Source organism: Rattus norvegicus, chromosome 9, assembly GCF_021556685.1.
Source record: "Rattus norvegicus strain SHRSP/BbbUtx chromosome 9, alternate assembly SHRSP_T2T, whole genome shotgun sequence".
NCBI classification, from domain to species: Eukaryota; Metazoa; Chordata; class Mammalia; order Rodentia; family Muridae; genus Rattus; species Rattus norvegicus.
The window spans coordinates 99,601,401-99,889,758 of NC_141542.1; the positions used below are offsets into that span (position 1 = coordinate 99,601,401).

The window sequence follows — 288,358 nt, forward strand, 5'->3', positions numbered from 1 at the left end:
CCTTTAGCCATTAATCATGAGCACTGACCTCAGGATACGGTAGCTCCCAGTGTTACAGCTGTTCAGTCTGTAAGCTACCATTTCATTACCCCTCTGGCGCCAGGAGCAGAAGCTGAATAAAATTGGAAATTACTCCAGTTTCCCCTCACCTTTTAAGTTTCTTCATGATTAAAGAATTAAGTTTAAAAGTTGTACTGTTTTGTATTTACAAGACTTCCTCATAAGCCGTATGTTTACTAAGAGGGAAGGATTGGGAGCGGTGGGCCCTAGAGATGTGGTAGGTCACGTGCTCAGAAGCTGGTGTGAATTTGACTTTATTGTCCATCTTCTTCTCTTTACCCTCCTTAATTTCTCTCCTTGTCTGGAAGCGCTAAACTGGTTTGGGTATGACTTGTGAACCTTCGGAGATGTAAATTCCAGAAAAGTTCTGTGGAAGCAGGACATAAAATAATGGCGAGGATTGGCATTTACTTTGCCTGTGAAGAGACGTTGGATTCATTGCTTTGGATAAAGCCACCTTTAATGCTTTTTTATTAGAAATACGGTGTGTTGCTTAATGAAATATTTGCTCACACGTGTCACGTGTCCATTGGGGAGAGCAAGGACACATTAGGTCCCTTTGAGGCAGCCCGGAAGATGTTGATGTTTCCAGGGTTTATTTGGCTTACAAGCTTTGATTTCTCCTCTCCTCTCAGCAGGTGGCAGTGTTTATCTCTTTCTGCAGTTCTTGCTTTTCTTGACAGAGACTGTACAGTGTAACGTTAAATTCCAGGACCCTTAGAGATAAGGGTTATGTGGGGATACAGTTACTGAGAATGTGGTATGGTTTAAAGCTTGGGACTGGCAGATCTGGGACAAATGACATAACTCATTAATCTTGACATTCTGCAGGGACATTTCCCCATCTATCTTAAGGACAGAGACCATTGAATTGAATAATAGATAGCTCCAATATTTCCTTTAAGGTGTCCTGTGGGGAACCATGTAGGAATGCTTATTCTGTAATGTCTCGCATCAAAGCCTGCAACTCTGGATGCAGTCTTTTCACAACACTATCTTACCCGAACAAACATGGGTTGTTTTGTGTGCTAATGAAGGTTTTCTGTAATTATGTGGACCGAGAGTGTAAATATTGTATATTATTTTTATCACTACATAACTATGAACTTCATGGTCAAATCAGTTTGTGTTTGGTTGACAAAGACAAAAGCATGAGATCAGGGACTGGGAGAGATCACTCAGGGGTTAAGAGCACTGACTTTTCTTTTAGGAGATACAAGTTCAATTCCCACCACCCACATGACAGCTCACAACTGCCTTAACTCTAGTTCAGAGCATCTGACATCCACACATGGATGTACATGTAGGCAGAACACGAATACACATAAATTTTTTTCTTTAAAAAAGTAAACTTTGCTTTAAAAACAGATGAGACCAAACTGAGGACGTCTGCTACGAGCTGGTAGCAAGGGGGTCCAGCTGCTGCCCCTTCCTCTCCTGACATGAGAGGCAACCAAGGGTCTGCTTTACAGAACAAAAAGAAACATGGGTGGCCTCTCATGGATAGACTGCCACCTTTTAAGACAGGAATTTTGGAAGCAGAGAGACCTCATTTGTCTTCAGACACAATGAGTAACGTTTGGGTGTCTAGTTTGGGGAAGTGATCAGTTTAGGGTTCTCAAGAGTTAAGAATCACTTAGCGTACTGGCTGATTTTGTATCAACTTCGCACAAGCTAAGGTCATCAGAGAGAAAGGAGTCTCAGTTGAGGAAATGCCTTCATGGGCTCCAGCTGTAAAGCATTTTCTCAACTAGTGACCAGTGGGGGCGGGTCTGGTCTGTTGTGGGTGGTGCTATTCCTGGGCTTGAGGTCCTGGATTCTCTAAGAAAGCTGAGCAAGCCAGGGGATGGGAGCCAGTGAGTGGCACCCCTCCATTGTCTTTGTATCAGCTCCTGCCTCCAAGTTCCTACCATTTGACTTCTTGTCCTGACTTCCTTCAATGTTGAACAGTGATATGGAAGTGTAAGCCCATCACTTTTCTCCTCAAATTGCCTTTTGGTCATGGTGTTTTATCATAGCAATAGAAACCCTAAGACACTTTAGTTTTGTGAGAGATCCCCCACCCCTCCTCTCTCTTTTTTTCTCTTTCATGGCTAGAATATCTATTTTTTTCTTCTAGTGACCAAACCTTCAGAACAGTTTGGGGCGAGAACTGGCTGCTTTGACGGCTGGTTACACCTGAGTCATGGTTCTTGATGGCTGAAAACATGAGCTCTGGGTTGGGGATTTAGCTCAGTGGTAGAGTGCTTGCCCCAGCAAGCACAAGACCCTGGGTTCAGTCCCCAGCTCCAAAAGAAAAAAAAAAAGAAAGAAAAAAGAAAAAAGAAAAAAAAATGAGCTCTGGAGGCCTGTTTTAATATTCTGCACTTCTACTTCTGAGCACTGAGATCTTGGGGACCGCAAACATTCTGTTAATTTAGTTTTCTTATCTTATAAATAGAATTGATAACAGTACATGGGAACTTTGCTTCAATTAAAATCAATTAATAAACACATAAAGGTCTTGGCGTAGAGTAAGCACTCAATTAGCCTTAGCTGATTGTGGACACTGGTCTGGTGACTTGAATTTGATGGATTTGAGACCCATGAAAGAATCTGTCCATTCAGGGAAAGCTTGATCATTGATACATTGTTTGCTATCCAAGTCCCCTTTTCGTACAGAATAAAGGGGGTTAAAGAAATTACCCCCCGCCCCTTTAAAAAGTTAAAGTGACTATTTTGAGTTCCCACCTCATGAGCTCTTATGTATTCAGGAATGTAAGTACTATTTCGGTTTAATTAAACAATCTGGTGGTCCTCTGAGTCATCCTCAGCTTCTTTATCTTTTCTCCTTGCAAAGTGCTATGTTTCTAACTCATTTAAGGAGCCTCTACCAGCCTCCACCTCAGCAGAAATAATTTCATTTGTAGGCAAGGAGGCAGATGAGACATAGACATCATTAATTACGATTTCATAATGCTTCTAGAACTCTTCTTCACAATATTGGAGGGAAAATTAAAAAAGTATAAAGTATTTAAAATATTTAAAGGTGGAAACATCCCCTAAGGTTTTCTGATGTGCAGTATTTCACACATACTGGAGACATTGGTAAGTGCTCTGGGACTTTAAGTGTATTTGCTGCAAGTCAGTAAAGAATCTGGTGTCCTTTAGAATAGATGGCCGCGGATGCAGGCCACATGGACTTTTCTGGTATATGGGCTATTAACATTCCTGTCTCTGCTTTATCCTCAGTGTTTAAGGACCTTTTCAGAAAGATCCCTTTTGGTATTGCTTCTGTTCTAGTATTTTACTTTTCGTCCACACACTCTGCTGGTATTTCTAGGGCGTGCTCATATTTAATTATGGAAATAACAATTGCAGGAAGAATGCCTGAGTTTCTGTTTAACTCAAATGCAGCTCTCCTTTCTTTGCAGCTTGTGTGTGGAGGGTGACGGAAGCTTCTGGAAGATAATTTTGGTCTTCTTTCCCCAGGCAGTGTAAGATTTATTGTCTGGGTGTGCCTGAGGCAAAAGGACTGTGCAGTAGACACTCTCCAAGGAGAAGTAGACGAATAGTTAGAGTGCTTTGGGTTATTGCCATGAATAAGAAATTAGTGTAAATCATATGCAATGGTCAATTATAAAAAAAATTCGAATCCTAATAATTGCACAGTGGTTGACTTCATATGTTGCTTATTTAGTGCAGGGTGAGAGAGTTTTGCTGTCTTTGAGGTTTCATTTCAGACTTGATCTTAAAGCAAATTCTTAATAGTGGTCCACTCCCCAGTACTGTAGCCTCGTAGAGAGGGTAGACAGCAGACAGCAGGACTTAACCCAAAGGCTGAAGATAGCATGACCTACTTCATTAGAGAGAGAAAACCCACTACATATATCTTTGGAGTAAGACCAGACTCCACTCGATGCTCCAGTTGGCATGAACACTCCTATTGCTGTTTGCTTCCTTATCTATAACATGAAAATGTGACAGTGGAGTGAACTAGGAACACATGAATTCTCTAGCTCAGTGCCTTTGGTGTCACTGGCTGTTGTGTGTTTGACCTTCCCTATCTCCCTGGAGATGTCTATTTTAAGGTTGGTATCAGTGCTGACTTGTGTCTGAGGAAAGGTGCTTATGCTAACTGCCAGCTTTTATCCAAGGGCACAGAGGAGTACCTTTGTTTCCCAGAAGGCTCCTTGCTGATGCTGCAATATAGAGACTTCCCTCCTCCAATGCTCTTCTCTAACACCCTTGGGCACAGCAGGTGGCCTATATTTAGAAGAGCATCAGCTGCTTTCCTGAGCATTTGGGCTAACGTTTATAAGCACTAACTACCCCCCCTTTCTGATAAGCTCAGACACATTTGGAGTGGTATCACCGTAGACAAACCTATTACTTAGCATTGCTTGATTAGCAATACTTTTAATATCTGTAGCATCTTGCTGTTAGATCTGGTATAGTGGAAGAATTGAAATAGAAAAATATGGAAGTCTATTTACCAGAAAGCTAGAACTTTCAGCACAAAATCTAAATTGCTACAAATGATATGCCATAACTTGCCTAGATAATTTATTTCTTAAATTCTTTTCTTTTTGACTTTGACCTACTTACATAGACATTGCTTGATGGAAAACAAAAACAAAAACAAACTAGTCATCACAGATTTTCTTCGTTCATACACATCAGCTTCAGAGGTGTGCCCAGAGGATTTTCTTTTATGTGAGTCTAGAATGGCTGTAAGGGATTGTCTTGAGTATGTTGATTGTTCTAGGAAGGTTCACCTTAGCAGGAAGGGCTACAGTTCCCTAGGTTGAGTTCCTGGGCTGCATAAAGCGAGCAGAGGATGCTCTCTCCTTCCTGACCATGAATGCTATATGAGCAGCTGCATCAAATTCCTGTCATCATGACTTCTCTGCCATGGTGGTGTGTGCCTTTGAACTGTGAGTCAGAATAAACTCTTTCTCAAGCTGCTTTTCACAGTCTTTTACCACAACAAGGGAAAATAAAAAGTAACTATGGAAACCCCTAATAAGTGTGATGATGATGATGATGATGACGACGACGACGACGACGACGACGACGACGACGACGACGTTCCTTGTTCTTCTTGCCAGTGTCTTCCAGCGAAAGACTACCTGGAGACGAATCAAGTCCACTACTTCCTGGAGAGAGATGTTCTACTACAGGGACCTATGGGGCATCTCAGACACAGAGAAAAAGAAAGGGTTTATAAGATTGTGGCTTTGCTTTATTTTCAGAAGGGTTTGGAGGCTTTGCCTTTTGCAAAGACTGGATGTTGTTGGGATGTGAGGCTAATCATATGATTGATCATCTTCTTACATTTTGCGCTTAGGGAAGGCCAGCAGCCATAAAGCAAGACTAGCATAGTGATTGGGAAAGGGGCACTGTCACTCACATCAATCAGGAGAGGGAGGTGTTGAGTTATTTTTGTATCTTTGGCATGTTTGATGTTATGTTTAGATATGATTAGAGAGCAGAACTGTTTTTATGTCTTGTCCATCACAGTCACAGGGTGACTTTGTGTCAATATTCTGTGGGCTTGTTTATGTACAGAAGGAGAATATCATAGTTTGGCTTTGGTTTTCAGACTAGTAGCAACAAGTCCTGGCCAGTTAAACTGATGACATTGGTTTCTGTGGGGCCATTTTCTGTGGGTGAAGCACTTGAGGACTGAGATGGACATTGGCAGGATTTTTGGACAGGGATAGCCACAGATAATCTCACAGAGTGCCGATGGACGGCCCAGCCAAATTGGAGAGATTTCTTGTATATGATCACATTATGTTTATGTGATTCTTTGCCATGATACTTACAGGGCAGCTGTGACAAAATTGAAGGTCTACATTGAAAGAGAGACTAAGCAGGGGGACCTAGTGGGACATACTTGAACTCCCAGCAAGTTGGCAGGCTGAAGCAGGAGAATCATGAGTTCAAGGCCACTTAACTTAGTGAGACCCTGCCTCACAATAAATAAAAAGTAAAACAAAGATCAGAGCTGGGGATATTCTCAGTGGTAAAGAGTTCTATTGTTGTGGACAATCCCTGAGTTCAATGGAAGTGCCAGAAGAAGAAGAAAAAGATGGGCCACACAGTCAGAAATTGAATTATCCGTGGACCACTTTTTATTTGTCAGACACACAGCTTCTAGGACAGATGCAGGCCATGTGACAAGTAGTCCCTCTTCACCTTCCTTGGCCCTCTCATTTTCTTCTTCTGATAGAGGACATGCCTTCATATTCTATTTTTAGAGTTTGCTTCATCTCAAGTGGCTTTTGGCACTGCCTCTGTGTTGCCGTGTGGCTCTGGAGCATCGTAGCTGTTCCCTTGTACTTCGCAGAGATTTTTATGATGGAACACGTTTATTTTTTCACCCTCTCCCCAGGGCCCTGGCACAGCCTTATAGAGGAGAGATGAGGTCAGGGAAAAATCTGGCAAGCCTACATCCAGTTTTCACAAAAGTCAAGATCCTTTATCAGATATTCTTTGTCTTTAGAATAAGCCTCAAGGCTACAGAAAACATGCAAAGTCCCCGGTCATGTGTAGAGATACCTGCAAGTATGTGGGGGTAATCAACACATTCATCCTGACGTCACTATTGGGAGATGTGTCTTCTCCTTTTTTGAGTTGGTACTGGATGTGGCTTACTGTTGAGACTCAGTAGTGAACATTGATGAACTGACTGACAGAGAAAGTAAGTAACTGTGTGTGCACTCAATTCATTTAGAATTAAATTTCAATCTATGCCTCTGTGGGAATAACTGATGGGCTGAACACCCAGAACTTGACCATTTAGAGACGTTACATTATTTAGAGAAGATAAAAATGTACATGTAGTTTCTTTCCTATCCAAGTACTGTCTAAACTGACCTTCCTTAGCTTCTGTGGTTAGATGACATTGGGCAGGCTCAGGAGGGTACATGTGTAGACTCATTTACCCCCCCGCCTCTCTCTCTCATCTATCTATCTATCTATCTATCTATCTATCTATCTATCTATCTATCTATCCATCCATCCATCCATCCATCTATCTATCTATCTATCTATCTATCTATCTATCTATCTATCTATCTGTCATTTATTTATGTACATACACACAGAGAGTTAAAGAAAGAGGAGACACACACACACACACACACACACACACACACGATAGAGATATGGACAGAGACAGAAACAGAGACAGAGGTAGAGCTACTCCTGGCTAAAAGAACATCATTTTGCATTCAAGTGTGCAAGATTTGCTCACTGTCCATTCTCTATATACTGCTCCCATAATCTGTCCTGCAATCTCAGCTGTATTGTAGTTCTTCCATGGTCTCTATGATTAGATATATTTGCTCCTTAAAAAATTGAATTCTAGTAGCATCGACTTTTCCCTATTGTTTTCCATTTTCGGTACATGCTTTTACCTCAGCAGCCAGATGTTTTATCCATTTATTCACTCATTCCTTTATTCATCCAGTATATATTTAATGGGTGGCTGTTAAGTACCCAACATGTTGCTAGGTACCAAGAATTCATAATGAATAAGACAGATATCTCTGTTCCACAGTTTACAAGTTAATGAGGGTGAGAAATGTATTAGTCAAGCTTCACTGAGAGGAACTGAATGAGAAGGGGAGGTGAAAGGGTTTGCTCTAAGTAACTGTGTTATGTTCTTTTGGGGATGAGTAGAGCTGTCTAAAATCCTCAGGGCAGACCATCAGGATAAAGGTGCCCAAGCTTAGAGGCTAAAGCTGATGTCTGCAGGAGAAATTACTAGTTTTGTCTGAGGGAGCTCTATTGCAAAGGACTGCCAGTTGATCTTAGTCTCTTTGGAGTATGTAGGTTAATCTCTCAAGTCAGCCATTTATGGGTGTTGATCTCTGTGAAATATCCTCACATCAATACCTATATTAGTGTTTGTTAGAATGATCAGCCAGCTACACTGTCGCCTAGCTTTGTGACATGTGAAGCTGGTCACCACAGGGAGGAATATTAAAGATATGATTAAAATACCATATATTTCCAGAAATAGAAATTCCATTTTCCTTCTTAGAAATAACCTTAGCATTGGACTCAGTGTTTTATTTTGAGAGTAACATGTAGACCTGTCTCAGGAGGTTAAGGAAACCATCAGATTCAACTGAAACTAAGAGTCTCTGAACAATTCTGACGCCTTGGCCCTACTCTGTACCAACTAGAACCTATAGGGGTATTTGCACTTCTCATTGATAATTCAAACATGTGATTCAAATCATTATTGAGTATTGAGAATATATAATTTAGTGGATTGCATCTTAAATTGTTTATATATGTGCTTTCATATGAAAATGATCTTTTGAACTTCTTTGGAAGTGAATGTGTCTGTAAATTAGAACCACAGCATTATTACAGCCATTGTGGTGCAGTAAATAATTTTCCTGGACTATAAGCCCGCGGAAGACAGGAACCCTGTATCATTCAGGTCAGTGGTTCTCAACCTGGGGCTCCTGATCCCCAGTGGTGGCATGCCAAATATCAGATGTTCTGCATATCCGATATTTACATTACGATTCATATCAGTAGCAAAATCACAGTTATGATGTAGCAACGAAAATCCTTTTATGGTCAAGGGGACACTGCAACATGAGGAACTCTACAAAAGGGTTGCAGCCTGGGGAAGGTTGAGAACTATGAATTTAGTTTCTCATTTGTGCTAAGAAAGGTAGTGTTGACACAGACAAATAACAATGTCCCTTGATTCCCAGGAGGGTCACACAAAAGCTATTTCTTGTCTGTGGAAATTGTTTTCTTTGGTTTTCAGGGCACTTGGCCTCCATGGAAAGCTCACATGCGTTTTTAGCCTCAACATGGGGTTTGTGGTAACTGAGGCAAAGAGGAAAGGCTGTAGAGCTGCACGTGACAGAGAGCTGATACATGTCACTGCCCTTCAGCTTTCTTTGTCTCTTAGCCAGACTTCAGAAGAAACTGAATCACATCTTCCAGGGCACAGGAAAAAAAAAAAAAGAAAAATTCTGATGAAAATTAGTGTGATCTAGACTGCCTGACATTTTATCTCTTAGCTTAGCTCAATAAGGGTTCCATGGTAAGGACTTGCTAGCTATTTGGCAAACCCATATATTACATCTGCTTTGCTTTTAGATAATGTGTATGACTCTCTCTCTCTCTCTCTCTCTCTCTCTCTCTCTCTCTCTCTCTCTCTGTGGCTTTAGGCCAGTGCTTCTCATTACATTGGCTCTTTAGGTGTAGGGTGGCTCTGATGTGTGACTTCAGAGTAAAGGAACAGAACTGACACATTTATATTAATCCTTAGAAGTGGGGGATGAAACCAGTCACAATGAAACCAGTCACAATGACAGTGGCAGGATGGAGTCTCTCCCTGGGCTCAAGGCTATTCACCCAACCTTTGTCTCTTCTGAGTTTTTCCATTTATACAAGAAAAGAGGATAAACTTTAATAGTACTTGACTAAGTAGTAGGAAACTATCCCCTCAACACATACACACAGAAAATTGCCCAAAGCATAAAAGAACTCATTCAAAAATATATGTTTTAGGGCAGAGAAAAATCTTCGTTTTTTTTTTTTTTAATAGCTTGCTCAAGTCACTGCATTGTGAACCTGGCTAAGATTCGTGGGGAATATGCAATATGAATTCTGAATTACTTCCTTGGTTGAATAAACAGAATGGGGCAGCAATGTTTGGAGCATGTTGGAGCTGCACAGCCCTGAAGAATGGTAGGATGAGTAAGAAAGAAGACTGCCTGTCCTGAAGGTCAAGGCATCTCAAGAATCTTTCCCGTGACCTGCCAAGCTTCTGTTTTCCCATGTCCTGCAGCATGAGGTATCATTACCTCAGGAAGATTCACCTGACAGTGACTCCATAGGGTGAACTCTCCATGAACCCTCCCCTCCAGACTGACATAAAAATGAAGATGTTTTACTATGGCTGGGGGGGGGGTGCAGACTCACCTTTATTCAGAAGCTAAATTTAAAAATGCTTGATTTGTATTTATATTTCCAGTTGAAAAGTTCGATGTGCAAACCTATCTTGTTCTAATTACATTCGAAAGTTTTCCACTACCTAAACTGTCTGCCAGAGAAAGAAACATTTCCCTGTATCAGCAATACTCACAATCGGCAGGCCTGGTTTGCATGTGTTGTAGAATAATTAATATGACCTTGTAGTGAAAGCATCTGCTTGAAATGCAAGCATAGTACATTCATTAGCTCTTATGTCAACTCCGTATCATTAGTATTAACTAGATATAGCTTCAAAAAAGCCAGCCGTGTTTCAAATTCTCCATAGTGTGGAGCGTCCTGGGTGTGGAAGACAATGTCTCAGCCCTAAATGGGATGTTTCCATCAAATCCTTCCCTTTAGCATTTGGTTATTCCTGTGAGAGGAGGTAGAAAGGGGATGGAGGACACCAAGGAAATGAGGTCTAAATACAGCAGGATCAAGGTACACATGAACTCAGAGGTGGAGGCAGCATGAACAGACCACACAGGTGTGCACCAGGTAGGGCCCCGGAGCTGAAAGGAAAAGTGGAAACAGGCCCCATCCCATCCCTAACCCAGAAGCTAGCTCCAACTAATAATTACTTGAAAAACTCCCCTTATTTTTCTCTGAGGGAGCCCACTGGGGAAATAAAACGCTCTTAAGGGTAGGCCCAGGCCCAGCAGTGTGGTGTGGATTCAATGCCATCTTTGGAGGTTCTCTGCCACGTAACATCGTGACAGGCCATTTTTTTCTTTCTTTTTCCTTCTTTTCTTCCTCCCTCCCTCCTCCCTTCCTTCCTCTCTCCTTCCCTCCTCCCTCCCTCCCTCTGTCCCTTGTCCCTCCTTTCTTTCTCTTCCCTCTCTCTCCCTCCCCCATCCCTCTCTATTCTCTCTCTCTCTCTCTCTCTCTCTCTCTCTCTTTCTCTCTCTCCCCCCATACAGGTCCTTTGCATATATATATATATGCATAATATATATATATATATATATATATATATATATATATATATATATATTATGGCTTCTGGTTTTGTGTTTTTATTGGATTCCTGTATACATGTGTGAATGTGTGTGTCTTTCTCATGCTTTTTCTTTGGCTTTTTCTGTTTATTTTGTCCTATTCTCATTTGTTTTTCTTTGTACCTTATTTTATTTTATAACATTCCTTAGATGCCTTTTTTTCTAAAGTGAGACAGAAAGGGTGTGGCTCTGGTATGGGGGGGTAGTTGAAGAACTGAGAGGAGGTATTAGAGGGAAACAGTAATCAAAACATATTGTATGAAAAAAATCAATTTTTACTAAAAGAAAAAGACTGTGCCTCTTCACCCTTAGCTCGGGTGTCTTAATTCTAGTATGCCTGAGTCATGAAGGTGCCACACTACTGATCGGTCCAGGATCTGCAGAAGACGGTGTGGAAAGATTGTGAGAGCCAGAGGTGGTGGATAACTTCAGGGAAGCCATGTTTCCCAGATACAAGGCAGTGGCACGGAAGAGCTCACAGAAATTGTGACAGCATCCACAAGAGCTGTAAAAGCTCTAGTCAGACAAATCCCAGCATAGAGCAGGGAAGGGGAACATATACTCCTACTACTATCTGAGGAGCTGTTGGCATTTGATAGCTGTTGGGGAGAGGGAGATACAATTTTCTCTAATGATGGTCTTATCCCTGACAGGCTGCCCAGACATCACAACAAAACCCGGTCCCAAGAGTAGCTGGGCAGCAAGAGCTGGAAATGGTAGGGAAAGAAGAAACAAACAAGTAATCTCTAAGTTGAGTGGGAAGTGGTGGGAGGGCTGAGGGGTGGTAAGGGGAAGAATTGAGGGGGAAATATATGAAAAATACAGTGTAATTCGCAAAGAATTTATATATATGTATATTATCTCTCATCTATCTTCTCTCTCTCTATTTAAACATATATAAAGATGAAACTGGACAACCAAGGGGATAAGACCTTCTAATAGGCTTAATGTTTGAACCACTTGCTGTCCCTGGTCCTTGTTATTTGATGGCAAGAATGACCTCTTGGGACAAGCAGTGCTTTATTTCGCCTAGAATATTTAGCTACAGCAATGTGTAATGCCCGTTTGCTTAACATTTAAGGTGGCACGCAAGTGAAATCTCAGTTAAGCAGAAAGTTAATCTTGAAGCAATCCCACTAAAATCAGGGACTAGACAAGGCTGCCCACTCTCTCCCTACTTATTCAATATAGTTCTTGAAGTTCTAGCCAGAGCAATCAGACAACAAAAGGAGATCAAAGGGATACAGATCGGAAAAGAAGAGGTCAAAATATCACTATTTGCAGATGACATGATAGTATATTTAAGTGATCCCAAAAGTTCCACCAGAGAACTACTAAAGCTGATAAACAACTTCAGCAAAGTGGCTGGGTATAAAATTAACTCAAATAAATCAGTTGCCTTCCTCTATACAAAAGAGAAACAAGCCGAGAAAGAAATTAGGGAAACGACACCCTTCATAATAGACCCAAATAATATAAAGTACCTCGGTGTGACTTTAACCAAGCAAGTAAAAGATCTGTACAATAAGAACTTCAAGACACTGAGGAAAGAAATTGAAGAAGACCTCAGAAGATGGAAAGATCTCCCATGCTCATGGATTGGCAGGATTAATATAGTAAAAATGGCCATTTTACCAAAAGCAATCTACAGATTCAATGCAATCCCCATCAAAATACCAATCCAATTCTTCAAAGAGTTAGACAGAACAATTTGCAAATTCATCTGGAATAACAAAAAACCCAGGATAGCTAAAGCTATCCTCAACAATAAAAGGACTTCAGGGGGAATCACTATCCCTGAACTCAAGCAGTATTACAGAGCAATAGTGATAAAAACTGCATGGTATTGGTACAGAGACAGACAGATAGACCAATGGAATAGAATTGAAGACCCAGAAATGAAACCACACACCTATGGTCACTTGATTTTTGACAAAGGAGCCAAAACCATCCAATGGAAAAAAGATAGCATTTTCAGCAAATGGTGCTGGTTCAACTGGAGGGCAACATGTAGAAGAATGCAGATCGATCCATGCTTATCACCCTGTACAAAGCTTAAGTCCAAGTGGATCAAGGACCTCCACATCAAACCAGACACACTCAAACTAATAGAAGAAAAACTAGGGAAGCATCTGGAACACACGGGCACTGGAAAAAATTTCCTGAACAAAACACCAATGGCTTATGCTCTAAGATCAAGAATCGACAAATGGGATCTCATAAAACTGCAAAGCTTCTGTAAGGCAAAGGACACTGTGGTTAGGACAAAACAACAACCAACAGATTGGGAAAAGATCTTTACCAATCCTACAACAGATAGAGGCCTTATATCCAAAATATACAAAGAACTCAAGAAGTTAGACCGCAGGGAAACAAATAACCCTATTAAAAAATGGGGTTCAGAGCTAAACAAAGAATTCACAGCTGAGGAATGCCGAATGGCTGAGAAACACCTAAAGAAATGTTCAACATCTTTAGTCATAAGGGAAATGCAAATCAAAACAACCCTGAGATTTCACCTCACACCAGTGCGATTGGCTAAGATCAAAAACTCAGGTGACAGCAGATGCTGGCGAGGATGTGGAGAAAGAGGAACACTCCTCCATTGTTGGTGGGGTTGCAGACTGGTAAAACCATTCTGGAAATCAGTCTGGAGGTTCCTCAGAAAATTGGACATTGAACTGCCTGAGGATCCAGCTATACCTCTCTTGGGCATATACCCAAAAGATGCCTCAACATATAAAAGAGACACGTGCTCCACTATGTTCATCGCAGCCTTATTTATAATAGCCAGAAAATGGAAAGAACCCAGATGCCCTTCAACAGAGGAATGGATACAGAAAATGTGGTACATCTACACAATGGAATATTACTCAGCTATCAAAAACAACGAGTTTATGAAATTCGTAGGCAAATGGTTGGAACTGGAAAATATCATCCTGAGTGAGCTAACCCACTCACAGAAAGACATACATGGTATGCACTCATTGATAAGTGGCTATTAGCCCAAATGCTTGAATTACCCTAGATCCCTAGAACAAACGAAACTCAAGACGGATGATCAAAATGTGAATGCTTCACTCCTTCTTTAAATGAGGAAAAAGAATACCCTTGGCAGGGAAGGGAGAGGCAAAGATTAAAACAGAGACTGAAGGAACACCCATTCAGAGCCTGCCCCACAGGTGGCCCATACATATACAGCCACCCAATTAGACAAGATGGATGAAGCAAAGAAGTGCAGACCGACAGGAGCCGGATGTAGATCGCTCCTGAGAGACACAGCCAGAATACAGCAAATACAGAGGCGAATGCCAGCAGCAAACCACTGAACTGAGAATAGGTCCCCTATTGAAGGAATCAGAGAAAGAACTGGAAGAGCTTGAAGGGGCTCGAGACCCCAAAAGTACAACAATGCCAAGCAACCAGAGCTTCCAGGGACTAAGCCACTACCTAAAGACTATACATGGACTGACCCTGGACTCTGACCCCATAGGTAGCAATGAATATCCTAGTAAGAGCACCAGTGGAAGGGGAAGCCCTGGGTCCTGCTAAGACTGAACCCCCAGTGAACTAGTCTATGGGGGGAGGGCGGTAATGGGGGGAGGGTTGGGAGGGGAACACCCATAAGGAAGGGGAGGGGGAGGGGGATGTTTGCCCGGAAACCGGGAAAGGGAATAACACTCGAAATGTATATAAGAAATACTCAAGTTAATAAAAAAAAAAAAAAGAAAAAAAAAAAAAGAAAGTTAATCTTGTAAGCATGGGGCTGTCCTTACAGGGCCCTTAGTGGTTATGTCTTATGTCAGATGAAAAATTCAGCACAACGATATTTTTTTTCCTGAGCCTAACTATGGATTTTCTTTTGCTCATACTACTATCAATAGAAGAATCACATGCAAAATAGTCATGATTTCTGTTTTTATTTCCAGATGAAGATCGTTAAATTGCAGGCTTCAATTACAACATGAGTTGTCCTTTACTTGGATAATTGTTGGCAGTTGAAATGGCACAGGAACCAGTGTTCTTCACAAGAAACTACTGGTGAACTGTCAATGCTGAGGGACTTGGGGTCTGGAGGAGGCTAAATCCGCTCCAGAATGGTTGCTTAATTTCCCTTTAAAAGACATAAAAGATTTATAAAGTCTGTATGTTATGGATTATATATAGTAAGCCCCTTTCCCTGTCAGTGTGGGAATTCTGGAGTCAGCAATAGCTGAGAATCTGTCATGGAGATGTTTCCTCAAATCCACATTAACAGTTTCTGTCCTCAAAGAAATAGTTCTTGGAGTTCAGAATTCAGTTCACTGAGGCTATCTGGGGAGGCTAATTTGAAAGTGCACCTTTTATTAAGGAGGATTTTGAATTAAACTTATGTTGGTGCTGAGTTAGGACTTCCCAAGCCACTTGTCAGATCTGTCAGGTGCTACTAGGATAAAGTCACACTGTCTTGTTCTAAGAAGGGATGCCTTGCAGGATATATTTCCTTCCTTCCCTCCTTCCCTCCTTCCTTCCCTCCCTCCTTCCCTCCTTCCTTCCTTCCTTCCCTCCCTCCTTCCTTCTTTTCTCTGTTTCTTTCTTTCTTTTAAATTTATTTTTCTTGGATCTTTTATGTATTTACATTGCAAATGTTATGCGTGATGTATTTTCACAGTGATTATTTAATAAGCATGTATGGGCTGGTCAGAAAGGAAATACAGGGGGGAATTATTTGTGTTTTGACACTTATGTCTTGTCTTAATAGTGAAACTTTAATAGTAATGCTTACCACACTTGCATTAAAAATATCATGAAAATGAGCTCCTTGGAGGTAGGGGAACGACTTTTCCCTGTGGTTATTAGATATGATCTAAATTAATTAGTTAATTATCCCAAGCCCATTTATCGACTTTGGGATGGTGGTGCGATCCACTCAGTAAATCAATGCTCCCTCCTTGGAGAATTAGTACTCTACAAACAGAGCAAGAAGAGAATGCATGCTTCTGTTGCTGTGGACTCGTACACAACAGTGATGCTATTTCTCCAAGATCTCATCTCTAAATAGCTCAGGCTTCCTGCCACCTGATCCTAATGGGATGAGTTAATAACTAACTCATTACTGTTGAAGAGGGCAAGAATAAAAGAAAAAAACCCTTTATCATACAACGCTTAAGATATGGTAACAGATTCATAAAGGTTGTCACTGTTTCTTTATTCATTTATATGTTTATTTTACTGGGATGTGGTCTTGGCACATAGTCAGTAGTCAGACCAACCTTGAGCTTTTGCTCAATCTACCTACCCTAGTGTAAGTCTTCTTTATAATTAATTAAGTCACCTTGTAGGGAATAGAACTCTGATCCTTTGTAATAGCAGCCTATGCTCTTAACTGCTGAGCCATTTTTGTCCCAGTCCTATCTAGGCCTCCTTAATATTTTCCCTACTCTTGGCATTTGCTTAAGACTTTTTTATGACTTCTAGGTATAGAGGCATATAACATTTAAGCATAAAAATCAACTTTTACTAATAATAAATCATGAAGAAGTTTATTTTAAAATAATCTTTTTGCCCTTTACATAATGCTGCCACTTATTGAAGATGAAAACAAATTCACACACTAACACAGAGGCTGTGCTTGTCTATTTTCGCATAAGGAATTAAATTATGGCTGGATATTTGATTCTGTAGAATACAAAATATCTTCAAGGTTGTAGAGAATTTATTGATATTTTACTTCTGGAACCAACAGTTCTTCTGTTGTTCTTTCCCATGAATTTATAGTACAGAAAGGCTGAAATATGTTTATGACAATTTCAGAAAACACAAGTTTGGTCCTACTTTAAAACCAAAATTCATTAGATTAAGTTTTTTTTTTAATGAAATACAAGACATCAACTCAGACAACAATTTTAAAAATCAAACATTCTAGAACCACCTAATTCAGAGTTATGCTAATTTATTTAACACCCCAAAGAGTAATGGTGGGAAAATATTAAAATACTTTGTTTTTCTTTCTTTTTTTTAATTGGATAGTTTATGTATTTACATTTCAAATGTTATCCCCTTTCCTAGTCCCCCCTCTCCCATCCACCCTCCTGGTGCTTCTATGAGGATGTTCCCCTTCCCATCCATCCACCCCCACATCAACACCCTGGCATTCCCCTACACTGGGGAAATGAACCTTCACAGGACCAAGGGCTTCTCCTTCTATTGATGCTAGACAGTGCCATTCTCTACTACATATGAGGCTGGAGCCACGGATCACCCCATGTGTACTCTTTGGTTGGTAGTCTGGTTGGTTGGTATTGTTGTTCTTCCTATGGGTTGCAAACCCCTTCAGCTCCTTCAATCTTTCCCCTAACTCCTCCACAAGGGTCCCAGTACTCAGTCTGATGGTAGTTGCAAGCATCTTAATCTGTATCTGTCAGACTCTGGCAGAGCCTCTCAGGAGACATCCATATTGGACTCCTGTCAGCAAGCCCTTCTTGGCATCAGCAATAGTGACTGGGTTTGGTGGTTGTATATGGGATGGATCCCCAGGTGGGGCAGTCTCTGGATGGCCTTTCCTTGACTTTGTGTTTCATAATTAAACATCATGGTTCTATAAGAGCTAGAAGTTTGCATGTACAGAAAGAATCACTGTAACTCCTAACATTTAAGAATGTTGAATCTGAGCTGAGGTGTTTGTTGACATTAGTTGGTGTTATGTGGTCTGATGGTATGCGCAGTGAAAAATGTAAATATTATGTGTTCTGAAGCACAGCTGCAGTGACAGGAATTCACATGATGCAATGGGCATGAGCTTTTCGTTTTTAATTTTGTTGCAATTCAGGAATATCTTCCTATTGCCAGTCTTTTGGTGACTCCTGTGTTCAGTTATGCCACCCATATAGGGTTGCCACTCACAGTCAAAGAAGTTGAACTGTAGTCTACTGAGTGATGGGATTATTGATATACACCATCAACCTTGACTAAGGTTATTGTTATTAAGTGCTGTAAACTCTGTGGCTTTCAGAAGCTAAACAAAATGACTCAAAGTAGAGCAAAAACAATTACAGGGGTCTGATCCAGGGCCACACTCATGTTCTGCAAGTACCGAGTACCTCCAATACAGTAAAAGGAATATAAAGCCCATTGAATCCTAACTCAACCAGAGAACTGTACCTAAGCGACAAGTAGTTGAAGAATATGAAAGGAAAATCTTAAAAGTCTGTGATGGACAATAAAGGCTTTTGCTATTGTGATATATAATTAACCCCTAAAAACTCTGGCAAGAAGCAACTTTGTTATATTACACATTCTGTGTTTTGTGGTAGAGATGGTATGTTAGGCAGGGTTCTCTAGAGAAATAGAACCTATAGAATGGTATTCTCATCTATCTATCTATCTATCTATCTATCTATCTATCTATCTATCTATCTATCTATCTATCATCTATCTATCTATCTATCTATCTATCTATCATCTATCTATCTCTCTATCTATCTCTATTTCTATCTATATCTATCTATCTATCTATCTATCTATCTATCTATCTGGCACTACATATATACACAAACATATATGTTTTGTCCCAAACATAACAACTAACTTGTATGTTTATTTCCAATAACATACCAACATTCTAACTACAGTAGTTGTTCAGTCCTTGAGGGTGAACATCTCAGCTGGTTTTGAGTGTATTCTATAATCTCAAAGAAGTAGTTCTAATGCCAGTGAAGGAATGGACTTACTAGCAAGAGTGAGAGCAAGCTGGCAAAGAGAGAGCAAGCAAGCTTCCTTTATCCATGTCCTTTCTATAGGCTTCCAGCAGAAGGGCTCAACTTAAAGATGGACCTTCCTACCTCAAAAGATCTGGATTAAAAGTATATCATCCCACCTCAAAGATCCCAATTACAAATTGGTCTTCTCATTTCAAATGATTTAATTAAGAAAAAATTTCCCCCACAGGTGTGCCTAGCCATTTGAGTTTTAGTTAATTCCAGACATAGTCAAATGGACAGCCAAGAATAGCATCAGAGATGGTTCATCTCTGCCTGATGATGTTGTCGTTGGAGTGGAAGACCTGAATATCAGGCTTACTGGGATTGTCAGCAGAAATATGTACACACATTCTCTCCAGCATCGTCATTTCAGGCTCTCATGGTTTGAATATAGAATTCCCTTATGGTCAGTTCTCAAGGGCATCAGGAAGCAAATGTGTGACAGTCAATGACTGAGCCTTAGAAGTCAATTCAGCATGACATGTACAAAATACTTTGTGTCAAGTCAACCCAGCCCAGATGCAAGCCCAGAAACACAGACACTAGTCAAAGTATCAAAAAAAATCTGTGAGCATTGAAAACAGCACCTTATCAAAGCTAAGGAAACCTGTGTGTAAACTAAGGACTACTGTTCTTAGAGACATGAACTACTGCCGTGATTCAGTCATGTTCGTATGGTGTGTTGTGATACTGATGTTTTGATTTATTTGTTTATTTCTTGGTTAGGTATCTATTCTAATAGGCATTCATGGGGTCACAGTTACTAAAGAAGAGATGTAAGGCTTATGTCATTTTACCTCTGAGAAATCCAGCAAACCTTCTAGGTGAAGTAATTAATCAGCCTTTGAATGGTTTGACTCCAGGATTAACCAAGCTACTTAAAAAGAGTAGCAGACTGACCTTGTCAATGTTCAGGAAGAAATCCATTTCAATTTTTTTGAAATTCCACAGAGCAGTATGTAATACCACACATACTTAGTGGGAAATTGAAAGTATTTTTGTTCATTCTGACCAATGGACTTATTTAGTTCACAGTGGTTTATTAAACCCTCCTTAAATTCTCTAGGCTCTGTCATACTCTCTTAGCCATGCAAACAGAATGGAATGGTTTGCTGCACCCGAGTCTCATGCCTGAGAAGGAGGCTGAGTAGGCACTACTTTTTCCACTAAGCAAGCAAATAAGACATAAACTAGGAGCCATTGGGATGGGACAAATAGGAGCTAGAAGTGCCACATTCAAGTGTCTATGGTAGAAGAACTTGTAGGACAGGGAGAGAGGGAGCTGTTTGTGTACAGCTTTGCAGCCCCATCTAAAGATGTTGGGAGGAATTGCCAAGGCTGGAACGATACTGTATGAAACCACATGAACTAGGTTATAACTTCATCACACCAAAAGTTGATTAATTATTTCACTCTGAGGACTCCTCTTGGATAACAGGGAGACTTTTATGTTCATGGAGCTGAGAGAGAGAGAGAGAGAGAGAGAGAGAGAGAGAGAGAGAGAGAGAGAGAGAGCTAGAGAAATATAATCAGAGTACACTGGTAGAAGGATTATGCAAAAGTTGCCTTCTTAAAATTCTTATTGTTCCCCCAAATCCTTTTCTTTTTTAATAGCCCTACACTTTTTTTCTTCCATGGCTTATTTATCCCAGGAAAAAGAGAGCTCAGCTTTCAGGTAGAACTGAGTATCCCCAATTATAAGTTTTCTTTATGGACCTCCGAATTTGTCCTTTGAAAAGTTTCCTTGAGAATCACTTGTCAAAAATACTCTCAGCACAGTTGAAAACTGGGTTTATAAATATTTCAGCCAATTTTAATGCTGTCACTTTATACTTAAATATCATTTTCAGGCAGGCACCATTTAAGGATGGCATTTCAAAAATAGCATCAAGTGTTCCGAGATGACATTGGCCCTTTATCTCAAGATAGCCGCTTACAAGGTGTATGGTTCAGTGTGAAATGTCCCCCCACAGACTGATCTGTTGGTACACTTGGTTTTCAAATTGTGACGCTATGGGGGGAGGGGATGAAGCTTCTGGATCTGTGGCTACCCATAAGGCATTGTGTGAGATAGGCCTGAAGTATATCTAGATGGCAGGACAAAGACATAGACACTGGACAGCTGAAGAAGTATCAAGAAAATCTGTGACTCGTAAAAAGAAAAAAAACACCTTCTCAAAACTAGAAAAAAATGTACTGTTGGCTACTACTATTGGCTACTTCTGTGGCTCTGCCTTCGGTCCTCACCATAATAGATGGATATCTTCTGAAATTATAAGCCAAAATTAATATTTTCTCCCTTAAGTTGTTATTTATTTAGTGATAGAAAGATGGATATCTTCTGAAATTATAAGCCAAAATTAATATTTTCTCCCTTAAGTTGTTATTTATTTAGTGATAGAACGTAGAAAACTGGACACAGAAAGCATGTTTGTCTATTGACTACTTAATGAAGGAAGATTGAAGAACTTTTCCAAAAGGATTAATGAAGGTTTGGAATGGTTAATGACTTTCCCAAAGACACATAGAAGGTCAGTGATAAGAAGGTAAAGATATACTCTCCCATTCTAAATACAGTCTTCCTTCAGCCAAGCTCCTTCACCCTTTTCTATCATCAAGTAGACCAGTGGTTCTCAACCTTCCTGATGCTGTGACCCTTTGACACAGCTCCCCATGTGGTGGTGACTCCCAACCATAAAATTATTTTGTTGCTACTTCCTGATTGTAATTTTGCTACTGTTACGAATTGGAATGTAAATATCTCATATGTAGGATATCTGATAAGTAACTCCACAGACTGAGGACCACCGAACTAGAGAGGTCTTCACAGAAACTCACTTATCTCAGTATAATGGAATCATGGAATCACATCGTATTTTAAGTTATTCCAGATAACTGGCTCAGTGACAGTAGTCTGGCCTGTCCTTGAAATACTGGGACAATGGATAAGAATAACATCTAGCCTTCCTTTGTGGTAAGTTTTACTCAAATACTATTTTTTTGAAAGAATAACTTTTTAAAAATTCTTAATAAGATTGATACACAGGACAAACCCAAAATCACACAAATGCATACAGAATACATTGGTTGGAAAGACCTTAGGTCTCCATTGTATTCAAGGCCTTCCATGTTTTGGCTCCAGCTACTTTCACATCCTAGGCCTGTTCATTCTCCCATGCTCCATGCCCAAGCTCTCTCTCTTTTCCAGTCCTCAGACCACAGCTTGTACCCTCCCTCTTGTCTGGAATTACTTTGCCTATAGCTCTTAAATACACATCTTATATCCAACCTGAACTTACAGCAACAGTACAGATGAAGCTTGAGTGTCACTAGGACCCAGCTGACTCCAAGTGTCCCAAATCCATCTCAGTATGTGACAATTGGCACACTGATGGAACTTCAAGGTTGTCTGTGGTTTTTCATGACATGCTGATGTCTCCTCTTTGGATTAAGCTTCTCTTTTAGGTTGTAGAAGTTAAGGCCAGCCCTGGTCAGCAGACAAGATGGGTCTTAACTAGTTGCAAGCAATTGACACATTAGAAAGTATTCAAGTAATTATTCTGATCAACTCATACCATTCTCCGCAAAGATTAAATATTTTTCCCTTCTTACATGAAGTGAAGGTATCCATTGTTGACATCTTTTCTGACATTAAATATTGTCTGTCTGTCTAACATGTTGATATTTGCTATTGATTTTATGATTTATGCTCCAATTTGCACTTAGAAGTTCTTTATATGTTTCTTTCACAAACAAAACAAAGGAAAGCAAAATATTGTTCTTCTTACCTAGTCCTCTTGATTATAGGGGCTTTTATCTAACCTGGTTCTTTTGTAAAATATTTTATTCTTTATTGAAAATATTCTTTGGGTATGTTTCTGTTTGTTTATAATGCTTAGTTTATGAAATTCATATTTATTTAGTTTGTTTGTTTATTGGTTTTGAGACAGGGTTTCTCTGTGTGTAGCCTTGACTTCCTTGACTAACCTAGAATTCATTCTGTAGATCACATTGGTTTCAAACTGACAGAGATTCACCTGTTTCTGTCTCCTGAATGCTGAGATTAAAGGTGTGTACCACTACCGCCTGGCTATGAATTATCTGTCTGTCTGTCTGCCTATCTATCTATCTATCTATCTATCTATCTATCTATCTATCTATCTATCTTCTATTGTATAAATTAAAATACTGTTTTTGGCTAAAATAACTATATGATTTATATTATTTAATGAAATATTTATATTGCCAAGCTACTTGGCTCTATGTCTTCTTTATCAATTTTCATAAGGAGAATACAGAGAAGAGAGAGAGTATGTGTTAAAGAACATCCACAAGTGAGAGAGAGAGAGAGAGAGAGAGAGAGAGAGAGAGAGAGAGAGAATGATCACTTTAATATGGTTCCTTCCCTTCAGATTGACCATAGATACCAGTTCGCACTTGGACAAAATACATTTTATTTTTAGTCGTATGTATGAGCCTATGCCTGTGTGTGGGTAGGCACATGCAAGTGAGAAGCCAGAGGTGTCAGAACCCCTGGAGCTGGAGTTACAGAGGATTGTGAGACACTTAAAATGGGTGCTGGATTTTGAATTCAGGGTCTGAGGGAAGAACACTATGTGACTGTAAGCACTGTGACATGTTTCCAGCCTAACCAAATATTTTGGTAAGGATATAATGAGCCCTGGTGATTTGGTGCAGTCTGTGCTCATCTCACATTGATAGAGGAGGTGAATTTCTATTAATAACACCAGGAAAGGCAAAGGAGATGGGATTCTCAGTGTGGGAGCCACCATATGTGCTAGTCATACGCTTTTACCTTGGCAATGACCCATGTGGCCTTGGGTAATGAGGACCAATTTCCTTTGTGTTGCTTTGTGCCAAAGATCCTCCTCATTACTCACAGTTACTATTTCTGGACAGATTGGCCTCAGTCAAGCTTTATTTCCAGCATGTCACTGGTGACCAGCAGATCTGTGTACTGCTCTCATTTCCTTAGTCCTACCTTGTATTCAGTGGCCCACCACAGAGAAGGTTTCTCTAATCCCAGATTCCATGAGTCAACCTTGATAAATGGTGCTTTGACAATGACCTGCTGCTAACCCCCAACTCCTCCTCACTGCCTCTGTGGGGTCAAGCGCTAAAACCGGATGTAAACTCATCTACCTGTGTGTTTATGGGCTGGTCATTGTCCTCAACCTGAGAGTTTGGCTGGTACAAACTTCCTCTGTGGGATTACATGGTTCTTCCTTGCTGCTTCATGTTTTATTTTGAACAGATGCTTTGCACAACATGTTTAGGAAAGTTTAACATAACTATTTTAAGTTAAAAATCACACACTATTTAAAAGTACTTCTAAAAATCCTAATAGAGAATCTAAACCCTAATAGAGAATCTTTGCTATAGTTGCAGTTTATTACTGCTTCAAAGGTTTGGAAAATACCATGGCCCATTGCTTTCTCAGATCGAGGACACCATTACTTGTATTTCTAAGTAGTGATGGCCTGGAGGTAGCTTATTCAAGTGATAGATAAGTGTAGTCACTTTCCATGAGAATGTTATCTCTCAGACAGCCTTTGATAGTCACCAGCCCCAGCTTCCCAACCCACCTGCTCTTGGTAGGTACCAATCACTTTCATCCATTTTCCTGTTTTCTATGCTGAGAGAAACATGGGTGTCCCCCACCCCCTCAAAAAACCAACCTCATAGTAGATGGTTGCTATATGTACTGTTGTCTTTTCCTGTCAGCTATACTCCCATGAGGTTTTCATACCTCAGTTGGTGCCAAACTAAAGTCCTATAGCAGTAGCTGAGAGTAGAGGCTCCAGTGTTCACCCCTGAGGATGAACCCAGCTCAGCTTGTTTCTGCCTGTGTTTTTAAGATGACTGCTGACACCTTTTGTCTTCCAGTTTCTCCAGTAACTATGTGATGCTAAGAGTACCTGCTTCAGAGGGCACTCTTGACATTAAATAGACCAGTACAAGAAAAATATTTCAAACACTGCCTGGAACCTTACCTAGACTAATGCTTTTGTTTCTGTCTCCTTGCTGAATTCCCCTACACTTCGAAATCTCCATTTCTCTACCAACCAAATTAGGTTCCTAATCTCTTCCCACATTCAAATGAACTATGGGGACCTGCAAAAGGAGGGCAAAGGAGGAAAGTATTGTTGAAAGGTTGGCTAATCAGGCTTAAGGGCCTTCTTAGGAGAGCCGGCATGCATTCCAAAGTCTCCAGCACTTGACCACACCAGATTCCTGCCAGATGTTCATTAGCAGATGAACAGATTTCTCTTCCAGCGAGCTTCCAACCTCCACCAAGTCAGGAAACCGTGTTTTCTTTTTCCAGGAATGAGCCCATTTATACTTATAGGTTATCGAATCACCAGTCAGGGGCTCACAACAACTGTAGCATTGCCCTCGACATTTTGAAAGAAGGGATACCCTTGACTCAGGCAACGGTGTGTTCTTATGTCAACAACCCTTGTGCTCCTGTAGAAGTATGAGCCAGTCTGGAAAATGTCATGAGCTGGGGGTGGGGTGGGTGTGGATTTTAGTAGTGGTTACAACCATTTTGTTTTTCCAGATTCTGGATGAAGGAAAAGCAAATTTATATGGCTTGATGGAGGTATGGAAGCCAGGACCTCATCCCCGAGCAGCTGAGGAGAACTACAACCTGAGGCTACACGGGGAATTCATTAAGGGCATATTTTATGATCTAAACACTGTGTTTCTTCTGGATGCACACTTTTTTTCATTTTAAAAGTAGCTATAGTTTTAAAAGTATTTTTTGATCAGGTGTTTTTGGCAGGTGATAGCTACAGAGGGAGGGTGTGTAAGTTTCTTGCATCATGACCCATGGTAGCTTGCCCGTGTACAGTGGACAGCCCTTGCCCATGTGTATACGGGCAGCACTAACTGAACTTCGTGTGTTATAGAAGCAGAGAAAATGAGAAGAGGAGGAAGTAGACAAAGATGACAAGAAGTAGGTAGGAAGATGTGAAGGAAGGCTACAGGAGAAGTCAGGAGAAGTCACGTGGGTATGATCTCCCTATGTTGTAGTCATGTACGACATTACCAGAGAGAAGGGAAAATAAATTAAACTTTAAAAATATAAATAATAAATGTTGCACATAGGAAAGTAGCATATGTGCTGAGCAGGTCATTTCTCTTTCTTTTCTTTTCCCTCCCTCCCTCCCTCTCTCCCTCCCTCCCTCCCTCTCTCCCTCCCTCCCTTCTTCCCTCCCTCCCTCCCTCTTTCCCGCTTTTCTTCTCTTTTTTCCGTCTCCCTCATCTACCTATAACCTTCTTTCTTTCCCACATCCTTTCCTTACCTTCCTTCCTCAATGGGGACATGCTCTATAGAAAAGTTCTTTAAAAGTATATATATATATATATATATATATATATATATATATGTATGTATATTTATTTATTTTAAAGTTTTATTCTTTTTTTTGAGGATTTCATATAGGCATGAGTAGTGTAGATGGGGGTGATGGAAATTCGAATGCATTACTGACAGGTATGAAATTGTCACAGAACTGAAAGCCCGCCCCCCATCTGCTTTTTTAAAGTCCCACCATGCTGAAGCCACTATGCTCCTTCATTCTAAGGGTAACCCACTCCAGCCTCTTTCTGTGTGTTTGCTTAGCTTAGCTTTCTAAGTACATTTCTACCTCTTCCTTAAATAATCTTCCATTGCTTTGCTAAGTAAACTTCTGCTCCTATAGTAAAAAATAAATTATAGTTACATAGATTAATAATTACATAAATTATGGTTACATATATGGCATACATTATATATGTTACATATATAGTACATATATTAGTTCAACATTTGATCTCTAGTGTCTTGCCTCAGGAACTTATAACACAAAGAGCCACAGTTCCAATCTCCAGTCATCATAGGAAAATCGGTCCTGTTCCAGAGATACCAGACCACCCAGACAGACCCTGTGACATTCCCTGTGTCTTCCTCAGCCACGGATGTGAAATGTAAAATGCTTCTTTGGAAGTGGCCTCACAGGTCTCATTGCCTATACTTATTCTTTCTATTAACAAAACGAATTTTCAGAAACAATTAATAGTGGCCTGGATTTCCTACACAGCTGAGACCCCAAACAAGTGCTTTTTATATTATCTTCCCGATTCAAATAAGACCCTGCTGCCAAAAATAAAGGAACAAGGAAATAGCCAAATAGTAGGGCTTTTTTTTTTTTTTGACATTTCTGTGGATTTCACAAAAGGTCAGCATGTGGTCTGCTTCCTTTATTACTAAAAATATGGCCAGGTCAAAAATAATTGGCCTGTTATTTGACATAGATGTCAAACTTACCCTTCATAAATGTCACAGACGGGCCCAGCAAAGGACTTGGAACAGTTAAAACTAAAGAAGAGTCTGGTTTTGCTTACCCTCAAAATGGTGACTCATTTTGTTTTCTGTGGGAGGGGAGTCTCATTGCCAGTCTTTTGAGGGCCACATACTGCCACGTGACAAATGGCAAGAGATAGCTGTGTCGTATATATACAGAATTTGCTTCAGGTGTTCAGCTCAAGGACAACATCATCCACCCTCAAACAGTCTTTGCCCCTGAGATGTGTGTGCTAAGAGCATCACAGTCTGTTTAGCTTTTACAACACATGCCACGTTTTGAGTCAGAAACAGAGCAAAGGTATGTGATAATAAATTGGGTGGAATTCACCAGAGGAGTAGGAATCTTTCAATTGGAAAGAAAAGAGTTAATTTTCGATGAAGGATGAAGGACATTCTTGGAGAACAATAAGCACCTCCCTTTCCTATGAAGGACCAGTGAAGGCTGAAAAGAGTGAATGACAGGTGTAGACTTTAAGGGGTATTTTTTTTTTTTGGTATAGATGAGAGAGTACTTACGTAGTTGCATTGACATTTTGTTTATTTGTGCAGAACTTGGTTAGACTTTAGTGACTTCCCCTACTTCATTCATTTCATTCAAGTCTATCTGTCTTCAACTGGCCTCTGAATCCTGACAGCCATGCAGATGACTACCATTTAAAGCCATCCCAATATAATTACAACGTTCTCTATGCTGTGTTATCTAATGCTTTGGGTCAAACTTTCTCATGTGATTTAAATCAAAATTCAGAGTCTATAGACTATTCACTTACCTGAAAAACAAAATAATTTCATTAGATAACATAAATGGCATTTTACATCAACTGGCAGATCTCTAGACACCCAAGAAGCACCTCCAAAACAAAGTCGTATTACTAGAATTCATGATCAGATATTATCAGCTGCTGTCATAGTGAATCTTGATTTACTTGGTGGTTTTAGAGTCTCTGGAGAAGCCAACATCTGGGCTTGTCTTTGAAAGAGTTTCTAGATTAGACCGACTCATGTGAGAGGACCCATGCTCCATGTGTATGGTACCATTCCATGTGTCTTTTAGCTTTTCCAGTCCAACTTGCCATCAGCTATGGAGATAGCTTTGTGTAAAGGAATACTGCAGGTATCTTAGATGAACGGAATAAAGTCCTTGCCTCAATGAAATTGCAATCGAAGATGGAGGCACATGTATTCCTCGGCCATGCTAGATAGCAGATGACGGTAAGTGCCTCTTCAGGGAGACTGAACTCAGGAGGTCTGCACTGCTGGCAATCTGCCCCCACCCATCCCCCAGGAATCTGAGTTATAGAATTGGCTCTTGTCTGACTCCAACAGCCAACTACCACACCTATAGGATGTTCTGCCTGCTCGAGGGTATGAGGGTTTCTTCTTTTTGTTTTTGGATATGTTACATATAGGGGACATATGGTTCTAGTTTATCAGATAATTTATGGCATTAACATGATTTATTGTCATTTATTGGTCTGGAGGGATGCTGCCTTGAGAAAAGATGCAGTCAGTTACTTCGGTGCAACATGCTTATTTGACTGAAGCTCAGTAAAAAGACCTAGATACTGAGGCATGGGTGAGTGTATTCCCCTGGTTAACATATTTTGTACGTGCTGTTACGTAGTCTATATATCACTGCCAAAGAGTGAAGAGCATCCTATGCAGATGTCCTGGAAGAGGCCACCTGAAAGTCGATACTACATTATCCTTAACTTGGTCCTATAGGTCTTTTTTCTTTCCTGACCTGAATCTTCTACCCATTTGCTGCAGTAAATTGTAACTGTGAACATAGAGTTTCTGAGTTCTTTAGTCATTACAGCACTGTGGGCCTGAGATTGGATGTAGGACCTCCAGTGTCGTGTTATATAAGGAATGTCAGATATTAGGGCAGTGGGGATCCCTTTACTCACAACCAAAACATTCTTTAATAGTATTATCCTATGTAAGTGTTAACTCAGTAACTGGCCTCACATAAATTCACATGTTATTTCTCTTCCATTCATACCAGATTTTACATCTTCTTTGGTCTGAAAGGACTATATTTGGATAGAAATCTTCTTAAATATGCCTCCAATTTCAAATCCTGGCTTTAAGTCTTGTGGGTCTTTAGCTCACCACAATAGTGTTAAATTCCACCAAATTCCTTCTGCTTCCAACAGCACGTTAAGATGGTCATTTGTGATCTTACTTTTTCTCTGAGCAGACTCTTTTTAATCCTTAGAAGTTCTTACTCCTTTCTTTAAGTGGCTTCTCTCAAACCTAAAATCTAAGCTCATATGGTTTCCCCTTAGAGTGGTCCAGTATCTCACCAGGCAGTAATACATACTTCCTGCCTACGGATCTCTCACATTTTAATCTACAGAGAATTAAATAACAGCAAACATGGCATTGCTTTATGAAATTGATATGTTTATTTCTCTTGTGGTCTGTGAGTTTCTAGGTGTGATTTAGACTTTTGTTCTAGCTATCTAGCACTAAGAGGACATTTATTAGATGAGTTGACATGCTCTTACTCTATGGAAGAAAGACGTCAGATATTGGAAATTGTCAAAGATAATGGTTTCATTAGTAACATTTGTTTAGTCATTGATACCAACAATATGATCTTTGCCTGAGCCTTGTGATGTTAGACGAGAGGCATGACCAGAAATATCCTCCTAAATATTTGTGTTCTAGGTTGAATGTAGTACCAGAAACCATCCTTCTCCATATGACACAAATAAAGTTCATAGATGCCCTTCCCTCTGTTTGTATACCTCCAACAAGACCAGAGAGAAAACCTCCTAATTTGTATTCTTTCTATCCTAAATGATTAGCCACTGATCAACTGGAATAACATGGTTCTTACTCAAGTTTGTTAAGCTTGGGTCCCTACCCTTGGACCTGGTTTTCTCTTTACAATTGTGTGATAGAATAAAAGATTGTTTTGATCTACTATCTGGTCATGATGCTTTGGTTTGAGTGTTATACTTTCTAGCCTGTTTATCTCTCTTTATTAAGAACTGCCTTCAGCTTGACTGTGGGGAAAATTTGGTAGAACCCTTCACTGTTAAATTAGTTACTCATTCCCCAATAGTCCTTTCAGGTAATGTCTCCACAAGGCAGTGACAAAAGTTTTGTTTTCATTTCATGATATCCTCTGTCTGCCTGGGGAATTTTCCATGCCCTAACCATGTTCATAGCTCTGTTTTATGAATTAACGGCTTACAACCTTGACTGCTTAATTTGCATATACTCTAGTAATTTCTTTCTAGAATTCAAAAAGCGTGGATACATTTCCTGTGACTTTGATAAGTTCATCTCATTTACTCATGGACACAGACTCTGTGTTGGTTTTATGTCTCTTCCTCTGGTTTTTTGTGAAGGCTGCCTTCATGGACTGTGGGTAGTGAATCCCTGCTTTTCTGGTCCTTAGACTGAACAATTTAGATAATCCTTCATTACTTATTTGGGCTTAGGTCCTATGCCTTCACTTTGTTACCCTCATTGGTCCTCCAGCAGTCTTGCCTTTATTCCCTGAGAATCATCTGGCAATGTTGGGAGACATTCTTGATTGCTGCAGTCAGGAAGAGGCAATTATCAATCACAACCCAGAGAGGTCAAGATGCAGCTAAAAACCTTATAATTTCTAAGACAATACCCCACAGCAAAACAATTGTCTTGTTACAGTGCCAAGGTTAAGAACCAATGGTTTACAGTGAGCCTTCCCTGTGCTAACAGACTGTCTTGAACATTTACTTAATCAAAAATTGAAATCAGGACAGCAAATCTTATCATACTGGCACACCTATCTTCATCTACTTACAATAGGACTCTTTCTTCCTTCCTTCCTTCCTTCCTTCCTTCCTTCCTTCCTTTCTTTCTTTCTTTCTTTCTTTCTTTCTTTCTTTCTTTCTTTCTTTCTTTCTTTCCATTCTTTTTTAGATAAAGTTCTTAAAGCCATAATAGGTTCTAGAGTCTAGAAGAAAATATGGAATAACAACCTTGCAGCAGAAATTTATTGATTAGTTTGTAACATTAGGTACAACACATGTTTACATCCAGTATTTGTGCTTTGGAGGATAAGTAAACATTGATTGGAGCACAAGAGTTTACACACAATATTCTGGGATTGTTAAAACAATAAGAATCTCTTTCCCATGTATTAGCACAAAGAAGCACAAACAGTTCAGTTGGAGATGATGAGTAGATTTCAGAGCCTGGTTAATTTGTCAGATTGAACACACACCTACATGGGGACCATCTGCATGATGAATTGTCCAATGAGGTCTGAAAAAGATTTCTGTCATGGGGCAAGGAGGTTATGGCTTGCCAGGAAGATTTCTTATACTTCTAGGATGTGGTCGATAGGCCAGCAAGGTTGACAATGATGGCGTGGGGCCTGGTTCACACTTAAAGTTATTCTATAAGCTTTAAAAATAGAGTAAAAGCATAGAATTTCAGAAGATACATACTAAACATCTTTCTGATTGAGAAAATAAAAGCAAATGTAGCATAATGAGTTGAACGGGAAAGAAGACTTTTAGTGTCATATAGATACACTGAATTTTATAGAGTGCATCTCTGCTATAAATTAAAAAAATGTGTTAAAGGCTTCTATTTCTCTAATTTAGTGTCAATACCAGCCATCCAGAAAGTCTGCACTCCTAGCTGGCTTTTTCAAGCACAAGGCCAGTACCCTGAATCCAGCATTATAAATATCTTTGGAGAAACATGTCCATTATACAGATGTCAACACACTCATGGTACAATTAACCACCATCGGCTCATGACACTCTAAAAGTTAAGACAATAATCTCTTCATAGTTTATGAAGCTTTAAAACAACTCAATATATTATTTAGTTTTGATAGTCTTTTCATAATTTACAATAAAACAAATGTTTTTCTCATATAATTCAATACACAAGCACATTTTTTTCTCTCAAAAGGCTATTATTTATTTTACTGTTTATTTTTAAAAGCTTGCCTTTAGGCAAGAATCCCATAATAATTTTTCTCAAGTAATAAATGTAGTGATGGAAAAAGGCAACCTTGAGCTCCCCTTTCCCAACTGAATGACATTAGTTTTTTGAGGAGCTTAGGAACACTTGGGAAGAGGTGCAATATTTATTGGCCTCTGCAAATAAATAAAATCACCTCATATGAACTTTGATTGCACTGTTACATGTGTGCTAGTATCTATTGATACTGGTTTGAGAGTGGAAATCTTTCACAAAAGGGCATGGAAGCTTTCAACTATATTCTAAGTATTTCCTTAGGTGGACAACCCCTATACCCACTAAGCAAAGTACAAGGAAAGTGTTAACATAATTTATAGAATCCCTGTAACCCGATGACTTTGTTTCTATTGACTCATATTGCTGGAGACATTATAGCTCATTCTCTATTGGGACATACATGTGGGTATAGCTTTCCTGGAGTCTGTGCTTGTTATAAACTTTCCTGTTTGGGCCACACTGAAGTATCTCTTTTTGACACCATTCTCATACAAGCCCTTTTGGACACGCCCATGATGATATTGATTAGTATAGACCTATATTTCACATTCTTTCAGATTCACTCCTTGTACATGGTACTGGAGCAGATTTTTAAATAGTTCTGCTAATGGGATGCTGTGTATTGAGAAAATTTCAGAGCATTTAGCGCAAACCACTGTAACCTAAAGCTGGGATAGAGGAAGGAAATTCTTTGAGGGGTATGCCTGACTTATCCTAGTTCCAGGAGCCAGTCAAAGAGACTCGGAGTTCCCTCTTTCTGCTCTGCATGCATTTTGCAGTACTGGACAACGGCATGAAATATATCTCCCACCTTCCAGGACTTCTGATGAACAAGCTTCACAACATCTAGAAACTGAAATAAGACACAGAGTTAGGACTCCCATATCATAGTATCCTTACCAGCATCTGTCCAAACAACCCTTCCAAAGACTGTCTGTAGATTGGAGTCTATACTTTAAGCATCTTTATTGTAAGGGGACATTGTCAAAGACAGTGTGTTTTTCTTTTTAGACCTTTCAGATAATAAAATCCTTCCATTTTGCAGTTATGTCCTCTAGACAATTGTCCTTAGAGGACAATTCCTCTAAGAGGCAATCTTTTAGGTAGCTAGTGTTTTTTTCAGGTTCACATTTAAAATCTGGGTTCAACTTTTTGTACCATGACTGCCAAACCATTTCTTATTGGATGTGCATATTAGGGAAATAAATTGAGTACTAAATTTCTGGGTAGGTAGAGTCACCTAATGCTTTCACAGACAATACTGATAGACACTTCTCCCTCCCCATGCTAAAGTTAAGCATCCAGATGTTTCTCTATAGAAATAGTTAAGGGAAAGCAAGGGCTTGTCTTAGATATGTCAGATAGTGTAGGTACCAGTTTTTGTTGGGCATACTGGAAAATTCTAGACTACAAGTGAATGATGGGCTTAGAAGATTGGGAAATCCATATATGATATTCTATTTCTGAAACCACATTGAAGTCCAGTGTGACAACCTGTCAAGTCCCTTACACAGATGCTTTTGTGGATTAGGAAGTGATACTTAATAAGATCTGGAAACAATAGTTAGTACTTTGGTATGTAGCAATGCTCCTTTAAATTCTGTTTTGGTGTCCAGATTGCAGAGAAGAATTTTCTATTTGGAACATCAGTTGAGGCGATAGCCTAGGAATATGGTAGCATCTTATGAAAAAGAAAGTGTTGTTTATTAAAACCACTAAGGACATAGTTTGGGTTTGTTTTTAAGACTGGTTTCCTGTATCCATTCCCTTTCATGTTGGTAGAGTCTAAATAAAGCAATTGTCTAGACTGAAAAATGAAACACTGTAAATATCTGGAAACATAAATATTAAAGAGTTTGAGGTTCTGTAAAGGAAGGCAGATGTCCATTCTATTATGGCGAGCAATCTCCCCAGAGTAGGGCACCATCTCAGCCCTGGTTTTCTGTCCTTTGCCTTCAATAAAGAGTCAGTGAATATTTGCTGAATGAAATAAAGGAGAGGAGGCCAAACAGAGTCAAATATATTGTAATTTCTCAAGAAATATAGGTAAACATCTAATATCATTGAAAAATAAGTTCACTACTAAAAGTATTCTTCAGTGTTAGGTAGCATGTTTGCACACATATAATTAAAAACAAACATGCGCACATGTATGATGGTTGTTTAATAATTCTCTACTGAAATGAAATGTCATAAAGATGGTTCTAGGCCGCAGGTCTTGGAGTAGGAAATGGCAGCAGCAAGTTTCTAAATAGAAGATGGCTCCAGGTAATGTCTCCCATTACAGGGTGACTGACAGCAGGCATATACACTTATAAGGAAAGATATCTATGACCTCACCTTCTATTCATGACAGCAGCAATGGAAGCCCAGCTTGTATACCTCTACGTGTCTTTGTTGTACTTTTGGAGAAATCACTGGTTGTCTGGGATGACTCTCCATCTTGTCTAGTTTCATCTCATCCTGATTCTGACACTTCAGGGCAGATGTGAACCCTTCATGGAAAGGCTTTGCTTATAATGCAAATGTCCCAAAGAATGAATGGTCCCAGGCAGCTGGTTTATGGAGACAGCTAAGAATGGTTTGTGAAATGTTACTTATATTTAAACTCAGATCAGGTTTGGGATGGAACAAGGGTAGAAACAGGAGGCTTTAGCGTATTAATGACAATGTGAATAGAGGGGCTGGAGGAGGCTATGACATCTGATTAATTCAGTTAATCAACCATTCTTTTCTTTTTTAATTTATTTATTTTATGTATGTGAGTTAACTGTAGCTGTCTTCAGACACACCAGAAGAGGGCATCAGCTCTCATCACAGATGGTTGTGAGCCACCATGTGGGTGCTGGGATTTGAACTCAGGACCTCTGGAAGAGTAGTCAGTGCTCTTAACCACTGAGCCATTTCTCCAGCCCTTAATCAACCATTCTTAGCTCTTACTGGAAATCTGAAGAATAGACAGATATCTATAGCCTGGATATTAAGCCTCTTTGAAATCATTGAGGGATGCTCATACGTCAAGACTTCTCACACAAGATTTCCCTGACAAGTCACAGATGACCTTTTGCCAAAATCTTCTATTAATGGTAGGTACATCTTTTTTCTTCACACATCTTGTGAAAGTCAAGTCAATGGAAAGTGTACCTACACTGAATTTGCTGTAGTTTCTTTCCTTAAACCCTAGCTTACTCTGCCATCACCTTACCACTTCTGTCTCTGAGGCACTGCTTGGGGGAAAACTTGGAAGGTTCTTCCCAGAACCTATTTTCAGCTTCCTTCGATCTACAGGGGCCTTTGGAAAGGACATTTCAGAGTGGTAAGGACCAAAAATGCCAACGAATGACCCAAAGTGCTTAAAGTGCCCTGGGGTTAGACCACTCGACTAGTAGTTTATGGGATGGCCATTGGCTAGCATATGTCTGCTGATTCCTAAGGTCAGTCTTTTATCCCATTAGACTACCTTGCTGTTATTGTTTCGCTTTTCTTTCTGAGACAGGCTCATCTTACAGAGCTCTGACCATCCTAGAATTTGCTATGAAGACCAGGATGATTTCAAAATAATGGCCACCCTATTGCTGGAAGGTGGAAACCTTCCAGGTACTGGGATCATAGAAATGTGGCAGCATGCCTCACTAAGGCAGCTTTAACAAAGGATCCGACCCCACTAAATGCAGCAGCTGTACTGGTTTAATTACTTGGATCCTGAAACCTTGAGGCAGGTGTGAAGTTGATGCATGTGATGGCCTTGTGTTTCCTTCATAAAAATTATTGAAATTGAAATAAAGTTGTGCGTAGACAGAAAGGGAATTTCTACCTCAGTGTTACAGCCTCTCGTCCATGTGGCACTCAGGATTCTGTGGCGTGCACAGCATTCTAGGTAAGTGCTCTCCCATGAACCCCTTTTTCAGTTTTGTATTCTGAGCCAAGGGCTTACTAAATTGCTCAAGGTCACCATAAACTCTACTACCCAGGCTGAAGTTGAATTTTCAGTTCTCTTGCCTCACTCAACCTCCCTAGAAGCTGAGATTTCTAAGATTTACCAGGTCACTGGGACCAGTTGGTTTTGTTGTTGTTGTCATGCTGTTTTTAGGGCTACAGTCTACTAGCAATTGACCCTAGAGCTTTCATTAAGCCTGCTTGATTTATGGTCATAATCAGCTTTAGTATGTTGGGGATTTGGGTTTTTAGGTTGCTCTCCTAACGAAGGAACAAGGACAGAAAACAATTTCTGTATCGACATTTCACAGTCAACAGTAATTGAATTCTTTTTCTGTAGACAACAATAGATTTTAGACTTTTTTTTAAAGCAAAAGTTGTGTTTTAGGAAACTTATGAGAATCTGTATTCTGTGACACTGTATCACAAGCCCATTTATCTCATGAAGAAAGCCTCATTAGCTGTTGGACCTTTGGATTCCCAGATGCACTTTGTGGATTTGCTTGTTTACAATTTATAGTACAATTAGGGAATTGCAGCAAGCTCTGTGTGTGTGTGTGTGTGTGTGTGTGTGTGTGTGTGTGTATGTGTGTGTCTGATTCATTCAGTGCATACTTCAGAAAGCTGTTACCATCTTTTGTTCCAAGGCAGAAATTAAACTTCACTAATCAGAGTGAGGGGGTCCCTACTTTTTCCCTGAAGTTATGGCTTATTAAACCCTGATTCTGAACTTGGGCTGGATTCTAGAGTTCTTGATCTTCACAAGGACCTAGTGCTTGGGTCTTAATTCCAGTGGAGAGTCTGAACTAAAGGTAAAGGTCTAGGTTTGGAAGGCTTTCTGGGGTGATTATAGTACTCCCCAATTTGAGATTTCTGATGAAAGGATTAATGTAATGGGAGTTTTTGAGTGGATGGAAGGAACTTACAGATCTGAGTTGTGAATGTGTCTTCCAGGTGATTCTGTTTTCATGGTTGTGGTTTAGACACCAACATTCTAGGTGCATCTTAATTTCTTTTTTCAGAATCAAGCCCGTCCTATCTCAACGTAGCTATTTATAAATGGTACCCTCTTGGTGTGTTCTAGAGACAATTAGTGCTTTGTTTCTGAACCAATATGCAAGTTCTGAGATGGTGGGAACTTTCGTCCACCTCACCCCTTTTTTTTTCCTGGGACTTGGAGCTTAGAACAGTACTGGCATGAGAGGGTCCTCTAGGAATGTTTGATGGGTGTTTTGAATGATATTGCAGGGCATGTAGTCTTCTAATGCATAAATAAAATACAGATGTAGGGGACGCTGGGGAGTGAAGGCACAGTGGGTCATTAGACAACTGACAGTGTACTAGGCGTGTGGGTTCCTCTTGCTTTGCCTTTTCTGTGCCTCATTTTTGCTGACTTTAAGTGCCAAGGTTTCATGAAGCCCTGTGAAAGATGCTGGTGTTCATGCTCCCCCCACCCTTTTCATTAAGTGGGAAGGTCAGTAAACTGAGACCACCATAAATAGATTTACATTAACTAAATTAACTGCTCAGAAAATGAAATCAGCACTCCTAGAAAGAAAGATTTAGGGTTTTGTGGCTGAGATGTAGTTCTGTTATTAGAATGCTCACTCAACAGGCATGAAGCCTGGGGTTCAGTTCCCAGAAAGACCCAAGCTGGCACATGACTCTAATACCAGCACAAGGGAGACTGAGGCAGGAAGGTCAGACATTCAAGGTTGGTGCTGGAGGGATGGATCAGCAGTTAAGTGCACATACTGCTCTTGTAGAAGACCCAAGAGCTGTTCCTAGCATCCATATTGGGCAACCCACACTAGCCTGTGTTTGTAAACAAACACAAAATAAACTGATGTGGGGTATTCGTATGTGGGTGTGCTTGATGCTGAATGACAGTGGGGGATAGGAGTTTCTGAACTTAGGGTTTCTTTTCTCTGAGAAGATGAGGAGCTAATGAAATGTTGCTGATTCCTCACGCTATCTCTACTGCTCCGTCTATAGTCATAAAACTCAGTCATAGACAACCAAAGGTGATACCCATTTATATCAAGGCCCTTGTATGCAGAGAGCCTTCATTAACTCAGAACGAAACCTGGATATCTTAGTCTTTAAGACTGCCTCATTTATATTTAAGTCCCGTGGGCCGATTGTCAGGAATATATGCAAGATCATCCCATGTTTTGTCCGGATAGCAGGAGTGAATCCCCTGTCTTCTTGAAACATTGTTATTTACAAAGACAAACATTCACTTTAAGGCTGAGAAGCTGGTAGATGTAATCAAATACCTAGTTAAGATGTGGTTTACAGATTAAAACATCAATAAAAGGCTCCCTACTCTTGCAAAAATGGAGAGTTTATTAGACTTAAATGAATGGAAGTGATTTCTTTAAAGTTATAGATTAAATTAAAATGTTTCATTAACATACCACCTGAAAATGCCCTGGGGGATGCTTTTATCAGCGAGGCACACAGATACAAAACCAACCCTTTATGTGAACCTCAGAACACTGTCTTCCTGACAACATTCTTGCTTCCATCCAGTGGGACAAGGGTAGTCCCATGCATGAGACAGTCCATGCATGAGACAGGCTAGGCATGGAGAAATTGAAGGGAGTGTTTATCAAGCAGGGAGCCCTGCATCACTTTGACAACAAAGGAAGGACAGTTAGGACACCTGGGTTGGGTGTATTTGAACATAAAAGAAGAACAAAGTGCTGGTTGAAGAGAGGCAGAAGTGGGAGAAGGGGTGGGGATGATCTCTCCAGCAGCCTATCTGACTGGCTGGGGTTACAGAGTGGGAGAGAAGGGGTGGGGAACGATCTCTCCAGCAGACAATCTGGTTGGCTAGGGGGTTACATAAACTTCGAAACTGTTCTAATTTTCCAATATGTGGGCAAGAAGACAAGGGCTTTATGTCAGGATGCTGGATTTTTGCACTGAACATAAGAGTGCAACTGCACATTGACGCCCCCCCAAAACAAAAACAAAAACAAAAGAAAACAAAACTAAAGATTGCAACCCTCATGCTATTTAACTAAGAGAGACACTTCTGGAGCTGAGGACCAAACCCAGGGCCTCGCACCTGCTAGGTCAGGGCTCTACCACTGAGCTAAATCCCCAACTCTGACACTTTTTAAAATAAAGAATTATTCAAGAGTGTTTTGCAGCAAAAACAGTGCTTAGGAATAATACAAAAGTACTTTTAGGAACACTGAAAAAGCTACGACTGTCCCCTCAGCTCCTTTTGTTTTTATCAGCAAGTTTGTAAGAAGCTGGAGGTTAATGAAGCACTGTTGTGAATATACAATCCTATCTTGGGTTTTGAAAGTATTCCCAAGATTTTCGTTTTTGTTTTCTGCTTTTGTTTGTTTTTGTTTTTGTTTTGCTTTTGGTTGAGAGAAATCGAGATGAAACCCTTCAAGCTCATGTGGATTGCATAGGCATTCACTGGATTTCCAACTGAGATAAAAAAAAAAAAAAAGCACAGAACTGTCTTGTTCTCTGACCCAGACACTGGACACGGTACCTTTTCAATTCTGCTTTCCTGAGATTTCTTAAAGTAGATTGTTGGGATGCCCAGCTCGGAGGCAGCTATCCACTGCAGAGTGGCTCGCAGCTCAGCATCAGGACACTCTGGCTCCAGGTCAAAGTTGATCACCAGTAGACTCCTCTGGGGGCTGGCTGCTCTCCCTGGCAGTCCAGAGGCACGTTCTGAACAGACACAACCACAACCTTACTCTGCTTTTCAAAGGGCCACCCCGGGGGCAATTGTATGTCAAAAGGATGGGAACATGGCTTACCCTTTACGCTTTCTGATTGTTCTTTAAGAATCTCCTTTTCTTCTACTAATTCACTTGGGGAGAAAACAACAGTATATGGTTGGTAAGGCTTCAGAAGAGTAAGTTGTAATGCATGATGAGGTAATGGGTGTTGCCGAGCTACAAACATCTGGAACTCATTCTTATGGTTTCACAGAACGGATTAGATCCAGGTGAGTACTGCCCAGGACATTTGGGTCTGCAATTCGTGTTCCCCACCACCAAGGAGAGTTCCCATGTGTCTTGAATGGCATTAGTTAGGAAAGTCAGTGGGGAAGAGTACATCTTTCCTTTCTTTTTCAATTCACTTCACATGAACCTCCACGGGGCTGAAGAATTAAAGAGAGGTTTGAAGTAACTAGTTATAATTTGCAGAGTTATCCTCCCCAGGCTTTTACCTGTCTCTTAATGGACTATCTTTTCTCATTTTATCACAATGTGTTTCTCTGTGCAGTGACAACAAGGCACATTGGAGTTTTAAAGTAGGAAGATACATTTACATGCCGATTGTTCTGTGAGCTGGAATAGAGACAATCAACAAACTGTAAAGCTTAAACATTATAACAGTGCGTCTCAGTAATAGAATCTTTATTCTTTTCCATTATTTTTATTTGGTAGAGCAGCCTGGAGATTGCTCATAACCCAACTTAACTGTTCCTTAGCCGTGGCTATGTTTACTATTGGAGGTTTTCAGTTGTTTCTTTTTTTTCTGTTTTATTTTTTGTTTGTTTGTTTTTTGCATGATGTGTACTTATTATAGAGCTCTGTCATGGGAAGACCCAGTACAAACTTCTGAAAACAGGCCATGTAGCTCAGTAGCTAGAAAGAAGTGACCATCATGGGAAGCCTGCACATGTCCTGTACTTTTCTAGTCTCTAGAAATTTATAATGGGGCTATCCAAGGTGTGTCTTTTAGTGATAGAAGATCATCTTATCTTCTCGGTTGCTGCTAAGATCTGGCTAATGCATTCTATTGTACGGGGGAATTCTATTTCATTAGTGTGGTAAGTCTCATTCGAGAGAAAGACTATAACCATTTTCCCACTCATGTCTAATTATTTGCAGGAATGCCAATCTTCTAAGGGTTCGAGTCTCTTCTTGATCTCTCTGCAAGTAGCACAAACAACCTAGGGATGGTGGGCGCAGCTTCTGGCATTACATAATGAAGGATGCTGAGCGGGGATGCAGGTGCTCTTGGCTTTGCCTCAGTACAAGTTTTTCTTGAGCTCCCAACTTTATATTACAGAGAAAGATGGAGAAAGTGCTAAGTTAATGTTTTCCAAAGGAGAAAAATTAATCTATCATAAAATATTTTTTGTTGAGTTGGCTTTTGGCCCCCTCTGAACAGATCATGTATGAATTCATGCTTACTTGAACATGTTACTTCATACTTATCCAGTGGTGAAATAAAAATCAATGGATCTGTAGTTAGCCAGAGGGAAATACATTAGGAATCATCATCAGATTCAATATGGCTTTATTTGTTCAGAATACCCAAATTATATTCTTAGTTATCAAATTAGAATATGATCCAGTTGATTGTCTAGGATAATCGTGAATTCTAGAAGTAGTCATGACTTCAGGTTGTCCCCTTACCCTCATTTGTGTTGTTTTATGTAGCATATCTCTAAGTGCTTGTTTTTTCTTTCGGTCTCTGAGAAGACCTCATATCAAGAGAGTGCAGTTACTGCCTGGGGGTGAAGGACATCATGACAACCCTTGACATTAGATATATTCCACATTGGTAACCCCAATGTCTACAAGCCAAGGAAAAGCCACTCATATCCAATTTTACTGAAATGACTATAACAAAAGTTAGTTTTTGAATAGTCTTCTGAGGGAGGCATGGTACAATTTAGATTGATTTTTTTTTTTTTTTTTGCTGGTTGTTTCTGTAAATCAAAAATAGGTAAGCGGACATATACTTCTAATTATATGGGTAAGTTTTATCTGCAATGACTACTGTGTAAGCGACAGGTTTGAAACCAAGAAAGCAGGCAGTAATGGGTTGGAGTTTTAGTCCTCCACTCCAGTGACATGGAACCACAGTGGCACAGACATAATGAGTTGGTGGCTAGGCACAACCTTCATGATCACGATGGATTGCCAGATGGAATTGGAGCGGTGCTGTCAGTCACTGAGTCATGTGGCTACTTACTTAATCATGGGAGAAGACGGTATGCTTTCCTGATAAATGTCCAGGTCCATAATGCCAAGACTGCTAGTGCCACTAGTGTTGCCATTGCTGACAAAGCAAAAGTTTACATATTAATAATGCCTGTCTCCATGCTTGGCCGCACTGCCGGCTCTCACGTTCCACTGTCGGGAGAGCGCCTTTGTTGCTCCCTGGGACATGATTGGTTTGTGCCTGACCTTCTGCACTGATACTGATGCTTGACCAAACTAAAGGAAGACACAAGGTAGAAGACCACTGACTGTGCTTATGACAGTAATACTGATGCTGATTTATAATGTGTGAAGTGGTGTCATACGCAGTGGGTCATACATAATTGATAATAATCAATGTTTCTCTTTAGGTCTTTATTCTGGCTAGAGAGAGAGGGTATGTATCATGAAGACTCCTTGTCATTGGATGTACTTACAGAGTTGAATATACTTGTATCTTGAAGGAAACCAGAGACCCATGGTCTCCCTTTGTTATAGGGAACATTTTTCTTAGACATATTCTGTAAGTTTATACAGAATATAAATATATTCCATAAGAATATACATTTGGCTTCTTGTTTTCCTTGAGCACTATAGAGTTTCCATATACAAATATGGGTAAGGTTTTGTTTTTTCAACCTTAGAGAAGGAACAACATGTGGCTCCATGTGTCTCATAGAGAAAGAATATTGTATAATATCATTATTGCAAGGTGTATAATCAACATATGGTCTGCTTATGAGCATGGGCTATGCTCTCTAAAACATAGTCCTCCTATGGCTTTTTTTAAGACTCTGTACTTGCAAAATAGAACCTAGCTAATTCTTACCAAACTCACTGAGGAGTCTCCTAACACATTCTGTACTTTCCAACAATCTCTTTCCCAAGCAAGGTTTTACAATAGTGACTGCTGGTATACTTTATAATGGGGCTTTGTTCCCTCAGGTTTGGGTGGGTCACCAAGAAGACTCTTGAATCTTAAAGTTCTTGTCTGGAGTTTTAAGCAAGGCACTGAAGTTGCAACAGTCTGAAACCTGACACTCTGAATCCAAAGATTAAAGTTATCTCTGTTTTTCTGTCTCTATTTTATAACATTTAGTGAGAATATTTGAAATTTGAGACCACTTATTTAATGTAAAATGTTGCTGTGTCTTAGATTTTTACTGCCAGGAATTGGACTTTCAAAGATCTTTTATCTACACTTGGGTGTTCAGTCTCATATTCTAGCCATCCTCTCTGACTTTCTGTGGTCTTAATGGCCTGGGGTCAAAAAGATTCTTGATAAAAAAAAATCATGTTGGTGGTTACAGCTAGATGCTCCTCTCTAGCTTTTCCAGAAACAACACAGAGGGCACAGAAGATAAAGGAAGGAAAAAGTCAGGGCAAGCAGTACAATACAGTGTGGAAACACTTGCTTTGTGGAAACCTAGCCTGGGTTGCATCTGAAATACACATGAATCTGACAGAAAGTTCAAATTCATGAATTATAACATCAGTTTTTTTTTTTTTTTGGTTCTTTTTTTCGGAGCTGGGGACCGAACCCAGGGCCTTGTGCTTCCTAGGTAAGCGCTCTACCACTGAGCTAAATCCCCAGCTATAACATCAGTTTTAATTAAAACAAACTAACAGTTCTTAGCACTGAGTGTACCTGGTGTGTCTTTTAGGGAAGGGTGCACAGCCTACTATTAAATATGGCCAAGGTAATTCAAGTCCTACCTAGATATTAAGATAGCTTTTAGCCCAATCATGATATGCAGGGACTACGGTCCCCCCTTGTTTTTTTTTTTTTTTTTTTTTCTTCCTCCCTGTTCTATTAAGGGCACCTGGCACTGAACCGTAGCATGCATTTTTGCAATCCTTATTGAGGCCACCTTCCTTAGGGAAGAGGAAGTACGTACCTCATGGACCGCTCACTGAGCTGCAGAAAGCTACTTGTGTCATCTGGGTTGTCCTCCTCATTGGCCAGCTGGGACCAGCTGCCTGTACTCTCTTCGCTGCTGCTAGGAGGGTTCCGGGACTCATCTAGGGTTATGTCTTCTTTCAAGACATCCACTTCTAATTCTTCTCTGGTCTCAAGGCTGTCACTGTAGACATCAAGACATTATTACCAAGAGAGGAAGCACAACATGGAGCTGTTCCCAGAGCCCTACATTGGGCACCTATGTGTGTCTCCACACACTAGGCAAGATGGTGGTCATGGATGGAGTCTTTCTGCAAGTGGCTGCTCCCTTTGAAGCCAAATAGTATTTTTCTTCTCATAATTAAATTCCACCAGCTTTCCTGTGCTCTCACTTACTATTTTCTGTGTTTATTTTTACAGTATGTTGAGAAGAAGCAGTGGGATACTGTGGTGTTTATCATATTTATTTGTGTGTGTGTGGGTGGGGGGTGGTGTGCACCATGGGACTCACTTATGTGGGGGTCAGAGGGAAACTTGAGAGAATTGGATCTTTCCTTCCACCTGTGGACATGGGTGATGGAAACTCAGGTTGCTAGCTGGACAGGTGGCACGTGTCCTCAGACAACAGTGTGGTTGTCCACAGTGTTCTTTCCCATTTAATAACACTGGATTTCCTTCCTACAGTATTGAGATTTCCATATAGAAGAGAGGATGGCGTGATTAAAGGCGATGATGTTCAGTTTAAAGAAATATATGCATGGAATAAACATGGGAATAAAGGAGGAGGCTCTGGCCTCCTTTATTCACCCAGTTAAAAAGCAAATTGGGGCCCAATTCCTTCTTAATTTAGGGCCTTATACTATAGAAAAATTCATTAAGGGTATTTCTTGCTGAGAAGGGAGCTAAATCCTAGTGACTGATGTAGACTCTCCAGGTTAACAGATAAGCCTGTCAGCACATTTTGTTTTATCTCAATTTCATGCTCTATTTACAGAGAACCTCACATCTGAGCCGTATAAAGGAAATTCAGCACCAGTCCTGATTAGGCAGAGTGCTCGGTTTTTATTTGCTTACGCGAGAAGCTTATCTTCCTGCTCTACGTATTCTTTGGTGAATGATGTACAAGTGTGCAATGCAGATGTGTGTCCTCTGGCAAGCCTCTGTTCTGACCCCTCAGTTCCCACAAGCGCTCTGGGAGGACAAGGGCCTTATCGAAGTCAATTGTCCAGTTGCCATGGTGGAAAGAAGCCCAGTGCTCTCTTGATTTTAGCTCACACGCCCACGGACCATCTGTATCACAGTTGTAAGATTTCCTTAGGTCAGGTTTTCTTCGACCACAATCTGACTGTGCTTATCTGAAGCCATCGCCATAAATGGAAAGCAGATATCACTCAGCATAGGTAGAAGGCAGCATTTAAGCACATGGCTGTGAGAGCCCTCAGTACGGGCTGTGCAGTGTTCAGTAACATAGATATATTGTTTATTATCATAGGAAACCCTTTGAAAGGAGAAATGAGAGCAAGCATTTTTACATCTCACAAATTTTCTTTGATTATGCATTCATATGCACGTATTCATTAGTCTTTGAGGTAAAAAGAGCATTTGATTTTTTAATTTTATTTTTATTTGATTATTTTTATCTCCCTTTATTTTTATAATCATTGACGTATACACTCCCCAGTTTGATTATTCACTTTCAACTACTTTTTAAATTTAATTCATTCATCTATTTATTTGGTTTTATTTTTTCTTGCATTTATTTGTTTATTTTGTGTATGAAAGTATGTGGAAGAGCCTGCACCAACAGCATGGGTGTAGAGGTCAGAGAACAACATTTCCAGAGCTTATTTCCTTCTACCACATGGGTCCTGGGGATCAAACTCGGGTCTGCAGGCTTTGCCCACTGAGAATATCACACCAGCCCTGATCGTTTTTAGTTTTTCAAGATGGACACTTAGAATATAGATAAACTTCTCTGATTAAAAAAACAAAAATACTTAAATGTATGGATTTCTTCTGTAAGTAGCATTACCATGTTGTCATGAATTTCGGCAGGTGTGTATTTTTCATCTGGAGTTTATTCTAACATCCCCTGGGAGCAAAAGATAGGATGTTAATTTCTAATAAAACAATTTCTAATTATTATGGAAGATTTGGTGGACATCCTTAACTTTTGGGTTAAGTCCAGAATGATCCGAGAATACATTCTATATGTTTTAGATTCCTTTAAATGGACCAACTTGCATTTTGGCCTATGGTACACCTTGACAAATGCTTCAAGTTCACCTGAAAAAAATCCTATGCGGGGTCATTTTGAGTTGTATATGTTAATTGTATAGGTTGAGTTGATTGGGAACACTGCTCACCTTCCTTTTTTTTTTTTTTTATTAACTTGAGTGTTTCTTATTTACATTTCGAGTGTTATTCCCTTTCCCGGTTTCCCGGCCAACATCCCCCTAACCCCTCCCCCTCCCTTCTTTATGGGTGTTCCCCTCCCCATCCTCCCCTCATTACCGCCCTCCCCGCAACAATCATGTTCACTGGGGGTTCAGTCTTAGCAGGACCAAGGGCTTCCCCTTCCACTGGTGATCTTACTAGGATATTCATTGCTACCTATGAGGTCAGAGTCCAGGGTCAGTCCATGTATAGTCTTTGGGTAGTGGCTTAGTCCCTGGAAGCTCTGGTTCCTTGGCATTGTTGTTCATATGGGGTTTTGAGCCCCTTCAAGCTCTTTCAGTCCTTTCTCTGATTCCTTCAATGGGGGTCCTGTTCTTAGTTCAGTGGTTTGCTGCTGGCATTTGCCTCTGTATTTGCTGTATTCTGGGTGTGTCTCTCAGGAGAGATCTACATCCGGTTCCTGTTGGCCTGCACTTCTTTGCTTCATCCATCTTGTCTAATTGGGTGGCTATATATGTATGGGCCACATGTGGGGCAGGCTCTGAATGGGTGTTCCTTCTGCCTCTGTTTTAATCTTTCCCTCCCTATTCCTTGCCAAGGGTATTCTTGTTCCCCTTTTAAAGAAGGAGTGAAGCATTCGCATTTTGATCATCCATCTTGAGTTTCATGTGTTCTGTGCATCTAGGGTAATTCAAGCATTTGGGCTAATAGCCACTTATCAATGAGTGCATACCATGTGTGTTTTTCTGTGATTGGGTTACCCCACTCAGGATGATATTTTCCAGTTCCCTCCATTTGCCTATGAATTTCATAAAGTCATTGTTTTTGATAGCTGAGTAATATTCCATTGTGTAGATGTACTACATTTTCTGTATCCATTCCTCTGTTGAAGGGCATCTGGGTTCTATCCCTCACCTTCCTTTAAATGATATTGTATTAGGTGTTTGAAAATTTCAAACAATGTATTTTGGACATATTCATCCTCCTCCTTGAATTCCTCCCACTCCATTTCCAGACCCCTCCTTCCCAACTTTGAGATGTCTCCCTCTTTATTTTTTTCTTTCTTTTCCCATGAGTTGAACTGGTAGCCCAACTGGTCTTTCTAGTGGTGAGTGTTCTGGGTGTGGCCAACTTACTAAGGGTTCCATCAATAAAGAAAACCATCACTCCCTTTCACAGCAGCTCTTCAGCCCTCGGAGAATTTCATGTCTCCTTTTCCTGTTCTGTAATGGGATTTTGTCAAGGTGGAGTTTGAATAGGACTTGTTGGAGTCTTGTCTCTTCAGTTCATTATATGCATCTGCCTTGTTGTATAGAAGGTTTCTTGATGTTGCTTCTCTTGTAAATATACACACATACTTCCAACATGCTCACATATATTTTATTATTTCATGAATTATTAAGATTAGAATGTTACATTTCCAGTATAATTCTTTGCCCATTTCTCCTTGTAGTTTTTAAAAGTTATCATTTGATGTTTTATTACTTAGGTGGTTCAGTACACAAGAAGGTTGTCTGTTGGATGGATTGACCTTCTTAGCTTATAAAACATCATTATCTCTGGCAATACTCTTTATCCTGAGGCTATTTGACCTTTTAAAATATTTTTGTTTCCCATCCTTTTACTCTTGGCCCATTTCAATCTTTATATTTTAGATGCACAAAGCTTATGCTAGGATTATGCATTTTTATGCAATAGGATAATCTCTGCTTTTAGCTGAAGTGTTTAGATCATTGATAATTAATGTGACTATCAATAAGGCTGGGTTTAAATATATAATCTTGTTTTCTATCTGTCCCATCTGTTTGGAGTTTCATTTTTCCTTGACTCCAGATTCCGTTTAATTAACTGAGCAATTTTTAGATTTTTAAATTTTATTTCTACTATTGACTTACAAGTATAATTCTGCTTCATATTTTAGTGGTTACTGCAGGACTTTTGATGTTTACATTCAATGCATAGATTATTGTCACATTGCATTATAAAACTGACATGTAATGAAATGTGTGTTGTATAATGGCCTGTATGTGACATACTTCTGTTTTTCTTCTTCCTATACTTTGTACCATATATGACATATATTTTAGCTTTTCACATACCATAAAATGTTTTAGAAAACCTTTTCTACTTAAAATAGTAAATTTTGAAGAAATGTAAAATAATATAAGACTTGTTTTACATTGGCCCACCTTGTTTTTGTATGTGACCCTCTTTGCCTCTTTATCTATCTTGAAGTCATTGTTAATATTCATTTCCATCAATCCACAAAATTCTACTAACACTTATATAGCTCCTAGTGGTGTATATAAGTATATATGAATCTATATAAGTATATATGAATATATATATATATTGTTTTTTAATGAACATCAGTTGCTTAGTTTTGAAAGAAACCGACAACTGTCTTCCAGGGCGTTCATCCATTTTACACTGAAGCTGCACAATGCTCAGCTACCACACGCCATGAGGAAATTTCAAATTCAAACAACAGAATATGCTGAATATCTATTAATATGAACAAAATCCAAATCATTACGCAGCTTTTTTATCATGTGTCCAATACCTGAGAGAAATAATTGAAGGAAGATAGGTTCACTTAAGCTCATGACTTAGGATGCTTCAGTCCATGGCTACTTGGGTATGTTGCTTCTAGGCTCACACACGGTGAAGTTGAACATCATGGTAGCATCGTATGGTAGAGCAAAGTAGCTGTCTTCATGACAGATGAGAGGTAAAGACTCAAACACAAAGTATAGCCCCAGGGGTACTTCTCAACCTACTTCTTCCGACTAGACCTCACCTCTAAGTTTCCAATCACCTCCCAATAATGTAGTCAAATGATGGATCAGTTCACAGATTGATACAAAGATTACATGAAACCTTCATGGTAGAATCTCTTCCTAATGATTCTGCCTACTAGCTGGGAACCTAGCCTTTGATGCTCAAACCTTTGTCGGTTTTCTAATAAGTTGTTCATTTTCTTACTCCTGAATTTTGAAAGATTTTCTTTTCATTGAAGTCATGCTGTTTTATTAGGACAGTCACATCTTTTTGCCAACATATAAGAACATTCTGAAGTGTAACATTTTAGATAATATTGTTTATCAGGTGTGCCTTTTAGAAACACACTTTTAGTCTGTGTCTTATCTCACTCTGTTGGCAGAAACCATGTAAGGAGAAAAGGACTTCTTCATGTTCATGATGGGAGGCTACTGTTCCACACGATAGGCAGACAAAGCAGGAGGAGCTTGAAGCAATGGGTCACATGGCCTCCACAGTCTGGAAGCAAAGAAAGGGGAATGATGGTGTTCCTCGGGCCTCTTCTAAGTTTTCTTTTTATTTGGTCTTGTACTTTAGCCCAAGTGACAGTACCACCAACATTCAAGGTGGATCTTCTCTCTTCAACTAAACCAACAGGAGACATCTTCATAGCCAGATCTAGAAGGATACTCTTTGAGTCTAAGTCCAGCTAACTTGACAAGGAAGATGAGTCATCGAAATGGATGCCTGGTTGTTACGGAAACTACTGAAGAATCCTTGTTTTCTTTCTTTTGTAAATATTTATCTTTCCTCTTTTAAATGTTTATTTTTACTTTAAGTATATGAATGTTTGCCTTCGTGTATGTCAAGATACCAGGTGCATGCCTATTGACTGGGGAGGCCAGAAGAAGGCATCAGATTCCTTGGAAGTAGAGTTAAGGGAGTTAAGGATGATTGTGAGCCCAATCTTGTGGATGCTGCGATCCAAATCCAGGTCCTTTGCGAAATCTGTGAATATTCTTAACTGCTGAGCCATCTCTCCAGCCCAGAGACGTTGTCTTCTAAATTATATCTCTTTGCTCATTTGTCCCAGACCACTTGACTCTATTTGTACAGGTCTGTTGCATGCTCCTGAAACATCAGATTCCTCCAATGCTTGGGATATGCTCTAACCGCGTAGGGGTCAGTGTATTACTTCTGTTTAAGATTTAATGTGTCAAAAGTTAAATAATTGCTTTTTAGTCCCCTGCATGTCATGCTGTGTTAAGGAGAAAGTGATGGCCACCAACAGGATACTATTTATCTTCTTTAAAGGATTGAGAACTGTAGTCTATACATCTTCAAAATATTATACTAATGAGTCAACAGATGATTGCATTCAGGGATGATTGCCACAGTGAACTCTCAGTTATGACTCTTTTTTTTAAATCAAGTAATCAAAAAGTAAGGAAGTGGATTTTATTTCACTGTGTTGAATTTTAACGTCATTTTAAAGAACCATGAAGATGCCCCTCAGAGACGACCCTAAAGTATCCTCAGGACACAATCTTTCTCCACCACCAAGCAGCATTCAGACTGCCCCTGTCACATTCCCTACGCTCGCATGTAAGTTGGTTGAACTCTTCCATGGGGAATGGAGTTCTGGTTCCAGCTATTTTGACAAATCAAATCCCATGGCAGCAACTCTGACCTCAGAAAATTTAACTCAACTGTGACTAATTTTTCTGCTTGGCAATCCTGGGAATTGTCTTGTTTCAATAAAACTCTTACATTGCTCATGACAGGCTTCCCCTTGGGGAAATCAGCATCTCCTGAAATAAAAGCCACCACAAACCTTCACCCAAATGACATTATAAATAGCAATGGCAGCCAAGTGAATTTATTGACTGCTCATAATAAAGTATTGCATTAAGCATTTTGTGTACAAATCATTTAAACTTTTAAGAATTATTTTACATTATAATTATTATCATTTCTACTTATGAGATGGATTAGGAAACCATTTCAGGCCTGTATTAATTAAGGTAGTATAGTAATTCATGTTGTAGAATGATTATTTATATTGGTCTATAAAACAAAAATGATATTCAATCTTTAGTCTTTGTGCTTTGTAATCAGAGCCAACTCCTTCTGGGGTGGATAGTCTACACCATTTCTGCTTTATTGGATGGAAAACAGAATCATATATGTATATCTGTCCTGAGAGATCACATGCTTGAGTGATTATATGGACCGAGAATCTGGGTCAGCTGTAGCTTTTTTTTTCCCATACAGAATGTAAAGCTTTATGTAACTTTTCTAGGTTATGTATGCATATAGAATAACATCAATGATGTTTAATCTAATATTTGGCAATAATCATTATTATTTGATTGTGTCAACAACCACAAAGCATGTAGGATACTCATTCCCAAGGCTTCCTAACTCCATGGCATTCACTGACTAAACATCTTCCAGCTTTTACCGACTTTAAGTCAGGTAGCTGAAATCAGTGTGTGTCTCTCTTTCAAACTATAACATTCAAATATGCATTTCAAACTATGCATTCCAAACTATAACAATTCTGAAAAATTACACATTGGCTATTTTGTATTGTTAGCTCACACCGGTGGGACCCAGAGTCCCAACAGAGATTCTTAGAATAAGATGCAAAAAACAAACCAACAAAAAAAAAATCCATTGAGAAGAGATGCCAAAAAAATTTAATCCCTAAAACTAAAGTTTTTTTAAATGTAATTATTTCCAAATAAAAAAAATTGTTATTGCTTAGTTATTGCTGTCTTTGCTTGAAAATCACCATGAATAAATTTGAAAGCCTCAAAACCATTCAGGAACTTCATTTAATGAGGAGAATTATGCTGTGTTTCTTTTGTTATATAAAGGAATTGAGTTTGTTCTGGAAATAAATATAAGTTACTCACAATCCTTCCCTTCCTCCCCTTCCTTCTCTCCTTCCTTCTCTCCTTCCTTCCTTCCTTCCTTCCTTTCTTCCTTCCTTCCTTCCCTTCCTTCCTTCCTTCCCTTCCTTCCTTCCTTCCTTCCCTTCCTTCCTTCCTTCCTTCCTTCCTTCCTTCCTTCCTTCCTTCCCTTCCTTCTTTATTTTGCAGTAGGCAGATATTTTATTATGCCACAATTATAGAATGAAATCAGTTTTGAATTCCAAATGGTTACCTGTCCCGTTTCAGTATTGCCCTGGTTATCTAAAATGCAGAGGACATCTTCAAACGAATATTCTCAGTTAATTACAAAATGGCCTAAAAGGATCCCCCCGCCCCCCAGCTAACTGCAAGTTACACCAGAACTTTATCAGGTTCTGACTGGTTTTATAGTAATCATTCATGAAACATAGTTAAACACTAACTAGAAGGGCCAGGAGGTGGCTTGATCCCTTTGGATGTGGGGATGAATTCGCTTTACTTGGTATTTGAGTGACATGCAAGAAAAACATAGCATTTTGAGCCAAGAGTTATCATAGGTATATGAATAAAATTCCACAAGATGACCAGGAGGATTATTGATCTTGGAGGGGATAGAAGATTGCATTCTAAACAAAATAAAACAGCAGGCACATGAGGGGATGTGACCTTTGCCTATAGTTACAGCAGGTGAGAAGAACAGGGACCTTAGGAAAGATGGTCTAAAATGTCAGTGAATAAGATGAGAGGAACATCTCCCTTTCTGTACATGTGCAGGAGCCTATTTATTGTCTTGGGAATGTATATTGTTATTGTACATTGATAACACCCCTATATTCCTCGCTAAGACTTAGACTAACCCTAAATGATAAACTCTGGTGAGCATGAGTCCTGTATAGCTTAAGAGATGATCAACTTACTGAGAGCTTTGACAGGCGCTCAGGGCTGTGTCTTCGCTTCTGGCCACATCTGGGATGGTTTCCTCAGGCTGGGGCCCTTCTGCTTCCTCTAGGGAGCCACTTTGGGGAAGTAAGGTTTCAGATTCTCCAACGCATTCTTCTTTCTGATCGGTCTCTATCTGAATCAAAGGCACCTCCCTTGAGCAAAGAGACCGCCTGGGGCTTTTGAGAGCAACAGCATTGTGGCATGCAGAGGTTTCTCTTGTAGGATCAAAACCACTGGGCTTTTTAACAGGAGCCATTTTGCTTGGAGATGACACTGGGGAACAATTGCCTTCAGTGACAGCATCCTTTCTCTGGTAATCAACAGACTCCTGTACAAGTAGAGCTGGTCCCTTGTGTCCTGTGCCGGTGACTAGTCTGTTGGCACACTTCTCTACTTGCGAAGGCGAGCCGCCAGAAACAGGACCAGGGCTAGCGTTAGCTGCCTCGCCGTCATCAGCAATGATTTTGTTCTTTCTCATGAGAGCCTCAATGGAGCTGGCCCATGTTTCATGAATTAGCATGTTTGTGATCTGGTCAGTCCCACTTCGGCGATATAAACAGGAGTCTGATTTGCAGAGGCCAGACGAGGAAGCCCTACTGACTGGCTGTACATTTATAGAATCTTGAGGGCAGTTTTGGGCAAAACCATCTAAGGAGTTGGCTTTGATAGGTGCATTTACTGTTAACCTGGAGCACGGGGACCTGCTGTCAGGCATAGATGACTGCCTGTAACACAGTGGGGATCGCGCGGAAGGAGACAGCAAGCCCGTGCTCCAATCATGGCTGCTTCGTCTGGACAGGGCGCCATCTTTGTTTTCTTTGGCAATGTCTCTCAGCATGTACTTATAGAACTCCTCTGTTATGCTTTCTGTGCTGGACTGCTTAGAGGGGCAGCTTGGTCTTACGTTGAGGTGGTCGTTTTTCTGGCATGCCTGCTGGATTGCTGAGTTCAGGATACTGCTGGCATTTTTGCCAGCGTAGTAATCCAGCAGCAACTCGAACCCCCTCCCTTCGTTTTCCATCTGTTTCACCATGAACCTGGAAAACTCATCGGTGATGCTCTCACAGCTGGACTGTTTGGAGACTGAGCTGGCCCTGCTAACGGGTTGGCTTAAGGTACTCATTAAACCCAGGCTGTTTACAAAGACCCTGGCTTCAGAGTCCTCCTCCGGAATACTTTCACAGCTCGAGGCCTTCAGCCGGTTCCACCTATCACCACCCAGAAGCCGATTCCGGGAACAACTCTGGGTTTGCCACACTCCATCCACCGTGGAGAATTCTGTTAGGTTCATGATCTTGGCTGCCACTTCATTTGCAAAAGTACTGACGGAATCGGGAATGTCTTCGAGGTTCATGGACTCATCCATGACTCTGTTCATCAGCTTCTCTTTCAGCTCTGGGTGCTCATCTGCTTTTCTCTTGATCTCACTGAGGCGAGGTGGCTTGTGTTTCCTCACAGTGCTTCCCGTGCCCGAGTTTTCCTTCTTCCTCTTCAAGGATCGGCAGGATGCGTTAGGCGTCATCAGAAATTCGTTCCCTCTCTTCCAAGCACAAAACCACGGCTGTTTTCCATGGGAGTTGTCAAGGCAGATTGCTGCGATTTCAGTTGCCATGGAGACAACAGTCTCTGCCAATTCTTCCGCAAAGTTTGTGATGCCATAGACCTCGGACTGCTTTGCCTCTAGTGTAGATTGATCAGGAACCACTAGGTCATCCCCTAACAAGGATAGGTTAATTTGAGCTTCGTTGTTTAGAGTTGTGGCACAAGTGTGTTTCTCTTGGGCTTTTGGAACAATGCTGTCTTCAGATTCCTGGAAGGTACTACGGACCTCTCCTACTGTTGTTAATTTTCCTATATCTGTAGAAGTTCTTTGTTCACTGCTGTCATAACTTAGTGTATGAAGAGGGTTTCTTGTATCCTCTCCCACAATCCCTTTTGGATACATTTCCTTGGGGAATGTCCTAGCAGTTGAATCAAGCATTCTGTGACTGCATGAGAATTCAGATTGCAGCCTGGGGTTGTTGACCAGTTCTGGCCTTGCTCCTCCCTTGTCTGGCTTAGGAGATGCATCTTCTACAAGATCTCTGATGACAAGGCCAGTACCGTGTGCATTGCTAGAGGGATGGCTGCTGGAGCAAGCCGAGGCTTTAACCCATGCATGACCAGCAGCCTTATCAAATGACTGGCAACCTAAGGGCCCTGACTCTGTCCAAGTGACAGTCTCCTTAGAAAGGCCAGCGGGATGCTCACCCAGTGTTACGATGTGATTCATCTTTCTGAAGGTGAAGCACATCACGTTGTGCAGCAACTGGTTCACACTTTCCATTAAGGTGTTCAGAGTCCCACCGGGATGCCTTTCCTCGGTGGGGTGAGCCATGATATTTTTCTGGTGCAGCTCATCAATGGAATGCTTGAGGATGACATTGGACAAGGTGTGTGCCAGTTCATTCCTTCGAACATTTTCTGTGCACAGCATCTGGGTTTTAGAAGTGGTTTCTATGATCCTCCGGTTCACAGATTCCAAGAGCTCTCCGACGCTGCTGTATGCATTCGGCCTCGCTAAAACCAGAGTAGCCTCCCTGAGCAGAGCCTCTGCAATGGCTTCCTTCCCCAGTTCTGTGCTTTCCTCTGTCACTAAACTTCCAATGGAGGATCTTTCTTCAGAAGCCCCAGGTGTGGGCAGGAGGTCACTTGGAGCTACAGAATATGTCACCTCTTCTCTTTCCCCTAGGCCACAGACAGCAACAGCGCTTGCCACTTGGGTCATGCCACACAGAGCTGATGGGAAGGAGTATTCAGTTGTAGAAGGTCCCATGAATACTCTGGGCACTGGAGTTTGCTGTATCCCATTGCCTCTCTGGGTGTAGGTAGATACCAGAGATTCTTGCTCCATGGTGAATCTTTCTGTGGCCTGTGGACTGGAAGTGGTTCCAATCACAGTGGCTGCACAAGCCAAAGCAACTTCTAGGGCACTCTGAGTGGGTCTGCTGGAGCTCTCTTCAGAAAAGATGCCCGGGGTCTCGACAGACACTTCCAGGTCGGGCCAGGAGGAGACACTTGGCTCAGGGGCTGTGTCGCTGCCCTCTGGGCTCTGCACGATGACAATTTTAGGAAGCTCATTCCATGAACGAGGGACCACCATATCTTTGGTGCAACAACCACTGGGGAGCAGAGCGCTTCCCACAGAGAAACTGACTGCAGATTCCTGGGGGAGTGTAGGTTGCGACTGAGACAATCGGATGAAGGCATCTTGCATTACAGATTCTGCTAAGTTGGTAGCGTACTCGCCCGCGGTGGCTTCTCCATTTTGAACGGGAGGAAGGGAGTTTGGAGTGGCGTCATGGTCTCTGTGGTTGCTTCCCTGCTCAGTGAGTACACCACATGAAGAAACCATGGAGAGATAGGCATCCCTGGGGATGAACAGCATCTGAGATGTTTCTATTTCTCCTCTGATATTTTCGGGGTAAGAGTAGTTCGTGGCTGGCTGCTTGCTCCCCGCCACTTCACTTTTCAAGCGTGATGGTCTGGCTGAAGGATTGAGACTTTGCAGGGCTGTGTTCTCTGCTGTGTTTTCCTTTGACCTTTCTGTTTTCATTGAGGGCATACGGTGTTTTCTGATGTGTTTTTCACCTAAAGCACAATGCAATATTTCCTTGTGGTAATCCCATCCTTCCTGGGTAGCTTCCTTTGGCCTTTTGCTTTCCAGAACGTTAGCTGACACATTTATAGTTTCCAAACCTAGCGAAGGGGAATTGAGGAACATCGTTACTCTTTAGGTAGCAGATTCTAATGGGCCCAAACTAATAATTACCTTCTAAATTTGCTTCCGTCTTGGGGACTGTTGTGTCAGGTAAAGTGACTCTGATAAGGATGTTCAATTTCACTAAGGAACATTGTCCAATAAAACACCTTTAATGTGGTACACAAATGACAGGGTTACAGTGGTGGTGGTGATGAGGGGAAGAAGGTGTTTGAGAATGATGGCATGTCTGTATCCTGATTGGCTCAGGCAGAGCATGTCAAATACAGAGGCGAATGTAAGCAGCAAACCACTGAACTGAGAACGAGGTCCCCCTTGGAGGAGTTAGAGAAAGGATTGAAGGGGCTGAAGGGGCTTGTAACCCCATAAGAACAACACCAACCAACCAGAGCTCCCAGGGACTAAACCACTACCCACAGACTACACATGGACAGACCCAGGGCTCCAGCTGCCTATGTAGCAGATGATGGCCTTGTTGGGCACCAATGAGAAGAGAAGCCCTGATCCTGCCAAGGTTGGACCGCCAGTGCAAGGGAATGTTGGGGAGGCGTGGTAACAGGGGTGGGTGGGGAGGGGAACACCCTTATAGAAGAAGGGGATTGGGAGGGGATAGGAGGCTTATGGACAGGAAACCAGGAAAGGGAATAACATTTGAAATATAAATAAAGAAAAATTCAATAAAAAAGAGAACAGTGGCTTGTCATCATTTTTCCTGGGAAAATGATACAATAGATTGCATCCTAGGGAAAGGAGGGAGAAAGGGTAGGGTGGTGGGGGTGGTTAGAAGAAATTCAGTAGGAACCTTGTTGGCAAAGGTTTGAGCTGAACTTTGTAAAGGACCTGACTCAGCAACAAGGGAGCACAGTGCAATTTCCTTCCCTGCAGCTTAGGGTAGGAGGAGGAACACTGAGTTCTGCTACTGAGTCAATGGATGCAAATGGCCGCTGAACACTTTCCTGGGTCAGTCAGTGCCTTCTAATCTCACAACTACCACTCACTACAGGCACATTTTGAAACCAGGCCTTAAAAGAGATTGGAGAGAAGTCTTGGGCCTCTCAGCCTCAAAGGAAGTTCTGGGATTTGAATCCAAGCCAGTCCAACTTTATTCCAGTTGAGAATGCTGGCTGCTGTTGTTATTGTTGTTATTGTTGGCAGTTTCAGGGAAACTGGCCTTCCTCTTGGGAAGAGGCATTCTCTTGGTGAGTAGGAAAGTACACAGATTTCCCTCGGCATCCCCAAGGCATCATTTAGAGCCAGTAACCATCCAACCATTAAGCTGTCTTAAATGCATTAGTCAGTGTGCTCACCAGTGTTCTCTTTTATTGTTGCTTCATCAAACTTCAGCATGCAGAGACGATGCATCTGCCAAACTGACATGGCCTGAAACTTTTCTTACCAGCGTCACAGCAAGGGGTGGGTGAATAATCTCAGGGGATACACTTGGTTTATCAGCAATGCCTTACCACTTTTGCAGTCTTCCACCTCGATTTCTTCCTCCAAATGCTCTGAGGCTGTAAGGAAATCTTCTTCAATCGAAGACAGGGAACAGTTTGTATCATCCTCCAGCTTCAACACGCTGGTCTCCAGGTGGAGCTGTCGCTCCTGCACCACTTCCAGACCAATTAAGAACTTGTTGATCTCAAAGATGATGCAGTTGGTACTGTTTGGTCTGTTCCCTCTTGCGCACTGGACCAAGCAGATATCTGGTAGCCAAGGGCACTACAAGCAGACAGAAAAGAAGGCGCTTTCTCAAAAATGACAGGGAAAAACAATGTTGGTGGCCATTTTCTCATTTCCAACTTCTCCTGTGGAAAGGAGAGGGGCTCCTAAAAATATTTGAAATATCTTCAGCGTTCCTGCTGGTAAGCGGTTTACAAAATATGTGGCATCTTGGAATATAGGGCTTCTAAAGAAAGTTTTACAGCTAATTCCTGAAGTAGGTTAGCGTTCTTACCTATATGTCATGCCTCAACATTTGGTTGGATATTATAACTAGAGTCATTGTCATAAAGAAGTCGATTATTCCCATAAAGGTTCAGAAACCCCTACTGGGTAGAGATAGAACTTTGCACTGCACGTTTGTGATCTGAACTGTTTTTCAAGAATGGGGATGCACAGCCTTCCATTTCAAAGCATGGGGTGTGGGCTAGAAGTCTCAGTTTTTTCCTGGATGCTCCTTTGAAATTCACAATTTCAGACTTCAACCTAGATTCACTACATCAAGACATGCTTTCTAAAGAAACCTCACAGAGGGTCCCACAGGAACTTGGAGATACACTGGTGTGTCGATTTTACTGAACCCACAAACCTGTGATCTCCCCCGAGTGGTGAAAATCAATAACTTTTTCTTTTCTCTGATTTAATTTTCTTTCATCTGAACTTAGACACTAACCTAAAATTATCAAGCATTTTCTGACTGTTAGACAGACAGTATACTGTGAGATACAAAACAGGGCAATCACCCAGTTACCATAAAAAGTCAGCCTACAGTGTCTGCCAATGGGAAAGAGAATGATTAACTGGGACCATGAGAAGTTGTCATAGTTCTGGGTCAAGATCATTTCTTATGTGCTATTTAATATTATTAAATTAAGTATGCAGTGTAAATGGTAGCAGGAACCCAAGAGATATTAGCAAAACAATGTGAACCAACAATACGTCAAGATAGATTTAAACATTTTATTAACTGTGCACAGTTACACAGCTTTGGAATTTTTAGGAAGAAAGTGTACTTTCTTAACAATCTTTTAAAAAGTTAATAAAAATTGAAGAGTTGTAGATAAGTAAAGAAAAAATATAGCCTACAACACAAGGACATATTGCATAATTTTATAATACTTTACACAGCGATTCTCAACTTTCCTAATGCTGTGACCCTTTAATACAGTTCCTCATGTTGTGGTGACCCACAACCTAAAATTATATCTTTGCTACTTCAGAACTATAATTTTGCTACTGTTATGAATCATAATGTAAATATCTGACAAGATATCTGATATGTGACCCCCTCAAATGGCTCATGACCCACAGGTTGAGAACCAACTGCTTTCCAGGATACTTTTCAAATCTTATCAATTCCAATGCGTGTCTGTATACATGAAGCTAGTGGTTCTGTGGCTCTGATAGAGACAAGAAAATCCCTGCAGAAAAAGCTACCTCTCCCTTTCAAGGGTAGGGAAATACACAGAGGAAGAGCTTGCATTGCACTTCAGGTTTCTAGAACTCGAGATGTGTTCCTTTTCTCCGTGGTATCCTGGTCCAAACCAAAAATGCTCAGTATCCACAGAAGGGTGGTCTGGCAACTTTGACAAACAGAGAGGCCACACCCAGGCCTTTGCAAACTTATGTGTGCATGGCTAATTACATCGTCATGTTACAGGGAGACCTGATTGTTACATATGATAGGCTTCTCAATACGTCTGCTTCTGTCACCAGGTATCCTGCTCACCTCTTCTTTTCAACTTGATACAAACTTGCGTCACCTGGGAATACAGATCCCCATGTGAACTGCCTGTGAGATTGACCTGTGACCATATTTGTGAGAGATCGTCTTGGCTAATGACTGATGAGGGAGATCTAGTCCATTATGGGTGGCACCATGCCTGGGCAGAAGGACATGGCTGTGTAAAAAAGCTAACTGAATACTGAGAGTGAGACGGTGAGTGGCATTCCTCTGTGGTTTCTGCTTTACTTCCTGCCCTAATGTCCCTTGAAGAAGGACTATTCCCTGTATGTGTATGCCCAAGCCTTAACCTTGTTCTCCATAAGTTGTCTTTGGCCATGGTGTTTATTGTAGCATCAGAAATCAAACAGGAACAGAAAATAACTAATTTTGCTTAATATTTTATTCAACTATTGGCTGTTGAAATTTTTTCTCATTATTTTCCTTAGATGATCACTGTATGTACTCATTAGTGGTTTGAGATGTATGCATGTGGACTGTTGGATTTGTACTTATATATTTAACAATACACATAGACAGTGAGATTTCAGCCAATAGTTGTGTTAGTTCCATAAGAACAAAATGTGAACTTGCTCACTACCCCAGCATGGCCAAGCACTTGGCCATCAATGTATTGTTAGTCCATCACTAAGGATGACTTATTTAGACTTCTTTGGCTAATCTAGCCCATAGTTTCTGCCAGTCTCTACATCTTATTTATGAATTAATAGACTACTAATTTTAATGGGGACAAAGTAGCCAGTCACAGAGTGTCTATATAAACATAGATGCTTGCTATGGTCGCCCAGATGAGGTGCAGTGTTGATACTGATCTGCTGACCTATTAAAACATGTGCTGTGGTATCTATAACGTGACTTAGCAGCTTGGGGAGCCTTGGGAGACCGCAGACAGGTGATGCAATGCAGGATAAGTGATGGAGAAAAGAGACGTCAGTGATAGAACTGACAGGCAAGCACTGATAGCTCGTTGGGAAAAGTGTGCACAAGCTGAACAATTTACTCATTATATGATGTGGAGTTTTCGTGAGATTGGTCTCAAACTCTTAGCCTGCAGTACTCCTCTGATCCACCTCAGCCGCCCCGCCTCACCCTCACATAGTTGGGACTACAGTGGCACATGACCATGATTGACTTTGAGCATGGCTTACTATGTAATATTTAATAAATTCTTTGTAAGTCTACTCTCACAGAACTCACCTAGTCCTTCAATGACTTGATGTGCCAGGGTGGGGTGATACCCAGTGGGGACCTCTCCCTGCTCAGAGGATAAGGGGATGCGGATGCCCTTTCTGGCAACCAAGGTCATCAGGCATAAATGTGATGTACAGACAGACATTCGTGCAGGCAAAACAGCCATGTACATTATGTTGACCATAATTTATCCTTTTTGTCCTCATCCTCTTTGAAGTAGAATTCTCTGCCTCCCTTGCTGTTTGAGAAACTCACAGGGAGTTCATCTCTGAGTCTAGGGATGAACCTTGCCTGGGCAATCAGAACAATACATTCCTCAAGCCATAGTGACCAGTTAAAAAATGAATATATTAAAGGATGGCCCTTGTTTCAGTTGTTGGGGGACCCACATGAAGACAAAGCTGCACATATGCTACATATGTGTAGAGGGCCTAGGTCCCATCCAGGCTTTCTTCTTGGTTGGTAGTCCAGTCACTTCTGTTGCCTGTCTGTGGATCTCATTCCCCTAACTGGGCCTCCTTGTCTGGCCTCAGTGGAAGAGGATGTGCCTAGTCCTTCAATGGCTTGATGTGCCAAGGTGGGGTGATACCCAGGGGTGCCTCTCCCTTCTCAGAGGATAAGGGAATGGGGGATGAGAAAGGGACTTTGTATGGGGGGGGGCTGGGAGGAGAAGGGCTGCAATCAGGATGTAAAGTGAATAAATTAATTAATGAAAAATTGACTATATAACACATGAGAACCAAGAGAACCCAACTAGACATTTGAGAACTGCCCAAATTGTTAGTTTTAGTCAACCTGAACACAAAAGGCTAATGTCTCCTTTTGCCTGATAATAGAACTTACAGAGAGAAAATAGGAAAGAGGCTGTAAGAAAAATTCACATTCCGTCAGCAGGGTTTGAGTCCTTTGTTCTATCCTACTTGTGTTTGCTTAGTTAGATGAGACAATGCATTCTCTATGTGCTTATGTCTATCTTCAGTCATGTTTAATTAAGAATCTTAACTAAGGTCACTTAGAGTCTACCAAGTTCAGTTCAAGGCCAGGTCCAATTAGCGTCAATGTCAATTATCGTGAAGCATGAGAAGGAGACTGGGATCTCCCAATAGTACCTGCAACTGTCAATGCTATCTGCAGCTGAGCACATCAGGATAAAGGGACCCAGTACAACAGAGTAGATAGGAACAGTGTTTCCACCATGTATTTATTTAAAACCATAGCATGCAATTTATGCATAATTAGTATAAAATTTATGGTGATGAAGCCTGTTATTAGCTTCAGAATCAAGAATATATAAGAATATATGGTTGCCAGGCAGCAAAGCTTTTATATTCATTGATTGATCACGTTGTTCAAAAAGTTAGTATAAACATAGCAGTTTTCATATAAAGTATCTCACCTTAAAAGGATATCTGACAGAAAAATAATTTTGACTTTATTGTAGGATGATGGATTTTTTTTATACTTTTGCCCTCTTTTTTCTAACAAAACTAAAATTCAGTTTCAACAATGTGCTTTCTTACCAATTTCATTTCCCAAGTTGGTGTTTCAAAGTGGAAATGAATTTATTCCGTTTCACAGATGGGTGAATCCAGGCTCGGAAAGACCTGGATTCTTTAGCTTCAAATCACAGCTGCTGACTGTTCAGGAATGTTGTTTCTCTGGCTGACAAGATAGAAATTACTGTGTACTCTGGGACTCTTGTTTTATTAACGAGAAGGGTTACACCACAATACAGATATAGCCAAGGGTTCGTAAACAGTGCTTGCTGTCTATTCAGGTTTTGGCTTCCAGAACTAGTTAGGGTTTCCTTTGTTATATTAAAAAGCTTCTTCATAGATAAAGAAAGGCCCTTTAACTGAATAGAAGCTTATTCCTGGGTACAGAGACAAAGGAAAATACAGGCTCAGTATAGAAATATTTCAAAATTTTACGTGTAAAATTTTACCTGGTCATCATTGTTTGGCTGAATATAAAGGGAATTTTGAACTTAGAGACATTTTTCAATACCCCTCCCCCCAATCTAGATTCCTCACTAATGAATAATATTATTATGGTGGATATATTAATTAGAAAATGCTAATAGACGAGGAAGAGATCTGCACTAAGTGTTCAGAGTCAAAACTGAATAAAGACAGGCTTTCTGGCTTCTGGTATTTCGGATAAAATGACCAATTTAATGGGCAACCCATGCTAACTAGTTTGGAATTACAATCCATGGTATACATTATTATAGCATACCTTGTGTGTACTTTTCTAGCCAATTGATGGAAAAGCTTGAAGTGCATGTTTGAACCTTGGAAGTGGTGTTGCAATGTTTTTTTTTTTTTTTTACAATAGCAAGGACGAAGGATGTATCACAGTATTATAATATTTCCATTCCTGCTTTATTTTTAATGGTTTTCTTTCTGTGGGATTTTACTTTATGGGCACACTTCCTTTCCATCCAGAAAGCTACAAGCTTATTATAATCTTGGCTAATTTGATATTTCTTGGGGAACAAATAAGTTCCAGAAGAATTATATTACTAGATAATATGAGAATAAAATGATATATTCTAGAATTCTGATCTTGCTCCTAGAGAGGAAGATTCTGATTTTGAATACTTACCAGACTTTGTAGGACAGAGTGGAATAACCGAGGCTCAGTATATGTGTTCAAGCCCCAGGTAAACAACACTAGTAATCTGAGAATTGATGCAGGGGAAAGTCTATCAAGCTCTGTGTGGTGCTACTGGGGGTAAACAGAGATAAAGCCCAATATCACATGGAATCTACTCTTCTGATAAAGATTCTGTGCACCATCTTTTTGGGAGTCATATTTCTCTGACTACAGAAACCTTGGTTCTCAACCTCCCTAGTGCTATGGCCCTTCAATACAGTTCCTCATGTTGTGGTAACCTCCAACCATAAAATCATTTTTGTTGTTACTTTAAAACTGTGACTTTGACACAATGTAAATGGTTTTGGAGATAGAGGTTTCCAAAGGGCTTATGACCCACAGATTGAGAACTCCCATACTATGTGTCTAGTTGACCAAGAACTGTATTCCTTACCTGTGAAACATCAAAATCTGCCTGGCGGTTTCCAGAGGCTAGCCCACTTAGGAGGACAATTTCATTTTCTTTTGGCTTCTGGACATTCATGGAGTTGATGAGTTTTGGAAGGTCTGGTGAAACGTTGACCAGTTTCTGTGGGGTAAGACTCTTTGTTAGTTCAGAGGATTCCTTTTCACTTCTAAAATAGTACCCCCAAACTATTCTGTCTGCAAAAAGATATTTATTTTTTAGAATCTAGATGTACAAGCTGCTTAGTCTATAGCTCACTACCACATAACACCCACACACAAGGATAGTTGTAGAAGAGGCAGGCAAAAAGATTGTGGGAGGCAGAGGAACCAGAAGTTTGCTGTGAGATTATGTCTCCTAGAATGTCAGAGTAGCCACAGCTATGAAGTCTCACCATCATGGCTGCCTAAAGATGACCTGAACCAGAGTGACAGCAATAAATATGATATCATGGAATGAAGAAAGCTTGGGAAGCCTCAGCCCTAGAGAGAAGACTACAGATAACTAAGGAATGCTGAAGGAAGAAGAAATGTCTTCCCCCCACCCCCAAAATCACAGCTTTCCAATACCAAATAGCCACCATGAAGCGCGCGCGCGCACACACACACACACACACACACACCACATACTACACACACAGGTACACACTCATACCACATATCACACACATACATACTACATACCACATACATACCACAAACACACACACATACACCTCATACCACACCACACATACACACCTCACATACCAGACACACAGCACACACACACACACACACACACACACACACACACACACACACGTGCACACACATACATACCACATACATATACCTGACATATCAGACACACACCACAAACATATACACACACATAAACACATACACTAGCAATTAAAAGGGCATGAACTTGAATGAGACCAGGGGATTGTGTATGAAAGGAGTTGGAAGGATAAGAGGAAAGATAGGAAATGATGTAATTATATCATAATCTCAAAAATATTAAAAAAAAACCTTGAAATCAGGAAAAAACCTTTCAAATTAGATAATAAGGGTTACAATTGGAATAGAAAATTTAAGTTTAAAAGAATGGTTTTAAATTTTCCAAAGTGAACATTTGGCAGTTACTATTATATAACAGAAATTAACATTGGCTTGGAAATGTTTTTCCTCTTAAATTTTCAATAGCAAATTTACTTTAGATTTGCAAGTAATCTGTTCCAATAAACTCGATGATAAAAAAAATCATGTGTAATACCAATTTTACTTTGACTATGTTCTAAGCACTTTGGTAAAGTCTGAATTGTGACATCCTATTCTATTTAATCCATAACATAAACATATATGGATGAATACCATAATTACTTTCATGTGTATGTAAATCACCTATGACCTAGAAAATGGTAAAGTACACAAATCATTTTAGGCTACATGAGCAAAGCCATAACTGGAAACTCTTCAATCACTCTATAAGCTATTCGAATAGTTACTATGATGGGAACTTTCTTCCTCCTCTGTCCTGTTTCTGATGGACTCTATATAATAATTCACTGAGTAAAGTTATATGCACAACTTTCTCAGAAACCTCTAGTGCCACCCAGAGGATATTTGGAACCTGGTGGAAGTTTATAGAGAGCAGTCCCCATGAGTAACAGGTTGAGAAACTTGATTCAACTATCCAAGGAAAAAATATATGATAGCACTAAGAAGTCTGAAGTTCTGTGAATGCTCTGAGGGGTTCCTGAAACACTGAGCATCTAGTATAAATTAAATGAAGCCTTTGTGTATTGTTCTGTGATAATTCGACCATAAATATCATGCTGTTATAGCAAATGGGGTCAAAGCTCTCTTGGGTATGCAATGGCAAAGTGTGATATTACTTAATTCTTTCCAGATATGCTTTGCTTCTAAAGAGCTGAGAAGACATTCGGATGCTTAACACAGTCAAGCATTTACACCAGGGATCAACCTCAGATGAGATGGGTGGAAGTTGACTGTTAGGAGGTGCAAAATGTTCAAGCCCATGATAAAGGTAAGACAGTGGAGACACAGCTGAGATGAGATTTGATTAAACCAATGGAAAGAGTAATCCCAAGGACCAGAGGAAAGGGCTGGCTGCCTTCACTTGGCTATGAGGTACCTTAGAAAAGGCACATCAGAATATTGTGCATCAGCTAGGATGTTGATGAGTGAGGGAAGATGCCTTTCTGAACAGTTCTGCAGACCTGGAAAAGTGACTTTCAAACACATCATGGGGTAACAGCGTGAGAAGCTGCAAGGCAAGGTCAGGGAAAAGGACAGTGGTGATGTCATCTATCCTTCTAAGAAGACCATCATAGACAGAGTCTACCCATCACCACAGTCTCCTGGAGGGCTCCAGGTCCAGCTCTTACCTGCTGCAGGTTCTCTGTGCTGCAGCCATCCTTGTTGACATCCAGGTTCACAAAGCAGACCTGAAACAGGAAACAATACACTCAATTGTGTGAAGAATCTATTCATCCTGTTAGAATAAAAGCAAAACAAAACTAAAAACACAGTCACAGAAATATTTTTAAAGTCTTAGGCAGTTTATATAGTTTAACATAGAGACCATCACTTCAGTTAGGACCCCTACAGGATTTCTAACCTCCTCCTCCTCACATGTCCCAACTGACATGGCAGATGCCTTTCTACTTTCGTAGGCCAACACAGTCAAACATTTTACGACTTTGCTCAAGTCACAGAAAAATCTTCGGGTTTATATTATTATGAAATCCCATGAGGTTGAAAAGAAAATGAAAGAAACAAAATAAAGAGACTTGTAATACCTTGGGCCCCTGCCTATAATCATGAGTATTTTTCTCCATTTCTTTTAGTAATGTATGGCTTAATGGTTTCTGTCTGCCTAGGTATTTTGAGTTTATTTTTAATTTTTCTAGTTTTATAAAAGTTGGTCCTTAGTTGTTCATCTTAGATAGATGCCTAAATCAGTTAGTTTAGAATAATGAGTATATTCTTAAATTTTATTTTCAACCCACTATGAAATCACATATTCCAATTAAAATTTCAAACTTCAAACATATCATATAGATAGATAAATGCTATGAGCAATGGGATGGGGTTGGAGGGAGGATTAAGGAACAATTTCAAGGAGGTATGACAGGTTCATAAAAATCAGGAAGACTCTGTTTATTAGTCATAAGGTTACTGTCCACAGTCAGGCAGAAGGAGCACTGCTTGGGGATAAAACGCATTACCTAGTAACAGAGGAAAGATCTGCCATAGCCCAGGCTGGGAGAAAAAGCAGTGTGAGCAACAGAATCATAGAATGGCTATATTAAATGAGAAGACACGAATGAGGTCTTATATTTGTTAAAATACTTTAATTGTTTTATTCTTAACTACTTGATTTAAATATTTAAATATGGAAAACACAGAACGTCATTGTAGTGGGTTGGCCTGCTTGTATTCTAATACTAATATTGGGCTCCTCAAGACCTGGCTGTCCCACTCATAGAATGGAGTGACACTGTGTGACCTTGCCCTAAGTTATTTCTGATTGGTAAATAAAGATGCCAGCAGCTAATAGCTGGGTGGAAGAGACACAGGTGGGGTTTAGATTTCCTGGGCTTGGGCTTGGAGAGGAACCATAAGGAGAACAGGTAGGAGGAGAAGAAGGAGGAGGAAGGAGAGGGGGAGGGGGAGGAAGGAGAAACTTCCATGGGTTAGGTGAGTCATATGTGGCCCTGAAGGCTGGCCAGATGGAGTTAAGAGCAACCCAAATGAAACATAGTGATAATAATTGGGGGTTATCAATAGGAAAGTGAATTCTCATAGCATAGAGGGTAGATATCTGCACAGCTGTAGTGCTGATTAAGGCTTATTGTAAATATGAAGGTTATGTGTGTCTGTTATCTGAGAACTAAACGGTCTAAGGTGGGGTGGAAACCTCTGGTTGGGATTAAATAATTTTTACAACATACCATCAGCATGTGGGTAGTATGTGTGACTTTATTAGATGCCTGAGGATTTGTGGAGCCTTCTGATTTCAATTGGTTTGTACAAGGCCAGGGATTCTCTGAGTCAACCCTTTTATGTTTTAGATGAAAACACCACCACCACCACTACCACAACCACAAGAATAGTCCATAAGTGAAAGTGTTAGAAGCTAGCATGGTTAATATTCCAGGGGAGCACACAGCCAATATAGTTCTGCTCCCACATGAGGGACTTCCCCAAGGCTCCTGGGCTCACATGACGGTATCCTTTGGTATATGTACCACAGTACCAGAGTAGGCACTTGTTGAGACAGCTCAATGGGTATTAGGGAGAGAGAAGACTGTGAGATGATCCTTCAGCTTGATTCAAGCTCTGTTTCCTCAGGACATGCTGATGAGAAAATTGGGAGCCTTGGGGTCTGTGTCCCTTTGCAGATAATGCAATGTAAGCCGAGTAAATGGAAGTCAGAAATGGTTCATGATCTGGAACCATTTGAGGACTCACATAGTAATTGGAATTTTGACCTTGGAAAAACTGGCTCAATATCCATTAGTGGCTTTCATACCACATCGTCAGCACTGCAAACATCGAACTTTTGCGATGATTTTCCACTTACCTCTAAAAAAGCCATTACTTTGCCTCTGTACATCACAAAACTCTTATTATTGAGTAGGAAAAAGCACAAGAGACCAATGAAAGCCATTTAGGATAGTGACTATCTAACCTCCAACCTTCAGTTATACACAAACTCGTTCATCCCCTGCCAGCTGCAATATGAAAGTTTGCTAATATATGTCAGTTACCTGTTTATATTTGGCATGGAATATTTTTCTTTCTGTATTGTTGTTCATGCTAGAATTTTTAGAGTCTGATATATACAATATACATATACACATCAGGGGATAATATGTTTTAAGAGAAAGAATAACAAAATTTTATTATATATATGGAAATACATGTCCTTTTTGTAAATAAAATATCAATAAATCTGAAATGAAGGTACTGGGAGGATGGGTCGGTGTGTACAAGCTTAAATTCAAATTCTCAGAAACCAAGTAAGAGCTGGATGCAGTAGTACACATCTGTAATCCCAGCCCCCTTAGAGCAAAACTACAAGCAGAACAGGAGAACCGCCAGAATCATGGTACAGCTAAATTGAAAAAACAGACTTTGTCTCAAAGTGGAAGATGAAGAACAATTCCTGAGGTGGTCCTCTGACCTACCACCCCTCCCTTCATTCCCACCCATGCCCCACATCCTCACACATACGGAGACAGAAACAGAGGCACAGAGACAGAGAGGAAGAGGAAAGAGGAGGAGAGATACAGAAGAAGGGAGGAGAGAAAGAACCTCTCAAATATGAAAATATCCAGAAAGTGATGCTTTAACTACCCAACATGCCTCCATAACATCTTTCCATTAATTTCTGGTTGTATATTCTTTAATCACCCCCTTTTCAGCAGCAGGTTTAGAATATTATCTTCTCCATGAAAAGTAAAGACATAGCCTACTTTTATATAGTCTAGTGATTATCTTTCAGCTACTCAAACTCCTATTTATAAAACCTTACGCTGTTTTTTAGTTTAATTGCTATCTTAGTGGGGAGCTGCCACTCAATTCCTTTCATGTTTGAGTTATTATAGTCTTTCTTCTTGTAGAATTCTTATGATTTTGTGCTTTATAAGGATAAAAATTTGGAATAATAATTTTTGTGAGATTCTGATGAATAAGAGGAAAATGAATGCTTTATTTATAAATATTGATGTTGTAATAGTGGGTAAAAATCCTTCCCAGAGAGGACTTTCAGTTGACTGAGCATTACTGAAAAGCTGACTTTGTATTTACACTTTACATGGCTGATGGCTTGGAAATTCTACCTAGGCTAGCTCTGCTCACTCTAGTTTTGTTCTTGGATACTGGGAAATGGAGTATGTACTAATATGATTATGAGCCACAGTCTGACTCCCTTCACGTCACAGTGTTTGGATGAGTTGTCCCTTTCTATGGGAGCCATCCCTTCACGCAGCAGTCCTTTATGTGTATATGAAAGGGCCCAAAGCCACACAGAGCATATTTCATAAACACACCCCATCCAATTTCTCTAGTGGCAGAGTTCACAAAAGCCTGGGCTCAGTCTAGGGGAAAAATAAGATACAGTGAGAGTCTGAATAGAAATCATAGCTAAAATATTTACATTTTGAAATTTTTTCAACATAATTGTTTGAGAATGTTTCTTGTCCCCTAGTCCAGGGCCTTGGAATTGGAACCTCTGTGTATCCAGAGAGCTTTGTATAAATATACCTATGACAGTTTTGCGGTTATCTGTTTCTTGTTGAAATGGACCATTGGTGTGCTGTTTAGAAATCTAACTCCCTGTGACTTCAGATTGTCTTCTTGGGGTTCAATTATCCATTCATGCTGACCCCTAACTGACAACACATATCTCTATAGAGAAGCACTGGGAGATGGTAAAGAGGAGTAGGAAAGTTTGAGAAGAGACCAAGTGTTCATTGTCTTTACGGTATATGACCTTGGGGCTATGTGCACAAAAGACAACACAAGACACTCTCATTGTTCTATTGGAAGTAGGTATCTAGAGAGAAAACACATCCCTACAGTGGTGAGCAGCCACAAGAGCTGAAGCAGAGGTGCTTCATTGTGTGTGATGGAGAATGGTGTTGGAATGGTTGGGCTAGTCACAAATGGTATCAGATTTGAAGCAGATTTGAAGTGAGCCCAGACGAAAGTACACGTAACCAGTGGGTGATTGTTTCATGACCTACATCCAGTGAGCAATGATCTGGCCAGGGGATTTGCATGTGGAGAGGAGAATCCACAGCTGTGAACCTCAAAGAAATAGGACACCTTAAGCAGAAGTCGTTTCTTCTGATATAGTGACAACTCTGAGTGTCTTTTAATACTTTAGAGGAATTTTATGAAAGAAGAAATCAAAATTTCATGCTATACATGCTGCGACTTATGGGTTAGCTTTTGCTGTTTCCCTACTTGATGGCTAGAAGTTTGCAATGGAAACTTTTGGTAAGGAGAAGGTAACATAAGCTTCTGTGGAGGATTAGACTAGCACTGTGTAGGTAAATCATAAAATTTAAGGGATTTCGTGCTCTGGTTCTGCAGGCTGGAGAACATTTTATGGTGGTGATATGGTGGGAGACTGGGGCTAGAAGGGGCTAGCAGCTAGTGGACATCAAAGCATAACTTCTATGCTGGCTCATCTCCTTGAACAGATGGCATAGAGTTCTCAGCAAGATGCCTGTGTGAGGAAGCCGAAGTATGCCAAATGAACCCAGGAAGGAGCTGGAGAAAGCTCGATGTGTTTACAGAATTTCTGTTTCCTCCTTCGGAAACAGAAATAGGAAACAGGCCAGGGTAGGATGGTGAACTCCCTGCCTTTAGATTTTCAGACCATTCTGAGCTGTATGGAATACAGCAATGGAGACTGAACTCCAATATGCTGAAAAAGCAGTGCGTGTTCTTAACTGCTGAGCCCTCTTCCAGCCTAATGTGAATGAATGAATGAATGAATGAATGAATGAATGAATGAATGAAATGGAACCACTATCTTAGGTGGTTCATATGCCACAGGAGGCAGGTACTGCACCCTGGTCATCTCTCCTGATTTAAGTGCTGATTTCAGGGGCAGTGGTGTTTTGTGATAAGGACAGAGGGAAACTGTAGAGATCCTGTAGAATTAACTGGAGGGGCTCAGCTCAGCAAGTGACAACGATGTAAAGTATTTAGATGAACGTCCCCTTTCTACAAATGAACATTTGCTAGAGGTGCAGGAAAAGTAAACAAGAGGAGCAAAAACAAAATGTTGAGAACATGATTGATAATGAGGAGAGACTAGAGGTGATGTTTTTGTTGGAACTCAAGCTCTTTTCTCTTCATATAAAATGCGTTTGCTTCTGTGCAGGCACTTTGTTCCACCTGCTTCTTGCGCTTGACTGAAGCAACAGCACCCCAAGGGAGCTCAGACACTCCCTACCCTGCATGCTTAGCAATGCTACCTCTGCGGTTGGAGTCGCAATGTTGAATTCACATTCTACTCCTGCGTCTCTTAGCTTGTTCTTCTGTACATGTTGGTGCAGGAGTAAATGTCAGCAAGAAAATGATGCTGTACTCTGATCTGATCTCATCAATAATTTAAACGAAAATACACACACACACACACACACACACAAACACACACAAACACACATGCACGCACGCACACACACATATTTGAATGTTCATAGACAATATGCTGTTTTCTCTGTTTTGTACTGTGGATTATTTAGTCAAATAATGTCAGTGTGTGTGTGTGTGTGTGTGTGTGTGTGTGTGTGTGTGTGTGTGTGTAATGAAAATCTGACCTGAGAAAGAGTTTGACATTAAGATCTACTCAAACAATGTGATATAATTTAGTTGAACTGCAGATCACAGCAACTTGTGTGAGATAAATGACAAATGAAGTCAGACAAAGCCAGCCATGTTGTACTAGATTAAAAACAAGTTTGAACTTTGCATTTAATTGGGAACACGTAAGAAGACCTGGCGATGGCTGTCAGTGCCAAATCTGTATCGCGCGTGGACAGCTTCAGGTTGCTGTGCATTAATTCCAGGTAACATTTTAGACTATCCAGATAGGCAAATGCAACAGTAAGGAGATACCGCCCTGTTGTGTACCCAGCATGAGCAGTCGCTGGCAGAAGGATAGATGACACCAAGGCTTTTAGCCAGGGGTGTATCTTTGATTTTAATGTGTCCATGTCTCTTGAAGTCAGCTGAAACCTTTTATTATTATAGAGATATTTCCTGTGAACAGTTCATTAAAAGCAGGATGTCAAATTGTCTTTAAAAGTAGACACTTGAATGCTGTTTATGACCAAACATATACTTAGAGGTTATTTTTGAAGAAAACCATCTCCTTTCAGCTGCTTTGCACAATGCAGCCATCTGCCCATGGGCTCTATGACAAGATCCCTTAATTTGACAGTATCGAAATGCTGAGCCCTACAATGCTTTCAAAAAAAAAAAAAAAAAAAACCAAAACGAAACAAACAAACAAAAAAAAAAACCTGTGTGTCTTCTTCCTGCTAGCAGAAGAGTTTTGCTAGATGCAGGACCCGGGACTGAACTTATCTTCTCAGAATGTCACATTTTCTCTGCCTAGTAGTTTGGGTTGATGATGCTAAATGGAAAGCTTTTCCATCAGTGTTGGCATGGTGTCCTGTTGCCAGCCGTTCTAGAACACTCTTGACTCTTTGGGACGGTATTCCATTTGTATTCCGTTACTGCTTCCGAACAATTGCAGCAATCACCCAAAATGCATTTTATTTACACTCAGGGCTGTCAGGTCTCTCTGCTTCCTCTTATGTCAATATTTAAAATACATTTGAAATGCTTTTGGGAGAGTCTTTTGAGCAGTTTGTGATGGGACACAGAGCAGAAACTATAGACAATTCTAAAAAAAATAGATATTTTAACTAATCATACATAAATGAACTTTATTGGTAGCTTAAAAATAAGTTTTAAAGCGAATCTAAGTGATTATTTGGAATAAATCTGCTTGAAAATTTTTCCCTGTGCATATAAAGAGGTTGGGGGCATGGCTCAGAGGGTAAGTGAACTTGCTATGTAAACAGGAAGACCCAAGTTCAAATCCCCAGTATCCACCTGCAAAAATGCCAGGCATGACTGCCTGTCTTTATAACCCCAAAACTGGAGAAAGGAGATGGGAAGATCCTGAGAGCTTCTGGACAGCCAGCCTAGCCGAAATAATGAGGTCAGTTCACTGAAGAACCTAGTCTCATAGCATTAAGGCAGATAGCAAAATAGGAAGGCACAAGATGTCTTCCTTTGGCTTTGATACATTCTTGAAGAAATTAGTCAATTAGCATAAGTGTCATTTTCACACATTCCTTCCACAGCCATAAACAATGACACAGTTATTTTATACATTTCATAGAGTTGTCTATCCTGGACAGATAATATAAATATAACAATATGTACAATATGTGGTTTTATCATGTCTGGCTAACATAATGTTCTTAAATCCAATTGTACCAAGTCTTTATCAGTAGTCCATTAGACTTTACTGGAGAGTAATAGTTTATTGTGTGGAAATATACATTTTACATGTCCAATTTTTTAAATTTGGTTTCTTTTCAAGGAAATCCTTATTTTTCAAAATTTTCTGAGTGAGAATTTGGGATATGTTAAGATGATCTTTATGGGAGAAACCCTTGGTCCTGTGAAGACTCATTTCCTCAGTGTAAGGGAATGCTAGGGTGTTGAGGTGGGATAGGTGGGTGGGAGTGGGAGCATCTTCATAGAATCAGGGGGAGGGGAGATAGGAAGGGGAATCAGGAAAGGGGATAACATTTGAAATGTAAATACATAAAATATCCCATAAAAATACATAAAAAATGATCTTTGTACTCTGTCATCCTCATTTTGGCTGTGATACCCTTGGTATCTCTTTCTATTGAAAGGTATGGTCTTAGCCAAGGATACCCAAAGGTGGTGGAGGAAGTGATGAATCAAATCCTGCTGGTAAACGCATGCACCTGAAAGTCTTACTTGTAAAGAAACAAAGAAAAACGTGGTAGACTGTGCGCACATTTTCTTTCATAGAGGTTATTTAGACTGTTAACATGCAAAGAGTTTTGATAGTTCTCTGAACTCTTGAGGCCTATTCTAGGCTCATGCATACAAAGAAAAGCTGATTATTAAGTAAGTGAACTGGTGTAGACCCCTCCAGGATGCTGAGGGGGTCTCATAATCTGCAACATGACACCAATTATTTTTGTTCAAGATGATTTATTGCCAGGTGTGATGGTGGCCATTTTTACTTCTAATAATCTAGCCTAGGCCAAATAGCAGTATGATGGGGACCAACTGAAGCCACATAGTAAGTCCTGGTTTCTAAATTACCACCACTACCACTACCATCACAATGACAATGATAACCGCCCCCCCACCACTGCCACCACCACCATCACAACAACGATCACCACCACCAACACCATCACTACCACCATCACTACTATCATCACTGCCACCACCACCATCATTGTCACCACCACCACTACCATCACTACTATCACCACTACTACCACCACCACCACCATCACTGCCACCACCACCATCACTGCCACCACCACCATCACTGCCACCACCACCACCACCACCACAATGATGACAACCACCACCACTACTGCCACCTTCCAAGGTATTAGAATGTAGTTCAGCTTTCACAGCACTTACAAAGCTCTGGACTATGTGCAGTACCCCAAATCACATACACAAACTAAGCCTTCCACTTTGCCTATTGTGATTAAACCAAGCTGCAGAGAGCCACTGGAATCACTAGTCACTTTCACAGGAATAATCTTTCCTGGTATATGGAGCCTGTGTATGTGGAGGGTGGGATAAAAGCATGTGGAGCCATTTTTTTCTATTAGGTGCCCAGAATCTCAGAATGTGATCCTGAAGGGTTCATCACCAGAACATAAAATTCCCACCCAGTGCCAGGTTAAATATGATAGTCCTAGATTTTTCAAAAATCCTCCAAGTTACCTTATTTTCTTCTAGGTCAAATTATGTCCTTGCACTCTTTCAGATATCCTTAGTAAAGATATTTACACCATTTATACATATTTATGTATTGAGTTCAACTCTACTGTATCAGAATTAGAATAACAAGGTGGAAGGGGGACTGACTCACAGAAGCCAGAGATAACCAGTCACCCCACAGTCTCTCTTAGTGAACATCTATGACAAAGTAACAAAACACAACTGAATAAGTAAGCCTTGCAGTAGAAAGGCACCTTATCCTCTAATCTTTAAAACCAACCCAAGCAGAAGACCTACTGTTCATTCAGAACGTGCAAATTCTATGCTCCATTGAGGAACATGGAGGGAAGCCCAGAGGCTGTGAGTGACTTGTAGACATTGATTATTTAGTATATCCTCGGGAGCATAAGATGATCTTCATGGTGGAAACATTCTCTCCATTTTAAGCCACACCAGAGCACAAGTGACAGAAGGCCCATTGGCTTAGGGACAGGCTTAGGTGTACATGAGAGTCCTGTCCCTTAACCTGGTCATCTTAACAACATCTTAGTGAACACATGCTTGCAGACTTTCTGTGCAGATTACATAAAACATGGAGAAAGAATACGTGTTTGTGTTTCCTTTTTCATGCATTATGGTACTGCACGGAAAACTGGCTTACCCTTCATTGATTTCAGAATTATGGTCCACAGGAAAGAACTACTAAATATTCCTACTTTTCAATTTCTTTTCATGCTAAATGAAGCTTTATAAGATTCAACCTATTAATATGAAATGAAATATTTATAAAGAACAGCTACCTCTGAGAGTGTGAAACAATTAAATGCTGCCTCCTTGCCCACAATTACCCTTTTTCACAATATATGTGTGTATAAGAATGTCATAATGGAACCAATTACTTATAATTAATATAGTAAAATAAATTATTATAAAATAATTTGCCATGCACACTCACAGGAGCCCATGGAATGACATGCCACTCTGGCTCTAAAAGCAATATAGTATTTTCTATATCATATATATTATATTATGGCCTAAGTATATATTAGGCTATACAATTTATGTCTTTAAAAGTACCTTCTATAATGTGTGTACAATGCCAATATTCCCTGAATGTCTATTTCTGAGAACATATAGTGTCATTAGGCAAACCATGGCTATAGTATAAGGGCAATTTAAACACGCATCACCATTGGAAATAAATGAGTATGAACTTATGTTTTAAAATAGAATTTCAGGAAGCACAGGCTGGCTTGAACTATGAAGAGGACCTTGAATTTCTGATCCTTTTGGGTTTACCTTCTTAGTGCTAGGATTATGTGTGCACCAACACAACTGGTTCATGCAGTATTGTGAATTGAACCCAGAACCTTGCTCATAATGGACAAACACTCTACTAACTGAACTACATCCCCAGCCCATGAAACTAAATCTACAATACAAAAATTTACTTAAACTAAATATGTACCTTGCAGCCCTTATATTTTGGACAACCAAATAACTTCTAGATAACTTCTCTGAAAAGTCTTGAGAATTATTAAGGGAAAACTGTGCACTTTCAGTCCGTGAGGGAGGCTGACATTGATGTAGCTAAAATGTATGGAAAAGGTCACCCAAATGCAGTCACTAAGTGCACATCTTAGGTTATTATGTAGGTATGGCGATACCTTGAAAAACACTCCCTGAACTTAACTATGAGATTGCCTATATTGGTAAGAGGTACCAGAATGTGGATCTCCATCCTACTGTACTTAGTTTCTAGCAACAACTCCAGTTTTAATCCAAGGCCGGTCTCCAAATTATTGTCCCCAGCATGTGTATTCATAGAACTCATTAGGACTTTTTAAAAATATGCTATTAGACTAAGTGATGAGAAGTAACTTGTTTTTTTTCAATGAATGACCATTAAACTCTAAGCCTTTAAACTGGTATTTGAAGTCCTTAATTTCCATGTGTATAATGAATGGGTAAGTCGATAATGCAACAAATACAGACATACAGGGCCAAACAGAATACAATGAGAAATGCAACCAGTAAAAGTTGGCTTAAGAGCATTGACAAGTATTCTGTTAAATCAGTTGCCAGACAGGTTTGAGGTGGACTTTCTTTACATTCCAACCTCCAATGGATGTGTATAGGCTTACTCATGCTTATAGTTGACCTGCGATGATGTAATAGTGTGGCTGAGAAGCCTTCATGTGGTATCTACGTTAGAAAAAGAACCACTTGTGATAAAAATGAAAGGTACTCTGACTTGATTATAGGACTGGTAAAGGTTTGATACACTTGAGTAACCCAAGCGTATATTCTCAATTGCTACTGTTAAGTTAGAGAGACATGGTTAAAATTGTTGATTGGATAGAATCCATCGTATACTTCTTTCTTTAAAGTTCTGTGCAGAGGGGAAATGTTCTGAAGTGGTCAGAGTGTGGCTCACTGGTCTACCACTTATCTAACATACATGAAGCGCTGTGTCCCATCCTTAGCACCATCAGGATGTTCTAATGTTCTGTACAAGTATTTTATAACATCTTAAGTCAGCACACTATTTAAAGACATTTAAAGCATGCTTTAGAAAATGAATATCAGGAGCCTGATATAGCTGTCTCCTGAGAGATTCTGACAGACCTGACAAATACAGAGGCAGATGCTCGCAGCCAACCATTGAATTGAGAACAGGGTCCCCAATGGAGGAGTTAGAGAAAGGACTGAAGGAGCTGAAGGGGTTTGCAACCCCATAGGAAGAACAACATTATTAATGAACCAGACCCCCCCTGCTGAGTGCTCATAGGGACTAAACCACCAACCAAAGATTACACATGGAGGGACCCATGACTCCACCTGCATATGTAGCAGAGGATGGCCTTGTTGAACATCAATGGGAGAAGAGGCCCTTGGTCCTGTGAAGACTCGATGCCCCAGTGTAGAGGAATGCCAGGGGATGGAGGCAGGAGGGAGTTTGAGTGGGTAGGTGGGGGAGCACCCTCATAGAAGCAGGGGGAGGGGGATATAGGACAGGAGGTTTCCAGAGGGGAAAAAGGGAAAGGGAATAACATTTGAAATATAAATAAAGAAACTATCCAATAAAAGAAAGGAAAAAATGAATATCTATACAAAAAGAAAATGAATATCAGTCTTTGCCTACATTTAACTTGGATTTATTTCTAACAAAATAACATGACATGAACTTATGATATTGTTATTAAGGACAGTAAGTTGTAAATCCCCCAAAGCTCGTCAAGAGTCAGGCAAGGACCAACTCTTCAAACTCTATCATGACTGTTGAGAGTTTAAATTTTGCACATTGTTTTATTCTTTCTTTGGGGGAAATAGTTGAATTCCTCTGACATCAGTAACTAACTGTGAAATTAATGACAAAGAGAGTTGTTTTCCTCAGGAGCCTGGACCAGACTACACTAGCCTGAAAGCATGAGAGTGAAGCAAAGTTTGAACAAAGACTGGGGGGTGTTGCATGTGGGATGTAGGGACAGGTGGGAAATCCATCAAAGTTGGGAGAGATTCCACATAGGGGACGAGCAGCATTTGTTAAGTTTCATGACAAGAGATTGGAATAAGAGTGTGTTCACAAAACTGTAAAGAAGGGTGTCCAGGGTATGCAGAGGACATAAGGCAGATGCTCAGGTAACCCTGCAATCTGTAAGAAAGCATAAAGATGTTATCTTTTTCCTGAATTCAGTGTGTTGTGTCACTGTAGTTCATGCTCACTGGCCTCAGTCAAGGTATTCATTCACATTGGACTGCATTGTGCTTATCAGCTCTTGGGACCCTAATGAGTTCATACCAACCACGGGCCATAAAGATACTCAGTATTTTCTTCCCCCCTGCATCATTGATGCTGCCAATGGGTCACCTGTGCCCTTCCTACCAGAGAAGACTCTAAGCAGCAGGCTGACATCCTCTTCAGTGTTTGCTCTTGTAGTTCTCCATACCCTGTGCTCCTGTTACCACCATTTAAAGGGGATGTTATGATTTAAGGCAAAGCTCTTTCATTCAGTCAAGTGCACATTTGGTTTGGTAATCTGTTTAGTAACGTATGCAGCCATAGCTTAAGGTCTTTCTTTGATCTTGGCCTTTTGATTGGCTTTGACAGATGTTTATCATCTTGCTTGGTTGTGTGATACATGCATATTTAACCTCTAATAAGATCCCAACTGTTCCCAGAATGGCCATCCCATGCCTCATCACTTGCTCTCATGTTAGGAACTGTGAGCTTGTAGATGTTTTCTGAGTTAATTTCTGAAAGTGATGGACCTGAGCTATGGTTATGGTCTAAAGTAGCAGGAGCTAGAGGAAATTGGATGTGTTTGAAACTAATCCAGCCAGGAAAGGCAAAGGCTGTCATCATAATAGAGCAAGGAGAGAGAGGGGTTACAAGGTGGTTTCCTTCTTCTATGAGAAATACCTTTTTTTTTTTTTATTAACTTGAATGTTTCTTATTTACATTTCGAGTGTTATTCCCTTTCCCAGTTTCTGGTCAAACATCCCCTAATCCCTCCCCCTCCCCTTCTTTATGGTTGTTCCCCTCCCCATCCTCCCCCCATTGCCACCCTCTCCCCAACAATCACGGTCACTGGGGGTTCAGTCTTAGCAGGACCAAGGGCTTCCCCTTCCACTGGTGATCTTACTAGAATATTCATTGCTACCTATGAGGTCAGAGTCCAGGGTCAGTCCATGTATAGTCCTTAGGTAGTGGCTTAGTCCCTGGAAGCTCTGGTTGCTTGGCATTGTTGTTCATAAGGGGTCTCGAGCTCCTTCGAGCTCTTCCAGTTCTTTCTCTGATTCCTTCAACGGGGGTCCCGTTCTCAGTTCAGTGGTTTGCTGCTGGCATTCGCCTCTGTATTTGCTGTATTCTGGCTGTGTCTCTCAGGAGCGATCTACATCCGGCTCCTGTCTGCCTGCACTTCTTTGCTTCATCCATCTTGTCTATTTGGGTGGCTGTATATGTATGGGCCACATGTGGGGCAGGCTCTGAATCGGTGTTCCTTCTGCCTCTGTTTTAATCTTTGCCTCTCTATTCCCTGCCAAGGGTATTCTTGTTCCCCTTTTAAAGAAGGAGTGAAGCATTCACATTTTGATCATCTGTCTTGAGTTTCATTGGTTCTAGGCATCTAGGGTAATTCAAGCATTTGGGCTAATAGCCACTTATCAATGAGTGCATACCATGTGTGTTTTTCTGTGTTTGGGTTACCTCACTCAGGATGATATTTTCCAGTTCCAACCATTTGCCTACGAATTTCATAAAGTTATTGTTTTTGATAGCTGAGTAATATTCCATTGTGTAGATGTACCACATTTTCTGTATCCATTCCTCTGTTGAAGGGCATCTGGGTTCTTTCCAGCTTCTGGCTATTATAAATAAGGCTGCTATGAACATAGTGGAGCACGTGTCTTTTTTATATGTTGGGGCATCTTTTGGGTATATGCCCAAGAGAGGTATAGCTGGATCCTCAGGCAGGTCAATGTCCAATTTTCTGAGGAACCTCCAGACTGATTTTCAGAATGGTTGTACCAGTCTGCAATCCCACCAACAATGGAGGAGTGTTCCTCTTTCTCCGCATCCTCACCAGCATCTGCTGTCACCTGAGTTTTTGATCTTAGCCATTCTCACTGGTGTGAGGTGAAATCTCAGGGTTGTTTTGATTTGCATTTCCCTTATGACTAAAGATGTTGAACATTTCTTTAGGTGTTTCTCAGCCATTCGGCATATGAAAAATATCTTAATATAGACTTTAAAATATATATTGGCTTATTATCCCTTGCTTACCTTACAGTTGTTGGTTTTTAAAGATTTATTTTATTTTATATGTATGTGAGTGGTTCCTGCAGATATGTTTGTGCGCTTCATGCATGCAGGAACCAAAAAGGCCAGGAGAGGCATCGGATCCCTTGGAACTGGAGTTAGGGATGGCTTTAAGCTGCCATGTGGGTGCTGGAAACTCTGGAAGAACAGCCAGTGCTTCTAATTGCTGAGTCATCTCTCCTTCCCCCACTTCTCCCCTCCCCCAGTTTCGTATAATTTAAAATAGAGCAGAGACATTTATTTAGAGGCTGCTGTAGCTGCTCAATGGCCAACTATGTCTGACTGATTCAGAGTAACATTTAAGAAGTGTAGATAGAGCTCTCTGCTATGTACGAAGCAGGAAGCATAGATGCAGAACAAGGGGATTCCTTGACAGATCTGGCTCATCACTGGGCTATAACATCAGTAATGGTAGTAACAGTAGTGATAAGTCGCACTGCTTCTCAAGGCCTGAACCTCAACCCACTCCACCCTTATAATAAACACGTAAGTCCAGCATGGGTCTTGTACTCATGCGCAGATGAAGAAATTGAGGGTCAGAGTTTTCAACTTCCAGGGTCACACAGATGGAAAAAACTGAACCAGAGATCTACAGACCATTCTGACACTTCTGGGAAATGGCTCAGTGAGTAAAGTACGTGCTATAAAAACATGAAGACCCGAGTCTGTACTTCTAGAGGCCAAGTAAAAGCCAGGCATACATGGTACTGACCTCTAACTCCAGAATTTAGGGTTGGAGATGGGAGGATACTGGTATCTTACTGACCAGCCAGTCTAGCAGAAATACCAAGCTTTAGTTTCACTGAGAGACCGTGTCTCAGAATAACAAACTAATTCCTTAAGCCTATGGAAGAGCGACTGAAGAAAGAAAGCCTTATAGTTCTAAGGCTTTGTCCCTCCATAGGGGTGAACATACCTGTATGCACACATGCACACAGAGTGCACACTCACAAAGGAAAGAAACTGAACAACAAAATGGGATCTAAAATGTAATTTCAATAAACAGGATTGAAAGGATGTCTAGATCCCTGTAAAGTTCAATTTTTTTTTTTTTTTACTGTAGGTCAGTACATTTTTTTTTTTAATTAACTTGAGTATTTCTTATATACATTTCAAGTGTTATTCCCTTTCCCGGTTTCCGGGCAAACATCCCCCTCCCACCTCCCCTTCCTTATGGGTGTTCCCCTCCCAACCCTCCCCCCATTGCCGCCCTCCCCCCATAGACTAGTTCACTGGGGGTTCAGTCTTAGCAGGACCCAGGGCTTCCCCTTCCACTGGTGCTCTTACTAGGCTATTCATTGCTACCTATGGGGTCAGAGTCCAGGGTCAGTCCATGTATAGTCTTTAGGTAGTGGCTTAGTCCCTGGAAGCTCTGGTTGCTTGGCATTGTTGTACTTTTGGGGTCTCGAGCCCCTTCAAGCTCTTCCAGTTCTTTCTCTGATTCCTTCAATAGGGGACCTATTCTTAGTTCAGTGGTTTGCTGCTGGCATTCGCCTCTGTATTTGCTGTATTCTGGCTGTGTCTCTCAGGAGCGATCTACATCCGGCTCCTGTCGGTCTGCACTTCTTTGCTTCATCCATCTTGTCTAATTGGGTGGCTGTATATGTATGGGCCACATGTGGGGCAGGCTCTGAATGGGTGTTCCTTCAGTCTCTGTTTTAATCTTTGCCTCTCTATTCCCTGCCAAGGGTATTCTTGTTCCCCTTTTAAAGAAGGAGTGAAGCATTCACATTTTGATCATCTGTCTTGAGTTTCATTGGTTCTAGGCATCTAGGGTAATTCAAGCATTTGGGCTAATAGCCACTTATTAATGAGTGCATACCATGTGTGTTTTTCTGTGTTTGGGTTACCTCACTCAGGATGATATTTTCCAGTTCCAACCATTTGCCTACGAATTTCATAAAGTCATTGTTTTTGATAGCTGAGTAATATTCCATTGTGTAGATGTACCACATTTTCTGTATCCATTCCTCTGTTGAAGGGCATCTGGGTTCTTTCCAGCTTCTGGCTATTATAAATAAGGCTGCTATGAACATAGTGGAGCACGTGTCTTTTTTATATGTTGGGGCATCTTTTGGGTATATGCCCAAGAGAGGTATAGCTGGATCCTCAGGCAGGTCAATGTCCAATTTTCTGAGGAACCTCCAGACTGATTTTCAGAATGGTTGTACCAGTCTGCAATCCCACCAACAATGGAGGAGTGTTCCTCTTTCTCCGCATCCTCACCAGCATCTGCTGTCACCTGAGTTTTTGATCTTAGCCATTCTCACTGGTGTGAGGTGAAATCTCAGGGTTGTTTTGATTTGCATTTCCCTTATGACTAAAGATGTTGAACATTTCTTTAGGTGTTTCTCAGCCATTCGGCATATGAAAAATATCTTAATATAGACTTTAAAATATATATTGGCTTATTATCCCTTGCTTACCTTACAGTTGTTGGTTTTTAAAGATTTATTTTATTTTATATGTATGTGAGTGGTTCCTGCAGATATGTTTGTGCGCTTCATGCATGCAGGAACCAAAAAGGCCAGGAGAGGCATCGGATCCCTTGGAACTGGAGTTAGGGATGGCTTTAAGCTGCCATGTGGGTGCTGGAAACTCTGGAAGAACAGCCAGTGCTTCTAATTGCTGAGTCATCTCTCCTTCCCCCACTTCTCCCCTCCCCCAGTTTCGTATAATTTAAAATAGAGCAGAGACATTTATTTAGAGGCTGCTGTAGCTGCTCAATGGCCAACTATGTCTGACTGATTCAGAGTAACATTTAAGAAGTGTAGATAGAGCTCTCTGCTATGTACGAAGCAGGAAGCATAGATGCAGAACAAGGGGATTCCTTGACAGATCTGGCTCATCACTGGGCTATAACATCAGTAATGGTAGTAACAGTAGTGATAAGTCGCACTGCTTCTCAAGGCCTGAACCTCAACCCACTCCACCCTTATAATAAACACGTAAGTCCAGCATGGGTCTTGTACTCATGCGCAGATGAAGAAATTGAGGGTCAGAGTTTTCAACTTCCAGGGTCACACAGATGGAAAAAACTGAACCAGAGATCTACAGACCATTCTGACACTTCTGGGAAATGGCTCAGTGAGTAAAGTACGTGCTATAAAAACATGAAGACCCGAGTCTGTACTTCTAGAGGCCAAGTAAAAGCCAGGCATACATGGTACTGACCTCTAACTCCAGAATTTAGGGTTGGAGATGGGAGGATACTGGTATCTTACTGACCAGCCAGTCTAGCAGAAATACCAAGCTTTAGTTTCACTGAGAGACCGTGTCTCAGAATAACAAACTAATTCCTTAAGCCTATGGAAGAGCGACTGAAGAAAGAAAGCCTTATAGTTCTAAGGCTTTGTCCCTCCATAGGGGTGAACATACCTGTATGCACACATGCACACAGAGTGCACACTCACAAAGGAAAGAAACTGAACAACAAAATGGGATCTAAAATGTAATTTCAATAAACAGGATTGAAAGGATGTCTAGATCCCTGTAAAGTTCAATTTTTTTTTTTTTTACTGTAGGTCAGTACATTTTTTTTTTTAATTAACTTGAGTATTTCTTATATACATTTCAAGTGTTATTCCCTTTCCCGGTTTCCGGGCAAACATCCCCCTCCCACCTCCCCTTCCTTATGGGTGTTCCCCTCCCAACCCTCCCCCCATTGCCGCCCTCCCCCCATAGACTAGTTCACTGGGGGTTCAGTCTTAGCAGGACCCAGGGCTTCCCCTTCCACTGGTGCTCTTACTAGGCTATTCATTGCTACCTATGGGGTCAGAGTCCAGGGTCAGTCCATGTATAGTCTTTAGGTAGTGGCTTAGTCCCTGGAAGCTCTGGTTGCTTGGCATTGTTGTACTTTTGGGGTCTCGAGCCCCTTCAAGCTCTTCCAGTTCTTTCTCTGATTCCTTCAATAGGGGACCTATTCTTAGTTCAGTGGTTTGCTGCTGGCATTCGCCTCTGTATTTGCTGTATTCTGGCTGTGTCTCTCAGGAGCGATCTACATCCGGCTCCTGTCGGTCTGCACTTCTTTGCTTCATCCATCTTGTCTAATTGGGTGGCTGTATATGTATGGGCCACATGTGGGGCAGGCTCTGAATGGGTGTTCCTTCAGTCTCTGTTTTAATCTTTGCCTCTCTATTCCCTGCCAAGGGTATTCTTGTTCCCCTTTTAAAGAAGGAGTGAAGCATTCACATTTTGATCATCTGTCTTGAGTTTCATTGGTTCTAGGCATCTAGGGTAATTCAAGCATTTGGGCTAATAGCCACTTATTAATGAGTGCATACCATGTGTGTTTTTCTGTGTTTGGGTTACCTCACTCAGGATGATATTTTCCAGTTCCAACCATTTGCCTACGAATTTCATAAAGTCATTGTTTTTGATAGCTGAGTAATATTCCATTGTGTAGATGTACCACATTTTCTGTATCCATTCCTCTGTTGAAGGGCATCTGGGTTCTTTCCAGCTTCTGGCTATTATAAATAAGGCTGCTATGAACATAGTGGAGCACGTGTCTTTTTTATATGTTGGGGCATCTTTTGGGTATATGCCCAAGAGAGGTATAGCTGGATCCTCAGGCAGGTCAATGTCCAATTTTCTGAGGAACCTCCAGACTGATTTTCAGAATGGTTGTACCAGTCTGCAATCCCACCAACAATGGAGGAGTGTTCCTCTTTCTCCGCATCCTCACCAGCATCTGCTGTCACCTGAGTTTTTGATCTTAGCCATTCTCACTGGTGTGAGGTGAAATCTCAGGGTTGTTTTGATTTGCATTTCCCTTATGACTAAAGATGTTGAACATTTCTTTAGGTGTTTCTCAGCCATTCGGCATTCCTCAGCTGTGAATTCTTTGTTTAGCTCTGAACCCCATTTTTTAATAGGGTTATTTGTTTCCCTGCGGTCTAACTTCTTGAGTTCTTTGTATATTTTGGATATAAGGCCTCTATCTGTTGTAGGATTGGTAAAGATCTTTTCCCAATCTGTTGGTTGCCGTTTTGTCCTAACCACAGTGTCCTTTGCCTTACAGAAGCTTTGCAGTTTTATGAGATCCCATTTGTCGATTCTTGATCTTAGAGCATAAGCCTTTGGTGTTTTGTTCAGGAAATTTTTTCCAGTGCCCATGTGTTCCAGATGTTTCCCTAGTTTTTCTTCTATTAGTTTGAGTGTGTCTGGTTTGATGTGGAGGTCCTTGATCCACTTGGACTTAAGCTTTGTACAGGGTGATAAGCATGGATCAATCTGCATTCTTCTACATGTTGCCCTCCAGTTGAACCAGCACCATTTGCTGAAAATGCTATCTTTTTTCCATTGGATGGTTTTGGCTCCTTTGTCAAAAATCAAGTGACCATAGGTGTGTGGGTTCATTTCTGGGTCTTCAATTCTATTCCATTGGTCTATCTGTCTGTCCCTGTACCAATACCATGCAGTTTTTATCACTATTGCTCTGTAATACTGCTTGAGTTCAGGGATAGTGATTCCCCCTGAAGTCCTTTTATTGTTGAGGATAGCTTTAGCTATCCTGGGTTTTTTGTTATTCCAGATGAATTTGCAAATTGTTCTGTCTAACTCTTTGAAGAATTGGATTGGTATTTTGATGGGGATTGCATTGAATCTGTAGATTGCTTTTGGTAAAATGGCCATTTTTACTATATTAATCCTGCCAATCCATGAGCATGGGAGATCTTTCCATCTTCTGAGGTCTTCTTCAATTTCTTTCCTCAGTGTCTTGAAGTTCTTATTGTACAGATCTTTTACTTGCTTGGTTAAAGTCACACCGAGGTACTTTATATTATTTGGGTCTATTATGAAGGGTGTCGTTTCCCTAATTTCTTTCTCGGCTTGTTTCTCTTTTGTATAGAGGAAGGCAACTGATTTATTTGAGTTAATTTTATACCCAGCCACTTTGCTGAAGTTGTTTATCAGCTTTAGTAGTTCTCTGGTGGAACTTTTGGGATCACTTAAATATAGTCAGTACATTTTTTTTTAATCTGGAATGAATGTACCAAATAAAATTCTTGGGCATATTACTCAACACAGAACGCATGGCCCCAGTGTGGAGGCTGTGCCGTGGGAGTAAACTGAGGCCCTGACATTCCTTAATGTTCACACAGAGAGATAATGCATGCCTGGCTTGCTAGAGTTCTAGGTTAGTGACAAAATGCTTGCTCCAGTGGTTGGCCCTGCACCTACACACATTTTGTTTTTCTGGAAGCACTAAAGAAAAAATCCCTTTAATCAATTTCTTATTCAGACATAATTAAGAATGACTCTGCAAAATTTTATCTATTTTTAAATCAATAATTTCAGTATTATGTTTTTGAGATTTCTTAATTCCCTGCCAGCCCTGTTTGGCCTCAGTAAGTTAAAAATCGTCTGGGGACAGGTTCCAAGAAGACTTGGAGGGAAGGGTGTTGGGTGTGGATGTGACCCAGACACATCATGTACATGTATGAAATTCTTAAAGAACAAATAAGACATATTTGTAAGAAGAATGAAATCGGAGGAAGAATTAAAGCAATCCTGAGTTGATATTTTTCTGTACGTTTACATTGAATCATAAAAGAACCACTATTTGGAGGTTTTAGTAAATATAACATGAATGTGAAATCCTGTCCATCCTGACAAACCTGAGATAGATACTGTGAACCAAAGGAGAGGAAAAAATACGATAATGGGAGCATAGCATTCAGCCTTAAGGGCTGCTGCACAGAACTACTTTTATTTGTAGCATTCTTTAGATTACACTCCTTTTTTTTTAAATAAACACCCCTACCCCAATTATGGGAGGGTTTATGTGGCTCTTCCTCATATATTATCAGACTGTGTTATGTTAGCATTCCTAACCCGTGACGCGCACACTCTGTTTTTATTTGAGTATACTCTCCACATTTTATTGTTTCTGTGGCTCTTGATCCAAAACAGGGAGATTTACTTGCAACCTGAACTACTTTACCAGCCACAAATGAGCCCTAGAACAATCATAAGATTTCAAGCTAACAATAATTTGTTTCTTATCCTAAATACCTGATAGTTATAGTTAATTATAAAGGATCTTACTCAGAGATGCAAATGTTTACCAAATCGGACTTATTGACATTCTCTTCCCTTCTAGCTTCCTACCAGAAATACCACAATACATCCAATACGGTAGTGATTTTACACACACACACACACACACACACACACACACACACACACACACGCACACAAAGTCACCTTTAAAATAACTACAGCAGAATCACACCAGAGAGCTGAGAACCAGTCTTTTGGTCTGTGAGGGTGGGTGCCTTCACACTCAGAGAAATCCCACAATGGCTGTCTCTTACTAGGAGGAGGTAACAACCACTAGTTGGTCAGTCACCCCAGTGCTGGATATCTTAGCAATCTCAATATGACAGCAGAATCCTGGATGTTTCCTGGAGTTGCAGCTCTCTGATTCAAAATCAAAGTTTAGAAAGAAATAGTGGTTCTGACATCAGAAGATGATTCATCGGTAGTATCAGGGCAAATTAACTCAGGGTAAGAAAGAGGTAAGGCTAAGTGAGCACAAGGAATATCTGATCTATATCCTCTGATGCATTCGGGGTTGCTAGCAAAAAATGCTGCCCAAAATCTGGCTGTGTCCTACCAAAAGATGCTGGCCACAATCTGGGTGTATCTTACCAAAAGATGCTGCATGTAATCCAGGTGTGTCTTTCCACATCAATCAAAGTATTTAGGACACCTCTATGGCAGAAGTTCCCTACTCAGGATATTTTAGTTTGTGGCAAGTTGACATTAAGACCAACCACACACAAATGTACTGTATTAACACACCAGAAGTTAGGTCTCTAAAGGAAAACATTCATAAAAGCTTTATTTATTTATTTATTTATTTATTTATTTATTTATTTATTTATTTATTTATTTATTTACATTTCATGTAAGTACACTGTTGTCTTCAGACACACCACTAAAGGATATTGGATTCCATTACAGATGGTTGTGAGCCACCATGTGATTGCTGGGATTTGAACTCAGGACCTCTGGAAGAGCAGTCAGTGCTCTTAACCGCTGAGCCATCTCTCCAGCCTGTATGTAATGATTTTAAGGATATAATTTAATTGGTGTCAAAGTGCAAGTGAACTTGATTGGCATTGCTTGTCCTCTTTTACTGTAACTGGGAAGGAAGAGACTTCTGGGAAACAGAATGACAAGAACTGGAATATAGAGAGAAGAACTCTGGGGTATTCAATTTCTAGAACTTCCTTGGGTGTTGCTACCTGAACAGAAGCAGCAAAAGTATATCCAGCCGCAGTTGCTGGGCTTCAGCGCAATTGTTCCCACCAGGAAAGGAAAACCAAGCTCACATCCCTTCCTGTCACTGGGAGCATAGCCAAGGTTGGCACTGCACACTGTAAACAGTGTAACTCAAATGCCATCAGGACTTGGGGTGGATAAGATAATCTGACAATTTTGGTTGACAAGCAGATTTTAGTAACTGAGAACTTAATATGTGATTCTTTTAAATTTCTTATTCTGGATAGTTTAAATATCTGTCCCCGAGATGGTATTTTCAACATCATCTGTGTTTGTGTTACATGAAATGTTTCCTTCATTTAGCACAACGAATGACGGGGGGTCACATTAGCGGCAGATGCTGGCGTTATTCACTGCTGGCGTCCGTTGCATCTGTGTGACCTTCCTTGCTAAACATTTGAGTTTGAATTTCTTGGCATAGATATTAATTAAACCATGAGATCACGAGAGCATATAAAGAAGAAAGGACGGGACCCTAAATCACCGGCACATAGAAAGGTAGACAGAAGCGGATATAAAGCAATGAGCATCCCTGTGCGTTCTTGGTTAGAACAAAAGAGCAAGGCCCTGGCTGTTCTATAGGCCTGGCTCCTGGTACTGTACTTAGCCAAGTGGCTTGAAGGATGAAGTTCATTCTCTTCCAAACTCCTTTGCAAAGAACAGGTCCTCTGTGAAATGTTGAAGTTTTTAAGCTGTATATACCATGGCTATGGTGTTAACTTGCTGTATGAATGGCAATGGGACCAATTGTATCCTCTGCTCCTCGGGAAGAACAGGAAATGAACACCACCATGCTGATTCTCTGGCTGGGCTGTACTAGGAGACTTAAAAATCTCTCCCTTTCTCTCTGACACAGCAGTCTTACATCCTTTAACACATCTCCCTACGATAATATAATCTTATCAAAGGAGGGTAATCGCTCAGATTTTCTCCCCCAAGCACTCAACAGGCTTCATTTGAAGAGGGCACCTCAGCATTGACTTATGGTCAAGTGGGACACTGACAGAAAAGACTGAGATGATGCTGGGCAAACTTGACAAAGAACAGGTCCCCCAGAATTGCTAAAGATGAAGCTTGATGGTAATGGTGTGTGTGTGTGTGTGTGTGTGTGTGTGTGTGTGTGTGTGTGCGCGCGCGCGCACGCACTATTTAGAAAGTCTTTGGTAAGGGCTTAGAGCAAGGCTGTCACAGAAAACTCTGAGTGTCTACCACTGAGAAGAGCAGCCCCTTTCCTGAACTCCATAAACTTAACACAGTCAACTCTACCAGGGGATCAGCACCAAATAAGGTTACATGAGTGTCCAGGACACACTGCCACCCCTAAGAACAGAAGTGTTTCTGTTCACTCAGATGGACCATGGGGAAGGAGGAGGAAATTTATCGCCAAAATAGGAAGTGGGGGCAAAGTGGCACAAAGCTTTAAATGTTTCCTGTACTCAGGGAGTTTCCATGGCTCAGGTTTAAAGTGCATGATTCAGAAGAGCAAAGAAAGATCACCTGAGCACCTGTCAGAAAGAAAAAACCCCACAGAATAACCAGAAAGCTGTGGGGACAAGTAACTCTCTCTGTAACTAGACAACTGAACAAGAGTCTCTCTGTGTGTCTCTGTGTGTCTCTGTCTCTGTGTCTCTGTCTCTGTGTCTCTGTCTCTCTCTCTCTCTGTCTCTCTCTCTGTGTGTGTGTGTCTGTCTGTCTGTCTGTCTGTCTGTCTGTCTTCTGTCTTCTCCCTCTCTGTTTCCATCTCCATGTCTGTCTTTCTTTTGTACCCAGAACTGGCTTTTCAACAGTGTGTAGATGGTTCTATTAAAATACTCCTGTGTGGAGAAAGGACTGGAAGAGCTTGAAGGGGCTCGAGACCCCAAAAGTACAACAATGTCAAGCAACCAGAGCTTCCAGGGACTAAGCCACTACCTAAAGACTATACATGGACTGACCCTGGACTCTGACCTCATAGGTAGCAATGAATATCCTAGTAAGAGCACCAGTGGAAGGGGAAGCCCTGGGTCCTGCTAAGACTGAACCCCCAGTGAACATGATTGTTGGGGGGAGGGCAGTAATGGGGGGAGGATGGGGAGGGGAACACCGATAAGAAAGGGGAGGGGGGAGGGGGATGTTGGCCCAGAAACTGGGAAAGGGAAAAACAATCGAAATGTAAATAAGAAATACTCAAGTTAATAAAGATAAAAAAAAGAGAGAGATACTCCTGTGTTGAGAAGTATTCAGTGCATTGCTATCCCAGTGCCTGTGGACATCTGACTCCACTGTCACCAGCCACAGAGAACACCCTTTATACCCCACGACACCTTCTATTCTTCTATCCCCACCTTTCTCTTCCGGGTCTCACCTTGGCACACAACAATCAGGTTGTATAAAATAGTAATTTGTACCTCTTTGAGGTTTAGCTATTTTCACAAGGTGATACAATTACCTTCTGTCAAGCTGTTTGGATCCCCAGATGCAAAGCCGTGCCAGCCCCTCAGAGAGAACAGAGACCAGAGTTTCCCAGGCCCAGGTGTGAGGGGCAGTGGAGCCGGAGACCAGGGTTATAATTACTGCACCATTGCTTCTGTACACATAGCTTTGGCAGTGACAAAATACATTCATTTCTGTCTCCATGCAAAGGGGGACTTATTTCTCAGGCAGTGGGGCTGTTCAGAACAAAAGCAACATTCATTCATCCGTAAGAGTGCAGATTTATCAGAGTAGCTAATCCCCCAAAAATTACCCCCCCCCCCTTTTTAAAAAAAGAATGTTTAAGCATAAAACAGCGATGATGCTTAGGAGAGCATGGCCGTGTTTCTGATGTCCTGTTCTGTGGTTAAATAACTTCTGATGTTCTTCTCACATGCCCTGCTCTGTAGAACATTCTCATGCCTGTCTGCCTTCTTGTAATCTGGATGCTCAGTTCCACAGGTATGACGTTAAATGTGTAAGCCACACGCTCTGCTGAGATTCCTCAACTACCTCTACTGGTACCACCAGGCAGCCTAGAGGGACATTCTGCTTTTCTGTTTCATGATGGTTGTAGAGAGGTTGGCCTCGAATGGTGGAACATGCCTTTCATCCCAGTTCTCAGAGGCAAAGACAGGTGGAGCTCAGATATTTGGAGGCCAGCCTGATCTACATGGGTGAAGGCAGGGCTCCAAAGTGAGATGCTTCCTAAAAAAAAAAATAAAAAGGACTGTACCAAATGTGGCGGCTAGTTTCTATGGCAACTTAGCATAAGATAGCATGGTTTTGGAAGAGGAAACCTTAATAGAGAAAATGCCTTCACCAGGTAGGCCTGGGGTGGTTTTACTGATTAATCATTGGGGTGTGAGGACCCTATTCATTGTCATCACTGCTGCCTGTGGGCCAGTTTTCCTGGGTTCTATAAGAAAGCAGGAGGGGCAAGCTAGTTACCATTCCTGGCCTCTGTATGCCCCCAGATCTCTGAGTTCCTGCCCTGACTTCCCTATGCACTGGAGTGTTGACCTGAGAGTTATAAACTGAAATAAACCCTTCCTTCCCCAAGTTGTTCATGAACATGGCATAGCAATAGAAACCCTAACTAAACAGTAAAGCAGGAACATTCTCACATTCTCTTTGCTCAGGGAGTGAGGGCTCAATTAGCCAACCCCACTTGATTGTCAGTAACTACTAGAAACATGGACAGGCGCTCTCAGTTCCAGCAGAAGTGGATTCGTTTTATATTTTCAGATGAAAGAAAACTGATTTAACAAAAAAGAGTAACAAGTTATGCTTACAAAACATAAAATAAACCATACAAGCCAGGCAAGGAATTCAAAGGACAGCACTTTATTTCATTGCTTTGTTAAAGTCACCTTGGCTTGGAAATTGACAGGGTCTCCTGAGGTCTGAGCTAGACAGTCATCAGACCATGGATCAGACAGACAAGCCCCTATTCAGTTACATATTATCCAGCCAAGGGCCTCAGGTTCAGAACGGTGATCACCGGAGCTCCATCACTTTTAAGGCCTTAGGGACATGTTTGTTTTCCCTGAGTCGTATGCCAGAGTCAGAGTTCACTTGGAAAATGGATTCCGCTGTGTATTTAGAACTATATACGAATTCACAAATTATTCACACCCACGGCCACTAGCCAGGAAGACTGAGCTGTTAATCACACAGGAGCAGCTGGGATTCTATGTCTCTAAATGCTACCCAGCAAGCTAAGTGGGTGAAGAGTTGATAAACATTAATATTACAGCCATTTGAGAAATTTAAATTCAGTGTTTTCTTAATTATCTCTGGAAGGTTTTCTGTCTTTTCAATTTCAGCCCGTTTCTCAGTTCGGATATTTTATGTTTTATTCATTTACATTTTAACATTTTTGTGAGTTTCAAATGAAGGAAAATCAGTTAGAGTCTGGCTGTAAAACCATGGAACACTCACAGCCATTTCTTTTAAAAATAGATTTGAATTTCTCTTTAATGCAGACATTAAAGGAACTTTAGGGTTCTGTGCACTTGCCTTTGGCTCTTCCCGCATCTGCCTAGCATTTTCTGCCTGCTCTTTCTGTCCAATTAATTCCCCCTATTTCCAAACACTACAAAAACCCCACCGTCCATGGAATCAGACTAGGGTGTTCAGTTTTTTACATCACTGACTTGCAATGGCTCTATCTTCTTTGGTCTACCTCCTTTGTTCATGGCTTTGATGCTAACATGTTATGTCCAGGAGAGGAGACAGAATGAGAACCTTCTCCACGTGTGTGGGAGATCAGTTCATTATATGCTTCATAAAGACAACATACATTATATAGCATTCATTATATTGACCCATCTTAGATATTTGCCAGGGTAGTGACCCAGTGCCAGCTGTAGTGGAGCATGTAAATCCATGGTCTGACTGATGCTGCTTGTATCCTACAGTTAAAACTGGTTCTTAAGGTGTCATTGCCCCTGAGGAGCAGATGCTTACACACTCAAGGGATGGCTTGTGAACCTTCTCCCCAATATAACTCCTTAAAAAAAATCCAAGAGTCTTTAAATAAAAGCTTAGAGCTTGTAATTGGGCTGTGAAGGGAGTAAGGTGGGACTGAAGATTTGAGAGAAGGTTGAAAGGAGGGGGAGAGAAGAGGACAGATGAGAAAGAGGAACCCCAGTGGACCAGAACCATGTAGCCAGGAGAAACGGCAAGTCACAAGGGGCTTTATAGCTGGGGAAAAAGCTAGTGTAGCCCCAGATCTGCACGATCTAGGCATTTTGGCTTGTAAACACAATATCTGAACTGTGTTGTAGGCTGAGTTCACACCAGTTCTCCAGTCCTGTGGTTAACGGGAACCACTTTGCTTCCTGATTTGTTGGTCTGTTTATTTCTATTGCTGCCATGAAGATTGCTACCTACAGATTCTGACTTTGCATCTTCGTGGGTTTAATTCCCAATGTAGGATTTCTGGTTTAGGCAAGTACATCGGAAACTCTGGTGCAACAACTCTTTGTATTTCCTATATGATAGGTAGGAACAATTTAAACCACAGTAGCCATGCATGAGAATAGCATTTCTTACAATCCACATCACTGACTGTTCGAATAAGAATGGTCCCCATGGGCTCGTATATTTGCATGTTTAGGGCATAGTGCTATTTGAGAGGATTTGTAAGTGTGGCCTTGTTGAAGTATGTCACCAGGAGATGGGCTTTGCAGTTTTAGAAGGCCACACCAGGCCCAGTGGCCCTCTCTTCCTTCTGCCTAGGGATCCGGATGGAGAACGCTCAGCTACTCTCCAGTGCCACGTCTGTCTGCATGATGCCATGCTTCCCACCAAAATGATAACGAAGTAAACCTCTGAAACTGTAAGCCAGGCCTAATTAAATGCTTTCTTCTATAAGAGTTCCCATGGTCATGGTGTCTCTTCACATCAATAGAACATGACTAAGATCGTACTGACCCTTTGTAGCCCCTTTAAATGTTTGCAGAAGTCACGGAGCAGCAAAATTCAGAGGATGCTGGGAAGGTCTTTTACCTTTCACTTTTCATCCAGCTTGTTTGTCATTCAATGTCATACATTCAAGCCAGATATGCCAGTTTCCCGTTGTAGCCTGTCAGTGTTTCCTGTAACTTGGTGAACCATCAGGAACTGTAGCTTCAGCTCTTTTTCTCTTCTTTTACATAAGGTGAAGATGTCTTTTTAAAGTGTTTAAGTATTGGTTTCTCACCAGCCTGCATGCCTGCCCTGCCCCCCCTCTCCCCCTTTCTTTCTTTCTTTTTCCTTCCTTCCTTCCTTCCTTCCTTCCTTCCTTCCTTCCTTCCTTCCTCCCTCCCTCCCTCCCCCCCTCCCTCCCTTCCTTCCTTCCTTCCTTCCTTCCTTCCTTCCTTCCTTCCTTCCTTCCTTCCTTCCTTCTTTTCATTTCTTTGTTTTTGAACCACCTCTCATGTTCTTGCCACATTTTTAAAGTTTCCTTTCCAGGTTTGCATGTTCCTTTTCTAATGAGAGGTTTCGGATTTATTTATTTATTATCTCACTTATAAAAATTTGGATCTCTCGTGTCCCTCAACTTCTCTCCTGAAACAGTGAGTTTTAAAATGGTGGTGATCAGTTTTGAGGATTTTGTTTCGTATTGTGACTGCATCCCTAGAAACGCTCTAGATCCAAGCTCAGCATTGGCTCCCTGGAGTGAAGAGAGGCAGTGCCTCTGGCATGCATTGCTTCCAGCATAAAGTGCACTAAGGATATTTATTGATTTTATTTTTAGAAGTCTATTACATAACAAATTATTACTACTGTAACTGTTCTTATTTGTAAACAACACAAATGAATTTTGTCTTGCAAAGAAAAGGAATGCATTGCTTGGCTATTGGGTAATATATCTAGAACTGGAGGAGGGTAGATGGCTGTTGAGAGCTTGAGGCACAAACAGGAGCATCAGGAGCCAGGTTTCAGGCCACAGAGGTCTGCTTAGGCCCCGTTGCCATTGTCACACTGGCATCTGTAACTTGTGCTGTAGCCACAGACTGACATTGTCTACATATGTTGGATTCTGAACTGCCCCCCTCTCTTAATGCTTTTGTTGTGAACAGGAAGATATGATTGGCTAAGGTCAAATCAAGTACATAGACCACATGGAGAGAGAATACCTACCTATCTGTATTTTTAACTAGGATGAAAATAAATCCCAATTAATTCCCTAAACCTAGGGAGGGTTTCATAAGCTTAGAAGCTAAAAACAAAAACAAAAACAAAAACAAAAACAAAAACAAAAAAACTTCCATGTATCACATACCGCAGCCCTTCCAGCAGCAGTGTGATGGTTAATTGTACAGATAAACTACAGACTCAGACATTGTGTGCCCTACTAGCCAGCACTGTCTGCAAGGTGCTTCTGCAAGACATTAGCACTTAAATTAATGAACACAGTAAAGCTTTTGGGACTCCACTATGTGGATGAGAATCATTCATTCCACTGAAGACTCTAGAAGAATAAAAAGGCAGAGGGAAAGAGCATTTCTCTCTGCTGACTCATGTTCTTCCATGGTTCTCAGACAGGAACCCACAATGCTGACTCTCAGGTCACAGAACCACACTACGGCTTGCTTGTGTCCTCATCTTACAGACAATTGAACTTCTATCTACTACAACTGTTAGTCATCATATTTTTATAAGGCATTATCAATTGTTCTTAATACTAGACATTCACGAAGGTGAGAACCATAGTTGATTAATTATATCCACACTAAACTAAGCATATTGAGAAGATGCTTCTGAAGGTTACATTGCATTTCCCCAAGGTCCAGACAGCAACATATACCATCTCACACACGCCTTTTGCAGGGTAGTAGGAATGCTTATCAAGATATAGGGTCAGTGTTCCTTTTATTCTTTATCTAGATGTGCTGTGTTTACAGAAGACATGACTTATGGAGGTAGGCCTAACGTAGCATACCCTCTATTTGGGTCTTTGGTCAGGTTCCTTGGAAACCCTGTGCTACCATGTAACAAATCTAGATCACTTGAAGATCCTGTGTCCCAGTGGCCATTTAGAGAGGCTACATAGGGACAGAGGAGGCCCAGTGGTTGGATGTTTCAGAAATCAGAGTCATGAATGCAATCATTTAGATGACTTCTGCATCAGAGCTCCCTGTCGTTGATGCCTGCGAAAGTGAGTCTTAGAGTTTGCAGGCTGCATCGCCAAGGAGGAATAAGCATTTATTCTGTCCTGTTTCTGAATGCATCATCCATGGGATTTGGAAACAGAGTGAAAGGTTTATGCTAGCAAATTTTGGGGTAATTCATTGTGTTTTTGCAGTGACCAGAATAGATAATCAGAGAACGGTCGGTTTCCAGTCATGGAAAAGAAATTTAAGAGCATTTAGTCAAAATTAAATATCCTAAAGAAAAGAAAATCCCCCCAAATGTCTGACCAAGCATTCAACAGCTCACTGATGGAAAAGAATCTTTCCCTCCTTGTAATATGAAAGAGATTTTGTCTTTCTGGAATACGCCCGTGGACATTCGTGTCCTAGAACAAAGCTGACTGTTCATCTACTCTGTATACTAATGGTGGATGGAGTCAGGACTGAGGAGATTCGTGGTCACAAATGACCCCTTATATACTGGGAAGGGCCAGTGTAAAAGGTGATGACTGAATGCATGTGTGAGTATGTAAGCATTGAGTTAGTAGTGGGGGACAGTTTTCCTGTTTCAGCCCCTCTGGGATTTCAGTAAATGTCACCAGATACTCTTATTATTATTTAAAGTTTTCAGTAGGAAAAAAGCCTCAAGCCCCCAAACGACAACAACAGCTTTGGCCTCAATGACCCATAGTTCATATAAGAGAGAGATAGCTCTCCTGTGTTAAGGTCCTAGACACAAGGGTCAGAAGCACAAAGTAGAAAGCAGCAACAGTAACACCAAGGGAGGCTCGTGCTCATTTTGTAAAAACCACTTGGTATGTGGACAAATGTGAAGTGTTGAAAGTTTATCCTCAACGTGCCTTTAAAGAGCACCCATACCTGTTAGTCAGGCATAATTCTTCTCAAGTGAGTTGCATTTTTGATGAGTTAAAAGTAAACGCATAATGAAAAATTTCTATAGTATGCACGAATAAAGTATCTCTTGGTGCAAAACACCTGTAATGCATATAAACTAGTGTGATTTCAGAACTATGGTTTGGGTTGTATATTACCATCCATAATAAAATTAGTAAGAATTATTTGAAGTAATGCCCTCAGTATAATCTGATATCATTGGATAAACCTAGCCTCCTCCTTTCTCCCCACGCCTCCTTTACTTCCCTCCCTCCTGTACTCCTCCGTTTTCTATTAATGACTACGTCTTCTTCCCAAGTTTATATTCAGCATGAGGTAATCAATGTTATCAGGGAAAAATGAGATCATTCTATTCCAAAGCCAAGACTTTTTTTTAAATGCCAAGATGGGAGAGGCTATGCAATCACAACAAAGCTCCTGGGCACTAATTTAAATGCCTCTTAGAGTAGAAATAAGTCCACTGTGGAAGTAAGCAGACATTATATTGTAGCATCACAAAATGGGTCTCAGAGATGAGATTTTTATATTATTTCTCCTCTGCTGCAAGCATAATATTTTAACACTCAATCTTTTGATATATGTAGATGTGTCTGTTTTTCAAGATTAGCAACAACTTAGAGTGAGTACATAATTTTCCCTGGTGGAGTATTTCTTCAAGCCTAAGTCCCAAAACTGGGGAATGCACCTTATCACAAGTCTTTGAATAACCGAGGTCCTGATTTCCTCTTCTGACACATGCTTGAACCCCTCCTTGCAATATAAAACACATATGACATCTTTCCCACCATGGCCTTTGTGATTTCCAAAGGTTCACGACTCACAGGCTATAGTAGAGTGGGAAGGCAAATTAGAGTTTACACGACTAAAAATACCATCAGTAATTACAGACTTGAGAAAAGGAGCTAGAGGCGCATAGAAACCATTATCTTTCTTGCGAAAGATACAGCCTTACTCTTCCAGGGGAGAAGGGGGCAGCGGTGCATCTGTCTAGTTTTATCAGACTTAAGTCTGAGACTTAAGCCACGGAGCCTGCGATTTCATAGGGCACTGGTACAATGCCTGGCTGCATCAGAAGGAGAGGCTGATAGTAATGGAAAACTAAACATTGAAGGTAAACCAAAGCAGGATATGTGGGAACTTAGTGTGACAAAGTCATTCTGAAAAAAAAAGTGTCAATATAAAGAATAAGCAAATAAGTAAAAATTGGAAAGTAGCCACATTGTGGAGATGAGGGATAGACCATTTGGCTGGTCTCCATTGCCTGGAGAGTCAAGTTTTCCCAACATAATGCAAAAGCTCTGAGAGAGTCTTCAAATGCAACTCTGTGTTCTTCAAACTAAACCACAGTACAGAGAAGTGGTGTTTAACTTCCTAAGTGCTGCCTTTGCTTTAGAACAGATGATAAAATGGTGTCTATAAAGTAACCAAATATTTTGGGTTTGCAACTCATCGATTCTCTGTTGTATTTGTTCAGAACTTGCCTCTGATCCCCCTTTCTGTCTGTCTGTCTGTCTGTCTGTCTGTCTGTCTGTCTGTCTGTCTGTCTCTATGTCTCCTGTGTCTCTCTGTCTCTCTCTGGGTGTGTAGAAAGAGGTCAGATTTAGAATGAGCAGGATCGATGGAATTGTGTCTCAATAAACCTTAATCTTAAAAACAGATAGTGGTACCAATTTAAAGACGTAGTGTGGTATACTTCAGTAACAACATCTCTAGGAAATCATGGACATAGATCACAGCATTTCAATTTCCCAAGTTTTATTCGGTAGGTGTGGTGGTTTGAAAGAGAACACCCCTCCCCTCCATAAGTTTGAATAATTAGTCTGCTGCTGGTGGAACTGCTTGGGGAAGATTAGGAAGTGTGGTCTTGTTGGAGGAGGTGACTCACAGGGGTGAGTTTTGAGGTCTCAAAAGCTTCTTGACATCACCATTGCACTCTTTGCCTCTTGCTTGCATTTGAAATCTGAGTTTTCAGCTGCTCTCAATATCATGCCTTTGTTCTCCAATCGTGGTCTCTAATCTAGAACTCTTAGACCAATCAAATATTTTCTTTTAATGATATTTTGTCACGTCAGTAGAAAAGTAACTGAAATAGAAGCTGACATAGCCAGGAAGGGTTTTCTGATCCTTTGTAACTAACTGAAAAAAATCCGAGTTAAGGTACCAATTCTATTGCTCTGTGATCTCAGATAAACTATTGACTTTCAGTACTGCACATTCCTCTATGATTCCAGAAATGTCATGGCGTTTCTGTAAGAATTTGGTGCCATAGTACGAGTAGAAACACTTCATTGAGGGAGGCATTATGCGAGCAGTTACAGTTGGTAATAGCAAACAGTAACAGCAGAAACATTCCCGGAAAGGCACTTGAAAGAAATGATAATGTAGTTCTGAAATCCCTCAACAGCCACTTACCTAGCTAAGGGAGGGGTATATCCCTGTGAGACACATCCCTGCCTCCCATCCCAAGTCCAACAACTTGTTTACTAGGAAACCTATAGCCACACAAAGCTTCTGGGTCCAGGAAACCAGTTCAGAACCCTCTGTCATTATTATTGATAAACCTTTTGTTCATTGAATAAGAAACAAACCAGCCGCTGTGCTGTACTGGGTCCACTCAATCATCTCATTTATGGTTAGGATATAAACAGTGGGGAGTCTGGAAACCCTAATAAATGATGTTCACAGGAAGAGGGCTTGCAAATGCAGCAGCAGCTAGGAAGCCATCAAACCTCCATCTTCCTCTAAATCCATGTCTGTTGTAGGCAGGACATAATAATTGCTTCATTGCATTGAAAAACTCTGAAGGTTAATACGCCTAATGGTGGTCTTGCCATTAGCAGCACACTATGCTTGCACACAAGAGACAATCAAGAAGGGTTGATTGAGACTGGAGAAGTTGAGACAGGAGGATTTTCAAATGAGCTTGGGTGGCATTGTGAGACCTAATATCATTAAAATGACATGGCAACTCTGAAAATAATCAAGGAGAAATTGTTCCATAGTTGATTCCAAGTGAGCTTTCAGCCTGTGTACATTTTCCATGATTATCAAACTGTTTGGAAACTCCATGAAAACTGATTCTGTTGGATGACCTAAGAGGAAAATACACCAGGATATATTTTCGTTTACCTGACAGAAGCTGTCAGAGCAATTCACTCCACATTTTAAACACATTGCACACAAATATTGTTCATTGTTATAAATCACTTATTGCTTTGTCGTTCTCAAACAACGTGATGAGAATTTTCCTACCCTGCAGGAATCCATTGTTTTTCCCTTGTCTTGTGTGTCCTGTGGATCATTCTTTCAGCAATTTCTTAATTGCTCATCATTGATTAATTTTGAAAAGTTCTTTCTTAACCTAAGAACATAAGCGAACATTCAGGATGCTAACCCCAACCTTGATGTCCTGGCATAGGCACAGGGCTCGATTCTTTATAATTGCTTTAAATCAAAGTGATTTGGGCTACATAAAGAATAAGAAGATTGGGCTAGGCAGGAAAAGGTCATCTTCTCAGAGAAACTGACTGCTAGAAGAGAAACAGTGAAGAACGTTGAGTAGCTAAGAGCCTGTGACATTGATTGATGAATTCTCCTTGACATTGGCAAGATGAACCAAAACTATACCACCGTACAGTTTTCCTCTTAGGTCATCTAACAGAATGTGTTTTCAGAGAGTTTCAAGGCAGTAGCAATCTGCTGACCCAACAGAACTCATACTGAGGGACAGCATGAAAAACCGAACCAATGCATGTGTGTATACGAGCAAAAATAGGCTGTTCTCAACTATTAAGCAGTCTCACTCTCCTTCAACACTACACTGCCAAGAACAATGAGTAAGCTTTTGTAACGAGTCTTGACTTTGGAGAGATATTTTGAGCTCATACATTTGCAGCCACTTTGGAATTTGGGAGGAGAATTATAATTCTTAATTGTAGAGAGAGAGATTGTGTGTGTGTGTGTGTGTGTGTGTGTGTGTGTGTGTGTGTGTGTGTGTGTACAATGTGTACAATGTGGTTATGTACAATGTTATTAAAAACTGTAGTAAAATTCATTGTGAATATATATGAATCCATTATTTTCTGGTTCAAAATACATAAAAGTTCTGGTTCTTCAGGGAGTAGAAGCCTCATTTTTTTTTCTGTAGGTTGAGGACATGATTGTGTCAGAGCACAGGAGTGGCAGATAGTGCGGCCTCCTGTATAATCAGTGAATCAAAGAACGAGTCAGCTTTAGGTACCCAGTGGCTGTCATCACTAGCACGCCTTTACCTCTAAGCACCTTCAGCTAAACACTACATACATCATAAGACAGTGCACATAGTACCAGAGGGTTCTTCATGGTTTATTTTGTGGGCTTATTTTGAAATGGCGTCCTCTACTGTTAGGATACAGTGACTTTTAGCACATGCTTTGGATGCTGTATGGAGCCTGTTAAATGTTTTTAGAATATTATTAACACAAGAGGATTCTGAGGTTGAACTCCATGTTTTAGAACCCCTAATTTGTTTTGTTTTTCATTTGTCTTTTGCTCTTTTTTTCCTGCAAAAACTGCAGTTCTCCTCACAGTCTCTGGACAACAATGAAATGCTGCTTCTTGGGTACACTGTGTGATTCTTTTCATGAAATAACCTCAGTAGCATCCTCAACCTCGCTGAAGGTCAAAGGTCATTAAGGTGCTAGTACCTAAAGGCATGGGACTGCTGATTACTAATTGTAGATACTTCTAAGTCACCAACTTGACCTGCAAGGTGACAGGGAGTGGAATGAGCCAAAGATATGAGAAAGGACTCAGTTCCAGGTCTGTGAGGGGAGTGTGTGGATCTCTGAGAACCATATCTCTAGTGATGTAAGGAAAGTTAACAAACACTGTGAGAACACTGTTTTAATTCTTAAGGGATGAGGTAAAGGTCATACAGAGTACAGAGTCAAGAGACTCTACTAAAACGAGTCTAAAAGTGACTGTACCCTCGTAGCCTGGATTCGGGGGCCTCTTAGTCACTCTAGGGGGAGTGCACTCGGGCATCTGTGTCTAGGAAAAGGTGCTTCACTTATTCTAGGTTTCCCAGCAACAGTTCCTGGGTGTCACTGGGAGTCAGAGGTCACCAGAGTTCTTCGTTCCCTAACATAGTAAATAAAAGATGCTACAGTTGTTATTCATGAAGGCCAGAAACTGATAGTGACCTTCCTCTCTGTATGGTCTGCCTATAAGGCTGAATGAAGTATTAACCTAGGTGTGAGATAGGGGAATAGTAACATTTTTTCCAATTACTGGAAAGAAGAATTTCTACAAGATAAGCCAGCTGAGTACCAGTGGATAGCATCCCCATTTCCCACCAGCCAACCTTTAAAAATTACTTGGAAAACCATAAATTGTAACATTTATCCATCCAATTAGAGTCAGAAGCTCAGAGACAGAAACTGATAAAAAGTCAAGGTCATGGGATAGATGGAAAGGCCAATGGAAGACTCATCCCTGCACACATACCTACCCTGTATACCCGCCTCCACTCAGCCATTCCATATTTCCAACTTCTCCCAGGGGCTAGTGAGCCTCACAGTGGGGACCGTTAGCTGAGATACAATGGCTCTTCCTGGCTTAAGCTGGCCCAGAGAGGGTTCACATGTGGAGCACAGGGTTTGGATGTTGCACAGACACTCTCCACACTTGATCTTAGCCAAAAGGCCGAGAAGTGATGCACAGACACTCTCAATGGTTCAGCTTTGACGTCCAGCCATCAGTCAGCACTAGGGACATTCTTAAAAAAACATTGTGTGGTGGAGGTTGATGTAAGATAAAGAACATTACCATGCTTCTCTGAGGATTCATGAAGAAAAGTGTCAAGGATATGAGAACCAATCCAACTGGGGCTGCTGGACAGCAGTAGGCAGATTTTGTGATTCCGCTCCTTCTGTCTCTGAGTTCCCTGTATACTGACGAATACAGGGGGAAGCACTCTGTTTGGAGCAGGACTTTTGTATACCAGAGAGTCAACAAATGATGCCTCTGTTGGCTAACCAAGCTGTGTTCTACAAAGACCCCCATTATCCAGCCAGCACTTCTGGTTGCATGTGGCTGGATAGGAGTGTGTGATGGAGAACATGGTGGGCCACCAGCAAAAGAAATCATTGTGCCCGTTGTCCTGTGGAGGAGGGTGCCATTACTAGATGACCTCACACTTCCCTTCCAGCAGTGTCTCCAGGCAGTCATTCCTATCCACACCACCCACCCTTCATAATGGCTCCACTCCTGGTTTTCCCACTTCAGACATCACTCAAAATAGTCCTACTGCTCTGTATTGTGTCTGCACTGCACGTCTCTTTCTCTAAATCCTACACGCTTTACAACGTGTGCCTCAAGTTAAAGTCTACTCCATGATTTCTTTCTCTCTCAAATTCTCTAAAATTAACCAGGCTAGGCGTAACTACATTTGTTTTTCGTTTCCTTGGTGTTCGTTAGCCTAGAACGGTTTGCTTTATTGCAAATAGAGTTTTCATCTAGTACGTTCATTCCAATTGTGGTTTTCTCTCCCCCGGTCCCTCCCAAATCCTTCCTACCTCCTGCCCTGCCCCACATCCACACCCTTTCTTGCTCTATCTTATTAGAAAGCAAACAGGCAGCTAGAAAAATAAAATAAGATAAAATAAAATAAAAACAAATCAGACTAGGACAAACCAAAGAAGCATGACATACAAAAGCCAAAGAAAAGGTACATGAAACACATGTAAATGCAGAGACATATACATCCACACACCGAGAAATACATAAAAACACAAAGCCAGAAAGCACAATATGTAAATTAAAGTAAAATACATTATTTTCTTTCTCTAACCCAACCCTTGCCATGTTCCCTATTTGTTCACAAATCCATGCCTCTTTTCTTTGATTATTATTGTTATAAGCACACACATATGTAAAATATGTACATATAGACATATACATGTGTGTGTGTGTATGTGTGTGTGTGTGTGTGTGTGTGTGTGTGTGTGGTAGACTGACCAATCAGAATTGAATTACAAATTAGGGTACTCAAGCCTGGGAAAACTCCTTTTCTCAGCATTTCTTAGTTGCCTGTGATTGTTTATCTAAGGGTGGAGTCTATGAGATTTTCTCTTCTGTGTTAGCATGTATGTTGGTGTTGTTATTGTTTGGGCATTGTTTTGTTAGCCATGTTGTTGAGGCATCAGGGCTGTGGCATCTCTCTTTACCCCCGACTCTTACTAGAGTTTTACAGTCTTTGTCTGGTCCATGTATTTTTCTATTACAGTGGTACTCAATCTTTCTAATCTGCTATCCCATAGCACAATTCTTCATTTTGTAGTGGCCCTAACCATAAAATTATTTTCATTGCTACTTTGTAACTGTGATTTTGCTACTGTTATGAATCCTAATATAAATATCTGATATGCACCCCCTAAAGGGATGGCGACCATGCTAAGGTACTTAAAATGTAACTGCGAGTTTCTTTAGATGCAGAGATCTGGTTTTCATATATTTTATATACCTTTCAGATTCTGAGATGCCAGTTTATGTATCATTAAGTTGCAACCCATGACAGCTGGATAAATAGGTGTGGCCCCTGAGACAACAGAGGGTAATGCATGTTGGGATGGATGGCAGAGGCATATAGATTTTAAATGTTTCTAATTGTGGATGTGGGAAGTTACCCCACCACCGTCTCAGGCTGACTCTTTTGCTCTTGCCTCAAGCATCTTGTGCTGGCTTCTAACTTGCAAGGTAGCCACAGATGAACATGAACATTCATTCTTCTGGCTTCCACTATATGCACTATATGCACTATATGCACTATATGCACTATATGCACTATATGCACTTGAAGTGGTGCTACAGATCAAACCCAAGGCTTTAGGAAACTATTCTACCAACTAAGCCATAATCACAACTCTATCTTGGAGTAATTTCTTTACAAATGTTGACATTCTTACATTTATATAAAATAACCCAAAAGGGAAATATCTAGAAACTTCTGATTCTCCTCTCCCTCCCTCCCGCCTTCCCTCTCTTCTTTCCTCCCTCTCACCGTGTATGTGTGTGTATGTCTGTGAAGTCTGTGTGTATGTGTGTATGCCCGTACATAGCTATGTTCTTGCATGCATGGGGTCCTCTTAGTGCATCTTCATATGATTACTTACTTGTGTGCATGAATGTGGAGGCCAGAGTACAGTCGCAGGAGTTAGAAATGTTGTCTTACCTTCTTTTTAAGATAGGGTTTCTCAACATCCCAGAGTTTCCCCTTTTGGCTGGTCTACTCTGGCTAGCCAGTGGGCCTCAGCGAACCACCTCTCTGCGGCCTTGGTGCCAGGATTACAAGTGTCTGATTCCAGGCTGGGTAGAGGGCTGTGCCTGAAAAGGTACCTACTGCCAAGCCTGATGACCTGAGGGTCAATCCCTGGAATGTATATCGTGGAAGAAGAGAACCAGTTCATGCAAGTTATCCTCCAACTTCCTTATGAGAGCCACAGCATGTATGTTTACATTCACATGTTTACATGTGTGTTTACAGGCAGATAGACACGCCTATGCCACTCTTGCCTTTCCTTTATTTTTATTTTTTGTGTATGAGTATTTGTTTGCATGCATGTATGTGTACCCTATTATGTGTGACTGGTGCCCGCAAGGGCCAGAAGAGGGCGACAAATACCTTGGTATTGGAGTTATAGATCACTGTGAGTCATCTTGTGGGTGCTAGGAACTGAATTGGGGCCCTCAGCATTAGCAGCCAGTGCTCTTAATTGCTTATCTGTCCCTCCAGTCTCCTGCCTGTCTTCTTATCATCGACCTGAGTGTTGGAACTCACATACCACCAGCCTCTGGGAAATGAACATTGTGTGTTTTCTATTGTGCCAAAGTTTTTCCTTATGACCCTGGCTTTCTGCATAGCAGAAATGAGGATAAAGATGGTGAATCAATTCCTTTGGAATGAATAACCAAATTCAGTGAAAATCCAGAGCCTTGGTCCTGAGTTAGGTGCTAAACTAATTCATCAGCCTCCAGAGGATTCAAGCAGTGTGGAGCTGGCAGTGGGGAACTGAGGGTATCATTATTTGTAACAAAGGAAAATTCAATCTAGGAATTAGCTGCTGTAGCATATCTCAAGAGGAAAAGCTATCTGGACCTGGTATCTCGATGCTTTCCCCGCTGTTTGCTTCTAATACTTGCATATTGCAGTTAGGTTGAAAGGTCATAAACAGAATTTAAAAGTTGAAATGGCTTTCGTAACCAATTTAGGATGAAGAGAAACAGAGAAAGAGAAGATTAATGTCACTCTGGATTATGACTTGAGATAATGAATAGATTACAAAGCTATCCGTGATGGAAAAACTTTGGATAGTAATTTGAGAAAGAGGCCTGTGCAGGCCACAGGGAATGTTTGATTGTATATTTCACTCAATTGTGTTGAATTTGGAGTGTTCGCATGGGTAGAGCTAATGAACACTTGGAAATAGTCCTGCAGTCTCCCAGATGATGGTCATCAGTGCAAGTCAGGACTGAAGCCATGAGGTGTGGATAAAATAGGCCCAAAGAAAACATCAGATGAGAATGGACCTAGCATCCAGACAGATCTTGAGGAAAAAGTAAACCGAGTATGGGGTTGTGGGGCAGGAGAGGGGCAAAAGTCCTGCTTGAAGTTTACAAAGTAGTAATTACAGAGGCAGGAGAGGAGTCTGAGTGAGAGAAGGATGGTTTTGAAGCTACAGAGAAAACACTTTTCAGAGGCTGAAGTTTGGGTATGGGTGAAATGTCACTCACCTCTGTCAAGGGTGAACTCTCACCTAGTTCATGTACTGCAAATGCTTCTGGGAAGTATACCAAATACTTCTAGGTGGTCCAATTAAAACCTTTGGCTTTATGCACACCATGGACGAATGATCAGCGGGCTGTCCCTGTTCTATTAGAAAGTATAGCAACTAATATTGAAGGACAACAATTCTGCCTCTATATTTAGATACTCTCATTTCCTCTCTAACCTCTAGAGCATACCTGTGTCATTGTCACAAGAGAGGCAACCAATATTTCTGGGAACACAAAACAGATTCCTTTGAATGCTCATTAGCCAGATCGCCTACTAATATTTGTATTTTTCAGCCTTGAGTATATAAAATTTAAAAAACATAGCAACTATTCATTCTCACCTTTACCCCTAGGATATCAAAAATAATAAAATAGGGAAGACAGGTTGATACAAACAAAGAGTTCTAAAAAGAAATAGAAAATTATGTAGTCACGCCCTTCAGGTGTTAAAGGTATTTTAATGAGAATATTTATTGTTGCTGAGTTTTCTTGATTGATAGGCTTTTCCCCCAGAGAAAAACCACAGTAATGGAAGGAGGTGTTGAACGTTTGAGACGTGCTGCTATTCTGAGCTATTTTAATAATGTGTTCTGTCAAAATGAATTAAAAATAGTTGATAAATGAGGTAAACACTCAGGCTTTGTAAGCGCACCCAGATCTATTCATCCAACCACGTTTTTATGGCAAAATGTTGAGATTTGTAGAAGACTTTTATGCATTTTAAAATCCAGGCTTGAAGACTGAAGTAATAACCCCCTGCTATGGGGCGTGCAGATCATCAGCCATGCATTGTTCTGAGTGTCTCAGACTCCTGGAGAACTGCTTCTTTCTCTCTATACCTTCCCCCACCCCCCAACCCCTCACCACATGGCTCTCTGCTCTGCAATACCCTTTGATAACATTTAAATCTCTAGCCTTGATCTTGCCAAGAGTTCCTGCCTCTATACCCAGAAACCTACCTGTTATCCCTACTTGACTGAATAAATAATATTCAGCCATCCCCCTCCTTCCAATGTCTAGTCCCCATTGTTCCCTTCCTCACGCCTCCCTCCTTTGCTCCTTCTCCTCACTTGTAAATGACACATACTCTCAGTGGCCCAGGAGCTCCAGCCCAAAAATGCCAGTGTAATTATTCTTCATTAACTGCCCTTCAATAATATTTAATGCATACACAGAATTTTATAGTTTTAGATTTTTTCCTTTTTCCTTTTATATTTGCTTTATATTAACTTGTGTTTAATTTCTTGCTTTTGTATCAATTATTTCAGGCATACAACACATTTTAGGAAACATGGGCATGTTAAAATCATTAGGATAACAGAACAAATGAACATTTCTCTCATCTCAACTAGTTAACAATCGGCCTTCTCCATGGGTGGAGAATGTACACGTCTAATGAAAATCTAGATTAAAATATACTATTACTAACTAGGTAATTCCTATTGTACATTGCATATTTTGACTTGTTCGTCCAATGTAGTTTACAACCTACTTTTAATAATACAACTACCAGGGAGCTCTTATTCCGCAGTGCTTCTGTAACCTTTCAAAACCTGGTTTATAGAGCTATATAAGCCTTCATAATTGTATCATAATAAAGCAGTTTCCCCAACTCATTGGCTCCTAGCAGCTTAGTCATGTTCAGTGGAAATTTTGTTTTCCTAAGAGTCATAACGCTTCTTGGGAATTTTGAATTTCCTGAGGGTGCAGATGCATAGGGCAAGGCCAGGTCAACAAGAGTTATCTCAGCTCATCTATTCTGGGAACTGGGTTGAGGACCAAACCCTCCAAGAGGATTCTTTCTTTTAGACATGTTGAAGGGCTTGAGTATTAAAACCCCTGGGAATATTTCAGACATAAGGAAGGAAGAAGAATGTGGTTTAACAATAAACCCCTCATCAACATCCTCTCCCTTCCAAGAGGTTGCCCGCCGAAGCAACCCTCCAGCCCTCTTAAGATTCTTCCTAAAGCAAGCATCTCCACTTCAATATGGAGGTTTTGTTCTCTTCTTGAAGGTTTTGTCACCCTTCACCAGCATTTGCTGGGTTTCGCTATTCTGTAGGTGGTGTTTAGGTTTTCTTTAAAATTCTTCAGTGACAAAGGAATGCTTTTGTGCAGAGGGACTGATCTAGGCTGAAGTAGGCAGCTTTTCCTCACTGCATCTAAGTACCCAATAAAATAGCTTTAATGCTCAGAAAGATTTATTTTGGCTTAGAGTTTCAGCAGGAGTGGTCATTTGGGTCACAGACTTTTGGTGTCATTGTTTCCCCTGTTTGGAAGTAGAGTGGCTATCCTGTTTCTGACTGCTTCACACTGTTCTTGGAATCTCTTCTGGTTAACCTAAATCATCCAGATATAAAATTATATCCTTGCCCTAAGCTAGAGTCATCTGAGAGGAGGCTCAGTTAAGGACTTGCCTAACCCAGGCTGGTCTGTGGGGATGTCTGTCTGTAGGGGGATTGTTTTGATTCTCAACTGATGCAGGAGGGCCCAGCCTAGGGTAGTGGTACTATTCTTAGACAGCAGGTTCTGAGCTGTAATAGCTAGTGAACAGCATTCCTCCAATTTCCCCCCTTGAGTTCCTGCTCTGACTTCCCTCCAGGTTGGACTGTGCCCTTGACGTGTAAACTGAAGTGAGTACTTAGTGCTTTCAATCATGGTGTTTGTCATGGAACAGGAACGGAGTCTTCATGTTCGCTGTGGGACAGATGAGACTGCCCCTGAAAGAACACTAAACCTCATGGTCTGCTGTTTCGAAACAAAATCTGTCCTGGTGCATGGTAGCAATACTGTAATAGTTTCCAAGCCTGAGGCTGATCCTCAAAAAAAAAATAATAATAATCAAACAACACTAAACCAATCATACAAAAGGAGCTGCTAATTGAAGTGAGGACGAAACAGCCAAAACAAGAGTTCACTTAGTATTGGGTCTTCCAGAATAACAGAGGCAGCAGAGCAATAAACAGCATCCCTGCAGGTTCCTCGGGGGTCTGTTGTTATTGTCTGTAAATACTTTAAGGCTGGGATAGTTTCATAATGCTGATTTTTTTTAAATTAAACTTTAATGAAGGGATTATTTTTAATCACACTATTTTTATCTTCCTTTAAATTACACTTTTGTTTTTTTCAGGGAGACATCTGAAACAGGATATTACCAACAGGCTGGTTGGAAACTTACTAGATAGCTTGTAGCTCAGATTGGTTTACCAGTCCCTGATCAGCCTCTTGTTCTAGCTTTCTGAGAGTCCTGGGATTAAAAATATTGACCACCACGCTTGCTTGCATTGACATTACACTTTTATGGAGTTGTGAGAAATTTGTTTTTACCCTTTGTTTGTTTGATAAGGTTCTTGTTTTATAGCCCAGGTTATTCTGAACAGTCCCCCAGTGACTGGGAGTCTAGGTGTTCCAACCCTGTCACACTGAAAAAACAGCTTTGAAAAATAATGTAATACTTTCCATTGACTGCTTGGTTCACACGGTTATTTTATTAGGATGTCCTTCTCCTGGCCCAATAGGCCTATAGTTTACCTAGATGGCCTATAGCTATGAGGTTCTCTCAGAAATATGGAATCCTAGTGTCTTAGTTAGGGTATATCCATTGCTGTGAAGAACTTCCATTATTGTGGGTACTCTAATAAAGGACAACATTTAATTGGTGCTGGCTTACAGTTTCAGAGGTTTGGTTCATTATTGTCATGGCGGGAGGCAGGGTGGTATAGAGACAGAGATGGTGCTGGAGAAGAAGCTGAGAGTTCTACATCCTGATTGGCAGACATCACAAAAGGAAGACTTGGAGCCACTAGGTCTGGCTTTGAGTTTCTGAGACCTTAAAGTCCATCCCCAGTGATACACCTCCTCCAACAAAGCCACACCTCCTCCAACAAAGCCACACCTCCTCCAACAAAGCCACACCTCCTCCAACAAAGCCACACCTCCTCCAACAAAGCCACACCTCCTCCAACAAAGCCACACCCCCTAATAGTGCCACCTGTTATGGGCCTATGGGGGCCAGTTTTATTCAAATCACTATACTGGTCCCTCACAATCTTCTCCCTACCCTAGAACTTCAAAAGCCCAAAGAATGAATTTGGAAAGCAACTACAGAATACATTAGCCAAAGAGGCTAGTTGTTTATAGGGATCTTAAATTTTCTTTTTTGGTTCATAGCCATGAATAATTCTTAATGTTTATATTAGCTTCAGTTGTTACAAGTGGCTGAGAAGGCTCGGGAATAAATGTTGTAATGTGTCTTGAACTTGTTTGGTTCCCCCACCCCCATTTAGATAGAGCAGGAAGAGTCACAACAGCAGGATGAATCAGTTAAACCTTAACTGTGTTTCCAGTTTCCAACATCAGAAAGGAACGAAGTGAGGAAGTTGTTTATTCTCAGTCCAAATTGACCGTGGATAGAAGTGTTAGTCTGTACACAGGAAGTTGCCTTGGCTATAAAAGTTGCTGTTTCAAACTGTAGACCTGTGAGTCCATCCCAAATAGAGTAGAGAATACCTCTGCTCTTCGATCCGTAACTCTTGTGGCCCAACTTTCATGCACACTCCAATAGTGACAGGAATTACTGGGATGATAATTTGGCAAAAACATGGCTACTGATATGTTATCCTTTGCTATTTAAAGTAGTATGATTGGATGTCCATATCACAAATGCCTGGATTTTCTACCTCCAGAACTGAATTTGTTTAAAAAAAAAAAAAGCATTGTGATAACATTATTTGTCACTTAATCCTTATTTTTCCAAAAAAGAAAAAAAAAAAAAGAGAAAAATTCGACCAGCAACTAAAATTCTGGACAAGAGATTATAAAAACAAAATACTGACTGTCTGGGGCTAGGGAGATGGCTCAGTCAGGGAAGTGCCTGACCTCAGTCATGAAGACCTGAGCTTGGGCCCCTGATACTAATGTAAAAGTGAGAGTGGTTATGCATGTACCCCACCACAGGAGAGAAAGGGCAGGTTAGAGCAGGGTGAGACAGAGGGACTCTCAGGAGCTCACTGGCCAGACAGTCTATTCAACCAGTGAGCTCTGGACTCAGTGAGGCACTTTCTCAAAAGATAAATGTAGAAAGTAATAACAGAAGGCATGGGTAGTGTGATATTGGTCTCTGGCTTCTACCTGCATATGCATATAGATCTGTAAAACACACACACACACACACACACACACACACACACACACACACACACACACCATGTACATAACATACACACACAGACTTTCCACACACATACAGGCACACACACACACTACACACACAGACATAATAGAGAGATACTCACTATGCATCCCATTCACACACATAACACACACACATACACACACAACACACACACACAACACACACACATATATGTGTACATATATATATATGTCTCACAATACATACCACACTCACTTACCATACACTATAACAATAAGCACACAGACACCATACACACAACACAAAGACATACAGACACACACCACATCCACACCTATACATCACACGCAGATATTAAAAGACGAAATCTGATGTTATTGACCCAAAAGAGAGTAACTCTTTTAAAACCATTTTTAAATTAATTTTTTTCATAAAATATATATTTATCATTTTCTTCTCCCCTAACTCCTCCCAGATCCTAACTCCCTACCACCCAACTTCATGTTCTCCCTGCTCCTGCTAACTCTGTGTCTCTCTCATACACAGACAAAAATGCAAATTAAAACAAACATAAGACGAATGAGGCCCAAGTAACCAAAAAGCACCTCCCCAACCAAACATGCAGTACGTTTTATGCAGGCCAACTACTCTTGGGCCTACCTAGGTGTGCAGGTGATTTCTCCATTGAAGAAAACTAGTTTTCCCTTTCCTAGCAGGGATATATCTGCAAATAACTACTTGATAGGGGCTCGGTCTTTGTATCTGCTCCCCTTTCAGAGACAGAGACTAACGTAAGGGTGTTGGGGTGGCCTCTGGCACTCTTGCCATGAGAGTCCACTGTGTGAAATGATCCTTCCAGCTTCCCTGGTCTGCTTTGCTGAGTTCATACCAACAGTCGTCCATCCCATTCATCCTTTTTCTCCCTTTTCTTTTGAAACTGATATGTGGGCATAGAACTTAGCTCCAGGAATAGCTCAGAGGTGGTGCTCTCAATTTAGTCAGGAGAAATACATTGCATGTCTGCCCCTTTTGGAAATACTGCCTACTCTCTGTCCTCGTGACCCCATAAGAGCTGATTTCGACCACAATGCAGCATACAGCCCGTAGGGGAAGCATCCCTGCAAATGCACGCAATGGACATTCATAGTCTAAACTCTAAGAATTATATAGCTTACCTATAAAAATAATTCTTACCTTTCAGAGGCTTTGCATGTACTACAGAACAGTTCGGTGCATTAAAATTCATGCCTTTTTTATTTCTTAGGTTCAGGGGGGTTTTCAAAGTATAGCTGTAAGTCATACGAATGCTGGAAAATTCTTACCCAATTTTTCAGATCAGAAAACACCTTCTAATAGGAGTTATAAAACATATTGGAAGGAATCCAAGAGAGCTGTTGAGTTTTTAGATTTTTCTTCCGGTACAATTCTATTTCTGAATATATACCTGGGTCATTTTTTTCCAGAATGCAGTTTTTTTTCTCCCTTTACGCGGGAATGATTACATTAGTTCATCTATTTAAATGAAGCATCGATGTAAAAGCACTAGGTGTCTGTCACTGTTGTCTGTCCTCGTGAGAACGTGCTTTCAAAGGTATGCTTTCCTAACCTTGTATTTAAGAAGTTATGATATATATGCCTTAGGTACACGCCCCAGTTTCCCACATTACCAGACAGTACTCCCCCGCCCTCCAGTTCTACCTACTTACAGAAGCACAGTTTTCAGACTCGTCTTCCACAAACCCAATCTGGCAAGGCGTCCTCTGGTTCTGCAACCAGTAGTCTGTGGACTCCAGCAAGCTATTGCTTCGAAGAACCTGGGGGAACACAGAGAAAGCCTTTCAGGTTTGCCCAGCCAGGGTTTATCTCTAAACGAGCATCTTTCCACTGTGAAACCTGTAGGTGTTTCCTTCCTGGCTTTCCTCCGAGCAGCTGGGTAAGGAAAAGAGGTGAGAGAAACCTGCTGGATTACAGTAACATTAGACTGTACAAAGCATTCTGTCAGGACCTGGCTTGCGGATCTTATCGTTGCTCCTTATAGTTCTTCAAATCTAACACCCGTAACACCAGTGTGTGCTTGGCTCTTGCCTAACTTCCAGACCGAGTGATTGTTTTCGGGCAATGCCCACCGTCAGTGGGCATAGAAGTTCCATTTTTAGTTAATGTTCTCTCACAAATATGAATACGTTTTATTTAAAAACATCCTGTTTTCATTTTTGCTGTACTGCCTACTCTTTATTCCTTTGATTGCACTAACATAGGTACGAAATTGGGCACAATTCTTCTAGAAGAGCTAAGGTACCAGGCTGTTAAAAATATTAGGAATAAGGTGGTTTCCATTAGTAAAAGCATTTTCCCATTTCGCATTAGTAGGTCAAAATAAAAAGAAATTAAATACCCATATCAACAACGCCAGATATGGTTTATAAATGCAGATTTTGGTCTTGGGTTTCCAAGCCTTTTTTTTTTTTCAGAGCCAAATATTTTGAAGATACAATTTCTTAAGTAACCAGATGACTCAATTATGGCTTATCTAAATAATGTACATATTCGTTTCTCATTTAAAATTCCCAATGTTAATCATGGCTCTCTTTGAAGGTGAATGTCTGTTAATTTGTGATTAAACCTTCCCTTAAGCAATGTAATAGATTTAACCAATTCAGCTAATGGCCTCTAAAAATATTTCTAACTCAACTACAGCGAAATACTGTCTCTTTTGTCCTATAAAACCAGACATGTATTAGTTTTGTTGTAGAGTTAACACATAGAATTTATAACCCATATGATATAACACATATAGCATTTCCCCCTCAGATGTGCGACTTCAGTTGTGTGTATCTTCCTATTAAATATTTATTGTTACCTAAGGATGGCAAGCCTCCATCTTTCTTTTGGGATAACATAAAGAGATAATTTGTACATGACCAGGTGGTTGAACGGCGAACTTGGTGCTGCTCCTGAAGATTAAACCAGACACCCGTCCTTCTCATTTCTCTTACAGGGAGAAACTGTTTCAATTGCTGTTTTAATGTTCATTATCTCTGAGTATTTTTGGCTACATTTTTAGAAACAGTGTGACTTGTGGTGGCCCAGAGGCCCAAATACAGAAGCTCATCTAAATAGTGAGAGATCCAGAAAGCCGTTGTCTCGTAAGGAGGCACAGAGAGAGTGGAGACTGTTGTTGGGTTGCATTGTGAGCAAGAAGAAGAAATAAAAAGAAAAAATAAGAAAAAAAAGCAGTTGAAGAGATTCGCAAACATTGAAAATAAATTCAAATTCTTCTCACCCAAAAGTTTTATTGCTTTGAAAATTATATGTATTTCATTAGTGAATATGTTATTGAGTGTTTAACATTGTAAGAATAGTGATGCTAAACACAAGGAAGCAGATGCTGGAAAAATAGATGTTGGTAAAGCAATTGCAATAAAATCAGGAGGACCTGAGTTTCTTCCTCAGAACCCACACATAAAAGCCAGGCTTTCCCAAGGAATAGCCGTGGCTCCTGAGAGCAGCACTTGGAGTTATCGTCTGACCTCATGTGTATGTGTACATGGGACCCTCATGTGTATGTGTACATGGGACTCTGCACACACATGTGCTCCCCCCCCACAAACACAAGGGAACAAAAAATGAAAACTCTGAGATAAGTAAATAAAATAAAAAGAAATTTAAATTACTGTAGATGCTAAAAGAATTTTGAGTTGATAAGTATAGATATAGATATAAAATAATCAAGAACCTTAATTAACTTCACTTAAAGCAGAAAGGCTTCTAAGTCTCTAAATCACCCCCTTGCATAAAACTGCCATTCACATTTATTTCCAAGTAGAATAGTTTGCAAATCTGATTTGGAATGTGAGCTTGGCCACTAACAGCCAAACAGGCCCAGTGATGTAAGCAAGGATTCTCAGCTTCTCCACCTGTGAGGAAGGATCAAAAAACTATGTGGTGGAAACATAAAGGGGGGTTCCCTGAGGAGCCGTGGTGGTTAAGGGGAGTGTGCACTGCAGTGTTGGGAGCATAGAGGGGGTTCTACTGAGGAGCTGTGGTGAGGGCAGGGAGGCAGGGAGGGGGTCCACTGAGGAGCTATGTGTGAAGGATCCAGTAAGTAGTTTATTTTTCTCAGGACATGGTTTGGTTATGACTTGAAAGGAACTATAAGCCATGATAAACATTTGGAAGACTTTCCCAAAAAATATCAGTAAAATGAATAACTTCAGATATGTGAAGGTAAACCTTCTAAAGTATTCTGATCTGAGGTATAATTTTCACTGTGCCTCTTGTAATATTGATAGTTACAGCCAGTGTTGTCTGCAGGGCTAGGAAATTCTGAGAATTGGGCTATTAAAATTCACTTGAAATTGTTACAGTGCTACTATTTCATAGACAAAGGTCTTCACAGAAATTACGATTTTGGTGATACAGATCTTGAGGCTCAAACAGTTTGTAGGTTTTGGGCTTCTGCTCCACATGGCCTTGGATTTAGTTGTGAGGGCACCAAGGGTCTACTTATCAGTTCTCTGAACATTGCTGCCTTCCATGGCCTTATTGCTCCTAAATGGTCTTATTGTGAGTGTTTCTGAAACATCTTTTGTTGTCTAATTTTTTAAAGTAAAAAATGCATTTTATGTTCTTTCATTTAAGGCCAGATTTTCCTTGTTAAGATTCCTGAGTAATGCTTTCCTTTAAGAAAAGTTATGAATGATATAACTGAATTAATTTACTTAATTCAATATGATAATGGGATTGTAATTTCTCATAGGCATCATAGTTTGAAGCCTACGTAAGTTATCATTAGGTCATGGTATCCTGTGCTCATCCCTGGCCTTTCTTTGCTCTTCAGGATTTGGAACTCAATCAATGAAACGGTAACCTCATTAATTCTGCATCCTAGGAACATCAGAGCTTAAACCACAGACACCAGGTGAACATGCTGGCTAAGCCTGCTTTACAGTGAAGCTCAATAAACAGTCTGACCAGAATCAGCTCTGCACTGTTTCAGAGATTATTCTTCAAAAATTCTGCTACAGGTCTTGCTTGTCTACATTCTGACTGACAAAAAGGTATGTAATATTGTGGTCACAAAAAATTGTCACACAGCGTTTGACTCATCTTTCTCCTATGTCAGCCTGAGGAGTGGTGAGGAGTTGATTTGCACTTCACTTGGCCCTTTCAGCGTCTGCTAAGTGGCCACACTTCCTCAGTGGTGGATGGGGAGTGCCACAAGTCAGCCTACCATTTGCCATCTACCATGAAGAAATTCCTACAGCTGAGGGAGGGGGCTATTTGTCCTGAAGCTACCCAGCCTGTTCCTTGTGCTTAGTAATTATTTTCTTCCTTCCTTCCTTCCTTCCTTCCTTCCTTCCTTCCTTCCTTCCTTCCCTCCCTCCCTCCCTCCCTCCCTCCCTCCCTCCTTTCTTTCTTTCTTTCTTTCTTTCTCTCTTTCTTTCTCTCTTTTTTCCTTCCTTCCTTCCTTCCTTCCTCCCTCCCTCCCTCTCTCCCTTCCTTTCTTTCTTCTTTCTTCCAATTTCATGTCTGTGTATTTATGTGTGCATTTTTTTCCATGTGTGTTGGCATGCCTATGTGTAAAACAACTTCCATGGTTGCATACACACATGGAGGCCTAAGATCAATGCCACAGGCCATTCTTGATTCCTTTTCCACTCTTCACTGAGGCAGGCAGGTTTTCTTAATCAAACCCAGTGTATTGACTGGTTTTGTGTGCCAACTTGACACAAGCTGGCTTTATCACAGAGAAAGGAACCTCCCTTGAGGAAATGCCTCCATGAGACCCAGCTGTAAGGCATTTTCTCAATTAGTGATCAACAGTGGGAGGTCCCAACCCATTGTGGGTGTTGCCGTCCCTGGGCTGGTAGTCTTAGGTTCTATAAGAAAGCAAGCTGAGCAAGCCAGGGGAAGTGAGCCTGTAAGTAGCATCCCTCCATGGCTTCTGCATCCACTCCTGCCTCCAAGTTCCTACCCTGTGTGAGTTCCAGGCCTGACTTCCTTTAGTGATGAACAGCAATATGGAAGTGTAAGCTGAATGAACCCTTTTCTCCCCAACTTGCTTCTTGATCATGATGTTTTGTGCAGGAATAAGAAACCCCGACCAAGAGATCACCAACACTGCTACTCTCAGTAGCCAGCTTCCAGGGGGTGGGGAGTGGGGTGATGGATGCTCTGTCTCTGTCTCCTCCTTCTGCCCCTCTGTCTTCTGAAGCTGGGATCACTGCTGTTTGCCACACCCCTACCTGAACCTCATGCTTGTGTGCCAAGTTTTGTTGTTGTTGTTTTTAAATCACTGACCTATTTGCCTATCCCGATTAGAATTACTTACATTAACATTAATAATTAATGAAATGACACTGCATTGGGAATTCTGAGCGAAGACTCTCACTTATTTGAATTAAATCTCTAGACGTGTGGGTTACAATGAGAACCTAACATTACATGCAACAAGACAGTTCCTGCCGTATTAAAGTACCTGACTAACAGTGGCCATCTTTAAAGTTATTCTCTCTGTCCTCGACCACGGGGGCCCATGGTTGGTTTGTCACACAAGCAGCATTAGAGCCGGTCTCTCAGGAATCAGGGCCTCCACTCAAGCCAGAGTCTGTGTGGTAGTCCTATCTCGAGCATCTCATGTTTGGGTCATCCCTTCCAATTTAAGGACCCTCCTTGAGTTGTGCTCCAGTTCTGATTCTCTGTCAGTTAATTCTCATTCCCTCCTAGCTTCTGGCCCCAGTTTCCCTGAGTAAAACCATCATATCAGGCTCTCTGAGGTAAACTACTCTTCTATGAAGCGTAATGTAATCTTCCCGTTCATACTTCCCACTTCCTATCAACAAGAAGGAGCTGGAAGTAAAGAAAAAAGAAAAGGGGAAAAAGCCAGGTAGCAGTGGCCATTGGGAGGCAGAGACAGGGGGATCTCTGAATTTAAGGCCAACCTGGTCTGTAGAGTGAGTTCCAGGACATCTAGGGCTAGACAGAGAAACCCTGTCTCAAAGGAACAAACAAACAAACCAAACGAAATAACAACAAGGAAGAAAACAGGGGAGGAGAGGGGAGGAAGGAGGGAGCTGAGAGGTGTCTTTGAAGTTAGCAGACTTGCTGCTCTTGCAGAGGGGTTGAACTTTATTCTCAGCACCCATATTGAGTGACTCATAACTGTCTGTGACTACATTTCCAGGGGTTCCTCTTACGATCCTCTTATATGTCACATACACATGCACACATAGTCAGGCACACACACATACACATAATATGGCAATTCTTTTTAAAAGACTGATAAGGGAACAAGGAAAGAAACGTGCTTGCTTCAGTAAACCATTTAGCCTAGTGTGTTACACAATTGTAACCTTTTTTTTTGTCTAATGGTTTAGACAAAGGACTAGAAGTAGTGCTTGAAAAAAGTACTTGCTTGAACAGTTAATGTCTTTGAAGCTTTATGAATATAGCTTCCTGCTGAGGGAGTCATTTTTTTGGAGTGGGAAAAGAGAGGCGCTCACCAGGTTTTCCACGGCTCATTTAGTTATCTGCTATTTTTGGTTCCAGGCTTGCCTATTTCAGATGGAGGGCTAATGATGAACGTGCTGTGTGCTGCGCGTTCCCAAGTTTAAAACGGTAATAATGCAGTTTGTCTGAAAATTCCAAGAGTGCCCTGAATAAGAAAGAAAGAAAACTTTCTGCTTCACGGTGTAGCCAACTGCTTTCATTTCAATAAGCAGTACCTAGATTCAGGCCCTCAGTTTTGGGATGAGACAGAGAGAGAAGACCCGGCTCTTACAAAGCAGACTCAGTTATACTGTGGCTCAGTAGTGCCTGCTTCTTTGGTTGGTAACTTAGATTGGAGAAGATGCTCACTTTTAGCTTCTAAGATCTGGAGGAAGGACAGAAAACTCTCTCTCCTCATCTCGAGCACTTACTGAATATAACTGGACAATTTGATGGACTTCTGAGGGTCAGTTCTTACATCATTTGATGACAACAATGTCACTTGAGAAAGCTGTTCCAGGGACCAGATAGGAAGCTGCTTACAAGATGAAGACCACCAACCGAATAGGCAGCTGATCAATGCATGGCTTCTCTTAGCAGAGGAAGGCACTGGGATTTAGAGCATCTGCGTTCCATCATACCAGTTTCTCGATCTTGCCAGCATCTGACAAACTCCCTCCCTTTGTTTGTGATATGCCAGCCTTGTTTTTCATCTTCCTTTTCTACTGTCTCCAGCTGACAGTCAGTTAGCATAGCTTACTAAGCTCACAAACGAACTCAGTGAGACACTGGGAAAAATATGTGATGTCCATCAAACAAAGAATGATTTCAGAAAAATGCGGTTCATTTATATAATGGGTTATGATTCAGCTATTAAAGACAAGGACATGATGAATCTCAGGCAAATAGACAGAACTAGAAAATATCATCCTGAGTGAGGTAACCCAGACCCAAAAGGACATGCATAGTATCTATTCACTAATAAGTAAATATTAGCCCAAAACTACAGAATACCCATGATATACCCCATAGACTATAAGAAGTTAAACCAGAAGGAAGGTCCAAGTAAGGCTGCTTGAATCCCAATTAGAAGGGGGAACAAAATGGTTATGGGAGGCAGAGAGAGGGAGGGACCTGGATGGTAGAGAGGAAAGAGAGGGAAATGAGTGGTTCAGGCATGGGGAAGAGACAGAGGGGAGTCCCAGAGGGCCAGGGGAATGAATAGAAATATACAGTTGCCAAGGGTAGGGGGTTGGGAGGATTCTCCAGGAAGTCCCAGAGAGGAAGGTTCCCAGGAGTCAGTGCAGGTGACCTTAATCAAAATGCCCAACAGTGGGGATGTGGAACCTGAAGAGACTACTTTCAATATTAGATAGGACCCTCAGTGGAGGGATGGGTACACTAACCCATCTACAAAATGTCTGAAACAAAATTGGTCCTGTCGAAAAGAAATGCAATGATAAAGATGGTGCAGAGATCGAAGGGATAGCAGAGCAGCCACTGGCCCATTTTAGGGTCCATCCCAGGGGCAAGCAACATCCCTGACACTGCTACTGATGCTGTGTTGTGCCTGCAGACAGGAAGGGGACCAGCATAACAGCCCTCTCTGAGAGGCTCTACCCAGCAGCTAACCTCAGATGCAGATATCCACAATCAAACATTGGACGAGGGTGGGGACCTTTATGGAAGACTTAGGGGAAGAATTGAATGCCCTCAAGGAGATGGCAACCCCACAGGATGAACAACAGTGTCAACTAACCAGGATAGGTGGAGGAACTCTGAGAGGTGGGGGCAGGAATGGGAGGGGACAGTATTTAGGATGTGATTAATTAATTTATTAAAAAATAAATTACTGAAAAAAAGAGAAGCATGATATAGTCATATACTGTATACTCAGCAGCACGAGGGAGATTGAGGTAGGAGGATCTGAAGTGCAAGGGCAGCCTGGTCAACGTGAGGCGCTGTGGCAAAATATACTAAAATATGCACAAAAAACCAACTGCATCTATAGAAGATACTCCCGAGAATGTGAAGGAATGTTTGAGGAATGTGAAACCCAGGTAAATAGTCCAAGAATGAAGTGACTGGTTTTATCTGGGGTCAAGAGGTGACAAAAGCCCTCGTACTTGATGGCTGTGTTGCAAGGCGAGTTTGAGTTGTGTAGAGATATTTGGAAAGTTGGAAACTCTCCAGACTGACTTTCCTCTGTGCTCATAAGTACTTCTTAGAGGAATACTGTTCCTTCCACTCCCAGCAATCTTTCTCTTTGCAGAGCCCAGGGCCTCATGGGGTTTAATTATCACCTGAAAAAAATGACATAGCCCTCTCTCCTGATTCAGTTTTGACCCTTCCCGGGAGCCTGCTTCTTTTCAGATTTCTAATGGGTGGTTATGACACTTGGGTCTGCTGTTGTCTTCTTGATGCCTGTGTCTATATACAAACTCCCTCCTTCTCCAGTTGAAACCCTAAAGGAAATTTGACTCCTAGCCCAGAAGGAATGCTAACTTTCCCCATTTTGTTGGTTTGCTGGTTCTGTGCCAGCTGGAATACCTCTTTGCCTGTTTCTATTCCCAGTGTCTGCTCTACAAAGTTTGTTTTTTTCTTTCACACATTAAACATTAGCAAAGCTTTTAACATGCATGTGATGGATTGTTCTCTGGGTAGCGTATCATGCATAGCATAGAAAAGACCTTCATATTTATGGAGGCAAAACAAGAAACAAAGGAGCATGGAATATGTAACCGCAAACAATGGTTCATATGACAGAGAAATCCATGTGATGCTATGATAAAGAATGTAAGGGTTAAGTGTTTCTATCGCCTGATGTTGCATCCCTCTAAACTTACATGTTGGAATCAAACCCCTGATACATTTCCATTAAGAGATGTTGTTAGAGATGATGGATGAGCTGGGCTTGATCCTTATCAAGAGGATCAGCATCTTTCTTAAAGAGGCTCCATAATCCCTTTCATCCTCCATGGAGTGCAGAGACATCACTTTGTTCATGATAAAGAATAGACCCCAATGTGCACCATGGACTTTCCAACATCCAGGACTGTGAGTAGCACCACTTAGACAGGAATGTTAAGTGGTAGGGAGAGTCAGGAACCTGAAGAATCCTAACCAATCACGTTGTAATTGCTTTTCCCCTCTTATCCCCCTTGTCCCTCAATCTCCACAATTTACCAAAAGCAAGATGGGAGAATGTGCTTTGAAGACACACCCAGCTTCAAGTCCCAATTCCTGTACCTATTTTCCAAATGCTGAAATCGTACATTTCCACCCAGACTCGGCCCTCGAGACTTCATCTTATTTTCACTTCTAGAACCTTGCCTTCTGCAGGATGTCACATGTATCTCATAATATAGACTTTCCTGTGATGAGCTCATCGGACTTGAAGTTCATTGTGCTGCTGGGTGTGGTTAGCAGTTTGTTTCACTCTCCAGCAGTGTTCGAGTATTTGCTTCTGGCTATACTGAGTTTTTTTTTAATGTCTTTTATAATTAGAAAGACACCTGGTTTGTTTATATCTCTGGGTAGATACAAATAAAGCTGCTGTGAATATTTACACAAGTGTTTGGTTTAACGTTTTTATTGGGGAAGAGGTTCTGGGTAAATGCACCCAAGAATAAGCACTACTAAATATTAAGGTAAATTTATATGGTTCTAGTGAGCATTTATATAAGTTTATCGATTTCAATTTCCACTGGCAATAAAGCAAAATGCAAATTGATCCGTTTATGCCAGCACTTGGTATTATCTGGTATTAATATTATATATCTGGTATTAGCACATGGCATATTAGAAATAATATAAATAAATATTATTTTTTTAATTTATTTTACTATTATAACAGTTACCTAGCAGTTTTCATTATGCTTTATTTTCCTCTTAGTTTCAAGTGACTTGTTTCCTTATAAAGTTGTTTGTGAAACTAACTTAACTTGGGCTCCATGGCAGCTGTGGATTATGAAGCAGAAATCTCAATGCCAGGTGTGGGCTATCACTTTCTTTTGTAAGTTGTTGGTTAGGGAGGCTCTAATGGCCTCCAAAATGACACAGGCCTCTGCCATTCTTCTTGGATGCCCACCAGAACTAGCTGATAAGACCTTATTGTTAACTCCACCATACACCTTGATCACATTATGGAGAAGGTAAGGTAGATCTGAACCGGAAACTCTCTCTAGCTTTTAAAGTGCTGGAAAGCGCTATGCAAGTTTCTGAGGGAGAAAAAAGTACCATTATCTTTTACTTAGCCAGCTCTGAAACCTACCAAATGCAATACCATGTAAGAAGTACACACTTGGTCAATAGTGGCGTAACTGTTGAAGGAGTAACCAGCTACTTTATGATTGAATATGATTGAACTCAAAACCACATGATACGATCTACACCTATGATGGTCAAAGACCTGTGATGGAGGAGGTCGCAGACTCTAACAAAGGAGCAGAGTCTTCCTGAAATAATGCCAAATTATCTTCTAAACATTTATTCTTAACATTGATATAATTAATTAATTGTTTCTTTATGCGTGTGCCTGCATGTGTGTTCATGTGCACATGTGCATGTGTGTTTGTGAGTGTGTGTATGTTTGCTATGTCAGGGGACAACTGGATGCAATTAGATTTCTTCTTCTACTGTAGGAGTCCAGAGATAAAGTTTAGATCAACATGCTTAGAAGTAAATGTTTTTACCCATTGAGCCCTCTCACTGGCCTCAATATTTATGTTTACACCAATAGATAAATACCACTCCCAGCATCCATCAGAATAGCTTCTTTCTAGTGAATGGTGGTGAATGCAAATCCTCAGGATGCTCAAGATGCTGAGGATAAGTGAAGGTTGAGTGTTCAACTCGAAACAAGGCAGTTATCCCAGCTACCTCAAGGTTCAGGGAACCATCAAGAAGAGGTGATGGAAAGAATCCAATTGCCAGAATATACAGAGATAGGCTGCCAAGCACCATTTCCCATTGCAATTGTGAACTCACAGCAGCTGCCTGTCCTGGGTCTGCACAAGATTGGGTGTGTCCACAGTGAGGCATGGGTGAGGGAAGGACTCCTGGGGACCTACCCTTCACCAGTGTGATGATGGCTGCTGGTAAAGAAGAGGCAGGAATTGCCTTCACTTGTGTATACACTGGTGAAAACACTGGGCTTCTATAGAAAGCCCTAATCCATAGTCACACACATAGCCTTGTTCAAGTAAGGCAAAACAAAAGGACATGAGTTGGGGAAAGGACTTTTAGGGAGGGGGTGGCTGATAGGGGTGGAAAAGGGTTAATAAAGAATGGGAGAATGATTAGGAATGTAATACTAATACATATGTAAGAAATTGTGAAATAATGTATATCATTAATAAAACATATTGAAAATAACTTATTGGACTCTATATTTGCTATTAAGTTTTGGTGCCATTGTAAGGGAAGGAGATGTAATCCATGCTAGATTTTTTTTTTTTTTTTTACAAACTTTCACATACTCAGCTAATTGTTATAACCTTGCTGTTTTCCCACTATGTTTTGTTTATTTAACTGGGGAATCAGTGGGCAAAATAAGAATAGTGTTACATATAGAGTCTTGTTTCATTCTATTGTGGCAGAAAAGGAAGGGATAATTGACAAGCATAAATGTCAGATAAACAAACCCTACAGGAAGCATCTATACCAGAGGAAGACTTTAAAGAAGTAAGATGCTATTTTGGAAAGTGTCTCTTGGCAGGCTTCTCTAACACTACGCTAAAAGAATTTTGAAGGCTGTAAAGATAACATTGAACAGAGGTCTGAATGAGTGTCAGTCACACTTCCAACCAAGGAAAGAGCAGTGGCCCAGGCAGAGGTCAAGAGCACAGAGGCTCACAGCACGAGTATGCATTTGAAGGACAGAAAGGAGCCCAAAATGGCTCAGGAAGAGACATGATGGAAATAAAATTTCCCAGAAGTAGAAAAAGAACCTTTCATCTTTTGATAAGAAAGCATCAGTAGCTAAGCTGGAGTAGAGAATTTTCAATGTCTAGAAACACACTAAGAATATTTTTTTTCTCACATTTTCTTTTACTCTAATTTTGGACGGTGTAGTCAGTGGATTAACTCTTTATTGAATCATGTTTCTAATAGCTTAAATAACTTCAAAGTCTAGCACACACGTATGAGTACACCCAGGTCTAGAATTCAGAGGATTTTGCTCAATTTCATACCGTTACGTCTGTGTTGATTTAATCTATGCCTTTGCTGACTTTCCTTCTGGAGCCTTCTGCTTTCTCCTCTTGGATAAAACACCTATCCATTATTTCAAATGGAAATTGCACAAAGTCCATTTAGAGCCCACCAAACTACTGAGCAGAAACAATGGTGTGAATAAAACTATTGTGTAGAAGAAACGGTGGCATTGAAAAACCTTTCCCACTGGATTTAACCAAATGTCAAGGGTAGCAGTTTCCTTTTAATGATAATTTAACTGAATGACTGGGTTCTGGTGTGTTAGCCTCCTTTTATGATTGAGAACTGGATTCACAGGAATCATGATTATTCATGGATTATACTTTAAATTCTTTTTAGTTGGGTATAAAAGATCTTAAATTATGCTATGGACACCTGAAAAGACTCAAATATCTTCTAACTGATTATTAGAAAACTATGTCAAGGTAAAGGAATTCTTTTAATATTGAGAATAAAACAGTTCATCAAGGAGGAGCACACCAAGGTGGAAAGTATCCTCCGTGGGGAAGCCAATGCATTCTGCCCCTTGCTATAGAGGGGGAATGGGAAGAGCTTCAGTAGCTCCAGATAATTGGGCAACATGGCTAACTGATACTGGCCTTAGCTAAGTTACTCGTTAGAGCAGAAGAGTACTTATTTATGAAATACTTTTAGTATCAGTACTTGGTCTAATTAAGCTTGCTGCTGGTGAATATGTCATGGGGTATCCTGAGTGAAAATATTCTTTTCTGACAAACATCACATAAATATGTAAGTAGCTGAGTGCAACATGAAATGCTTCATGGGAAAAGGGGGTGAAATTAATGACTCCATGTACATAGTTTAGCCACTTTGTATGCTAGCTTGGGACAACATGCCTGCTCACGTGGCAAGCACGGAACAAGGCAGGTTCAGCATATCCCAGATAGCTTGTTACTATACCGTAGTTCTCAGTTACATGTATCCTGCAAGCTACAGTCTATCTCACTATAGTTCTGAGAACTGGCTAAGAAAACAGAGGACAGTTTAGAGCTTGGGAAATTCTTGGGACTGGCGGGGAAGTTTCAGGCCGGATTTATCTACTTCTGTTACATCATGTTGTGGTGACCCCTAAACATACAATTATTTTCATTGCTACTTCCTAACTGTAATTTTACTACTGTTGTGAATTGATGTAAATATCTGTGTTTTGCAATGGTCTTAGTCAACCTCTGTGAAAGGCTTAATCAGACCCCAAAGGGTCATGACCCACAGGTTGAGAAAAAATGACCTAGTAAATGTAGGCAAGCAAATAATCAGTCTTTCTCAGAGAGCTGTCTGAGTCAAAGGTACAGTCAAAGCATCAACTATAGCCTTCTTGTTTGAAATTGGCTGAATGGAAAACTAGGCGTTCATGGTAGCCAAAGAATGAACTGAGAAAAGATGTATGCTGTCAGGGTTGTCTGAGGAGAGAGGAGAGCACATGATAGTCTTCTAAATGAAGGGGATTTTAGATGCACGACTGAGAGAAAAGAGAACAGAATTCAGTGCTGGTGACAGCGAACAGAATGGGACGACTTTTCTAAGTACCCAAACTGCAAATGCCACACTGTGTTTTCAGAACTCAAGACCCCTTCCATTCCAGGGTAGAGAGATTTAGGCTACAGTTTAAGGAAAGTTTATAGCAATTGCAAGTACTTGGAAAGAAAGACATAATTCCAAAAGCATAGTATCATTCAATTTCCCCAAAATATTCTAGATTATTTTGGATTTTCAGAGCCCTACTTTTTTTTGGTTTAAAAGAAAGAGTTGGGCAAAATGCTTTTGGGGCTGTTCAAACAGCAGAAAAGGCATAAGAATAAGATGGGCATGTCGATTCTGAGGCACTAGATAGCAAAATTATTGGAGGAAAAGGGGAGGAGTCCATAAAAGGGGTCCTCCATCACATTGACCTTTGGATTACAGAGGTAAATCATTTTCATACTGAAAATTAAGGTACAATTAATAGTGTTAGACAGATCACCCCACAAATGGTCACAGTGTTACATTTTCCCAAGAATAAACTGGTGGCTGGGCACAGGCAGCCTCTCCTCTCCAGTTCAGGGTGAACTCAACTGCTCCATTGACAAGAGAAGACATTTAGTATCATGACCTGCTTTTACTGACAGCAGAGGAAATGAGTCCCTGCTGGAAGCCTTCACTATTTGCATTTTGTCCTCAGTGCAACCCTGGAGCCTCCTATGTGTGAAGTGGATCCAGATGTGCAGAAGTTTCTTTTGGCGTCAGTAAAACTGCCCTCAGAAGGAATCTTTTTTTTTTTTTTTAATTAACTTGAGTATTTCTTATATACATTTCGAGTGTTATTCCCTTTCCCGGTATCCGGGCAAACATCCCCCTCCCACCTCCCCTTCCTTATGGGTGTTCCCCTCCCAACCCTCCCCCCATTCTGCCCTCCCCCCAACAGTCTAGTTCACTGGGGGTTCAGTCTTAGCAGGACCCAGGGCTTCCCCTTCCACTGGTGCTCTTACTAGGATATTCATTGCTACCTATGAGGTCAGAGTCCAGGGTCAGTCCATGTATAGTCTTTAGGTAGTGGCTTAGTCCCTGGAAGCTCTGGTTGCTTGGCATTGTTGTTCATAAGGGGTCTCGAGCCCCTTCAAGCTCTTCCAGTTCTTTCTCTGATTCCTTCAACGGGGGTCTTATTTTCAGTTCAGTGGTTTGCTGCTGGCATTCGATTCTGTATTTGCTGTATTCTGGCTGTGTCTCTCAGGAGCGATCTACATCTGGCTCCTGTCGGTCTGCACTTCTTTGCTTCATCCATCTTGTCTAATTGGGTGGCTGTATATGTATGGGCCACATGTGGGGCAGACTCTGAATGGGTGTTCCTTCAGTCTCTGTTTTAATCTTTGCCTCTCTCTTCCCTGAGGAAGGTATTCTTGAGGAATTCCCTGAGAAGGGTATTCTTGTTCCCCTTTTAAAGAAGGAGTGAAGCATTCACATTTTGATCATCCGTCTTGAGTTTCATTTGTTCTAGGCATCTAGGGTAATTCAAGCATTTGGGTGTATGCTCTTCACTTACAACGGGGCAGAATCTGGACCCATGTTTTATGTTCCCTCACTGGCCTCCATGCCCTTCTGAAGGGTCTCTACCATATCACCACTCCAGATGCTTTGGCATAAATACTCAGAGGCCATCTTCTGTGTAACCTTCACTGCCAAGCAGATTTACTAATCTTGACTTCAACACGTCTCTTCATGGTCTCTCCTCCCTTTCCACTGCTCCCACACAGGTTCTATCTCTACATATCCCACTTATGCCACCCCGTGATGACCTTGTTGGCATCCCAGAGTCAAGTAATCTTTGGCGCCAAAATTGTACCTTTAGACTTTCTAACTTAGCTGTCTTTGAATATCATTTTATATGATAACTTCCCATGTCTTTTCTTTTTGAAAGTTTTCATTTGTAATTTATTATTTTAATGTTTTATGTGTGTAAGTGTTTTTGCCTGTGCATATCTGTGCACCATATGCTTTCAATGCAAGAAGTGTCCAAAAGTGGGCATTAGCTACTCTAGGACTGGTGCTACAGATGGTCCTGAGCTGCCATGGAGGAGTTGGGAGTTGAACTCCGGTCCTCTGGAAAAGCAGACAGGGCTTTTAGCTGCTGAGCTGTATCTCCACCATACTGCCCCCCACCAAGTTTCCATTTCCTTACTGCTATAAAATGGATAGAAAGTGGAGCATCTATCCAGCCGTTTTAACAAAAAGTGATGCGGCCATTCTTTTGTATGAGATGTGGGACATTAAGACTACAAGGTGTTTCAGCATCACAGAGACCATCAGGGACTTCCAGGAACTTTACAGAACAGAGGGAGACAGTCCCTCCTTTAGACTGCAGTGCACTATTTTTTATTTTATTTATTCTCTCATTCCCTAAGTATTTCCAATCTGAATGGGAAAAGCTATCACTAACACAGAACACCATAACCATTCTCCACTGTGTGACTATATGACTATATGTCTGGTTTGGTAAAATCATAAGCTTCTTGGAAGCAATGTGGGTTTTTGCTTCAAACAGTTCTGTCCTTAGATATGGGATGGATCATCTCAATGTGTGTTCCTCCATATATTAACTGAATTGCTCTTGTTAAATGCATGTCCTCAAAAAGATTTGAGTTTAGATGTAAGACATTACAGAATGAAAGGAAACATCCAGAGGCACCTGGTTGGTCCCTCCTCAGATATACAGGAAGCACATTTAAGCCACTTTAAGGGTCAGTCACAGGAAAGAATGCTTGACATTTTGAAGAGTACAGTCAGATGTCATCAGAAGATGCCATTCTGTCTCTAAGAACCTGATGGGTTCTCTGTCAACTGCCTTTGATAAATCCAAATTTAAGGAGGATTAATTAAGATGAGATGGAGAGTTAGAAAGAGAAAGATATTTGGGGTGTCGATTTTTCTCGCAAAAGTCTTTCTTCATATCAATCCTATTTAGAAACTTGGTTCCACTCTTATCTAAAACAGTAAATCTTTGCTCCATGAAATAAAGTGAAGGGTAAGAATGTTCCATTATCGTGGGACTCTGAGACGGAGTACAGCACTTTCAGGGGAAAAGGAAACATGAGAGTATTTAACATGTAAGAAATCACATGGGATATACTCCTTAGCCTCACATCACACACACAGGTCCAAAACCTGGGAGGGAGCTCAAGTGCTTGAGTGGATCCCACATTCAGATAGTCGCCTGATTCCACTGCTTTGTGATAATAGATCTTTGATCTTATAAGAATATGATAGGGACTTTTTGCTTAAAGTTCAATGAATATAAAATTACGATAATTTATGTAGTAGAAAATCCTTGCAAATCAGCTTATCTGGTTCTGTTTATTAGGTAAGGAGTTATACCAAGAGGAGCATTAGCAGTGCTTTGAGTGAAGCTGGTCCCGGGCCACTGAGAGAGCATGATAACACTTTTTCCCACCCCCCAACTCTTCCCAGTTTTCTGCAGCATTGTGTGAGTTCAACATTTAACCTGCACAGTTTGTGAATCATGTTTTGAACATTAAAACATATCCTAGGTCTTCACGCTCACTTAATTAAGGTGGCAGGCGTGAGTAACACACGCTTATACTTCGATGGACCAATAGATTTGCTCAATTCTCCAAGCCCGGTAAGTGTCTAAGGCCATGTTCAGGCACCACAAGCTTCATTATCAATGTCAGTTAAGAGAAAGAGAGATTGCAGCTGGGAGCAGCAGCAGCAGGATTTGTCTCTGCTATATTAGGATATGTAATAGCGAGCATCTTAGCATAAATTTATCTGAGAATCCTAGCTCTTAAAAGCAGAGGTGAGGGACTAGGTAATCACTTACTCATTAAAAGTCCTTCTGCATAAGCATGGAGATATGAGCTTATTGCCTAGAATCTATATTTGAAAATAAAATCTGGGAGGACTTGGGGGAGTTGGAAGATTATAATCAAAATATACTTCCTAAGCATTTTATTAAATTAAAAACCAAAACAAGTCAGAAATTCAATATTTTCTTATAATCCCAGGGCTGGGGAGGGGAAGACAAGCCACAGGTTCTTGAGGCTCACTGGCTGGCCAGCCTAGCTTCCTTAGTGAGTTCCAGGCTAGAGAGAGAGATGGGTGGAGTCTAGTGTAGACAACTAAAACCTTCCACTCACCACACATCTCTCCTTCTCTCTCTCTCTCTCTCTCTCTCTCTCTCTCTCTCACACACACACACACACACACACACACACATACACACACACACAACTTCCCTGAACACATATAAATGTGTCTGCACACACAAATGTACCTGCACACTCAGAGATATGAAGTGAAGCACACCCAGAGATATGAAAACATGAGAAGTGACATTTTTGCATCTAGAGTTAGCATGATCATGTAGCTTATTCTGTATACCAGAGTACTTTCAAGAGCAGGGAACTTCTATCACCAAAGTTCCCATCAGTGTCTGAAACCACTAGTATGTGGTCATCTGAAATCTCTGGAAAAGCAGGCTCTCAGTGTCAAAAGTACAAATGGAGGAATTCCTCATTTGAATAGTTCCATCCAAGTGTGTTTTCTAAATAGTGTTTGTTGTTGTGTTTGTTGTTTTGTTGTTGTTGTTGCAGCTGTGGCTTCCAGTGACCAGAGGATCTGGGTGAGATTCTGAGGCTGAGAAAGTCCTTGTGAAACACATGAAAGAAGTCACCACATTGGTGCTTTTCTGTGAGTGCTTATGTGTCTAATACATCATCCTCTGATCTTTACCTATTTCTTCTACCAGATGCCTTAGAAATCTGTCAGCTCTGATGAGAGGGCTTAAAGAATAGTAAGGTTGAGGCTATTACCTTTGGTGAGTTTGAGAAGTCCTGGTAGTTTGAGAAGTCCAAATGCCATTATGACTTTTACTATATTCTGATTAGTGTGAGGGTTGATCCAGCTGGATGGTAAACCTTGCTTCTTCTACGATGCATTCAGCCTGTTCTTTTGATCTCTCTCTCTCTCTCTGTCTCTGTCTCTGTCTCTGTCTCTGTCTCTGTCTCTCTCTCTCTCTCTCTCTCTCTCTGTCTCTCTCTCTCCTTTTGAGACAATGTCTTATTATGCATCTCAGGATGAACAAGGTATATAATCGAGGCTCACCTCAAATACTTGCTTCAATCTCCCATGTGCAAGAGCTACGTTTGTACCCAAGGCATGAGCCCCACTTGTCTGCATGTGTACAATTATGAACATGAGATGCTCAGTTCCTCAGTCCCTTTATCCGTGATTAACAAGATTTGAAAAACAATGCATAATCATGGAGATTAACTGGGAGTAAAGATAACAAAAGTATGACATTATTCTCTGTCTCATTGCTAAGCATCTAAGTACTGAGTACATAGGAGAGTTAAACATTGTGAGTTTCTTTGGTAAGTGTGTGTCTCTAGGTGTGGGTGAATGTGTGTCAGAGCACGGTGCAAAAGTGGATGTCATAAGACAATCTTACATGTTAGTCCTTGCCTTCTGTCTTGTTTGCCACAGGTCCTCTCTGGTTGTTCACTGCTGTGTATGTTGCATGACCACTTCTGGCATCTGGAGTTTCTGGTGATTCTCCTATTTCTGCTTCCCAACTGGAAGGAGCAGGTGACATCCCAAGTGGTTTTGCTGTTGCACTCTGAGTTTTACATGGGTTCTGGGGATCCAAACTCAGGTCCTCATGAGTTCACAGCAAGCTCTCTAACCAGTGAGCCATCTCCCCAGCCTCAATCAGCCCCCCCACCCCCAATCGTGTGTGACTGTGACTAAACACTTCCTGCCTGCCCTCATGTGGATCTTCGCCTTGCACTGGGCCTTAGTCAGATGTACTTGACTGCAAGTCAGATGTATTTCCCCATAGGAACCGTTGCCCCCTGGGTTCTCTCTTATCTCTTGCTTCTTCATTGCATTTTATTGAAAGTAGAGTTCCTCTCATATAATTTATCCCAAGTATGGCTTCCCCCTCCCCCCACTCCTTCTAGTTCCTCCCCACCTCGCCTCCCATCTGGACTCGCTCCTTCCATGTCTCTCATTAGAAAACAAGCAGGCTTGCAGAGAAGACTTCTTTCTCACCTATGTTAGGCTGTCTTGAGAGAAGACTATAATTAACTTGTGAATTCCTGCTTCTTTCCACATGAGAAAACAGAATTATCTGTTAAACTAGATCCCACATTTTCTGTTAAGGGTGGCTTGGGACCCATCTTTGTATCCACCCTCATGATCTAAGTGGCTGTAGACATATTTAAGTTGAACCTTGTGAATTTGCCTACATTGGGCACTTTGGGATTGCAATAAAAGATGATTTCATATAAGTAAGCCTACTAAAAATTGTTCAGAAACAATTGTAGAATGAATGAGGTTATTTTTGAAACTTTTAAATCTTATATGTATGTAAATCTATGTATGTACATATATGTCTTTATGCACAGATTCACATGGGTATACAGAAATACTACATATGTGTGATGATAAAATCTTTTAGAAGGGAGTTTAATTTGTTTTCACTGAGGCATTATCTTGCTACATAACCAATTGGACTAACATTGCTATGTTATTCAGGCTCTCGGCATCACTCCTGACTAGTTTCATTTTATTTTATTTTTTGAGTAAACACCCAGCTTCTACAAGGTGTCAGTTCAGTAGTTTCCAGACATACATTTATAAAAGAGAAGGGAGCATGGCCACCTTTCCCCCGCCACACAGGAATAGCAGTAACTAAGCTAACATCATGAATTACTCTTTCATTATTAAGTTATTTTTCTGGGACTGTACACTCTTTGATAAAATTATCCCGTCTAATAACATTAATAGGAGGTAATCTTTCTTTTTGGGTGTTTACAGTATGCCAGACATTGTCCTCAGCACTTGACGTCTGTTGCCTCTTTCTGGTCTTATCTCAATCCTTTGAGGTGGGTAATATTATTATCTTCATTTTTCAGATAAGGAAATTGAGACATCCAGAGCTAATCATTTGCTGCAAATCACGCAATTCACAATGAACGAGGAGATGCCTGTCAGATCTAAGCACTGTGGCTTCTGTCCTTGCAAAGACCTCATAGAATCCCACCAAGAGAAATGTCTGTGCCTTAGAAATTAGAATGCATTGGAAAATCCGCTGGCTCTGTGAAGTGCATAGTATCTGGTAAGTACTGTACAATTTGCAGTTACGGCCTTAGAAATGTAATGTTTGAAGGTTGCAGCTTGCTCCTCTTATAAAAAACTCAAAAATAATTTTGAGAAGTAGGAGCTCATCTCAGTATCCTACTCTAATAATCAGGACTATAAAAGCATCAATTCCCCTGTAGATAATGCATAGCAGAAAAATAATAAAATTAATTAAATTAATTAATAATTAAATAATATTAATTAAATAATAATACAATATAAATAGGTTTTAATTAAATAGGTTTATTCACTATTTTGTGAATATATACTATATATAATATTATAATGTATATTATATGTATTATATATATATGTGTGTGTGTTGCAATGAATGAAATAACCCAGTGTGGTATCCTTTAAGTATGAATGAGAAGCACCCCACTGTCCTGCATAAATCAGCATTAAAATAGTGACAAAGTATCAAGGGGTGGGGGAAGTCAGGGTCTTAGATATTTTGCTTTAAGTTTGGGGCCTTAGTTGGATTGACAGAATGAAAAAAAAAGATAGGGTTGTTAAACTGGGTTATTTTATGTTTCACAAAAAACTATTTTCTGCAAGTATCATGAAGGAAGATTGCAGTTGTCCAGCCAAGATCTTAGAAAATGCTGTTCTGCTTCTAACGTAAGCCAAGCACACCTCGCTCAAGGGGAAGCCGTGCTCTACCCTTTCTTTGGTAGTCAAAATGTTTTCTTCAATATGATACAGCTGAGAGCAGTAGGTGAAGCCATTGGAAACCCGGGAAGACTGCCCATATGCAAGCGGCTGTTCTCTATGGATACCACTGGGCCCAGGTCCTGAAGAACAGGTGAGACTGGGTTTGGCAATGTGGCTTACCAATTTCAGGTTAGGACTTTGGGCATTGTTCAGTTATACCATTTATATGAATTGCATTCAAAAAGGGGTCATCAAAGCACACTTGGGGCAGCACGACGTGTGCCATTCTATCGTCCCCGTTGTTTCTACCTAGGAAGCATGCTTGAAAGGCTAAGGTTAGGTGCGGCTCTAAAGGCAGGAAGAACCTGTGATGAGCAAGGGTTACCTTCTTACAGGCCGTGATGGAGCCAGCCAGGCTGCCTGCTGCACTGCTGGTGATCTGCTGTGGCTCCGAGTCCTCGGGCATCAGTGGTGATTCCACGTTGCTGTGTGCCCCAAACACAGAAGAAAGAGAAAGCAGTCAGTGCAGTGACTCATCTCTCTCCTTAGCAAGGCAGAGCAAATCACATACTGCATGCCATGTCATCCACTTTTTGCTAACTGCATTCAACACAGCCAGTCCTGCTCAAACTGGCATTTCCTTGTTGGCCTCGCTTTGGGAATTGAAAAGAGGATGAACAGTCGTATTATGAACAGAAAGCTGCAAGCCATGGCTTCTCACCGTGCTTAGATGGACACAGTCCCATCTAGCTGACTTCTGACAATGTTAGCTGCTTTTCTTAAGCAGGTTTTAAGACCGATTAAAGCCTTCTCTCTTGTCACATTAATTCAGCTCTGCCAAGCCAAATAAAATACTTCTCTCATTTTTTTTCAAAATGAATGTAAAAAATAATTTTAGCCAGAAACGTGGTGCGACACGACACCAGAAAGAATATGAGTTGAGCAAGGGCCAGCTACCCCCTTAGCTTCTCTCTGGTGGCAGAATGTCCTTCAACCTGTCTGCTTCTAAGTGTTGAAATGCTTCCCTATGTCTGTATCAAACCTTGCTGGGTTTGTCTATGAACAACAAGGCACACATAGTTTTCAAGGTTTAGAGTTACTGTGACATTTTTAAGAGATGATTAAAAACTGAAGGCTTGAATTTTTTTCATTATAAAATTGACAGTAGAAAATTAAACCCCCTTTAAAGGCTAAAAGGTCCTGTGAAGCTTTATAAGCATTTTAAATATCATTTTCCTTCTGAAAAATATGACAATTTGGAATCAAAAGACATCATCATGTCTTAAGTCAAGTGCTTGGCTATGATTGTTGTTCATCACATAGGATATGTACAGATTTATTAGAGAGTTGCTTTTGAAATATCTAATGGCTTCATATGAAATTTTCTGAGATGTAGATATCTTTTCTTAAAATCAATTTTTTAAAAAAGTAAATCAATTAAACAAACAGCATGTTCCCAATAGTCCTTTAGTTTTATGTTTGAGATTATGAATTGGTTTTATGAGATCAGGGTATGAGTGTAGTCTGTTGGCATTTTCACTAATTGCAGTAAATGATCGTGTTTCGTGACAATTCATCAGAAATAGCAAAGTTTCTAGAGAGTTCACACTTGTCATAGGCTACCTTCTGAATAATTGATATTCTGAGGACCACAACTCATTCAATAGAAAGGAAAGGGCAGCATCCACATTTTTCTTGCTTAAGGAAATTAAAGTAAATAAGGAAAAGGAAAGGAAATAGTCATGGAAGAAACACGGGGGATATGGAGGAATGGAGTAAAAGACAAATGCAAAGAAGGAATAGGAGGTAAGCATTGGTTACAAATTGTTAACACATGATCGACAAGACCATAACCCAACTAGTCTTGGCTCACTACTACTGATCTCTGAATAGAGAAAATAATGCGTTTTTCCTTTTAGGTGTCACTCAAGCCCCAAGGGCAGGAATTCAGGAAGAGACCTTTGTGTCTTGTTTCTATCGTACACCCAATTTGCTTTGGTCAGTTAGTGGATCAATTGTACCATTCATTCTAGTTCTTGGGTACAGAGTTAGGGCATATCCCACATCTGTTTTTAATAGGGTTAAAAATCCTAGAAGGGCTGAGAAGTAAAGTTGAGAAACGTCCCTGGCTGATAAGAAAGAGTAGAGACAGCGAATCAGCAAGCCGTGACAGCTCTGGAAGGAAATTCATCTGGTAGAATGAGTCAATTAGACCTCAAGTCAGCAAGCAGGTAATATGAAAACAGGGAGTGAAATACAAGCCTCAAAATTTATGTAGCTACCCACCAGGCATATACTGCTAGCCATTAGAAAGCCTGATATAGTGCTCAAAAGCTTTAGAAATGTTTGCTCATCCATTAAAAGGAAGAAACAGAAACCCTGCCCATCGATTTCTTAGTGGCAATCTCTCCTTTTTGACACACTTGCTGTATGTAAAGATGCATAAAAGTTTTGTGACTGGCTTACAAGGCTCACTCTATCTGCTCAGTTAAGACAATAGAAGCAAATAACTATGTACTTGCAAACGTATTTAATTACTTCTATGAGAATTGAATGAGGAAGTAAGTGACACCACAGGTTTTACTTCAGTTTGGTGAGTGTATTACTTCATGGTGAGCATTGGGCAACTTCACCACAACGTTGGAAGCAGATAAAACTCCTCATCCCCCAAATCACCAAATACAGAGCTCTGAGGACATCTAACATCGACAACAAACTACAAGAAGGTCTACCTTTTAAAATCATGCCATATCGATGTAGACTTCCAATATGTGACTTTACTGTTGGCTCCATCCCTTCCATGGCCTTTGGGTTAGAGATGAAATATTTTTGTTTTTATAAAGATTTGGTCCTCAGTCTCCATGGAGATAAAACTTAGGCTGCTGCAGAATGAGGGAAGATGGGGGTGACACGGCGCTCATGCCTTTACTACCATGAGGTTAAGTGGAAAGAGTCTCTGTCAAGGCACACGTTCTGCTAGTGGGCGAGCCTGTAACTCTTCCTTGGGACGTTTTCCTGTGAGTTTTGACAAGTTTTGGCAATATTTACTAAGGAAGGCCAGCCTTTCAGGCTGGTCTCTGTGTGAAAGCTGCAAAAGGAGTTCGGAAAGGAGATGCAAAAGCAAAACATGATGGAAAGCAGTGATTTAAAGCTGGCCCTCTGTCAAGAAGCTTTCATTACACAAAAGTGTGATCTGTGTAGAAAAGAGGTGTTCAGGGGCCACTGCATTGCATCCATTACTGACTCATATGCAGGGGAAGAGAAGGTCAGCATCGAAGGTCCCACGATTTCCCCAGAGACAAGTACTTCATATGTAGACTTTTCTATGTATTCTGCTCAGAACTTGGTTCAGAAAACAGAACCAGCTATATGGATCCTGGGCTCCTTAGAAACCTGAAAATTCACACTCTTCCTCATAACTATGGAATTAGGCTACAATAATATTACATTAAGCCAAGTGGCTTCCATGCCCACTAAGTCTGAAAAGTACCTGTCTGTCATGTTAAGTGAGGTTCATCCTAATTTGTCATGATCTTCTTTTATACATGATGTTTTCCCCCCAGGAACATTCTTTCTAATTCTCCTCCTCTTTTCTTAACAATCCCTCCTCTATCAGTCACATCTCAACTTGTTACTCAGGTTCCTGCCTTCTCCCCACCGTCCACAATCCACTGGAATACCCTTCCAAACTCCCAGGACACAGACACATTTACACTCCTTACTATTCCCACCTCTATCTATGAAGTGTGATACTCACTGTCCTCTGTGTCCCAGGAGCATCCTGAGAAACATCTTTTCCAGCACTTGTCAAGAAGGCCAATTTATGTATAGTGTTTCTCTGTCTTTCCCTTTACAATGTGTGCTTTAAAAGTGCAGCCACCATAGGAGCTCCAAGACAATGCTAGGCAGCGAGCAATTGCAGAGTTCGTTTGTTTTCATCTTTCTGGGAAATCAGTTAACCTCAAAAGATTAGACACAAACATGTGTTTGCATTCACTGTTTAATTTTCGGCAGCAGTGACAGATGGTCGGATAAGCCATATCTGGGAAGATAATTTAAAGTATTTCCCAGGGTAGTTCTAATGAAAAATAAAAAAAGACCCTGCTGTTATTATCGTTAAACACAGTGCAAAGTCAAATGCTGTCGGTAGACTGTGAAAAATAAGATTCGCTCTGGAGTTCTCACCACTTAAAGGACACTTTTTGTAAAATGTGGTGATTATCATTTGCTGTTTGGTTGTCTCAGCCTTGTCAAGGATATGCGCTCTTGAGTTCTATACTAAATCCTCTCATCTCAACGCTGGAAGGAAATAATTCAGTCCATCTGAAGAGGTCTTGTGTGAGCAATTGAGATACTCTCGTTACTATCAATTTAAGAAAGTACCGTGATCCAGAATTATTTAGAGGAATTTAAAATATGTGTTTGCCCAGCTCAAAATGAAAAGGGTACTCTACTGAATGGCCTTATTTTATCCTCATTCAAAAGGATTTACATGTGAGATCAGGTACTTAGGTCAATCTTTCAAAAACTAATCTGCACTACAAGTCACATGGTGTGCTAGTATCTCTTGTTTTTATTTCCTGAACCATCCTTTAATTGGGACTTGGCTTTTGGTTTAAATTAAGTTTTAGTCTGACTTCTGTGAGCACTCTTTTCAGCTATGCCTGGACCTTGGTATACTGAGTCTTATATTAATAATAAACTGCCCTGCCACAGTTTAGCAAGAAGTTTCCTACATTGAGTTCTTGACCAGCTCTCAAATCCGTTCACCCTTGATGCTGTCCTTGGCCTGTTTTAGCAAGTACACTCAATTCAGTTTCGCAGACTCCTCCCATCTTTGATATTCCTTCCTAATACTTCCACTTTCAGTGGCTCTTTTACCTGGCTTCCTGTCTATAAATTTCCACTTAGTATATTTAGAGCTAAGTCCAAATCTGTACTGATATCACTTGTAGATATTATAATGGCTTTCATAAATTCTGCCTTGCCAATTACAGCTATCTATTGCAAAAACAAATCTGTTTTCATGGTATTTTCTAGTTTTATTAACTAGACAAGATTTTGTGTTCTCTTTAATTTAATTTTGTGCCCATGTGTATTCCCCATCCCTTCACTACTTCAGTTTGGAGGTATCCATGCAGATTGAGTTCTTCATCAATCTAGCTGTGGTTGAACAGTCTATTGAATACACATGAAATGTAAGAGTTTAATAAATTTATCAGAGGAACCCATTAGTCAACTTTGAACATATTTGGAGATCATCTCTTATGTATCCTATTTCAATATTGAAAGGTTTTCGGGTTAATATATAGAAATCCATCAATGGAATCCACTATGTAAACAAACTCAAGGTGGGGGGAACACACAATCATCTCATTAGATGCTGAGAAAGCATTTGACAAAATTCAACACACCTTCATGTTAAAAGTCTTGAAAAGATCAGAAATTTAAGGCCCATACCTAAACATAGTAAAAGCAATATACAGCAAACCAGTAGCCAACATCAAACTAAATGAAGAGAAACTTGAAGCAATCCCACTACAATCAGGGACTGGACTAGGCTGCCCACTCTCTCCCTACTTATTCAATATAGTACTCAAAGTCTGAGTCAGAGTAATCAGACAACAAAAGAAAGTCAAAGTGATATAAATTGGAAAGGAATCAAAATATCACTATTTGCAGATGATATGATAGTATACTTAAGTGACCCCAAAAGTTCCACCAGAGAACTCCTAAACCTGGTAAACAACTTCAGCAAAGTGGCTGGGTATAAAATTAACTCAAACAAATCAGTAGTCTTCCTCTACTCAAAGGATAAACAGGCTGAGAAAGAAATTAGAGAAATGACATCCTTCACAATAGTCACAGGTAACATAAAATAACTCAGTGTGACTCTAACCAAGCAACTGAAAGATCTGTATGGCAACAACTTCAAGTCTCTGTAGAAAGAAATTGAAGATCTCAGAAGATGGAAAGATCTCCCATGCTCGTAGATTGGCAGAACTAATAGAGTAAAAATGTCCATTTTGCCAAAAGCAATCTACAGATTCAAAGTAGTCCCCATCAAAATTCCAACTCAATTCTTCATAGAGTTAGAAAGAGAAATTTGAACCTGGAAAGGGAATAACATTCGAAATGTAAATAAGAAATACTCAAGTTAATAAAAAAAAGAAAGAAAAGAAAAAGAAAAAGAAAGAGAAATTTGCAAATTCATTTGGAATAACAAAAAACCCAGGATATCGAAAAGTATCCTCAATAATAAAAGAACTTCTGGGGGAATCACCATCCCTGACCTCAAGCTGTATTACAGAGCTATCCTGACCAAAACTGCATGGTATTGGTACAGAGACAGGCAGGTAGCTCAGTGCAATAGAATTCAAGACCCAGAAATGAACCCACCCACCTGTGGTCACTTGATCTTTGATGAAGGAGCTAAAACCATCAAGTGGAAAAAAGATAGCATTTTCAACAAATGGTGCTGGTTCAACTGGAGGTCAGCTGGTAGAAGAATCCAAATCTACCCATTCTTATTGCCCCGTGCAAAGCTTAAGTCCAAGTGGATCAAGGACCTCCACATCAAACCAGATACACTCAAACTAATAGAAATAAAAATGGGGAAGAGTCTTGATCATGTGGGCACTGGGGAAAATTTCCTGAACAAAACACCAATGTCTTATACTCTAAGATCAAGAATGGACAAATGGGACCTCATAAAACTGCAAATCTTCTGTAAGGCAAAGGACACTGTGGTTAGGACAAAACGGCAACCAACAGATTGGGAAAAGATCTTTACCAAACCTACATCCTATAGAGGGCTAATATCCAAAATATACAAAGAACTCAACAGGTTAGAGTCCAGATAATCAAATAACCCTATTTAAAAATGGGCTACAGAGATAAACAAAGAATTCTCAGCTGAGCAATATTGAATGGCTGAGAAGTACCTAAAGAAATGTTCAACATCCTTAGTCATCAGGGAAAGGCAAATCAAAACAGCCCTGAGATTTCACCTCACACCAGTGAGAATGGCTAAGATCAAAAACTCAGATGACAGCAGATGCTGGCAAAGATGTGGAGAAAGAGGAACACTCCTCCATTGTTGGTGGGATTGCAAGCTGGTACAACCACTCTGAAATTAGTCTGAAGGTTCCTCAGAAAATCGGATATTGTACTACCTGAAGACACAACTATATCACTCCTGGGCTTATATGCAAATGATGCTCTAACATACCATAAAGACACATGCTCCACTATGTTCACAGCAGCCTTATTTATAATAGCCAGAAGCTGGAAAGAAGCCAGATGCCCTTCAACAGAGGAATGGCTACAGAAAATGTGGTACATCTACACAATGGAATATTACTCAGCTATCAAAAACAATGACTTCATGAAATTCATAGGCAAATGGATGGATCTAGAAAATATCATGCTTAGTGAGGTAACCCAATTACAAAAAAACACACATGGTATGTACTCACTGATAAGTGGATATTAGCCCAAAATTTTGAATTACCCAAGATACAATCCACAGATCACATGAAGCTCAGGAAGAAAGATGACCAAAGTGTGGATGCTTCAGTTCAGTCCTTCTTAAAAGGGGGAACAAAAATATTCATAGGAGGGGATATGGAGACAAAGTTTGGAGCAGAGACTGAAGGAATGTACATTCAGAGCCTGCCTTACCTAGGGATCCAGCCCATATATATATATATATATATATATATATATATATATATATATATATATATACACATACATACACACACACACAGCCACCAAAACTAGACAATATTACTGATGCCAATGCTGACAGGAACCTGATATGGCCGTCTCTTGAGAGGTTCAGTCAGAGAATGACAAATACAGAGGCAAATGCTAGCAGCAAACCATTGAATTGAGAACGAGGTCCCCCTTTGAGGAGTTAGAGAAAGGATTGAAGGAGCTGAAGGGGCTTACAACCCCATAAGAAAAACAATACCAACTAACCAGAGTTCCCAGGGACTAAACCACTACTCAAAGTGTACACATGGACAGACCCATGGCTCCAGCTGCATGTGTAACAGAGGATGGTGTGCACCAATGGGAGGAAAAGCCCTTGGTCCTGCCAAGGCTGCACCTCCAAGTGTAGGGGAAGGTCAGGGCAGGGAGGCGGGAAGAGGGGGTTGTTAGGAAGGGGGAGGGGGATTGGAGGCTTATCAATATGAACCCAGGAATAACATTTAAAATATAAATAAGAAATATCCAATTAAAAAAAAGAAAAAAAAAGGTTTTCAAATATCGGAAGAATGACATATAGACATTCCTTTGATATCATATACCAATGGAATAGTAATAACAATAAAAATTCTAATAGAAGCAAGTAAATCAACACCTTACTATCCATTGTCACTAGGAAGTATAAACAATATTATAACCTTGTGATGCATTATTAAAGGACGAAAAGCATAACCTTGTCCAAAAAAAAAAAAATCCATGATGTTTCTTATCATTTTTGTCCTTGGATCACATAGAATGTGGTTGCAGAACCAAGCTTGGGTACCAACTTTGTGCAGTGCTTGGTGATGACAATAGGAGATGACAACAGGTGGCTCATTATTAATCATAAAACACGTGGGCTCTTCTTGGGAGAGATAATGGCCACAAATTAACTATGCTCTAATTCAATCTCAGCGACTAGGTAGCAGATAAAGAACAAAGGCTTGATTATAGTCTTGTTACTTCCTTTGAAATATAATTTGTAAAGCCAACAGCTAGTAATTTCTCCGTTTTCAGTACTACTTGTACTTAAGTCTTTCATACTGAGAACTGTGTTGAATATTGTATAATTAAAGCTTTGTATTTGGAGATCTCAAAATCTCTCAGCTCTGTCTGTCCGTAATCTGAAAATACATTTTAATTAGATTCTAGGCAAAATGACTGGATTACAGTAGGACATACAACCAACCATGACTGTTCAGGTATGAAAACGGTTGTGCTTTCTCATGCTGCTGCGGGCAGTGCACGGTGATAGAGAGCTTCACAGAGCAGGTTCTGTGTGACAGATCCAGGGCTTTGCAGACTCACGCTATGTCTGCCAACCCGGTGATGACAGACAACATACACACAGCTGTAATCACTACTGTGCAGATTTTTAGATTTTAGTGTTTTAACATTGCTTCAAAATCTCTGGCTTCACCAAGATCATAAAATGGATTTGGAAACAGTACCACCTTGCTCAGAGAAGGGGTCCAGTCAGAGCACCCTAAAGACTTGACTCTTTTCCTTTTAACTAGAGTTATGGGGGGAATTCTTTTCTTCTAGGATCTGCTTAAATCTTATATAACTCAAACACCAGGTCACTGCAGATGACAAAAATATACTGTAATCAAGTCACGACTGATCAATCAGGGCTACAGAACAGACTTGGGGAGCTGAACTGTGACCCTAAAAGGGTGCTGCACAGCATATTTAAAGGTTAAGGTCATAAAGTATAAGGAACATGGGGGACTGTAGCATTGTCTAATCATATTTTCTCATAAGGAGTAGAGCAAGGAAGGAGTTTCCATCAATCAGCATAGGAGTAGCTTCCTGGACAGGGAAACATGAACTTAGTTTGACCCTGACAGCAAGATGGAGAAGTTGTCTTTGAGATGTCTGGACTCAGGCAACTGCTTCTTTAAAATAGAAGCTGTTCAGCTATTGGTAAGTCCTAGGGCCCCGGACCTTAAATTTAGTTTCTCCCTATGATTAAATGGAGTCTAAAAATGAAATTGTAGCACTTAGCGTCGGTCTTTTGTTTGTTCCCAACACTTTCAAAACATGGACTACCAATGATATGTTTAGAAACATGAACTAGTGACATTAAGACAGCAAGTTGACATTACCGTTGCTAAGTTAATTTTTCATGAACGGGTTATGTATACAGGGATGGCACTGGATGCTTACTGTATGAATACAATAGGAGCTAAAAAACTACCAAATATTCACCTTTAAAAAAACTAGTGTTCCAGCTCCAAAGATTAAGTATATTGGATATAAGGCTTCATTCAGCTGTATCAGACCTTAGTCCAGATGAACTTAGAAAGCTTTTCATGGACACCAACTTAGTTCCCTCCTGCTCAGTACTTCTATTAAACTACCCAGGCAAGAGCCTCTCTGGATTATGTAACTCTACATCACACCACCCTCTTCCTCCAAAGTTTCCACTTTCTCAGTGTTTGTACCCCATGGGCTAGTTTACTTAGTTACTTAGTTATGCCTACTCGGTAGATAGGAAGTTGAGTATTAATATATAAGCTAATGTTATGGTGCTGTCAAATGATGGTCTTAGATTTATTCTGCTGCTCCCAAAACTGTGTAGTACCCTTCTTTTCTGTGCTTGTTATCAATCCTTCTCAGTCTTTGCTGCTATGACAAAGCTAAGTGAGTTCAAATATGGCCAGTTCTCAGAGCCCCAGTGTTCAAGAAATCTATCCACAACTGTTACTCAAACCTTGCTAATTTTTTGTTTTATTTTTATTTTCTTTATTTACATCTCAAATACTGCTCCCCCATCCCCACTTCTCAGTTCTTCCCCCATCCTCCCTTCCCTTCACCTCTGAGAGGGTGGCCCCCCTGGGTGTGCTCCCACACTGCCACATCAAATTTCTACAGGATTAAGAGCATCCTTTTCCACTGAGGCCAGACAAGGCAGTCCTCTGCTATATATGTGCCTGGGGCCTTGCACCAGCCCATGTATGCTCTTTGGTTGGTGGCTTAGTCTCTGGAAGCTTTCAGGGGTCCAGATGAGTTGACACAGTTGGTCTTCCTGTGGGGTTGTTATCCCCTTCAGTTCTTTCAATCCTCACCCTAACCCTTCCATAGGGGTCCCCAACCTCTATCTCAGACTTGGCTGTGGGTATCTCCATTTCTTTCAGTCAGCTTCTGGGCAGAGCCTCTCAGCAGACAGCCATGCTAGGTTCCTGTCTGTAAGCACAACATAGCATCAGTGATAGTGTCAGAGATTAGTGCCCATTTGTGGGATGATCCCAAGTTGGGCCAGTCCCTGGGTAGCCTTTCTTTAAGTCTCTGCATTCTTTTTAGACAGGAAAAAATTTGGGTAAAAATTTTTGTAGGAAGGTTATTGCTTCCATCCCTCCACTGTCTTGCTACTGGAGGGGGTCTCTTCAGGCTCCATATGTCCATTGTTGGGCATTTTGGCTAAGGTCACCCCATTGAGTTCTAGGAGACTCCTCCATCCCAGGTCTCTGGGACTTCCTAGAGATTCCCCTTCCTCCCCACCTCCAGCAGATGAATATCTCCATTCATTCTCTTGACTCTCTAGGCTCCTCTCCTGTCTCTCTCTGTACCTGATCCTGCACCCCTCCCACGATTCAGGTATTAAACCAAGAATGTCATGAATTTTGCAGGCAAGTAGATGGAACTAGAAAATCTCATCCTGTGTGAGGTAACCCAGACCCAAAAGACACGCATGGTATGTACTCACTGATAAGCGGATATTAGCCATAAAGCACAGAATACCCATGAGACACCCAGAGACCCAGAAGTTAAATAAGAAGGAAGGTCCCAGTGAGGATGCTCAAACCTTTCTAATATTTAGATTTTTTTCATCTCACCTGTAGAATGCAGATGCCATGGACTGCTCTGGTAGCTTGATAAGATCGTTTACTGTAAAGCTACAATCCCATACCTGCTGGGCACAGGAGAACACTCAGACTGAAGCTGAGAAATTCTGCTGCTCTAATTCCTGAAGATTTGTTCAGTCCAGAGGCCTCCTTTTAGGCTTTCATTCAGTTGGAAAATACAACATCTGCAGACTTTTACAGATCACACATAATTAATTTTGGCTTTAAGTCCGAGTATTCAAATATTCAGAATAGGCATTTCTGTATGTAGGGAGATTGATGGGCATTATCATGATGCCATAAATGAAGACTCCCAAAGGTCTTCGAAAGACCAAAAAACACAAGAGATTTCAATTAGTCTAAGACTATAAAAATGTGGCCTGTGTTAGGCACAGAGCATTTTGTCTATCAATATGGAAGAATAATTATAATAAACCAAACCATAGATTTCAAGAAAATTCATTAGGAGGTGAAAACCTGAATTTTTTAAAAAACACATGCTTCTAGAGAACAGATGTTGTTTTACAAAAAACAATGCTACTTCAACTGGCAAAACAAATCAATAAGATTAGTTCAATGAATATGTCACAATTATTCTTCTAAGGTAGCTTGTGCCTTTTCATTTTGTGTTCCTGTTTTCTCTGTATATTTATCTATTTTTTGGCAGAATCTTTCTCCCAGAGATCCTGGAAGAAAGGTGTCTGAATTTCTGCCTCATTTAGCATAAGCACCATGTCTCGCAGCTGAGAGGGAGCTTTGTGGCTGTAGAGAAGACACAGGAGGGCTGAGCCTTGCAGGGAGTGGAGGAGGAGTGACAAATGTGTTGGGGGAGAAGACAGATGTGGACCATTCCGATATGTCCAGTGATTTTAAATCTGGCATTTAGATTTTAAGGAATAATTGTTAATAACTAAGAATTTATAATTTATATTTATAATTTATAATTCAAAGTAGGAATTATGCCATTGATGAAAATGGTATGCATTTGTATTGTTTCCATTCATGGTGGAAAACCATCTGTATAACCACCCCCCCCAATTTACCATATTCTTGTCTCTTACCTATGTGTGGTGGTTTTATTAAGATGACCCCCATAATTTTTGGACATTTGAATACTTGACTGCCAGTTAGTGATTTTTTGATAGGTTGGAGACTTAGCCTTGCTGGAAGGGGTATGACAATGGGGTTGGTCTTTATAGTTTTAAGGACATTTGTAATGAGCGCTCTTTCTCTGTTTCCTGTTTTTGGATTGAGATGCAAGCTGTTTGCTTCAGGAGCAGGTCTATCTGATACCATACTTTCTAATGTGATAGTCAAGGTCTCTAACCATTTAGAACTATAAGCCCCGAGGAAAATTTCCTCCATAAGCTGTCCTGGTCATAGTTTTAAATCACAGCCATAGAAAGATAATGAATGGGCTATGCACGCCAGTTTTAGAAATATATTTTAAGCCATGTCTGATGACACATGCCTTTAATACCAAAACTCAAGTGGCAGAGACAAGTAGATCTCTCTGAATTCAAGACCAGCCTACTTCACAAAGATGAATTTCAGGCCATCCAAGGCTACATAGTTTGATCCTGACTCAAAAACTAACAAACAAAAAACCAAAAACCACAAAAACCTTATAAAAACTATATATCTTAGAAGACTGACAAAATTTTATGCCAGCAGATATTTAACTGATTATTTTTAATTGAAAAACTTGAAATATAGCATTATGATAATAAATAGATACATTGATGGTGTTTGTGTGCACCTATCAAGGTAATTCTCTTTTCCTTCTAGAATGCCACAGGGAAGTGCTCCACGTTATAAAAGCAGGGTTGACATATAGAAGGGGAGGGGGAGGGGATGTTGGCCTGGAAACCGGGAAAGGGAATAACAATCGAAATGTAAATAAGAAATACCCAAGTTAATAAAGGTGGGGAGAAAAAAAGCAGGGTTGAAGGGAAAGTTCAACTCTGTAATTAAACAAAATTAAAAAACACAAGAATGTTATTTTTTAAACACAAGACGTTTCTGTGCTTAGAAACTCATTGTAGGGCTACAGTTTACTTCTCAAAGAATTGTATGTTCTTGTCATAGACTACAAAGTCCTATCCATTTGGACTGCATGCCATTTCTGTGACTTTGCCTCCTTCAGAGTCTCCCCCTCTGACACTCTGTCCACACTAAGGTTCTTACTCTTTCTGGAAGAGTCTGGATACCCCTGCTGTGCAGAACCTTCTCTAGGTTTTGCCACTGGGGATGTGCTCTGCATAGAGAGTTGGCATATCTCAGGTTACTGCCTGCTTCAGGCCCTTTCCACATTCTCATGGCGGCTTCTCCCACCACTGTGGCTACTGTACTTTCTCCTAGTGTCCCCATCTCTGGCTCAACTTTCTCCTACTCTATCCTAGGTGTAACAAACTCTTTTACAATGGATTTATTTCCCATGTCATTATTCATTATGTTCACCTCTTGCATTGCAGATTATAAACTATATAAACATGGTTATCTTTGTTGGGTTCCTGTCATGTATGAGTCTCAGGCAAAGACCAATACCTGAGGTTTAGCAGGACTCAGTAATTATGCATCAAATCAAACAGTGAGTTGAAGAATAAATACATGTATAGTTTTGTACAGAAGGATGAAAAAGTTAGTAGTTGCATATGGAAATGGCTCTGGTGCTTTCTTTCTTGTTCCTGGCTGTATTTCCTCCGCATTTGCAATCTATTGTTTTATGGTCAGAGAAGGGTTCTCGGTTTGAACTGGGGAGTAAGAAGATATTTAAAAACTTTGGAGTCAAAAGAATGAGAAAGGAACAATTGGTGTTCACAATTCTCATGAATTATCTGATTAGTAAATAACTTTGCCTTTCAAATGTAATGGTATTTCTGACATATAAATACACATTATTATTTTCATGATCAGGTCTCATAGGTCCTACCACATTCAATATGTTTACCACAGTGAAAACGGCCTGAGTGTTGTGGCTGGAAGAAACAGGAAAGCCAACAAAACCAGGAAACTTTCCTGCCTGAGACCAGAAGCTGCTTCCCACAGCAAAAGCATCAGTGTTGCTGGGGAGAAACCCATTACCCCAGGTAAGGACCTTTGAATCTGCATCTTGCCTCGTTTGTATCTCCCTCCCGAGATTTCTGGATTATATCACAGTTGTCTATGTCCATGAGTAATGGAATGAAGTTAAACTCAAGAGAGTCACCTGGACGGATTGACTGTGAACAATGAGACCAGAGGAACTGCAGCTCTCAGAGACTGCGTGGTGGCAGTACGTGTAAAACAACACTGTGTCACAAATAGAGTTTTCTTAAAAGATTGAATCCTAATGTGTAAGATTACCAGCCCTAATGGCTTCATTTTTTTCTTCATTATCATAATGAGCTCAGGACTTTACCTGAATTCTTTGTTGGGCACATGAGAATGTTTTATAAAAATGGCCAAAGCTGGTAGGAAGGTTATCAGAAAGCATTACAATGGTACTTTGGAATGATTTAGAACAGATTTTAGGAAAAGACTGGGGAATAACCTTGGGCTAGTGGTTCTGCACTCAGACTTTGGGATACATATTAGCGTTCCATGATTTTCTTTATAAAATATACCTCTTTTACAGTTATGGGTTGCTTTCTCAAGGCTCAAGAAACTCAGCTTCCTCCTTAAAAATGCACTTTCGTTTAATATTTTAAAAAGGCACAGTTTGTTAAATGTAAAAAAGGAGTACAAATAGGAAAATAAACTTAAAATAGAAGAGGGATATATCGAAAGCAGCAAGAAGAGTATAAGTAGAGTGCACATATGTAAATTCTATGGATTTGGAGGCAGGACTTACATACACTATTATGGTGTTGTATGGGGGCACTTTCAAAGCCTTGAAATTCTGCTGTTATTTCTATTCAACTCTATACTACCTACCCACGGATTTTAAGTTTATAAATCTGTGTTCTCAAATTGCTTCTTAATTTGAACTACATTTTGGAATCAAGAATTTTGAAACACTGTTTAAATTAGATGATTTTTTTTTGTTCTTTGTTCTTTGTTCTTTGTTTTTTGTTGTTTTGTTTTGTTATAACAGAGGACTTTGTAACTTATCTGGATAGCTACTTATATAGTTAGAAAAGAATCGATCATTGATCATTTTTTCCTTCTCTATGGCAAAAATATCTGTACAGTAATCATGATTCAGTAAATACATCTTTGCCTATCAACATCAACACATATCAATTGCCATTTAAGGCAGTTTCATTTGTGCTTAAGAGAGGTTTACAACTTAAATGGGAGTGAGTTAGAATTGCCAAATTTTAATCTTTAAATGTATGATAGTTCTGAATATGGAAAGAGTACTTGACTCACCATGAGATCCCATGAAAGACAACAGTGCCTCTAACTCATCGTCATCCTTCCATAAATGTGATAGGTTCAATCATGACATCACATTAGCGATTTTTCTTTTAGTGTTCAAGTAAGTTGAATATTAAAAACAAATTTAATTTAAATTAAAAACAATTTTAATTTCAGTTTCATTTCTTTGGGTGAGGGGTATTTGAAATCCAATACTCCTAAAATAAGAGTGCCAGTGGCAGTATCAGATATACAGGGATAATCTATATGGACTTCAAGCAAACATTTACATTGTACATTTTTATTTATTTATTTTAGAGCACACAAAATATCTGCATATCCTAATTGCAGTATTGATACCTTGAGGAGTAACAGGAAAAATGTGTAAAAATAGCCATGAATTAAAAGCCTTCTGAAGGAGAAGAGTCACAGTCCATTTTAATAAGTCAGATTTCATCATTTCTTCTCTGTGGAGGATGTAGAGCATTATGGTATATTGTGTGCTTAGAAACTCGAATTGGGCTCCCAGTTGGCTTTCATTGCATTGACCTTGGGAATAACATTTATTCTTGTTGAGATATTTGATCTTTGCTAAGTGAGACTGATGTCAATACTATACTTTATAATATCCATTGTTAGTGCAAAAAGGCAACCTCACTGAAAAATAAATACACTTCATGGAGAACCTTTTCTACTCCTTGGGACAAGACTTTTACGGTTGTCACTTTGTCATCCTGGTGTCATGGCAGAGTAGGTGCTGCTAGCCTGTTATATTCGTAAGGACACTGAGTCACAGTTTGTGTTTGCTCACGTCGTTACTCATAAAGCTGAGTCTACAGGAACCTGCCTCATAGTCTGAAGTCTTCCCTAGACTCCCAGATGTCCTCACATGGTATCCTGCCATACAGAACTGTTTCTGATGATTTTCTGATTTTATTAAGCTTTTGGGTTTAGAGAAAAGCAGTGCACACGGGGATTAAGGATTGGCACGGAAAGCTACCTTCAGGGTTCCAATCGGGATGGGAGGTAGGTCACCACTAAAAACAGCAACGGGTGTGGCCTTGCGTGAAGATGCAGCAGAAAGCAACCCTACTTTAAGTTCTGCCTAAGTAACGTTCTGACCGCCTGTCTATTCACGATATTGAAATGTCTCCTAATAACTTTGAGCCCTTTAAACTGGAAGAAGGCAGGAAGACACTGAGTGAAGGAACATAAGGGTTCACAGTATTTCCTAATGCCTTACAGTCTTCTAAGCTGGAAAAGGGCAGGGCACTGAAGGGATAGAACACAGGGGTTAAACGTGACAGCAAACAAGAGGCCAGGTGCATGCCATGGTTTACGTGTCCACAACTGTGCCATCAACCAGTACGTCTAGAACTTTAGGGTCAAAATATTCAGCCATGTACCCTGGGGCCTCGTGGGTAATGGCATTAAGAAGACCCTAATCATCACTTGGCATTTTAATCCCCTGGACCCCAGGCCCCACAACCAACCTGGATTCTTGGCAGTGTCTCTTGACCGGCGGGGCAGCAGAAAGGCAGGTAGCAGAGTTTGGTTCAACTACCCACATGGCTGATGGAGAGGACCACACCCACCATAAAGGGGTTAGAAACACCAGCAGATTTGGAGAGGAAGCCAGAGAAGAGAGGATAGGGGGGAAAAAAAGAGAGACGTTTTAGTATCATTTAAGAGGAAAGAAAGATTCACAGCATGCCAGTTTTTGCACATCAGTGGCTAAATGGGCATGGTCTAGCAAATACTTTACAATTCAGCAAAGGGTCTAGGGAGTCCAGACATTTGCTTGTATGCCATCTGACTTTGGTTGGCTTGGGTCACAATGGATTTGTCCTTGTTCATCACACCTTCATTCATCAGAAATCGCTTTCATTTTGCAGGTAAGAACTTCAGGCCTTCCCGACTCTTGTTATATGCACTCTCCCCGCCCCAACTGTATTTTAAGAGACTAATAAGGCAATATATCATTTTACACATTTATTCTTTGAAAGATGTAGTTAAGGTTTGCATGTAATGAATGTGTGTAAGCTCAAGTTACTTTTGGAATGCAAATTAATAGTATATGGCTTTAAATCTCAGTACCATGACATTACTGTAACTATGAAGGGAAAATACATATGGCTATAAGTATCTTTCCAGCCTAGCTGGAGGTGAAAAGAAACTGTCAGTAAAATAATATTTATCTTATTGCCTCATAGCCACTGGTAACTCATTAGAATACAAAGCAATTTTATTTTGGGAGTGAAGCTAGCAAAGCCATACCAGAGACCTCACAGCAGGAAACCCTGGTGTGGGACAGAGAGAGACAAATATGGATGAGTGACCATCTTTGGTGAGATGAAAATACCTTCATTTACTCTTGTAGGATGTTTTAATGGAGCATAGAATTTTAAACTAGCAATTATTCTTTTTGACACATTCAAAATATCACCTGTTTGCTTTGATGAAGTTGGCCATCAATCTAACTGTTGCTTTTGAAGTTTTAAGGTCACAGATCTTTTTTACTGACTCTGACTTAAAAAGATCTTTTAAATATGTGCTTAGTCTGATGGTACTTGCTCATAAGTCCTTTTTATACCGTTTGTTCTTCTGTTCTTTTGATAAGTTTCAAATATTTATTGGTACGTTTCAAGTATTTATTAACATGGTAAAGCTATGGATTATCAGGTAAAAGAGTACTTGTTTCTCTTACAGAAGACCTGCATTTGCTTCCTAGCACCCAGATAGTACCTCACAACCATCTATAACTCCACTTCCAGATGATCAACACCCTGTAATGAACTGGGCAAGCAGCAAGAAGATATATGTTACCAATACACACACAGGCAGGTAAAGAAGTATCAGCAATTTTAGTTGTTGGGAAAAAATGATTCATTAATGACTTTGAAAAAATTGGGGGTAGGGGGCAGGGACATCCTCATGGAAGCAGGTGTTGGGAGGATGTATGGGATGGGGAACAGTCAGAGGGTGGACCAGGAGGGGGATAAAATCTGCAGTGTAAGAAAAAAGATTAAATAAAATTATATATATATAAATAAAATTATATAATTCACAGGCATTTAACAGTTACCTGATCATGTCAGAAAGGACATAACTAGAAAGAACAACAGTGCCAGCAGGCTGTAAGGTTGGAAAAAAATGTCAGATGAAGGAGAGTGAGGAATATTTATGACCAGAGAGCAAAAAAGAGAGACTTAGCTTGTTGACTAAAAATTTTTCAGAGATAATAGTGGTGCAACAAGGAAGGCAACAGTCACAATCTAGCCTAAAGTTACAGCAGCATCATACCATAACACTAAGCTCTAACAAAAACAATAACGTCAGCAGCAAGGTTAGTCACCATCTAGATTAAGAAGTGGTTTTATGTAGCTTAAGTATTCTCTATCAGAATTACTTAGGATCAGAAACATTTTGGTATTTAGATATTTTTTGGGGGATTAGAATATCTGCATACACCTAATGTCTGATCTTAGACATAGGTCCCTAACCTAAACCAGGGTTTGTTTGCTTTGTGTAGAACTAGTACACACAGCCTAAAGGTAGCATTATACAAAATTTTCAGTGTTCCTGATTTCAACTGCAACTGCCACATGTGGTCAAACATCAGCTATCCCCTTGTGGTAGCTTGTCAGTACTCGAAAGTTTTGGGCACTGAAGTCTAGGATTTGCATTTATAATCTGGGCAACCTCGTCTTGCATGCCAAATTTGAAAAGTCAGTCAGTTCATTTCCATTTTACAAGAAGATTTTTGGCAGTGGTAGTCCCACAGCTCATATTTTTATTATTTTTCCATTTATTTATGTATTCATTCATTCATTCACTTTATATCCTGATCATTGCCCCCTACCCTACCTTAGATTTTTAAATGTGAGCCTTTTCAAATAATATTCTGCATTGTTCCTTAAAATCAAATAACTGTCAGAGTATGCACCATAGTTTTAGTTTGAAAAGTATACCTTGCATATATATATATATATATATATATATATATATATATATATATATGTAGCACATAGCATATTTCTTCTAAAATAAAGCAGGCAATTCCAATCGACTGGGACTCATGGGGGCTCACAGAGATCAGGGAACATGTACGGGTCTGATCTAGGTCTTCCGCATACGCCATGGCTGAGTAACTAGGTGTTCTTGTTGGATTTCTTACAGAGGGAGTAGGGGCTCTCTCTGACTTTTTGCCTGTTTGTTGGACTCTCCTCCTCCTACTGGTTTGCCTTGTCCAGCCTTGAGGTGATGGTATGTGCCTGGTCTTATTGTAGTTTGTTATGCTTTGTTGGGTTGACATCCCTGGGAGGCCTGCTTTGTTCTGAGGAGAGGCAAAGGTAGGTGCATAGAATGGAGAGGGGTGGGGGTGGGAAGAGAGACCCAGGAGAGGTAATGGAGGAGAAACTATAATCTGGATATAATATGTGAAAGAAAATTTTAAAAAATCAAATAAAGTAGGCCCTTAAAACATCAGGTAAAGAAATACAGGATGTGAATTTATTGGCAATGTTATTAAATCTTAATTTGCTTGTTAAAAATTTAATATGACACTACATAGTTTGATTTTACTGGGGTGTTGCTATATGTCACAGACATGGAATGGAGTGGATGGTACTTTATGCAGGATCTAAATAGCTTTCAGCACAAAGGAATTTTACACTAATAGAGATTGAATAGCACACGCCTGTGCTGGAGGAGGAAACCAAGAGGTAGCTCTTACTGCAATCCTACTCTCACACTTGGTTTACAAAGCAACTTCAAACCATCAGAATTGACCATTAAGTACAAAAAATGTGGGAAAGAATAAAATCTTTCATTTGCCTTACAGAAGCTTTGCAGTTTTATGAGGTCCCATTTGTGTATTCTTGATCTTAGACCATAAGCCATTGGTGTTCTGTTTAGGAAAATTTCCCCTGTGCCTATGTGTTCAAGTCCCTTCCTCACTTTCTCTTCTATTAGTTTGAGCATATCTGGTTTTATGTGGAAGTCTTTGATCCAATTGAACTTGAGTTTTGTACAAGGAGATAAGAATGGGTTAATTTGCATTCTTCTGTGTGTTAACCTCCAGTTGAACCAGCACCATTTGTTGAAAATGCTGTCTTTTGCCATTGGATAGTTTTAGCTCTTTTGTGAATGATCAAGTGACCATAGGTGTGTGGGTTCATGTCTGGGTCTTCAATTCTATTCCATTGATCTACCTGCCTGTCTCTTTACCAATACCATACAATTTTTTATCACTATTGCTTTGTAATACTACTTGAGGTCAGGGATGGTGATTCCCCCAGAAGTTCTTTTATTTTTGAGAATAGTTTTTGCTATCTTGGGTTTTTTGTTTTTCTAAATGAATCTGCACATTACTCTTTCTAATTCTATGAAGAATTGAGTTGGAATTTTGATGGGGATTGCATTGATTCTGTAGATTGCTTTTGGCAAGATGGCCACTTTTTCTATATTAATCCTGCCAATCCATGAACATGGAAATTAGTCTGGTGGTTCCTCAGAAAATTGGACATAGTACTACCTGAGGACCAAGCTGTACCACTCCTGGGCATACACCCAAATGATGTTCCAACATATAACAAGAACACATGCTCCACTATGTTCATAGCAGCCTTATTTATAATAGCCAGAAGCTGGAAAGAACCCAGATGTCCTTCAACAGAGGAATGGATACTGAAAATTGTGGTACATTTATACAATAGAGTACTAGTCAGCTATTAAAAACAATGACTTCATAAAATTCTTAGGTAAATGGCTGGAACTAGAAAATATCTTCCTGAGTGAGGTAACTCAGTCACAAAAGAACCCACATGGTATGCACTCACTGATAAGTGGATATTAGCTCAAAAGCTTGGAATACCTAAGAAAAAATTCACAGATCTTATGAAGCTCAAGAAGAAGGAAGATCAAAGTGTGAATGCTTCATTCCTTCTTATAATGGAGAAAAATACTCACAGAAGGAAATACAGGGACAAAGATTGGAGCAGGGACTGAAGGAAAGGCCATCCGGAGACTTTCCCACCTGGGAATCCATCCCATGTGCAGTCAACAAACCCAGTCACTATTGCCAATGCCAAGAAGTGCTGACAGGAGACTGATATGGGTGTCTCCTGAGAGGCTCTGCCAGAATGTTACTGATACAGATGAGGATGGTTGCAGCTAACCATTGGACTGAACAAGAGGGCCCCCAATGGAGGAATTAGAGAAAAGACTGAAGGAGCTAAAGGGGTTTTGCAACCCCATAGAAAGAACAACAGTATCAACCAACCAAACCCCACCTGAGCTCCCAGGGACTTAAACACCAACCAATGAGTACACATGGAGGGACCCATGACTGCAGCCACATATGTGGCCTAGGATGGCATTGTCCACCATCAATGAGAGGAAAAGCCCTTGGTCCTGTGAAGGCTCATTTCCCCAATGTAGGGTAATGCCAGGGCGTTGAGGTTGAAGTGGGTGGGTGGGAATGGGAGCTTCCTCACAGAAGCAGGGGGAGGTGTGAGAGGGCATGGGAAGGGGAAAGGGGAGAAGATTTGAAGTGTAAATACATAAAATATTCAAGAAAAATAAAATTATAATTAAAAAATTCTCATTGGAGTCCTAAAGTCTAATGTTTAGGTGCATGAAGCTGACACAGAGAAAAATACATCTACATTTTCACAAAGTGTGGGAGCAAAATTACTCCCATTCTCAAATTGTAAAGAATGTCTATATTTTAGTATCTAATTAGTCTTCTAACTGTGTATCTGAAGGAAAAAAATCTTAAATAAAATAATAAAACTTTTTGTTGGGTTACTACTGACTAAATTATATTTTGACACATGTGAATAAGTCACTTTAAAGCTATCTTACAAGTTTTACTACTTAGCCTAACTGTGAAGACCTTTAAAACAGTATCTGAAAAAAATATCTGGTGACATTACTTCTTTCTGAGCGCATTTATTCCTAATAACAATGCCATTCCCTGTGTACCACCCGTCATTATCCTGGTATTCAATTACAGTTTTCTATCCCACTTACTGTCAATGATTGTGGGCTCCCTGGCATGGCTTTCTAATTGTGTCTAACAGCACATGCTCTCTTACAGAAGCTGAACCGGAAGCCAGGAGACAGGCGCCTCCATCAAAGGTTAACTGAATACCTTTGCCATTTATTCAGCTGTCTTGTTTCTAAGATAAGAATGAACTGAGTTAGTCTTCTCTTGCTTTCTAAATGTAAATAATGAGAAAAAAGTAACTGACATACAGGTTCTTATACATCTATGGCTTCATACACTTCTTATTCATAGAAAACTGGTATTATGGCCTGTATGAAACATATCAACAGAAAAAAAAATGCTCTCTAAAGAGACTTCAAAATGTACAGCATATAAATGTCCATGTTAGATTTTTATAACTTTATACACTCCCAAATAACTAAGGTTTGGGAAACCTTAAGCTTTTCTTGGAGACTGCATTTCATCTTCTCCAGAGAAAGCAGAGCACGGAATTTTACCGAGGCTGAGAGAGAGCATGTTTCCTAATTATTAGGACAATAGGGCCATTGGCGCAGCAGGGCTGTGTTGCTGCCTCATTAAATGCTGCTGGGAAGACTGAGCTGAGAGCAGAAAGGGAGCAAACCCAGGCACGGCGGTTACATAAAGACTGTCTTGCTCCTAAGGAGCTTCAGACACACTTGTCTCCATGCATAAAATATGGTCAGAGAGCCATGACGGATTTCCAAGAGAAATCCTGCGAAGCTAATATTTCTTGCAAATAATATTTGTAAACAAATGGGGCTTTCACGGGGATTACGTAGGAGGAGTGAAGTCTCAGAGTGTAGAAGTCCTCCTTCATTGTGGCTCAGGGAGGAAACAGCAGGTTGTGGGTTTATTAGCTGGTTCTAGGCGGTGTGGAATGGACTGTGTCCTATATAGAAGAGCTTGGTGGTGAGAAATGTTTTCCCTTGGGATGGATTATTTAAGCTAACATGTGCCACCCAGGAGAACAGGATGTTTTCTTTTTCACCTACTTTGAGATGAGAGTAGTACTTGACAGGTTAGATGCCTGCACTGGTTTCCCTGAAGCCTGATGCGTGTATCTCAACTGTAGCTATGATCCAATTACAGGACGTAGACAAAGATGCTGCCATTATCTGGATCACTAGCGTTTAAAGGCAGGGTCCCTTGAATGGTACTCTGGAAGAGGCCTTGTGACATTTAGTTGGCATAGTGGGAATCTTTAAGTCATGAAGGAGTTTTTTTGTAGTGTCTTTTTCACCTTTCCTCTTTCGTTTCCTGGCAGCTGTGGGGAACATGTGATTTTCTGCTGTGATATAGGGAAAGTTTCCAAAGGTGGGTGGTTCAATCAATCATGAAAAGATAATTTAAAAGTCTGGTCATGAGTGACCATTTTCCTTCCCTTCCTTCCTTCCTTCCTTCCTTCCTTCCTTCCTTCCTTCCTTTTTTCTTTTCTTTCTTTCTTTCTTTCTTCTTTGCTTTCTTTCTTTTTCTTTCTTCTTTGCTTTCTTTCTTTCTTTTTCTTTCTTTCTTTCTTCTTTGCTTTCTTTCTTTCTTTTTTCTTTCTTTCTTTCTTCTTTCTTTCTTTCTTTCTCTCAAAACTCGTTTATCTCAGGCTTTTGTTATAGCAGCAGAAAGCCGACTAAAACAGCAACTGGGAGGGTGCTTTATTGGTATTAGATTTTTCTGGTGCCTCCTATGTGTTTGGTTGAATGGCTTCTTTTTTAAAAAGATATTTTATTTATTTACATTTCAAATGTTATCTCCTATCTCCCCTCCCTTTGTTTCTGTGAGGGTGCTCTCTTACTTACCTCCTTGCCCTGGCATTCCCCTACACTGAGGCATCATCAAGCTTTCATAGGACCAAGGGCCTCCCCTCCCATTAAGGTCTTACAGGGACATCCTCTGTTACATATGTAGCTGGAGCCATGGGTCACTCCATGTGTACTCTTTGGTTGGTTGTTTAGTTCCCCACACTTTCTCTCCATATTTCCTTCTGTGAATATTTTGTTCCCCTTTCTAAGAGGGACTGAAACATCCACACTTTGGTCTTCCTTTTTCTTGAGCTTCATGTGCTCTGTGAACTGTATCTTGTGTATTCTGTGGTATTAGCTTTTGGGCTAATATCCACTTATCAGTGAGTGCATACCATGTATGTTCTTTTGTGATTGGGCTACCTCACTCAGGGTGATATTTTCTAGTTCCATCCATTTGCCTAAAAGTTTCATGAAGTCATTGTTTTTAATAGCTGAGTAATATTCCATTGTGTAGATGTACCACATTTTCAGTGCCCATTCCTCTGTTGAAGGGCATCTGGGTTCTTTCCAGCTTCTGGCTATTATAAATAAGGCTGCTATGAACATAGTAGAACATGTGTCCTTGTTACTGTACATGTTATTGCTACAAGCCCAAATGGGAATGAGGCAGAATTTAAGTTACTAATCTGCCATGGCTTCCTGTCATGTGAGTGGTTCAGAGTTGCTCATTTTCTTTGGTAGTATTTTTTAGGAATTTTCTTTCTTTCTTTCTTTCTTTCTTTCTTTCTTTCTTTCTTTCTTTCTTTCTTTTTGTCGTGATTCAACAGTCCAAGTGAAACTTCTTTAACAATTTGTTAATAAGTCCATTGGTCAATTTCCCAGCACAATGAGCACAAAAAACACAATCCTTCTGAGCAATTAGAAAACCACGCGCAGATCTTCTTAGTCCTTCTTCGTCCTTCATCTAACGGCTACTAACAGCCAAGTATTGTGCAGGATGCTCGTGATAGTCCAGCAAACCACGGGGAGCCAATTCCGGCCTCATGAATTGATATAATATTGAATAAAAAAGGCCTAGAAGCTACACACCAGAGTGAAATATAAGGAATGTGGAGTTCTATGCCATTATAAAAGAGTATTGATTTCTTTTGCACACACATAGTGAGACTCAGGTCAGGACATACGGAGGGTATTAAATTCACTTGAACGATCATAGAATTCCTTCCTTCCTTCCTTCCTTCCTTCCTTCCTTCCTTCCTTCCTTCCTGAGTGCTCTGTCTGCATGTACACCTGCCTGCCAGAAGAGGGCATTAGATTTCTTTATAGATGTTTATGAGCCACCATCTGGTTGCTGGGAATTGAACCTAGGACTTATGGAAAAGCAACCAGTGCTCTTAACCACTGAACCATTTCACTGGAGCCCATAGAATGCCATCTTAGACTAGGGAACCCAATTCTGTATCTTCCTTCCTCCATCCCCTCCCCCACACTCCCACCCTGGCCCTGGCCCATTATACAGCACTACCCAGATCTATGGCCACAAACTGGTGTGTATTGAATATCGTGGAAACACAAATCATGTATACCTGGATATGTAAGTTTTTCACCCACAGCTTCAAACAATACAAGACAAAACTAGTAACCCAGACACAAACAAGGCAGGGTCTAGATAGTGAAAGCAGACTGAAGCAGCTGGATAATTAGCAATGGAACAGCTGCTACTCACCTACGCTATTTTTGTTTTTTAAACAGAAATTGCTTCGAGAGGAATTATGTGTCCATTTGGTCCGATGCAGGTGTTTTTATTGCTGTGGGATGAGGGGTGATAATATTTTAGACTGTAAGCACTGAAGCCTGGAGGGTACTACTGTAGTCTGATTGTTTAACAGTTGCTGTGAAAACTATTTCTGCAGAGCATTGGGAAAAAAAATCAACAAAAGTGACACTGCATATTTTCACAGATAATTTAGATGACCACAGAAGGGCAGTGGATATCTTGTCTAAGTTGAATAATTGTGATATTTAAAGGGAAAAGAACAGCAGCAATGAAACTAGGCATCAAATTTTAATTAGAGTTGGGTTTTGCATTAAGCATAGTTGTGTAGCCTGCTGCACTGGGCTTAAGACCAATGTGGAAATGCCAGGGGGACAGCAGCATGTCAGACACGGTGTAGCTAATTATGATGGATAAGCTTGCAAAAGGCCAGGAAGTCTGCAGCAGGGTGATCAACACACACAGACTTGTTTATTATGGGACAATTATCTAGAGAATTTAATCAGCAGTGCTGAGCAGTGTTGACCGTAAATCTAAACAATTTCTGCCCACTGTTCAAACTGTCTACTAATAGTTTTCATCTGCTTTTCTCTTTCTCACACTTGAGGGCAAAATGTGAAAGCATACACAGATACACACAGACACACACACATATCACACTATACCATATATATCAAACACACACCATACACATCACATACATATAACACACACACATACACACACACATACACACCACACCATAAACATCAAACAGGCAGATACAATACACAGACACACACAAAGACACAAAACACACACATGCCACACCACACACACAGATATAACACACACAGACACACAAAGACATGTAACACACAAACATGCACCATCACCATCACCACACACATATAAACACACGTACCCACATACAGAACACACATAAAACATTACATACACCAAACACAGACACACCATACAAACACACACATACACCACGCACACACAGAGGCACACACATACACACATAGAGACACACACAATTGCAATTGAGATTTACCTCTTCAGTACTATCTCTGTGATTTTATTCTATATAAGAAGGCCAAGAGACCAATTACAACCAGATATTGTAGAAGCGGTTAAAGTGGCCAAGAGTTGGCAGTATTCTAGTGTCATCAATTTATCCTAAGGATCTGATCTCTCAATTTGATACTTTCAATCTAGAATCATATTTCCACTCTCATCACCCTACTTCTCCATGAGCTTTAGAATTGATCTACAGCTGCTACTCAGACACAGGCACTTTTTTTGTTATCAATTGAAATTCAACTTACCTTCATCTGATCTGCTTTTTCCCCTTCCCCCATGGAGGAATTTAGTTTAATTTTGTTTGTTGTTAAAAGCAAGCCCACATGTTCCAAACCAAAGACAGTTGGATTTATTTTCCAACCCTTTTATCTTGAATATTTACTTCGTTATGAAAATCTTTCAGTATTGTAGAGTATGATTTGCTTCCCATACCCTTCTTTGCATTGTCATTATTCCTGTGAACATTCAACTCCTCCTCCTCCTCTACTCTAGATGACTAAATCAAGACTGAAGCATGAAATAATGTTGGAAGGGAGGGATGAAACAGAAAGCACACATTATTTAAGCTTATCAAAATGGGGAGGGAGACCAGAACGAAGTCTAAACTCAACTTTGCCAGATCAGGAGAGTTTCTTAATAGCAGTACTGAGTAGAGGGCTTGCTCAGGAGTCATATAGAAAGAGAAAACACATTTTCCTACACTTCCATAAGCTGACCTAGTTTTACAGTTTGGTATGAGGTACCCACATATATCAGCTTCCTGCTTTCCCACAGATACTCAGAGATGGAAGCTAGCATATCTCTCTCTCTCTCCCCTCCTGCCCTGCTTCCCTCCCTCCCCCCCCCCCACCCCCTCCGTTCACATTTCAAAGAGATGGCTTCTTGGTCCTTCAGGAAGACAGTTCTGTTTTGTAAACTGCCAAGAGACTTTGCTCAAAAGATCAGAGACTGAATCACAAATTACAAAAACAAATTCTAAAGACATTACTCTAGGAAATTTAGAGTTCTTGGACTATGTAACATCAACAACAACAACAAAAAACCCCATGTTATAGTTGCTTTGAGAGTCAAACTAAGACTTTTTTCTTAGCCAATAGCTCACAGGGCCTTCCTCCCTTCTTCTCCATTCTTATTTCATATTACAAGGACTAAAGACTACGCTCTTGTGCTATTTTTGCTACATTGGTACCACTATTTCCTTATATGATAGCCTTTAAATCAGCAGTTCTCAACGTGTGTGCCATGACCCTTTTGATCATGGAATGACCCTTTTGCAGGGTTGCCTGAGACCATTAGCAAACACAGATATTTATCTTACAATTAATAACAGTAGCAAAATTACAGTTATGAAGCAGCAATGAAAATAATTTTATGGTTGGGAGGTCAGCAGAGCATGAAGAACTGTATTAAAGAGTCATAGCATTAGGGATATTGAGAACCACTGCTTTTAATAGTCTGTGTATAAATATACACATATAATTTCCATGACATTCTCTCATGTAGTGCGACAATACAGCCTCCAAGAGCTAAAGAGCATCTAACCAAAACCCTAACACCAGGCATGAGATTTCTCTTTTGAGTTTTTGGCTAGACTTGCTCAAGAGACTTCCAAAACATGACAGACTACCTATTACCTCTTGTTGCCTCCCAAAGATGGTAGGTGAGTTGCAATTGCTAAAGACACCAAGCACTTCACAAACAGGGCCCAGAGACACGTGAGCAGGAAATAGGCTGAATGACTCCGCCCTGAGGACTAGCCTTCATGGTACCAGAAAGCGTCCTGCAAGCTTTCAAAAGAGAAAAGGCATTCCTATCTCGGTATGATGCTTATGAACTACATCAATGGGAGGACATTAAGTTGGCTTAATCTCAGAACAAGAATTTTCACCCAGGACTTGCATTTCATCATCAGAGAACCAGGAAAACGTCATGAGAGATTTTTCCCTAAAGGACAGATGCATAAGACATTAAAGCATGCTTAGAAAGTGCTCTCGATTATGATGTTTAATTGTGTGGCCATAGTGGGTTCCATGCTTTTGTGTTAAGGATTTTATAATTAGTTAAAATGCCTCGTTCACTGGGTTACAGGTATGGTGCTAAATATAGAAATGTTAGGGTTTTAGCACATGTTCCTTCAGGAATATATCTTATGAACAACAATGGTGGCCTTGTGGAAGAGGTCAATAGAAGTCAGAAAATCCTTAGAAATATTTAGAACATTCAATTTTGGTCAATGGTATTTGTAGTTTATTCATACTCTTCTTTATGAACCAAGTCTTGAATTGTTTAGAGTCCATCCCTAACCTAGGCTGTCATTGTCTGTATCTAAACAGAGGACTCTAAACAAGGAGACCCAAAACAGAGACGCCTTGCATGCTTGCCATTCTGTTATGGATGCATTAACAATTCAAAGTACTAAGTAGGATAATGCTGGTGACTTCATGATACAGGGGATAATTTGTAGAAAGTTCTCTTTTACATTTGAATTACACTCAGTCAAATCAATTAGATCTGTATGCATGACTCTTTAATCATAAGTTTTATCTTTATTTCAACTTTAACAAGACTGTCAGTTTGGCCACTTTTATTACATTTTATTTGTGCAGCCATTCAAATCTGTAATATTTAGTGGAAAAGGTTTGATGAAGTTAATTCTTTCTTGTTACTGTCAATTGCAAGGAGTGGAAAAGCACACATGTAATGCATCTTGCTATAGTAATCTGATCTCAAAAGGGGATGAGACAGCCAAAGCACAGAGGTTGGTAGGGAAGTCAGCCCTACTTAGAGAAAGTGTCATGAGGGGGTAGTGAAAACCCAGGAAAGAAAAACTTCTTGTTCCTGAAGAAGCTGAGTCACTAAATACTGCACTCCAAGTGAAACAGATCTTGATGTCCCACTTTCAAAGTGAGCAGAGGCAGCTGCCTGCCAGGGGGCGTCTGGGAATCAGCAGCCAAAACAGGAAGAGACAATAGAGAAGGTTTTACAGTAAGCTTCTTCGGAATCACACATGACCCTCGAGAGGGCAATAGCCCTTCTGTTATTAAAAGCGATAGAGAGTTCTAAGATCACAAAGAAAATACTGTTGAACATTGGGTAAATATTAAGAAAAACACTGTCATGTATGATGGCACCTTATGTATGTATGGCAGTCAACTGACCCACTCCCTATCTTACAGGCACATGTGATATGGCAGTCTTCCTGGAGAGATGCAACACACACACACACACACACACACACACACACACACACACACACACACACACCCCTAATCACCCCAGGAAGAGAGAGAGAGAGCTTATGGCAGATAAAATAGTGGTACGCAAATGTTGAAATTGGTCAACCAGTGAGGTTTTTCATTGGGTTATCAAAAGGTATACGAATGATGGGGTATTTACAAGAAACAGGAATAACTTAAGAGCGGCTACATCCCTGGAAAGCCCACCCAAACACAGGTGATGATAACCTGCAAACCTGAGGCTCTCTCCTCAGCTTACAGGCAATGCCACAGTCTGAACAAACTTGTTTGCACATTTCGGCCCCCAGTGCTGTTCACTACATTTTATGTTGTTGGAAAGGGACCTCAACGATCTTTCAAGGCAGTGTTCTCCAGGACATGGTGGTCTATATTTACTTCCTGGTATCGCTTCAAGTTTGTTCCCCTCCTTTTTCATCCAGGAGCAAGTGTTTCAATTCAGTGGAACGTGGCAGACAATTCTCCATTCGTACAATCTCAAATCATCTCTCCACTCTTCAAATCACCTCTTACTCTCTTTTATCCTCTCTTCTGTCACTTCCCCTACCATTTTTTTTCTTTTGCCCCATGGAAATGAAGCTAATACCCAGACAACTAACTGCTCATCTATAATAAGCATGAAAGGTCAGCATGCACGCAGGCGGATATAGGTATAGTCAACACCTTCCTTGTTACAAACATTGAAAACATGGTAATATGTCAACTGACATCTTGCAGAAGAATCTTCCTGGTTGCCTTCTCAATTTTTTTTGTTAGATATTACAACTGCCTGGGCATCGGTTTCCAGTGTTTCCTGATATTTTTTATATCTTGAACCAAAAAAAAAAAAAAAAAAAAGAAAAAAGAAAGAAAGAAAAGAAAAGAAAAAATGAAAGAAAAAAGAAAACTCAAATGGCCTCTAATGTCACCACTCTTGAATAGACCTGGGGATCTTGTGAGTTTTAGCAGTCTTCCCTACCTAGCTCTGCTCTCGGTGTTGTGCTGTTGAAAAGGTTTCCCAGACCAGTGTTCTTTCAACTGCAGCATAAGCTAGTAAATGAAGTCAATGTGAAGTTTAGGGCTTAATGCCATTATTTTTCCTAAAATACAGAATTGGACAAAATCACACCATGTAACTATATATCAGAAAGAAACCCAAGAACAATCTTGCCCTATACTTAGGAAGACACCTAATTCTATTCCCTAATAGGCTGTTAAACAGCAACAAAACCACTTCAGTGAGCGTGGTTCAAAGGACTTCAACAGTGCTCCATGCATAGCCTCCATGTATGTGAGTAGCCTTTGAGAATTGGATGGCTATTACTGACTCATTTGTGATATTAGAAGAACAAACGCTACTGTCTCTTCACTTTAATAAAGATGGAAAGAAAAGGAAGTGGGAAAGAGAAGAGAAAAAATGAAATAATTTCTTGTAGGATTTTGAGTGTCAAATTTTAGTTCGCTTACTGTTTATGGCAGGCATGATTGTGATTTCCCTAAGACACTTGGTGGCTAGTCCTTGGAAGCCATGAGTATGTTATATTCTAAGGCAAAGGAGGATTAAGGCTTAACATGGGATTAATTAGATGGCCTTAGTATACAAAGATTATGCTGGATTATCTAGGGTACAGTATTATTAATAGTATAAGAGGGAGGCAGAGGAGAAGGTCAGGTACCAGAGGTCAAGAGTCAGAGGGATATTATAGACTCCCACATGTTCTATATTATATGCTAGCTTTTCAGATGGAGCTGGTAGCCACGGGGCTAGACATATAGCAGCCCATAGAAGTTGGAAGGACAGAGTTCCTTTAGGACAATCTCCAGGAAGGGATGCATCCTGCTGACATTTGCTGTCATCTCAAGCTGCACATCAGGCTTCTGAACTGTGAGGTAACAGAGATAAGTATAATCTTAAGCCTAACTGCTTTGAAAAGCAGTATAATTCCTACTTTTTAACTAATTTGAGTATCTGAAATCATGTCTCTTCTACAAAATTTAAATAACTCATTTGGCAAATTGGCTACTTGCTGTGCATTTAAAATGAAAGGAATACAGGATGTTGTTGTAGTTTGGGTAGGAAATGTCCTCCATAGAAAAATAGATTTGAACAGTTGGTACTCAGCTAGTGGAGCCATTCTGGAAGGCTGTGGAACCTTTAGAAGTACCTGGCTTTAGAGCTATCTGAGAGCAGGCCTTGAGATTTAAGAGTCTAGACAATCCCTGGCCACTCTCTGCTTCCTGGCAGATTCAAGATGACCAAGTATTTCATAATCCTTCTCCTATGCCTTCCTCAATGTGACATATAATATCTCTTTGTTATAGTGGCACTGGACACCTAAAACTATCCCTCCTGATCAACTACCTCTGACTTAGGTGGGGAACTAATGTTCCAAGCTTCTCAAAACAATATAAAATATATTTCCAAGGGATAAAAACAGCCAACAGAACTGAATAGGAGAGAAGTGTTGGCACTGTTGAAAATTAAATAGTAATGATGGTTTGAGTGGCTGCAGTGGACCAAGTGGACAGCGTGCAAACTCACAAAAACCTGTATGATGAAAGCAGGAAATTCTAAGTCAGTGAAATATTGGTCTTTGCCAATCACCAGCTGAGTCATCTCAGCTAAGGAAAGGTTGAGGTTGGAGACAAAGGAAGAAACAGACCAAGATAGAAAGTAGATTTGAAGAAAGCATCTTGAACCTGTTCTAAATTAATAATTGGCAGCAGATCATAAGATCCAAGAAGTTTAGAGACCATCACCAGGGAAATATGATAGGGATGCTATCTCACTCCTGGCTCATTATATTCAAATCGCTCTAGACAAGACAAAGAAAATCTTGAAAGTGAAGGGGACAAAAGATAGATGAGATGGAAATTAATGATGGTGCGATGACAACAGCAAAATGGAGAGAGTTGATCCAGATGAGATGCATAGCAAAGGGCTCGATACACTGCCCAGAGATAAACAGAGTAAAGCAGGCTGTGGAGGAGAAAGGAGAGAGACAAGGAGAAGCGGAAGCTGATATTTCCCATTGCTGATTTGGAGTTAACAACCTGAGAAGACAGCACCCTGGACACCACCAGGGATTGTGTCTACCATGAGATAGGTGCACTGCTCAGTGTGGTACAGTCTCCCAAGGGGAAAGGCTGTGAAGTGAACACCAAGTGACAAAGGTAACGAGGCGTGGTAGGTCTTCCGCATCCCCTCAGAGCCCCAGTTACTAAAAACACTGGCAGCTTCTAGCCCCGACATACACATCTGAGGAGGGTGTTAGAAAAGACAACCCAGGAGGAGGGCATAACCATACCAAAATATTATTTTTATATTATTTAATAATATAGTTAAAAGACATTTTAAAAAGATATTTGCATATAAGACCTGAAATGTTGAAACTGCTAGCAGGTACCAGAACCAAATACAAAAAGCCATCAATGTACTCATAGATAAAAACTCTTTGAAAAGGGCTCTAACAGCACAAATAATTATGATAATAATGGACAAATTAGATTAAATTAAATTAAATTTAAAGCCTCCAAGGCAAAGGAACAAACACCAGAATGAACAGGGCATTCTATATAGAATATTAGAAATACCTTTGTCCATATGCAGCAGATATGTTTTTAATGTTTAGAATATATAAAAACTGCAAAATGGGAATGCAGAAAACAAAATCTTGCAACCCACCAATGGGCTAATAAAATCAGCACAAATGGCTAATAAATATTTGAAAAATGGCCAGCATCTCTAGTCGTCAAAATTGGAGAATAAAACTATTTCAAGATTTCATCTCACCCCAACAAGAATGGCTAACATCCAGAAAATAAGTGATAGGAAGTGCTGGTGATGATAGAGGAAACGGTCAACACTTGTGAACTACTGGTATGATTGTAAACTTCTGTAGCCACCCTAGAAAGCCTTATGAAGATTTTTCCAACAAAGGAAAAAAGCTAAAAAGAGAACTACCATGTAATACAGGTGGTCTGGGGAGACACTTGTACATCTATCACTGTGTTATTCACAATAACTAAGAAGTGGGTCCTTACCAACCGATGAGTGGATAAAGAGAACGTGGCCAATGTAACAAAGTTACATATTACTCATCCATAAGGAGAAATAAAGTGTGAGATTTTTCAGGGAAATAAGTGGAACCAGAAATCATTTCCTAAAATGTTGTACATTCAGAAAGGCAAAAAGGTGTGTGTTTTATTTCCATATGGCTCTTAGATTTACGTGTGTGTGTGTGTGTGTGTCTGTGTGTGTGTGTGTGTGTGTGTGTGTGTGTGTGTGTGTGTGTGAAGTATGGATGATGAGACTAGAGGGGGGATCATGAAAGAAGAGGTTTTTAAAAGGAGAACAACAAAACAAAAAGCAATACAAAAACCTAGACATGGAAAGGGAATAACTGGGCCAGCTGGAGATGCGGAGGTGGTTGGGGGAGTGAAGGAGAAAGACCAAGAAAAACAAAATATGTAAGAAAATGCTACCCAAAAAACCCTTTACTGTGCACACTAACCCAAAAACTCCTCGAAAATAGCTTTCTATTTTGAACTATATGCTTAAAAAGAGTATGTTTCACAAAGTCAAGGAAAAGTAATCTTAACATTCATTGCTAACAGGTCTTCTCCACAGGAAATACTGAAGGAAGTTTTTGTTTTTTGTTGCTGTTGTTGTTATTGTTGTCGTTTGTTTGCTTGCTTGCTTTTAACAGAAGCTATGTAACACAGACAAAAGCCCAATTCTATGAGAACACATTATCCAAAACTTCAGAAGTGAAAGAAAGTGCATCAAACTTTTTCTTATTTCTGAGTATTCTAAAAGTGACTTAATAGAAATATGCCAACACACATTGTTTATGCCATTCATAAAAACAAAATACATGCCAACCAAAGGAGAGAATTTGAATGTATAATTAAACTGGGAAGGGATACATTTTAATTAAAGTACACTCTGAGTAGGGGGAGGGGTATAGGAGAGGGGGGAAACCAGGAATGGGATAACATTTGAAATGTAAATACATAAAATATCCAGTCAATAAAGAAAGAAAGTACATTCTGATTATTTAAAGGTATGTATTCTAACCTCTGCGTCATCAACTCTTGCTTTAGCAAACTATAAATAGAAAACCAGCAAAGGAGCAAGCACGGAATTATAAGCATTTCCCAATTAACCACAAATAAAGCACACCAGAGGAAAAATAAATTTATAAAGAGGGCAGATTGTACAAATAGAAAATAGCTAGCTAAATGACAGATTTCAATCTAGTCCCATCTACAGTGTTAATGTATTCGGGGAAGGCAGTAACATTGAAAGAGATTATTAGGTGGTATTTTAAAAGGTAGGTCCTAGTAGACTGTCTCAGTAAGTAACTTTAAATATGAAGATACAGACTAGAGAAAGATAAGACAGGAAAAAAATCCAGAGTATCTTATAAATATCAGTTAAAGAAAGAAGACACAACAACCACACCTAGAGGTTTTGATTTTGTTGTTGTTCGTTCATTTGTTTTTAAGTGGGATTACCAGGTAATCCCTAAACAGAGAGCCACTGTCACTCAATCCTCATACAGAAGGCTATCTCAACTCACCTCACGGTACTCTCAGGTGCTGTTACTATTCCTCTAGTCAGGTGACGAAAATAGTTCCTAGAAATCTTTTTTCCAAGATAACTGCTAGGTGGCAGGTGCTCTTAGGTGCTGGGCCACCTCCTTTGCCAAGGAGTAATCCTTTAGGCTCTTACAGTAAACTTGTTTCTCTCCACCTATGGAGGACTCTTAAAGAGAAACAACCCTGCTTCCAAGCTCAGCTCTCTTACGAACTATTTAATTCCTCTCATATAACTTGATTTTTTTTTCTGGCACGGGAGTTACCCGTTCATTCTTATACAGCCTAATTGACCATCACTGGGATAATAGAAGGGGTGACATTGTAGAAAGCTATAAACAAAAGGGACCCAGAGGATCAGTATATTTCCTGCACATGTCAGAAAATCTAGGAGGAGCCAATGAGCACCTTAGATAAGAGAGTTACTGCTGTTATTCATGAAAAGGACATGAACATTCTAATATCAAATACACTAGCATTTCTTCCTTCCTCCCTAAAATTCCACGTAGAGACCTGCCTTTCAGACAAGAGCTAGCTAGGGAAGACCTTGTGGACAAGAAGCTCTCTAAGAGTTTGACTTATAAGGTGATTATTTACCACTGATGTATACATATTTTACCAAAGGAACCACAGAGATGGAGGCCACATGCCCATGAAAGTTGCCAGCACAGTGAAACGTTGCTGGTAGACTTCATGAGTATTTATAAAGGTGTTTTGCTTAGAAATTGCTTTGAGAATTCCTGTTTCTTTACCATGTGCCCATTACTCAGAAGTACTGTTAACACTTCGAGTCTTGTATGTTTGAATAGATTCTGTACTCCTACATTCTCTTTCTACAGGCAGTTACATCTGGAGTGGTAGTTCCCTGGCTTTTATGAACTGGAGTATATCAATGCAGCTCAGAGCTGGATTTGGGAAGAAAATGTTACATTCAATGAAAAAGCATCACTAACATTCAAGGCTGCATGCGACCTTTACCCTCACCGTGCCCCGCCCCCAACACACACACACACACACACACACACACACACACACACACGAAGACTCAAAGAGTTGACTAGTGCTTCCTCAAGCTCATTGGTAAAGAGGACATAGAATGAAATTATGACCTTTATTTCTGCCTCTCTATGAATTTGAAAACCTATAAACATTAAAATATATTTAAAATTTAAACAATATATTTCATTAAAATATATTATTGGGTGGCTTTAGGTTAGTATACAGGTTGGTGTTATTTTGGTACATTAAAAAATGGTTTTTCTCCTTGGTCCTACCTATATGAGTGATGTGTTGCTGAATTAAACTTCAGGCTGGGTAAAAGACAGGACACTGACATCAATAACACCCCCACAAACATACAAACATATATGTATACACACACACACATGTACATACACATATACACACATAAACTCATATATTTCAAAATTAACTTTTGATTTCTTCTTCCTGGGCCCATATAAAAAGTATGTGATTAAAATAGGATTCAGGATGTCCAACTAAACAAAAAGGACGATTCTGTATAGTATAAAAATGTAAGTGAACATTGGGAAAGAGAATAACTCTTCAAATTCAAACTCTAGCTCAAATATGGCATAGATTAAAAAATGCCTTGTTCCTCTTCTCTTACTCTCTTGCTCAGTTGTTCTCTTCCCTCTTCCCCTTCTCTCCCCATTCCCCTCCCCACCCTGTGCTCATGGCTGTCCTCTCCTTCTCCTCCTCCTCCTCCTCCTCCTCCTCCTCCTCCTCCTCCTTTCTCCTCCTCCTCCTCCCCCTCTTCCTCTTCCTCCTCCTCCTCCTCCTCCTCCTTCTTCTCTCTCTCTCTCTCTCTGCCTTTCTCTGTCTCTACTACCCCCTCAACTCCCCTCCCCATACCCTAAATAAATTATTACAAATATTTTGTTTGTGACTTTTTTCTAAAGGCATTTGCAAGGCTTGTGCTTTAAAGATCATCTTGCATTCAGGCTGCCCCATGCGTCTAAGAATGATATCACCATAAAGGCCAGGCCAGCATTTCTTCTCTCCTATTAAAAACAACTGTGTGTTCATAGTCAACATATGAGAGAAAACAAGCCAGACTTGAAGTCAGAAGAACTTTGAGGACTCTAATTGTTATCTAGGTGGAATTCTAAATCTGGTGTTAACTTTATTTAATTTCCTTTTGCTTCAAAGTTTTTGCTAGGAAGTAAAAGTAATACCTGTTATAATTAACTCCCGGGGATGTGATGATCAAATAATCTAATATATGAGATGACGGTAAATTCTAAACGTGATTCTGCACACAGTTGCTCATGTAGATGGCATTGACTTGTGTCTGTAAAGGGTAACTGTCATGCAGGAATAGCAGCTACAAGACTCACTTAGAGTCTTGTTCTAAACACCTAATTATGTGATTTAGTAAAATGAACCTCACAAAATAAATGTGAAGAAATGCTCCCAAAACTTTTAGCTGTAAGAGGAGCCAAACCAAACCAAAAGCCTTCATTTTCTTTTTTAACATTTTATTTCTACCAGAACTCTAGCCAGAAAAGAACATGAAATTCTGGGTTTATACTGCATCTGCTGCAAGGATATTGATTTCTCTAGTGCTCGCTTTCCTTCCTGGAGACATTGTCTGGCTTCTCTTGGCAGAAGTTTTTAAAAGTCTTTAATCCACTACATACAACTTACTGCATATTTGAAAACTAAAATCATCACAGTCAAAATAAGGTGAAACCTTTGCAAATACAAGGTTCATAGATTGCGTCTCATGGAACTGTCAACATTTCATTGCTGAAGACCCGTGTTTTAAAGTTACCAAATTATTATTCTAATTCTGTTTTGAGATCACGTACCACAGAGTATTGCTTGATTAGTGTTCCACTTATATTCCTTTAGCTGAAATCATCAAAAAGTAAAAAAATTCTAACAGCACCAAGTTCCATAATTAACTCGCTGTTTTGTGAGATCTTGTCTTTTTCTCTGTGCATTACTAAATATAAGTCTAAAATATTCTATCTCGCTTGAAAGAAATGCTGTTATTTTAATCACTGACTTAACTTTTTTACATACTGAGAATGTTTCTGATTTGTACAATACATGCTCGATCAATAAATTTGTCATTACTTGATCATTTTGCCATTTTCTTAAAGACATTTGTGTAGAATATCCAGTCATCAGTTCTTCTAAACTCAGGCTTGCCTAAGTAAGTCTGGTGATTAATACAGGCACAAGTTCAAATTCTAATTCTGCTTTTGCATATATACAAAGTTAATTCCAATGGCCTCCCATGGGATCTGATGGGAGAGAAGTTGTGATTCTTACTTGCACTAAAGTAAAAAACAAACTAAGATTGTACAATAGATTAGACTATTATTCTTGCTTAGGGGAAAGGTGAAGTTTCTTGGTAAGTGGTAATTGGAAGGTTCATTTCTGGAAATAAGCTATCAAGATTCAGATATGGGCCTTCAATTAGTTGTTTGCTCTTTGTAAAGACACTTTTGGCACCACCCCACAAAAGACCTTAATAAATTACTGGAATGGCTTATTTCTAATACTTTAGAAAATGTTCCAGGATTAGAAGGAAATTGAGTCAGGACTGAACCACACTCATGACAGTCTGAAAAGGTGGATTTAAAGTAAGCAATTCGTTGGGGCTGGGGATTTAGCTCAGTGGTAGAGCGCTTACCTAGGAAGCGCAAGGGCCTGGGTTCGGTCCCCAGCTCCGAGAAAAAGAACCAAATAAATAAATAAATAAAGTAAGCAATTCGTTATAAAAAGCACTTTTTTTTAAATTAAGGGACTACTTAGTTCTTCATTTCAGTTTGTAGAAATGGGGGTAGAAACTAAGGACAGGACTTAGGGCCTCAAGCAAGCAAGGATGGAGCTTTATAAATGAGTCGTATCCCTAGCCCTCGACACTTCAATTCTAAGGACCATTTCTCCAGGCAGTAAAGAGCAGACCTCTAATGTGCTCGACTTTTAAAACGTTATACCTTTACCTAAAATCAACAACAGTGGTTATTCTTTAAGCTTTTAAGAATCTTCCCTCCCGTAGCACTTACTTGCTTTTCCAGACATGAGACTGAAGTAGAGACTCAGTGATCATTAGTCTCCCTTGAGCCAGAGTGTTAGAGACTCAGTTAAGAGCCGCTCCAGGCACTGTGTAGAAACCTCAAATCTCTTCTCTAGATTCAGAGGTGGGTGATGGATGGGAAGCTGGGAAGGCTAGTTCTGTCACACAACATAAACGCTTGTGTCTGTAGATGGCAGGCTCTGATCCTTTGAAAGGCAATACTAACCTCCTCTACCCTCAGCCTTATCCCAGCTCTCTATCTTGGCTACTGTCTGTGAGCCTTAGCCTGTGAGTACTGGGTCTTCCTGTGTTTCAATGCAATCCAAGAATTCTCTAGCTCGGCTTGTTTATTTCAGTGCCTGACAGTGTCAGCTGTTAACTACCTTCGTTTTTTTTGGGTCGGTTGGGGTGGGGTGAGGCGGGGTGGAGGGATAGGAAGTAAGAGTTTACAAGATTAGCCCTGAGCCCCAGGTGAGGAAAGGGGCTGTGATGGATCTCAGGCTGCGTGCAGCATTCAACAGTGCCAGGAGCCCTAGGTGTGAACTGTGTGAATGTTCAGCTCCATGCTGGGCGGAGAGCACAAAGGGCTCAAAGCTACCTGCTCAGCTGGGCGGCACCTGAGAGACAGCCTCAGTTCCACCCTGAGGTTTTTAGGGAGAACAACAAAAATCATAGACTATTGAATTCTCCAGTTGGGTCTGGAGGGGAGCAAACAGAAGCAAAGAGAGGAAATAGAAGATCAAACAAACAAACAAACAAACACAAAAATACCCAAACAAATAAAAAACCCATTGTACCGGTGTCTCTCCTGTGGCTGCACTTACCTGCCTGAGGAGGGGACACAGACACTAGGTGGAACTAGTGCTTCAGAGACGCTGAAGGACCAAGGAGGTCTCCTTTGCTCGGGATTACAGGTGGATTCAGGTTAGGTGTCAGTGAGAGATCTAAGAGATCTCCCCCTCCCCAAGCCTAAGCCAAGCTCACCCTAAAGCCCCAAACACTAATCCAGGTTAAGGTCAACAGAACTGGAGCTAAATCGACTTTGGTCTTGATTCCTCAGGTTCTCCACCTTGGAAAGCATTTCCAAGCCAAGGCGCAAAACTGCTCCAGGTAATGCACACGAACAGTCCGGTCCCCAGGTACCTCCCTGGGCAGAGGAGACCTCAACCACCCAGCCTTAGAAGCAGGCACCTGGCTGTCCTCCACCGGGTGCAGCTCCAACACACAGGCCCCACCCAGTCGGGCGCCCAGTGGGGTAGCCAACAGGGACCAACCACCACCCCCCTCAAGCCCCCAACCCCCCAAGAGGATCCCAAGGCTCAGTAGTGCAGGGACTTGACTTCTCCGTGGGAATTTCTAAGGAGAGTAAAGACTGGAAAGCAACTTTGCCTATGATCTCTAGTGCCCAGCGGAGTTTGCGAGACATCTCATTAGGCATATGGAGAAGCGAGTCTTACCTTTGCACAGAAAGCCGGGAGTTGACATCCATGGTTGATCGCGGGCAGAGAAAAGCCGACAGTGCAGGTGAAGGCTAAGAAGCCTGAGCGCCCTGCACGAGGACAGAGACGTGCAGGCTTGAGCAGCGGTGGCTGAGACCCGCAGCGGAGATTGATGCTCGCTCCTCCCTGGCCACCGAGCGCTGCGGGAGATGTCCTGGTGGCGCCTCCTGTGGTCTGCTCAGATCTTGAAGACTGCTGGCTGGACTTGACCCTTCAGCTTAATTCCCGCCTCCCTCCCAGGTCTCCAGGGAACTGACTTCTGTGCCTTTCACTGTGGCTCCCTGCTCACTCCCCTCCCCTTAGTCCAGTCCCGCCCCTTGCTTTCTCTGGCGAACACTAGGACGAATCCCTGAAGTAGTTCATCCACTTAGCTGCAGTCACAGCTCACTTCTGGCAGTTCTGGCTTCCCGCTGCCCCTACTGGTGTGCACACGTCCCCTGGAAGACCCTCTATTTGCCCTCTACAACAAAACGGGAGGTATAGGCGTGGTCACTTGTGCCAGTGTATCCAGCTCTTTTGCTTTCCTCTAAGCATCCTGTCCTGTTTTAACTCTCCTGGGGCTTCATGTAACTCATTTTCCTCGGATGGGACTCTGCCCGTCTCTCACCTGTTTGACCCTATGAGCAGAAAAAGGTTTCGAAACTCGCAACAGTGGCCATCCTTCGGAGGCAGCATTCGGAACCCGAAAGCAAACATTAGGGATGCTCTGTTGTCTGCTCAGCATCTCTTTGGGCAGAAACAGCCTTTATTTTCTTTAAAAAAGAAAGAAAGAAAGAAAGACACTGGTGGTAGCAGCTGTTAAGAAGAGGGCATAGAACATCCTGCCCTTCCTTTTCTAATCGAAAAGCAAACTAAAAATGAATACCCTGAGACTTCCAGGAAAGGGAAGATGGAATAAATAAAAATTTCCCTCCTTGTCATTTGCAAGTATAACTAGGACTCTCCATATTATGAATTGTATATAGAAAAAAAATCTGGCAAAAGCAAGGAGAGCAACTAGGGGCCTGGACATGCAAAGAATATGGTGGGGGCCTCTAGCCAAACGACAGAGACAGCCTAGCCGGACAGAAAATGTACAGATACCTGTTTCACCATGGCTGAACGTTAGAGGAGAGAAAATCCCACTGCTAATTGTAGCACCAAAAGCTAATGTGGAAGTTTATATTCCAGTGCCCTGAGCTGGAAGGATGCAAGTCATTCTCAGGGCCAGCTAGTACAGGGAAGGCTAAGCATGGATCAGGACTTCCGTCCCTTCTAGGCAGAAGCAGCACCTTCCTCTTGTCTACTCTCAGCACAGCACCTGTGAAATCCACATGTCTACAAGTTGGCATCAATAATGGGTTCTCCTAACCAGCCACAGCACCACACAGATAGATGCTGTGAGAGCAAAGAAGGTGGGGAGATATTTAGCTCTGTATAGCCCATAGCAACCTGTGCTCAGCTTCCTGCCTTGATGTCCGTAGAGCCTTGGTGGTAATGAAGAGGTGGCTTATACCTCAGAAGAAATGAGGTCCTGTAATAGCCTTGGTGCAGATCTCTGGAGGCATAGCCTGGGAGATATCAGTTAGGCCAGAAAGGAGCCTGTGGTTTCTACCTAGGAAGGCTGAGGTGAGGACCTATCTCCCCTCAGATATCACCGAAAGTAATCTGGGAGCCTAACAGGCTAATGCACTGGCAGGAATAGCAGCATTGCCCTGCCTACTTTGATCTGCAAGAAGCCTGCTAACTCAGTCAGTTAAGTAAGACTCAGTCTTCAGACACGTTACCCTAAGCCATCAGGTTCGTAGGGGAAATTATACATCAGGCTAATAACCAGGAAGGTTTCAAAACGAAGGAAAGATAACACAAGCAATTACTTAAAAAATGAAGGGAAAAAAAGGAACTCTGAACTGAGATGACAGAGATGTTAAAGCAATCCTTCACGTTTTTATGAATGGGTATAATAAAAGTAGAGATGGCCTCTTGTGTCAACAATTTCCACATCTGTGGGGACAACTAGCTTTTGGTAAAATGATTTGAGAAGACAGGTGAGGTTTGCATGTCTGTGGTCTATGCTGCCCTGTTTCTTGTGGGAACTTGAGTATACCAAGATTTGGGACATTATCCTGTGGCTCAAAGCCACACTCAGCAAACAAATTTAAAGTAGTTGAAATCTTTTACTATGTGCCTCCCAAACACAGTGGGAAAAAAAAAAGAGAAGCAAAATGGAGAACAGAGGAAATATTGGCAGGCATGCCATTCTGTAGGCTCACATTTGTAGGCAGGCTCAGGATCTCTGTGTGAGTAGCAGGCCAGCTTCATAGTGAGATACAGAACAAGATCTCCTCTCAAAACAAACCAGCAAACCAGCAAAGATCAAACAAACTCTCCCTGACAGAATTCTAAATATACGGATCTAAAGGAAACTTTAAAAAGTAGTTTAAGTTCACCGTGTAGTTCACTTTCTAGAAACTACTAAGTAGGCCTGATAGAAAGTTACTTTGCACCAAATAAATCTAGAAGAAAAGTATCAAGCAGCGATGTATGCTTCCTTCTCAAGAACGTAGAGAGAAAAGTAGTACAAAATAAGGTCAAACCAAGAAGGCCGGGGGTCTGAGGAGGAGCAGCTTGGGAAAGAAAGTGCTTGACTTGCAGTAGCAATAGTGCCAAACTGACCTTGATTCTGAGAACTGACGTGAAAATAGCAAACTGTTGAATGTCTCCAGGATGTCCCAGGGAACAAGGCCCTGTTGACATCTTTGTTTTGGACTTCCAGCCTTCAGAAGTGCAGAATGGTACATTTCTGTTGCTTTTAAATTGCCCTCGGTGTGATAGTTTGTTAAAGTTGTTTTAGGAAATGGGCTCATTTGATACCAGAAGCCCCAAATCTACTTAGGAAATTGAATTTTAATTAGAGAAAATCCTCTCAAAAACTGTAATTTTCTGGCCCAGATAGCTTCACTAAGGAATCTTCACACCAACCAGAAAGCACACATGGGCTGTTCCTAGGCCTCCCCACACATATGTAGCAGATGTGCACCTCGGTCTTCACGTGGGTTCTGAACAAATGGAATGGGGGCTATCCCCAAAACTGTTGCCTGTGTGTGGGATATGTTCTAGCTGGCAGCCTTGTCTGGCTTTAGTAGGAGAGAAAGCGCCTAGCCTAGCAGAGACCTGAAGTGCCAGGGTGGGGGGATTCCAGGGGCCACCACATGCTCAGAGGAGAACGGGAAGAAGGTTGGAGAAAGAATTGTGGGAGGGGGTACCAGTGACTGGGAGAGGGGTAATGAGTAGGATGTAAAGTCAATAAATAAAAAAATAAAATTAAATAATAAAAAAGAGAATTTGTTCAAATATATAAAGATAAAAGTGACTTGATGAAATCACATGAGGAGGGAATCCTAATTCACTTTATGAGGCCAGTGTATGTAGAAACCCAAATGAGAGAAGAGAAACAGAAAAATGCAGGCTAACAGTCCAGACACAAATACACAGTCAGGTCAGAATTATTTTAAAAAATATATTTGTTTTTATTATTTTTTAATTATGTGTGCGTGTGTTTGTCTGTGTCTGTGTGTGTGTTTGTGGTATTGCACAGGAATGCAGGTGTTCATGGAGACCAGAGGAGGGCACCGGGTCCCCTGGGACTGCAATAACAGGCTTTGTGAGCTATGGGCCTCCTGACTTAAGTGATGGGAACTGAACCTGGTCCTCTGCAAGACCTACTGCTCTCTAGCCCTAAAGCAGCAGTTACTTTCAGGGTATGAGGGTAGTCCTAAATTTGAAAATCACACTGATTGCTATAACTTAGTATATTTACAGGTTAAAAAACACCCAATCCTGGGCTGGAGAGATGGCTCAGCCGTTAAAGGCTAGGCTCACAACCAAAAAACACCCGATCCTGTCAGTTAAAGCAAGAAAAAATATGACAAAATCCGATGCACTCTTTTGACAAAAATGCTCAGAAAAATAGGAATATTAAAAGAAGTAGTCTGATAAAAAGCAACTACCAGGACCCTGAATATCACACAGTAAGGAAAGACTACACCATGGTTCTCCCTAAAACTGAAAAGCAGACATGGTTACCCATCCTGTTCATGTTCAATCAGTACTGTGCTGAAAATGCTGGCTCATGCAATAGGCAAGAAAGAGACAAGCAGCTTAGCCAGGAAGAAGTAAAACTGCATATATATATATATATATATATATATATATATATATATATATATATATATGTGTGTGTGTGTGTGTGTGTGTGTGTGTGTGTGTGTGTGTGTGTGTGTGTGTGTGTATATATATGTTCTTGATAGGCTGAATGCTAATGACCACACTACCCTGCCTAAGCCTCCTGCTTGCCAGGATTACAGACATGTGACTCCATGTTCAGTGAAAAATATATTGTTGATTTTTAGAAAACAATTCTGCTTACAAAGTCTCAGGATAATAGATCAAAATGTAAAATACTATTTTATACTCATTGGCTATGTAAATATTGAAGTTAAAGTATCATTTAAATTTACACAAAAGAAAAACAAAGAAGAACTCAGACTAATATCTAATAAAACATAATACAGGATTGATGTCTGAAATGACAAGATTCTAATGGAAGAAATCAGAGACTATGGAGAGTTACAGGTACCTGCTGTGCCAGGAATTGGAAACTCATCACAGCAAAGATATGAGACCTCTTCAGACTCATACTAGGTTTGATATATTCCTGTCCCGCAAGAGTATTTTATAGATGCCAACAAGATTATACTAAAATGTATATAGAAGTGGAAGAATACCAGAAAGGCTTAAAAGCTATTAGAAAATTAAAGATGAGTAGAAATCAGTCTATAACACTTTAAGACATAATATTAAAGTAATTCCAGGCACGTACTTGATAGAGAGATGGAGCAAAAATCAATGAAACAGAACAGAAAAATATTAATACATATACAACACAAATATGCCCAATGATGTTTTTACAAAGTTGAAGACTAACTCAATTAAAAAAGATAAGTTACCCATTTTCTACAGATAATGCGGTAACATCTGGACACTCATGTGCTAAAAAATGATTGTCGGTCACTATATCAGACATATCTTATACAGATCATAAACTTTAATTAAACATCAGAAATAAAGCTCAAAACACAATGATCATACAACATAAGCAAAAATCCTTGAGATCTAATACTAAGCAAACCCACTTAATTTTTACACTAAAAGCACAATCTACATAAAGAAAACTTGTTAAGTTCATTGAATTATTAGATCCGAGAAACACCCAGTTGAAAAGGTTTAAAGACAAATTGTTGGCTGGGAGACTGTTTGCAAACAAGGTATTAGGTGAAAGAGTGAAATGTAGGACATGTTTTTAAAGCTTGTTAAAATTCAAAGCAGACAGATTCATTTTCTACCTAGACAATAAACAGGGAAATACATAGCCATTCCAGCAAAGAGGGTCTACATGAAAATAAACTCACAATAAAAGATCAACGTTACTGTCTATTGGAAAAGTGCAAGTGGAAACCACCATATTTCACTGCATGCTTGTCAGAATGACAGATCGAAAGAGAGTAACAAAACCAATGATTGGTTAAAAGAATTTACCATCAGGCATTCACTACTTAGAAGTATAAAATGTGGAAATCACTCTGAAGCAGTTTGAAGAGCTTAGAGCACTAGATGTGCTGGGACCGCAGGGCCCAACGGTTGTGTCCCTGTGTGTATCTTATAGAAAATAACCTTTGTTTTCACACCAGCTCATTATGCAAATGTTTGTTAATAGTTTTATTACAGAGCTGGAAATAACACAAATATCCCTCATGGGCTAGGTGACTAAACAAGCTGATAGACCGGAAGTATGATTCCGCAAAACAAAAATAAAATCTCAGTTTATAAAGGGATCTGGATAGTCCTGTAGGAAATCAAGTTGAGGGAAAAAAGCAATCCAGTGGTCTTGTTTTCTATGGTTGTATTTATTTAGCATGTCTGTTATGCATGCTAGGTAACATGTAGCATGTTATGTAACAGCAAACTCATAGAAACATTGTTACATTAAGATGGACAAGAGAAGAAGTGGATTTGAACAGAAATACTACATAATTTTCATTCTACCCATGTCATTATGACATTGTTGTGTTGTAATATTGAATTATAATTTTAGTTTGTTATTATATGGGTAAACTAGATAGATTCCTGGTTTATATTTCTTTCGTTTCTGATGGATATGAGAATTACCTCACAATAATTCCAATACAAAATACTTAAAGTGTCATTTTTATTGATGTATATGCATATGCTTTTACATGGCTTTATGTGTGCCACATGCATGTAGGTACCCGTGGAGGCCAGAAGATGGCATTAGATTCCTGCTACTGGAATCACAGGGAATTGTGAGCCATTCAACATTGGTGCTGGGAACTGAACCTGGGTTTTTTGAAAGAGAAGCAAATATTCTTAACCACTGAGCCATCTTTTTAGCTCCTAAAAAGAAAAAAATATTGTCAACTGGTGTACTGCATGGAGTAAACAGCATAGGACCTACAGAGAAATATAGATCTTTTCTCTGTCTTTACTTCATCCATCTATCTATCTATCTATCTATCTATCTATCTATCTATCTATCTATCTATCTATCATCTATCTGCACATATAATATATGCATATATGTATATAAAACATGCATATGTATATACACGCATATATATCTTCTCTCTACACACACATACACACACATATATATGTATATATATGTATGTGTATATATATATGTATATGTATATATGTATATATATATATATATATATACATATATATATATATATATATATAGAGAGAGAGAGAGAGAGAGAGAGAGAGAGAGAGAGTCCTGCTAGACAGAATGAAATAAACAGACATGCTAGCATGAGCAGCTTCCTTGTAACTGGATTCACACATGCTGAAGTTTTTGTTCCTTCTACAGGCGCCTAGGCTTTAAAAGTCTAGTGAGGTGTTTGTGTACACACTGCACCAGGACACAAGGATATTGATTTTACTTACTCGCTTTTTATACTATTGCATTTTCTCACCTAGACTTTTGAGAATCCATCTGTCGGTTTCCTATTGCCACCTTAACAGATTATTAGAGATAGCACAGGCAGCCAAGTGCTAAGGTGCAAACACTAGAACTGAATTATGATCCCCAACACCCATGTAAAATACCTATCTATGGTAACCTAGAAGTACCATCCTAGTGCAGGGGAGGCAGAGACGGCAATGTCTCTGGAGCTCACTAGCCACCCCATTTTGCTGATTCTTGAGCTCCAGGTGAGACATTCTGTTTTCAAACAAGGCAAAGAATGACAGGGAAGAACAACCAAAGTGAGTCTCTTGTGCATGCTCCACACCCCTCTTCCAAACCCTTACACTACTGGGACCTTAGAAGCCTAAAGCAAACAGAGAATTTAAGATATTGCAGTCCAGAAACCAGGCAAATCTGATTCTTACCAGGTTAAGTTCAAGGTGTCAGCAGACTGCTTTCCTCTTCTAGGACTCTAAAGAAGAAATTGTCTGGTCATTTGGCTTATTGTCAGAATATGAGTCTTATGTTTGTAGGTCTGAGGTCTTCATATTCTTTCTAGCTTCAGATTTGGGGACATTCCCTGCCTCTAGAATTTGGTACATTTTTTGGCTTTCTGCTCTCTCCTCTCACCTTTGTAGATTGCAATGGTGAACCATATGCTTCTTTCATAGTGTCTGTGTGTCCTCCTCTCCACATTTAAGGACTTAAGAGGTTGATGAGGACACCTGGATCCAGGGTGATCACATCTCAGAGGTTTTCACCTCACCACACCTGCACTGACACTCTCTGACCATGGGAGGTGACACTTTTGCAGCTGAGGGGGATCACAACATGAACATCTTTAGGTAACTACAATTGTGCTTGCCCAAATCAATCTTAGTGGCTGGAGCTGGGGATAAGGAGAGGGAGCTCCATATCTCCAGTGCATAGAGTGACACGCCAGAATCTTTCTTCAGGGACATGATCTACTTATGGAGATGATCTCCCGATTGTGTCCTGGCCCACACCTCTCTATTTTGGAGAGTCTAAAATACTAAACTTGACTCCTTTCCTTTCAGTATTCAAAAAATATGTTTGCCTCAGTTATGGTGGGGGGGTTTCTATCACAGAATATCACAGTTCTACAAATATTTATTTCTCATGGTTTTAGACAATTATCCCCACATGCAATACACTCTCAGATTCTGTGTCTAGTGTGAGCCCATTTTGTACTTGATGGTTCGTACTTAGAACTTATAACCCTACTTTTGCTTCAGTCTCCTATGTGGTGAAATTATAGGTGTACACCTCCATGATCTGTTCTGTGACCTCTTTTAAAAAGAAGCTTCATGAGAAATACTTAAATCAAGTCCAAATGGATTCATCCTTTGATATGATCATAATGGTGATTAGATTTCAACATTGACTTTAGGAGGACACAAGCATTCAACTCATGCTGATTATATCTTGACGTTCAGGGGTCGTTGTTGTGGATGTGCACACTGAACAGTGGCAGGGGCAGCAAGGACCTTACCTATTCCCAGAGGCTTAGGAAGACCAAGGCTTTGCTAGACAGGGTTGTTACATACAACAAGGTTGGGTTAGGGCAGATGTGATCAAGATATGTTGTATATGTAAGAACATTTCAAAGAATATATAAAATAGTATTATCAAAGAGAGATTTTAACTCATAATAAACCAGAAGGACTTTGAAGGTCTAAAGGAAGTTGACCAACAGGCAGATGAAATGTGGAAGTCTGAGTGACACCTACCCCCAGTGTGATCATGGATGGTGGCTTCTGAGGGCTGTGCGAAGGATAGAGACAATGTCTTCATGATGGTGGTATTGCTTTCTTCCTATGTAGAATTCAGCTTGCTAATGATTTCCCTTTATAATTCATACAACTCGTTAAATACACATCTAAGAAGTACCATAATAGTCTCTTGCCCTCCCTGTCCTTGTATGTTTGGTGAGGCACTTGGTTTCATTATGACCATGTTTAACACAGTTTTGATCACTGACAATGGCTTCTTTTCTCCCAAACTATCTGACCATGATGGTATATATTTCCTTGTGAAGAAAGGAGGAAAAGAACAAGAAAAAGTTAAAGACCCAGGCAAGAAACCAGTGCCACAAGAAATGGCTCAGTCCATAATTTTCATGTCACACAATAGGGTAGGAAACTTGTTAAGAGACAAGGAAAATGTCTATGTACATTCAAGATCCTAAAAATTCCCGATTCTTGCAACTTGGCATTCATTTACAGAACAAAGTAGAACTTTCTGAGATTTCCTAGTGATCACAGCGCATGCCACTGCAAAGGAACAATGACATTAGAAAACTAATAATTAGATATTTCTTTTTAACATTTTGTGCAACACGTTAAACAATTATAAAAATATTTTTGAAACAAGTTACCAGGCAATTTGACATCAGGAAGTGTTCATGAACATTAGTCTGGTTGAAGTTTTGGATTTCTCTTTTCTCAGCTTTGTCACGGTCCTCAACTGTGACTCTTGTGACACTGCTCTCTAAAACGTGGGTGTGCACCAATTATGGGAGCAAGACAAGGGGGCAATTAGGTAGGTGGCAGATGGCAACTGTTAGGATCTCAGCTACTCGGGGATTCGCTGAGTACCAGGTGCTGTTCCTTAAAACTATAAGGAGAATGTTTGGTTCAGATTTCTGGAGCACATCTGAGGAGCATGGTGTGAAAATTCTGAAACGACAGACCCGAGAATCCAGTATAGTCCTAGCAATTGCTCGGGTTACTGGACAGGGCTGTTGCTGATTCTGAGCATGCACAAGAGAGAAAATTCTCCTGTATAAGTGAGCCAAAGTAAATGTCTCCCTTAACTCAAGGAATATTACCATTGATGAGGAGCCGAAGAGATGTGGTGTTTATTGACTAGCTTAAGGAAGATGAATAGAGTCCCTGTAATCAAAGGTAGCATTGAAATTGTAAGGCATCACCATAGAGTCCAGCTATTGTCACCCTTGCCTGGGTAGCCTTTACTGTTCTTCTCTGGGAGCCCTGTCTTTGATCAGCTTCAATACATGTATTTCTAAACATCCAACACAATGTAACACATATCCTATTTGAACGTGGGCTCAAACCTAGGAAATCATGCCTGTTAGTTCCATAGGTGCTTAAATATCACAAAGACTAAATAATTTTTGGATACTTTTCCTAAACATTTCTGAGGCAAGTCTCATGTATAAAATCTCTATGGGATTCTACAATGTCCATAGAAGATCTCAAAAAGCTTCCTCTCCAATACGTTTTAGGAACATAAAATGGGTATAAAGAGAAAGGGGCCTTTCTTAAGAGCTACAGTGGAGGGCTGGACCTAGATAGCCTATGGCTGTTCTAGTGTTGTCCCAAGCAGAGCCCATGTAGATCCTACTTGACAAATGCATGGACTGAAAATGTAGTATGTTCTAAAAGTCTTTCTCCATAGCAAGACATTCATGCTCATAGTGTTCCTTTACTTATTCCTACTATGCAAAATTATGGATCCCAAGAACTACACCAGTCAATAGCACACGCTTGTGATGTGAAAATACAGTCTACCAAGGCAAGAGAGGAGACAAGCGCTCCATCTACTGCATGGCATGGGACCCAGAATGTACTGGGAATGTGATTTGGTTCTGTTGTTAGTTTTGTTTGTCTGAGACTGGGCCTGAGGGCTTTTTCAGCCAGTGGCATTCTAGGTACTTTAGGAAGACACTACTGACAGCTGTCAATATGCATGTTGATGGACACACAGTTTGCAGTGATGCACAGACATAAAAACAGGAGATGGGGAAGACTTTAGAAAAGATTCAGTTAAAAGTATGGGTGTGGCTGTTATTTTTAAAACCACTATTCCATACATAAAAGGACTGACTCAAATCGAAGGAATCAGTTACACTTTTATAATTCATTCCTTTAATGAGAGTTATAGTTTCTATAATGAGCTGAGAAATGTTCTGGCAGAATTCTTTCACTCTTAGAGTTGAGTTTAAATATTAAATATTCATGCTTACTCCATAACTACAGATTCATTCTAAAATAATCCCTTTTCGATCTTATAAGTATTGTTTGTTTTCTACTCTTTTAATATTTAATAGAAAATACCAACTGTTCAGCTACTTATGTTCCCATAGCATTGTGAACCCTGTGGGTTAGCCCAACAGATATGCCTGATGTCTTACCATTTTTCCACTTTTGAAGTCTGCCATCCTTGTCACATGAGAATAACTATCATGCAGGCAGTCACCACATCAACACAAGCATCGTTTCTTTGTTGTAAATTTGTTGGTTGACTACACACGTGGTTCAGTACAGGATAACTGCACGGCTTACAGAGTTTTCAATTGGTAAAAGTAACTGTTCAGTGTTCCAGGCTGTGGGCTAGTGGAGCAAAGGTACAAAAGGAGTTATCTGGCTTCATAAAATACCCACAGTTTATAACAGAAGTGTGCCAGGTGTCTACTGCTGTTGTAACAAACTACCATAAACTTGGTGGTCGAAAATGGCACAAATTTACTTCTTTACAGTTTTGAAGGCTAGAGTTTGGTAGGAACATCCCAAGGTTAACATTGGTGACAAGGGCTTAATATTTCTAGAGGCTCAAAGAGAGCATGTATTTCTACTGTATACATTAGTGTCTGCCTGCATTCCTTGGCCGAGACCAAGTAACTCTAGGTGCTACCTCTATTCCACATTAACTTTTCTCTCCTTTCAAGTTCTGAAATCTCTTTGATATGGTTGCTATAGTTACATCTTGAGCCCAGCAAATGTAATCTAGGATAACCTTTCCATTTCAACTACTTTCAGTTAATCATACTAAGGGAATCTTTTGCTATAGTATTTATTCACACCAATGTATTTAATGGTCCTTGGAATCAGGAGATGAAATTAGGAGAGCATATATCCTTTTAGTCTTAAACAGGAGAGTATTTTCACATAATTTCTTGTAATTAAAAATGTAATTAAATTAGTGTTTTTTTTTTTCTTTTTTCTTTTTTTCGGAGCTGGGGACCGAACCCAGGACCTTGCACATGCTAGGCAAGTGCTCTACCACTGAGCTAAATCCCCAACCCATTAAATTAGTGTTAAGAGCACCTTTCCACTGTTGTTCAGATATTTTTAGAATTTCTGGAAAGGAGTAATATAGACCCTGTAAATACCCTGTAAATAAACCCTACCTTGTCTGGAAGAATCCCAAAGATAAGTCATCTACTTATTAGATGTATTCTATTGCTTTTTGATATGGGTCCTTCACAGAGACTCATAGCCTTGTGTTGTTGATGGCACACATGTCAAAAGCCTTAGTGATCTGGAAGTGGTTAATACAAAGGAAAGGAGAGACTCAAGACACTGCTGCCCACCATCAGAGCACTTGACATTCACTGTCATTTGATCTCTGTGTTGTTGCTCCAGGCTTTCTAAGATATGCACTCTCCAGCCTTATGGATGAAGTCTGACTACTAAAACCATGTAGCAACCAGGCAGCTCAGAACCTTCCTTCTGCATCTGTATGCAAGCACACATACATTAGTATTCATACACACATAAAGAGAGCTGTATGAATGAGTAGCCTTGTTGGGCAGAATAGACTTTTAAAGCTTATGAGCAAAATCTAGTAATAAAATGCTTGCTGATAATTATTACGTCAAACAATGCAGAACACAATCTATTTCAATAAATATCTCCTATTACAATTTTGATAACTAAGGCTACTCATTTTATTATTTAATACAAATTTATCAATGTGCAATATGTGCTGGCTTAGAAACTTACATCAATGGCAGCAAACTTTATTGTGGTAGTCATACTTGTAGGTTCCTCATGTGATGTCCTGAAAAATTAATGTTTGCAATTTCTGTGTATTACCAAAACCAGACTTTATAAGTCTTGGAAAATTTTACTATTAGATTTAAAATTCTTTAGAAAAAAATTGCCACAGACAATAGAATTCTGTGGCTTCCTGTGGGAATTCTACAAACACAAAGTGTGGAAAAGAAATACAACAACCAGGAGCTAAATTAACATCAACATTGGAATGGTGCTTTGAACCATGATTTAGAATGTTTTTGAATGACCCAATCTGAGTATGCTTTTAAAGATATGATGAATCCATGCATTAATATTTTCTTAAGATTGGCATCTGATGTTGTTTCTGAAATCCACAAATAAATGAAAGATTTCAGAGTGATAGTATCTTGCACAGAATCCTAAAGTGGTGTCTTATGAAGCTCAAGCTGACAAAGAGTTTTCCAACAGGAATCTACATGATCAGCAAGCCTCCTGAACAGAAGTGCAGCATCAAATGGAGCCTGTGTTTCACAAATCTTCACTGCTGTATGCATACATATACAAGTCTGGGTTTGTAATAAAAGCTAAGGGCAGACATTGCTTTTCTATGTCTAAATCTCAAAATTAAAGAGGGAGACTTTCCGCCAACAACCCAGTTAGATGCCCAGTTTTGGCCTAAGATTACAGTCATTTATTTATTCCTGAAATCTCCTCAGGAAGAGCTCACTGTAAATATCAAACACCAGTAGAAAGGATGGAAACTAAATTGATGGTTTAGCATGCAAAAAAAGCAATATTTTAGGTTTCTTTTTGCATGGAAAATATATATTTGTGTTTCTGTTTGCTGTGCTATATCACTACTTGACATGTTTGTCCACAGGTACCAAATGTCATGGCAGAGAATTCCATCAAAACTCATGGAGTTTTTTTGTGCTTTATCCAGAATTGAAAAAGAGCAAATCAAATTCTAAACCAATCATTACTCATTGCAAGGCACAGAAAGGAAATTATTGCCATCTGCCTTTGAACATGAACTCAGAATGGAGGTCTTCCAGGAATTCCCCCAAATGTAGTTTTAGCAACCCTGAGGTTGGAGATATGCAGCTAAATACATGAATCACTGGAAGTGAACTTGGGCTGTGCTATTCAAGACATTCAATTTTGAGTTATTGACAAAATGTACCATAGCAGCTCTTGAGTATTCCTAGTTCTTTTGGTAAATAAAGTGTCGTCTCTTCCTGTTTTCCTATAATCTGCTACTATACATCAGGAATTTAAAAATATTTGGAATATTTAACAGACCAATCTAGAAATTTGTTTGACTTGAAATGACTGAGTTCCTTATCGTATACTAATATAATCTAAGATAAAAATTCCCATGACTCATTGATGCAAACAGGTAGCTTAAATAACAGATACCAGACAAATATAATTATTTCTGGATTCTTGATTGAAAATCAAGTTTATTTTCCATTGCTGTAAATTGACAATGTCTTCACAATGACTTCCTATATTTGTTTTCCTGAAAGTAAAGGACATGAAACAACATGGATATAAAAAAATGCATAAGCCATAAAATAGGAGTGAATGGCCTAAAACCTCAACAACCAGGGTTAAAACAGAAAGATCAGATTTCCTTGATCAAAAGAAACCTTCAGTGAACTAGTCTATGGGGGGAGGGCAGCAATGGGGGGAGGGTTGGGAGGGGAACACCCATAAGGAAGGGGAGGGGGGAGGGGGATGTTTGCCCGGAAACCGGGAAAGGGAATAACACTCGAAATGTATATAAGAAATACTCAAGTTAATAAAAAAAAAAAAAAAAAAAAAAAAAAAAAGAAACCTTCATGGTGGACTGAGAAGGAAAACTTCAGTGCAATCACTTGAAGCAAACGTGAATAGAGATGAAGCAAACCAGAGACAGAGTTCACAGAAAGCAGTTTCCTGTGGGCCATGTATAGTCATCTTCAGCGATGGCCTCTTTGTAATCAGTGATGCCCCAGACATGTCTTCACAGGGTATTATTGCTAACCTACTCTCAGTTTAGCACATACCTCCTTGTTGCTTTGGTCTGAATGTTTGTGGCCCGTATATCCTTATGTATTGAAATCTTATGTTCCTTTTTTTAAATTGGATAGTTTATGTACTTACATTTCAATGTTATCTCCTTTCCTAGTTCCCTTCTCTCCCATTCTTCCTCCCCCTGCTTCTATGAGGATGCTCCCCCTCCTACCCACCCACTCCTACTTCAACACCCTGGCATTCCCCTACACCAGAGGAATGACCCTTCACAGCACCAAGGGCTTCTCCTCCTATTGATGCCAGACAATGTCATCCTCTCCTACACATGTGGCTGGAGCCATGGGTCCCCCATGTGTACTCTCTGGTTGGTGGTTTAATCCCTGGGAGCTCTGGGGTGTCTGGTTGGTTGGTATTGTTGTTCTTACTATGGAGTTGTAAACCCCTTCATCTCCCTCAGTCCTTTCTCTAACTCCTCCACTGGGGTCCCTGTGCTCAGTCTGATGGTTAGCTGCAAGCATCTTAATCTGTACCAGAAATCTTCTAACACAACAGCATGAGTGGGTGTGTCCTTTCGGTAGTGGTGAGGTCATGAAGGTGGAGCCATTCATGATGAACTAGTGTTCTTATAGACCCACTTTTTGCTGCTTTATTGTGACAGGTTACAGGGAGAAGACTGTTTAGGAACCAAGAGGTTAGTCCTCATTATATCCCCAACAAGCCAGTACCTTGTCCCTTTCTAGCACTAGGAAGTGTAATAACTGAATTCCTGTCAATTTAAGCAACTGGTTTATGACATTTTGTTACAGAATCCACAGGACACTAAGAAACTAAGTTTTACTTTTATTCCTATCTCAGAAGCAGCAGTAGCCAATTCAGAGTACATTCTGATCCCTTGATCTGACTTCTGATTATTTTAATGAGGCTATGAGAAAAAAGTACTTTAAATAAAATATATGATTGCCTTATTATGAGCAAAGTAGTTTGTAGTAGGGAAACTTAATGACTGGGAGGCATAGCCCTTAGGAGACTGCTCACACCCCCCCATCAGCTATGCACTTTAGGGGGACACTTATTAGCTCCATATCCTATCTGTGGATCTTTTCCTTTTAGATGACATTAGGATCTCAGGATTGTTCCCAAAGCAGAGAATACAGTGACTTGAAAGTGTGTAAATGGTAGATATTATTTTTTTCTTTTACTGCAGCTATCTGGTTAAGGACCATGTGTGTTCAATCACAAATAATTCTGCGCACTCCTAGACAGACTGAGAATCTTATCCTTCATAAGTCAGACTCAACGTGAACACACATTATACTCTTATATGACATTTGAGGATAGAGTTCTCATTTCTACAAACAAGAAGAATTTTTAAGACACAGTTATGAGAAATTCAGTACCATATTGTACAGATTTTTGGTCTCACCTATGTAATTATGTTAACTATGAGCAATAAGCCAGAAGCCCCAGATGGTGCTTGGATTTCTGCCTTTGGAAACCTGTACTGCCTGAAAAACTGTTTGCCTTTAACTAAGAAGTCAGCTTGCAAAGACAGAGCATTATCAATCTGCATATATGCATATTCATTAGCTGGATATTATATGTTGATTATGCACCAAATAGCTTATGTGGGTTTTAATTTTTTTTACCATATTGACAGCTTATTAACTGCTATCAACAAATGTCTCAAACGTTGACTTCAGTTGTACATGAATACAGGTGATTTTAAAATTGCATAGGAAGTGTATTTTTTCCAGGCAGACATCAAAATTATTATTTTTCTGATTTCTGAGTACTGCTATACCTGGCTTGTTTATCTCTTGACATTACAAATTATTTCATATACTCAAAAATTAGTGACTACAGTAAATACTCCCATTTTATTTTTCATCATCAAGGGCTTTTAAAATGGAAATACTTGTAGTACAATAGCACCACAACGGGTTACAATTCTTTTAAAAGATTATTATGTATTATTTATTCTGTTACTTTGTGTCTGAGTATGTGACTTCTCATGTGCCTATATGTGTGTTTGTGTGCCCATCACAGTATACATAGGACAATTGGTATTGGTTCTTTCCTTGAACAATATGAAGTCTAGGAGTTGAAGTCAGATCTTCAAGTTTTACCCTTTGAGCTATCTTGCTGGTCCCAATTTTTCATTCATACTTTCATTCCATATCTGAGTAGGTATTCACTGGAGAAAATGATAGTTAATATGTAAAGAGGCTAGGCATCAAAGATCTCCAATCAGAAGAAGAAAACGTCTACCAAGTCAGTAACACTAGCCATTTCATATTTTACTGATAGATTTCTGAGAAGTTATTTTCCACCTGTGGGTCAGAGAGATGGTTGTGTGGGTAAAGACACTTGCGGAGTGTGATGGTCTGAATTCAATTTTCAGGACCTTTGGGTGGAAAGAGAGCCCTTCAAACTACCTTCCAATCACATATCATATATACAGCATACATGAACACAATACATAAATAAATTTATAAATATATTTTTAAATGTTAATTTTTCTATACCACTAAGAAAAGTCTTGGTTTTCCTATATATTATAAAAACTGCTATATTGTTTAATGTCTATTAATTACATGTATGGTACTGCCCTGTACTCATGGACAGTGCAATTGGCCTGGTGGGGAACAAATATTATCACCATTTAAAAATTGTAACGCCATGGTTTTTTGCATATGATATTTATTCAGGACTCCCTATTCTATTGGCTTTATAGTAACCATACTTTGGTAAAATTTAACAATTCATTAGAAAAGTATAATCTTTATTTTCCAGATGTAGAAGTTATATAACTGTCTATAATTATCAGGACTACCAAGACGCTGAACTAACCTGGTTATGCCTGAATCCAAAGCTTCTATGTTTTTCTACTTTGATAGACAGCTGTATCTGTCTCAGATGTCTTTAATTTCTTATTGTTTGTTTTGTCCTCAAGGTGTTATTTGGAATGTAGAGCAAGGGATGCAGGATTCCTGCCTCACTATAATTTTTTGCTGGGAACATTAGGTCCTGTGATGACAGCTCTCTCGGATTTACTATGTATTTATTTACAAAAGTGCTTTGTTTTTATATGATCTATAACAGAGACTGTGTGTTATTTACATGTAGCTCACTTAATCACAGACTTTCAAATGACAGATTGGGCTTGAGTCCATCTCTCTCTATTCATATCTACTCATATTAATTTCAGTAACTGCTGCATCTTAACTGAGTCTGATCCAAGGATTCTGTACATATATAATGTCTTAAGATAAGTAATGAAGTTGGATAACCAGCTCCCCTGTGTCTTCAGGGAAACCCTCTTAAGAGGTAGGGAAGACCTTGTGTTTAAGTAGACTAAGTGAAGTTATTTTTTAAGGACACCTTTGATGGTAAACCTAGAGGCTGACCATGGAGTTGGCCAGCATTTTCTAGAACATGTGAAGATTTTATTCTGGTAAGATGCAAAGTCATCAGTTAACTGTTTCCTCACAGCTTACAGGACAAACGGCCCGGTGACTGTGCCAAGAACAGTTTGTCTTTGAAAACAGAACACCACGTGAATGACACAATGAATGTCACAGCGCAAAGATGGCCATGAATATGTAATTGTGACCTTCAACTGGTAAGAAGCAAATCCGGAAAGGGCATATGCACATACATAGTTTCCCCTCACATGCTCATATGTAGCAATGTTTTGAACAACAAATGCATGTATTTTGAGCAGAAGAGCTGAGAATCAACCAGCTACTGTACCGTCTTTTATTTACTAATGGAAATGGTTCCATGGAGTTCAAAACCTGCACTCAAGATCAGATGATGAATTACTGACAAAACAGAACCAGAAGGAGCGAAGCAAATGGTGATTTCAGGCATCCATTTCCCCAAGGGACTGCCCCTACTGATCCAGACAATTCTTGCCAGTAAAGGCTTCTGCTTGCCTCTGCCTTGACAGTTCTTATAACACATTTTAACCGTCTGCACTGTTACGAGCCAAATATCTTGCTTTTGTAAACAATTGCAAGGGTTTTCCATCCTTTTGGGTACTTTTGGAAAATGAAGTATCTACTCCTGTATTTTAATCACTCTCTCTTTCCTTGTGAACTAACTAAAGCTTTTTGTAAAGGTAATAGTTACTTATACATCACTTTTCAACAATGCTTTTGGCTTTGTGAAATGCTTTCACACATGTGGGAACACTTCGGCATGCATCTGTCTCATCTTTGATGGCTATCCAAGTTGATTTTTATAACTTTCCAACTTAAAATGATTCAGATGCTTGCCAGTACATGAAAACATTTTTCCCCAGTCTGTACAAACCCTGGCAAGGTGGACCCACCTGCCTCTGGTGTCTGGATGACCTCAACTCACTGCTGTCTAACTTCCATTACTTTCCTGGGCGTTAAATACCTCACGGTCCTTCCTTCCGTGGGCTTAGCGCATGCCTTGCTTTGCTTTTTTTTTTTTTTTTTTTTGCAATATCATCCTCATTAGAACCAGGATCCCTGTCCCTGTCCATAAAAAAGTAGCATCTCTTGTTTAAATTGGAATCCAGCATCACTTTTCCATAATCATTTTTCATTGGCTCTGCTCCTCTACCATCAGTGCACAGCTCCCTACGTTTCCCTGCCCGGAGGCTTGCTCTGGTGTAGAGTGATTCTCATTCTCGCACTCACAAGCTCACTTTCCAGTTCTCATTACTAAATGTTATCATCGAGGAGGACAGATTTGATCATGGTTGACCTCATTCTTGCCATAGGCACTTGTCTTTTGGCTTAGCTGCTTATGGGCACACTTCCCTACCAACTCAAGCAGTTCTAGGAGTTGACAGTTTCTTTGGGAAATTCATGCCTAGAGTCCTTCATCTAGTAAAGGTCAAGGGGCAGAGGAGGATAGCAGCATTGGAAGAGTCCTTCCCATAATTGGGTGCTGGGACTGGAACAGCCAAGGGGTAGCCATGAATCCTCATCTCATATTCTGTATCTCTCCAGCTGTTGTCTGCCTGGGGTAGGTGGATTTCTTCCAAGGTAGACTGAGAACTGCACAAGTACTTGTGAAGGGATTCTTCTCAGCTAGCCAAAGAAGACAGGGTGGGCTATCCACCGAAATCTAGTCCAGTAAACAGCACAGACCCAGTGTTCTGACTGGGGTCACAAAGGCCAATGTTAACTGTATTTGTGAACTGCTCTCCTTCCCTAACTCATTCTAGTTCAGCTTCAGGGGTGACCTGTGTATTGCCAGACTTACGTTGCTTTATAGCAAATAAATGATTCACAGCGCATCGGAGCATCTCTTTGACTAAAGAACAAGAGAATGACACAGGAGGCTGATCTCCAAGAGGCAGGTGTATCTAAAATGATTCACCTTGGTCTTTAGTACTTTCAGATTTTAATAGTGACTTCACATACTCTTAATATGTCTGATGACATGAATAGGTTTTGTCAGGAGCATCCCAGTGAACTAAGCTTCAGCACAGATGGTCAGGATAATAGAGACAGATTTTTTTTTTATACCTTGCCCTCAATCGCTAAGAGACAAGTGCTCATTTATGCTCTCCATAGACACAGAATCCACTGCAGCCAGGTAGGAGCATACATGTAAAATCCTGTGTTGATGACAAGGACATTTGTTTGTGTTCACAAATAGAAGGGAGAAGAAATGACTAAGTGTCTCCACTGGTTTATAGTAGAAACAGATTTTGATTGATATGGTCCAAATTCTTTATATAACTATGCATTTTATAAAAGCAGGCATAATTAAGATGTTCTTTCACATTGTCTTCTGTGGTAATGACACATCATGACATTTATCTCCAGTGGAAAGAACAGAGACCTGTTGTTTCCAAACTAGAAAATATTCAATGACCTCATATAGAGTTGGTGGTCTCAAGTCCGCTCTGCTACAGGGCATAACCTCTGGGGAGGTGGGACATGGGGAGTTGACCATGCTTACTCATGCCACTGCAGGGTGGGTGTTGGGCCCTAGGGATGCCCCAGGATACCACTCAGTCATGGGAAAGTACAGTCTGAGGTGAGGGGACAGCTGGAGCCAGCTCACTCCTCTCCCAGCTCAGCTCCGGGAATCCCTGGGCCTGTGATCACACTGGGGCGGTCTGGCTCTCAGGCTCTCAGATACCCAGGCACTGCTGGTTGCTAGAGAAGAGCTGAGAATGGAGTGGGGCCCCACAGGCTGGGGGGAGGGGGAGACTGGGGGCCTCCAGCTGGTCCTAAGGGGAGTTCTTGGATTGACATAGTGGCTTGAGCTTAGGCTTAGCCATGGCTCAAGTAGATGTGCAAAATCATATCCTCCTTCTCAGGGTGGGCCTGAGATTAAATACCTTTTGCAGGGAGGAGTGTCTGGGAAGGAAAACTTATTGACTAAGCCTTCCAGGCCTTTCACTACCTCATAAAAATGGAGATCTGTCTTGAGTCTACATGACCACAGGTCACATCCTCTACCTGTGGAGGAGCTTGGGGCATTCCCCTTACGTGACTGATAGCCACAAATCTATAAGGGCTGTGGTTAGTGACAGGGGCCTGGTGCCTTGGAACAAGTGAAGTGCCTACTGTCCCTTCAGGGTCTCTGGTGTTGAATCTTAGCTCAACCAGGAACCAGGCTGCCTTTCATGGTCCTACAACCTCATAAAATGTTTTTAAAAGTAGTTGCAACACCACGGTCTCTAGTAGGCATGAATGGCCAAGCCTAGGAGTCAGTTTCTGTGACTGAAGGACAACAAGAGTCAATGTAGAGGAGGCAGGTGCTGGGAGAGCATGTCTTTTACAGAGCTGGGCAAATTTTTGATAAGACTAATGACTGAGCAGAGGTCTTGTAGACCCCCAGGCTCCTGTTGCTCTGAATGGAAGCTGTGGGTCCAGTGTCTCCACAAGTCCTTTGTCAGAAACCAAATGATTGCACCAAGGTCAGTTCTCCAAACTACATGTCCTCTCTGAAGAATCAAGAAGTCTATGATTATTGTCTGATGGTTGACTTTATTTTCTTCTTCCTTCCCTCCTTTTTTTCCTGTTCCCTTCCTCCTCTCTCCATTCCTTCTGTCTTTCTCTCCCTTTCTTCTTGAATTTTTGAGAGAGTATCTTTTTATTTATTCAAGTGGCAATCTTCCTGCATCTGCTTCCTGCATGCTGGGATTATAAATGTGTGCACCATGAACAGCTTGTGGTCATGAACTACTTATCCAGCATTTCCATCATTCAGACTCCATGTTCAAGAGTTATTGTTCTGCTCCCAGAGTCCCTCCCTTCTTACTTCTTTGCTAAGACATATTGAGGGCTATATATGTTTCCTAAAAATATATATAAACTTCTCTAGAGGTATAACTTAAAAGGTCCTAATGACAATAATAATTTAGAATTCTAAGATATGCTGGGGTAAAGTTATTAAGTTTATAAACTATGAATACTTACTTTTCCAAATAATTTTTCTTTTCTTGTCAAAAATATAGATACACACACTCCATGTATGTGCACAGAGGAAGCAGGGGAGGAGAAAAGACCATTCACACGTCTAATGTTATATTTTGGTATTGAGTGAATACTCCCTATTCATCTCAGAGTCTGTTTCATTTGGGCACCTGAATATTCCCCAGTCCCACCCATTTGGCAGTGATCTGAGGATGGGAATCAGGCTCTTGTCTGAGCCAAGGGATGGTCCAATTGTCTTTCCATTTTAATCTCTTTACTTGTTCAAGCAACATTCCTTTCAGGAGTAGATGACCTTATTAAGTTCATTCACATATATTATTCTCTCAAGAAGACTCTTGTAAGATACATATGTATGTACACATTGAGACTGCCATTAGCTGCAAGGTCTAAACATTTAAACCTTTAAAAATTCTCCTGTAAACAAAGAACATGGGCGAACACTGTTTTGATAAAGCCCAGAGTCTACAGCCTGACAGGGCAAGCCTTATAGTCTAAGTAGGTAATTAAATGGGTTATAAGTACACACTTGTTAGCTGCTTTATATGATCTCTCATATATATCATCTTTTGTGATGTCCACAACAACCTTGTCATCCCAAGGTTAGCATTAGAACTAGACCTAAAGTTTCAAGTTTGTCTTAAAGTCTTTAGTCACTATATGCCTTCTGAAAATTAATATTATTTTTTGTGTTTTAGTTAGCATACAAAGTAAGCAGCTTTTGCCTGGGATTCTGATGTGAATTGCTGGATTTGGTCCTTCCCTGCATTTCTCTTCTGCACTCCCCGTCTGCATTGGACTCTTCTACCCTAGTATTTCCCTCTACTTTCATTTCTGTTACCCTCCTAACGTCTTTTCCCTGAAAGCCTCTCCACCCTCGAGTCTTGACTCCACACACTCAGTCCTACACAAACTCACATATATACATTTATTTTAAAAGCAATTATCTACATGGGAGGGAGAGTAAATGAGAACTGTATCTCTGAGCCTGAGTTCTCTCACATAAGATAATGTTTTCAGTGCTTTTCCCTTACCTTAATGTTTTTTAATTCATGGTTGAGTAAAGTCCTGCTATACACACACACACACACACACACACACACACACACACACACACACAGAGTCATACACACACTCATACACACAGATATACTGTCACACACTCACACACAGACATACTTACCCACAATCACACATACACACACACACACACCCATGCACACACTCAGACATACTCAGACACACATATACTTATACAAACTCACATATACTGATGCACACATATACTCTGACACATACATATACTCACACACACAGAAATATGCACAGACACACACAGACATGCACACACATTCACACACAGACATACATATACACAGTCACACACAGAGACAAACATACACACAGAGATACACACACACACATACTCGTATACACACTAATAGCCTCTCTCACATACTCACTAACACAAATATACACACACAGACACACACACACAGACACACACACACACACACACACACACAAACACTTGTTTTTCTTCATTATCCATGATCTGTTGGTGGACAGCTAAGCTGATTCCACTCCCTTGCTCTTGTGAATAGAAAGGCAGTAAAGAAGGACACAGATGTGTCTCTGTAGTAATCCACAGAGCTGTTTGCATGCTGCACATGAGGCCAAGTCTTATTCAAGTGTGGTGAGCTGCATATTCCTTTCCTTGATTCCTCTGTCCCCTGCCCCCAGCTACCTAATTCTTCAACAGTTTCTCAATCCTGCCAAGTGGCTCTTTTACCTGAATGACTTTCTTGTCACACTTTGCGTAAAGGAGGCAAGCTCTCCTTTTCATGCTTCTCTCTGTAGGTACAAATGACAGACAATTTCAGAAGAGGAAATTAAGTACATCAGAGTGCTAAATGTAAAGAAAGTGTACCTGTAGAGAGAAAGCTTTGAGTACAACTGCTGACGTGCCATTAGAAACCACTGTGCTAGGTTTCAATTTCTGCAAAAATGGGAATTATAGTTTTTTATAAGAGTGGTCAAACAAAAGCCATGTATGAGCCAAATCAGATGACTCATGAAGGAAATGTCTTCCTGTAGGCGAAAGGAAGTCAACTGGGAAGAAATGACATTTCTACAAAAGCAGTATCCAGCATCTAAGGAGGGAACATGAAAGCTCTCCCGGGCGTCTCTGTGTGTGTTAGTATGATCTCTCTGCTTTAGAAAACATGCATCACCAAATATTCCTAAGAAGCAAATGGGGAGGACGTTGACCAGCATGAGTAGTTGCAGCACAACACACAAACCAGGAAAATACAATGCCCCTTTCTCATTTATAAATCCTCTGAGCCCACCCAAAGAGCATTTCCAGCTTTGTCAAGCTGTGGACTGAGCAACTGGAAAAAGAATTAGGAGGCTAAAAATAACTACAGCAGTGTGCTGCATCTGGGGATAGATGGGCAGGAGTTCCTGAAATACCTCTGGGCCAGGTCCAAGGATGGACCCTTTGCAAGCAGGTCATGGACATTTGATAACTTTCCTTTCAATTATCTACAGAGTATACATTCAATATATTTAAAGGCTATACAGATAGCTCTAATTTAAAAAAATCATATATTTTTATTTGTGTCTGTATGCATGTGTGTGTATACATACCACAGCACATGTGTGATGGTCGGAGGTCAACTTGAATGAGTTGGTTGTTTTCTTCCAACATGTGAGTACTAGAGATTAAACTGATATCATCATCATGATCATACATATGTATGTATATATATCAATTTAACAATATATTTATATATCTATATCTCAGCAGTAAACATGGACATACAAGTATTCTGTGGTAGAATACAGAGCCCATTATATACTTCTCAGCTGGCCAATATTACATACATATGCATATACATATACCCATATATAAATATACATAACACACACATATATACATGATTGTCATGTGCAGCATATTATTTTGAAATAGAGATCCATTATAGCCTGCCTCATCCAGGTAATTGATATCCACATCACTTCCCTCAGCTAGCAGTTTTGTTATGAAAATACATTATATATCCTTTTAGAATTTTCAAAAAGAAAATCGTATTGCTAACTAGTCACTATGTGATGCAATAAATACTTTAAAATAATTCTATATGACTGTAATTTTGCAATCTTTGATCTATCTCTCAAATTATCATTCCAATGGCCACTGAAGCTACTAATCCTGAAATAAACTTGGGAGTGCTAATGCGTTTTCAATATTTTGTCAGTTTCTTTCAATATCTCCCAAGTAGCTGGATTGCTAGACCTCATAATTCTATGTTAAATTTCTAAAGGAATTTCCATACTAGTTTTATAATATCTATATAATTTACCTTCCTACCAACCATGTATTATGTTGCACTTTCAAAAGTGCTTATCTTTTGCCCTTTTGATGTTACCTATTCTATCAGATGTGAGATAATATTGTATTTTAGTTTAAAATGCATTAAAATAATAATTAGTGGTTCTATAGACTTTTTGTTTATATGTGGGGCATTTGTATGTCTTCTTTTGAGAATGTCTATTTATATCCTTTACTCAGTTTTATTTTATTTGATTTGCTAACATTGCTACTAAGTGTAGCAACTCATGCCTGTTAACCAAATACTCTACAACTGAGCTAAGCCCCAAGCTATCTCCTGCCTATTTTTCCAATTTAATCTAAATTAATTTTTAACTTATTTACACATGGGTGCTCACCTGTGGTGGGTATGTGCCATTAAATGCAGGAGTTACAGGTAGCTATGAGCTCATATATACGGATGCTAGAACTGCATTCAGGTCATCTGCAAGGGCAGTGAACACTCTAAACCACTCGGCTATCTCTTCAGCCCTACTTTGCCTGTTTAAAATCAAATTACTCAGGTATTTTGCCATTTAGTTGAATTTCTTCTATATTTAGAATATTTTTAGGTGTTCAAAAATATTGATGTGTGTGCATATATATGTGCATGCATATGTAGATGTACATGCATGATAGTGTGCATGTCATAGCACATGTGTGGAAGACAAAGGACAGCATTGTGGGGTCAATTCCTCAATTCTCTCTTTCCCTTTTCACCTGTGCTCCAGAGATTGATTGGGTTGCCATGCTTGGTTGGCGAGTTTGTGTTGCATGTTTACCCCCTGAGCCATTTTGCCCTCACCTAGAATATTGACTCATTCTCAGATAAATAATTTACAGATATTTTCTCCCATTCTTTAGGTTGTTTCTTCATTTATTGTTTCATTTACTGCACAAAAGCTTTTTGTTGTGATATAACCACATTTTAGGAGTTTTAACTTTAGTTGTTTGTTTATTTGGAAACATTTTTAAAAATTCCTGGATCAATATTATTGTGGTAGTTTAAATTTTCACATACAGATATAAAAATAACATTTGAAAACATACACTCAAGAAATAATATATCCTTAACTATATGCAAATTATATTCCAAACTATATAAGTGTATACACAGTCAGATATATATATATATATATATATATATATATATATATATATATATATATATATAAATAGAGAGAGAGAGAGAGAGAGAGAGAGAGGGAGAGGGAGAGAGAGAGTGAGAGAGAGAGAGAGAGAGAGAGAGAGAGAGAGAGAGAAGAAGTCATTGTTCAAAGAATGCAGTTGTTGGTGATGTTGAAAACAAATGCCATAGCAATACCATAAGAATATGATTCTTATTATGTTCCTTTCTAGATTTGCAATTTTGAGCATGCCATGACAGGGGATAACATGAATGAACAGTCTTTTGCATTCCATTTCAATGCATTTAGGCAAGTCATTCTTTAACTTATATAATCTGACATGTTCTGCTATTCTATATGATTTCTCCATATATGTGTGTATATTACAAAAAATAATTTTCAAAACATATCGGTTCCTGTTAACTGTATCCATTCCCATCTTCTCTGATAGCCTTCATGGGGATCTCATTTTTCATATCACGGAGAAAACAGAAATCATGAAATTAAATGATTCTGTCATAAATCATTCTAACATGCTTCCTATTTGAAGGGAAGAGAATGGCGTCTCTCCTCTATTCTACTGAGTGCAAACAAATCAACAACACTAAGAAATGCTCCTTCAGGAAAAAGTGGCTGCATGAAAGCTCATCTGAAGGAATGCTTGGAGCTAGTTCAACCAGCTCCCAGATTCTCAGTGTCCTATTGCCCTGACCAGGGATGTTCATCATGGAGCATACGGTCTGATGGTCAGAGCTCTTTAACAGACCACTATGGGAAACTGGCTTATGAGGAAGACAGATCACCCATCTTGTCCTTCTGGGTAGAGGAAGTGTATGCTGAAGAAATGGCAAAATGTCCTGTGCAGCATTTTAAGAGCCTAATGGGCACATCAAGGAGTCGGTCTGGGCATGAACACCAAGACAGATACTCTTGATATGGGAAGGCTTAGCCCTGTTGTTGAGGATAGCTAGAACTTCCTGAGTTTATCCTGGGCCCAATGGTCATAGTAAAACCCAACTGACTTGTTTAACAAAAGGTAATCTGCCTTCATGAGAATGATCCAGCCTAGAAGACAATGGGTTGGAGTCCAAGCTGGTGGAACAGGAATAAATGAGAGGACAAGATGGTGCTGCACAGAAAATGATGTAGAGGAGAATGCAATGACAATCCAGCCATGGATTCATAAAAGGCACATATTTTGGTGTATGTCATCGAAAGGACACTGCATATCAAATATAGATTCCAGTAGCTAAATAAGTAGTTGGAAAATAAAGTTCATCTTTTCCTTTAACTCTCTTTCTCACTTGTTGGTAAAACTAGAGGTAGAGGAGCAAGAGAATGCACAAAGATCCTGGAGGAATAACTCATGCCATAGGAGGTTCGCCCTGCGTGTGATATGCCTGATATCTGGACAACTGGATATGAGCATTCTTTTAATACTCTCTGCCATATTTCAAAAACTTAAGATGATAAGATATATTATGGCAAAGAAGATATGAAGTTAGAGAATATTTTTCTTTTCTTGAATTTTGTATGTAATTGACTTAGTTAAAAAAAGTTAGGGGAATTTAAAATAAATGATAATCCAGATACACAAAAGAAATTATTGTATCCTTAAAGAAATAAATCTTGGCACCAGACTGGTAGCCTATCAGAGCAATGAATTTACATATTGCATACAATGACTTACCTTGTATAGTGTAGATTCTTTTTCTGTATTTGTCAGTAGCCATTAAATTGTATGTCACCTATCCATGCTCCTATCTGACTGAAGAACATCCTTTAATAATTTTAATTATAAAATGTCTCTTCCACACATAGCAACAAATCTAAAAATAGCTGACAGGAGTCTTACATATAATAATAAGCTTAGCAGAAAAAAAATCCTTAGCTGTTCAGTTTCATAACAAATTTGAGAATTAGCACACAATCATTTGGACCTCTATTTCTCTAGATTTCATTTAGAAGTTCATTAAATATCTCTGACTTTTTTTTGCTAAACTAAACCCACTAATAAATTCATCATATGCTTGCGTTGTAGTTCTCAGACACCTCCAAGGACATGGCTAGATGACAGATAACACTGATTTTGTCTGATTCACTCATTTAGAACAAGTGTCCTGGTCTTTTGTTGACAAGGGTCCAAACATTGAGATGTTGACTTTGTTATCTCTGCGGATGCTAAGACATCATCTCTGTCTTTCCTCTGGTCAATCTATTTGAAATGGTTAGACTAAGACTCAAAGTTCTCCAAAATAGCTTCACAGAAAAAAAAACTAATTTTATTGAAGGGAAGATATGAATACTATCTTCAGTTGAAACACGCATATATTAAAAGTCAACAATTGTTTAGATGTGGCAACAATAGAATTTTTCACTAATTGCTTGACTTTATATCTACCTCTTTCTGTCTCTGTATCTCTCTCTGTCCCTGTCTGTCAGTCTGTCTCTCCATGGTGTGTGTGTGTGTGTGTGTGTGTGTGTGTGTGTGTGTTTAGAGTTTATTATTACCTGGCTGCTGACTGGATGGCTCTCATCCTCTGCTCAGCATACCTCAATGCCTCTGCCCACATAATTGTCCACTAATGAGATCAGTTTGCAGCTGTGAGTAGGTGACAGCTTAGAGACAGTGGTAGAAACTTTAGTGTAGATAAATATGCCTCTTTATGACTGAAAATGTATTGGCACAAAATTAGATTATTAAAGTTATGAGAAAGCTATAGACCTGCATGACATGTCACCATGGATTAGGCAGAAAAGACACAGACTAGTGATGGTTTCACTGAATGGAATAATGCAAGGCTTTCTCTAATTCATCGCTCAGTATTCAAGGTAGTGGCTGGAGACATGACTGCTCTATTAACTGCTCTCCTCTTGCAAATCATAAAGCAAATGGCGTATAGCACTTCAAAGACTGAGCTTTATAATTTCATGATTTTATGCTGCTAAATAATTGCTTTGCTTTCTGGTGAAAAGATAAGTAGAGAACTTTAAAGGTTTGTATTTCATTAATGTCAAGACTCAAAATGAGACAGTAATAGTTCACACATGTCATTGATCCAGTTGTACATAATAAATAATGGGCTATACTTGTAGACACATATTTATTTTTAAATCTCTGTCTTTCCTCTGCCTCAGCTCTCTGGTATATGCGTGTGTGCATGTGCATGTGTGTGTGTGCGTGTGCGTGCGTGCGTGGTTTATATGTGTGTGCAGTTGGGTCTTAAGCTGCTGCCTAGGTAGCTGCCAATTTGTGAGGATTCATCTGTCTCCACTTTACATTGTATTGTAGGAGCACTAGAATTACAGACAGGCTGTGTCCAGCTTTGACTGGATTTAATTTGGATTCTGAAGATGCAAATTCAGTTCCTCTTGCTTCCCCAGCCAGAGCTTTTACCAAGCTATCTCCCTAGCTGACCTTTGGGGTATATACAGTGGTTATCAAATAAGATATTTCTAACCATGTTTAAGGCAGGGAAAGTTTTAAAGGCAGCTGCACTTTATTTTCCCCGTTTACTCTCCTAAAGATCAACACCTTTTCATTCTCAGTACCTAAGATGCCCTGCTGCTGTGTTCTTTTCCAGCTCATGGAGGATGCTTGCAGAAGATCAGAGTCTCATGGGAGTCTAGAAACTACCGCCCACTTTGGCTTGGACTGTATCTGTCTGTGACAGTATCTGTCAGGTGACTAGCTTCTTCTAACATTTCTCCTCTCATTTCTCAGGCCTAATGATGGTAAGATGACCTATTTCTCACCAGTGCTGGGGAAGTAACAGCATGTAATCAGGGCATTCTTCCTCTTTGCCTCAACTCTGTCAATGTTCCATTCATTAAATTTGATCTATTGTATCAGTCTTTTCTTTCTTATGTTGGTGGTTTTACCAGTGCCATGCCTTTTGTCTCTTTTCAAGAGTATTCTCATAAATGTTCTGGTCTACCTGCTTATGCCTTTCTCCCTCTATTTGTCCATTATGTGCTGTTTTTATTATATTTTAGTTTGGGTTATATGTCAAAGTAAACACTAAGCAATTTTCTCATCTGTTAAATGGGAAAACATTCCAAGTAGCAAGAATTAAAAGAGATAATGTCACAAGCTTGGTGACACAAGCCTGTAAGTTATTTGGGAGACTGAGACAAAAAAAATCAGAAGTTGAAATACATATATACATATATAAATACACACACACACACACACACACACACACACACACACACACACGTGTACAGGTAAGAAATCCTGGTGTACACCTAGTAGGCCTTCTTTTGGTTATATCTTTTGGCCCTTGGACATTTAATCGTTTAACGAGCTTTGCTAAACAACAGGTAGATAAAATAGCAGCAAAACCTATTCAGGTATATTATCGTAGGCCAGCTATGGAGGATGCTTTGATGATGGCCAAGCTCACCTACACATCTCCTCCCAGCTCAGGCAAGGACATTTTTGTCCTTCAGCCAAATGAGGCCAACATTCTTTTCTGCCTGCTGTCCTGATGCCTTTGCTGAAAAATCAACGAATTGTCACCCTGTGTGCTGAGCTGGACAGTCAATGATGGGTAAGAGAGTGATATATTCACAATAAAGGGCCTAAGACAGGAGGGCTGCCATTAGCTGCTGCCTTATCCCATGACGGACCCTGGCCACAAGATTCTCTTGGCCATGTGACAGATATCACTCCAACCTAAGACAGACGCATTTCCCGAGGGGCTCATTCCAGGACAGCATGGCCATTTGGCCACCTTTTCATTTGACTATAAGGAAGGGGGAGATGTTGGGAGCGATGCCCTTGAAGCCCTCCATTGTTGATGTTATTATTATGGTTAGAATTAAGTATGACTGGGTCCATGGAAAATCCCCAGCCAGGTGCAGAAGATTAATACAAATATGATGCATCAATATACTCAATGTGATGACCTGTAACCTTTCTGAAAAAACCAACATCCTGCTGACTAATAGATATGACAAACCTGTGACTTTTCTGACATCCTGTCAACATCAGCCGATTCCTTGACCACATGAATTTTGTGTCCTTGGCCTGAATAAATGTTTCATACTTCCCCCTCCCTCTGTTACCCATGTTATGGTATAAATTCAGCCTTTAGGAAAAGTAAAGTTGTCGCCTTGATCAGACTCTTGTCTTGGCGTCCTTCTTCGTGTCTCCTGTCCCCCATTCTCTTCCAGGTAACCCCCAGACCCATTGTTTACACATTTCTTATTCAAGTGGGATTGATCCATACCCCCTGTCCCCAGAATTACTTTTTTGTGTTTTTTCTTTCTTTCTATTAGATTATCTATGCTTTAAAATTGGAATGTGGAATACTTTATGGAGTCTGTGTTCCATGTTTTTCTCCTGTGGGCATCTAAACTAGAACCTTGAATATGCTCTATCCTAAACAATCACTCTAAAACTAAGCGAAATCCACATTCATATACATATATATTTATTTATATGATTTTTAAATGTATAATTATTTTAAGATGTGTACATAACTTGCGATTTATGTTTATTTTCTTTGAGGCATTTTTTGAGAACCAAAGCAAAATATAGTTTACTGATGCCCTTCTGTTCGTCAATACTTACTTGTTTAAAAATATTCCTCATCCAGGGGCTGATGGCACACACCTTTATTCTCAGCAGTTCTCCAAATTTGAGGTCAGCTTGGTCTACAGTGCTAGTTCTAAGACAGCCAGGGTCACAAAGAGAAATCCTGTCTTGAAAAACTAAGTGGGAAGGGAAGGAGGAAGGGGAAGGGGAGGGGGAGGAGGAAAAGGAGAGGTGAGGGGTGTTCTGTCTTTGTCTCCCAGCTCCTCCAGACATTCCAGTTCAAGATCAGCCAGACACTTTGGTTTGGCGCTCATGGGCATGTGTGATAACCATCGGAAGAGGCATGTGGAATGGTGACTCTCTGAAATGGGTCAGGAAGAGGGAACAAAGATACAACCAAAGTTGGGTGTGAAACTATACAATCTCTTCCCAAAGTATTTCATCCATCCATGCCTAAGGGCCCTTCATATGTTAGGGTCGGTCCCAGGGTGGTTCTTCTGGGTGGAGGGACCTTCAGGAGGAGGAGCTTTGTGAAAGATTCTTTCACCATTTGTCCTGAGACCTACAGAACTTCTAAAATTACTTAGTGCTGGTTCCCATGTACATTATTTCCCCTAATGGTCTTTCTTCTCAGTGAATATTGCCAAAAATACAACAAAATACATAGTTGAATTTCATTACATGCTTAATTTTTACTTTTATTTGTATTCTGATATTTTATTGTATAACTGGTAGCTCCAGAGGCCAGAAGAAGGTCCAGGATCCCCTGGAACTGCAATTGGGGATGATTGTCAGCTGCTGGTGTTCTATAAGAACAGCAAGTACAGGGTTGGGGATTTAGCTCAGCGGTAGAGCGCCTGCCTAGCAAGCGGAAGGCCCTGGGTTGGGTCCCCAGCTCCAGAAAAAAAAAAAAAAAAAAGAACAGCAAGTGCTCTTAACTGATGATCCATCTTCCCAGCCCCACTTGCAATTCTTTTTATAGTGCTATGCAGGCAAGGAGTAGATACTGCCTAACATCATGGATGCTAAGAACTGCATTAGTGTCTGATGTAGCACGGAATGGATCTAAGGCACTTTTAGAATGCATGTTGAATGAATGAATGAATGAATGAATGAATGAGAAGTGCAGAACTTGTAAGGAAGGGTAAAATTGAAATGCTTGAGAAGGCAGTGAAGCCCAATGTGTCTGATGTTCAAAGGACTATAAGAGGTTGGGTAGGGGAATAGGTAGCCAGAGAAGGATAACTGTGTCGCACAATTCTCCGAAGGACTTGTCAGTACACAGTTTATATAAATTGCTCCCATGAGCTTCAGTGACAGTAAGTGGCTCCTCCTGCACATTGTGACATAATAGCCCTGTGGTAAGTGATGAAGAGTGCTGGTCATTGTGTCTTCAAGGAGTGAAGCAGAGGGGTTTTCTGCTGAGATTTTATAGCTGTGGAAAGACTGAAGGAAAAAAAAAACATAGTAATTGTCGCTGGGGTTGACCTGTTAGCACATTCTGGGTGCACAGATAATTAGCAATTGCAACTGCCAGGAAATTCTAACACATACACTCTATTTTAGCATTTGCGACAACATTTATCTCATGCAAAATGGCTTTTAAGACCTAGGGAATGGGAAGGGTCTAGAAAGACAGTATGTTCTGCAAACTAACAAAATAGTTTTTGCCTGCGTCTCCACAAAGCGATGAGCAAACAACCAGTATTATTTTGAATACTTTCGGTTTTCATTTTCTTTTTTACACTTGGTATTGATGTTTAAAAACGAGAGCGCTGTATTGCATCTTAACCCCCTCGAAAAACTGCCAGGACTTACAATGCAACCCCCACACAGCTCCTGGTGTTACATAATGCTCCCTGAAACAAGAGGGGTAAATTATGAAACTCGGTCTTACTCTAACGGGAAATTATTTGGCCTGATGTGTGCTCCTCTATGAAAGAGCTTTCAGGCCATCATAGGAGGGATTAACACGCATGGAAAGAAGAGCAGCTGTTTGCTTCTCCACTGGCTTACCAAAGAGCTGTTGGCGACTTAATGATAAACCCCAAGTGCCCTTTATTTCCTAACCAGTGATTTTTCCCAAGGGCTGGGAATCAGAGAGAAGTTCACTCTTAGGCATAGGTACTACAGAAGATCAATAGATCTGGGACAAGATTATCCCGTGAGATTCAACTCCTGTAAATTTCATTTAAGTGGTTTAGTCTTAGTGACCCTAAGTGATCCATTGAGGGTGACGATGGTTTGCAACTTATTTTTTTTCTAGACCTAGAAATATTAAGAGCTAATGTAGACAGTGGCCTATGAACTGTCATTTATATTACTGACTTTATAATGTCTTGGTTATTAGTGATTAAGCTATAAAAATTATTCCATTTATTAACTATATCTTTTTCAAATTTTAAATAATTTTTAAATCTTTTATCTTTTTTTTTTTACAGTCCAGTCATTAGCTCCCTCCCAGTCTGTCCTCAGACAATTTCTCATCCCATTCTTCCTCCCCCATGACTCTCAGAGGATGTCTTCACCCACCCCCCACCCCAGCCCACCAGGCCTCCTACTCCCTGGGGCCTCAAGTTTCTTGAGGGTTAGGTGCATCTTGTCTCACTGAGGCCAGATCAGGCAGTGCTCTGCTCTGTGTGTGTTGAGGGCCTCGTATTAGCTGGTGTATTGGTGGCTGATTGGTGGCTCAGTGTTATAAACTATTTCTTTTCTTTTCTTTTTTTATTTTATTAACTTGAGTATTTCTTATATACATTTCGAGTGTTATTCCCTTTCCCAGTTTCCAGGCAAACATCCCCCTAATCCCTCCCCCTCCCCTTCTGATGGGTGTTCCCCCCATCCTCCCCCCATTGCTGCCCTCCCCCCAACAATCTAGTTCACTGGGGGTTCAGTCTTAGCAGGACCCAGGGCTTCCTCTTCCACTGGTGCTCTTACTAGGATATTCATTGCTACCTATGAGGTCAGAGTCCAGGGTCAGTCCATGTATAGTCTTTAGGTAGTGGCTTAGTCCCTGGAAGCTCTGGTTGCTTGGCATTGTTGTACATATGGGGTCTCGAGCTCCTTCAAGCTCTTCCAGTTCTTTCTCTGATTCCTTCAACAGGGGTTCTATTCTCAGTTCAGAGGTTGCTGCTAGCGAACAAGAATACCCTTGGCAGGGAATAGAGAGGCAAAGATTAAAACAGACACAGAAGGAACACCCATTCAGAGCCTGCCCCACATGTGGCCCATACATATACAGCCATCCAATTAGACAAGATGGATGAAGCAAAGAAGTGCAGGCCGACAGGAGCCGGATGTAGATCGCTCCTGAGAGACACAGCCAGAATACAGCAAATAAACGATTTCTTAAGTATAGATCTCTTAGATATACACTTAGGATGCCAAATCCTATACTCCTGAGTATAGGGCATATTGGTGTTTTAGAAGACTCACAGCTAGCAATTTTCTGTTTCCAGGTCCCAAAAAACCAATTGAAAAATTCAAGAGAGAAGGTGGGGGGATCAAACCGTATGTAAGGCATGAGAGCAGAGCTAGACTGGACCAGGGGCAAAAGATTTTTCTAGCATCTTTCTAACCACCTGAGAAGACTCACTCTACCACTCCTAGTTATCACCTCAGAAGCATGTCACCCAGAGGTGGAACCTTCAGAAGCAGAAGGCTGGTGCAAGGAGGCAAGCGTCCATTTCCTAGTTCATCAATGGGTTAAATAGCTTCTCCCTGGGGAGATGTGTATGAGAGGATGGAAAGGAGAAGGGAAACAAAGGTGGCTTCAGAAGTGTGTATACTCCCACGGAGAGCATAGGAGTGGGTGGGACTAGAAAGGCCTTCTCTTTAGGGTATAGACGGATGAGTCTGTTTCAAACCTAACTGGTCCTTCTCCATCTCCAGAAACAATCATCACCCCAGTTGCTCTTTGTGTCCGAATTATCTTTTTTCACATTTATACATGTGAAACTAAATATAACTAGTATATAAACTAAATATAATTTCAAATATGGACAGTAGCTTCACAAAATTTGGCAAATGGTATAATATTTCATCCTAGATGCTATTTTAATGTTTTATAAATATTGATACAAATCAATGTAGGCAATGAATATTGATATCGCATAGTATTTTATATGCCCATTTATACCATATGCCCACTGATAGGCATGTGGGAGTTTTCCCAAGTGTCGTGATCAGTGTTCTTATTGTAATATATCTATTCATGCGTGAGGGACTGCTGTGAGATTCCATCCAGTTCTAGAGCAGGTCTGCTGGTGCAGAGGTAAAGAGCTTACGTCGTTCCCCTCTAGGGTGTATTAACATCGGCAGAGGGCAGAGTTGCTCTCCATTGCCACTGTACCGGTCGCGCATCCCTCCAGGTGATGTGCGTTCCCATTTTCTCACATTCTCACTTCAGGGTCAGACAAGCTCACTTCCCTGTTGTAAGCATCACGGAACAGAGCGATCGGCTTTGTAGACAGGTTAGTTTCAATCTGGAAGAAGAGAGAGATAATTGGGTATTTGAGCGATTATTGATTATGCCCAGTTACCCTCCCCCTTCTTCCTTCCCTTTCTTTCTTCCATCCTTTCTTTTCTTTCTTTTCTCTCTTTTTTATTAGCTATATTTCTTTACTTTCATTTCAAATGTTATTCCCTTTCCCGGTTTCCTGTCCATAAGCTCCCATCCCCTCCCCCTCCCCCATACGGGTATTTCCCCCCATCCATCCCCCTTTCTCCCTCCCCATATTCCCCTGCACTGGGGGTCCAACCTTGGCAGAACCAAGGGCTTCCCCTTCCACTGGTGCCCCAACAAGACTATTCTCTGCTACCCATGCAGTTGGAGCCCTGGGTCAGTCCATGTATAGTCTTTCGGGAGTGGTTTAGTCCCTGGAAGCTCTGGCTGGTTGGCATTGTTGTGTCTTATTACATAGACCACACTGGTCTGGAACTCACAGAGACCTACCTGCCTTGGTCTCTCTAGTGCTGGAATTAAAGAAGTGACTCACCCACCTAACTAGTTCCCTTCCCCACATTTACTAATTGGATAAAATACTTCTTTGGCATACCAATTAATTTGACAATTTTCCTGGGCTAAAAGGTACCCAGAAAGCACAATTTCTAAGTATGCCTGTGAGAACATGTAGAAGTTATTAGCATTTGAATTGATAGACTAAGTAAAATGTCCTCCTTACTAATGTGGGCTGATGTCCCACAGTCCTTGGGGGACTTATCTGCTTCATTCAGCTGGAGCGTCCTTCTCCTTGTGCTCTAAGACAGAAGTCCCTGTGTCACAGTCACCTTTGGCTTTCAGAACTTCAGACCCAGGCTGAATTACACCATGAGATTTCCTGAGTCTTCAGGGTACACACGTCATACAGAGGGACGTTTTGGCCTTCACATGAGTCAGTTCCCATAATAAATCTCCCTTTTAATTTCCATATATCCTGTTGATTGTGTTTTTCTGGAGAAGCCTGAATTAGACCTCCCAGGTGATGTGAATTAAGGAAGAGGCCTTAGAATAAAATAGATTCTCTGTCTCCTAATCTGGCAGGCATCTTCTACCTATTGGTCTTCTTTGTCGCTCTTCAGGGCCATTCTAGGCCATATTCATACTTCTCACACTGTGCATACATCATCTTACTCTGAACAAGGAGCATATTGAAGCTCTCCTTTTATCCTCCCTCAATCTTGCACTCATTTTTCCCATCTTAGGTTTCCTGTTATGTTCTGCTATCATCAGCTCTATTACACAGTTCATTAAATTTCTCTTCTATAATAACTCATACACAGAATTTTAATCAGAGTGGCAGGTGTATCTTGGAGCTATTTAGGGAGAGGGCAAAGCATCAGCTCTCAGCCATCACACTGATGATTACTTTCAACACGTGAGTTCTAGGTGGATACACAAACGCCCAGCTTACAGGAATATATAGTTTCCCGATTTTATAAAATAAATGACCTTTTCAGTTTCTTGCTCTGGAGCGCTCATTTACAGCTGTTCAAGTCTTCATGGCTCATAAAGAGGAGAGCCACGCTTCGCACACTATCGTCAACTTGTATCTCTCCAGGTGGTTATTGTTTATTTATAATTGTAACCATTACCCATGGTTTACTCTCTTGCCCTATGAGGACCTGCTGCCAGTTTTAAGATGCGATTTTGGCAGCCACGGTCAGTTCCTTTTGGGCAAAGATATTCACGGATGCTTTCCTTCTATACATATTTTCTTGCACATGCCAGTGACTACTCTCTCTAGTCTGTAACTCCCATCCTCTATCCTCAGATCATGACCTGGGGACTTGCACAGAGAAAATGCTTACTGTATGTTTCTTAGCCAAATAAACATAAGGAATAGATCAGAAAAACAGTCAGAAATCTATCCTTCATAAAGGGTCTTTGTGTTGGATAATGTAAAATGTTGGCCTTCTGTTTAGAATGAATGCAGTTTAGGATAGTGAAAACAAGTGCTTTGAAATATATCAAGCTTGGCTTAAGTGTATATGGTATACCAATAAACTCTTAGCAATATAAATTTTTAACCTGTTTGAGCTTAAATTATCCTGTCTATAAAGTGAGATTAATAGAAATAACCTAGAATATTAAAAATGTTAGTATTTGTAGAGCGCTCAGCACAAATGACTTCTGGAAAGTGGGTCTACTTTTGTTATTGTGTCTTCTTTTTTTTTTATTATTAACTTGAGTATTTCTTAAACATTTTGAGTGTTATTCCCTTTCCCGGTTTCCGGGCAAACATCCCCCTAATTCCTCCCCCTCCCCTTCTTTATGGGTGTTCCCCTCCCTACCCTCCCCCCATTGCCGCCCTCACTCCAACAATCTAGTTCACTGGGGGTTCAGTCTTAGCAGGACCCATGGCTTCCCCTTCCACTGGTGCTCTTACTAGGATATTCATTGCTAACTATGAGGTCAGAGTCCACGGTCAGTCCATGTATAGTCTTTAGGTAGTGGCTTAGTCCCTGGAAGCTCTGGTTGCTTGGCATTGTTGTACATATGGGGTCTCGAGCCCCTTCAAGCTCTTCCAGTTCTTTCTCTGATTCCTTCAACGGGGGTCCTATTCTCAGTTCAGTGTTTTGCTGCTGGCATTTGCCTCTGTGTTTGCTGTATTCTGGCTGTGTCTCTCAGGAGCGATCTACATCCGGCTCCTGTCGGCCTGCACTTCTTTGCTTCATCCATCTTGTCTAATTGGGTGGCTGTATATGTATGGGCCACATGTGGGGCAGGCTCTGAAGGTGTTCCTTCAGTCTCTGTTTTAATCTTTGCCTCTCTATTCCCTGCCAAGGGTATTCTTGTTCCCCTTTTAAAGAAGGAGTGAAGCATTCACATTTTGCTCATCCGTCTTGAGTTTCATTTCTTCTAGGCATCTAGGGTAATTCAAGCATTTGGGCTAATAGCCACTTATCAATGAGTGCATACCATGTGTGTCTTCCTGTGATTGGGTTAGCTCACTCAGGATGATATTTTCCAGTTCCAACCATTTGCCTACGAATTTCATAAAGTCATTGTTTTTGATAGCTGAGTAATATTCCATTGTGTAGATGTACTACATTTTCTGTATCCATTCCTCTGTTGAAGGGCATCTGGGTTCTTTCCAGCTTCTGGCTATTATAAATAAGGCTGCGATGAACATAGTGGAGCATGTGTCTTTTTTATATGTTGGGGCATCTTTTGGGTATATGCCCAAGAGTGGTATAGCTGGATCCTCAGGCAGTTCAATGTCCAATTTTCTGAGGAACCTCCAGACTGATTTCCAGAATGGTTGTACCAGTCTGCAATCCCACCAACAATGGAGGAGTGTTCCTCTTTCTCCGCATCCTCGCCAGCATCTGCTGTCACCTGAGTTTTTGATCTTAGCCATTCTCACTGGTGTGAGGTGAAATCTCAGGGTTGTTTTGATTTGCATTTCCCTTATAACTAAAGATGTTGAACATTTCTTTAGGTGTTTCTCAGCCATTCGGCATTCCTCAGCTGTGAATTCTTTGTTTAGCTCTGAACCCCATTTTTAATAGGGTTATTTGTCTCCCTGCGGTCTAACTTCCTGAGTTCTTTGTATATTTTGGATATAAGGCATCTATGTGTTGTAGGATTGGTAAAGATCTTTTCCCAATCTGTTGGTTGCCGTTTTGTCCTAACCACAGTGTCCTTTGCCTTACAGAAGCTTTGCAGTTTTATGAGATCCCATTTGTCGATTCTTGATCTTAGAGCATAAGCCATTGGTGTTTTGTTCAGGAAATTTTTTCCAGTGCCCATGTATTCGAGATGCTGCCCTAGTTTTTCTTCTATTAGTTTGAGTGTATCAGGTTTGATGTGGAGGTCCTTGATCCACTTGGACTTAAGCTTTGTACAGGGTGATAAGCATGGATCGATCTGCATTCTTCTACATGTTGACCTCCAGTTGAACCAGCACCATTTGCTGAAAATGCTATCTTTTTTCCATTGGATGGTTTTGGCTCCTTTGTCAAAAATCAAGTGCCGGTAGGTGTGTGGGTTCATTTCTGGGTCTTCAATTCTGTTCCATTGGTCTATCTGTCTGTCTCAGTACCAATACCATGCAGTTTTTATCACTATTGCTCTGTAATACTGCTTGAATTCAGGGATAGTGATTCCCACTGAAGTCCTTTTACTGTTGAGGATAGTATTAGCTATCCTGGGTTTTTTGTTATTCCAAATGAATTTGCAGATTGTTCTGTCTAACTCTTTGAAGAAATGGATTGGTACTTTGATGGGGATTGCATTGAATCTGTAGATCGCTTTTGGTAAAATGTCCATTTTTACTATATTAGTCCTGCCAATCCATGAGCATGGGAGATCTTTCCATCTTCTGAGGTCTTCTTCAATTTCTTTCTTCAGAGTCTTGAAGTTCTTATTGTACAGATCTTTTACTTCCTTGGTTAAAGTCACACCGAGGTACTTTATATTATTTGAGTCTATTATGAAGGGTGTCGTTTCCCTAATTTCTTTCTCAGCTTGTTTCTCTTTTGTGTAGAGGAAGGCTACTGATTTATTTGAGTTAATTTTATACCCAGCCACTTTGCTGAAGTTGTTTACCAGCTTTAGTAGTTCTCTGGTGGAACTTTTGGGATCACTTAAATATAGTATCATATCATCTGCAAATAGTGATATTTTGACTTCTTCTTTTCCGATCTGTATCCCCTTGGTCTCCTTTTGTTGTCTGATTGCTCTGGCTAGAACTTCAAGAACTATATTGAATAAGTAGGGAGAGAGTGGGCAGCCTTGTCTAGTCCCTGATTTTAGTGGGGTTGCTTCAAATTTCTCTCCATTTAGTTTAATGTTAGCAACTGGTTTGCTGTATATGGCTTTTACTATGTTTAGGTATGGGCCTTGAATTCCAATTCTTTCCAGGACTTTTATCATGAAGGGGTGTTGAATTTTGTCAAATGCTTTCTCAGCATCTAATGAAATGATCATGTGGTTTTGTTCTTTCAGTTTGTTTATATAATGGATTACGTTGATGGTTTTCCGTATATTAAACCATCCCTGCATGCCTGGGATGAAGCCTACTTGATCATGGTGGTTGATTGTTTTGATGTGCTCTTGGATTCAGTTTGCCAGAATTTTATTGAGTATTTTTGTGTCGATATTCATAAGGGAAATTGGTCTGAAGTTCTCTTTCTTTGTTGGGTCTTTGTGTGGTTTAGGTATAAGAGTAATTGTGGCTTCATAGAAGGAATTCGGTAGCGCTCCATCTGTTTCAATTGTGTGGAATAGTTTGGATAATATCGGTATGAGGTCTTCTATGAAGGTCTGATAGAATTCTGCAGTAAACCCGTCTGGACCTGGGCTCTTTTTGGTTGGGAGACCTTTAATGACTGCTTCTATTTCCTTAGGAGTTATGGGGTTGTTTAACTGGTTTATCTGTTCCTGATTTAACTTCGTTACCTGGTATCTGTCTAGGAAATTGTCCATTTCCTGAAGATTTTCAAATTTTGTTGAATATAGGCTTTTATAGTAAGATCTGATGATTTTTGAATTTCCTCTGAATCTGTAGTTATGTCTCCCTTTTCATTTCTGATTTTGTTAATTTGGACACACTCTCTGGGTCCTCTCATTAGTCTGGCTAAGGGTTTATCTATCTTGTTGATTTTCTCAAAGAACCAACTTTTGGTTCTGTTGATTCTTTCTATGGTCCTTTTTGTTTCTACTTGGTTGATTTCAGCTCTGAGTTTGATTATTTCCTGCCTTCTACTCCTCCTGGGTGTATTTGCTTCTTTTTGTTCTAGAGCTTTTAGGTGTGCTGTCAAGCTGCTGACATATGCTCTTTCCTGTTTCTTTCTGCAGGCACTCAGCGCTATGAGTTTTCCTCTTAGCACAGCTTTCATTGTGTCCCATAAGTTTGGGTATGTTGTACCTTCATTTTCATTAAATTCTAAGAAGTCTTTAATTTCTTTCTTTATTTCTTCCTTGACCAGGTTATTGTTGAGTAGAGCATTGTTCAACTTCCACGTATATGTGTATATGTGGGCATTCTTCCCTTTTTGTTATTGAAGACCAGCTTTAGGCCGTGGTGGTCTGATAGCACGCATGGGATTATTTCTATCTTTCTGTACCTGTTGAGGACCGTTTTTTGACCAATTATATGGTTAATTTTGGAGAAAGTACCATGAGGAGCTGAGAAGAAGGTATATCCTTTTACTTTAGGATAGAATGTTCTATAAATATCTGTTTAGTCCATTTGGCTCATGACTTCTCTTAGTCTGTCTATGTCTTTGTTTAATTTCTGTTTCCATGATCTGTCCATTGATGAGAGTATGGTGTTGAAATCTCCTACTATTATTGTGGGAGGTGCAATTTGTGTTTTGAGCTTTAGTAAGGTTTCTTTTACCTATGTAGGTGCCCTTGTATTTGGGGCATAGATATTTAGGATTGAGAGTGCATCTTGGTGGATCTTTCCTTTGATGAATATGAAGTGTCCTTCCTTATCTTTTTTGATGAATTTTAGTTGAAAATTGATTTTATTTGATATTAGAATGGCTACTCCCGCTTGCTTCTTCAGACCATTTGCATGGAAAGTTGTTTTTTAGCCTTTCACTCTGAGGTAGTGTCTGTCTTTGTCTCTGATGTGTGTTTCCTGTAGGCAGCAGAATGTAGGGTCCTCGTTGCATATCCAGTTTGTTAATCTATGTCTTTTTATTGGGGAGTTGAGGCTATTGATGTTGAGAGACATTAAGGAATAGTGATTATTGCTTCCTGTTATATTCATATTTGGATATGAGGTTATGTTTGTGTGCTTTTCTTCTCTTTGTTTTGTTCCCAAGATGATTAGTTTCTTGCTTCTTCTAGGTTATAGCTTGCCTCATTATGTTGGGCTTTACCATTTATTATCCTTTGTAGTGCTGGATTTGTAGGAAGATATTGTGTAAATTTGGTTTTGTCATGGAATATCTTGGTTTCTCCATCTATGTTAATTGAGAGTTTTGCAGGATACAGTAACCTGGGCTGGCATTTGTATTCTCTTAGGGTCTGTATGACATCTGTCCAGGATCTTCTGGCTTTTATAGTTTCTGGCGAAAAGTCTGGTGTGATTCTGATAGGTCTGCCTTTATATGTTACTTGACCTTTTTCCCTTACTGCTTTTAATATTCTTTCTTTATTTTGTGCGTTTGGTGTTTTGACTATTGTGGGACGAGAGGTGTTTCTTTTCTGGTCCAATCTATTTGGAGTTCTGTAGGCTTCTTGTATGCCTATGGGTATCTCTTTTTTTAGGCAAGGGAAGTTTTCTTCTATGATTTTGTTGAAGATATTTACTGGTCCTTTGAGCTGGGAGTCTTCACTCTCTTCTATACCTATTATCCTTAGGTTTGATCTTCTCATTGAGTCCTGGATTTTCTGAATGTTTTGGACCAGTAGCTTTTTCTGCTTTACATTATCTTTGACAGTTGAGTCAATGATTTCTATGGAATCTTCTGCTCCTGAGATTCTCTCTTCCATCTCTTGTATTCTGTTGGTGAAGCTCATATCTACAGCTCCTTTTCTCTTCTTTTGGTTTTCTATATCCAGGGTTGTTTCCATGTGTTCTTTCTTGATTGCTTCTATTTCCATTTTTAATTCCTTCAACTGTTTGATTGTGTTTTCCTGGAATTCTTTCAGGGATTTTTGTGACTCCTGTCTATGGGCTTCTACTTGTTTATTTATGTTTTCCTGGAATTCTTTCAGGGATTTTTGTGACTCCTCTCTATGGGCTTCTACTTGTTTATTTATGTTTTCCTGGAATTCTTTCAGGCATTTTTGTGATTCCTCTCTGTAGGCTTCTACTTGTTTTCCAAGGGAGTTCTTCACGTCTTTCTTGAAGTCCTCCAGCATCATGATCAAATATGATTTTGAAACTAGATCTTGCTTTTCTGGTGTGTTTGGTTATTCCGTGTTTGCTTTGGTGGGAGAATTGGGCTCCGATGATGCCATGTAGTCTTGGTTTCTGTTGCTTGGGTTCCTGTGCTTGCCTCTCACCATCAGATTATCTCTAGTGTTACTTTGTTCTGCTATTTCTGACAGTGGCTAGACTGTCCTATAAGCCTGTGTGTCAGGAGTGCTGTAGACCTGTTTTCCTGTTTTCTTTCAGCCAGTTATAGGGACAGAGTGTTCTGCTTTCGGGCGTGTAGTTTTTCCTCTCTACAGGTCTTCAGCTGTTCCTGTGGGCCTGTGTCTTGAGTTCACCAGGCAGGTCACTTGCAGCAGAAAAGTTGGTCTTACCTGTGGTTCCGAGGCTCAAGTTTGCTCGTGGGGTGCTGCCTACGAGCTCTCTGTGGCGGCAGCAACCAGGAAGATCTGTGCCGCCCTTTCTGGGAGCTTCTGTGCACCAGGGTCCCAGATGGCGTTTGGTGTTTTCCTCTCGCATCAAAGATTGTGCAGAGTGCAGTCTCTTCTGGTTTCCCAGGTGTGTCTGCCTCTCTGAAGGTTTAGCTCTCCCTCCCACGGGATTTGGGTGCAGAGAACTGTTTATCTGGTCGGTCCCTTCAGGTTCTGGCGGTGTCTGAGACGCAGTGGATCTGCTGCTCCTGGCCCCTCCTCTACGGGGACCCAGAGGCCGTATACAGTTTCCTCTTGGGCCAGGGATGTGAGCAGGGGTGGGCAGTGTTGGTGGTCTCTTCCGCTCTGCAGCCTCAGGAGTGCCCACCTGACCAGGCGGTGAGGTCTCTCTCCCACGGGGTTTGGGAGAGAGGGTTATTGTGTCTTCAATCCTAAACACTTCTATATATTTTCTGAAGAAATTTGAAGAAAAGCTAAGTACTATCCAGAGAGATTTTAGCAAAATATGATATTTTAATATAGTACTTCAATGTAATAAACCGTTGTATTAATAAAACATTTAAAACTTATACCTTGTACAACATCATATATTTGATTTTATCTATGAAAATCATGTCATAAACAAAATAAATATTACTCCAAATCACTCTTGATTGTTTTCAGAAAAGGCAATTTGTCTCTGTGTGTGTGTGTGTGTGTGTGTGTGTGTGCATGTGTGTGTTTCTCTGACTTCATTCATTGATTTATTTTTTTTCTTGTTAACTTTTTTCATTAATTAACTTATTTATTCACTTTAGATTCTGGTTGCAGCCCCCTTCTTTCTTTCCTTCTAGTTCCATCCTTACAAATTCCTATCCCCCAATACTCCTGCCCTCCTCCTTAGAGAATGGGAAATCCCCCTTGGGTACCATCTTGCCCTGGTCTATCCAGTCACAGCAGGACCGAGTGATCCTCTTCCACTGAAGCCCAAACAGGAAGTGTAGTTAGAAGAATGGGACCCAATGGTAAGGAACCGAGTCAGAGGCAGCCCAGCTTTCATTGTTAGAGGACCTATATGAAGACCACTCTGAACGTCTACTACAAATGTGTAGAGGACCTAGGTTCAGCCACTGCATGCTCTTTGGTTGGTGGTTCTGTCTCTGTGAGCCCCCATGGGCCCAGGTTAGTTGACTGTGTAGATCTTGTGGTGTCCTTGACCCCTCTGGTTCACTCAGTTCCATCCTCCACTGTATCACAAGACTCTAAGCTTCATCTGGTGGTTAGCTGTGGGTCTTGCAATCTGTTTCCATCTCTGAGTGTAGCTGAGTGAAGCCACACAAGAGGCAGTTATGCTAGGCTCCCAGGCTCTGTGGGACACCAAGTCACTGCAGAACTAGGCGCATCCTCTCCCATTAGGCCAGACGAGGAATCCCAGCTAGGGGAATAGGATCCACAGGCAGGCAACAGAGTCAGGGTCAGCTCCAGTTATTGGGGTTTCTGTATGAAGACCAAGTTGCACATCTGCTACATATGTTCAGGGGATCTAGGTCCAGCCCATGCTTGCTCTTTGGTTGGTGATTCAGTCTCTGAGAACCCTCAAGAGTCCAGGTTAGTTGATTCTGTTGGTCTTTTTGTACGGTTCCTGTTCCTTCAATCCTTCCCCAAAATCTCCACAAGACTTCATAAACTTGATCTAATGTTTGGCTGTGGGTCTCTGAATCTGTTTCAGTCAGTTGTTGGGTGGAATTTCTCAGAGGACAGCTATGCCAGGTTCCTGTCTGCAAGCATACAGACTATAATTAATAGTGTATACAGAATACAATTAGTAGTGTCATGGAATGTTTCTTGTCTATGTGATGGGTCTTAAGTTGGTCCAGTCATTATTTTTATACTTGTTAAGAAACAAATAATGATTTTCTCTTTTTTTCTATATGACATAGTTAACTGCCTTTCTTATTTTCCTTGGAGCTTTTATGAAAATAAATTTATGAAGACAAATGCTTTAAGAACAATGACGAAAACAATAGACAAACTAATGCAGAAGGGGAAACTCTCAGTCTCCACCCTGAGATAAATAACTCCGGGCAGTTAGTGACAGCGAGAGAGGGAAAGTTAATTTATCCAAGGAATGAACTGTTTAACTGATTCTCAAATATGAAGTACTCATCTCTGAAGTTATATATACACAAGAAAAATCGACTGAAGAGATTTTATTTATATATTACTAAATAAATATACATATGGGAAGGAAATAATGTCTTAGATTGTTTAAAAACATCAGAGGGAAGTGATGGTGCCAACCTAGTTGACAAAGGATACTTCTTAATTGTTTAATATTCATTAACAAGAGGAAAGACAGTGACATCATTTTAGAAACAAATGTATTAGCCAGTAATCCACCTCTAAAAGTGACAACTGAGGTTCTTTTATTCCTTGCCTCTTCCTGAATGCTACATTTACTAGTCTTGAGTTAGTGTTTGCATTTGTTCCAATGGATGTTCTTATAAAAAAAAAACCTGGCACTTCAAATGCATTCACTCTTTCTTTTTTTGAGTTTTTAATTGGTTATTTTATTTCTTTACATTTCAACTGTCCCCCTTCTCAGTTTCCCCTCCACAACCCTTCTATCTCCTCCCCTTCCCCTCTGCCTCTATGAGGTTGTTCCCCAACCCCTACCCACCCACTCCCTTCTCCTCACCCTGGAATTTCCTTATAGTGGGACATTAAGCCTCCATAGGACAAAGGGGCTCCCTTTCCATTGGTACCAGATAAGGCAATCCTCTGCTATATATCTAGCTGGAGCTATGGGTCCCTCCATGTATATGTACTTTTGGTTGGTGGTTTAGTCCCTCGGAACTTTGGGGGATCTGGTTAGTTGATATTGTTGTTCTTCCTATGGGGTTCTCAACATTTTACTTTTTAAGACCAGCAAGTATTTTTGACTTTACCTTTGAAGGACAGACATCTTACTACATTTTTTAAGGAGAGTATTATTTCGCTTCTGTAAGAAAAAAAAATCAAATAAGTCAAATATCATAGGATTCTCCAGAGAAAGATAAGGGAAAGAGCAGTTAGGTAGCTATTTTCTACATAATGATTCCTTCCTGCGGGGAGAAGGAGAATGTATGAGACCAGGGAAATTTACTTCTTGCATATTTTTGCATTTTTCTTGATTATCTCACTTGAGGGTTTTTCCTTCTATTTTATTCTAAGTAGCTTTATACCAAAGAGTCAGATTACCTTTCATTATGAACCATTTCCTCTAGCCCACAGCACAAAAGAACACTTTATTATAGTGTTTCTACTGAAGACCATTACAATGTTTATTTCCTTAGGTTTTTGTGTTTTGTTTCTATTAATGAAAGTGACCAGAAAGAATCAGAGCCTTTATACAGAACCTTCTGGAAAGCTGATTAGAACTTTGATGATTGGAGAGTTTAGGATGTTTCAATTTTAGAGCCAAATTACTTATAGCCATCTTTAGCGCTCCCTATTCTCTGTAACCTGACCTAACACCTTTATGACCATTGAGTATATATTTAGAATGTACGAACAATGCATCAGTTTTCCAACCAACCAACCAACCAACCAACCAACCAACCAACCAACCAACCAATTAAAAAGTCAAGAATATTGCCAGGTAATGTTTCCAACAGAATTTCCATGCTTTGCTTCAACTTGACTACTTAGTGTTTCCACCAATGTATATGAAAAGTGTCTTGATTTATGACTTTCTTTGTTCTTTTACTATAAACCTTCATTGAGCTGTTACCACGTGGAATTTGAAGTGTCTTGCGTATGTGTTCCTGGACTGTGGACAATCATATTTTGCCCCAGAGTGAACTATCTCCTATCTTCTTTGAATTAAGAGTTGTGTTTATGCAAACTTTGTTGCTACAATATTTTATCCACACACACAAGGGATGCAACCTTATTCAGATGCAAAGTGTAAGAACAACAAACAATTTTGATAATATATAATACAAATGGACTTTCTTTAACAATATTATCAACAGGTGCCTATCCATGGAAAACTTAATGTGTTTTACCCAAATAATTTTTTGGAGTGTAATCAGTATCCTCTTGGAAATTAACTCTCAGTTCTTCTCAACTCTGATCACTGAAGTGTACTCTCTGGACTGATTTTTTTTTCAGCCTCTGAGTAGTTTAATTCATGGTAGATTGTATTCCTCTGTATGCAATGTTTTTAGGCAACGTAGAGCTTTGTTTCCATTTTCACTTTATATTCAAGATTAAGGAGAAAAACTCAATGTTATATTGTACTTAAATTTATCATAATAGTTCGTGCTATTTGGTATGATCTGAAGTGACTAATATTTTTATTAAACAGCTCCCATGTGGCTTACATAGCACAGCTTTGTAGTTTGTTTTCCAATATATTAGAAATGGTGAAGCCACTTTAAAACTAGTATGAATGTCATAGATTCAGCAGATGACATTTTCTTATTTAGGCAGCCAGTACTGAGCTGGCCTACCACTGTAAATGAGACCAGAGCTCAATTCAGTGCACATCTGAAACAAGTTACAAGTCTCATATACTACAACCATCTCACCCAGAACCTATGGAGTTAGGTGGGAGAGGCTTATGTAGGTCTCTCCAGCATTTCAAAAAATGGTCCCCAGTGCAGCAGGATCAATAGTAGGGTATAATGATAGACATAGCTGAAACCTAACTTTCTGGTCCCATCAAACTTACCTATTACAGCAGAGACTTTAGAAGCTGGTCCTCTCACCCCAAGTTATGCTGGAATCTGTATTCCAAATGACTTAAACATCCTATATGGTACAAACCATTCCTCTACTCAACAACTAAGTCCATTTTCATTATGAAATGACCTTACTCAATGTGAGCATGCTCAGGCCTTTCTTCCAGTCATCAGTGATCAATCCTTACTGATCTAAATCAGTCTTTACCTTTAAAGGTACATTTCACCTTTATAGACTCTAAATAAGCCTTTACTATTACTATTTACCAATTTACAATTAATTACTAATTAATTACATTATTTACTAATCTAAACAAGTATTTACCTTTTCCTATTTATCTTGGACAGTTATTGGTCTGGAAGAGAACTATTTTACTCCCTCCCCCAACACACACACACACACACACACACACACACACCATTTATTCCTCTCTTTCTTCATTATCTAGATATGTGCTACCTGGATTGGAAGCTGGGAAATTTCCACAGGGAAGGCAAGGGATACACACAAAAAAACCCCTCATCTCATTGGGTAAATACCTTAGAGCCACTGTGTAAGTCATATCATCCTATGCTTTATGCCACAGCTAGCCAGGTGTGAAAGCTTACCATTTCAACAGATGCACCACCGGTTCTGGTGGTTTAGAAAGGGATTGTCTGCTTAGATATCATCAACTCATGAATAGTTATGAGGAATGCAACTATCAAGATGTGAAGATTAATCTTAATACCTACTTTCCAGTTCTTTGCAATTATGCCTCAGCTGCAACAAGTTGGGGAAGGGGAACTGAGGCAAGACAGACAGCAAATTTGTGATGGTGTTAAGAGAACAGACAAGCAAGACAATCTGGTGAGTAGCTATAATATACAGCTCTCCACTGGGTGAATGGCTTATCAGAAGCCCCTGAGCAAGGGAACATGTGAACTGACATACAGAGGGTTAGGGTACTGGTAAGCAATGCAGTGGAATTGGGACTTTTAAAGAGACGAGGCAGTAACAGAAGATTTTTTTAAAACAGGAAGAAACACATTTGATATGGGAAAATAAAGCAAAACATTACCCTAGTGTTGAAGGGTGGGAAAAGATAAATTTTTTAGTGTTTTAATTTATACTAATTAAATAAATTTTTAGGAGTCATCTAATGCCATCTGTTCAGTGCTTGGGTAGGGATACTCATGAGAACCTGCACAGAGCCATATGCACAAAGAGTAGCACCTCAACATGGCAAATATGCACAGCTAGACAAACAGAAGAAACCCACAGAGGAGTCTGGATCAGACACACACAGCTCTGTTTTTCTTCTTTCCTGGGTGTGGTCTCATAGATCATATTCTCTCTTAGAGAGGAATATGCAGTACTTTCTATAAGATGTCTTCCCTAAAGAAAGTTCTCAGAGGCCAGCCACATAGACATTCTCCACTTAGCAAGCAGCAAAATCCCATGCTCCCTGAAACTGTCCATCATAAATCATTGCATGGAGCATTCTTTATGCACAGCTTATATTCTTGCCAGTTATAGAAATCTTCAGAGGCCAAGCCAAGAGCTAGCCAAGAGTCCAACTTTACAATCAGAACTTGAAAGGACCGTGTTGAAGAATGGAGTTGATAGACTTATGGAAGCCAATAACACGAGCACATGGCAATTGCATGTATATTATAAACACATTTAGAGATGTTTAATGTGAAATCACAGTATCAATTCACCTGAAGACTGAAAGGTGACTGAGTAAGAATGCTTCGGCTTTAAGATGGAAATTTTCGCTCCCATTGTGTATCTTTTATCAGCTTAATTTGTAGGAATAACAGATACATCTACGAATCAGAACAGATGTTGATGGGTGGTTGTAAAACTAGATTGTTTGCCATCAGGGATATTTTATCTGATCAGTTCTTACCTTTTGGTTAAGATTATATGTAAGTCTATACATGACATATAGGTATAAAATTAGTATGTGCCTTCCATAAATTCCTAGCAAGACACAGAGCCTTGAGATTAAAAGTTCATCAAGATGAAAATACGCTTCTTCATATTCAGTGGGAGGGGAGGCGTTTATTTCCAGGTACCAGAAATGGGAATTATGCACAAATGACGAGCCATCATCTTTTTGGTTGACTTTAAAAGTGTATACTTATAATGGTACAGTATGAACAAAACATTTAATTTATTTTGTGTACTGGGTTGCAGAAATAGTCTCAGGACCTCAATTAAAATATGCATCCCAAAAGAACACACATGGTATGCACTCACTGCTAAGTGGATATTAACCCAAAAGCTCGGATTACACAAGATACAATTCGCAGACCACATGAAGTTCAAAGGAAGACCAAAGCATGGATGCTTCAGTCCTTCCTAGAAGGGGGAGTGAAATACTCACGGGAGAAAATATGAAAACAAAGTGTGGAGTAGAGACTGAAGGAATGGCCATCCAGAGACTACCCTACCTGGGGATCCATCCTACATACAGACATCAAACCCAGACAATATTGTGGTTGCCAAGATGTGCTTGCTGACAGGAACCTGATATAACTGTCTCCTGAGAGGCTCTGCCAGAGCCTGAAAAATACAGAGGTGGATGCTCACAGCCAACCATTAGACTGAGCGCCGGTTCCCCAATGGAGGAATTAGGGAAAGGAATGAAGGAGCTGAAGGGGTTTGCAACCCATAGGAAGGACAATATCAACCAACCAGAACCCCCAGAGCTCCCAAGGACTAAACCACCAACCAAAGAGTGCACATGGAGGGACTCATAGCTCCAGTCTCAGATGTAGCCTTGTAGGACATCAATGGGAGGAAAGGCCCTTGGTCCTGTAAAGGCTTGATACCCCAGTGTAGGGAAATGCTAGGGCAGGAAGGCAGGAGCGGATGGGTAGGTGTGGGTGGGAGCACCCTCATAGAGGCAAGGGGGAGGGATGATGGGATAGGGGGCTTCCAGAGAGGAAACCAGGAAATGGTGTAACATTTGAAATGTAAATAAATAAAATATCCAATAAAAATATACATCTCAAGCACTGGTTGTGTTAAGTTAGTTCAGTTAAGGTAATGTATGCACTATGGTTCATTTTACAGTTTCTCATAATGTAACAGAAAGGCACAGTTTTGCCACCCTGTCACTTTTATATACAACCTACTCAGTACTTTTTATGGGAGGGGAAAAACTTTGCCTAAGCTGCCCTTCTGCAAAGTAGTTCAGAAAAAAAACTGGATTGTCACATAAAGTAAAAATGACCGTGATGAATGGCTTCCTCTTCTGCCTTTCGGGAAGGCTGCACACGGGTAGGGAAAGCTGATTAAATAGAGGAGCTCCAGTTGCCAAGCACTACTTTTACACGTTAGTCTCCCAAATTCTCACCTGTAGTCTAAAGCGTGATTGCTCATTTCTGTTGCTCTCCATCTTGGTCAGAAAAGGCACTTACTGCAGTGGGCGGTGACTGATGTACACAACTGTTTAGAGTATTAAGAGTAAACCACCGGGACTGCCCAACCATACATAGGACACCTATATCGTGTCCCTGAAGACTCAGGAAACAACAAGGAATAGGAGGCAGAAAGAAGTAAATGCGGGAACACGGGGGAGAGCGGTGTGTGGTGCAACACTCTGGACTGGCATGGCCGCTGCACTCCTGAACTCACTGCAGATATTATTACCTACACAAGACCAAGCCAGTTAAACCCTTCGGCATCCATGAGGTATAAGGAGTTACTACAGTCCTACTTCCAACGAAGAAGCTATTTGTTGGCAGTTGGTGGATGCGGGATGAGAGTCAGTTTTCTATGGTAGGTGTGTAGCCATTTTCCTGCTTCAGGGGATGCCACCATATACATGTGCTCATTTGACTCAGTGGACTGAACAAGGAAGAACCAACTACTACGTCCTGCTTTGCCACTGAGGAAAACTGGACCTCTGATAGATGAAGTAGAGAACTCAGGAACCATGGCTTCCTATGGGAAAACCAGCAGTAGCAGGTCATAGTGTATTCTGCGCCACAGTTTAGGCTTTTGTTCACACTGGCGATTGAATATAGATGTACTTTTATTTAATAAAAAATAAATGTGAGTGGCTGGAGAGATGTTCGGTGGTTAGGGGTGGGTACTGCTCTCGCAGAGGATCCAAGTTTGGTTCTCAGCATTGATACTGGGTGGTTCACAACTGCCTGTAACTCTAGCTCCAGGGCATCTGATGATCTCTCCTAACACTCGTTGTCACCTGCTCCTGTGAACATATTTTCAGGACATGTCTACTTAAAAGAAAAGTAACATCTAATAAGTACAAATAAAAGATGAAAAATAAAAAAATGCTCTTCAGACTTTCATAGGAAATAGGAAGTTGTCTCAGTCCAAGCATTACATGCAGATTAAGACATCTTTGTAATAGCAAAGCAAGCATAATTTTATGTTCTGCCTCACTTTTCTCTCCTTTATTGCTCAGTTATTCACTTGATATTCATTGTCAAGATTTCTCATAGTCCTAGCCCTGTTTTATAACCATTTCACAATTATCTGGAGTGTACTCAAAAATATTGTAGGAAAAATCTTGCTTCCTTTTCAGTTCATTCAAAACTAAGTTCTGAAAAATGGGTCTCCCTCCCTTTTGTCATCTCTGGTTGTCCATTGATTTAATTTTCCTAGAACTCAAAATACTCAATGTCTCCTGTGGTAATCAAATGAGTCCATTAACATATATCCAATATGGATGCCAATGAATTAAGATGATAAAGAGGGTATGAAGAACTGAATCCAACTGTAAAAGATGTCAGTCCTTTGATAAGCAATGAATTACCTGTGTCCTAACTAAAGAATATCATCAAATGGGTTGGAAATAATAAATCTAAAAGTCTGATATGTGTGGTTCGTCTATACTTTGATTTCTATTGCCTTGAACTGTCCTGAATCAAGGAAGTGGCCCTCAGATAGCCTGAATGTTTTTCTAAATGATGTTTGTTTACATAGACCTGATACTTTGGGAGGACCTTGATATATACAAAATTCATCCTGAAAATTATTTGACCTCAAGTGTTGTTCCTGTTTTGTTTGAGGAGAGACTCCTAATATGGAATGAAATGAAACACTAGGTAAGGGTAGTGAGGCAAAACTGACATTATTTAGACAGTGTCCAGCCCAGTGACAAGCCCAGTAGGAGCGCATGGGACCGGTCCATAAGCAACAGTCAGCTATATGCTTCTATGGGATTTAGTCTAATTTTCTCCACAGAGGGACAAATGGTTTCAAATTTGGATAGAGATCCCAAAATCTTAGCAAGATTTTCCACTTGCTAGTTATTTTGAGGGAACTCAAGATTAACATGTGTTGTAATGGCTTCAGTTAACAATGCAATATCCAAAAAACAAAAACAAAACAAAACAAAAAAACAGTCTTGGAAGAATTTTCCTTTTAAAATTGATTTTGGCACACAAAGGGATTCACACAAGCCCTTACAATACAGGTTGTCAGTTTCACTGAACATTTTAAATGGTATATTTTATATTCCTGGTTAACAGAAAATTTGTGGCTAAAGACTGCCTTTATGTCAAGACTGATTTCCTAAACGGAAACATGCTGTGACTCCCATGGGCTCGGTTCTGTCTTTATCTGTTTTATCTGAAACATTTGAAACCTCTTTACACTTCAAAGCACCTTTTAAGAATGTCATTGACTTTGAAAATTGTTTGCAGGGCCATGTGTCAAAATCTAATAGGACCATATGCATACCTTAAGGAAAGACTTTTCTTTATCATTTCCTTTTATACCTTACTACTTAAGAAGTTACAAAAATATTAAAGGCAAATATCACATTAATATGATTGTTTTTCTTAACATGTTATTTACAGTGTGAATTTTTTTGGGTTAGAGTGCTAATAGCAATGCATACTTGTGTTATTTTTGTTTGTTAATGTTTATTTTTTTTATTTTTTTTTTTTTACATTTTTTTTTATTAACTTGAGTATTTCTTATATACATTTCAAGTGTTATTCCCTTTCCCGGTTTCCGGGCAAAATCCCCCTCCCCCCTCCCCTTCCTTATGGGTGTTCCCCTCCCAACCCTCCCCCCATTGCCGCCCTCCCCCCATAGTCTAGTTCACTGGGGGTTCAGTCTTAGCAGGACCCAGGGCTTCCCCTTCCACTGGTGCTCTTACTAGGATATTCATTGCTACCTATGGGGTCAGAGTCCAGGGTCAGTCCATATATAGTCTTTAGGTAGTGGCTTAGTCCCTGGAAGCTCTGGTTGCTTGACATTGTTGTACTTTTGGGGTCTCGAGCCCCTTCAAGCTCTTCCAGTTCTTTCTCTGATTCCTTCAACGGGGGACCTATTCTCAGCTCAGTGGTTTGCTGCTGGCATTCGCCTCTGTATTTGCTGTATTCTGGCTGTGTCTCTCAGGAGCGATCTACATCCGGCTCCTGTCGGTCTGCACTTCTTTGCTTCATCCATCTTGTCCAATAGGGTGGCTGTATATGTATGGGCCACCTGTGGGGCAGGCTCTGAATGGGTGTTCCTTCAGTCTCTGTTTTAATCTTTGCCTCTCCCTTCCCAGCCAAGGGTATTCTTTTTCCTCATTTAAAGAAGGAGTGAAGCATTCACATTTTGATCATCCGTCTTGAGTTTCCTTTGTTCTAGGGATCTAGGGTAATTCAAGCATTTGGGCTAATAGCCACTTATCAATGAGTGCATACCATGTATGTCTTTCTGTGATTGGGTTAGCTCACTCAGGATGATATTTTCCAGTTCCAACCATTTGCCTACGAATATCATAGACTCGTTGTTTTTGATAGCTGAGTAATATTCCATTGTGTAGATGTACCACATTTTCTGTATCCATTCCTCTGTTGAAGGGCATCTCGGTTCTTTCCATTTTCTGGCTATTATAAATAAGGCTGCGATGAACATAGTGGAGCACGTGTCTCTTTTATATGTTGAGGCATCTTTTGGGTATATGCCCAAGAGAGGTATAGCTGGATCCTCAGGCAGTTCAATGTCCAATTTTCTGAGGAACCTCCAGACTGATTTCCAGAATGGTTGTACCAGTCTGCAATCCCACCAACAATGGAGGAGTGTTCCTCTTTCTCCACATCCTCGCCAGCATCTGCTGTCACCTGAGTTTTTGATCTTAGCCATTCTCACTGGTGTGAGGTGAAATCTCAGGGTTGTTTTGATTTGCATTTCCCTTATGACTAAAGATGTTGAACATTTCTTTAGGTGTTTCTCAGCCATTCGGCATTCCTCAGCTGTGAATTCTTTGTTTAGCTCTGAACCCCATTTTTTAATAGGGTTATTTGTTTCCCTGCGGTCTAACTTCTTGAGTTCTTTGTATATTTTGGATATAAGGCCTCTATCTGTTGTAGAATTGGTAAAGATCTTTTCCCAATCTGTTGGTTGCCGTTTTGTCCTAACCACAGTGTCCTTTGCCTTACAGAAGCTTTGCAGTTTTATGAGATCCCATTTGTCGATTCTTGATCTTAGAGCATAAGCCATTGGTGTTTTGTTCAGGAAATTTTTTCCAGTGCCCATGTGTTCCAGATGCTTCCCTAGTTTTTCTTCTATTAGTTTGAGTGTGTCTGGTTTGATGTGGAGGTCCTTGATCCACTTGGACTTAAGCTTTGTACAGGGTGATAAGCATGGATCGATCTGCATTCTTCTACATGTTGCCCTCCAGTTGAACCAGCACCATTTGCTGAAAATGCTATCTTTTTTCCATTGGATGGTTTTGGCTCCTTTGTCAAAAATCAAGTGACCATAGGTGTGTGGGTTCATTTCTGGGTCTTCAATTCTATTCCATTGGTCTATCTGTCTGTCTCTGTACCAATACCATGCAGTTTTTATCACTATTGCTCTGTAATACTGCTTGAGTTCAGGGATAGTGATTCCCCCTGAAGTCCTTTTATTGTTGAGGATAGCTTTAGCTATCCTGGGTTTTTTGTTATTCCAGATGAATTTGCAAATTGTTCTGTCTAACTCTTTGAAGAATTGGATTGGTATTTTGATGGGGATTGCATTGAATCTGTAGATTGCTTTTGGTAAAATGGCCATTTTTACTATATTAATCCTGCCAATCCATGAGCATGGGAGATCTTTCCATCTTCTGAGGTCTTCTTCAATTTCTTTCCTCAGTGTCTTGAAGTTCTTATTGTACAGATCTTTTACTTGCTTGGTTAAAGTCACACCGAGGTACTTTATATTATTTGGGTCTATTATGAAGGGTGTCGTTTCCCTAATTTCTTTCTCGGCTTGTTTCTCTTTTGTATAGAGGAAGGCAACTGATTTATTTGAGTTAATTTTATACCCAGCCACTTTGCTGAAGTTGTTTATCAGCTTTAGTAGTTCTCTGGTGGAACTTTTGGGATCACTTAAATATACTATCATGTCATCTGCAAATAGTGATATTTTGACTTCTTCTTTTCCGATCTGTATCCCCTTGATCTCCTTTTGTTTTCTGATTGCTCTGGCTAGAACTTCAAGAACTATATTGAATAAGTAGGGAGAGAGTGGGCAGCCTTGTCTAGTCCCTGATTTTAGTGGGATTGCTTCGAGTTTCTCTCCATTTAGTTTAATGTTAGCAACTGGTTTGCTGTATATGGCTTTTACTATGTTTAGGTATGGGCCTTGAATTCCTATTCTTTCCAGGACTTTTATCATGAAGGGGTGTTGAATTTTGTCAAATGCTTTCTCAGCATCTAATGAAATGATCATGTGGTTTTGTTCTTTCAGTTTGTTTATATGATGGATCATGTTGATGGTTTTCCGTATATTAAACCATCCCTGCATGCCTGGGATGAAGCCTACTTGATCATGGTGGATGATTGTTTTGATGTGCTCTTGAATTCGGTTTGCCAGAATTGTATTGAGTATTTTTGCGTCGATATTCATAAGGGAAATTGGTCTGAAGTTCTCTTTCTTTGTTGTGTCTTTGTGTGGTTTAGGTATAAGAGTAATTGTGGCTTCGTAGAAGGAATTCGGTAGTGCTCCATCTGTTTCAATTTTGTGGAATAGTTTGGATAATATTGGTATGAGGTCTTCTATGAAGGTTTGATAGAATTCTGCACTAAACCCGTCTGGACCTGGGCTCTTTTTGGTTGGAAGACCTTTAATGACTGCTTCTATTTCCTTAGGAGTTATGGGGTTGTTTAACTGGTTTATCTGTTCCTGATTTAACTTCGATACCTGGTATCTGTCTAGGAAATTGTCCATTTCCTGAAGATTTTCAAATTTTGTTGAATATAGGTTTTTATAGTAAGATCTGATGATTTTTTGAATTTCCTCTGAATCTGTAGTTATGTCTCCCTTTTCATTTCTAATTTTGTTAATTCGGACGCACTCTCTGTGTCCTCTCGTTAGTCTGGCTAAGGGTTTATCTATCTTGTTGATTTTCTCAAAGAACCAACTTTTGGTTCTGTTGATTCTTTCTATGGTCCTTTTTGTTTCTACTTGGTTGATTTCAGCTCTGAGTTTGATTATTTCCTGCCTTCTACTCCTCCTGGGTGTATTTGCTTCTTTTTGTTCTAGAGCTTTTAGGTGTGCTGTCAAGCTGCTGACATATGCTCTTTCCTGTTTCTTTCTGCAGGCACTCAGCGCTATGAGTTTTCCTCTTAGCACAGCTTTCATTGTGTCCCATAAGTTTGGGTATGTTGTATCTTCATTTTCATTAAATTCTGAAAAGTTTTTAATTTCTTTCTTTATTTCTTCCTTGACCAGGTTATCATTGAGTAGAGCATTGTTCAATTTCCACGTATATGTGGGCATTCTTCCCTTATTGTTATTGAAGACCAGTTTTAGGCCGTGGTGGTCCGATAGCATGCATGGGATTATCTCTATCTTTCTGTACCTGTTGAGGCCCGTTTTTTGACCAATTATATGGTCAATTTTGGAGAAAGTACCATGAGGAGCTGAGAAGAAGGTATATCCTTTGCTTTAGGATAGAATGTTCTATAAATGTCCGTTAAGTCCATTTGGCTCATGACTTCTCTTAGTCTGTCGACATCACTGTTTAATTTCTGTTTCCATGATCTGTCCATTGATGAGAGTGGGGTGTTGAAATCTCCCACTATTATTGTGTGAGGTGCAATGTGTGTTTTGAGCTTTAGTAAGGTTTCTTTTACGTATGTAGGTGCCCTTGTATTTGGGGCATAGATATTTAGGATTGAGAGTTCATCTTGGTGGATTTTTCCTTTGATGAATATGAAGTGTCCTTCCTTATCTTTTTTGATGACTTTTAGTTGGAAATTGATTTTATTTGATATTAGAATGGCTACTCCAGCTTGCTTCTTCTGACCATTTGCTTGGAAAGTTGTTTTCCAGCCTTTCACTCTGAGGTAGTGTCTGTCTTTGTGTCTGAGGTGTGTTTCCTGTAGGCAGCAGAATGCAGGGTCCTCATTGCGTATCCAGTTTGTTAATCTATGTCTTTTTATTGGGGAGTTGAGGCCATTGATATTGAGAGATATTAAGGAATAGTGATTATTGCTTCCCTTTATATTCATATTTGGATGTGAGGTTGTGTTTGTGTGCCTTCATTCTCTTTGTTTTGTTGCCAAGACGATTAGTTTCTTGCTTCTTCTAGGGTATAGCTTGCCTCCTTATGTTGGGCTTTACCATTTATTATCCTTTGTAGTGCTGGATTTGTAGAAAGATATTGTGTAAATTTGGTTTTGTCATGGAATATCTTGGTTTCTCCATCAATGTTAATTGAGAGTTTTGCTGGATACAGTAACCTGGGCTGGCATTTGTGTTCTCTTAGGGTCTGTATGACATCAGTCCAGGATCTTCTGGCCTTCATAGTTTCTGGCGAGAAGTCTGGTGTGATTCTGATAGGTCTCCCTTTATATGTTACTTGACCTTTTTCCCTTACTGCTTTTAATATTCTTTCTTTATTTTGTGCGTTTGGTGTTTTGACAATTATGTGACGGGAGGTGTTTCTTTTCTGGTCCAATCTATTTGGAGTTCTGTAGGCTTCTTGTATGTCTATGGGTATCTCTTTTTTTAGGTTAGGGAAGTTTTCTTCTATGATTTTGTTGAAGATATTTACTGGTCCTTTGAGCTGGGAGTCTTCACTCTCTTCTATACCTATTATCCTTAGGTTTGATCTTCTCATTGAGTCCTGGATTTCCTGTATGTTTTGGACCAGTAGCTTCTTCCGCTTTACATTATCTTTGACAGTTGAGTCAATGATTTCTATGGAATCTTCTGCTCCTGAGATTCTCTCTTCCATCTCTTGAATTCTGTTGGTGAGGCTTGTATCTACAGCTCCTTGTCTCTTCTTTTGGTTTTCTATATCCAGGGTTGTTTCCATGTGTTCTTTCTTGATTGCTTCTATTTCCATTTTTAATTCCTTCAACTGTTTGATTGTGTTTTCCTGGAATTCTTTCAGGGATTTTTGCGATTCCTCTCTGTAGGCTTTTACTTGTTTATTAATTTTTTCCTGTGCTTCCCTAAGTGTGTTCATGTCTTTCTTGAAGTCCTCCAGCATCATGGTCAAATATGATTTTGTAACTAGATCTTGCTTTTCTGGTGTGTTTGGATATTCCATGTTTGTTTTGGTGGGAGAATTGGGCTCCGATGATGGCATGTAGTCTTGGTTTCTGTTGCTTGGGTTCCTGCGCTTGCCTCTCGCCATCAGATTATCTCTAGTGTTACTTTGTTCTGCTATTTCTGACAGTGGCTAGACTGTCCTATAAGCCTGTGTGACAGGAGTGCTGTAGACCTGTTTTCCTCTTTCAGTCAGTTATGGGGACAGAGTGTTCTGCTTTCTGGCGTGTAGTTTTTCCTCTCTACAGGTCTTCAGCTGTTCCTGTGGGCCTGTGTCTTGAGTTCACCAGGCAGCTTTCTTGCAGCAGAAAATTTGATCTTACCTGTGGTCCCGAGGCTCAGGTTCGCTCGTGGGGTGCTCCCCACGGGCTCTCTGCAGCGGCAGCAACCAGGAAGACCTGTGCCGCCCCTTCCGGGAGCTTCAGTGCACCAGGGTTCCAGATGGTCTTTGGCTTTTTCCTCTGGCGTCCGAGATGTGTGTGCAGGGAGCAGTCACTTCTGGTTTCCCAGGCTTGTCTGCCTCTCTGAAGGTTTAGCTCTCCCTCCCATGGGATTTGGGTGCAGAGAACTGTTTATCCGGTCTGTTTCCTTCAGGGTCCGGCGGTGTCTCTGGCAGGGGTCCTGCCGCTCCTGGGCCCTCCCCCACGGGAGCCCAGAGGCCTTATACAGTTTCCTCTTGGGCCAGGGATGTGGGCAGGGGTGAGCAGTGTTGGTGGTCTCTTCCGCTCTGCAGCCTCAGGAGTGCCCACCTGACCAGGCGGTTGGGTCTCTCTCTCACAGGGTCTGGGAGCAGAGAGCTGCTGCGGGCCGGGATCCGCGGGTGTGGGACTTCCGGTAAACACAGAACGTGCCTGGTCCTAGAGAAATTCTGCTTTCCTGTGTCCCAAGCTCACCAGGCAGCTTTCTTGCAGCAGAAAATTTGGTCTTACCTGTGGTCCCGAGGCTCAGGTTCGCTCGTGGGGTGCTCCCCACGGGCTCTCTGCAGCGGCAGCCACCAGGAAGACCTGTGCCGCCCCTTGTTAATGTTTATTATATGTTTTTTGTTTATTTTACTGAGACAGAGTTGAATCTTTCTCTGGCTGTGCTTGAACTGATGACCTGTGTATTCTCTAACGCTTGCCTGAATTTCTATCAATCCTCTTACTTCTGCCTTCCAAGTTCCAGGACCACAGGCAAATGCTATCACCCCCACAAATTCCCTTTATTATTTTCTTGTGTGTGTGCATGGTGTGTGTGTGTGTGTGTGTGTGTGTGTGTGTGTGTGTACATGCCTGGCCGCATTTGACTACAGAGGAAGTTGACGTATAGCATCTTCCCCCATTGCTCTCTTGAGGCACGGTCTCTCTGTCAGATCCATAGCTCTCTGATATCGCTAGTCTCAGTAGCCAGCTTGCTCCAGGAATCCCCTGTCATCGTGTTCTAAGGCTAGAATTACAGAGTGATCACAACCCTTTCTCTTGTTAACTTGGGTTCTGGTGATCTGAACTCTAAAACTCTTGTTTATTAGATAAACACTTTAACTATCAACTCATTCCCAAGCCTCCTTTTATTTATTCATTTACAGGGTTGAGGATCAAATCCACAACCCCATGCATGCCAGTAGCATGCCAGTGAATTATGTCTTTAGTCCAACCTATTTTATCATTTATTCTTATTAAAACTGTTTGGTCATTCCAAATTCAAACGAATGTATGGAGCAAGACAAACTTACCAGGACAAAGCAATCTATAAATTCCCAAAGTAGTATTTCTTCCCTCAGCTTTTAAATGGCTTATTAAACACAAATAATATAGTAGTAAAATTTGAATTTTAAAAGTATACAGTTAGTACAGTTTGATATCTATGAACACTCATGTAACTGTTTTGTTTTATCCATAAAGTCAATGAACCTAGAGACATTGTGTGTGCCCAAACCAAGCTATTAGGTAACCCTCTCTGACCTCATGACCTCAGTCCTCCACGGTCACCATATCTAGAAAATCACCTTAAAACAAAACAAGCTATTGAAGAATAATTTGTTTCTTCCAGAATTTTATACAACTAAACGTTAGCTTTCTATCACTGTTACACAATACTAAAGAAAATTAGGATAAGGGAAGAATTCACATCTTGGCTCAAGACTTTGAAGTCTTCCATTTGCGAATGGCTTGATCCATTCCTATCAGGCTTTTGGCACGGCTGAACATCATGGCAGAGAAAACATGATGAAGTAAAGAGAGAAGTGTTAGAAACAAAATGTAGCCCCAAGAAAATCTACTCTTTCCTGCTATGTCTGAAATCCTAAAGTGTGAATTACTTCCCAGTTGTATCATAAGCTGGTGACCAAGCCTCAGTATGTGGCCTGTGGGAGGCCATAACAAATGGCATTAGACAGTGTTAACTCTTCCTGTACCTGCTTTTGCTGGATGTGGTCATCTGAGAGGTAGTTGTGATGCTGTCTGGGTCTGTAGCTCTCCCTTTGCTTCCTTAAGTTCCTTCCACTGTTGGGGAACGCCACAGTCCTTTTACCCACCAACCTATTTGTGAGCATTTGAACTTTCCCCAACAGTCTGTTTCTACACAAAAGCATCTGCAAACATTTATGCTGTACAAATCATTGCAGAGGCATATGTTCAGTTCTCATGGAGAACTACCTATGAATAAAATGATAGAATGGATAGATTGCACGCTGTTTACATTTACAAGAAACTTCCAGATCACGCTGTTCAGAAGTCCTATCCAGACCAAGATGACAAACAAAATAAAATCTCTTCCCAATATAAAATGTCCATCCCATTTTGCACACCATATAATGTTCAATCAATTAATTAAAACATTAAAAAGATTTTAAATGTTATTATATAGGCTTTATATTAAAGAAAGTTCATACACTGAAATTAATCAGGTTAAAGACTATGTAACTCAAGGAACTTCTATACAGTTAGAGTAGCCAGTAGCAATGGAAGTTATAGCATATCACACTGCATTTTATGTTTTCACTATCAAATATGTTTTTATGTACTTACCTACCACTAACACAGAAAATCCAAGAGTTTTCTAGTTGGCTATATAAAGTCTTGGTAAAGAATCCCATCATATATAAAAAGGTATAGTTTCCTTTTCTATTTTTATCCCTTTTATGCATTTTTCTTGTCTAAATACTGTAGCTGAGTCTCTGAGCACTATATCAAATAAAAAAGTGAGAATATACAGTTTTGTCTCATTCCTGATTTTAAAGGAAATTGTCTCAGTTTCTCTTATAAGGGGGGGTCACATTGAGTATATGATGTTTAAACTTGCAAGAAACTTCCAGATCATGCAATTTATTATTATTTAAAAGTCCTTTCCAGACCAACAAGGCAAAGAAATAAGAGTCCTTTCCAATAGGAAAGGCTCATCCATGTTTGTATATCACATAATTTTATGTATAGAGAAACAGATTTTGCGTAACATGGTTAAGAATATTATTTTAGTGAGGTTGCAGGCTACAAAATTTATATGAGGACTTCAGTCTGAATCCTCAGAACTTACATAAAAAGTTGTGAACGATGGCATATGCCTTTCATCCTAGCTGTAGGGAAGTAGAGACAGGAGGCTAATCCTGATAAATCCATGAGCTCCAGGTTCAGGGAGACATCTTGTCCTGTAATATAAAGTCAAAAGCAATAGAAGATAATTGACATGGAATCTTGGATCTGTGCATGTATGCAGGTGCCTACCCACACACATGTACATATATGCACATGAATACCCACATACATATGCAGGCACACAAACACACAGAAAATGACTAATTAGAGAGCTATGCTCAAAACACCTCAGTATTTGTTTTACTGATTAATTTTATGCACTGTGATGCTAGTAGTATAGGTTTCCTGGTGTGTGTGTGTGTGTGTGTGTGTGTGTGTGTGTGTGTGTGTGTGTACCTGTGCACATGTTGGCTGGAGTGTCCTTAAGGATCCTCACACAGTGAGTGCTCTTTCCCACAAAGCCATCTTGCCATTCTTTCAAACCTCTTTGTAAAAATAAAATTGAATTCTGAAAAAAAATATTTAAATAGTTCAAAAGAGATGGAAAATGTTACAGGGGGTGAGAATACTAATTATATAAGTTTGATCAGCAATTGCCCATATATATCAAATTACCACAGAATATCACAAAGAAAGGTAAATGTGTCAATAAGAGGAAAATTCCAAGTAAATGAATAAAGAGCAAACAGAATATGAAAGTGGAAAAACCCAGGTTTAGTCTTAGCATATTGTGTTAGTCATTTTGTTACTGGAACAATTTATCTGACATAAGCAAATTAAAGAAGCAAAATGATGACAGGAGTCTTCAGAGGTCCCAGGTGATGACTTGCTGGCCCTATTGTTGTTAGGATGCTGGCAAGGAAGAAGACTGTGGTGGACAGGCACAGCAGAGGACATGCTATCCTCACAATAACTAGGAAGAAGAAATAGAAGGAGAAGGGATCAGAGGCATGGTATATCCTTCAAAGAGAGTTCCCTGCTGACCATTTTCCTCCACCTAGGTACCTCACTTAATTTTTTCATTATTTATTTATATTCACACTATATATGAATTGCAGCCCCTCATTTCTCTCCTCCTAGTCCCACCCTTGTAAACCCCTCTCCCATTACCCTCTACCCTACTCCTCAGAGAAGGGGAAACTCCCCTTGGGTACCATCCCATCCTGAGACATCTAGTCCCAGCAGGCTTAAGCATCCCCTTTCCCACTGAGGCCCAATCAGGCAATCCAATGGCTGGCAACAGAGTCAGTGACAGCCCCAACTCCAATTGTTAGGGAAGCCACATGAAGACTAAGCTACACATCTGCTAAAAATGTGTGTGTATGGAGGGTGGGGGGAGAGGAGGTTCTAGATCCAGCCCCTGCATGCTCTTTGTTTGGTGGTTCAGTCTCAGTAAAACTCCATGGGTCAAAGTCAGTTGATTCTGTAGGTCTTCTTGTGGTGTCCCTGACCTCTCTGGCTCACTCAATTCTATCCTCTACTCTTCCACAAGACTTCCCAAGCTTTGCTCACTGCTTGCTGTAGGTCTCCACATCTGTTTCCAACAACTGCTGGGTGAAGCCTCTCAGGAGTCAGTTATGCTGGTTTCTGTCTGCAAGCATAGCAGACTGTCATTAATAGTATCTGCTCTCTTCCATGGGATTGGTCTCATGTTGTGCCAGTCATTGGTTGGCCATTCCCTCAGTCTCTCCTTCATCTTCATCCCTGTTGATCTTCTTGGCAGGACAAATTTTGGGTTGAAGGATTTGTGGGTGGGTTGATGTCCCTCTCCTTCTACTATAAATCCTGCCTGGCTATAGGAGATGGCCACTTCCATCTCTATATCCCCAGCTGGTAGGAATCTCAGCTAGGGTTACCCCTATAGACTCTGCATATCCTTCCCCATCCTAGGTCCACAGTCGATCCCAGAGATGCCTCCCACCCATTTCCAGCTTTCTCCCCATTCCTCCCACAACTGTTTGACCTCCCCATAATTCTCCTTATCCCCTCTCTCAACCAGTTCCCTCTCTCCATCCACCTTTGATGAATATTTTATTTCTCCTTCTGAGTGAGATTCACATCCCTTGGGCTCACCTTCTTACCCAGTTTCTTTAGGTTATGGATTGTAGCATGGTTATTCTGCACTTTATGACTAATACCAAATTACAAGTGAGTACATACCATACTTGCCTTTTGAAGTCTGGATTACCTCACTCAGGATGATATTCTCAGGTTTCATCCATTTGACTGCAAACTTCATGATGCCTTTGGTTTTAATAACTGAATAGTGTCGCATTGTATAGATGAACTGCATTTTCTTTATCCATTCTTCAGTTGATGGACATCTAGGTTGTTTCCAGTTTCTGGCTATTATGAATAAAGTTGCTGTGAACATAGCTGAGGAAATACCTCTATGGTACAGTCTTTTGGTTATTTGCTCCAGGGGTGTCTTGAGAAACCACTGATTTGATTTTCGAAGTGGTTGTTCAAGTTTGCTCGCCCATCAGCAATGGAGGAGGGTTCCCCTTGCTCCACATCCTTGCTGTCATTTGAGGTTTTGTTCTTAGTCATTCTGACAGGTGTAAGGTGGAATCTCAGAGTTGTTTTGATTTGCACTTTCCTGATGACTAAGGATCTTGAAGGTTTTCTGTGTTTCTCGACCATTAGATATTTCTCTCTTGAGAATTCTCTGTTTAGCTCTGTAGCCCATTTTTACTTGGGTTATTTGGTCTGTTGGTGTCTAACTTCTTGAGTTCTTTATTTATTTTTGATTATATAATATATATTATTATAATGGATAATAAATACAGACTTTGTATGCAACGGTTTTAGAGGAAAAATTACTAAGTCATTTTGGCTTATACATACAAATAAAGAAAAGATTAGTAAGTGCTGACCCCATTAATTATTTTTATCAAGACTTATGTGATATTGTCTTATCACGCATTGCAGCTTTAAAGAAAAGACAGCTTTTATATAAAATTTTGGCTTATATAGTTTCCATGACTTTTTCTTTCCATCATTAAAGACACCTGGAAAAGAAAACCACATTTGGTAAAAATTACTTGTTCAAAGTTGTTAACTGTGCTTTTCAAATCAGGATTTTATGTCTTATAATCCTTTAACAAATTAACTCAGTAATCACTCCTTGATTTATTTCTTCTCAAATAAAATTATACATCTTGGAAGATAAATTCCAAATTGGAGTCATCACTCATCTTTCTTTGAAACGATGTAAAATCCAACTTTGACAGATTCGTTAAAATATAATGAAAACTTGCAATATTCTGTGATTTAAATAAATGGAAAGTTAGGATTTGAGCCCAGATACCTGAATTCTAAAACCCATTAGCCTAACCATTATTTCTTATCAAGTCAGGTGTTCATTTGTTATAATTTGCTACCACCAAAGTTTATTCGTGAAAAGGTCTTGTTCTAGGTCAAAGTGTTAGACATATTTTACATGCTTAGATCACACAGTATTAGTGCAGTGGGTAAGTGAAAGTGCTGCGTATTTTAGAGAATGAATTTGCAGGTGATAATGGTTTTGTTGCTGACTCTTTTCCTATGCTGAGGTTCAGTTCAGGTGCCCAAGAGATCACTCTTTTATGACTAATCTTCAGAGAAAACGTTATATCAATAAGTAGAACATAGCTAAGTTTTACGGATATAATTAGAAGGTGCTTGGAAGTTCCTAAGAGAGGGTAGATTTTACTTTTACTTCTTTGAATGTAAAGCAAGGACATTCCATTCCTATCAGGTCAACATCAACATTTATTCTTTCAGGGTTCGAGCAGAGGAATAGAGAGAACACACAAAACTTCCCATCCACTTAATTCCCTTGAGATAATGGCACACTCATATTTTAACAAGTTGTCTTCGTTTCTTTTCTGTTGGGGTGATGAGATACCATAACCAAGAGAATCTAGAGTAGAAGGTGTTTATATGGGGCATACAGCTTCAGAAGGTTAGTTAGAGCTCATGACAATCATGGTGGGGAATATGGCTGTAGGCAAGGAGGCATGATGCTGGAGCAGGAGCAGAAGATTCCATTTTGATAGACAAGTAACAAGTAATAGGCAGAGAGGTAATGGAATGTTATGGGGTTTTGAAGCTTCAAAGCCTGCCCCAGTGACATACCTCCTCCAACCAGCCAAACCCATTAATCTTTCTCAAGCGGTTCTACCAACTGGGGACCAAGTCTCCAGATGTATAAGCCTATGCTGCTATTCTCATTCAAATGACCACATGAGTCATTTAGCTGTAAACAGAAACAGAAAAAACAAACAAACAAACTCAAATTCTCATATTGATCCACTATAAATGTCTTTTAATTGTCTCACTGAGTACTCTTCCAATGTACCATTCATACTTGGTCACCAGTCTGCAGAAATTGAGACTCCCTGAAGAAAGCCAGAGTCAGCTTAGAAGATTCATATTTCCTACAACAAGGCTACAGAAATTCCAGTAGTGTTCTGAGATACTTATGACTTCTCTTTACTCACTGCTTATGAATAAATGTCCAGGGGAACTTCACCATTCAGAGATAACAGTTGTTTCAGCAAAGTTTGCTAATATTATGAAATGTCTTACTTAAAAGATTCTTTCTTGGAAGGGGCGGCACAGGTCTTCCTGGTTGCTGCCGCTGCAGAGAGCCTGTGGGCAGCACCCCATGAGCGAACTTGAGCCTCGGGACCACAGGTAAGACCAACTTTTCTGCTGCAAGAAAGCTGCCTGGTGAGCTTGGGACACATGGAAGCAGAATTTCTCTAGGACCGGGCACGTTCTGTGTTTACCGGAAGTCCCACACCCTCGGATCCCGGCCCGCAGCAGCTCTCTGCTCCCAGACCCTGTGAGAGAGAGACCCAACCGCCTGGTCAGGTGGGCACTCCTGAGGCTGCAGAGCGGAAGAGACCACCAACACTGCTCACCCCTGCCCACATCCCTGGCCCAAGAGGAAACTGTATAAGGCCTCTGGGCTCCCGTGGGGGAGGGCCCAGGAGCGGCAGGACCCCTGCCAGAGACACCGCCGGACCCTGAAGGAAACAGACCGGATAAACAGTTCTCTGCACCCAAATCCCGTGGGAGGGAGAGCTAAACCTTCAGAGAGGCAGACAAGCCTGGGAAACCAGAAGAGACTGATCTCTGTACATACATCTTGGACGCCAGAGGAAAACACCAAAGGCCATCTGGAACCCTGGTGCACTGAAGCTCCCGGAAGAGGCAGCACAGGTATTCCTGGTTGCTGCCGCCGCAGAGAGCCCGTGGGCAGCACCCCACGAGCGAACTTGAGCCTCGGGACCACAGGTAAGACCAACATTTCTGCTGCAAGAAAGCTGCCTGGTGAACTCAAGACACAGGCCCACAGGAACAGCTGAAGACCTGTAGAGAGGAAAAACTACACGCCCGAAAGCAGAACACTCTGTTCCCATAACTGGCTGAAAGAAAACAGGAAAAGAGGACTACAGCACTCCTGACACACAGGCTTATAGGACAGTCTAGCCACTGTCAGAAATAGCAGAACAAAGTAACACTAGAGATAATCTGATGGCGAGAGGCAAGCGCAGGAACCCAAGCAACAGAAACCAAGACTACTTGGCATCATCGGAGCCCAATTCTCCCACCAAAACAAACATGGAATATCCAAACACACCAGAAAAGCAAGATCTAGTTTCAAAATCATATTTGATCATGATGCTGGAGGACTTCAAGAAAGATGTGAAGAACTCCCTTAGGGAAACACAGGAAAACATTAATAAACAAGTAGAAGCCTACAGAGAGGAATCGCAAAAATCCCCGAAAGAATTCCAGGAAAACACAATCAAACAGTTGAAGGAATTAAAAATGGAAATAGAAGCAATCAAGAAAGAACACATGGAAACAACCCTGGATATAGAAAACCAAAAGAAGAGACAAGGAGCTGTAGATACAAGCTTCACCAACAGAATACAAGAGATGGAAGAGAGAATATCAGGAGCAGAAGATTCCATAGAAATCATTGACTCAACTGTCAAAGATAATGTAAAGCAGAAAAAGCTACTGGTCCAAAACATACAGGAAATCCAGGACTCAATGAGAAGATCAAACCTAAGGATAATAGGTATAGAAGAGAGTGAAGACTCCCAGCTCAAAGGACCAGTAAATATCTTCAACAAAATCATAGAAGAAAACTTCCCTAATCTAAAAAAAGAGATACCCATAGGCATACAAGAAGCCTACAGAACTCCAAATAGATTGGACCAGAAAAGAAACACCTCCCGTCACATAATAGTCAAAACACCAAACGCACAAAATAAAGAAAGAATATTAAAAGCAGTAAGGGAAAAAGGTCAAGTAACATATAAAGGCAGACCTATCAGAATCACACCAGACTTCTCGCCAGAAACTATGAAGGCCAGAAGATCCTGGACTGATGTCATACAGACCCTAAGAGAACACAAATGCCAGCCCAGGTTACTGTATCCTGCAAAACTCTCAATTAACATAGATGGAGAAACCAAGATATTCCATGACAAAACCAAATTTACACAATATCTTTCTACAAATCCAGCACTACAAAGGATAATAAATGGTGGAGCCCAACATAAGGAGGCAAGCTATAACCTAGAGGAAGCAAGAAACTAATCGTCTTGGCAACAAAACAAAGAGAATGAAGGCACACAAACATAACCTCACATCCAAATATGAATATAACGGGAAGCAATAGTCACTATTCCTTGATATCTCTCAACATCAATGGCCTCAATTCCCCAATAAAAAGACATGGATTAGCAAACTGGATACGCAACGAGGACCCTGCGTTCTGCTGCCTACAGGAAACACACCTCAGAGACAAGGACAGACATTACCTCAGAGTGAAAGGCTGGAAAACAATTTTCCAAGCGGATGGTCAGAGGAAGCAAGCTGGAGTAGCCATTCTAATATCAAATAAAATCAATTTTCAATTAAAAGTCGTCAAGAAAGATAAGGAAGGACACTTCATGTTCATCAAGGGAAAAATCCACCAAGATGAACTCTCAATCCTGAATGTCTATGCCCCAAATACAAGGGCACCTACATACGTAAAAGAAACCTTACTAAAGCTCAAAGCACACATTGCACCTCACACAATAATAGTGGGAGATTTCAACACACCACTCTCATCAATGGACAGATCATGGAAACAGAAATTAAACAGTGATGTCGACAGACTAAGAGAAGTCATGAGCCAAATGGACTTAACGGATATTTATAGAACATTCTATCCTAAAGCAAAAGGATATACCTTCTTCTCAGCTCCTCATGGTACTTTCTCCAAAATTGACCATGTAATTGGTCAAAAAACGGGCCTCAACAGGTACAGAAAGATAGAAATAATCCCATGCGTGCTGTCGGACCACCACGGCCTAAAACTGGTCTTCAATAACAATCAAGGAAGAATGCCCACATATACTTGGAAATTGAACAATGCTCTACTCAATGATAACCTGGTCAAGGAAGAAATAAAGAAAGAAATTAAAAACTTTTTAGAATTTAATGAAAATGAAGGTACAACATACCCAAACTTATGGGACACAATGAAAGCTGTGCTAAGAGGAAAACTCATAGCGCTGAGTGCCTGCAGAAAGAAACAGGAGAGAGCATATGTCAGCAGCTTGACAGCACACCTAAAAGCTCTAGAACAAAAAGAAGCACATACACCCAGGAGGAGTAGAAGGCAGGAAATAATCAAACTCAGAGCTGAAATCAACCAAGTAGAAACAAAAAGGACCATAGAAAGAATCAACAGAACCAAAAGTTGGTTCTTTGAGAAAATCAACAAGATAGATAAACCCTTAGCCAGACTAACGAGAGGACACAGAGAGTGCGTCCAAATTAACAAAATCAGAAATGAAAAGGGAGACATAACAACAGATTCAGAGGAAATTCAAAAAATCATCAGATCTTACTATAAAAACCTATATTCAACAAAACTTGAAAATCTTCAGGAAATGGATAATTTCCTAGACAGGTACCAGGTACCGAAGTTAAATCAGGAACAGATACACCAGTTAAACAACCCCATAACTCCTAAGGAAATAGAAGCAGTCATTAAAGGTCTCCCAACCAAAAAGAGCCCAGGTCCAGACGGGTTTAGTGCAGAATTCTACCAAACCTTCATAGAAGACCTCATACCAATATTATCCAAACTATTCCACAAAACTGAAACAGATGGAGCACTACCGAATACCTTCTACGAAGCCACAATTACTCTTATACCTAAACCACACAAAGACACAACAAAGAAAGAGAACTTCAGACCAATTTCCCTTATGAATATCGATGCAAAAATACTCAACAAAATTCTGGCAAACCGAATCCAAGAGCACATCAAAACAATCATCCACCATGACCAAGTAGGCTTCATCCCAGGCATGCAGGGATGGTTTAATATACGGAAAACCATCAACGTGATCCATTATATAAACAAACTGAAAGAACAAAACCACATGATCATTTCATTAGACGCTGAGAAAGCATTTGACAAAATTCAACACCCCTTCATGATAAAAGTCCTGGAGAGAATAGGAATTCAAGGCCCATACCTGAACATAGTAAAAGCCATATACAGCAAACCAGTTGCTAACATTAAACTAAATGGAGAGAAACTCGAAGCAATCCCACTAAAATCAGGGACTAGACAAGGCTGCCCACTCTCTCCCTACTTATTCAATATAGTTCTTGAAGTTCTAGCCAGAGCAATCAGACAACAAAAGGAGGTCAAGGGGATACAGATCGGAAAAGAAGAAGTCAAAATATCACTGTCTGCAGATGATATGATAGTGTATTTAAGTGATCCCAAAAGTTCCACCAGAGAACTACTAAAGCTGATAAACAACTTCAGCAAAGTGGCTGGGTATAAAATTAACTCAAATAAATCAGTAGCCTTCCTCTACACAAAAGAGAAACAAGCCGAGAAAGAAATTAGGGAAACGACACCCTTCATAATAGACCCAAATAATATAAAGTACCTCGGTGTGACTTTAACCAAGGAAGTAAAAGATCTGTACAATAAGAACTACAAGACACTGAAGAAGGAAATTGAAGAAGACCTCAGAAGATGGAAAGATCTCCCATGCTCATGGATTGGCAGGATTAATATAGTAAAAATGGCCATTTTACCAAAAGCAATCTACAGATTCAATGCAATCCCCATCAAAATACCAATCCAATTCTTCAAAGAGTTAGACAGAACAATTTGCAAATTCATCTGGAATAACAAAAAACCCAGGATAGCTAAAGCTATCCTCAACAATAAAAGGACTTCAGGGGGAATCACTATCCCTGAACTCAAGCAGTATTACAGAGCAATAGTGATAAAAACTGCATGGTATTGGTACAGAGACAGACAGATAGACCAATGGAATAGAATTGAAGACCCAGAAATGAACCCACACACCTACGGGCACTTGATTTTTGACAAAGGAGCCAAAACCATCCAATGGAAAAAAGATAGCATTTTCAGCAAATGGTGCTGGTTCAACTGGAGGTCAACATGTAGAAGAATGCAGATCGATCCATGCTTATCACCCTGTACAAAGCTTAAGTCCAAGTGGATCAAGGACCTCCACATCAAACCAGACACACTCAAACTAATAGAAGAAAAACTAGGGAAGCATCTGGAACACATGGGCACTGGAAAAAATTTCCTAAACAAAACACCAATGGCTTACGCTCTAAGATCAAGAATCGACAAATGGGATCTCATAAAACTACAAAGCTTCTGTAAGGCAAAGGACACTGTGGTTAGGACAAAACGGCAACCAACAGATTGGGAAAAGATCTTTACCAATCCTACAACAGATAGAGGCCTTATATCCAAAATATACAAAGAACTCAAGAAGTTAGACCGCAGGGAAACAAATAACCCTATTAAAAATGGGGTTCAGAGCTAAACAAAGAATTCACAGCTGAGGAATGCCGAATGGCTGAGAAACACCTAAAGAAATGTTCAACATCTTTAGTCATAAGGGAAATGCAAATCAAAACAACCCTGAGATTTCACCTCACACCAGTGAGAATGGCTAAGATCAAAAACTCAGGGGACAACAGATGCTGGCGAGGATGTGGAGGAAGAGGAACACTCCTCCATTGTTGGTGGGATTGCAAACTGGTACAACCATTCTGGAAATCAGTCTGGAGAATCCTCAGAAAATTGGACATTGAACTGCCTGAGGATCCAGCTATACCACTCTTGGGCATATACCCAAAAGATGCCCCAACATATAAAAAAGACACGTGCTCCACTATGTTCATTGCAGCCTTATTTATAATAGCCAGAAGCTGGAAAGAACCCAGATGCCCTTCAACAGAGGAATGGATACAGAAAATGTGGTACATCTACACAATGGAATATTACTCAGCTATCAAAAACAACGACTTTATGAAATTCGTAGGCAAATGGTTGGAACTGGAAAACATCATCCTGAGTGAGCTAACCCAATCACAGAAAGACATACATGGTATGCACTCATTGATAAGTGGCTATTAGCCCAAATGCTTGAATTACCCTAGATGCCTAGAGCAAATGAAACTCAAGACGGATGATCAAAATGTGAATGCTTCACTCCTTCTTTAAAAGGGGAACAAGAATACCCTTGGCAGGGAAGAGAGAGGCAAAGATTAAAACAGAGACTGAAGGAACACCCATTCAGAGTCTACCCCACATGTGGCCCATACATATATAGCCACCCAATTAGACAAGATGGATGAAGCAAAGAAGTGCAGACCGACAGGAGCCGGATGTAGAACGCTCCTAAGAGACGCAGCCAGAATACAGCAAATACAGAGGCGAATGCCAGCAGCAAACCACTGAACTGAGAATAGGACCCCCGTTGAAGGAATCAGAGAAAGAACTGGAAGAGCTTGAAGGGGCTCGAGACTCCATATGTACAACAATGCCAAGCAACCAGAGCTTCCAGGGACTAAGCCCCTACCCAAAGACTATACATGGACTGACCCTGGACTCTGACCTCATAGGTAGCAATGCATATCCTAGTAAGAGCACCAGTGGAAGGGGAAGTCCTGGGTCCTGCTAAGACTGAACCCCCAGTGAACTAGACTGGTGGGGGGAGGGCGGCAATGGGGGGAGGGTTGGGAGGGGAACACCCATAAGGAAGAGGAGGGGGGAGGGGGATGTTTGCCCGGATACCGGGAAAGGGAATAACACTTGAAATGTATATAAGAAATACTCAAGTTAATAAAAAAAAATATAGAAAAAAAAACTGGGTGTAGTGATACACATCTGTAATCCAGTGTTCTGGAAGTAGAGGCGAGAATATCAGAGGCAGAAGATGATCCTTGGCCACATAGAAAGTTCAAGGCCAGCCTGGGCTACATGAAACCATCTTTTCTTTTAAAGGTTTATTATATATGAGTACACTGCAGCTGTCTTCAGACACACATTAGAAGAGGGCATCGGATCCCATTGCAGATGGTTGTGAGCCACCACGTGGTTGCTGGGAATTGGGCTCAGGACCTCTGAAAGAACAGCCGGTGCTCTTAGCCTCTGAGCCATCTCTCCAGCCCATATGAAACCATCTTTAATTTTTTTTTAAAAAAATGAAACACTGGTAAGGTGATTGTGGTTTGAATGTGGTTTGAATGAGAAGTTTAAGTTTCACTTAAAGTTAGTTCTGTCTGCTTTCTCTCTGCTGTTGAAGATGTGATCATTCAGCTTCCTGCTCTGGCCATCTCCTATCATTCCTCCCCTGCCATTCTGGACTCTCCTTCAGGAACTGTAAGCCAGAAAATAAAATATTAAAAAAACAAAACAAAACAAAACACAACAAAAAAAAGATTCTTTCTTAAAGGAATCTTACTTAAAGGAATAATTGACTATTCAAGGGAAATTTAAGGGCAAATCCTTTTGCTTTATTGGAAATTAAGTAGAACAAATCATATATATGTATATGATTTACTTACTTATTATTTTCCTTATTTAGTGTAATTATCAATAATCTGTATACATATATATTTTTATAATTTATCAATCAATTATCTAGTATTTATCTGTGTATCTATGTATTTATCTGACATCCATCTATTTATCTTTCACTCTGGCACCTATAAGCCATATTTTTGTTATCTCTCAGTCTTCAATGTACTTATGTATCTACCATCTATCATTTTTTTCTCCATCTTTATTAAATTGGGTATTTCTTATTTACATTTCAATTGTTATTACCTTTCCCGGTTTCCAGGCAAACATCCACCTAGTCCCTCCCCCTCCCCTTCTATATGGGTGTTTCCCTTCCCATCCTCCCTCCATTACTGCCCTCCCCCCAAAAATCACGTTCACTGGGGTGTTCAGTCTTGGCAGGACCAAGGGCTTCACCTTCCACTGGTGCTCTTACTAGGATATTCATTGCTACCTATGACGTTGGAGCCCAGGGTCAGTCCATGTATAGTCTTTGGGTAGTGGCTTAGTCCCTGGAAGCTCTGGTTGGTTGGCATTGTTGTTCATATGGGGTCTCGAGCTCCTTCAAGCTCTTTCGGTTCTTTCTCTGACTCCTTCAACGGGGGTCCCGTTCTCAGTTCAGTGGTTTGCTGCTGGCATTCACCTATGTATTTGCTGTATTCTAGCTGTGTCTCTCAAGAGAGATCTACATCCAGGTCCTGTTGGCCCACACTTCTTTGCTTCATCCATCTTATCTAGTTTGGTGGCTGAATATGTATGGGCCACATATGGGGCAGGCTCTGAATGGGTGTTCCTTCTGCCTCTGTTCTACACTTTGCCTCCCTATTCTCTCCCAAGGGTATTCATTTATCATATATAATCTCTCATTTTTCTATCACTTATAAATCATGTACCATCTATCTATCTATCATCTATCATCTATCTATCTATCTATCTATCTATCTATCTATCTATCTATCTATGTATCATCTATTTATCTACATACCTACTTATCTATCAGTGTGTCATCTGTCTAAACTATCATGTTTCCCTTTTATAATTCTAAAGACTAAATACATTTACATGTATAATTATTAATAATTTCATTCAATGCTAACATTGATCTTTCCAAGTTGAGCACAGTCATTCAGGTATAACCTTATCAGAATCATAAACTGTTGCTCCACCTGGTCCACAATGAAGAAAAACACTCTTTTGCATATGTATATATACATATAGGTGGTGTGGTGAGCAGTCAGTGACTGTACACTCAACTGTGGAAGGGGTGACTACTAGAAGGAGAACAGAACTGACAAACAATTACAGAATTACTATCCACCCATCATCTGAGGTGCTTTCCTTGAGCATGTGTTTTGTCCAAGTAGTAAGAAAATGTAGACTGTGATCTGCTCTGTAATTATGATATTTTAGCAATGGGGTCATTGTTTGCCCTATACTCTTCCAGCCACATTCTTGAATAAGTCTTCTGTTTCTTTAGGAAGAAACTGTAATTATTCGATAATTATTCCAATATTCTAAATATTGGCTCTGGTTTCAACGACCTACACTGTCATGATAGGATCACTCATTCGAACTTGACTGTCCTATTGTCATTTTCTGGATATTCTAATTATCAGATTTTCATCATTTCCCTCTTAAGCTCCTAACCCTCCAAACATGATTTCATAAATTTGTAGGACAAATGATCAGCACATCTTCATTGACACCTCATCCTCCAGCCCATCCACTGTATCACCTTTCCCCTCTCCATTATGTCTCTTATGTCTCCCTGTCCAAGTCAGAATCCAAAAGCCATCACCATAGTCCTCTCCTGGCTTACATGGTGCCCTTTCTCTCTTCTTGTCTGTCTTAATGAAACTTGCAGAAGAACATTACACATGTTATGTCCAATTTCTCCAGTTTTTGAACCAACTCACTCTAAAGTCTTTCTGATAAAAAAGTACAATGATTTTGATTATCCCTACTTAAATTATCATCATAATTTTCAGATACACAACACTGCTTCCACTCAACTGAAGTGGAAACTTAAGGTTCTTTAGAAGGTGTTGGTTGGTGTTTTGCTAAAGCAAACACATGAAGGAACATTTAGTTTAAGTGGTCAGGAGTGAAAGGACATTTCCCTAAGGCAGACTCATGAAGGAATGTTTTGCTGAGGCAGACACAGGTGAAAGGATGTTCTGTTAAAGCAAGCATGTGAAAGCAAACATGATGAAGGACTCTTCGTGAAAGACACAAAAGTATTGGTCTGCCTTACATTGCATATTTGAGCTCCATTTTTCAGGACTCCATTGAGAGAAATGCAGCAAAAACCTTCTGGTGGTGTGCTGCAGTTTCTTGCCACTTCCTTGGACTCAGGCTGATTGGCAGAGTGATGTCAGCTGAGACAGACTCACGTAGAGTTTTGCTAAGTCAGACTTAAGTGCGGAGGCAAGACTTATACTAAGACAAGACTCATGAAGGACATATAGTGTTTGGAGGGAGTATAAACAGGACTCCGTGGACAGTGGTTGAGGCCGGGCTAGGCTTGCTTATAGAGCTAGCTGTGCAATGGTTATTGGTCTCACCAAAAACTTCTGTGGTGTTCCTGCTGGTCCCTCCTGTTTACTTGTGCTGAGGCCTGGCTGTCTCTGCTAGGTAGTGCCACCTCTGCTTATTTGTGTTTGCTATCTTGATGCTACTGAACAGGTCCGCTGGTATATCCGTGAAGTGTTTGTGAGTGGATTGAGCTGTTGCTGACCTAAGAGTTAAACTGCCAGTTTCCTGACAACACTAATGGGAGTTGCTCCAAAGAACCCTTTCTAAACAAGTCCACTTGCCCCGTATCTTTTCTTTTTCATTAGTTCTGGTGGGTAGTGGGATACAAGGGAGGTTAACACATTTACGAACCATCATTAAAAGTAGGCTTTGAATAAATTAAAGTTATACTCACCTTTTTTTTTCTTTTTTCTTTCTTTTTTTTTTTCCGGAACTGGGGACCGAACCCAGGGCTTTGCGCTTGCTAGGCAAGCGCTCTACCACTGAGCTAAATCCCCAACCTACACTCAACTTTCTTGATCGCCCCCACTCCCCTCGTTCTAGACAATGATCTCCCATCTGTTCTGTCATTTAACTGTCACTCACCTGGATATACTATATCACATTTTATTGAGAAAGGAAATCAACACAAATAAATATTTAGTATTTTAATGTAGCTGACATTCTACTGCTAAAGAGTGGATTTCATAGTTTTAGGATTTTATACAAAGACAGCACTTCTGTTCATTCCCTGGATTCCTGCCATCCCTGGACAAGAATGGCCCCTTCCCTGCAACTATTCTCTTTAAATATTATTTATATTCTCCTAAATATAACTAATCCTCTTTTGAATGTCTAAGCCAACATACATATTGTACTATCTTTCACTACAAAACAAACCAAAAACAAGATGGGAAGGAGAGAACGCTGAGTGGTTAAGATCATAAGATATTTTCTAGAGGACCCAGGTTGGACAATGAGTACATATGTGGTAGTTTAAAACCATCTGTAGCTATAGTTCCAGGTGATACAATGACTTCTTCTAGCATCTGTAAAAGCTTCATGCATGTAGTGCACAGACAAACATGCAGGCAAAACATCACTGCACAGAAAATAAAACAAACAATTAAAAACGAGAGTAAATACCTGTATGCCTCCTTCATTTCCTTTATTTACATCATTAAAGGAAAATGCCTTCAATAGGCTATCTGTATCTATGGTTTCTGTTTGTTTTCTTAGGAGAACCCCAGGAATAGGTTTAGGTCATTGTATATTTTAAATATAAGATGTTTTAATCATACTCGATTATGACTGGCTAGGTGTTATTATTCAACCTGTTCATTATTAAAGTCCTCATAGTGCCTTAGACTGATGAAGTTGACTATGGGCATTTCAGAATCTCAACAAAGGGAACTGAGTTCGGGGTGCATTTAATTGGCCTGGGGTGGCTTGTTGGACAGTGTGGTTTATAGTGACTTCTTTGTATAGTAGCTTTAAGCAATCCAGGTACAAGAATGGACTCTATGGAATACTATACTTAGCTACATACTATTGTAAAGTCAGCTTGTTGAAAACATAGCATCAACTTCTTCTCTCATGGAGTTTTATAAGTGATGTACCTGACCCTCAGAGTCATTTTCCCTTCCAGTGCCGATGGTACCTTTGTCCTGTAGCCAACAGATAGCTTGCCAATTCTGAGTATACCTTACCCTGCTTTGAGGTGCATCAGCCATCTGTGCTAACCTCCAGGGACGACCTAGTTAAGCTTAACAAAATGTGACTGTTTCATGTTTGTCTTTTCTTTCCTTGTGACCTCATCACTCGATTTATGAGGCCTCTTGCTATGTTTCTTGGTCTAGGAATCTTCTGCATGAGAATTACCTAGGGTACTTTGATACTGGAGACAGATACAGCTGGAGTTGACACAGGTTATATAGGGACTGGGAAAGGATGGATATTGTGTAAAATATGACCTGCAATTAGTATTCATACAGGAACAATGACCGTAAATGTAACTTTGGAAGAAGAATTTGGCTAATGACAAGTGTTGGGATTTAGATAGAGTGATTCTGTTCTTTTCAATCATATACACAAGAAAAGCTCTGCTGTGGTTTCTTTTTGTCTGAGCCCCCTTTTAATATGAATAACGAATTTCCTCTGGGCATCTGTTACAGTGGTGAACAGTCCAAACATTCTTATAGAAATATTTGATTAAAAAATCATGTGAAAATCATTATGTTTCTCTTATGACCCCTCTGAGACACCAAGATAGTTGTTAAGATGTAAATTCTGTGGATTATGATACAGTTCCCTCTATGTTCATGTTGGAAAATAAATCTCATATTTTTTACTTATGAATAATTCATATACAGGAAATATGAAAAGAAGAGAATATGCTTATATTTCCATATGACATAGCTTCATTGGCTCCTGATTTGAAAGTCATAGCATTCAACTGGAACCTCTATAGAATCTGGATATTTATGGCTTTAAATACAGAGACAATTACTTGTTTATGTAATGAGTTTTTCAAATTCAGGGGAAAACAAAACACAGGATTTTTTCTCAATTAAATTTAAGATTCCTCTTTGACTAGAAAGAGTCAGATAGCTGTAGCTATTATTACCTGTTTCGGAAGGGGACTTAGTGACGTTAGAGTGAAAAATTGCTGCCTTTATCCTCTTTACATCGACCCCAGAGATTACACTCTTTTGGGACTTGATTCAATGCAGAAGAGAAAGCTTTACTGAGCAAGAAATATTAACAGGGCTAGGACTGAGACTGTGAAATAGGCACAATTTGTCTCTGGTGTTCCCAGTTGTGTTTTTTAGATGTTTCTCACATCTACAATGTGAATAACTGCATGCCCCACTTCACTGGCTGATGCTGGAAACTTTCCTCACTGCCCAAAAGGCAAATCTTTGAAAGCAAATGTAATAGTGAGGGAGCTAGGAGGAGAGAGAAGAGAAGGAAAGGGAGGCATTGGAAGTCAATGAGCATGGAGGGAAGAGAGAGAGAGAGAGAGAGAGAGAGAGAGAGAGAGAGAGAGAGAGAGAGAGAGAATCTTGTACGCACATGTAACTCAAAAGATAATGTGTAGAGCAATCCAAGATGATATAAAATGTCCACCTCTGAACACCATATGCCCATATGCAAGTTACTCATACACACATGTACACACACACACACACACACACACACACACACACACACACACACAAGAATGCACACAACTACTGAAGTATCCTGAACATGAAACAAAGACTTAAGAAGCCAGCATTATTAGGCAGCATGCAGAGGCTCCCCAATAATTCCAATAAAGAGTATTACTTGACACACTTTAACGTGCAGGTTGGTTTCACCTCCCTGTCTGGGGAAAAGCATGTTTGCTTTTCATCAAAATGGGCTCAAGGCCTAACGATTTTCTGAGGTTGGTATTTGAAGAACAGTGATCTTGCCTTTTCTCCTGGCAAGTGTGGACGAATGCTGGGAGATACTGTGGCGGTGTTTTTAGACAGCTGGTGATTTGATGTGCAGATGTCAGCTCCCCAGCCAGCCCTTTTCCATACACATGCAGGTGTAAATACGGAGTCAGCAAGAGGACACAAGTGTTGTTAGGAAGACACCTCTCTTCAGCGTCCACATTCACACACAAGCTTTATTCTGTAATCATCCAGGGTTCCTGATCACCCACTTAGAATTGGATGTACACTTTCAAATCTTTTCTTTTCTTAAGACTTCCATGTCACATGATTATGATGTGCACAAGAAACTGTGCATCCTATGGGGCTTTGTTAACGCTTTAAATGCTGTCCTTCATGAACATCAGGGAAGTATGGTCGATTTCCCAGTATGAAGGCTTCAGTCTACACAATTAACTAACTGTTAACTGGATGCAGGCTTTAATTCACCACGCTCTTTATTTCCTGTATGTTTGTGTTTATGCAACGGCTAGACAATAAAGTCACCCAACTAACACCAAGGAGTTGAGAGAAATTAGTCAGTTTCTTCTACTTTTTTTTTAACTAACTAGAGGTTAACAATGAATAAAATATTTAAAATATTTAATTAAAAGTATCAATTTTCTAACAGTACATATATTGGATAAGACAGAATCTTATTTAACAAAATGTTCATGAAATACGTAACAGCCCTCTAGCTGAGCAGTTATAAAACTATCATTTACTCTTCAACTATAAATCCAGAATTAGGTAGGTACCCTCTAATTTCATTGCAGATTTGATTCTCTGACTACGTGCATAAAGCAGAACCCTGTGTAGTTACCCCAAATAGCAGTATCTGTGCTGTGCATTTACAATGGCAAACACTAAATCGTTTGCAATCTATACTTAGACTTGACAATAACTCTAGAAGGCAGATATTTTATTTGAATGCAGTTGAGAAAAACACCAATTGACTCAAGTGTCCAGAGTTCGTGACTGTCAAAGTGAGACTGACACTTATGTTCGTGTGCACATGTGTATGGTATATGTGTGAGAATGGGATGGAGCCCTAGGGACATACAACTTTGGAGCAACTCACCTGTGGGTAACTTACATTATTTATCAAAGTATACTTTTTGTAATTTAGTTCATATGCATATGTGTGATTGTGTATGTGTACATGTATGTACATGTGGGGAGTTCATATGTGTGTGTATTAGTATGCACACATGTATACACGTATACATAGAGTCCAGAGGTCACCCTCATGTCCCATGCCTCAGGAGCCACTTACCTTCTTTATTGACAGAGGACCTCTCATTGGCCTAGAACAAGCCAAGAGATTGGCTGGCCAAATAGGGAACCTCATGGGTGTGTACATCTCTGTGCTTCCTTAGTGGTAAGATTTACCAACGCCTCCCTCATCCTGAGTTTCCAAGTTGGTTCCAGGGAGCAAACTCAGGTCTTCATATTTGCATAGCAAGTATGATGTGTCTGTAGCCTAACTCCCTTACAGCCTTTAAAACAGAAAATGTTTGTTTCATGGAAAATGCTATTGGGCGTTTTTATTTTAATGGTCTACATCGCCATGTGCAAAAGTAATTTCTTTTGCTCTGTTTAAAAAAAAAAACAGCAATGGACATGAGGATCCCAGCATCCTGTTCATCACTCTCCCCTTAAACTTACATATGTTGTAAATCCTAGTCTGTTCTTTGAAATGAAAAGAAAGGAAAAATCTTTTCTTCATATGAGCGTATGGTCTTATATCTAAATCAGGTATAAAGCAAGGCTTCAGAGGAGTAGCATTAATTTAGAAGGTTTTTTTAAATTGAAGAACTTATTAAGGAAATGTTTTTTGAGTTATTACAGTAAAATATGTTGGCCTTTGTAATTCTAGTGCCAACATTTTAGAACAAATATTACTTTAAATTGTTTCTCTACATTCTACTGAATTGATTGAATGTCACAGTTTTCAATGGATATGAATATGGGTCAAAAGGCAGCAATATTCATTCTAATTTTAGAATATTCCATGTGTTATAAAATAAATGGGAGGAATGTATATAACACACAGCTGGTTAGTTTCTTTAGCTAGAATATAGGATTATTGCCGGAGAGGAACAAACTAATCCCTTAGTGGGCTTTCAGTTGTTATTCTTTGAGCTACAAACCTAGACAGGCCCCGGATAGCATCTTGATGAAGGCGTACCTTTGTTCTTAATGGCAATCAAGTTGCAGAGTGTAGATGGTTCTGTGAAATTCAAATCAAGCAGTAAACAAGAGCTCTCTGCAAAACTTGAGAGAATTAAGTACTCACTTCATGCATGAAGGGAAGCAGCTTCTTCCTGTAGCCAAGTTATTGTTGAAATGTTTCTCCAATGTGTAATAAATATTGTCAGTTATTTTTTTAAACTTGTTTTGCCAAATGAGGATAATATTGGAGAATCTAGTCACGATCTTAATCTTCACAGAGTGGGTTTTACGAGATAGGGAAAGTTTTCGTTCTCACTGATAAATTCATACCTTGATGTATGCTGGCTTGCTTTTTCCTTAGAACAAGCACTGGGGGTGGGGATCAGTAAAATCTCAGGGATTGGAGAAAACCTGGGAAGGGAGATGTCAGAGGGTGTGGTGGATTAATTGAGGAATATCTTCCACAGGCTCAGACATTTGATTTCGCTCATAGTTTGCTTATAGCGATGCTGTTTTGGGAGGAATTAGGGATACTGCCTTGTTGGAGAAAGTTCATCACTGGGGGGTTGGGCTTTGAGAGCTCGTAGCCTTACCCTAACACCATGGCATCCTGTTTCTTGTTAAAGTTGAGATCTGCTGGTTCCTGCTCCTGCTGCCACGCCTACTACTTTACTACAATACTTTCCTGCCACGATGGGCTCCTACAAGCCTCCAACCATAGCCCACCGTAAACTTTGTCTTCTACAAGTTTACATGGTCATGGTGTTTTATCACGTAGCAATGAAGCAGCTAACACAGAAGGCAGCCCAGCACGTCAGGGTTACCTATAGAGAGCTTTATCTGTCTAATTGGTTAGGTGTTTCCCTTGCCACTTAGCTGTCGGTGGCTTGTGAAACCAACACATCTACAATTAAGTGGCTCCTTAGCTTACTGCCCTCACTGTATACAGCCAATGGAGGTCTGTGTCTTCTCCTACACTTGAAGGTGGAATATGTACACACGTCTAGAAACTTCCTGATATCAACATATAGAGAAAGGGAAAAACATGGCTAAATTTTTTAGCTATGCTACGTTTGCGTGTTTGAGAGATCCAGAGCAAGTGATTTCTATCAACTTAATACACTTCAGGGGAATCGAGGGCCCAGAGACGCATGAAAAGACAAGAAAGGAATCATCGTTTTCATTTCCTCAATGGTTCTGTCCTAAGAGGCAGCATTTTTTTTTCTCACACATGCTCACTCCATCTTGATTTCTAGGTCTGAATGAAAACGGGAAATCAAACTTCTACTTGCATAGCACATGGGAGTCCAAGGGCTTTGAAGAGACAAGAAAAAATGTGGGAAAAATTTATTTTATCACTCTACACCCTCCCTTGAATGAATCTGTCCCTGTCAATGTGTTGTGATGGTACAAACAGTTAAATAAGACCAACACTTTGAATGACCCCAGGTTTATTACAGTTGGAATTAGGATCAGTATGGACAATTTGTGACTTGCTATCGAACAGGTCTATTTCATAAATGCAAAGCAGGGGAGTAGTGGGTGCCCTGACTAAAGGCCAGCTTCCCAAGTCACTGATCTATTGAATTACATATATATGAACAGGATATCTATGCAAGCAGCAGGGTATTTTTTTCTACCACCTACTCGTTGAATCTAAAGTGTCCTAGGTGTGAATTATTTCTCTTCTATTCACTGACACTAAGTATATATTATTTGATCTGCCACACACACACACACACACACACACACACACACACACACACACACCCCAAGTGAACAAAGACAGGGCCCGATGAAGGATGGTTTTGCTTATAAACCCAGAAATGGACATTCAGATCTTATAATAAAGGACAGGAGAAATGACTTCAATTTTCTGCTGCCAAAGTATCAAAAACAGTTTCTGTTAAAAGTACAAAGTTCTTGGGCACTGTGGACAAGCTGTGCACTGTGATCACAGAGGTAACTTTGGGTATAAATGATCTGCTTTGGTCATGGGGAGCCTACCTGAATTCAAAGTGGTGAGAAATCCATTTTGCAGTCTTACTATTCTTCAGTCCAGATGATAGGCCACAGGAAGTTCATGCTGGGATCCCTCCCCTGGCACAGTATCTAACAGGAGACTGATGAGTGATCTTGTAACAGGAACTGCTTTAAGAGTCTCAAGCATATTCAGTGATTTAACACCCATCAAAACACTGACATAACCATGATTATTAATTTGTATTTAACCTAAGAAACTGAGGCTTAAACAGGTCAGAAACACACCCGAGTTGTCAGTGTTGATTGTGGGAAGCTTAGGTTTAAAACCAGGTAGTCTGGCTGTAGACCGTGGGATCACATGGTGTTTTGCCTACAAAATAGGAGCAATGAATTTGATTTTTCTATTGTTTAAGTAGCTTAATTTATTGTTATTGTAGTAGGAGGAGGAAAGAAATTAACTTTTTCTTTAATATTTAATATATTTTAAATATCTGAGGAGATGTTTTCTTTTTTCTTTCTCTTCTTCTCTTTCTTTCTACCATTCTCATCATCATTGTCCTATGTCCTAGGTATGATGTCTAGGAAAAACAATGAAAGGTGATGTCTTTAAAACATAATGTTTTACTGCCGTGATTGGAGACTCTGGTTACTTTCCAGACTCCCTTACTTCAGAGATGCCTGTGGGAAGTTTAACCCACCTGGAAGCAATGGTAGAAGCATGAACCACTGCCCATTACTGGACCGGGTAATTTTGAGTGCAGCAGCATCGCAGGGACCTAGTAACAGATGGAGACGCCTCGGGCAGCCGTTGCCAGGCGTACTCCTCTCTCTTCACATCTCCATCTGTCAGCACAAGTGTGTTACTATTTTGGGACATGGTTTATCCATTTGCAGAGCAAATTTCAAGCTTGCTCTTAAGGTTAAAATAAAATCTGCAACTCCCTGGACTTCCTTTTTTGATGTTGTGTTCTTTTTCTTCCCTACTAGAAAGGAAGATAGGGGGGTGGGGAAAGAATTATACACGTTAGAGATGCTGGAGTTTGCTCAGTATTGGTGATAAAATATTAAAATGTGCTATTACCATAAAATAATTAAAAGGGCAATAGCGACGGCACACTGTCTGCACATATATATCCAAGCAATCAGATATATGCAAGGAACATGCCAATTTCAAATAAAATGTTGGATAACAATCCTTGTGTATGAGAGTCCAAAATCAACACAAAAAACTGTCAGTTCTTACAACAACTAAAATGTTACTGTGAAGCTGAATTTTGAACTTAGAGAGAAAACTTTAAAATTTAGGGTTTTGTTGCCTTTTTAATCTTGAAATTTTATTTTATTTTTTATTAGTTGTTTTATTTATTTACATTTCAAATGTTATCCCTTTCTTGGTCTCCCCTCTGCAACCCCCCTATGCCATCCTCCTTCCCCTTTGTTTCTGTGAAGGTGCTTCTCCACCCACTCATCCACTCCCACCTCACCACTCTAGTATCCCCCTTCCCCGGGGCATCAAACCTCCAATGACTCCCCTTCCATTGATGCCCGACAAGGCCATCCTCTGCTACATATGTAGCTGGGGCCATGGACCCATCCATGTATACTCTTTGCTGCTAGTTTAGTCTCTGGGAGCTCATGGGGGTCTGGTTAGTTGATATTGTTGTTCTTCCTATGGGTTTGCAATTCCCCTTCAGCTCCTTCGGTCCTTCCCCTAACTCTTCCACTGGGGTCCCTGGGCTCAGTCTGGTGGTTGGCTGAGAGTATCTACATCTGTGTTAGTCGGGTGATGGCAGAGTCTCTCAGAAGACAGCCATACCAAGCTCTTATCTGGGAACACTTCTTGGCATCAGAAATAGTGTTGGGGGTTTTGGTATCTGCAGATGGCATAGATCCCAAGGTGGGGCAATCTCTGGATGACCTTTCTCTCTATCTCTGCTCCATGTTTTGCCCATGCATTTCCTTTAGACAGAAACAATTCTGGGTTAAAATTTTTGAGATGAGTGTCTGGCCTCATCCCTCAACTGGGGGTGGTGCCTATCTATTGGAGGTTGTCTCTACAGGTTCTATATCCTTCTGTTGGGATTTGTGCTAAAGTCATCCCCATTGGGTCCTGGGAACCTCATGCCTCCCTGACATCTGGAACTTACTAGTGGTTACCCCCCCCATTCCCAACTCCCATACTACTACATATTTTGATTCATTTTCTTGACCATCTGCACTTCTCTCCTGTATCTTCCCATACCTGATTCTGCGCCTCTTTTTTCCTCTTCCCTTATCTCTCCCTCCTAGGTCCCTTCTTTCCTCTACCTCCCGTAATTATTTTGTTCCCCCTTCTAAGTAGGATTGATGCCTCCACATTTTGGTCTTCCTTCTTGTTAAGCATCATATGGTCTATGAGTTGTATTGTGGATATTCTGAGCTTTTGGGCTAATGGCCATTTATCAGAGAGTATATACCATGTCCTATTCCTGGGTTACTTCACTCAGGATATTTAACCAAAACCTTTTTCTTCACAATTGAATTGATAGCTAATTGGTTAGATTAATTATATCTCAGTTAACTAAAATATAGACAAATAAATGAATAAGATCCTATTTTATTCATGCCCTGGTAGTCTGTTAAGATTGAGGTTCACTCTCAGAATAAATAATAAAGTTCAAAGAATTTAACATTATCTGTACCACCTAAGGAACAATGACAAAGAAAGATTGCTTCACTTTTGCCTAAAATTTTCAAATTATACTTCCTTTTGAATTAATGAATACAATGAAATTTTGTTGTGAATACAAAGAGTAAGATTCACTGCAAAAAACATTTGCTTAGCAGGCAGGAGAGCAGAAGTATGGATGAATATACCAGGCCATATATATTCTAGGTAGGCCTGGTTGTTCTCTTGTATTCCAATGTTTAGTTGACAGAGATTCCTCAGGCACAACTGGCTAGCCAGACTAACTGAATCATAAAGTACCAGGCTTAGTAAGAAGCTAAACCTCAATGAGGAAATCAAGAACAACCAATGTCTCAAAATATCACAATTGCAGATGATATGGTAGTAAATTTAAGCGATCCCAAATGTTCCACCAGAGCACTACTAAACCTGATAAACACCTTCAGCAAAGTGGCTGGGTATAAAATTAACTCAAATAAATCAGTAGCCTTCCTCTACACAAAAGAGAAACAAGCTGAGAAAGAAATTGGGGAAATGACACCCTTCATAATAGTCCCAAATAATATAAAATACCTCGGTGTGACTTTAACCAAGCAAGTGAAAGATCTGTATGACAATAACTTCAAGCCTCTGAAGAAAGAAATTGAAGAAGATCTCAAAAGATGGAAAGATCTCCCATGCTCATGGATTGGCAGGATTAATACAGTAAAAATGGCCATTTTACCAAAAGCAGATTCAATGCAATCCTCATCAAAATCCAATCCAATTCTACAAAGAGTTAGACAGAACAATTTGCAAATTCATCTGGAATAACAAAAAACCCAGGAGAGCTATAACTACCTTCAACAATAAAAGAACTTCTGGGGAATCACTATTCCTGAACTCAAGCAGTATTACAAAGAAATAGTGATAAAAAAAACTGTATGGTATTGGTACAGGCAGATAGATCAGTGGAATAGAACTGAAGACCCAGGAATGAACCCACATACCTATGGTCACTCGATTTTTGACAAAGGAGCCAAAACCACCTAATGGAAAAAAGATAGCATTTTCAGCAAATGGTGCTGGTTCAACTGGAGGTCAGCATGTTGAAGATTGCAGATTGATCCATTTTTATCACGCTGTACAAAGCTTAAATCCAAGTGGATCAAGGACCTCCACATCAAACCAGATACACTCAAACTAATAGAAGAAAAAGTGGGGAAGAATGTTGAACACATGGGCACTGGAGAAAATTTCCTGAATAAAACACCAATGGCTTATGCTCTAAGATCAAGAATCGACAAATGGGATCTCATAAAACTGCAAAGCTTCTGTAAGGCAAAGGACACTGTCGTTAGGACAAAACGGCAACCAACAGATTGGGAAAAGATCTTTACCAATCCTACAACTGATAGAGTGCTTATGTCCAAAATATACAAAGCTAAACAAAGAATTCACAGCTGAGGAATGTCGAATGGCTGAGAAACACCTAAAGAAATGTTCAACATCATTCGTAGGCAAATGGTTGGAACTGGAAAATATCATCCTGAGTGAGCTAACCCAATCACAGAAAAACACACATGGTATGCACTCATTGATAAGTGGCTATTAGCCCAAATGCTTGAATTACCCTAGATGCCTAGAACAAATGAAACTCAAGACGGATGAGCAAAATGTGAATGCTTCACTCCTTCTTTAAAAGGGGAACAAGAATACCCTTGGCAGCGAATAGAGAGGCAAAGATTAAAACAGAGACTGAAGTAACACCCATTCAGAGCCTGCCCCACATGATAAACTAGATAAGATGGATGAAGCAAAGAGGTGCAGGCTGACAGGAACTGGATGTAGATCTCTCCTGAGAGACACAGCCAGAATACAGCAAATACATAGGCTAATGCCTGCAGTAAACCACTGAACTGAGAACGGGACTCCCGTTGAAGGAATCAGAGGAAGGACTGGAAGGGCTTGAAGGGGCTCGAGACCCCATATGAACAACAATGCCAAGCAACCAGAGCTTCCAGGGACTAATCCACTACCCAAAGACTATACATGGACTGACCCTGGGCTCCAACGTCATAGGTAGCAATGAGTAGCCTAGTAAGAGCACCAGTGGAAGGGGAAGCCCTGGGTCCTGCTAAGACTGAACCCCCAGTAAACAGGATTCTTGGGGGGAGGGCAGTAATAGGGGAAGAATGGGGAGGGGATCACCTACATAGACGGGGAGGGGGAGGGGTTAAGGGGGATGTTGGGCTGGAAAATGGGAAAGGGAATAACATTTGAAATGTAAATAAGAAATACCCAATTTAATAAAGATGGGGAAAAAAAGAACAACCAATGTCCAACTTTAACCTCCTCCCGTTGAAGCTTGTAGATGCTTCTCCCCACACACATGAACCTGAGTATTGTAAACATGCACACACACACACACACACACACACACACACACACACACACACACATACACACTTCACACATGATAAATACAGACTGCAAAACTGACAGGTTAAGACCTCAGGATAAGTCCCTGCTCTTTTTCAGGGGGCCTCACATTGACTGGTGCTATGCTAGTGGCTTTCGACAATGGGGCTTTCTAGAAGGAAGAGGTTCTCCAAAAGGACTTAAGTCCTTTGTAGCTCATTTTTGATCTCTCATTAAAAGTCCCTCCCACAGTCTGTGAATAGAGTTCTAATACCGTTCCCCATAAAATTCTTCCAGATTGCTCTATGATTCATAGTTTTTACCTTTTATTTCTAAATCTCACTAAGACCAATTGTTAAGTGGGAACTGATGTTATAATAACATTCAGGCTGGTTAGCACACTGAGCTTCGGTTAGGAGCTGAGAAGTGTGTGAACAGGAGGAGGCAAGAAGCAGCACAGGATAGAGTGTGATGCTGATCTGACGAATACATCCTGATCGTGGAGTCTCATGTTGGACAGAAATGGAGAAGCTTGGGAAGTCTTTTTGTGTTAAACCATTGACTAAATGTTCCCCCAAAGAGCTTACTAAGCCAAAGCTGTGGAGGTTACAGATGTGTGCATTGGACACATTGTTTTTTGAAGAGAGAGGCTGAAGTTGTATCTCATGAGCACAACATTTGCAACCTTCTGACTTGTGTTTGGCATTATTTGTACCTCCTGTGTCTGATGAGTTCACTGGATATGATAGGATAAAAACGTGACCCCTCTGTTCATACATGTATCAAAATCTCCTATATTTGTGAAAATGTATACAGAGATATTGCAGACATGACCTAAGAGTATTGTGAAAATACTTGTTATCTGCAAAAGAGTAAGAACACGAGTTATCCTCTAAGTATTCTAGAAGGAACACAGCTTTGTTAATATCATAACTCTAAGACCTCTGAAATTCAGGAACATGAGACCATAATAAATTCATTTTCTAAGGCTATAACTGCATCGTAATCACAGCATCAACAGGAATGGATTACACCATACCTTGTCCCCTTTACTCACCTGTACAGGTAGAAACAAAAATTTACACATTTTTCCAATAAGAGATTTTAACCATCTATTTCTGCACCAGGCATTTTTAGAAACACGAGTTTCTAATAACACATTAAAGAAAATTTCTGCCAGTGTGCAGCTTCTGTCTCACAGGGAGATTAACATATGACCTTTCTCTGAACAGATGCTATTTGAATAATTTTTCAAATCAAGAGCATGGCCACCCACAACTTAGACAAACCTTGTGTGTTGAATGTGTTCTTAATAAAAACCTCCCTTCAGAGTGATATTTATTCAAAGACCTCTCAGAAAGGTAATCAAATATGTGGCATGCTTTATTTTTCTAGATAAAACATCCTTCATGAGATCTTACACTAGCTGCATTCTGAATGGCTATGGTGTGAATTTGATTTTTCCATCAAATTCTTAAGTCATGCCCTAATTTCCATTGTGGTGTTATTAGCAGGTAGGGCCTCTCTGCAGGAGATTAGGAAATGGGAACAAGGTCTTCAGGAGCAGGATTAATGTCATTGCAATGTCCAAGAGAAAGGCCTTACTCCTTCTACTATGCAAAGGCACAGAGAGAAGGATCCATGTGTGAACCCAGAAGCAGGCTCTCACCAGACACTTTTACTGGGGCCTCCCTTTGAGATCTCTGAGAAACAAACTTCTGTATCTTATAAACTCACAGTTTCTAGCGTTCTGTTCTGTCAGCAGAATGTGGACTAAGACACAAATGGAAAGGCTCATCAGTATACTTTTCTTGTAGCTCTAACGTTTGTCAGATCGACTAGAAAAAAAAATTGCTTCCACTATTTCTTTTCTCAATCAAACATATGTTCAGGATGCAAATGACTCTTCAGATTGCCTCAGTACTTTTGAGTAATACACCCGAATTATGTGAAAGACATCTCAACTGTCTGCAACCCATGTTACCCTGACACAATGAGATTGCAAATTTAAGGGCGTATTATAGTAGGAAATGGAACAAACTTTAATTTCAATGTAGAATTTTACCACTGAGCTTGACTTAGAAGAAATTTATGTCTGTCACACACAACCTGAGAGCTTTTAGTGTCTGTTGGCAGCTGAACTTTTGGCAGAATGGTTTGCACGTTCTCCTGTCTACATGCAGAGGCTGTTTCGTGGTTCCTTTATGTTTCGTGTCCTCATAATGTGGCAACTAGAACCTGAAATGGTGTGACAAGCGATGGGATCTTCCATCGTTGATTTCTTTAGCTTGATCTCAATAGGGCTTAGGTGAGTTATATAGAAGCTATCCCTGATCAGTGCATAGGGTAGTATAGCTTCCTGGGGGATTTTGCGTGGATGTGTGAAGATTTGAGTAAGCTAGACTCTGATGTTTCACCTCTTGGTTTTAAAAATGGCTTTGTCTTTGTTATATTTTCTTTCAGTACGCTGGCAGAATAAAATTATAGACTTAAGACAACTTCGGTTAATTGTTACTTAATGGCTTTTATCCATAATCCTTTAATGTTCTACCCTTTTCTCAAGGCTAATTTGAAGCAACTGCTCTTTTGCTGGTCTGTTTCTAAGAAAGGTTCTTTTCATGTAGCTAAAGCTGGCTTTGAACTCATTATCCCCCTGTCTCCTGCATGCAGGCACTACAGGTGTGTTCTTTCAGACCAAAACTGAAAATACACTTTTAAATGATAGAGTATTTTTCTCTAGCCTTGACTAACCTTGTTAGGCACAAAATCTCACATACTGCCATTTTAAGAAAATTATTGTGTTAAAGTGTTCATATGTTTTATCATTTTATTTGTGCATTTAAGTATGTATTTGTGCATTACTTTATTAGAGACAGAAAATTGTGATGTAACCCAGGCAAGCCTTGGACTCACGTTCGTCTTTCCTCTACTTCTATGGAGCTAGGTGTGCAATTATAGGTGTGCAATACCATGCCCATATTTAAAATACCCTTGGTTCTTTTAGAGATTTTATTGTACGGTGAGAAATGCATCATGCCACTGTTGCATTTTGACAGCTCGTGCAGGATTATTTCACACTGATATAAGTCGGTTTCCATTTATAACATATAATTTTTCATGTTTCCCAACTGGTTTATGATCATTCTTCTTTGTTCTTTTTATCGTTTTGTTCTTTCTTATATTAATTATAAAGAACAAAGAAGCCTTAATGGAAGTGGAGCTCCAGGCACACACCTTTCCTCTTCAGGACCTTAGAGATGGAGAGACTGCTCAGTGATTAAGGGACCTTGATAATCTTCCATAGGACCCCATTTTCAGTTCCTAGCATATACATGGTGGCTCACAACTTCAGTCCTAGATGATCTGACGCTCTCTTTTGATCTCTGTGTACAGACATGTGGTGCACAGCCAAATGTGCAGGCAAAACACCTATACATATAACAATAAACACCATAATGTCAATTGTAGTCAAGTAATTCAGATATTTGTGACACACAGGCAACACACACACACACACACACACACACACACACACACACACACACACGCACACACACACACACACACACACGTCCAAAAATAACAATGTGATTTTCTTCATTTTCTTTTTCTTTCTCATTCTTTTTCTTCTTCAATCAGCTATTCTTTCCCTATCCCCACTGGAAAGGGAGATCTGTTATCACTGCCTCACTTTATCATTCTACTTTCCTCTGTTCATGTCTTTGTTTTTCAAACAACTGCAATGTTCTGTTCTAGTTGTCTTAACTTTTTAAAAGCTATAAAAGCAAGGCAGAGTGACTTATTACACAGTAAGTACTGATAATGGATTTCTTTGTGTGCAACCTGAATTTCCACTTCTAATATGTCTACATTAGTATTATTTTAGTGGCAGTAACTTTGGGGGAAGTTATTTATTTTTGCACAGTACTGATCATGAATCGTGTCTTTCTCTTTCAGTCTTTTCTGATCCATTTCCACAGAAGGAAGACCTAATGATGTTACTCAATTTCACCTTTTAACATCACACCAAATACCGAGGATAAGACTTTGTTAACATTATTGATCTACTATGTGCAGAGAATGATCTTGTTACATAAATAAAAGTTATTGATCCATATTTCAAACTAATGTATAGTTTGCCACACATACATTTATTTAGTTATTTATTTATTAAGTGAAATTTAGTTACTACCAAAGAGCTAAGAAATCATCATTAGTGTGAAGACACACTCACTATTCACAGTTCTAACAAGTGGTATTTCTGTCCCTCTATAAGGTCACATATCTGCTCAAGAATCCTAAAGGCTGACAAAGAAGAATGAGGTAGGCAGTTAGTGTGAATTCTTAAAGTAACTTGGTTACATAGAAGAAAATAACTCATAATGATTAAAATATATCAGGTTGGTTTGAGTGTATTCCTCTGTCAGCAGTGTAATTCTTCTTTATTTGGAGAAGAAAAATTTCCCTTAAGTACAATGTGATAATGACAAAATGTTAATATTGAAAAGTCCTTTAATTAACCAATGTTTGTTTAATTACCAACATCTACGAAGCACTCATGAGTCCTGCTGTAAGTATTGAAAACTTGGGAAGCAAAAGGATACAGCTCTGTCCAATGTCAGGCTTAAGCATCTTCCAGAGCCTCTTCTAGGTGACAAATGACAGGATGTAATTTTCTCCAGTTTTAAAGTTTTTAAAGCTAGAAGTCTAGGGAACACATGCAAGTGATCATCACTCACTCTAATTTTTCTAAATATAGAACTCCAACCTCTGTGCTTTTCAGATAGAAACCACTTTGAAAAATACACAGAGGGTGCCAAATAATGCCCTGGTCATGTCTACTTTCTTTTCTTTCTTTTTTTAAACAATATTTCTGTTTATTGTTTGGAAAGAAAGTATTGGTATACAAATTATCTAGTCTATAGAAGTTATATTTCCTAGATACAACTTGTAGACTCATATGAATGTTCATTTTTGTCAACCTAAATAGTTGATATATGGGAACATTTCTTCTCACTCACTGCGCATTGGGCTATAGCCACATATGTAGGAATGCTGTCTTCCTGCTGTCTTGTCATCTTCTAAGAGCTGGCTGCATCATTACTACATTCCAAATCTTCCTGGGCTAAAGTCAACCTCTCACAGTGCAACTTCTCCACTTCTCTTATCTCCAGCAGGAGCTGAGATTCTCTGAATGTTCCTATCTGAAGCCTGAAGAATTTCTACTTTCTTGTGTCTATTTTCTTATAAGCAATGTTCCATGCCATACCTTTTAGAGTGCAGTGGTGGAAATCAAAAATAAGAAAAATACTGTCCTTTATTATTTAGCAGAAAGTGAATCTCAGAGTACACAGAACTGGGACTCCAAGTCTGTTCTGTAAGCAAAACTGTCTTCCTCATGTTATTCCCATTTTTAAAAAAAATCCCATAATTTTTACTATGAAATAGTAAAAATACCACTCTTTCCCTTTCTTTGTTTGTATAATGGTTTGCTCAACCACAGACTTCCTTGTCTTTCTCATAATTATTTCAAGATTTTTGTCTGTTTCAGGGATCACTATAAAATCAGAATATTTAAACAAGTCCTCACTAAGATAAATATCAATATGCAAGTTTGAAGAAGTTATAGATTATTGCTAATTATATAGCAGTACTTCATATTAATTGGTAATTATCTAATAATACTAATTACATATGGTTACATTTTATCTATAAGACATCATACACACTATACTCTCTGCGTAAAATAAACTGCTGTAGAATAATTTCAGTCACCACAGATTTTACTAAATAGTCATTGTGAGTGACTGCATTCCAAAGATGGCTTCACAGTTTCTTATTTTCTGATATTCCCTGAGTGGCAAACCTCACACAGTAACAGAACTTATATAGTTTTTGCACAACCTAAATCTAGCAAGATGGGTAACTTTAAACCGCCTGCATCTTAGAAAACTTGTTAATGGCACATTCACCTTGAGAAATCAGCTGCCTTGATTTCAGAAGTTAGGTCCCATAAAGAAACTCTATAATGTAGCTAAGTCCCTCCAAACATCTAGCAGTAGCTGATAGAAATGTGAACTTTTCATAAAACCCAACTTTGTCTTGCTTTCAGATGATGACAGCTCATTTAGTATCTGACTGAAACTTCATGAACTAGAGACCCCCAAACTCCCCTGCTGAGCCCAGCTAAAGGACAAAATCATGGCAGCAAGTAGTAAACTTTCATTTGGGTTACTAAGGTTTATTATGGCTTATTATATAACAATTAACAACTTCAGTAGCTTCTTATGACGCACGTGCACACACATACACACACACACACACGTGCACGTGCATATGTGCGTAGACTCTTGCCCCTTAAGAATTATTTAATAAACCAAGGTATTTTGTACAATGTCAGTTACATAAGAAGCTTGACTCCCAAAGCAGCACCATGGAGTAGGTTACTATTCTTATCTTCCTTTAATAGATGTAGAAAACAGATATTGAGAAGCAACGTTGCTTGATGAAAATCTTGATTAAAAATGAACTGATTAAGTGCTAGATTTGCATATGGATTTATACAACCTATATCTAGAACCAGAGACTCAAGGGTCTCAATTTTGAAAAAGAAATATTAGAAAATTTATGTAGTCTCAGTTACAACCTTGATTTAATCACTTTCCCATCTTACCCTAATCTTTATTACACTTATCCCATATTTCTTGGACACAAGGCTCTAGGTTCAATGCCCTGTATGAAAATCTTGGTATTGTATATTTTTACACACAAATAACATTAACTGTGAATGACAATCACAATAATCATGTAGGTAAGATAATTTGCTTGGAAAATCTATTTTCTGTTGGTTTTGAGTTTAATCATGACATGGTAGGTACATACAAAGCAGCCATCATAGCAGAAATAAAGGCAGTGGCTGACACTCCTAATCACCAACATCGATGTAGCAACTTCTTCTCATTCAATTCAGTTGACTCTAACAAAGAATACTCTTGAGTTCCTTCTAACTATTAATGAGCCAAATCTTTTAATAGAGAGCTCTATGCTGAAAGGAGCAGTTTTCTCCTTATCAATAACAACAGCATCTTCTAGGGACTCTGTTCATAGACACACATTTTGAGCAGGATTGGAATATCTAATTCATCAAGAATCACATTACATAGGAAAGGCAATATGACTGAATCCATGACCTCAATTCTTGCCAATTATACCACAAGTTCTGGTCATCAGAGCAAAACAGCCTGGTATCTTGATTGCATGGATCTTGATAGAGAATTGATGTATCATTTAGATATTATACCCTATGAATACAGAACATCATTTCTCCAGGATAAATGTATACCCTCAAAGAACATTGATCTTATAATGCTGTGTCCTCACTATAAAGGTGTTAGATCAGAGAATTGAAGGGTAGAGACTGGAGTGACCCGCTAGTGCTAATTGCCAATGTATTTTTATTTTCTCCCATCTTTAAGAACACTCTGCATTATATTGTTGGGTGATATTGAAGTTGGTCTACCAGTCATTTCACATCCATCAGTTGGCAAGATTCCAAGGTTTGTTAAAGTGTTGGGTTAGCACTGCAGGAGAAGAGAGCTTTTTTTGGGGGGGAGGGCATACAGGTGTGATTTTCTCATGTAAAACAATGAGTACACATTCTAAAGAAATTTCAGTAATGCCCACACAGACAGGTATCTCTCAATTGAGTTCTCTCCCAGTGATTTTCACCTTGGAAGCAACTGTACAAAAAATGTACCCATGTGCAGTATGAACTACTCAAGATTAGGTAGCACAAGTGAAGTTTAATTATGGTGACAGAGTACCCTTTATAGATGGAGTTCTGGTCCAAAGGTCAAGTCATGTTGGCTGCATTACAGGATGTAATAGTGAGTTCCCTTCTATTGAATCAGAATCTATCAGTAGTAAACTCACCACAGTATTAATGCAGAAATAACTATGCCCACAATCAAACACAGCAACTTCTTTTTTTTCTCCATCTTTATTAAATTGGGTATTTCTTTTTTTTTTAATTTTTTATTTTTTTATTAACTTGAGTATTTCTTATATACATTTCAAGTGTTATTCCCTTTCCCGGTTTCCGGGCAAACATCCCCCTCCCCCCTCCCCTTCCTTATGTGTGTCCCCCTCCAAACCCTCCCCCCATTGCCGCCCTCCCCCCATAGTCTAGTTCACTGGGGGTTCAGTCTTAGCAGGACCCAGGGCTTCCCCTTCCACTGGTGCTCTTACTAGGATATCCATTGCTACCTATGGGGTCAGAGTCCAGGGTCAGTCCATGTATAGTATTTAGGTAGTGGCTTAGTCCCTGGAAGCTCTGGTTGCTTGACATTGTTGTACTTTTGGGGTCTCGAGCCCCTTCAAGCTCTTCCAGTTCTTTCTCTGATTCCTTCAACGGGGGACCTATTCTCAGTTCAGTGGTTTGCGGCTGGCATTCGCCTCTGTATTTGCTGTATTCTGGCTGTGTCTCTCAGGAGCAATCTACATCCGGCTCCTGTCGGTCTGCACTTCTTTGCTTCATTATTCTTGTCTAATTGAGTGGCTGTATATGTATGGGCCACCTGTGGGGCAGGCTCTGTATGGGTGTTCCTTCAGTCTCTGTTTTAATCTTTGCCTCTCCCATCCCAGCCAAGGGTATTCTTTTTCCTCATTTAAAGAAGGAGTGAAGCATTCACATTTTGATCATCCGTCTTGAGTTTCGTTTGTTCTAGGGATCTAGGGTAATTCAAGCATTTGGGCTAATAGCCACTTATCAATGAGTGCATACCATGTATGTCTTTCTGTGATTGGGTTAGCTCACTCAGGATGATATTTTCCAGTTCCAACCATTTGCCTACGAATTTCATAAACTCGTTTTGATAGCTGAGTAATATTCCATTGTGTAGATGTACCACATTTTCTGTAACCATTCCTCTGTTGAAGGGCCTCTGGGTTCTTTCCATTTTCTGGCTATTATAAATAAGGCTGCGATGAACATAGTGGAGCACGTGTCTCTTTTATATGTTGAGGCATCTTTTGGGTATATGCCCAAGAGAGGTATAGCTGGATCCTCAGGCAGTTCAATGTCCAATTTTCTGAGGAACCTCCAGACTGATTTCCAGAATGGTTTTACCAGTCTGCAATCCCACCAACAATGGAGGAGTGTTCCTCTTTCTCCACATCCTCGCCAGCATCTGCTGTCACCTGAGTTTTTGATCTTAGCCATTCTCACTGGTGTGAGGTGAAATCTCAGGGTTGTTTTGATTTGCATTTCCCTTATGACTAAAGATGTTGAACATTTCTTTAGGTGTTTCTCAGCCATTCGGCATTCCTCAGCTGTGAATTCTTTGTTTAGCTCTGAACCCCATTTTTAATAGGGTTATTTGTTTCCCTGCGGTCTAACTTCTTGAGTTCTTTGTATATTTTGGATATAAGGCCTCTATCTGTTGTAGGATTGGTAAAGATCTTTTCCCAATCTGTTGGTTGTTGTTTTGTCCTAACCACAGTGTCCTTTGCCTTACAGAAGCTTTGCAGTTTTATGAGATCCCATTTGTCGATTCTTGATCTTAGAGCATAAGCCATTGGTGTTTTGTTCAGGAAATTTTTTCCAGTGCCCATGTGTTCCAGATGCTTCCCTAGTTTTTCTTCTATTAGTTTGAGTGTGTCTGGTTTGATGTGGAGGTCCTTGATCCACTTGGACTTAAGCTTTGTACAGGGTGATAAGCATGGATCGATCTGCATTCTTCTACATGTTGCCCTCCAGTTGAACCAGCACCATTTGCTGAAAATGCTATCTTTTTTCCATTGGATGGTTTTGGCTCCTTTGTCAAAAATCAAGTGACCATAGGTGTGTGGGTTCATTTCTGGGTCTTCAATTCTATTCCATTGGTCTATCTGTCTGTCTCTGTACCAATACCATGCAGTTTTTATCACTATTGCTCTGTAATACTGCTTGAGTTCAGGGATAGTGATTCCCCCTGAAGTCCTTTTATTGTTGAGGATAGCTTTAGCTATCCTGGGTTTTTTGTTATTCCAGATGAATTTGCAAATTGTTCTGTCTAACTCTTTGAAGAATTGGATTGGTATTTTGATGATCTACAGATTGCATTGAATCTGTAGATCGCTTTTGGTAAAATGGCCATTTTTACTATATTAATCCTGCCAATCCATGAGCATGGGAGATCTTTCCATCTTCTGAGGTCTTCTTCAATTTCTTTCCTCAGTGTCTTGAAGTTCTTATTGTACAGATCTTTTACTTGCTTGGTTAAAGTCACACCGAGGTACTTTATATTATTTGGGTCTATTATGAAGGGTGTCGTTTCCCTAATTTCTTTCTCGGCTTGTTTCTCTTTTGTATAGAGGAAGGCAACTGATTTATTTCAGTTAATTTTATACCCAGACACTTTGCTGAAGTTGTTTATCAGCTTTAGTAGTTCTCTGGTGGAACTTTTGGGATCACTTAAATATACTATCATGTCATCTGCAAATAGTGATATTTTGACCTCTTCTTTTCCGATCTGTATCCCCTTGATCTCCTTTTGTTGTCTGATTGTTCTGGCTAGAACTTCAAGAACTATATTGAATAAGTAGGGAGAGAGTGGGCAGCCTTGTCTAGTCCCTGATTTTAGTGGGATTGCTTCAAGTTTCTCTCCATCTAGTGTAATGTTAGCAACTGGTTTGCTGTATATGGCTTTTACTATGTTTAGGTATGGGCCTTGAATTCCTATTCTTTCCAGGACTTTTATCATGAAGGGGTGTTGAATTTTGTCAAATGCTTTCTCAGCATCTAATGAAATGATCATGTGGTTCTGTTCTTTCAGTTTGTTTATATAATGGATCACGTTGATGGTTTTCCGTATATTAAACCATCCCTGCATGCCTGGGATGAAGCCTACTTGATCATGGTGGATGATTGTTTTGATGTGCTCTTGAATTCGGTTTGCCAGAATTTTATTGAGTATTTTTGCGTCGATATTCATAAGGGAAATTGGTCTGAAGTTCTCTTTCTTTGTTGGGTCTTTGTGTGGTTCAGGTATAAGAGTAATTGTGGCTTCATAGAAGGAATTCGGGAATGCTCCATCTGTTTCAATTTTGTGGAATAGTTTGGATAATATTGGTATGAGGTCTTCTATGAAGGTCTGATAGAATTCTGCAGTAAACCTGTCTGGACCTGGGCTCTTTTTGGTTGGGAGACCTTTAATGACTGCCTCTATTTCCTTAGGAGTTATGGGGTTGTTTAACTGGTTTATCTGTTCCTGATTTAACTTCGGTACCTGGTATTTGTCTAGGAAATTGTCCATTTCCTGAAGATTTTCAAGTTTTGTTGAATATAGGTTTTTATAGTAAGATCTGATGATTTTTTGAATTTCCTCTGAATCTGTAGTTATGTCTCCCTTTTCATTTCTGATTTTGTTAATTTGGACGCACTCTCTGTGTCCTCTCGTTAGTCTGGCTAAGGGTTTATCTATCTTGTTGATTTTCTCAAAGAACCAACTTTTGGTTCTGTTGATTCTTTCTATGGTCCTTATTGTTTCTACTTGGTTGATTTCAGCTCTGAGTTTGATTATTTCCTGCCTTCTACTCCTCCTGCGTGTATTTGCTTCTTTTTGTTCTAAAGCTTTTAGGTGTGCTGTCAAGCTGCTGACATATGCTCTTTCCTGTTTCTTTCTGCAGGCACTCAGCGCTATGACTTTTCCCTTTGCACAGCTTTTATTGTGTCCCATAAGTTTGGGTATGTTGTACCTTCATTTTCATTAAATTCTAAAAAGTCTTTAATTTCTTTCTTTATTTCTTCCTTGACCAGGTTATCATTGAGTAGAGCATTGTTCAATTTCCACGTATATGCGGGCATTCTTCCCTTATTGTTATTGAAGACCAGTTTTAGGCCGTGGTGGTCCGATAGCACGCATGGGATTATTTCTATCTTTCTGTACCTGTTGAGGCCCGTTTTTTGACCAATTATATGGTCAGTTTTGGAGAAAGTACCATGAGGAGCTGAGAAGAAGGTATATCCTTTTGCTTTAGGATAGAATGTTCTATAAATATCCGTTAAGTCCATTTGGCTCATGATTTCTCTTAGTCTGTCGACATCACTGTTTAATTTCTGTTTCCATGATCTGTCCATTGATGAGAGTGGGGTGTTGAAATCTCCCACTATTATTGTGTGAGGTGCAATGTGTGTTTTGAGCTTTAGTAAGGTTTCTTTTACGTATGTAGGTGCCCTTGTATTTGGGGCATAGATATTTAGGATTGAGAGTTCATCTTGGTGGATTTTTCCTTTGATGAATATGAAGTGTCCTTCCTTATCTTTTTTGATGACTTTTAGTTGGAAATTGATTTTATTTGATATTAGAATGGCTACTCCAGCTTGCTTCTTCTGACCATTTGCTTGGAAAGTTGTTTTCCAGCCTTTCACTCTGAGGTAGTGTCTGTCTTTGTCTCTGAGGTGTGTTTCCTGTAGGCAGCAGAATGCAGGGTCCTCATTGTGTATCCAGTTTGTTAATCTATGTCTTTTTATTGGGGAGTTGAGGCCATTGATATTGAGAGATATTAAGGAATAGTGATTATTGCTTCCCGTTATATTCATAATTGGATGTGAGGTTATGTTTGTGTGCTTTCATTCTCTTTGTTTTGTTGCCAAGACGATTAGTTTCTTGCTTCTTCTAGGGTATAGCTTGCCTCCTTATGTTGGGCTTTACCATTTATTATCCTTTTAGTGCTGGATTTGTGGAAAGACATTGTGTAAATTTGGTTTTGTCATGGAATATCTTGGTTTCTCCATCAATGTTAATTGAGAGTTTTGCTGGATACAGTAACCTGGGCTGGCATTTGTGTTCTCTTAGGGTCTGTATGACATCAGTCCAGGATCTTCTGGCCTTCATAGTTTCTGGCGAGAAGTCTGGTGTGATTCTGATAGGTCTCCCTTTATATGTTACTTGACCTTTTTCCCTTACTGCTTTTAATATTCTTTCTTTATTTTGTGCGTTTGGTGTTTTGACAATTATGTGACAGGAGGTGTTTCTTTTCTGGTCCAATCTATTTGGAGTTCTGTAGGCTTCTTGTATGTCTATGGGTATCTCTTTTTTAGGTTAGGGAAGTTTTCTTCTATGATTTTGTTGAAGATATTTACTGGTCCTTTGAGCTGGGAGTCTTCACTCTCTTCTATACCTATTATCCTTAGGTTTGATCTTCTCATTGAGTCCTGGATTTCCTGTATGTTTTGGACCAGTAGCTTTTTCCGCTTTACATTATCTTTGACAGTTGAGTCAATGATTTCTATGGAATCTTCTGCTCCTGAGATTCTCTCTTCCATCTCTTGTATTCTGTTGGTGAAGCTTGTATCTACAGCTCCTTGTCTCTTCTTTTGGTTTTCTATATCCAGGGTTGTTTCCATGTGTTCTTTCTTGATTGCTTCTATTTCCATTTTTAATTCCTTCAACTGTTTGATTGTGTTTTCCTGGAATTCTTTCAGGGATTTTTGTGTCTCCTCTCTATGGGCTTCTACTTGTTTATTTATGTTTTCCTGGAATTCTTTCAGGGATTTTTGTGTCTCCTCTCTATGGGCTTCTACTTGTTTATTTATGTTTTCCTGGAATTCTTTCAGGGATTTTTGCGATTCTTTCAGGCATTTTTGCGATTCCTCTCTGTAGGCTTCTACTTGTTCTCTAAGGGAGTTCTTCACGTCTTTCTTGAAGTCCTCCAGCATCATGATCAAAAATGATTTTGTAACTAGAGCTTGCTTTTCTGGTGTGTTTGGATATTCCATGTTTGTTTTGATGGGAGAATTGGGCTCCGATGGTGCCATGTAGTCTTGGTTTCTGTTGCTTGGGTTCCTGCGCTTGCCTCTCGCCATCAGATTATCTCTAGTGTTACTTTGTTCTGCTATTTCTGACAGTGGCTAGACTGTCCTATAAGCCTGTGTGTCAGGAGTGCTGTAGACCTGTTTTCCTCTCTTTCAGTCAGTTATGGGGACAGAGTGTTCTGTTTTCCGGCGTGTAGTTTTTCCTCTCTACAGGTCTTCAGCTGTTCCTGTGGGCCTGTGTCTTGAGTTCACCAGGCAGGTCACTTGCAGCAGAAAATTTGGTCTTACCTGTGGTCCCGGGGCTCAAGTTCGCTTGTGGGGTGCTGGCCATGGGCTCTCTGCAGCAGCAGCAACCAGGAAGACCTGTGCCGCCATTTCCGGGAGCTTCAGTGCACCAGGGTTCCAGATGGTCTTTGGCTTTTTCCTCTGGCGTTTGAGATGTGTGTGCAGAGAGCAGTCTCTTCTGGTTTCCCAGGCTTGTCTGCCTCTCTGAAGGTTTAGCTCTCCCTCCCACGGGATTTGGGTGCAGAGAACTGTTTATCAGGTCTGTTTCCCTCAGGTTCCGGTGGTGTCTCAGGCAGGGGTCCTGCCGCTCCTGGGCCCTCCCCCACGGGAGCCCAGAGGCCTTATACAGTTTCCTCTTGGGCCAGGGATGTGGGCAGGGGTGAGCAGTGTTGGTGGTCTCTTCCGCTCTGCAGCCTCAGGAGTGCCCACCTGACCAGGCGGTTGGGTCTCTCTCTCACAGGGTCTGGGGGCAGAGAGCTGCTGCGGGCCGGGATCCGCAGGTGTGGGACTTCCGGTAAACACAGAACGTGCCCGGTTCTACAGGAATTCTGCTTCCGTGTGTCCCAAGCTCACCAGGCAGCTTTCTTGCAGCAGAAAAGTTGGTCTTACCTGTGGTCCCGGGGCTCAAGTTCGCTCGTGGGGTGCTGCCCATGGGCTCTCTGCAGCGGCAGCAACCAGGAAGACCTGTGCCGCCGTTTCCGGGAGCTTCAGTGCACCAGGGTTCCAGATGGTCTTTGGCTTTTTCCTCTGGCGTCCGAGATGTGTGTGCAGAGAGCAGTCTCTTCTGGTTTCCCAGGCTTTTCTGCCTCTCTGAAGGTTCAGCTCTCCCTCCCACGGGATTTGGGTGCAGAGAACTGTTTATCCGGTCTGTTTCCTTCTGGTTCTGGTGGTGTCTCAGGCACAGGGGTCCTGCTGCTCCTGGGCCCTCCCCCACGCCTTATTTACATTTCAATTGTTATTACCTTTCCTGGTTTCCAGGCCAACATCCCTCTAGTCCCTCCCCCTCCCCTTCTATACGGGTGTTCCCCTCCCCATCCTCCCCCTATTAATGCCCCCCCCCCAACAATCCCATTCACTGGGGGTTCAGTCTTGGCAGGATCAAGGGCTTCCCCTTCCACTGGTGCCCTTACCAGGCTATTAATTGCTACCTATGCAGTTGGAGCCCAGGGTCAGTCCATGTATAGTCTTTGGGTAGTGACTTAGTCCCTGAAAGCTCTGGTTGGTTGGCATTGTTGTTCATATGGGGTCTCAAGCACCTTCAAGCTCCTTCAGTCCTTTCTCTGATTCCTTCAACAGGGGTCCCATTCTTAGTTCAGTGGTTTGCTGCTGGCATTCGCTTATGTATTTGCCATATTCTGCCCATGTCTCAGGAGAGATCTACATCCTGTTCCTGTCAGCCTGCACCTCTTCACTTCATCCACCTTATCTAGTTTAGTGGCTATATATGTATGGGTCCCATGTGGGGCAGGCTCTGAATGGGCGTTCCTTCAACCTCTGTTCTAAACTTTGCCTCCCTATTCCCTCCCAAGGGTATTCTTGTTCCCCTTTTAAAGAAGGAGTGAAGCATTTGCATTTTGGTCATCCTTCTTGAGTTTCATGTATTCTGTGCATCTAGGGTAATTTGAGCATTTGGACTAATATCCATTAAATATTTTACTTCATTTTTTACAGAATTTTTGCGTCTAGTGGTTGTGACTTGCAAGTTTACAGGTTGCTAAATCTTAATGTCTAAGGGAAAATGCACCCACTGTGGAACAACAGTGATCCTTCTAAATGTGTGTATCTTAACTTGATGTTTGACATTCGGTCTCATCTATAAGTCGGCTTACTACACATAACTCTATATTTTACCAATTTACTCACAATTTCTGGGGTGAAAATAACTTTTATTCACCACACAAAGTCTTCTTTCAAGTGAAGTGCTGCTACTAACATGTTTTTTTTTTCAAAAATTTTTATTCAGTTTTACACTCCAGATTTTATTCCCCTCCTGGTCTACCCTCCAACTATTCCACATACTATACCCCTTCTCTCCATGAGGATATCCCCAGCCCACCTACCCCAGCAGACCTCTAAACTTCTTGGAGCCTTCAGTCTCTTGATAGTTAGGTACATCTTGTCTGAGTGGACCCAGATCCATGCGTCCCCTGCTGTTTATGTGTTGTGGGCCTCATCTCAACTGGCGTATGCTGCCTGTTTGGTGATCCAGTGTTTGAGAGATCTCAGGAGTCCAAGTTAATTGAGACTGCTGGTCCTCTTACATGGTCACCCTCCTCTTCAGTTTTCCTTCAGTTTTTCCCTAATTCATCCAGAGGGGTCAGCAGCTTCTGTTCATTGGTTGGGTGCACATAGCTGCATCTGACTCTTTCAGCTGCTTTTTGGGTATTTTGGAGGGCAGTCATGATAGGTTCCTTCTTTGTGAGTACTCCATAGCCTCAGTAATGGTGTCAGGTCTTGGGGCCTCCCCTTGAGCTGGATCCCACCTTGGGGCTGTTGCTGGACCTTCTTTTCCTAAGGATCTTCTCCATTTACATCACTGCATTTTTTTCAGACAGGAAAAATTGTGGGTCAAGGTTTTAACTGTAGGAGTAGCAACCCCATCCCTCACTTGACGCCCTGTCTTTCTGCTGGCGGAGATGGCATGTCCCTCCTGATACTTGCATTCCTGTCCCCACACAGTTTACTTGGACAAACATTATAAATATCACTATATTTTATTTGCATTCAAAATTCAGTTAATTTATAGTGTCTAAATAACATAATTTTAATTATTCTTCTCTTATGTACATTTTTACTATTCCGGTTGGTTTTTATAAATTTATGGTACAAACTTAGACAAACCTGGGAAGAGAGAACCTCAGTCAATGAATTGTCTTCATCAGATTGTTCTGTGGGCTTGTCTGCAGGACTTTTTTTTCTTTTCTTGATTGCTAATTGATGCAGAAGAACCCAGTTCACTATGGGTGTTACTATCCCTGGACAGGTGGTCCTGGATTATATTAGAAAGGTAGCCCTGCTCACTGTGGCTGGTGCCGTCCTGAGTCATACCAGAAAGGTATCTAGGCAAGTCATGTAGAGAACACTGGAAAAGGCATTCCTCTGTGTTCTTTTCTTCAGTTCCTGTCTTGACTTCCTGCCTAAAACTCCTGTACTGGCTTCATATGGTGACAGATTGTAATCTGGAAACATCAATAAAATGAAAGCTTTCTTCTCCAAACTGATTTTTGTCCATGGTGAGTCACAGGAAGAGAATACAAATTAGGAAAACTGCCTTGTAACATTCTATTTCCAAC

At 40.3% G+C, this 288,358-nt stretch overlaps 2 protein-coding genes across 5 annotated transcripts; both read right to left on the reverse strand.

The window, feature by feature from the left end:
- Positions 1-31,150: 31,150 nt before the first annotated feature.
- On the reverse strand, positions 31,151-179,397 carry Sphkap (SPHK1 interactor, AKAP domain containing). Of its 4 annotated transcripts, NM_001395142.1 has the most exons (13): positions 179,023-179,277; positions 154,560-154,638; positions 137,508-137,607; positions 115,813-115,920; positions 66,870-66,929; positions 64,466-64,600; positions 58,223-58,478; positions 52,975-56,737; positions 43,981-44,166; positions 42,075-42,161; positions 39,899-39,951; positions 39,625-39,809; positions 31,151-33,021 (listed from the first exon to the last, which is right to left on the reverse strand). In NM_001395142.1, the coding sequence occupies exons 1-13, from the start codon at positions 179,048-179,050 to the stop codon at positions 32,878-32,880; spliced, it is 5,184 nt and encodes a 1,727-aa protein (NP_001382071.1). In that variant the 5' UTR covers positions 179,051-179,277; the 3' UTR covers positions 31,151-32,877. The 4 variants fall into 4 exon arrangements, with proteins under 4 accessions (NP_001382071.1, NP_001382070.1, XP_087422467.1 ...); NM_001395141.1 differs by lacking the exon at positions 42,075-42,161; XM_087566341.1 differs by lacking the exon at positions 154,560-154,638 and having other exon boundaries at positions 31,155-33,021; positions 179,023-179,397.
- Positions 179,398-224,640: 45,243 nt separating this feature from the next.
- On the reverse strand, positions 224,641-249,226 carry LOC148003810 (uncharacterized). The gene is made up of 5 exons (XM_087569124.1): positions 249,002-249,226; positions 244,264-244,375; positions 243,869-243,980; positions 227,071-227,123; positions 224,641-225,900 (listed from the first exon to the last, which is right to left on the reverse strand). Exons 1-5 carry the CDS (start codon positions 249,164-249,166, stop codon positions 225,884-225,886), a joined length of 459 nt encoding a protein of 152 aa, XP_087425250.1. The 5' UTR covers positions 249,167-249,226; the 3' UTR covers positions 224,641-225,883.
- Between the last annotated feature and the right edge of the window lie 39,132 nt (positions 249,227-288,358).

Coding starts and splice junctions, on each gene's coding strand:
- LOC148003810 (XM_087569124.1), bottom strand. CDS start 249,166: ATGTTGGTCTTACCTGTGGTCCCGAGGCTCAAGTTCGCTCGTGGGGTG. Junction 243,981..244,263: donor TCCAGCCAACATGTGCACAG/GTACACACACAC, acceptor TTTATATTACAG/GACAAGATGTCTCCCTGAAC. Junction 227,124..243,868: donor CATCGTTCACAACTTTTTAT/GTAAGTTCTGAG, acceptor TTTTTCTTACAG/AAGCGAAATAATACTCTCCT.
- Sphkap (NM_001395142.1), bottom strand. CDS start 179,050: ATGTCAACTCCCGGCTTTCTGTGCAAAG. Junction 154,639..179,022: donor TCCCGGCTTTCTGTGCAAAG/GTAAGACTCGCT, acceptor CCTCTCCATCAG/CCATGTGGGTAGTTGAACCA. Junction 33,022..39,624: donor AGGAAAGCAGAATTGAAAAG/GTACCGTGTCCA, acceptor GTCTTATTTCAG/TTTCTAGATGTTGTGAAGCT.